At 50.1% G+C, this 288,358-nt stretch overlaps 2 protein-coding genes and 1 long non-coding RNA gene across 17 annotated transcripts; 1 reads left to right on the forward strand and 2 right to left on the reverse strand.

Annotated features, from left to right (window-relative positions):
* Positions 1-67,985: 67,985 nt before the first annotated feature.
* On the reverse strand, positions 67,986-175,579 carry KCNMA1 (potassium calcium-activated channel subfamily M alpha 1). Of its 12 annotated transcripts, none has more exons than XM_061564893.1 (32): positions 174,628-175,579; positions 166,630-166,785; positions 161,923-161,984; positions 156,579-156,672; positions 155,332-155,443; positions 149,901-149,976; positions 146,456-146,531; positions 145,434-145,604; positions 141,222-141,313; positions 133,953-134,063; positions 132,391-132,496; positions 131,186-131,268; positions 129,718-129,787; positions 128,464-128,619; positions 124,965-125,074; positions 123,683-123,751; positions 113,375-113,461; positions 111,387-111,463; positions 104,703-104,831; positions 103,921-103,953; positions 100,559-100,652; positions 99,659-99,782; positions 98,849-99,073; positions 97,178-97,370; positions 88,438-88,551; positions 87,012-87,142; positions 82,675-82,869; positions 82,099-82,217; positions 81,031-81,228; positions 79,823-79,842; positions 78,510-78,545; positions 77,160-77,309 (listed from the first exon to the last, which is right to left on the reverse strand). In XM_061564893.1, the coding sequence occupies exons 1-31, from the start codon at positions 174,793-174,795 to the stop codon at positions 78,520-78,522; spliced, it is 3,477 nt and encodes a 1,158-aa protein (XP_061420877.1). In that variant the 5' UTR covers positions 174,796-175,579; the 3' UTR covers positions 77,160-77,309; positions 78,510-78,519. The 12 variants fall into 12 exon arrangements, 10 of the variants coding, with proteins under 10 accessions (XP_061420870.1, XP_061420874.1, XP_061420872.1 ...); XM_061564892.1 differs by having other exon boundaries at positions 77,167-77,317; XR_009756083.1 differs by having other exon boundaries at positions 77,199-77,317; positions 79,602-79,842.
* An 8,779-nt stretch (positions 175,580-184,358) lies between these two features.
* LOC133350525 (uncharacterized) lies at positions 184,359-214,403 on the reverse strand. Of its 2 annotated transcripts, XR_009756086.1 has the most exons (5): positions 214,389-214,403; positions 213,521-213,738; positions 201,515-201,715; positions 197,147-197,293; positions 184,359-191,017 (listed from the first exon to the last, which is right to left on the reverse strand). It is a non-coding gene; the product is annotated as an uncharacterized LOC133350525 (long non-coding RNA). The 2 variants fall into 2 exon arrangements; XR_009756085.1 differs by lacking the exon at positions 214,389-214,403 and having other exon boundaries at positions 213,521-213,894.
* Positions 214,404-262,940: 48,537 nt separating this feature from the next.
* On the forward strand, positions 262,941-272,579 carry LOC133350526 (TNFAIP3-interacting protein 1-like). Of its 3 annotated transcripts, none has more exons than XM_061564896.1 (8): positions 262,941-263,087; positions 264,782-264,877; positions 265,674-265,739; positions 266,223-266,306; positions 267,338-267,445; positions 267,764-267,877; positions 268,817-268,942; positions 270,072-272,579. In XM_061564896.1, exons 2-8 carry the CDS (start codon positions 264,782-264,784, stop codon positions 270,171-270,173), a joined length of 696 nt encoding a protein of 231 aa, XP_061420880.1. In that variant the 5' UTR covers positions 262,941-263,087; the 3' UTR covers positions 270,174-272,579. The 3 variants fall into 3 exon arrangements, with proteins under 3 accessions (XP_061420880.1, XP_061420882.1, XP_061420883.1); XM_061564898.1 differs by having other exon boundaries at positions 267,341-267,445; XM_061564899.1 differs by having other exon boundaries at positions 267,344-267,445.
* Positions 272,580-288,358: the final 15,779 nt, after the last annotated feature.

Consider the following 288,358-nt stretch of genomic DNA (forward strand, 5'->3'; position numbering starts at 1 on the left):
TCGGCTTACTTATTAGTTGGTTCATATAGACCCTGACTCACCAAAACCCCGGCTCGCCATTCTCCTGGCTCAAACAGTTCCCGACTCATTTAATCACTGGCTCTCTATTTACCTGGCTCAGTTAGTCTATGGCTCACTTAACACTTGCCCATTGAGCGTCTAATTTAACCACATTCTGGCTCAAATAGAGCCTCGCACATTCAGCCCATGGCTAAGACAAATCACTGGCTCACCATTTCCCTGCCCCACATAGTTAGTGGTTCACCCCAATATCCTGGCTCTCCAACTAGTTATGCTCACACAGATCTTGGCCGAACCGGCCTCTGGCTCACCATTTACCCGGCTCAATCAGCCCACGGCTCACTTAAACCCCTGACTCACCCGATCCCTAGCTCAACCACCTCCGATTAGCACGGTTGGCTACGTACGGTGAGAAAAAAGTTCAACATACATACAACCACACCCTGGCTCAAATAGAGCCTGGCTCATAAGCTCATTCGGCCCCTGACTAACACAGAAACTAGGTCACCATAGCTTAGGCTGACAGTCCCTGGCTCACATGAGCGTGACTCACCCATGAGTTGGCTCATCCAGTTTCCTGACTCAACGAGTTTCTTGGCTGACACGGCCCCTGGCTCAGCCGTCATGATTTATTCATGTCTTTTCACTCTCACGACCACCACCACCGCCACCACAGCCACGCTCGCTCTCAGCACCGGCTGTCGTACGGCGTCACAATACACACACGCACATCTGTCTGAGCGCAATTGGTTTGACAACATTAATGATGTAATTCGTGTACATAAAGACTGCAATTAATGCAACTGGTAGTTAATTCACTGTAATTTTTGCTAATGCGTGGGTGCCGTTTCAATGCTTGGCTGCCACGTTTTCGTGACGTCTTTGGCGAGGGGGGTGGGGTGCAGGGCGAAGGCAGCGTGGCCAGCTGGATGCAAAGAATCAGCTGCAGTCGGTACGGCTAAAATCTGACACTTATTTCCTTTTTGTCTTGACACCAATTCCTATTCATGCCCCCCCCCCGTCACACCGCGCCTGCCCGCGTGCTCATGATTGAGTACCTGTGCGTGTTAGATTGTACGTGGGGAGCGGTGGCGCTGCGGTGTGCTCACTGCGCCACAAACCCATCGACCTGAGTTCGCATTCCGGGTCACAACTATAGATATATTATATATATTGTTCTCATCGTATAGAAGTTTCAGGGTTTTTTTTCTTCTTCTATGTTTATGAGTAAAGTATTTATGTGATGGCACTTTGAGTGGCAGATTTGTGCCAGAGAGGCGCCGCGTGTGTTAAGCAAAAAAAAAAGAGTTTGACTTGACGTCTGACACCGATTGCGAGAACACGAAGCAGCGAATCATCGCGCCCCTCCTAGCGGCCTCGCGTTCTGCGTGGGGGTCACGTGCCGCCTCACCTTTGGGACCGCGCAGAGACAGCTGCCACTGGGCGGGAAGGGGGGTCCCCTTCAAATAGTGGAACTGAGAGGTGATGTAAAGAGATGATGTCGTATTTGAGCGATGATGATTATTACGGGTGTCGCGTGATATCACAACCGATTCTGGATCTCCCATCCCTGAGGTCGACTGAGCCTTAAAAATCACGCGTCTCGTGTAAATATCATCACGAGGGAGACAAATGAGGTCGAGCGAGATCCTGCAAACCCCAGAAAACTCGTGCGCCGTGCTGGCCTTAATAGGTGCTCACTAACAGAAACGTCTTTAACATTCTATGCAGGCTATACGTGTTAAACTGTGGCCCCCCTCTGTCTCCCTCCCCTCCACCCTCTCGTCCCCTCCCCCGCCTGCCCAGCCACCCTGGACCCCCGCCGTGGTTCGCCACCGCGGTGGAAGACACACATCTCCTCGTCCCGCGCTAAATTTTATTTGATCTCAGATTTATATCGCTGTCTGCTTAACCGCGCATTTGCCGTGATAATGAGGGAGCGAGGGCCAGGGGCAGGCCGTTCCGTGATATTAGCCCTGACAGAGTGCTTGATCATAATTATCTTAATGAGGAGAGGGTTAATTACAGTGGAAACGTGAGAGCCGTCCGAGCTTGAAGCCGAGAGAGCAGAATCTGTTTTGATGTTTTGTCATCTCAATGCCGGCCTGGAAATTGCTATGGGGACCTTTCTGGCCCCGTGAGCCTTGTGCTGTGGGGGTGGCGGCGGGTGGGGTGGGGGCTGGCTAGCAGTGAGGGGGGGGGGCAGGCGGGGGATATAAGGGAGGGGGGCGGCGTTGTGTGTGGGGCGGGTGAGTGTGGGGTATATGGAGGACAGTAAGGACACTGGGGTAAAATTAAAGAAATAAAAATTGTAGGGGGATTGGAGCGAATGGGGTTGGGATCCAAGTGCTGAGCTGGGGGAGCAGTGAGTGGTGGATGCGGAAGTGTGGTGGTGGTGGTGGGTGGTGGGGACGTGGAGGGGGGGGGAGCCAGGCAGTGATGCGGCAGTAACTGTAGGAATTAAGACAACACAGCGTTGGCAGAGAGAGAGAAAGGGAGGGAGGGAGAGGCACCGGCGCGGGACGTTCGGTAATTAGAGGCAGCCTTTGTGCTGGGGTCACGGCGTGGCACTGCGGAGTGGCGGCTCTCTCCGCGGCACGGCACGCCACTCCATTGTAACGCGGCACGCCAGCCTCTATTCAGCTTTTCCGCCCTAACGAGCCCAGAGAAGCCTATCGTCACGCCGATAACGAGAGTGGCAGTTAATGGGTGATGATTTAATTAGTGCTTTCCATTGTTTGGGTTATTTTTTTTTGAGCGGCGCTGACATAATAATTACGCCGGAAAGCTAATTTGTAATTCGCGGCTCATGCGCGCTTTGCCCTGCCGCGTTGTTTATTTACCAGCCGTTTTTTGTTGAACATTTTGTCAAACAGAACCAGTGTCTGGGGTCACAACTCCGCACGGCTCTGCGTCGGTAGCCGCTGTCTCCGTGAGATTTCATATTGTCTCGGCTTCATCCTCTCCCTCGCTCTCTCACTCCTTTCTCTCTCACTCCTCACTCTCTCCTCTCGCTCCCTCTCCCCTGTCTTCATTTCGTTTTCAAAAATGTCCGAGTCCGTTTCTCCGCGCGACAGAATAATCCACCGCATTGGCATCGTGGAGGAAGCAGAGGGTGAGCGCGTCTCGTTTACAGAATTCCACCGTCTCTCATCGCCATTAAAGCCACAAAAACAACTCTAAGCCCAGCACCCTCTAAATGTCACCCTCTCTCATCACGCCTACGGATTTTTTTCTTCTTCTTCTGTCTCTCTCTCTCTGGAGGCTGTAGCCGGCACATTCGTTCCCCCGTGTTGATTTAAGCCGAGACCAACCCTGATGACAGATGTACAGTGCATGGTTCTCTAAACATGTTTCTTCTAAAGGCTGGGGGGGGCAGGGGGGGTGGCGTAGTCTTGCAGCAGTGGTGGGGAGGTGGATGGGGTGGACGTGGAGGGGGGAGGGGTAAGGAAAGAAGGAGACGAGAGAAGCGGTGGCATTTGTGAATAAAGTGACCGTTCGCATTGGTTTTGAGGTCGTGTCTTCATTAACGCCAAAGCAACCCCCAGACCAACAACAGCAACGAAAACAACGCAAAGAGTGCAAGAATGTATACGGGGGGGGGGGTGGGTGGGGGGGGGGGTGATCATCTCGACATGAACGCGCGCAATCCGTGTCCTGTTGATGGAAGAGGCGCTCGGGGAAAACGGGAGCCGGGACTCGCGCTCACCTCTGAATTTAAAATCGCACTCAACCCCGTTTTTTGTGTGTGTGTGTGTTCCCACCCCGCACATGCACAGGGACCTTTTGGGTAGAGTCGGCGGAGTGATGGCTGGGAGGCTGTGGCGTGATGATAAAATGAAGATCGATGAGACAGAAAGGGTTGAAGTCGTCTTAACGACTGTCAGGAGAGATGGCCCGATGGTGGGGTGCGCGCGCCTCCGTTTTTTGGAGCTGACATTGATGGATGGCCGGAACGGAGACAGCTGCAACCTCTCCTCGGTCGCACGGCGCGGAGGGCGCTTACTTTGCCTCTTCCTCTCTCTCCCTCTCTCTCTCTCAGCCGTACACCCCCCACCCTCTCCCCACCTCCTCTCTCGCTCTCACTCACTCACTCTCCCCTTTTTATTTTTGCCCCCCTCTCTCAAATACACGCGTGCAAGAGTGCGCCGCTGTCCACGTTGCCGCACGCACGCGCGCGCGCGCGCCAGTTCCACTTTCTTCCTCTCGCCCACGTCCCTCTCTCCCACACGCAAAGATAAATACACTCTCCCCTCCGTGCCCCCAGCGTATAGCCTACCCAAAATGTAGGGAGCAAGTGCTGTTTAGCGAGCACCTATGAAGGCACGGAACGGCGCACGAAGCGGTGGCGCATTCGGCACCACGCCCGGTCGCCTTTGTCTCCACAGTGCTGATTTTAACACACCGCTCCAGGTACGCATTCAAGGCTGAGCCGACTTAGGGAAAGCGGAGGCCTTTGAACCGGTTTAGATTTTCGCCACTGGTGGTAGCCGTGGCTGGAAATCGAACTCGGACGGCAGGGTTTGTTAGCACAATGCGCTAAGCACGACTCCACCGCTCCCTATCGCGCACACACGCGCACACACACACACATACAGACACACGGGCGCACACAGAGCCTGGCTGCACTTTGCTGCTGCTGCTGCTGCCGCTGTCACAGTGCATTAACCCCGGCTGCACACAGCACCCCTCAAGAAACGAGCTGCCGCGCGGTAGCGCAAATGCCCACTCGCTCAAGCCACTGCTGCGACGCACGAGCCCAGAGTTTTCTCGACGGGGGTCGAAAGTTTTGCGCTGCGTGTGCGCGCGTGTGTCTTCAGCGGCGATGAAAGACGCTGGGAGATTGTTCTTCGTGTAAACGAGAAGCGCTCCATTCACGTCCTTCACGTCGCCGATTGATCTCGGTTATAGAAGAAGGTTTTTTTCCGTTTAGCGTCCGGCGTAAACACGCCGCGTGATTTGACGGGTGGGCAGCATGCGCAACGCATCCTGTAATTTCGGTGGCTCCAAGTATTAGTTCTCTCCGAGTCCGAGTTGTTGTTTGCATCGTAACTCGTGGTTTGCAGGCAAGCGAGCGTGGCGCCCCCTTGGCAAGATGCAGATTCAAGAGATGCCCCACTCGCTGCTGAAGTTTCAGCCCGTGAGATGCAGCGACCGTCGCCTCTTCACGGCGAGGATGTTGTCCCCTTTGACCTTGGACACGACGCCCGCACGGACCCTGGGCCTCGAATGCGAGGACCGGAGACCGGGGCATGTTCGTGTGACAGCGAACATGCTAGAGTGGCAGGTCGCGGCTCGCAACACATGGGGTTGGTCGGTTGGTTACATTTGTGACCGGGTTGGCCCAGATATCAGAGCGTAAAGTTCGCACCGCTGAGCCCCTGGGTTCGAATCCAGGTTTCAGCCGCCGGTGATTAAACGCGATTATCAAGTGTAGCGAGTTGATGGCCTCAGCTCGGTAACGCATGACTCTGCAAAATAACATCAAAGAACCTCATATTGAAGAAGAAGAAAAAATAATAATATTTATTTGGCAAAATTCCAGCTGTGAAAATTACAAAATTCGGTTGGATTGACGTGTGATGAACACTAGCTGCAGGGCATGTGGAGAGTGTGTGTCTTTAGGGTGGATTAAGATGTCTATGGATTTGACTTGAAATGTGTAGCTGTGGCGTGTTCCTTCCAGGCCCATCCTTCTGACACGGCGAGGTGAAACACACCTCGCTGCCAGAGCCCTGAATGGACAACGTCTTCATCTCTCGACATTCTTGCCTCGCTCAATTGCGGTTCGCACGCGGCTGGCCGAAGATGCCACTGCCGTATATCCTTGTCACATGAACAACCCCCTTGGTGATTCCACCGCTGGTGAAGGTGGGGGAGCATAGAAGCACAGTGCAACAATGGGGTTTGTCTGCGCTGCCCTCTGCTGCCCACAACGTGGTCCCGTAGGAACCTCCAACAACTCCGTGGTGCGCACGGTGGTCGCCCATCAAAACACTCCCCAGGCTCATGACCTGCCTAGCTTCCGAGAAGATCTGACGAGATCAGGACACTTTCAGGGCGATTCGGTCGTAAGGGATGCAGAGGAGTGAGCACCGCCCCCCCCCCCCCAGTCTCAAAGTGAGCAGGGTTTGAGTCGGGGTAACAGCCGCTCGCGAACGGAACGAGGCTCTCGAGGGCCGCGAGTTGGTGTGGCCCCGTGACCGTTCTGGGCGGCCCGGGCGCACCGCGATTCATTTTCTTTGCCTCCGCGCGCCGCGTTCCTCATAGCGCAGCACACACCGCGGGGACAATGAGTTCAACAGTGGCAATTGTCTCACTCTCTCTCTCGTTGTTGCGCACTTGAGTCTGGCAATAACGCACACATTTAAATATCGCGCGTTCGCCTCTGCCGCAGAATTTCTCACCCCTCCCCCCCCCCACAAGCCACCCCTGCCCCCCCCCCAAAAAAAAAAATCCTCAGCGATATTGATGGAGGCACATAAACAGCGCAGCATCACGGAAATTGCCACAGCTGTTATGCTTCTTGCCTGGGTAACTCTCCCCTCGGGGAACTTTGGCAAAATAATTCAAAGATTTGCTTTTAATTAGGCGAGAAAATGAGCGAGGCATATGCCTGCCTGCCGTCGCTGAGCGGGCGGCTTGGAGAGCAGTGGCAGAGGAGGCCCCACCGACACACACAGCTTCCCCTAGACATTGCGCATGCTCTCTCTCCGTGTCTCTTCTTCTCGTCCAGCGATTCTCAGCCAGTTGGGCCTTTCGTATTGAGGGGGTGGGCGCACAGACTGTGGCATGGATACCGTGCAAGTGAAATTTCAAGCGTGCGCGGGCAACGTGAATGCAATGTTGCGCCGATAAAACGCACGGACACACGTGAATGACATACTTTAATAATCCCCGTGTTGACTCGAGGCGGGGACTTGTGATCTCTGTTTACTGTGGCCTAGTAATTCGAGTCGTGTTTGGGGGCTTTTGGAGGGTTGGTTCGTGGGGCGCGTGGGGACGCGAAGAATCACTGCACTAGAGTCCTTGAGCCACTGACCCAGAAACAGCGTCTAGGTATTCCATGGGGTGGCACGTGCTATCCATTATTTTTTGTAAGCTTTTTATCTCTAGATCACAAATATGTATGATAGCAAGATCTTCGTAGTAGTTTGTCATGATAAAAAACATTATCAAGGGGTTCCATTGTTTATTTAATCGAACATATTTTTGGAGAAAAAAATCTATGTGATATGAAATATCTACAGCATGCGAATATAAATAGCGAGTGTCCATGAAATGGGCGGTAAATACACTAAAACAAAGAACGCAACATATTCGTCAATAACACTGTGGCCTTAAAGGAAAACATATCGGAGACGTTTCGGGCAATGACCCTATCGAGCAGGGTCATTGCCCAAAGACGTCACCTACGCTATATTGTTTTTCATTTTAAGGCCACAATGTTATTGACGAATGTGCCAACGACTTTTTTGTGCTTGATGCACCGCTGCCACTAGACACTACTCCCACCAGGATATATGCCCATGGCGGATGAAGTCAACGCGATATCCCCGCTGCTCAAATGAACACTGAGACGACGCTCATTGCCTCTTCACAGCCATGAGCCGGTCTTAGAAAATTCTACATTCCTATGGCCGGGGTCGAGTTTCTCCATAGTAGAATCACTGTCCTCTCCCCCCCCCCCCCCCCCCCCAGACAAGAAGGCACTCGACCCCGCGGGGAAGGTCTGAGTCAACCGCCAACCCGGATCTGAACTCGCAAACTTCCGATTGCGAGGCCCTCTCGCTCGCTCTGAGCCCCCCCCCCCCCCCACGTGGTCACTTATGGTGGACGCTGGTGGTAGTAGCGTGCGGTGCCACCCCGGGTGGAGCCAACCAACCCCGGCTGTCCCGTGGGGCCGCCACTCCCCACCGTCCTCCTCTGCACTCGTTAAGACCAAATTAGAGGCGGCTCGGCAGGAGAGTATTTTTTATTGGCCGTTGTGGGGTGTGGGGGGGCTCTGTCTCTCTCTCTCTCTCTCCCTTGCTCGCACGATCGATTTTTTTTCTGGGTCTCGTTACCAACCTCACCCTTGGCACGAAACCGCGCCGCGCACTGCTAAGCTCCACGTCTCGCGTCGCGGGGCTGACGCGCGCTGGACAGGTGTGTTTTCTTGCCCCGGGCAAGCCAGAAGCTTCCTTACAAAAAAAATCGTACGTCACTGCAACACCCGCGGCCCCTTCATTAGCAATACACACACACGCGCGCACACACACGGCGCGGACATCAAAAAGGATTCTGCTGATGCCAGGGGTCTGGGGCATTTAAAGCGACCAGGTCGTGTGGTTTTATTTGGTTTCCCGTGTCTGTTTGAGGGAGAGAGAGCACTTTGGTCAGTCTTGTAAGAGCGTCTCGCAAATGTTCCTAAGGATATTAAGGTCAACACATTGTGTGGAGGTGCAAATATTAACACGATCTTGGTTCGCTAGAGGAGAGACAGTTTGAAAACAGAAGGGCGATTTTTGGGCGGAAAGTGCCAGGCTAATGGGCAGGCTGATGGCTCGTGTGTGGCTTCAGGTGGCTGTCTGGCTCCCAAAGGCCCTCTCCGCTGCCCAATGCTGTGTAGCCTAGTGCCCGAGGTGTTTGTGTGGCGTTAATCTTGTGGCAAATGTGGTGGGAGCCTGAGTGTGCTGGCCTGAGTGTGATGGTCTCGTTTATGTGGTCTGAGTGTGTTGGCCCTAATATATTGTCTTCAATGTTGTGACCTGGGTGTTGTGTCCCGAGTTCTGTGAGCCGAGTATTGTGGCCTGGCTGTATTGGCCTATGTATTGTTGTACGTGTGTGGTGGTTTGAGCATTGTGGTCAGTGTAGTGGCCTTAATGTTGAGGTATAACTAATGCGGCCTGTGTGTTGTTGTCTGTCTCATGTGTCCTGTGTGCTGTGGAGGTTAGCGGATTGCGCTAGGAACCTGACGACACAAGTTCGATCCCCGCTCACGTCCAACACCAGTGACGATGATCTGAACCGGTCCGGGGCCTTTCCTAGATCGACTCAGCCTCAAATGAGTACTTGATGCGATGTGTGAACATCCCCACTAGGGAGACAAATGCGGCCAGGCGTGGTACTGGCCACCCACCCCCTCGTGTGCTGTGCCGGCTTTAATAGGTGCTCGCAAACAGTACTTGCCCAACAAGTCTGCTATAGGCTATACGGGGGATAAACTTGATTTGAAGCTTTCGTGACTGCAGGAATTACTCTGGTTATTGCGGTAAAGTCACGTAGAAGGAAAGAAAATAAATAATAACATAATACGACGTTTCGATTGCAACACAAGCAATCGTCATCAGGTAAGGAATCGATTACAATACACGCAATCGTCATCTACATGATGACGATTGTTTGTGTTGCAATCGAAACGTCGTATTCTATTATTTCATTTATTTTCTTTCTACGCGACTTTACCGAAAGAACCAGAGATTATACCGGGGATCTTTTCCTTTGTGTGCTGTGGCTGGAGTTATATGACCCAGAATGTTGGGACCTAAATGCTGCGACCTTGATATTGTGGCCGGATTTGGTGTTGCCGTGATGTTGTGGCCCGAACGCTATGGCTTCTGTGTTGTGCTCCGAGTGCAGTGACTTGCGTATCGTGGCCTGAGCGTGATAGCTTCCGTGTTGTGATCAGAGTTTAGTGGCCTCAATGTTGGTCTTCGGGGCAGTGCCGCACCGCCCTGCAGTGTCCAATGCGAGTGGGTGCCGTGCAGGTCTCGCCGCCACCGTCGCTCGTCTCGCGTGCGTCGCGGTGCCAGGACGCACCCAGCCGTGCCACTCGAGCGCCTCCCGTGCCAAGCGTGACGCGTCTGTCTGGCAGTGTCAGTGACCGGAGCTGCTGTTTGCCTGCCTGTCCATCACACCCCCGTCTCGCTCTCTCTCTCTCCGTCTCTCTCCTAACACCCCGACCTCCATCCCTCCTCCCTTCTCGTCGCTGTTGTCATCCTCCTCCTTCTCATCATCATTCCTCCTCCTCCTACCCTCCCTCCCTCCCCTGCTGCTGCTGTAGCTTGTAACCCGTGATGGCTGTGGGGTGGCTGGGATGTCCTGTTTGACGCTGAACACGGATTGGTCAAGAGGAGCGGCAGTCTCTTTAGACAGGCGGAGAGGCAAGGGCACACAGGGCCCCCTTGTAAGCGGCGGGCGAACGAAGCCAAACAACATTGTTGCGTAAAAATAGCTAAGTGGCAACACCAGGCAATTGGGAATAAAAACATTGCACAGCTGTGACAAGAACTCTGCGTGCATGGGTCACGTGTCCCGCAGCAGCCCGAACAAGGCCGAGCGGTAGGTAACGCGTTAGCCGCTTGTTGCAGAGGTTCGCGCTTCGTGACCCAGCGGCCGCCCTGGTAAATACCGCCAATATATTGACAACACACACAGACACACAAGCAACATACGCGTCGTCTGATTCACAGTGGACGTTGAAGACCCCGTGGCATTATCCGCCAAAAGAGCAGTAGGCCATAGGTTTCGGCGACACGATACAAATTCGAAAAATAAAACTGAAAAAATACCTTCTTCTGGCAGATGTTATCGGCATGTCAAGCATGACGCCTGGCTTCGTCATGGCCTTGCGCTATAAGCATGACGCGAATACCAAAGGCACTCATCATGGTTAAAGTTTCATGGAATCTTGTCCGGAAACTTTCCAGATCCGACTCTCCCTCCTCTCACCAGAAGCCACCAAAAGCCAACAGGGCGAATTGGGTTGGAAGAGGTGGGGAGGAGGGAATATTTTCCAGAACTGAGCTCCGGACAGCTCCAACTGTAAGTAATCCCTGCTTATTACTGGGTGGATTATTCCACCACAAGATCGATTGTAAGGGGTGTTAGCGACAGCAGCGGCTTGGGGAGGCGTTCATCCAGCAGTCGATTGACCATGGCTTATTATTGCTCCCCAGATCTTGGGCATCTCACTGTGTCCTCAAACAAGAATAACCTCAGCCTCTCTCCTCCTCTGTACATTATTTTCTACCTTCGTGATCGTGTTCCGATTTCAGTCTCTTTTAGGCTTCTCAATCTCTTTAATCCCACGCCTACAAAAAAACCCTCCTCCGCTATGCCTTTGAGTCTAATGATAATGCAAACGCTTTCATAAGTTTTTTTTCCAAGAGTATCTTTCAATTTTCATATGCCCTTATTTTATTATTTCCACGCTACATATTTAATGTACCACTAAATTGTCTCCAATGAAAAAAAGGGGGCCAATTTGTCACCTTTGTCTAATTTATGAGTGACCTGTCATATCATTTTTAACAAAAATGTAGTTATAGTGTCGTTGAGTATTTTGCACTAACTCTTTGCAGAGATTAAACCTTTAATTGCCCCATTTTTCTCGCGTAATAGATTCTTTCAGATAAAATAAAATTGGTTATTGTTCCCGTGTTCAAGCGTCTCCCCCACTCTCTTACTTCTGCTCAATGTTCGCATTTAACACCAAATGCGTTGACCTGTAATTTACGGTGATGTATGTTGGTTTCATCAGACGAATCGTGCTGTTTGGGATAGGGGCCCTCCAACGCTCACTACTCCGCACTACGTGTGCACGTGTGTACGTGTGTACGTGTGCACGTGTGTACGTGTGTACGTGTGTACGTGTGCACGTGTGCACGTGTGCGCTGGTGTGCCCATGTACCGAGCCAGTTTGCCAATTCTCTGCTGAATGAAGGGCCTTCTCGCAACCACGTGAGTCGTGGTGATTGTTTGACCATACTCCTAACACCTTGCCGGTCAGTGCGGATTGGCGACAGCATGGACGTGTGGGAGCATAGATGTGTGTCACAACAATGGTAATTTGGCTGCACTGCCCTCTGCTGGCCACCACGTAGCCCCCCCCCCCCTCACACACACAAGATAATAATCCAAGCGCTTGTAAGACTCAATCCCGCTGAGCTGGAAAGGTTCTGACAATACCTAACGAGTTTGGGCGCATTCGGCACTTAACAGCCCCGCATATAAATCACCCCGCGCATCGGCGCGCCCTCCGCTCCCCCGACTGCCACCGGCTCCGATGAATCAATGAATCGATGTAAACACCGCTGTGGCAAACGCACCAGAAATTATTTATCCTAGCCACGAGGTGAGCCCCCCCCCCCCCCCCGTCCCGAAAGCGTCGTTCCCGTGGCAAGATTTCGCCGAAGCAGAAGCCGGTTTGGCTTCTCTGTCTCAGCTAATGGTGTTCTTGCTCAGTGAGCTGTGACTAACTGCATCTGCCTCTCACTCTGACAAGTCTTTTAAGCCCTTTGTCTGAGCCGAGTGTCTGATGGCCGATAATTTGGCATATCTCCTGGGGTGTGGGTGGTTGGGTGGGTGGGTGCCGCTGCGTAGAGATGGCTTCACACACACTCAGCTACGCGTCTTCACCAGCTGTTTTGCTGAATCTGATTAAAGGCACACACACACACGGAAATATATCTAAGCCGCGAGCGTGCATATGCAAGGTTGTGGAATATATATCCCCCCCTCCACTCTGTCCCCTCCCCATATTCTCAGTCGCTTGCTCGCTTCTCTAAGTTTGACTTTGTGCAGGAGTTTTAGAGTGTGTATGTTTGTGTGCGTCAGTGTGCGTGGGGTTACGTGTGAGTGCCTGAGTGTGTATGTGCGTGCGCGTCAGTGTGCGTGGGGTTACGTGTGAGTGAGTGAGTGTGTATGTGAATGCGCGTCAGTGTGCGTGGGGTTACGTGTGAGTGAGTGAGTGTGTATGTGCGTGCGTGGGGTTACGTGTGAGTGAGTGAGTGTGTATGTGCGTGCGCGTCAGTGTGCGTGTGGTTACGTGTGAGTGAGTGAGTGCGTCCGCGGCGCGCCGTGCGTGCGGGCGGGCGATGGCAGCAGGGTCATTTGAGACGAGAGCTGCCCTCCCTACTCTGTCATCGGCCGTGTCTAGGTGCCGGCACAAGCAAACAGCGCAGCACTTGCCGCTGATAATAGGGGCTCTGACAGACGCGCTGCAGGCCGCGCTTTCAACAGCCCCGGCCGCGCCGCTGACAGGCAAAGGAGGCCCGGCCTTGCCCGTCTTTGTTGTTGAAAGATCCTCTTTCTGCGCCTCTCACCTTACAAAGGCCCTTTGTGGCTGGACTTGTCAGACTTGTCAGGGCTAAAACAAGTCTATTCTTTGGTGCGCTTTGAAGCCTTTCATCCTGACACATGCCAGTCCACACCGATGATAAATTAGTGCCTCATTAAGGCGGGTGTGGGATCCTGGTCTGACAAGCCATTAATCATCTGTGCGTTGCCGGTCGACTAGGGGAGGTGTTTTGTGAGCAGAACTTTGTTAACGTGTCATTCTTATTCAATGACAGAGCGTAATCAATCATTGTGAGTGACGCATCTGATAGATTACGGTATTCATGCGCGCCGGGGGTAGTGATATATTCTCTCTCAGTGTCAGCTCAGCCCTTGCCCGGAATGACATCTGTTTTTTGGAGGCTGAAAGCGTGCCGCACCCCTGAATGGGATATTTGTGCCTGTGGTAAATTAAGTAGGTTTGTGTATACCGTGCGTGCGTGCGTGTCTCTGTGAGTTTGAGTGCATGCCGTGTGCACGTGACTGCGTGTGAACGCGAGTACGTGTGGGAAAGTAATCGGTGAGCGAACTTGCTTTGTACGTGTGTGTGCACTGAACCCCTCCTGAGCCTCCTCTAGGTCGACTCAGCCTCAAATGAGTACTAGGTGCGATTTGTAAACATCGTTAGTCGGGAGACAAAAGCCTTTGTTTTTGTCGTATGTGCATGTGTGCGTCCAAGTGTATTCACTCTCACGGCAGACACCACTGACAATTATGCGAACCCATCCTTGGCCTCCCCTAGGTCGACTCAGCCTGAAATAGGATAGCATACACACACTGACCCCTTCGTGTGGTGTGGCGGCCTTCAGCGGTGCCCCTTTACAGAACTTGCCCCAACAGTCTTTAACAGGCTATACGGGGAATCTGTGTGTGTGTGTGTGCACGTGTGTGTGTGTGTGCACGTGTTTGTGTGTGTGTGCTTGCGGTTCCTTGTCTATGGGAAGGAATGTTGTGAAGAGAGGCGAGGAGAGGTCGTGACCCGGCGATGACCTCTGATTTCCTTTGTGTGTTGTTGTGTTGCGCGTTGTGTGTGTCCGCTATGTGTGTCTGCTATGTGTGTCTGCTGGTTGTGTCCGATATGCCTGCTATGTGTGTCTGCTGGTTGTGTCCGATATGCCTGCTAGGTGTGTCTTCTGTTTGTGTCCACTATCTATGTCCACTATGTGTGTCCACTATGTGTGTCTGCTATGTGTGTCTGCTGTTTGTGTCCACTATCTATGTCCACTATGTGTGTCTGCTATGTGTGTCTGCTGTTTGTGTGCCTGCTGTTAGTGTCTGCTATGTGTGTCTGCTGGTTGTGTTTGCGAACACGATCAGCTTCAAAACTGGAACTTTGACAGAAGGAATGAACACAAGAGGCAGAATAAATATTTAATGTCCCCCCCCCCCCATAGAATTATTTTTTCTCTCTCTATATATGTAGCTCATGTGTAAGGATTTGTATGTTTACATGTTTGTGTATTTCGTTATGAACCCGTTAGTGGGTTTACTTCAGGAATATATATTGCAATAACACGTGCTTGTGTGCGTATGTATTAGTGCATGTCCACACGTGACTGTGTGTCTGTCTGTATATATGTACGTGTGTTTATTTCTATGTATGTATGTGTGCAAGTGTATCCTATGTGTGATATGTGTCTATTCGTGTGTGCATGTAATTGTACACGTGTGCATGTGTGCGTACGCGTGTATTAGTACGCGTGGGAGCGGTGGCGCAGCAGTTAGCGCACTGCGCTCTCCGAGTGTCGAATATCTCATCCGACGCTGGGCTTGTCTTATGTCGGCTCAGCCTTAAACGATCGCGGTACCTGGTGCGCTGTGTTAAACATCAGCACTGGGGATGCCAAGGCGGCTGCCCGTGGTGCTGGCCACCCACCCCGTCGTGTGCCACCGTGCCGCCCTCCGTAGTTGCTCGCTCGCAGCACTTGCCCCAACAGTCTGTTAAGCCTATTGCTGGGGGTCTTTTCCCTTTGTGCGTACTCGCACGTATGTGCGTGCGTGCGAGTGCATTCGTGCACGCGTGTGCATCGTGGTGTGAGTTTGCGTGGAGGGGGGTCGGGCCAGGGCGAGGTGACAGAATTATGGATGGGCCCTGTGTAATTCTAATCTTGCCCACGAAGGGCAGCCATCAATCCTGACCAGTGCAGGCCACGGGGTTACCCCGGGGTGACTCGAGGGTTGCATCTGGGCTCTGGGCAGCCCCTCCGTGGTGGGGGGGGGAGGCGGGGGGGGCGATGAGGGAGTGGGGGTGACTGCTATGGCATGCCACGTTTGTCCTGTGGACAGTGAACTCGCCCCGCGATATAAGTGGACGCTTCGAATGCCTCGCGTGGTTTAATGGTAATAATAGTTTGAGGTTATGGCAGGCACTACGTCAAATCAGAGGGTGGCAGTGACGCGGTGATACCCGCACACCTGTGAGTGTTGATCTGGAGCGACGCTCGCGCGCGTCGGATCCCAGTCATTCGCATTCCCTTTGTGCAGAATCAGCAGATGCATTTATACTGCGTGAGGAATCCGATGAGCTGTGAAGCTCTTTGTCACAGATGTCCAGTAGGGGGCGAGTAAAAACGTTCCAACAGCAAACAGTGCAAACACATGGGGGTAGTGCAAAGTACAAGGAAGGTGAACAAAACTCCCAAACACATACAATGAAAACTAAACCGCCCCCATCCTACTAGGCAAAAGACCACTGAGGTGTTAACTTATTTGTCAGATCAAATAACCTGGCCACAAATGATAGCGCAACAAAGTGACCCCAACATTTGGACATTCATAGCATCAAAATCATCTAAATAATCTCAATGCATTCGTAGGTGCGGGTCCATAGCCACCAACTGTCTCCTTGTCAAGGGAGAGTTATGGACCACAGAGTGAACCGTACGCTCCTTTGCACACGTCACGTGGCTTCAAGTTGCACTGACCCTGGCACAAACGCCGTCGTGACGTCACGACCACTTAGTGATGAAAAACAAAACCCGTCAATAACACTGTGTGGCCTTCACATTGGGGGTCTGGGGGGGGAGACGACGTTTCAAGCAATGGTCCTTCTCCATAGCACATGAAACAAATATGGTGAAATCGGTTCAGCATTCCAGGTGAAGGGGTCACCGGCTCGATGCGCGAGGTGTATCATCACACGACTGTTAGACAACATCTACGCCTCGAGTTGCCTGCCTGGCTGGCTGCTGGTGTGGCCTCCTCACCACCCCAACAGCAACTCCCTTGCCACTGGCTGCTCCGGGCCGGAGCTAGCTGGGTAACTGGCTACACGGGATTTTCCGTGTAACAAACGGACGTTGACGTTGTAAAGATAAATCATGGATAGCTACACCGAAGAGGTGGGATTAACGAGGATAGACAACTGACTACGGTTCATTTTAAATTGCTCGAACGTTTTCAATGTGTGCTCTTAGCAATGTAAATCTTTTGCCAGAATAGTATGTAAATGCTAGAGACTATGAACAAAGATAACTCTCACAGTACGTATTATCTAGGCATGTATATTTTTTACGTTAAAAGGCCGATTAGTTTGAGTGCTCCCAGTACCGAAGGTTCGTGACAGGGACTCGAGCTTGACAGATGTCTCATGTTATTAAGTTTCGTGTGTCGTGCCGACAGTTGGCTTTACCTGGAAAGATACAACAAAATTGGTTAAGTGATGTGTTTACCTTTCCTAGAACTTTGCACTCCTATCGTGTCTTTATATTATTTTTTTGTTGTTGTAACGTTTTGACCTGCCCCTGCTGCAAATCTGTGCAAAAGAGCTTAATATCTCATCGGATTCCATCAGTGTCAATACGTATTCTGATTCTGGCCTTCATAGGTGCTCGTTAACCATACTTGCCCCAACAGTCTGTGTAGGCAATAGGGGGGTCAGTAATACTCTTTGGTTTTTTCGGTGAAGTCACGTAGGTAAAAAATAAAATAAAATAAATGAAAACAACTAAATTAAATCTTACGACAGTGACTTTGGCTGTAAGGGTTCCATCTGAAGACGGATGCCTGTATTGCCTCCGAAACGTCATGATTTAATTCAGTTGTTTCCATTTATTTTATTTTTTACCTACGTGACTTTACCGAAAAAAATCAAAGAGTATGAATCCTTGCAGTCACGAAAGCTTCAAATCTGGGATCAGTAATATATGTATGGATGTTGAACTTCTTTCACACCGTGCGTAGCCAACCGTGATAATCGGAGGTGGAGAAATAACAATAACAAAAAATGTAGATGAATAAGGCGCCATGCAGGTGAAGGGAGGAAAGCGAGTAACACGTGTTTGTTTTACAACTGCGTCGCATCGTTCCGTACGCACGAGGCAATGGGCCTAAAGGGGCTCTGAGTAACTGCGGGTCGAGACAAGCCGAGGGGGCTTTGTTGTCGCGTCGGCTCTCAGACCACGCTTTGCCAAACAATGTTTCATTTGTATGCGGCCGGGTATATAAAACAAACGGGGGCATTGAGAGGCTCGGGCAGAGGCGCTTTCCACAATAGTTGTGCAACAGCCGTACTCTTGCCTAATCCCGAGCCGTGATGGTGTTACCGTGATGGTGTTACCGCGCTGAATATTTGAAGTCCTCCTTCTCTCTACTTTGTTTCGGTGACTGTAATCCTATTGCAAAAAAAAAATCATTCCCACTTTGGAATCTGGCACAAAGCCTTGAAAATACATTAAAATTCAATTAAGCGGATTCGCCCATTGTGAAGGACTGACGCCACCACGCACGCGAGGCAATTGGGATGGACAATGCCCTTCGCCGCTTATGCAACGCGGGCGTGTGTGTGGGTGTGTGTGCGTGTGTGTGCGTGTGTGTGTGGGTGGGTGTTCCGGGGGGCGGTCGTGTACCGGTTAACGCGCTGCGCTACGAACCCGAGTTCGATTCCCGCTCACGGCCACCACCACCACCAAAGTAATCGGTCAGCGAGTTTAGTTTGCGCGTGCGTGTGCACTGAACAGTTCCTGGGCCTCGCCGAGGTCGACTCAGCCTCAAATGTGTGCTTGGTGCGGTGTTTAAACGTCGCCACTTGGGGAGACAAAGGCGGCCGGGCGTCGTGTTGGCCATCCAGCCCCGTTCCGGCCTTCATAGGTGCTCGCTCAGAGCACTTTCACCAAAAGTATGTGAAAGGTTATATGGGGAATCATCGTCTTAGTTGATTTTATGGATGTAATTATGCATCGATTGGTCAACGCGATTCACAATCGCTTTCTACGCTCACTGATACACGCGGCCAACACAAGTGTGCACATTATTTATTCTCTTCGTAGATATATTTTGTAGATCGCGTGGATTGTTAGGAAACTCCTCGAGCTTAAGCCCTTCTGCCAGCAGTGGCGAGAGCAGAGCGACGGCAGAGCTGCGCCTTTATCTGCGCGCCGTGTTTTAATGCTGCGTGAGTCACGGGGCTGCGTTGCGGGCAGCAGAGGGCAGTGCGTGCAACATCCCACTGTTGTTGCTCCGCATACTCACGTCGCCTTCACCAACCCGCGCTACTGACCAGCGTGGAGAAGTATGGTCAAACCTACCCCCAATGACTTGTACTGCGTGGCGAGGTCTTTATCCAGCAGTGGATATGACAAAGGGGCTGTGCATCAATACTATTACCATCATACACCCCAGACGTGTTGTTTTTTTTGGGAAGAGAATCGTCCTTTTCAGCCGCTAAACACGTGGCCGCTGAGGTCACGATCACCCTCTCGTGAACTCTGCCATCGTCCTGCGACGGAGCTGAGATCTCGATGCATTGTGGGCCAGAGAAGGGCCACTGCATGCCGGGAAGAGAACAGGTGTGTTCTGGGACGGGCTTGGGCTAATATAGCGGGAACCCTTTGAGCGTTCGCGTTTTCTCCCCGTGATTGACGGGCACACATTGACTGGAACACATTCCTCTCCAGCCGTGGCACGTTAATGAGTTTTCTGTCATATTCCGTTCCAAGCCGGCTGAGAGTGACAAGCCAAGGGGGTTGGGTGGAGGGTAGGGGTGGGTGGGAGGGGGTTGCTATGGGGGAAACAGGGAGCGGGGGTGGAGGGGGTGGGGTGGCCGTGGGGGCTGTGCGGGTGGGTGGGTGGGGGGGTGTTGGAGTACAGAGATTTTGAATGGGGGGAAAGGAAGGCGGTTGAAAGAGAGAGAGACCGGGTGCAAGAGATGTTAATGGCTGTTAACCACAGCCTTACAGCTGTATTGACACGATATGCAACCCGCAGACAGGTGGGTTCGGTCTCTTGCCTCCTCCTCCGAAAACGTTTGCGAGTTCAACCAGGGGTCAGCCAGTCCGCTGAGTCCCCGGTGTTGCCCACGAATAGCGAGGCGCTGCCACGCACACAAAAGCGCGTTTTATATTTTTGTGTGCGTGCAGTTTACAGAAGCACTTTGCTTGCTTTCTATTGATAAGTGTTTTGAATGAGCTGTTCCCCTTTGAATCTGCAATACTACAGTGTTTGGCTTAAGCAAATAGAAATCCAAGCTGCAAGGCACTGCCGGTTTGATCTTTCATTACTCGCATTTCCCCCTGAGTGACAGGCCGACACACCCCGGGCTTTACCTGCATTAAGCGGGATTGTGTGCCCCGATACAAAACCAAATGCCACATAATCACGGCTGTCTGGGGGCCCCTCTCGCTGTCAGTGCCACACACACACACGCGCGCACACAATGTGCGCGGTCTCTGCTGCTCTTACGGCGTGGGAAACGACGGTAAAATAAATATAAAACGCGAAGTTAAAATAAGCCACTTACAAGAAAAGACAAATTAAAAAGTAAAACGCCACCGCAACATTGCCGGCGAGGCCGCGTCCGTCGCGCCGCGCCCGACGCGAACGGACGAGATCCACGGGGGTCACAACAACAACAACAACGTGGCCGGCGTCATCGTCCATATCACAGAAATCAACGACAACAGCAACAACAAAAAGCCACCACCCCAAACACCGGCACGAGGTTTGCGGCGACGTTGAGACGAGAGAGCGGCGCTGCGCGGTGTAACCACGTGGTGGTGGGGGCTGCCCAGAGCGGTTTTATCGGCTGGGTCCGTGGGTAATTGGGGTCCCAGATCCACGTGTCCCCCTCCCCTGGTCTTAAGTGGCTGTCACGGTTCTTTCTGCTCAACGTCCAGAGTTTTATAGCGGCTCACGTCTTGACGTGGGGCTTCAAGCTCTGACATGGTTAAAATATATATAAAGATGTAAGGCAGCAATTTTTTTTTACATTGCAAGTCAATTTCCAAACGAAACTGTAACCCTTTGAAAATTATTCTGTAAGGATTTTTTTTTCAAGATTTAATTACCTTTGGAATGCCTGTCATAGGAATGCAGCTCCTGGCTCTTTGCCCTGCCTTTCATTTAGCGTGGGCCATGTTGAAGTTGAAAAATTGTGCCTGTGCCATTTTTTGACAGGTGGGTCTCCTGTAAACCGTCAGTCATCAGCCGGCGGAGCGTCAACAAGCTGTCATTTCTCATTGATTTCCGATTGCCCGTTGAAGCCGGCTGGACCGTCCTGCAGGACAGTCCGTAATTGCACGCGCGCCTTGCTCCACACGGGCGTTCAGGCAGCACAAGGTTATCTGTCTCTGGCCGGCCGACCCGCGGCTCAGACGTAAACAGCGGGATGCGCGCCGTAGCGGCGTGCTGAGATAGGGTGCATCGAGATCTTATCACCCATCATCTGAGCGAGGGCTAAGCCGACAGATGAGGCTGCTCTGGCAGTTACCCACAGCCTCCCGACTGGAGACAGATTCCTCGGTGTGCACACGATGGTGTGGGCATGTGTGCGCGCGCGTGCACGTGCGCGCGCGTGCACGTGTGTGCGGAGTTATGGGGGGGGGGGGGTTGTGGAGTCGTTGCATTGTGGTTATGAACGCCCTATGTGCGGTGCCGGATTAAGCTAGTGTGGGGCCTGTAGCATATGTTATAAAGGTGGCCTAAATAAATAAATAGATGATAAAACAGTCAAAACATAGTAAAGTAATTGTATTTTGTTATTTGCTATACAGCCAGATAATACGACAAATCGCTAACCTTAAACACCCAGTCGTCCATAAGGCAGTATAGTACTATAGTAATAGAGCGAGTGCAGAATCACTGAACCGGAATTGATAGCTTGAAATCGTTTAGCGCGGGGCCCGTGAAAGTGCGGGGCCCGTAGCTACATGTGTAGCTACTTGTGCCACGAGGATGATCCGGCACTGCTCCTGTGTGAGTCCGAACCCGGGCCGACTCAGTTCGATTCCGCGCACGTGCACCCACGTCGGTGGCTGAAATGTTTTTTAGCCTTCCCCTAAGACAGGGGTCGACAACCAAACTAGCAAGAAGGGGCTTTTTTTTGAAAGTCGGTAAAAAAAATAACCTCATGATTTCAAGAGCCATACTCTTTGGTTCTTTCGGTAAAGTTACGGCAAAAGGGCTCTTCTGCCCACTTCAGCAATTGTTTCTTGCTGTGGTTGTCCCGCTTAGATGACGGACGCTTGTGTTGCGCCCGAAACGTCGTGATTTAATTTATATTATTTTATACCTACGTGACCTTACCGAAAGAACCAAAGAGTATGGATCCCTGCAGTCACAAAAACTTAAAATCTAGATTATTTCAAGAGCCGCAATTGCGTGTGAGTATGAAGCGGTCGTGAATAAATAACGATGTCGCGAAGCAGACGTTAAAGAGCCGCATGCGGCTGCGGAGCCGCAGGTTGACGACGACTCCTGTCCCAAGACGACCCAATCTTAATATATGCAAGTACGGTGAACTTCTTTCACACCGTGCCTAGCCAACCGTGCTCATTGTAGGTGCGGGGGAAGGTCAACACACGAGAACGAGCACTTGGAGACAAAGGCGGGCTGGTTGTGATGGCAGGCCCACGCCGCACACACTCGTGCGTCGTTGCGGCCTTAATAGGTGCTCGCTAACAGCCCTTGCCCCAACAGTCTGTTAAAGACTACATGGAAAATCTTTGTCTTTGTGGTGCACGGTGGCTCATTGCGCTATTCACCGGGCGACCTGATTTCGATTCCCATCCACCGCTAACATCAGTGGCGAGTGATATATGGGCCTCCTCCAGGAGTGCTTTTGATGCAGCGTGTAAACATCGGCACTGGAGAGATAAAAGCGGCCGCGCTCGGGGTGCTCACCATTCCACGCACTTCCCGGTGCGTCGTGTCAACTTCAATAGGTGCTCGCTGACAACACGTCTTCTAATCGTCTGCTCGACTACAAACGGACCTTTGTTTTGTTTGTGTTGAGTGCGCACGTCCCTTTGTAAGTGTGAGTATGCGTGTGTGACAGTCCATGTGGGCATGTGGGTTGAGATGTAATTATTCAAGTGTGCGTGGGTGTTTGGGAGAGTCTGCACGTGTGTGTGTGCGTGTACGTACGTGTGCACGTGGGGAGATGTGGTGTAGCGCTTAGTGTGCTGCGCTACGAACCCGACCACCCGAATTCGATTCCCACTCGCGGATAACACCAGTGGCGATTATCCGAACGAGTCCTGGGGCCTCCCCTAGGTCGACTCAGCCTCAAATGAGTACCCGGTGCGTAAGCATCGCCACTCGGGAGACAAAATCGATCAGGGGTGGCGCTGACCACCCCAACCCTCTCATGTGCCGTGTGCCGGCATTAATAGGTGCTCGCTAACAACACTTGCCCCACCAGTCTGTTGATGATTTACGGAGGGGGGGTGCGTCTTTATCTTTTATTCTGCATGTATGGCGGAGCGTTGTGATACAATTTATTCTCCCCTTCAATCTGATGTAGGCGTTGGCATGTTATGAAAGTAACTCCCCCCCCCCCGCCCGCACCCTCCCTATCATCATCGAACTTGCTACCGGGGTGGCCAAACAAAAAAAAATGGAGATGGAGGGGGGGGGGGTGAAAACGGTGCAGACAGGCGTGTTGCTGCTGTCTGTGGCCCCGAGCTCACGCGAGAGTGACAGCGCTCGGACGAGGAGTGACATCTAGACGCTTGTTTAACTGCGCTGCGAGGTGTGGTGGCAAGAGAGGTTTGCTGTTTTGGCAGCCTCCTGTCCTGTCATTGGAGCCGACTTCAAAGCCCCCCCCCCCCTTTGCTTCGCTTGAAGAGCGCACTTACGAGAGAACTTGCACGGCATGCACAACGCCCGCATTCCATGCCAGCCCTGACACGTGATGACTCGTGATTTAGAGCTGCTGCTGCTTGTGGTGGTGGTGTTGGGGTAAGGTGCGGAGATTTTGTCTCGACTGATGTACTCCCCCCCAAACCCACCTCCAATCCGCGACCCCCTTCCCCCCTAAAACCCCATCCTCGTTAAGCCCCCCCCTAGTAATAGGTGGGATACATGAGGAAGTTAACGTACGAGACGCGGACAGGCCAGCTGAGAAAGGACTGATTCCCGTATTCTTATCCAGATTAAAAGGCGCGCCGGAAAGTTATACTCACTCGGTGTCAGTGACGTTACACAACGCAGATGTGGCCACACACACACACCACACACACTCACACACCACACACACACCACACACACACAGACCACACACACACACCACACACACATACCACACACACCACACGCCCACATACACACCACATACACACCACACACACACCACACACACCACACACGCACACACCACACACCCACACACACACACCACACAGATACACCACACACACACCACACACACCACACACACACCACACACACCACACACACACACATCACACACACCACACACCCACACACACACCACACACACACACCACACACACACCACACACACCACACACACACCACACACACCACACACACACACCACACACCACACACACACCACACACACTGAGACACCGACCTGATTATAAGATGCACCAACACATCTTGCTTACAACATACAGGGGGTGGGGGATGAGTCTAAAATGTCCGGAGCATGCGGAATGCATTGGTGTATCGATTAACCCAATCCGCGATTCGATTAAATCATAGTATTCCATGTATTCATCTTTTTTTTTTATATATCGTGGTGAGTTGAGCGGCCTCTAGTGGCTGGAGGGGCGACTTCAACCAGTCAACGACATACATGGACCTGGATGGGCTGCCCTTTTGTCAATCAACTGCTGATTGGACGAAGCACTCCCCCCATGCCTTGCGGCGCGTGTGCGTTATTTGACCATACTTCCCCACGCTGGTCAGTGCGGGTTTCGGGGGAGGTGGTGGAGAGGTGCATCCCCAGGCAAGGCGGCACACAACGGGGGGGGGGGGGCACGATTTCGCCCACGTGATTCCCAGCGACATTTTGGCGTCTCGTTAATTATAATCATCGTCAATAATTAAATCATACAAATTAATTCGCAGGTGAACTGCGAAGCGTACGCATCGATGAGGGAAGAAGCAGGGTGACTGTGGCAGTCTCCTCGGGCTCCAAAAGACCACACACTGCTATCGTCTATAGGGGGACCCTTTGCTTTTAGCAGTTGTAGTAGTTCTTTTGATGATAAGCCCTTGACGATAAGGCTAACTTACATCATGCGGGTGTGTGTCTGGCCGACCCCAGACATCGGCAAGTGAGAACACGCAAATAAACTGCTGTATCGGTGGCAGTACAATTTGGAGCACCGCAATCACTGACTGTGCAACGTTGGCTTCGCGGTGTACCACAGCGCAACACATCACGTGGCCTTTAGCAGACTGTAGAGAAAATAGCTATTTTCGAGTAGCTATTAAGGCCTTCATGGTGCAGAATAGGTGTTGGTGTGGCCTGCCCATCGCCCCCTGCCGGCCGCCTTTGTCTCCCGAGTGTTGATGGGGTGTTTTCTTTTTTTACCACACCCCATCATGTACTCATCCTGTTTACGGTTGAGCCGATCTGTATTCGCCGCTGCTGTTGGAGCCGTGGCCGCGATTCGTGATACGTTCTTGTTAATGCAATGGTACGCTTCAAATAAATGTTGCAGTCACCTTCCGTGCGATTGTGCTTTAGCTCTGCATGTCCATTGCATTGTTATTGGCCGCCCGAGATCACCCTTGAAAAAGAGAGTTGACGTCTCAATGGAGGGTTTCACCTCGGAAAAAAAACAAGTCTGTCAATCATGTGAGTGTTTGTCACCAAATTGCTCTCGCCATTCCGAACTTTAGCATGCACAGTTGTGTTAGATTGTTGTGTGCGTACATATGTTGTTAGTTTGTTGTTCCCAGCTTTCTATTATGTAACCAGGCCCCCCACCGAAAATGAACATGTATTGCCCAATGGGTTTTACATGTGCCAAAATAAACCAAATAATAACAATAATAATAACAATAATGCACCGAAAGTGGCCACCACGCAGGACATCGTAGTCGGTCCTCTGGGAGGGTGGTGGGGGAGGTGTTATGTGTATGTGCAGGTTTGTTGAACTTATTTCGCACCGTACATAACCAACCGTGCAAATCGCAGGTGCATTGGAAGGACAACAAACTAAACACAAAAATAAATATAGTGGGCAGCATAGACCATTGTAGCCAAAAAAATCCATTGTTCCGCGTAATACTCCACACGGAAAGTGATTTGTAGACGGCAACAGCGCGATATGGTGACCAGCTCGCTTTGCGTGTCACATCACATGCTCGTGCTTACTGCGTACACAATGCACTGCGCCATTGTTGCTGGGGAGGCTTTCATCCAGCGGTTGATTTTGTATTTACTTCTTTTTAAATGAACACAAAAGGCTGCACACGTCACGCGTCTACAGCAAGTGACAACGTACACGTGTGGCTGTCAGCGGACGGACAAATAGGCCACAGCAAGGGCAGGCAGACAGGTAGACACGCCAGAGGAGAGACAGGCAGACGGGTGGGCGGGCAGAGATGAGACGTGGCCATATCCATGCAGGCGAGTTGACGGAGAGAGAGCAGCAGCAGCAGAAACGGGCAGACTGCGCGTTCAGGCGACGGCGCTCAGTTTACCCCCAGCCCACGTGTGATGTTATCTGCCGCATTCTGACTGTGATCTACCATGACCCGCGGACCTGCATAAGCGAAGTTACACACGCGCACACACACGCAGACAAATGCGGCGGCAAAGAGGCTTGTCTTTCGGCGATAGCGATCTCTAATGCTCGCGCCACCTTTTCCCCTGTCTCCCCCCCCCCCCGCCGCTAACAACCGCGGAGGCATTTCCCTGCACTTGGGTTTTCTCGAACTTTTCGGTGGCTTTTGTTTAATCTCGTTCGACGTACTGCGAGTGCGTTGACCTCTTCAATGGGACGGGGTCTGCTTTTGGCAGGTGGCCCCCTCACGTCGGCTTAATGCAGTGTCATTGTCAGGGCGCCTCGAGGCGGTGTGTGTGCGTGCACTAGGATCATGTCTCAGCACGGCGACGTAGTTCCTTTATGTTGTGGTTAGACGTCAATATCAACATGTCTGTCTGTCTGTCTCTGTAACGCAAGCAGCAGCGTGATCCTTCTCTCTCTACCCACCCCGCCCACACCCCAACCCCCCCCCCCACAACATTTAGGAACATATTTTCAAATATTTGAAATTACAACCAAAACATGTGCGGCCGTCATCTGACAGTTTTCCTTTTAATGAGGATCGTTAACGAGAATTTCCAGACAGCTGTTTCCAAAGATCTGTTGATCTGGAACAGCTGCCGGGGCCAGACACTCGGCGTGCCTGAGATGTGGAGCGGGCAGGCGAGAGGCGGGGAACGCACGCACGGCCCTCGCCGCGTGCGCCATCAACACCGAGCAGCGTCGCGCGGAACCCGCCACGGCCACGGCTCCAGAACCATCACCACAACGCCCACGCAGCGCGGGTGGAAAACGCTCATCGTCATCATCGTCAGCCGTGGTCATTTCACTGCCCCACCTCAAACCAGCGCCATCGCTCACGGTCCTGCTTTGTACTCATCCACGTTTCGCCTGCGCACGGAGCTGATGCCATCGCTCACGGTCCTGCTTTGTACTCATCCACGTTTCGCCTGCGCACGGAGCTGATGCCATCGCTCACGGTCCTGCTTTGTACTCATCCACGTTTCGCCTGCGCACGGAGCTGATGCCATCGCTCACGGTCCTGCTTTGTACTCATCCACGTTTCGCCTGCGCACGGAGCTGATGCCATCGCTCACGGTCCTGCTTTGTACTCATCCACGTTTCGCCTGCGCACGGAGCTGATGCCATCGCTCACGGTCCTGCTTTGTACTCATCCACGTTTCGCCTGCGCACGGAGCTGATGCCATCGCTCACGGTCCTGCTTTGTACTCATCCACGTTTCGCCTGCGCACGGAGCTGATGCCATCGCTCCAACTGTCTGAGTCGCTCGTTGTTCTCACGTTCTGACCCCGTGCCCCGACGGACATCTGTGAAAAAGAGCTCCATTGCTCGTCGGATTCCTACAGGATGAACACATATTCCGATTCTGATAAGGGAACTAAACCAACACCGCGAGGCTAATTTCTCATGACACGTGAGATCATTCGCGCCCCGCACAGAAAACAAGAAACTCCGTCTGTCGTGGGGCCCCTCGCACCGTCTCTGACATCCAGCTATTCCCGGAGTCGTTCTTGTTCTATCAGCGCATGGCAAGTATTCTGTGTGAACTGCTCGTCCAGGTTTGAGTTGTTTGCCAGCCACGTGGTGTGACAGCAGCTGCGGTGGTGGCGCGAATGACACGTGGGGGAGAGCGGGCCCAGTCGCACGATGCAGTCGATCGCGATGTTGGCTGCGTGTGTGTATGTGTGCAGGATGTTGTTGAACTTCTTTCGCACCGTGCGGGGCCAGTCGTGCTAATCGTGTGTGGTTCGGGTGACCGCAGCCCCTGCACTGTGGGCGGGGGGGGGGTCATCTTTAGAGCTGCGCGCAGTGACGACCGATCGCTGTTCTGAAGCGGTGGATGGAACCACCATGGTGAATATAATCGTTGATTCGAATCAAAAAGAGCGGGCATTGCATTGGAGACCGAAAACAACAAGCGGCTCGCAAACAAGAGCAGAGGGATTGCAGACGCGAGGTGTGGCATACAGCGCGAGATGGACACGGGGAAGGGAGGAGGAGGAGGCAGGAGGGAGGGAGATGGCGATGATGATGATGAGTTAGACAAAACACGCCGTGGACGGTGGTGTCTCGAGGCCGCGGGTCTCTTTGATGTGCGCACCCAAGGTAATGACACGCGGAGAAGGATGGAGGGAAAGACAGCCAGCTGAGTTGGAACACAATCAGGACGGGCCGCCCGTTTGCAGGATATTAAACTTCGGTGCGCTGCCTGTTTTGACAGCCTTACAGGAAGCGGCTGTTTGGAAAGGTGGCTTAGCTCTGCGGGTTACACAGCCCCCCCCCCCCCACTGCCCCATCCCGCACCTCCCTCTCATCCCAATTGTAACTCCACCCAGCTTCAGCCTTCACCTCTCTCTCACTGCCTTGCAGATCCACCGTCCCATACACATAAACAACCCGCCCCGAACCCAGCCAACTCCCTCGACCCCCCGCCAAGCCCCCCCCTCCACCCCTCCCACCACCACTCATTTTGAAGTTTTTTTTGAGAAACGGCTTCTGTTGTTTGTGCCGCGGTGGTGGTTAAGGTAATTTATGGCCAACTCCCCTGAAGGGCCATCCCTCACGAGCTTCGCGAGAAGCCGTCGCGAGGTCTCTCCACGTCCATCAACGCTAATGCTCCCCATTGCCACCTGTTGGCCATTGGTTATCCCGAGGGGCTTTTGAAGACTTGAGTGGCAGACACACCCTGATTGATTGGCACCGGGGTGACGAGGTCACGCGGAGGTTGGCAGCACGGAGCGGGCCGCGGTTATTTACGCGGGGTCACTCAAAATGCAACGCGCACCGCTGAGCGTTAGGGGAGTTTTTTTTTCTTCTCCTCGCAAATGCTTCTGTTGTTTTCACGGAGAAGTAGAGGGCGAAAGGTAGATAAAGGCGCGGCCCTGCAATGTTTCGCTCCACGCCACTGCTGCCGGAAGAGCATCCACCGGGCGGAGCTCGAGAGAGAGAGGGCTTCACTCGAGCGTATTTGGCCTACTCTTCCACGCTGGCCATACGTATCGGAAGCGGTGGGAGCACCCACATGTCACCCCACCTCACGAGTGCGATCTTTTGCTGATCGACTAAAACTGTCCCCATTTATTAGCGCGGGATGAACAGAGTCGGGCGGAGTGATGAGTTGGGGCGGGGAGGGGGAGGGGGGTATTTGAGTAGCTTTCATCATCGTTACAACTGCCGCGCAGGGAGATCGTAGCGGCGACCTCTGGATTGCAAGTCCAGTGTAGAGAACAGAGCACGGAGCCTCTAATCTTCACGGAGCTGTCGCATCTTCTCTGCTCTGAAGTGCTGAGTTGTCACTGCAGTGTTGCGGTACATTCCACATGCAAGTGCACAGAAACAACCTCAACCAAACTCTGTGAGGCCCACTCAGCTATATCGCTCTTCTTCAGAAGCGACCTGGCCACAAATGATAGCCCATTGAAGTGGCTAATCATGTGGACATTTTATAGGAGACAAATACTCTAACGCATGTGAAGGGAAAACCCGGAGGACCCGGAAAAAAATCTACGCGACCACGGGGAGAGAGACACGCAAACTCCAAATATACAGCCGGTGTTAGGGTCGGGATTGAACCCACGACCTCCTGTACACCAGGCGAGGTGGTTAACATCTCCTAGCCACCGTGGCGCCCCTTTCTGACGTGCCGCCTGTCGAATTTGTCGTTTTTCTTGATCGCAAAGTGGAAAGGGGCAGTGAGTGATGAAACAGCCTCAAACATGTTGTGGTTCATCACGGTGGTTGAGCACGGCCTGAAGGGCCTCAACACGCGAAGGGGCCCAGGCTACAAAACGTCATCGTCGAAGGTGAAAGAGGCAATGCCGACTCTCGTGTTTCCCACCTTACCTTCGTTTATCCGGAAAACGGCTCACTGAGTGTTATGAAGCTCTTACGCAGTATCTGGTCGTTTTCAACATTCGGTGTTTAGGCCACAATCCGTGCTCTGTAAATAATGAGAATTGGACTTCCATTTGGAGGAGACTATTGAGCACCCAGAGACACCCCAACACACGTACGAGGGGGTGGGGGGGGGGGGGTTCACGTTCACTGCTTGACACCGATGGGTTCAATCCGCTTGCTGCACTGCCGTTTCCTGGCGGGAGATTTTTTTTGGGGGGGAGTTTTACAAACTCTCCACGTGATCCACCAACCCTCGCCTCCAAAGCGACGGAGAGCGCTGGCGCGCGCCACCACACCTGCGACCACGTGAGTGGAGTGACGGGGTCATTCTGGGGGATTCTGTGCCACAGCTGGTCAAGGCTTCTGCTGAAGACGCATTGCGTACTGATGAGCTGTAATTGATTCCACGACACGTTGAATTGTAATAACCCACCTCCCCCTGCTCTTGTTCTCCCTATAGCCCTTAACTGCCAGTGCCACTCAATCACAGCTGCCAAACAACGGCGCTTGACTCAATCGGCTATGCATGCTACACGGGTATTGGTTTTATGTCTCGGTATGTAGACTTGCAATATATTTTAATGGTATCAATGACTTATGACGTGCAGCCCTATTGTCAATCTACTGCTGGATGAGGGCTACACCACATTGTGCGGCTTGTGGTGTATATATATACTATACTTAACTACGCTGGTCAGTGAGGGGTGGTGAAGTCGGCTGGAACGTAGAAGCACAGTACACCAGAGGGTGTTGTGCCGCACTGGCCTCTGCTGTTCGCCGCGTGTCTTTGCAACCGCCTATGGCAGCCGGGCGGGCAGGGAGGTCGCTACATTCAAGCAACGTCCAGGCCTAAAACCCTCCCGATGAGCTTCCGAGATCTGGGGATATTAGGGATGGCATCGACGATGTACGGTTAAATAGGCCCTTCTTAATCGTCTGCAGTTAGGGCCGACTCGTGGTTGAGTGTACACTTCTGCCCGCGCTGGGTAAATGTGTGGGACCCCCACCCGCTCATCCCGCGTCACCAGCCGACTTGCTTGGGCTGCACAAAAACCCAGACTCGTGCCAGTGGGAAAGTACTTCTCGTCACGTGACATCGATAAATAGTTCTATCAATTTCCGTTTCATGATAACGATTGTAGTGTACAGCCCGTTGTCAATCCAATGTTCGACGTAGACCGCCGATGTGTCTTCGGGTTGTGCCACGTGTTGCTCGGCATGATGTCCGACGGTTCACACCCACGTCCCGAAGACCTCGGGGAGCCAGCTCCTGAATAAGTCATCGGCTCTGTCGCTGACTCAGCTCCCAGCGCGTGGATTGATTCGACGTGGGACGTCGTGTTGCAACAGCACGCGGCACGACCTCGGGAAGCGACGCAGAGGTCGGAGTCGTCGCAGCACAAACTTACTTGGGAAGTTCGCAAGTGAAGGCGGGAGCCTCAAACAGAGAAGGGAGGGCGGGGGGAGGGAGGGGGCAGCTTGTGGGATGAAGGAGGATGCCAGGATTTAGTGACCCCCAGACGCCCTCTGACCTGGTATCCAGGCGACATCTGTTTGTCAGTGGGGCAGCCGAGGATATGGTGACCTCCCCATGACCCCATACCCCTACCCCCCCTCACTTCCCACCCCCGTCAGACCAAGGCGCGGGGGGGGGGGGGCGGCGGCCTCCTTGATTTATCAGCTCCCCCATGGACAGGAAAATAAACCTGTTTTAAACATTGAGAGAGAGAGAGAGAGATGGGGTGGAAGGGGGGCGTTTCATTTTCTCTCACTCTCTCTCTCTCTCTTATTCCTCCCTCCTTAACGCCAACGCGTGAGTTTGCTCTCCACTGTGATCATACATCAAAGCGAGAAGCTCTAGATTTAATAAGGCTCTGCAGAGGCTCGCAGGGCAAGAAGCGTTGGCACGCTGGGCCCAAGGCGGCGAAAAGGGCTTGCACCAGCAGCCTCTGTCTCGCTCTCTCTGTGTGCACGTGAGCCGCTCAGCAGTCGCAGTCATGTTCCGTTGGCGAGCGATCAAAAGAACGCAGCGACGGGAATGAGGAGGAGGAGGAAGGAGGAGGAGGGGGGAAAGGGGGGGATGATGGCTGGAAGGAGGAGGAGGGGTGCTGGTAATATTCGCCGCATGATTAGAACGACGCTCGGGAAAGTAAAACGCACTCCCGAAACTTGTGCACGGTGTCAATAAAGTCGTGCAAACGCGTATCACCTCTGTCACACGTGCGTGCACACACACCGGATGGTAAGACGCTCCCTCGCCTCCCTCCCTTCCCCAAACTTTTGCCTTAAAATAACAGTAATCACCCTCAGCTATCGTCAATCATCTGCTGGACAAAGGCTTCCTCCGTAAAGCCGCCGTCCCCATGCTCTTGTTTTAAAATAGATGGGGCAATACAGAGTGCGCCTTATAATCCGGCCAATGTGGTCACGTTCGCCTGCACCTCTCCTGGACACGCGGTGCTCTGTGATGGTGCCATTCCATTCTCCCCCCCCCCCCCCGCGATATTTTGTAAAAATAAAATTCCACTGATATCACAGAATAGATATAGACATGAGATAGAAATGTCGGGAGATAAGACACGGAGATGCGCAGAGATGAGAGAAGCGAGATACGGCCGAGACAAAGATTCGATATTAATTGCCGTTGCGACGCTAATGAGCGTGCAATGTTTATTTGGATTTTAACCCGAGCTGATATTTGATGCGTTGCTATGTGTATCATGAATCCGGTATCCTCGTGTCTGCTTGGGGGGTCCGACACGTAATGCTCAATTAAACAAATTATCAGGCGATGTTGCTGCTGCTGCTGCGTTGACAATGGTGCACAATCAAAGTCAACAACAACAACAACCGAACACACTCGTCAATTACGGCACTGCGTGTGTGTGTGTGGCCGTAAAATTAAAAATATATCATAGTCGACGTTTCAGGCAATGGACCTCGTTTTGCTAAGTTTATGGCTGACGGTGCCACGCTATTGTGGATATGTCCGCATGAGTCGGACAAATTTAGACAAGGAGTTGTTGGTGGTGGTTGTGATGGTGGTTGTGATGGTGATTGTGATGGGGGTGGTGGTTGTTATGGTGGTGATGGGGATAGTTATGGTGGTTGTGATGGAGATGAGGGTGGTTGTGGTGGTGGTGGTGATGGTGATGAGGGTGGTTGTGATGGTGGTTGTGATGGTGATTGTGATGGGGGTGGTGGTTGTTATGGTGGTGATGGGGATAGTTATGGTGGTTGTGATGGTGATGAGGGTGGTTGTGGTGGTGGTTGTGATGGTGATTGTGATGGGGGTGGTGGTTGTGATGGTGGTGATGGGGATAGTTATGGTGGTTGTGATGGTGGTGATGGTGATAGTGGTTGTGATGGTGATGAGGGTGGTTGTGGTGGTGGTGGTGGTAGTGGTTTGAGTAAGGGTTATGGGTGTCCGGTGTGGATTTTTTGACACTGGCACGTGGTATTTGTGCCCTGCAGGGAACACATCCATCAACGAGAGAGCTGACCGCATGGCAGACTCAGAGCGATACAATTTCTCTCTGTGACTGATGATGTCAAAACCTCCAGCTTTATTATCTTGCCAGTGCCAACACAGCCAAACCCCTCTCTCCGTGGTGCTGTTGGGGCCGAGGCTGCATCACGAAATGCTTTGTATAGCTCCAGACAGCTATTTTGTCGGCAGATCGCGTGTGGCGGGGTAAATTGTGGTGGGTATTCCCACCTCTGGCCAGTGTGGGAGAATAAGTCATGTATGTACATGTATGTACGTTGAACGTCTGTCGCATCGTACGTAGCCAACCGTAATTATCGGAGGTGCGGTGAATGGACAACAAACTAAACACAAAAAATAGCTCTCAATAAATGAGTTTTCAATCTAGCTGATTTAAAAGCGCACAGCTCCAGTGGCTTCCTAATATCGGAAGGAAGAGCGTTCCAGACGGCCGCAGAAGCGCATCTGAAAGTGTGCGATGCCGTGATCGTCTTTGTTCAATGGCCATCCAAAAGCCGCTGCGAGGGGTTCTCTAGAATCCCCTCTAGTAATAATAACGACCATTATTTTAACTTGGAACACGCTGTGGCACGTGACGCGCTCACTCTGGAATCGAGCGAGATATATTTGTGACTCGGAGGCGCGAAGGAGGACAAGCAGGCACGCGGTGCAAGGCGGCAGACAGGCGCCACCATTTGTCCAACCTCTGCGGTCCCCTATGTATCAAGATGCTTTCCAACAATGATTGAGTGTTTACAATGTGTGGCGTGAAACCGGAGCGGCCGTAGTAAACCCCCGGCGTGCGAGGGTGCAACACACTATCCCCGTACCGACGGGAAGACGTGGAGCCCACATTCAGCCGTACCGCCTTCTCCTGGCGAGTCAAGGTACGGCACCTCATCGACCCTCACGGAGAGGCAGTTTCAGAACATCGCTGTGTGGTCCACCAACCCTCGCCGTCTACACGGTGCTGGATTGCAGGCCACGTGGATAGTTGTGGCTTAAGCCATTGCAGCGCCGCGCCTTTAACACGACCTCTGGGAGTATTTCTGGGGTACCCCTGAGCAGTACTGCGCTAGATTTGAAGCTTTCGTGACAGCAAGGATTCATACTCTTAGGTTTTTTCGGTAAAGTCACGTAGATAAAAAATAATAAAATAAAATAATAAATTAAAATAAATCAATTAAATCACGACGTTTCGGAGGCAACACAAGTCTCCGTCTTCAGGTGGGACCGTCACAGCTACTGATACAGTAAATTTAGCAGTGGTGTACAATGCACACATAACAAACAAACGCAAAACATTCGTCAATGATCCTGCCTCAAAATAAGTTGCGAGATGTTAACTATCTCGCCTGATACACAGGAGGTCGTGGGTTCAATCCCGACCCTGTCGCCTGTATGTTTCGAGTTTGCGTGTTCTCACCGTGGTCGCGTAGATGTTTCTCCACTTCCTCCGACTGTTCCCTCCACATTTCGAATCAACGTGCGTTGAAAGTATTTGGCTACTAAAAAATGTCCACGCGATACGCCACTTCGTTGAGTTATCATTTGTGGCCAGGTCACTTTTGAAAATGAGCTATATAGCTTAGTGGGCCTGAAATGGTAAAATAAAAATAGTCTCGTTTTATATCGTGTACGACGTTTCGGACAATAGCCCTTCTTCACAGCACACCTCCCCGGCCTCTCCATGTGCTATTAAGTACTGCCATTGCTCGCAAAGTTGCCTGTTATATTATACATCTACAGCGTTGTACTTTCTATGCAGAGTTGTCAAATTGTTGGTGCCGTAATGGTCGCACGTCACCTCTCACGTGCTCTGCTGTCTCCGTGTGGCGAGTCGGGTTCAAGAGCATCGTCCCTTGAGACGAAGACTCCTTTCGGAAATCTTGCAGAGCAGTTCGCGCCCCGATGTATCAGAAAATGATGATTCCACTGCGACTGATGATTATGATAAATGCCACTGCGGCTGACAATACAGCTGGTGATGATAAGAATTATAATGCTTCTGCTGTTGATGATGGATGATCATGCTAGCACAGCTGACGAAACTGCTGATGATGATAATGATGAATCTGCCACTGATGTTTATTCTGCTGCTGCTGATGCCGCTGATGAATCTGCCACCGATGCTTCTGCTGCTGCTGATGATGATGATGACGCTTCTTCTACCCAATATGTTTCTGCTGCTGATGATAATGATGGATGCTATTGCAGTTAACAATCCTGCTGCTGCTGCGGATGATGATAATGATGCACGTCTGCAACCGATGCTTTTGCTGCTGCTGCTGCTGATTGAATGCAGCCGCCAAGCGACGTGCTACGCGCCGCTTTCTGATAAGTGATGGTTAGTTTGTTCTGCACAGATTGTTTTATATATACTGGGTCAGTGTTTTACGGCCCCGATGCATTATCTTTCATCGGGGTAATAGTAATAATGCTAAAATACTGCCATAATGCGGCCTAATGTCATGTTTTGCCACGCTTCCTAAATCCTGTTTGTAATAACTGTGTATCATTCCTATTACGGGCCCGAATTTGCAGCCCTCGCGCTCAGATAATCGGATAATGTATCTTGGAAACAAACGCCGTGTGTGTGTGTGTAGACACTGCCGCGTCTGCGTTTATCAGACCCGGCGAGATGAGCCGGTGTCAGTAATGTAATTGACTCTCTGAGGCAGAGCCAAATGAATATTACAAACGATATTTCACGCCTTGATCTATAGATGGCTTTATGCGTGCTGTCAGCCGCCAAGGAGGAGCCCAGAGGGGACACGCGCGTGCGTGCGTTTGTCCGTGTCACGTGCGTGTCTGTCTGTGTGTCTGCGTTTGTCTTGTCTGCATCTGTGTGCGTCTGAACAACCGCTGCGGTGTGTAAATATCAGCAATAGGGTGACAAAGGCGGCCGGGCGTGGTGTTGGCCACCACCACCCCCCCCCCTCGTGTAAATGCGCCGGCCTTCTTAGGTGCTAGCTAACGGCGCTTGCCCCGACGGCGTGTTGAGGCTATAATGGGGTCTTTTGTCTTTGTGTGTGAAAATGATTCGCTCACAATCGTGGGGGTGAGATCGCTATCCGTAGACACAGCCCCCAAGCAGCTTTGTTGTGAGTGCCACCCCCACCCCCTCTACTCGGTAACCCCCCCTCCCACCCCCCAAGTAGAAACATAATTCCCCCACCATATTAAAATCCCCACGTTAAACATCAGCTGTTGATACAGTTAATTAAGGAGGGCATTGTACGAATGGGTTGTCGATGTTGTTTATTCACTAATTTCGGAGGCTGAATTTATTTTAGACCGCGTGGGGCAACTACAAACTGATGGTGACGGCGGTCGTGGCGGTGGCGATGGAACGCGCTCGTGTGTTGCCGCTGGATCGTGGACTGCAACTATGCTCACGATAACGTTGATGATAATTTGATTGTCATGTTTATTGTCATTAGCCCAGGGATGCGTATGATTAGCCAACTGAGCCTCGCAAGTAAAATGCTCATCATTTCAGAGGCCCCTTAATCGATTAGCCAACTAAACGTGTAAATAAAATTCTCATCATTTCAGAGGCCACTTTTTCGATTAGCTAACTAAGCGTCGTAAGTAAAATGCTCATCATTTCAGACGCCCCTTTGTCGATTAGCCAACTAAACGTGTAAATAAAATGCTCATCATTTTAGAGGCCCCTTTGTTAACCCGCTGCTGGATGAATGTCTGCGTGCCTCGTGTCGGTGATGGCGAATTGCTTGACCATACTTCGACCACGCTGATCAGCGCAGATTTGGTGAAGGCTGCACACTCACAACCGGCTTAGATATCAGTCTCTTACCGATGTTTAGCCGTGGCAGGAAATCGATTTCAGGTAGCCTAGTGGATATATCAACGCGCTAACCGCCGCGCCACCGCTCTATCCGTGAACATAATTTAGGATTCAGAGATTGTATGGTTGCTGTTACTTATGTATGTAGTCAACCCAACTAATCGGAGGGATATGCAAAAAACAGAGCGACTACGTTTATACCGTAGAATCACATGACACTTAAAATCCACGTGGTCGTCTGTGGTTAAAACGGGTGCTCACCTCAGCCCAGTCACCAATGACTCCACCACACAAAAAAACACATCACGTTCCATTTGATTCGGCATTTCATTTTGGTTAAATTATAGCTATGAGAATTAAACTTTTTTTTTTCACGCGATGAGCAACCCTCTTATGCAGAGCAGCTGGGAAAGTGCTGCCCTCTATTGTGGGAACTGTACGTCACTTTAAGGGACCTCAGAGGTAGTTCTTTGATGTCCACTTTCGTGAGCCTTAGTTTTTCATGTCTAGAGTCAAATGTCATTCACGTTTACTGCAACGACACGTAATGATTACTTCGTGTCATAAGTAGGAGCATCACGAATGCACATTGATCCCACGTTGAAGTTGGCTCTCTGAAACAACAACAACACCGTTTTGAGTCTCTTGCAGAACTGGCTCAGACTCAGGGATGGATCCCGAACGTGAGCCTGGCAGTGTGTTCCAGCGTCTTTGGGCTGGAGAACCCGAAACTGCGCTGGCCGTGTCGCGCGCGAAGTTTAAACGCGGTGGGTACAGCAGCAAGATCGTAGTCGGAGTCGATGCTGCGTCAAACTAGGACCTATTTCTTTCATATAGGCCTCCTTGCCTATTAAGATCGGGCAGTTCACCAGCGTTGGCTCAAGCAAACGTGATTCTGCTGATGAGACACTCATTGTTCAAACCGGTTCAGAGCCAATGCTGCTAAAAATATGCATTCCCAAAACAGCATGCGACAGGTCGATGAATTGTATGGGTATATATATATATAAATCTTACATTTATATGGAGAGATAAATACGGGAAAGAGGTGTTATTCATTTTGGGAAAAGGTGTTGGCAAAACGTTTACCGTTCCCGGGGCATTATGGGTAATCTGCCGCTGGGTTCGTGCAGCCCGCTGGGATGCATATCTGTCTCGCATGCTAAGCATGCTGGGAGAAGTGTAAATGTGGTGTCAGGCATGCTGGGTAATCTGTGTTTTACCCGCCAGGCACGCTGGGTAATATAGGCTTTGGACTCCAGTCATGCTGTGCAACATGTCATCCACACGCTTGCGATGCCAGCCGCGGTTAGTCACTACTCTGTGCAACGTTGCGGTGAGGATTTCGCCTCCTCAGCTGTAAGAGCTGCTGCACTGCTAAGAGGCACTGTGTTTTAATGCTGGTTTTTGTTGTTGTTGGACAGCCCTCTTTCTCAAACACCACCATCGTCATCAGCCACCATCAATCCACTGCTGGATGAAGGCCTCCCCAACCGCCGCCGCCTCTCGCGATCCTGCGATGTGATCATTCACCCAGCTCCTGTGCACCCGCTGATTTCATTACTCCGTCTCCACGCCGGATGGAAATTTCCTGAACACGTTCCATTCCTTGGCTGTCACCCAACCGCCATCACTCGCAGTTCAAAACGCTTCCTCCTTACGGCTTCAATCTTCGCACTGCTCCACCGCTTCCCAATGGGGTCCCTTAAATTGTACCCGAACCGGCCCCGACAGATGCAATCACCTGGCCCACAAATGGAAAATGAAATAATCACCCAAATGCGACTGCAGCGAACCACAACAAACGGTTGAACAAATTGTGAGTTCGTGTCCGCTCCGAGCCTCTGGGTCTCTGTGCGAGTCTGCGGGTCTTTGTGTAAGTATATGAGTCTCTGTATGGATCTATCGTTTTGTCTATGAGTCTATGGGTCTCTGTGTGGGTCTGTATGCCTCATTGTCAGTTCATGTGTCTCTGTACGAGTCTATGTGTTTTTATGTGCATTTATGTGTCTCTGTGTGAGTATGTGTGTCTCTGTGTGAGTCTGTCTCTGTGAGTGTGTGGGCCTCTGTGTGAGTGTATGGATCTCAGTGTGAGTCTGCGTGTCTTTGTGTGATCTCCGAGGGAACAAGTGGGATCCTCTCATTGTTTTCTGAAACTAGCAGCTGGATTTACAACCTAGACATTGATCTATCGTTGCTGCTCAATCCATAATGCATTCGAAAGGAAAAGAAGAATGCTCCACTTGTGTCCGTCATGCCATTGTTGTAAACCTAGTTCAATTCAAGACACTTGCCGGCTCTTAGAGAAAAAAAAGAGTATGATAAAATGCATGACAAATTATATTTGCGTATATTGAATTTGCATAATTAATGTACAAAAAACTAGAAGAGGGCAAGGTTGCCACCAACGGAGAGAGCACGTGGTCCACTGACGCACCCATCCAAAGTCACGCTCGTGCAGGGGCCGTCCATCGAGGGGTGTGGGGCCCGGGGCAAATCCCAGTGCATGGGTGCCCCCTGACGCCTTCAAACGAGATGGGAAGTAATACACCTGACGTCGAAGCGCGTGCCCTCCCCCCAAAGCGCGGGGCCCAGGGCAGTTGCCCTGATTCACCGTAGCCCCGGGACACGGCTCTGCGCACGGGGTCACGATCGCGTTGGTCTGCCACGTGCTCTCACGTGCACGTGGCAGCAGCAGCAGCAGCAATGTTGTTGTTCAGGAGCCGAATGTCAATCTACGTGTCCCTATGTATCTCCACGGGTCTCTATGTATCTATATGTGTGTCTCTACGGGGTCTCTGTGTGTTCCCATATCTATGGGTTTACTGCACGGTCTGTAGATTGGGTTGCATGGCCACAGGCACACGATTAGGCTGTGGCTCGTGTCGATTCATGTTCCATTCATGAAGGAGATTGCGCGCACGGCGGCCAGCTGACGTTCCGTGGTGATGGTGGTGGTGGTGGTTGGTGGTGGTGGTGGTTGGTGGTGGTGGCCTTGGCTGGCGGCTGTCTCACGCGGTGCCCATCGTCGCGTCGTTCCAGCCTGGACCGGCGCGCCGCGCATTTACCATTCCTGCCTCGCGCTTACATGCTCTGCATCCTCCCCATTATTGGCTGCCACGGCTCGGGATGTCAAGTCACATCATCGCATATCTCAGCTGGGGAAAGAGGGGAAGGAGGAGGGGGCTGTACTGTGGGGGGGGGGCTAAGGGGGAGCTCGTGGTGGGCGATTTTGTTCAGGACGTACTCCATCCGAGACAAAGCTTCACGAGAGAGAGAGTGAGAGCCAGGTAGCCGGACGGACGCACGGACATGGGCCGACAAATGACGTGAGCATAAAAAAAACATGCAAGCGATGGATAAAGGTGCGGGGAGTGTCCGCGTTGGGGGGGGGGGGGGGGGGAGCGTGGAATCAAGGGTTGTTCGGGTAGGGAGCGGCGGATAGGCGATGGAGAAGCCAGAGTGAGTGTGTGTGTGTGTGGGGGGGGAATGAGACGGTAAGGCAAGTAGACAGGCAGACAGGCGGACAGGCAGGCTGTCGCAGAGCGGAAGTGTGAGACAGGCGGGGGAAGGGGAAGGCGAGAAATGTCATCCCTTGCAGACAAACGGCCCCTTCGCTGATCGCGCCGCCGCTGCTGTAGGAACGAGCGGGAGTGACAGCGCCAGGGACGGCTTCCTGTAGCTGCCATCAGAGAGGGCTCACTCAAGCTTTTACCGGCCCCCCCCCCTCCACCGGCACCGCCACTCTGCGCACAGCAAAAAAACACACAAGCGTGGACAGTCTGTCAAGCACCCCCCCCCCTACCCCCGATTCGAGCAGCACAGGTGTGCCGTGCTGTGTGTGCACGTGCGTGTGTATGTGTGCTCGCTAACAGCACTTGCCCCAAACAGTCTGTTGATGTTAAATGGGGGATCTTTGTCAGTGTGTATTAGGGGAGCGGCGGTACAGAGGTCAGTCAGGGCGCTGCGCGATTCCCGTTCACGGCCAACATCAGTGCCGAATATCTGAGACAAAGACAAAGACCCCCCCCCCCCATAGCCTTATCATCCATTTGGGGCAAGTGCTTCTAACGCGCATCTGTGAGGCTCGGCACAGTCCGCGAGGGGGTTGTGAGGAGCCTGCAGCACGCCCGGCCGCAATTGTCTCCCCGTGCGTGGCGACGTTTTAGCCGCCGCACCCAGCAACTCGTCCTTCGAGACTGAGTCGACCACGCACGCGCGTGAGCACAGGTCACGTGGTGACCCCGAGCAGTCTGCCCGCCGTGAGCTTGCACGAGACTCGCCCATGGCAGAGAAGCGGATGGATTTATCCACGATCGAATGACAGCCGCTTAGCCGTGACCGCCAGTCAAGTGGTAGGCGGGGAGGGTCAGAGGTGGGGGGGGGGAGCTGGGAGAGGCCTTCATCTAGCAGTGGATCCGATAAAGGGCTGTGATATATTATTGTATATACATACTGGGGGGGGGGGGGGGGAACACATTTCAAGAGCTTAGCCCGGATAGTGCAATAAAGCACGCCGATGTATAATAAATAGGGGTTGGGTCGAACACAAGCTGTTGACGTAATGTCTGCGGTTCAAGGGTTCAGACGGTGGGAGGCGCCCACCCGAGATGGTCGCGTTCACTGCCGGGGGGCGGGCGCCCAGACGGCGGCCCCGGTGCGTCCGTCCGCGGGTTTCGTGAACGAACTCCTCTTTGACACTTACAAGCACACGAGGCTTGCGCGACTCCACCATCACCACCACGAGGATTGGGGGAGCACGCTGGAGTGACAGTCGAGGGGACAACATCAAAGGGTTCACAGGCAGAGACTTCTTACATTTCCTAGGCAATCCGAATGATGACTGCCCGAATTTGCAGGCATTTGATTTGACTTGCCCGCAGCACTCACACGCTGCAAGTGCAGGCCACTACTGCCGGAGACACTTCGATTGCAATCATCATTTAGTGTGTTTTTTTTTTTTAACAGTGGTGCATTGCGCCTCTAGTGGCTGCCGGCGTCATGTGACCACAGTTGCAGGTGGCCTTGACAAATCTACGTGAATTGATACTGGTAGGAACCTCCTGGTTACACCAGCCCACAGGGGATTATTGTGTGTGTCGTGCAGGGAGGGGCTGTGTGGGGAGGGAGGGGCTGGGTGGGCAGGGGAGGGTGGGGAGGGGCTGGGTGGGGAGGGTGGGGCTGGGTGGGGAGAGGAGGGTGGGAAGGGGCTGGGTGGGGAGGGTGGGGAGGGGCTGGGTGGGGAGGGTCGGGAGGGGCTGGGTGGGGAGGGTGGGGCTGGGTGGGGGGTGGGAGGGGTGGGGCTGGGTGGGGAGGGGCTGGTCACCCCGTGGTGCCCTTATAAAACTCAACGTTTAACCTACTCAAGCCGGCTTGTGCCCGTCCTCACAGTCGGGCATATTTGCGGAATACACCACGCCGCCGTTGACCCTGGCCATTGACCGAGCAACCCAACGTTCCTACCAGCTCCCTCCGCAGGAATGTGTTATACAGCACGAGTGCTATTTGTGTTTGCATTCTAGATTTGTATGTAATTATTATTTTGATTCTCTCTCGCTTTTATTGTATTGTTTGTTGATGTAACTATACACCCCGCCCCCCGTACGAGTTCATCACTCCTCAGATTGCCCCTGCAGTCTAAGAAAATATTCTCATTCTAAATCCCAAGACAGCCAGAAATGGTACGAGTTATGGAAGGCGTTCATCCAGCAGTGGATAGTTAATACTGATACAAATAAAAAAAAACATTGATCTAGTACGTCAACAGTATATTTGGCTTAACTAACAGTCGATCTAATCGAAGCATCATTACGCCCCTGGTGTACATTCTGGGTACTGCTGGTGAGATTGTAAGTATATTATGTTTGTATGTTAAACTTCTTTCGCACCGTACGTAATCGAAGGTGCGGGGGAAGAACAACAAACTAAACACGACGACAAGCAGTGCATTGCAAGTACTGTACAACATCACCGCCCGTGCGAAATAGTTTAAGTCACCAAAGTTTGAGTCTCAATATTCCTGACGAACCAATTCCACGAATGAGAGTTTAGCTTCATGTGGTAGGAGGGGAGGTGACACTCGCTACTGTCTGGCCACACCGTGCAGCCCGCACGCCGACTACACCTGGCGTGCCGTACCGGCGTTGCCGACCTTTCAAGGTCCTAAGAAGTCTCAATCAGGCTTAGCGTCAGAGATCCCAGCAGATGGGAGCACACACAAAGTTTGGGAATTTTAGCCAAACGCAAGGCTACTATTTTCTCCACTTTTTGCAATGTTGAGTCAACAAAAATCACGGCCAGGGTGTAGAAAAGAAACTCGCGGAAAGCACACGGAATAAGGTCCACAATCTCACCACCTCGTGGGTAAATGATTGGTATTATTGATGGCGTGATGACCAATGCTCCTTGTTCATAACAACGTGCGGCAGCGTTGGACATTTTTTTTAAGTGCCCACTGATGATCTTTTTCTACAGACACTCCCAAAATGGCACGGTCCTGATCACATTCACGCGTCCGTGACCTCTCCGTGACAACGCCACGGCGAACTTATCCATAGGCAGCTGGTGAATAGCGCACTATTGGCGGAGCGCGCATCTGGGCCACTACTTACAGCCGGGGCCGAAATGCTTGCAGAGTGCTTGGGAAGTACACAACGTGTGGACGGATATCGCCGTGAGTTACGGTTGGACGCTGTCGCTTCACCGTGCAACATGAAGGGCAAGGGTAAGGACAATGAATGGCCGGGGAGGCCAAAGGGTCCCCATTATTCTGTTTTGTTTATGGAACTCACGTGCCGCAGAAGCCTCTGTGTCCGCCGAGCCGTTTTGTAGGAATGGCCCTTGTGTCGGCATAAGCGTTCCCTTGTAATGCACCGCAAGTCATAGTTTATGGCGAGAAGCACTGTCCGTATAAACAGGAAGGCAGAGAGGAGTACGAGGGATCACACACGCACGCACGGACACACGCGCGCGCACGCACACACGCGCGGTCAGGGGCGTGATGGCTCTTTGAGCAGTGGAGAGGAGAGGGTCAGAGCGGTAAGAGCCTGTGTGTGTGTGAGCTATTGAACATAATGATGCTGTTGCTGTTGTGGCTTTTTTTTCTCAAGGAAGCTCTCTCTCTCTCTCCCTCCTCTCTCTCGCTCTCATTCTTCGCCTGCCAATGTTTTTTTCCCCCGGCTGCCCGAGTACACGTAATACGCGCGTGTAAACATGTTGAGGGCTTGCAGCAGAATCCCAGCGCGTTGCCACGCGGTCACTCCAACCTTCCTCATTTCCACAACTAAGAGAGCACGTGGGTTGATGAGCAGCGCCTTATGCTGTGCGTGGGGCACAGCTGGGCCGATGAGGCCGCGTGACGCATGGTCCTCGTCGTCTGCCGTGGCGTAATGGGTTAGCGCACTGAATTCGCGAACCATAGGTCGCTTGTTCGATTTCCCGGTACGGCAGTTGAATACAAGTTCACCCCTCCCCCCCATTCCATCTCTCCCTCCTCCCCACCCCAACTGGGGATCGAACTCGCACGTTTCTGTTTGCGGGCCACGCGGTGTGCCTCTAGGTAGGGGTGGGGGAAACTGATAGGCTCACTACCATAGGTCAGATTCTATTGTTGTTTTTAAACATTGCTGATACGATTTTTATTACGTGCAATGACTTTGCACGAAGTGGCGAGGGGTGTAAATAATTGCACGCTCGGGGAACAACAATTACAGAACACAGAGAGACACGACCGGTGCTAGTACACGGGGCAGCGAGCCGCGGGCACTAAGCAAGAAAGAAGACAGAGTGGTTGACATGACAGAGATGAGAATGCTGAGATGGATGTATCTTTAATGGGAAGGAGAAGGAATGAAAAATTTAGAGCTTCAGCAGGGGGCACTGGTATTCTCGAGAAGGCGGCGAGGGCGTGAGTGCGGTGCGAGACTCGAGATGGTTTTTTTGGGACACGTGTTGAGCAGAGGCAACGCAGAGATGCGAGTCGAAGGGCTGGGGCGATGCCACCGGTGCACGGCACGAGGATGAGAGGGGACACCGAGAGTGAGTGAGATGGACGGATGCGGTGGGACGAGATGTGAAGAAGAGTGGATGTGACGAGAGGAGAGGCACAGAACATGAGGCCATGAAGAGAGATACAAAAAAGTCATCCGTGCAGCCTTACTCGATGCAGCAATGGGACTGATTGCTGGCCCTGAGCGAGAGGGAGACTTTGCGCTGTCCGTCGCTCTCCGCGTTTCTTGCCGGCAGGAAGGGGCCTTGCCGCTGTTGTGGCAGGTTGTTTGTTTATTTATATATTTGCAGCTGGCGTGACGGTTTATTTGTGGCCACACATCTTGTTCGCATCATTCACGATCGCGCGTCTGAAAACTGCTGCCCCCGTGCCTTGGCCCGATGTGCGGTGTCTCATCTCGCCAGGGTCCGGCGGTGACGTGCGGTGTCTCATCTCGCCAGGTCCGCTCCAGCACTCCGCCGGGGTAAACGGGGTCCGTTCGGTCTCACGGCTGGCGAGACGCGGCCATCGCGCCCGTCGCTTTGCGTTGCCGATGATGTGGACATCGACGCGTCTCGAGACTCGCGATGGAGGTGAAGCCAAGTGATACATTTTGTTTTGTTTGTCTCACAAATGATATTCCGCTCGCGCTGTCGGTGTCACGGCATGGGACGAAAAATCCATTCAATCTCTTGCCGAGCAGTGGAGCATATTTTGTGTTGGAGAGAATGGTCCCCCGAACGTGAATATTACAGAGCAACTTCTGAAATCCCTTCAAGTGATCTGTGGTCCACACGGGGGGGGGGGGGGGGGGCAGTACCGTCCCACTCACTCTGCTTCTGAGAGTATTACTCGCCGCTTGATAGTTAAACCGATATTTTACATTCTCACAGCTGGGATTTATCCAAATTAAGTGCAGAGCCATATGCCACGTTTCGGGATATTTTGAGCAGTCGTTGGTGACGGGGGCTGAAACCATACACTCTCCACATTTGAGAACCCGTCTTTAGCCACGGGCGGGTGAATCCTGCATTTAAAACTCAAGAACTTGGCGGTGCCAATGCAGCGCTCTGACCTCTGAGCCAGAGGGCCACCTCTCACCAGGTGAATAATTCTTGACGGTTGTGGCGTCAAACCTGGTCCACCCAGAAGCTCGCTCCAGACACACACACACACACAGGCGGGCAGAAGCTAAGATTTCCCACCTGCCCTTTGCTCCAGGACGGATTTTAACTCAAAAAGAAATAATAAATAGAAATCTTGACACTGCTTTATATTCTCGTACGAATGTAAATCCAGCTTAGCTCGTCACCCCAACAGTAACCAAGCTCATTAGCAGCTGCTGCGTGAAAATAGGGTGAGTGATGCCCACGGCGTCTGCAGGATGACATCGTGTGCTACGCCAGAACAGGAGAACACAAAAAAAATATTGGAGCGGTTGTTTTCAAAAAATCTCAGCGCTTTAAAAAATATATTTATATTCCTCAATCAATCGTCGGCTGTTTAGCAGTCGGAGCCGTGAGACGCGAGTCGTTTTGTTCGTCGAGCATGGTACAGCGGAACAAAATTAATGCCTCCTCTGTTTTATGGGCCCCCACGTTTTATGACATCGGATGATAAAGGGGCCTCTGTGTTTAAAGGCGCGAACCCAGAACATTGTTTGTTGTGCTAATGATAATCGAAAGATTTTTTTTCTCCTCCCATTTATATGACACGCCACGCCAAGCCCACGACCAGAAGAATAAGAACCAAAGAAATATCCACCCCCACGTTTCTCTTCGTGTTGTTGAAAGCGATATTTATAATTCTGTTCCCCCACCCACCCACCCAACCCCGCCACGCATTTTGCCCGCGCAGTTTTCTAAACAGTTTTTTTTCGCTATAGCGAGCAGCCATCTCTGAAGGCATTATGCTTGTTTGGTTTAAAAGTCATTTCATTTAGCTGCCGGACTGCTGGTGGTTGCTGGCGGAGGCACAAGTTATTTTTGCGGTGATGGATGGCGGCAGCGGAGTGCTGATACAGCCGTTATAAACCTCGGCATAATAGATCATAAAAAAACCACCCTCTCGCCCTTGCTGCAGCAGCACGGCTGGTGGCAGCCAGTTTTGACCCGTCTTTGTGTGCCGGCCGTAAATCTTGGCTCCTGCCCCCCCCCTCCTCTTACCCACTCCTGCCCCCCCCCCCCCACCAAGCCCGCTCCCCCCCCCACCTACTCCCACCCGTGCCCTCCACCCTACCTACTAGCCTGGCTCAGCTTCCCTCTCTCCTCCCCACGCTGAGAAGGTTACCGAACCATAACGAGTTGGCCTGTGCGTTCGCGCACGTGTTTGTCAGTGTCGGAATCTTTTTTTTTAAAGGGCTTTTGAAAAACAAGTTGCGTAGGTAGGGGGTGGGGCGGGGATGGGGGGGGATGCGGGAGGGGGGGCAAGGTTGTAATAAGTGTTTTATGTTGAGGGTTAACAAACTGCAGCGGTAATGTTTATCGGGGTAGGATTGCGGAGAGGTTATTTTTAAAGTAAGGTGTCGGAGCGGTGGCGCAGTGGTGAGCACGCCTGTATGCAAATTGGAGTTCACTTTTTTTTCGATATAAGGGGTAGCTGGTTGGCGCATTGTTTTAGAACCTGAGTTCAATTCCCAGTCCACGACTCGCTAACACTGATAGTGGAGAGTGATGCCGAAACCGGTTCCAACTTGGCCTGCCTCTTCGCTTCACCCAATCCACACGGACCGGCGCGGTGAAGTATGGTCCAAAACCTCCCCAGCGCGACCCACATTCCAGCAAGTGGGGTTGACAAAAGGGGCTGCCCGCGCACACCGCTGGTCCCTGGCAACTGCAGATTGTCTGCGAAGGTTACGCGGCTATTACGAGCCACGGCGTGAGTGCGACCACGCCACGATAAACCACGCCGCGCCTGACCTTGACGAATTTGACCTTTGCGCGACTTTATGCTCACATCACAGACAATGGGATGCACGCCCATTGCCCCCCTCCCCCCACCCATGCCACTGACCTCCGTGTAAACACGCGTCCGCAGCGGTCAATCCACTGCTGGCTGAGGACCTCACCCCACGCCTTGCGTGAACAGTGAGGGATATTTGGCCATACTTCACCACGCTGGTCAGTGCTGGTTGGTGAATTTGGGGAGCGGAAGTGCTGAACAACAACGGGGGTTTGATGCTCTGGCCCTCTGGCACCCACCACGCCTATTTGTTTGTTGTGCGTTAGTGGTCACCCATCCAAGCACTAGCCAGGCTTGAGCCTGCTTAGCTTCCGAGATTTGGATAAGATTTCTGGCTCGCTGCCGTAGTACTGGTGAAGGCGCGTGACGAGTTGCTCGTCGCAGCCATATCGAGTAGGGATACTGGATGTGGTGTACCGGATCTGGAAATATTTTTGGTACCGATTGACATTAAACGATGGAAGGTCGTGCAGATGAGGATGAATTGACAAGAAGAGTTGAGTATTTCAAAGGAGACCTGGCTTACAAAGGCACGTTATAGGAGCAATTCATGAACAGTTAAAGTCAAATGCTAAAACGCATGGGGGTAAATGGGGGTGTTCCATCATACTTCACCACGTGGACCGATTATTTAAATATCCCCCACACCATTCATCTAAGCCGTGGGCAGGAATCTAACTCGGGTCGCCAGGTTCGGAGTGTTGTGAGCTAACACCATCGCGCCGCTTCAACTCACCTTCACGAATCATGTTGATGATAGCAAATTTGATTTTGTTTTCGTTCACGTGACTTGCCTGTCGGGGAATCACTCGGAATAAAGCCTGATCTCGTCAGGATATCAGACGATGAGATGAGCAGGATCGAGCATGAAAAGTATTTGTTTGGGAGACCACCAATGTATAGAATAACAGGTGTCATAGGTTTCGGTGAGGCTACGTTGTCAATAGGAGGGAGGTACAGCAACGTAGTCTTTGCTCCCCGCCTCCACTAAGCCGCACTGACCAGCGCGGTGAAGTATGGTCAAACAACACCGATGAACTTCGTGGCGTGGAGTAGGCCTACATCCAGCGGTAGATTTGCAACAGCGCTGTGCACACGATCGTGATTGAGAAGATCCATGCGGTGGCACTCGATTTTCTTTCCCAAGCAAATAATCCAGTTTATCGTGCGGACGCAAGAGTATTGACAAATAGGCACACGTGGATTAGGAGAACATACGCAGCAGATTAAAGACATAATTCACACGGTTGGGGAAAAGTAAGTCAACTGCAGTAGGACATGCCCTCACTCGAAGGGATGATGGTCGATGGGTAACTATTATAGCTGGTGCGTTTGAAGAGTGAATCCACAACATTTAGAATTTGAGTACGACGTTTCGCTGGTAATTACATCCAGCATCTTCAGGCGATTTGCCAGAATAGTGAAGCCAATCCACCTGCTTCCGGTCGTAAATAGTGCAGGATGACGTCATCATTGTTGAACCCCATCAGGTTTCGAGATCAGAGGCGGAGGTGGGGGGGGTATTGTAATTATATAATAGACTAGCTTTACTACCCGGCTTCGCCCGAGACTTGGATTCTTGTCTTGGATTAATACACGGCCTACGCGGAGGGTGGGGCTGGGGTGCGTGACGTCAGCATGCACACTGCGTAACGCTGCCGCATGCGGGTGACATCACAGATGTGACGTCACCGCTCACTTGCCGTGCCAAATATATCCATTATTGCGCCCCCCCCCCCCCCCCCCAAAATTACAAAATCTATTTTTATACTTTTTGCATTGTGTACAGTCTGGAAGCTACCCACATGCCACATTTCAAGTTTGTTGCATGTTGGGAAGTATGCTAAACATTTCGAACAGACACACATATTCACACATTTCCCTCATATATATAGATAAGTAATCAGTTAATTAGTATGTGATTCCTCTATAAGGAATTGCAAAATGTATTGTGTATTACTTCATAATACGCTTCCAGGCTACGCGAAGTCGGTAGCTATCAGAGCGGTTAAAATTATTTGTATTTTTCTCAATTTCGATGGATTCTCTAATTAGTCTTGGCCAGTAATAATTAGTTTTGCATAACACTTCAACGTTATCAAAATCAATTGAGTGTCCTTGTTGGCAAGCATGTTCTGCCACTGCAGACAACAAGGACACTCAATTGATTTTGATAACGTTGAAGTGTAATGCAAAACTAATTATTGCTGGCCAAGACTAATTAGGGAAGCCTTCGAAATTGAGAAAAATACAAATAAATTAACCGCTCTGATAGCTACCGACTTTGCGTAGCCTGGAATCGTATTATTAAGTAATACACAATACATATTACAATTCCTTATAGAGGAATCATGTCCTAATTAACTGATTGCTAATCTATTACACAATTACAATAGCCCCCCACCTCCGCCTCTGATCTTGAAACCTGATGGGGTTCAACAATGATGACGTCATCCTGCTCTATTTAAGCAGGTGGATTGGCTTCACTATTCTGGCAAATCGCCTGAAGATGCTGGATGTAATTACCAGCGAAACGTCGTACTACTCAAATTCTAAATGTTGTCGATTCAATCTTCAAGCACACCGGTGGGCTGAAGAAGTAACTCATTGGCGTTTTGTTCACGGGACACATTCTTTACTGATTGGCCGTGTCGGGTGGTGGAGGGTTGCGACACATTTATAAATAACGCGATCTCACCCAAAAAACCTTTATTGTGACTATTATAACTATTATAACTAGTGTGACGGAGCGGGAACCAAGGGGTGGAACTCATGGCCACAACTTGCTTTTATTTTTTATATTTCAGACAACTATAGATAGTAAATATGTTTCCCATTGTATAAAATGTACGAGTTTTACGTTTGAGAATGAATGTGATGTTGTCAGAGAGTCGCCACGTGTGTGGCTTGAGGATGGAGCGACAACATCGGTGCTGGTCGCAGCTGATGTCACAGAGTCGTTAGAGGTGGGAATGGCTTAGGGGCGATCTTCACGCAGCAGTGGATTGAGCAAGGCTTGTGACGACGAAGATGAAAAATGTTTGGGCTCAAACATTCCAAACAAAGCATCCAGTATACTCTTTGGTTTTTTCGGTAAAGTCACGTAGGTAAAAAATAAAATAAATGAAAACTAAATTAAATCACGACGTTTCGGGCGCAACACAAGTGTCCGTCATCAGGTGGGAAAGCATGGCCTCCTGCTGATGCAGACTGTTTAAAATTTTTACCTACGTTACTTTACCGAAAAAACAAAAGAGTATGAATCCTTGCAGTCACGAAACCTTCAAATCTAAAGCATCCAGTGTTTGTTGTCTTTTCCCACGCACCTCCAATGAGCACGGTTGGCTACGTACGGTGCGAACGAAGTTCAACATCCGTGCGTCCAGTGCAGCCACGCACGGAGCGGTTGAACGGGGGGGTGGGGGGTGGCAGACCCACGCCGGTCCAAAGCACATCGGTGGTGCATCCCACGCGGGATGAGCATCCCTCTCGGAAGGCGGAGGGGACAGCTGCTCCGTCATTGTGTATTCCAGCACCCAACGCGATCACGCCGGAGATCCATGCCGCGCCAGTGTCGAGCTCAGCCCCGGGGGCACCGGCCCAGCCTCCGTCGCTGGTTACCGCCTCCGTGTGGTTGAAGAGGGGCATGGCCCCTGCTTGGCTCGGGTGAGGACGTCATCCAGCAGTGGATTTATCTTGGCTGAAGATGACGATGGTGGCTAGTTGAAGCCTGAATCTGCTCTGGTGTGGTTAGTCGTGTCTCCGGAAAATGACCAAGGAAGGCGTCCCATCATCATCATCGTATTATTATTAATCAGCCGTGATCCACTGCTGGATAAAGACCTCCCTAACCACACCCCTGTAATCTTTCTCTCTCTCGAAATGTCACTATCCTCACCGCGGGCAAGTTGACGATGAGTTGTCCATTCATTCATGGAGTTGTGATTTGTTTGATTTTTATTTCCTTATCCGTCTCGTGTGTGTTGTTTTGGAGTGTAACGCTCGCTCCGTTTGGCAAAATATAACAGCGGCATCTCGTTTGAGTATAATTTGCATAAATCGAAAAATGTAAATTCTTTCACACGAGCACAATTCCCACAATTAACTCGACCCTTAAGAATCGATATTAAGTTTAGTGTTTGTGTGTCAGTGGTTAATTAATGGTTAATTAATACCAGAGATTAATTAAGGTTTCCAATTGAATTGTATCTAAACATGAAGACGTAGACCCGAGTTAGCATGGATGTAATCATGGATTAAATAATCGATTAGCATCGATTAGTATGCCCACGTTAACAAGCATCTCGAGAATGCCGTTATACTCTATGCAGCGTTCACAGTGACCCATTCTTCCGCTAAAATGCAATGTGCCAACAACATTTAAATGTTTATAGTAAACATATATATATCTGTGATTCATTTCACATAGCGTCGTCGTCTTTCATGGAAATGGCATTTCACAATCGCTGAGTAGGAAGCACAGTAGGCAAGCTGGAAGGCTGCATGGTGGAGAGCTGGCGCCATCACTCGCTCTGCAGTCCTCCACGCGTTAAGATGTTCTCAGCGAACTAATGAGCGTTTACACGTTTACTTAGCAGTAGTAATACCTTGTGGTTATCGAAGGGTTCTGTCTGTTACACAACAGCGATTGGTAGTGTAACTATTCAGAATCATGATCTTAATTTAGACTGGTGGAATCCGATGAGCTATGAAGCTCTTTTTCACACATGTCCATGGGGGGGGGGGGGAGGTTAGTAAGTTATAGTCATTCATATGCCAATTAAAAACATGATCATCAAGAAATATTTGTAAAATATTATTCTCATCAGGCCCCATAGTGTAAACAAATGCAGTCACTGACTATTATTGTCCACTCTGTCTCTATACTGGGCATTGCAGAAAGGGCCATTGCCCGAAACGTCGTCTGTTACATATATTTTCTTTTTTAAGGCCACAGTGTTGTTTACATTTGTTAAAGGTTGTTTTATGCATTCATCCTCTGCAGGTCGCTCCACTCACGATAATCAAATTGATACGCATGGGGAGGCAATGAGTCATCAATAAACTCTCAAGGCAACAAATGCAACGCGATTCAGTTTTGCGATTACATTCAATAATCGATTGACAGTCGTATTGTATTAATATATTACTTTGTAGTAGTAGTAATACCTTGTGGTTATCTTTAGTAGCTGGAGAAGATTGTTTTAGCGCATTAAATAACCAAAGACGCGAAGCTCCACAATTGTGGGCAGCAGAGGGCAGTGCAACAAAAAATAAACTGTTGTACCGTACTATGCTCCCACGTCTATGCCCCCCCTCCCCGCCCTCACTAACCCGGCATGGATGGTGAAGAATATCCAATTCGCCTTAAGGACCACCACGGTGTGCGGAAGCCCTCATCCAGCAGTGGATTGGCAAAAGGGATGTGCCATGTACATTCAAAACCATATCTAAAAAAAACATCTCTTTGTACACACTCGTAAATAAGCGACGATAATCGATGATGAATCGATGCATGGTCACAACCAAGAGGTATCACTAAAAAAAAACAGGTGCATTAAATGAGAGCTGTGCATGTTGGACTTCTTTGGTACCGTACGTAGCCAACCGTGCTAATCAGAGGCGCGGAGAGGTGTTCGACCGGCAGTTTCGCGTGTGGTGGGGTAAAGCGTGGGCACTCCTTGCTCCTGCAAGACGCCTGGCCACTTCCTAGAGGGGCCCTCTAGAGCTACCTCTCGTGGAGGCCCCTTCCACGCGCAGTGACGCTAGCAAGCACTTGCAGGGCTGCACCATTTATAATTTTTTCCTGCAAACATGTTGGATCCGTTTCTAAACTGAACTCTTTTTTTGTATCTTACCAGGTTGGGCCCACTGAGCTCTATAGTTTTTTTTTTCCAGAAGGGACCTGGACACAAATGAAAGCCCAATGAAGTTGCTGATCATATTGAAATTGATAGTACCTACCTGCTATAAACACATGTTGATTCTAAATGTGGTGGGAAAAATCGGAGAGCCCGGAATAAGATCCACGCGACCACGGTGAGAACGTGCAACCTCTAAATATGCGTTATGGCAAGCTTTTAGGCCACTTTCTGGAGTCGTGGAGTGCTGCCATTACGAGTAGGCTACATTTAATTTAAAGCGTGTTTTAAAAAAAGTATTCTTAAATATTACTTATTTACATTACAATTTTTCTATCTACGTGACTTTACCGAAAGATCAAAATAATCTAGAAGACAGAAAGTCCGCTTTGGGGGCGATGTCTCTAAAGTGCGTGGTGGGGGGCTGCCCTGCCTGTCACGGTGCGCTACATCGGCAGGACGCGATGGATGCGCCAACTCCGCCCGCTCCGTGCGGAGTGTGCCCGCGCTGAGCGCCGACAGACGCCAAAGAGAAGGACGCCTCGCCGCCGTCTCTGGCGAGATTCTCGGGCGCAGAAGACGACGAGGAAATTGGCATCCTCAGTCTCGAGTTGTGTCAACACGACGCCTTGCGACCTCCATCGGCACGATTCTGGGACTCGAGGTGGTGATGATGACAGACGAGGTGGTGATGACAGACGAGGTGGTGACGATGATGAGAGACGAGGTTTCTACCAACTGCTTTCAGCTCCTTCACGTACCGCAGCTCGAGTTCCCTGAGTGGGAATATTTGACCCCACTTCAGCACGCTGGCCATACACGTGGGGACCATAGAAGTACAGTGCACCGGTGTGTGTGTGTGTATAAATAATGAATATATATACAGCATATAAACTACAAATTGGCCATACTGCTGCCCTCTCCTGACGACAGAACGCAAACCTCGAAGTGAAAGCCACGCGGGTGAAGTGAAAGCGTGAGGGGAGGAGATGCGAAGCGACGCGGACCATGCGAGTACACGCGCGTGGACAGGCGCTAATTACGCGCCGTGCCCGCGTGTTTCACGTTACACCCCCGCCTCGGCCCCCACCCCCTTCCCCTCTCTCTGTGTTGTTGCCCACGCCAGCGTTCGCCTGCTGTGTTACTGGATGGCTGTTAAGCTGCTTAGGGAAATTATAGGCTGCAGACACTAATTAATGCTCTTCTGGAGCATTTGTCATGCTCCAGACAGCTTGGCATATTACGAGCAACATAGAAATATTTTTTCTCTCTCTCTCTCTTGCTCTCTGTTGCCTTTATTTTGATTGGCTTAATGAATTTTTAAAATGCAGGGCCTGAAAAATGTCAATGATGTAATTAAGGCATTTTAAAACCTCCAGTGATTCAGTTGCTGGTATTGATTGTAACTCTTGGCGAATGACGGCTGCTGGGCTTGGTGGGTGGAGTGGGGGGGGGTGGCACGTGGTGACTACGATTCGTGGTGTTGCCGCGTGCGTCCCGTGAAGGAGACGTAGGCTCGCTGTCACCGTTGCCATCATCATCGTCGTCATCACACCAACCGTGATCTCTCCACCGCTGGATGAAAGTCTCCCCAGGCTGTCCGACCAACCCTCGCGGCGTTACGATGCGGCCAATTCATTGGGATCCTTGTACACGGGCTCATGGCTCCACATTTAGCCTCGACCACCGGTCATCGTCCCGTTATTGTGCTGTCCTAGGTTCGTATACAGTAAATGTGCAGGCTCTGCCGTACAACGGTACCCGAATACACGTGTCCCTCTGCTTGTCTCTCGTGGAGTTCAAAGCGCGCAGCTGCTACACGATTCTTTGCGCACAAACAACCATTCACCGGCGGCGCTGACCTCGTCCGGCGTGTCTGTACCAAGCTAGGTGCACGGCGAGACACTTCGGAACGATGATATTTATAATGAAAAAAAAACGCCTCCATCAGCTCACAGCTGGATGAAGGCCTCCCCACGCCTCGTCGGCCCCGACGATTTGTTTGACAAGTGCGTCACCACCCACGCGCGCTCAGTGCGGGGTTGGTGTCGAGGGGCAGGCTATAGGGGTAGGGGGGGGGGGGGTCTTAGCTCCAAGCCAGAGGTTTCACGGCTTGGAGCCATGACAATAACAATGGGCTCTCACCTGGTGTAAAAAAATAAAGTCGAGCGATCAATCAATCAGTCAGCCGGCCAGGCGTCGCGACTCGCTCCGATAATAACCGCGTCACGCCGTCCCTCCGTGCTCCGCGCGCGCGCTCCCTTCAGACATCCGTCCCGCGCGCGCGCGCCCTCGCCGCAATGTCACGCGGGGTGGTAATAACAAAGCCACGTGAAAGATTTATGGTGGAGCACCCCCCCCCTCCCCCCCCCTAAACCCACCCCCTCCTCCACCTCTGCCGCTGATTAATGGCCTCTCCAGCCCCGCGACCTTATTGCCGCACCTTAACTCATCACGCCAGACACGCCAAAAAATTACATGCAGCGCGCGGGCGGGCGGGCGGGCGGGCGCGACACGGGTTTAGCGGAGCGATACAAACGCGGACGAGGAGGGAGATTACTGTGGACAGCGCTACTTACGCATGACTCCGAGGACACAAAGTATCTGAATTACCGGCACGACTCGGCCCTGTCTGCTTACATTAACGTCGCTTTTCCCTTCGTAACGTGTCTTTTCAGCCCTCCTCCTTCCTTCCCGTCCCATTCCACCACCGACATCCCCCCCCTCTCCCACCTTCCCGCCCCCCTCCTCACCCCTGCCCCCAACATCTGCAAACAAATGCGTGCTTTGAAATTGTGCACACAGCCAACGCAAATACGTTTCCAACTGCCCATAGACCACGCTCGCACGCACGAGAGACAGAGATACCTCGTATATCAGCAGTGCCATGCACTGCAATGAGATCGTGACGGCGCGCGCGGACGTCGATGTGAACCAAAACCACACCTGGCCGCTTTTGTCTCCCCAGTGCTCGTGTGTACGCACCCAGCCAGGGTGGTGTGGCGAGTGCCACGCCCGTCCGCTATTGTCTCCCCAGTGCTCACGTTCACACACCGCACCGCGTGCTCATTGAAGGGTGAGTCGACCTCGCTAGGGGACGCGAGGCCAGACCGCTCGCTCATTCTCCACTCGCCATGATGTTCACCGCGTCTGGAAATCGAACGTGAGTGGATGTGTTTGTGGGGCAGTGCGCGCAACCACTGGACCGCCGACAATAATGTTCAGCATCACAGTCCTCACCTCCTTCTCAGAGCAAGAGCAGCAATTACCAGGTCCTCAGTATACATAACGTGGTTGATCAGTAGGGAGCCATCTCTTGACCTCGGCCCTGGCATCGATCAGCCTCCCATTGTACCAGATGGGAATTCCGCTGTGGGAGCCATGGAAAGCTTCTACAACTACGTGATCAAAAACGTGCTAAATGGCATAGGGGTCAGAGGCCACAACTGTCGCACCCCAAGGTGGACAAGGAATTGCTGTGACTCCTGGACTACTCGGCTTTAAGTGCATAATTAAATTCCTTCATGACCGTGAGCTGAGGATCAGGGACCCCAAAAAAAAGAAGAAGAATCCAAAGCCCAGGGTTCTTGATGGTATCATAGGCCTTGGCCATGTTAATAAGCCAGGATAATGAAATAGAGCAGGTTCTATTGAAGTTCCCTACACCTCTGCTGTAGCAGATGGACAGAAGTTATGGCACCTGTGTAAGGCTCACCTGGTCTGAGACCACATTGGGGCTCCACAAGGTTCTCTTTCGAGTGTCTGGCAAAAAATGTTGAGTAATTATTTATTTGTACACCGAGGAAGGAGATACCCCAGTAGTGGTTACAATCAGTGCAGTCGCCCTACCTATTATGGGGGACCACCAATGCATTCGTCAAAGCCCGGGGAATCCTTCCAAGCAGCTGTAATGAAGTCAAGGAAGGCAGCTTGCACACCAATCGCCAGCCTCCCCCAGCAGTTCACTGGGGAGGTCATCTCTGCCCGGCAATTTGCCCGGTCTCAAGCTCTGTCAGGTGGCACATCAGCCAGGCACATCACCACCTCCCGCACATACACAAAGATCCCCTGTATAGCCTTAAGAGACTGTTGGGGCAAGTGCTGTTAGGATGCACCTATTTAGGCCGGAACTGCACACGAGGTCGTGGGTGCTCAACACCCCGCATGGCCAGCACGAGGCTGAGTCGACCTCAGGGAAGCCCAGGACCGGTTCAAATATTCGCCGTCACTGTTGTGTATTGGCGCAGTGTGACAAAAAAACTGCTCTACCGCTCCCCACAGGCAACGAAAACGCACGTCACGTGCCTTGCACGCAGCCACTACATTTTGCTGCTTCTTACGCTAAGGGTGTGATAGATAACGCGGGGGAGGGGGGGGCATTTAAACTCAGAATGTTTGCCTATCGTGGGAACTCTAATTGCCACGTAATCGTTGGAAAATGACACCCCCCAGACAAATGGGCAATATATTGCACCATGGGTTGGGAGCAAATCTGCACGTTGGGAAGACTTCCAAGTGGCGCTCGGGATGTTTAAAATGATTAAGGAGACGCGCGTAGGGTGCTTCACAATAATAATGTATATTTTTAATGCTCCCTCACAATTAAACGTGTACAAATTAAAATCGGCAATTTACACGGAAATCTGACTCGTGCGACATCATAGAGCTGAACTTGACTCAATTAGATCTTGCGCGTGGGGAGATTGGGGAATCTCGACGCGACTCAAGCAAGCCGAGCACTGCTGATGAGACCGTAATTGTCGAGACCCCTTCGGACCGGGTACTCTCAGCGGCATCGGTTCATCTCATCGCCCCATCTTCCTTCTCGTTCGCGTTCCTTTTCCGATTCAATATTTCCATCCTTCGGCAGCTTGCTTGGCTTGTTGCCGAGGAAGAAGGGGCGCATGGACGAGAGACAGCGCACACGGTCGACAACAACCACGTTCACTGTCAGGAAAGGTGAGCGGGGCTTGGGCAGGAGACATCGCTAATACGGATGATGCCCGGTGGTCGAGATTGGCTGGTGGGGGGGTGGGGTGGGGGATGGGCTCGGCTGCCGGAGTTACCCGTGATCATTGCATTGCGAGGCGGTTATAGATGGCAACGGCTTGGGGGACGGTCTTTACCCAGTATTGTATAGATTACGACTGCTGATGGCGATGATGGTTTGGGTGCCTATTAGGAGACGCGACTATGGCCACCCTGTTGATCGCACAGACGCAGAACAGCATCTTCAGCGCGTGCATTGGGCATGCATCTGGGGGAGTGCGGCGGTGGGGGGGGGAGATAGCAGCGCATGCACTTATCTCTGCACACTCTTCCTCCAAAACGCTGTCTTGCTCCAAATACGAGCGAGTGCATTATTGATGCGGTCCTGCGTGCTCCGTGTGCATGCACGGGTCGTGGTGGCGGGGTGGTGGGGGAGTGAGGGGGGGGGGGGTCACAATCGCGAACATTTTGCAAAAAACCGCGAGCGACGATGATGCTTGAATTGAGATCCGGCGATTAATTCGTGTGTGGTCTTTGAGCTTGACAGCGCCGCGTTTTCGTATACCGTTACATATACGCGCCGTTCAGATGTCACTGCGCGATGCGTTGCCGCGTTACAGCCGGAGAGTGTTGGTGCGCGTCGTGGCGTTCACCATTCGCAGCAGCAAGGACGATGACATCCCGTGCGTCTGGAGTCGGTGATCCTTCGGCAACTTCTGTATGCGGTTGTCGCGTTCGGCTCCCGTGAGTTCGATTGCGACTTAGCGAGACCGGCGTTTTGAAGCGACATGCAACTCCCCTTCCACAGCAGAGAGCCCAATCACCGTGGGCTGAGGGCAACCCCTGGGATCCGACCCTGTAACCGCCACTCCTGACCCCCGTCTCCTGGCTTGTTGATCCTGTCGTTGTGTCTCCGCGTCTTCAAGGCGCTGTCTCTCAAGCACCTGAGTGGCTTGAGCCAAGCCCGCGCGCCATCGCTCTCTTGCGAACCTTTCCCATGAATCTACAGTGCAGTAGAATCCACGATTGTACCGTACGTCTGTGCTCCCCGCCTTCACCAAGCCGTGCTCACTCAGCGTGACGGGCTGTGGTCAAATCACCGCCGCCCCCCTCGACCGCGATCGATCGTCGTCCACCGGGCGTGGTGGTGGCGGCTGGCGTCCTCTACGTGGCGAAGAGACCCCGAGATGGACGAGGCCGCCAGGTACCCTCGCGAGCCGTCATCTGGCTCCAATCGTACCCCCCCCTCTCCCCGCCCGCCCCACCCCTAGCTCCACGAGAGGGGGGCTCTCTCGGGCTTCCTCTCGTGGAGGGCGTTTCGTTAGCAGTGCTGCGAGCAGGGAAATACAGGGCCGCGTCTTTACCTTTACCCACTGCTTCAGTTCAACCGGAAGAGTCCGGAACGCCAATTCCCGGATTTGTGTTTATTTCCACGGGACATCCATCTCGCGTTATCTTGTTGCCGCGATGCTTACTATGACAGTATCGTAATATTATCGGATGTTTGTAGATAGTCATAGCCTGCTACTCTCGTCATCTAGTGGTAGTGCCTTATGCCGATAATCCTTCCTCCAAGTCAAGGAGTAGGAGCGCCCAGGTTAATACCGAGTGAGAAGTGAAGCCCTTCCTCTGCGTTCGTGAGTCAAGGCGACCTCCTGCCGCTCAAGTGATCATTGAGCCGATGCTCGCCTCTCGTTGACAGCCCCGAGTCATTGGGGGTGGACATTCCACACTCTCGTGTCTCGCTGGCGAGTCTCTCTATCGGACCACCGCCGTTGACTTCCACACCAAAGTGGTAACTTCCTTTATCGACCAAGGAGGAATGATGGGCCGAGTCACCTCCCCCCAACAGGAGTTTAAACTCGCAGCCTTTCCGACCGCGAGCCGCTCGCTCTGCCTCTGAAGCCACCTGCCCGCCTGTGTGCGGTGGAGCGCGAAGTGGGGATGCAGCCCCGCCCCTCGCCTCCACCCCTCCCCCCGCCTCCTCCAGTGGCTCTCGATGACGTTAGGGAGAGATGACAGAGTCGGAGAGGTCCCGGCTGGCTCGGGGACATCCGCAGCGGGGGAAGTGTCACATCGCATCGCGCCGCACGGCCCACACAAAGCGTGACATTAAGGCGAATGCCTCTGACGGACGGGAACCGGCAGGATTCGGCCATAAGCGACAAACATCTCCCGCATTAGTATTCACGGTGACAGAAAGATACCTGAAATCAAGGATACATCAGAGCAACGCTTTGGACATTTCTAAGTGAGTGGGTGCGCGTCGTGGACGTTGTCCTAATGAATATAGCGACGGTCGGGTGGTCCCGCTCCTCGGCTCTTTCCGGAGCCGTCTGCGCGGCCCGCGCACGCTGGCACTGATCTGTAAAGGGGAGATTGACTTGTCAGTTTAGCCGGAGTGGGGCAGACACTTTTGACTTGGTACCCCCCCCCCCCGCCACCGCCGCCGCTCTCCCCCACCTCCAACCTCATCCCCACGTCGCCGCTGCCCTCGTCCTATATGCGGCGAGCGTGGCGCGTTTGATGATGAAGCAATTATTGTCAGAAATAATTTTCGGTCCAATTATGGCAGAGGGCAAGACAGCGGAGGCTCCCGGTGCTAAGAGTGCGCATTTTTCACGTTTCATTGCAGATGTGAGCTCCGAGCGGGTTCATATCATCACTGTTACGTGAGACCAGCGCTCTTCCCCATCAAGCGGAAGGTCGCTCCTTCTACTGCCCCCCCCCCCCCCCCCCATGGTTTGAATCTCTCTTCCCGCCGTCCTTCGTGATGTCGACTCCATCACCGCCTTTTTCAAGTCCAGGCTTAAGATCATCCTCTCGTTGCTCTCCCGATCTCTCGGGGTCAAACAACCGCAACGTGGCCACTTTCTCTCTGGGTGTGGGACCTGCGGGTCGCATTTCGACCCTGTATGAATACCAAATGTTATTGTACCGAGTGTCGATTTAGTTATTTTTTTATACCTGGAAGGTTCTGTTTGTGATGTTTGACTAAACTGTTAAGTACGTTTTGAACATTGGGATACATCGGAGAGCTCGCTCAGATATAGCTCGTGCACAGCAGCGGTCACATTTAGACCCTGTTACCATTCGACGTTGTGTATTGTGTTGTTCACACGCATTCCATCACTCTTCCATCTCCAGTGACCGATCTAGCCACGAGCACGTTGCGGCACCGCGGTGGTGAGCTCCGGTCATGATCTTCCCCTTCACCTTGGCCGCTCCTCAAACTCTCGGATCAGCTGATTGTGGTCTCAGCCCCGTGAACATCTAAAGACAAACTCAACGAGTTCGTCAATAACGCGACCTGAAAAGGAAACATGAATACGATAGGAGACGTTTGGGTAATGTCATAATAGTTGGTGGAGCGGTGGACATAGTGATTAAAACACTGCGCCAATGACACTGCAGATATCCGAGTTCCATTCCCGACTAGGGATAGCAGTGGCAATTGATTTCTAATTGATTTTAATTGATTTCTAGTTGATTTAGTTGATTTTAGTTTTAGTTGATTTCGTTGATTTAATTGATGTTAGTTGATTGAGTTGATTTATAGTTTATTTAGTTGAATCTTGACTTAAAGCTTTCGTGACTGCAGGAATTCATATTCTTTGGGTCTATCTACGTGACTTTACCAAAAGACCCAAATAATTAGATTTAGTTGATTTTAGTTTTAGTTGATTTTGTTGATTTCCAATTGATTTCCAATTGATTTCTAATCGCAAAGACAGCGACTAGGGATGATATCAGCGGCAATTAATTTCTCAACCGGCTCTGGACCCCCCCCACCCTCATCCCCCACGTCTTTTCTGGCCCGCACTGAGCAAAGTGGTGAAGTATGGTTAACACAATCCCGTGACCGACACGGCTTGGCGAGGCGTTCCTCCGGCAGTGGATCGATAAGAGACATTGCTGATTCTGATTGCTGCTGTTACATTTGATTGGCGATGGCGTCCAGGAGTGCATTTGCTTACTGGATCGTGCATCGAGCTCACAGGTACGCATCAGCCCACCATGCAATGTGCCAGCAACATGTAATGATAATGCCGTTGATTTAGTCGCGACTCAATAGATACTAAAAGCGCAACCATCCATAAGTCTACGTAAAAACTGGTCATCAGTTCAGTCTCCAACTCAACTCGATCTCTCTCCTGGCCTCTCTATGTATATGATGTGTAGAAGGACCATTGCCCCACACGTCACCGACTCAATGTTTTGTTCTATTAAGGCCACAATCGTATTAAAGAACGTGTTGAGTATTTCACTGTTATATGAATCTGATATCACTTCAGCGTTTGAACTTTTGCACTTAAGGGTGGCTGCATTATTTATGAACACCTTCACAAAAAAACCTCGCCGGAATGATAATTCCTTTTGAAAGTTTTATTCATTTTGTGATTATCTCCACATGCTACAACCTTTAATATGCGTTTAAAAACCTGTGTATCGTTGCGTGGGGAGTGGCAGTGCAGAGGCTAGTGCGCTGCGCTACGAACCTGGGTTCGATTCCCGCTCAAGGCCACCAACATTAGTGACGATTTCATGAACCGGTCCCGGACCTCCCCTAGGTCGACACAGCCTCAAATGAGTACCTGGTGCGCTGTGTATAGCATCGCCACTCGGGCAACAAAGGCGGCCGGGCGTGGTGCTGGCCACCCACCCCCCTCGCGTGCCGTGCCGGCCTTCATAGGTGCTACTCGCTAACAACACTTGGCCCATATGTCTGTTAAGGCTATTCGGGGGATCTTTGTCTTTGCTTACTGAGGAGGGGTGAGGTAGGTGGGGGGTTAGAGGCGTCACGTGTCGGCCCCAGCTCAGCACCGGCGTCTCGCCACGTGTCATCTGCGCTCGGCGCGCAGTCGCGAACCTCCGCTTGCCACATCCGCTCTCCGCGTCGCCGTGACAAACTGTCGCATGCAAAATTAATGTGTTCACCAAAAATAAAAAAAGCTTTTATCCTGCCCATCTCATTAGGGCTGTTTGGAAGGCAGACAGCCAACGCCGTGCCGTGTGCAGCTACAACACGGCTCAGGGTTTTTGTGTGTCTAGACACGGTACGCTGTGCTGTGGCGATCCATTTGTAGATACCCCAATACGCTCTAATGCCTATCGTCTGTCTTAGTTTATTCTCAACGGGTGATTGAATATTGTGAAGGGGAATACTTAAATATCTTACAGAGGAGAGTGTCACAATATACAATACGCTCTCACTGAGATGTAATGATAATGATTGCTGAGCACAGCCCCCCGCCCCAACCGCCGAAAACGCCAAGCGGCCAGTAGGAATCAGCACTAACTAAATGTGCAATAAATTATTCTTTAAGAAATTGGACAATGATGCTATTGGTGGGAATTCCAGAGATTTGAAAGGAACAAGTATCTTTATGGCGGTTCCCGGGGTACCAAATAATACAAAATGGCCGAGGCAATTAAACATTTTATTTCAGGGCCACTATTTTTTCCAAGGGATGTACTTCACTCCGCGACTGGGGTACCAATGAATCCGTAATCGGTGCCACACTCCACGATGTCGAAAGGCAGTGAGGTCGATTGTGCCGAAACCCCGAACACTCGCGGTACGCACCGTAGCGGTGCATCGTGCACAGCTCGTCGAGACGAGTCGATTTCCGCATCTCCGACCATCAACAGACTAAACATGACTGCATCGCGGACATTGTGCGAGAGCCGGGGTACTATGGTACCCTGGGGGTACCGCCATGAGGTTCATTTCCCCCCACAGCTATGGAGAGGAGACGAGAGCGGCTTCCTCCTTCAAAATCTCAAAATCTCAGCTGCAATCTAATTGGACGTTTGGTTTGTTGTACATGGGCCCGCTGTGACTCTAGCGGTCGGTGTGGGTGAAACTGAGTCGATTGAATTATTCAGCATCGTGTGTAGTTGTCAAGGACACGAGGAGGACACGCCATGGCTAGAGTTGGTTTTTGCTCGCTGGTCAAGACTAATGACGGAATTGCAGCAAAAGGTGGGGGGGGGGGAGCCAACCGAGGAGAGGACAAAGACAAAGATCCCCCTATATACTTAACAGACTGCTGGGGCAAGTGCTGTCAGCGAGCACCTGTGAAGTCCAGCACGGTACACGAGGGGGTGGTGTGGCAAGCACCACGCCCGGCCGCCTTTGTCTCTCTAGTGGCAAAGTGTGCACACCGCAACAGGTGCTCATTTGAGGCTGAGTCAATTTATTGGAGGCGCAGGACCCGTTCAGATATTCGTCACTGGTGTTGGTGGCCATAAGTGGGAATCGAACTTGGCTCGCCTGATTAACATTGCGCAGAGCCTCACGATGAACCAGATACTCCATGTTATATATATACAGTATATACGTGCATGCATATTATATATATGTGGATGAGAAAATATAGACATTGATAAAGGAGCTGGAACAAAATCTGAAAAGAGGCGCACGTGCATTGGACGTTTACTGGACATCTGCGAAAAAGCGTTGTATTGCTCTTCGGATTCATCCACGATACATAATCTAATTCTGATTATTGCATCGAAGAATCGTAATACGTCGCCTTTTGGGGAGGCATTTATCCAGCAGTGGTTTGACCACGGTCGGTCATTGTTAAATCCACGTAGGACCGAATGATGGGGCTGAACACGCAGAATGACTGCGTCGTCTGCCTTTGATGCTTCTTAAATCGGTTTTACCTGCCGACGTGTCTGTGGTCATGTGGGCAACGAGTCAATGACCCCCGACGAGTGAGAATCAAACGATTCAATAATAATTATACTATTGCTAATAATACTATTATTTAAACGAACGCGCGCGTACGGTTAATACGCTCACGGACAATCAAGAGTTAACCGAAACATGATTTCACGCCGGCCGCATGTACATGCAGACAGACAGGTGGATTGTTGTCACAAGACTTTACCGCTACTAATGGTGAACACGGCACGGGTGGGGGCGAGGTGGGGAGGCGGGGGGAGGCTGTCAGGCTCACAGCGAGCATGAGTTATATTGGCCCATCTCGCGCAGCGGCAACCCTCGGTGGCCTCGATAGACAGGAGTCTAATTGGCATCGAACATCGTCACGCGCGCTACGAGTGACGAATAGATGATATGCGCTCTGCTTAATTGGTTATTTTGTGATGTAAACACGTGGACAGATCGTCATCGGTGTTATCAGCCGTAACCGATCTGCTGCTGGATGGAGGCCGCCCCCAAGTCGTCTCCATCTCTCACGGCCTTGCGGTTTAATAATCCGCGTAGCACCGCGGCACGCGCGCTTATAATTATATAAACGCTAAATACATTCTGCTAAAGCCATGCAGGGAATCCTCACCGAGTCTCAATACTTTTTGTCAGGATGGTCCTGCAACATCGGGGTGGTTGGCCAATCCCATTCGTTCGTATTATTTGTGCTATGCTTGTTTTAACCAGGAAAATCTGAGTCTAAAGACTCGTTTTCAGGAAGGTCCTGCCAAGTTGTAGCTGTAAGGGGGCGATGCTGCTGCTACTGTGTGGAATCCCAATTGAGTCATTTGCAGGTATTTGTGTTCATCATTGGGATGTTTGGAGAATGCCAGTTACATCGTTGCGATGTTTAGCTTGTGACGATTGTTTGGCTTCACGCGGGAGGAATGACCAGAGCCTCCTTACAATCCCTACCAACCCGTGACAATCTATCGAGCCCGCATCGCTCACCGGGTTCGCAGCTGTCAGATGCACCCGCATTGCGCAAGTTTTAGTTTTGCAACAAAATATAATTCGCTGCCAGTGATTGCTCTAGCCGATCACGGCATCTGTAAATGACTAATATTTGTGGTGCAGCAAGAAGCCAGGGAAGACAGCGAATTAATTATATCAGCAATTTGAACAATTGGAGGCAAGAGGGGCAATCTATACAATGCAATGTTCTTGAGTTAAATATCGTGGACGGAGATAAATGGAAGGAGGCCATTTGAGAAAGGACATGGCACGTAGAAACAGAGAGAGACATCGGTGACGCAAGGGAACCACTCAGCTGTTCCAGAGGTTTCCACATGGGGGCAATGGCATTTTGGGGAGAAGAGAAGCTGGCGAGTGGAGAGCAGTGGTCAGTGAGACCACACACACAGACAAATGTCCCCCGTATAGCCCTAACATCCTGTTGGGGCAAGTGCTGTTAGCGAATAGCACATATGGAGGCCGGTACTGTACACACGGCGGTGGGTGGGCAGCATCACGCCCGGCCGGCTTTGTCTCCCCAGTGGCGATGCTTACACACCGCACCAGGTACTCATTTGAGGCTGAGTCGACCTAGGGGAGGCCCAGGAGCGGTTCGGATAATCGTCACTGGGTGTTGATCGTGAGCGGGAAACGGACTCGGGTCTCCAGGTTCGTAGCGCTAACCGCTGCGCCACCGCTCGCCACCCTCTGGCGGCGCGATTCTCGGGCACATCGCCGCACGAGGACCGCACGAGGACTGCACGAGGAGCGCTGCTGCTGCTCCCCGCCAGGCCCCACGGAGCCGCGTGAGCCCAGATCAGATGTTTCACTTTGTCGGCACCACCTGCGGGATGAGGTGGCATATCATGCGTGGCTCGGATTTCTTGCCGTGGCTAACGACAGTGCATTTATGCGATAACTATTTGAAATGAGTGCATGGGGTTGATCCAGTCATTCACTCCGTATTTGGCCGAATTAATCGGCACGACTAACGGTTTGCTTGCCATCTTAGGTGGTACGGATACACTATCCGCATTGCCCCGTGGACTATTTGAAGCGCAGAAACTTGAGTACTGAACTCAATTTGCCCCTCCGCACCCCACCATGCCCCTCCCAACGCCCCGTTTTTTCAAACCGGAGGTGACATAAAAAAACAACAAAGTTCGTGCAAGACGTGTCGAAGAAGACCGCATATCGACAGGAATGTGGTTTTACCGATCACATAGGCTTTATTCCAGATAGCAGGAAAAAAATCATACAAAATTAAATCATGTACATGTATTTACATCGTTATCTATAAATTAGGGATATGCATTTTGAGGCCCATCATATGCACACACACACGCACGCGCGCGCGCGCGCACACGGGTACACGCGCACACACGCTCATGCACATTGACATCTCATCAGCAGACATTTCTTAAATATGTGAAGATGGCGCACCACACGTTGTGTATACGCGCACACAAACGCTACATCTGACACACAGGACTGAAGGCATGGCTACACACTACGCGTCTTTGTCCCTGCAGATACAATATTAATCTCAAAAATGTTTTTACAAACTCTGTAACTAAACACGCGCTTCAGCTAAACACACCGTGACGGAGATGGGGTTTTGTCAGAAGTAGGTCCCGTGTGACAATCAACGTGTTCAAACATCCGATTCAATTGTGTACCTTTTTTTCCCTGTAACGAAAGCATCCTCGGTGACTGTACACATGCACAATGCGACAGCTGATCACATCACGTCTAATTCGGGGTTTCCAATGCGCCGGAGTTTGTTTGTTTCGATCGAATAAGTGCCATTCATTCAAAAATAAAAATTGCCATGAACATTGATAGGTCGGAGAAAGGAATAACATCCTTCCAAAGAACGACTGATCATCCTCGCGAACAGGATGCAGCGGTAGCTGCCCTCTGCATGATGTTTGAATCAATGCATTTGGGACACTGCGAAGAGGCCGAGTCGGCATGCACGCGATAGGATTGTGTCCGATCGCAGAAAGGATTTCAAGTCGACGTCGGCCGCACGTGATAGATGCTGCCCAATCGTAGACGGGCGACTCCAATAGGAACGGCGTTGTTAAAGACCGCACGTGGAGTAATATCATCGACATCACGTGACACCTGTAAGTGGCCGTCAGAGAGAACCAATCAGGTTGCTTACATCCTGGGAGACGTTTACTCACGGAGAGTACGTGGTTTAAAAACAAATAAAATAACGCCAATCAACCGAGTTAATCCTGCAAACTTCTCAATTGGAACCCTGTGCGAATTTATGATGCTGTTTTGCTGATGGTGATGTGGCATTGAAACCTCGAACCAGTCACACAGATAAGGCGGCGTAAAGAAGCTGCGTTAACTAATTAATAGCGTACGACGTGACCAAACGTTTGCGTCTGACTCGTGGAATTCAATGACGGCGAAAGAAAGTATTGACAATGTGAGCAGAGAGTTGGTAGCTGCAGTAGCAGTGGCGGAATCGACACGGTCACAATCATCAACCAGCGCACGTGACAAACCCAGCCTGTACACACACACACACGCGCGCGCGTACACACACGCAGCTACGCGTGCGGATATATAAATATACGACACAAACGCAAGCAAAGACAGAGCGTGTGAACCCACTGCACACCTAACCTAGTTCATACCTACACCTACCTACACAGAACCTCTTGCTGAGCCTCAACGGTAAACTGCAGATATTTAAAAATAGAAGCCATATCACGTTGTCAACATGCCGTACGCACAACATAGATTGTGTTTGCTTTGTTGCGGGACAAGGTGAAATTACTTTCTGGTCCCGTGATAAGTGACGAAACAACACGTGTCGGTGTCTGCTCGTCCTCGTGGCTGCGTGGCGACGGCGAGCAGACACAATCAGAATATTCATTTATACTGGAGGAATCCGATGAGCTATGAAGCTCGTTATTCTCTTCTCACAGACGCGAGTACGCAAGAGATGCGCTCCATCCCAACGCGTCGAGCGGCGGTTGTGGCCCCGTCAGTTGAGTGTGGGGGAGCGGTGGCGCAGCGGTTAGCGCGCTGCTCTACGAACCCGGCGACCCGAATTCGACTTCCGCTCAAGGCCGCCCACCAACACCAGTGACTCGGCCTTGAAATGAATACTACCTGGTGCGGTGCGCAAAACGTCGGCATTTGGGGGATACAAAGACGGCCGGGCATGGTACCGGACACCCACACCATCGTCCGTCGTAACGGCCGTCGTAAGGTGATCGCTCACAGCAGTTGCCCCAACAGTCCGTTCATGGCTATACGGGAGATCTTTGTCTTTGTCGCCACAGCACTGCCTCTCTGTGCCATACTCTTAGGTTTTTTTATTCTCTGTGCCATCTCTGTAGCGGCCTTGGGCAGCTTCTGCGGATTTCACGAAGGCGACTGCGTTCGGGCGCGGTGCCTCCAACATTGGAGGGCCTCCACTTGACGTGACATCACATTTGTATGCCACCGAGTAAAATAAAACTCAACATGTTCGTCAATAAAGACCGTTGCATTCAAAGGTAAATAGATACCATATATAGAATAGGCTACGTTTCAGGGGATGGCCCTTCTTTATAGCACATTGCCCGAAACGTCTCAGATTATATATACTTTTCATTTTAAGGCCACACAGTGTTATTGACGAATGTGTTAATATTTTGTGCTGTTGTGCTTCTGCACCATTGCGGACGCAGCAGCGTCACCCAATAACAATATAGGGGTATTTTTTGTCACGATTTGTGCTGTGTGGCTATCAGATGTGCTTTCGGGCTGCTCCACGCGATGTTTGGTACGATGTCCGACGTTTCGCTCCACGTCCTGGGACCCTCTTTCGCTCCTCAAGTTCTGGGAGGAGTGTCTGGAACGTGAGCGGTGAGCGTCAGATGAATCGCACCGATCGAACCAGGGCAGCGACCCGCAAAATAACCGCATGGGAGAGAAGAGGGGCTATTTTGTTTTTTTGACCAGGTAAGGCCCCACTGAGTTCCGTGGCTATTTGTCAGACGCGACCTGGCGATCACAAATGACAGCTCAACGAAGTGGCTCGTCATCACCATCACGTGGACATTTTATAGCAGCAACCAAATACTCTAAACGCGTGTTGTCGATTCTAAATGTGTGTGGGGGGGGGGACAGAGGACCTGGAGAAAAATCCACGCGACCACGGGGAGAGAGACACCGCAAACTCCAAATATACAGCAGCAGGCGTCAGGGTCGGGATCTAACCCACGACCCCCTGCGTACCAGGCGAGGTAGTTAACATCTCGCCAACATGGCGCCCTGTTGCTGCGACGTTTCTCTCCGCGTTCCGCAGAGCGAGCAGCGCCTCACTCCCAACTCGGCCCTCGTTAGTTAAGAGGCGTTATAAATAAATACGTAAATAACTGTATCAAACGTACACCTTAATACATAGATATATAGAGTATACATGTCCCACTGACATTTTTGATCTATTGCCACGTCATTCTTCTCCTTGCTTATGCACCAGTTGGTCCAAGGTTAGAGGTTGGAGTTGTGTGAATGACCAATATAATTCAAACGAGCTTGTTTGCCCGTCCAAGGAGGGTGAGTGTATATTGCAGTAAATCTGAAATATTCAATAGAAAAATTGTTCAGCTTATGATTATTAATGAGGGGGAGGGGGGTTGCTCCATGTGGAGTGACGTCACCCGCTAATGGTTATTGGGGAGGGGTGCGCCATGTAGAGTGACGTCACTTTCTGTAAAGAAACGTCACGTTTGAAGCGACTTTGCGTAATCAATTAATTAATTCAGCTCGACCTTCATCTGCGTTAGTGTAAAAATCCACTCACTCATGAATATTAATGGCGGGGGGCGGGCCTCATGTGCAGTGACGTCACGCGGGGGGTGGGCCTCATGTGGAGTGACGTCACGCGGGGGGTGGGCCTCAAGTGGAGTGACATCACGCGCGGGACGGACAGACATTTCTGGGTGATTATAGCCGGTAATATGCATTAGTACATCGAATAGGTCGCGCATAGATCACTTAGATACGTGGTAGGCCAACCCACCAACGATAAGAATACCGATTATCCACCGCTTCCTCCCTAAAGGCATCAAAACACATTTTCTCGACCCCACGTCCCAGCAGTTGGGCTGCCACGCGCTCCCTCCGAGCCAACCAATCACTGCAAGTTTCAGTAAACCGGCCGAGTTAACGCCTCTCCGCGTTGCAGTTTGCAATTCACATTACAGCTTCAGTTTTCTTTACCCCCCCCCCCCCCAGGCAGTTCATTGTGGTCACTTAAAAGATGATCATTTATTGTATTTAATGCATTCAAAGCCATGTGCCTGCCTCTTGTGCGCGCGTGTGGTGAGTGCTCACACACACACACGCATAGGTGCTCGCTAACAGCACTTGCCCCAACAGTCTGTTAAAAGGCTATACGGGGGATATTTGTCTTTGTGTGGCCAAGCCACTACCTTCGTGTGCAGTGCAGACCTTCATAGGTGCTCGCTAACAGCACTTGTCCCAACAGTCTGTTAAAGGCTATATACGGGGGGATCTTTATCTTTGGAGGCTGAGTGGGTAGTGAGGGGGGGTTACTGAAGAGCCCTACCGATGCTGCAACCACAACATGCGCAATGAATCGAACGTGCACTTCACATCGCATCACAGCCGTGTGGAGATGTTGTGTGCGACCCAGGCACGAGTGACATCGCGGCCACACGCGCGCTCACGTCCAACCCGCGCTCTCGCCCATTCATCGCGGCGCATCTCCCCGTCTCTGAGTTGCCAACAGGAACGTGGTAGCCGCTCACTCCGCGTCCAAGCAAATCAGCGGGCAGGCACCGGAGTCTGCAATGAAAATCAAATAATCGCCCGACGCCTTCACCGCTTTAATGTCATGAAGGTCATACCGACGGCGGCGTGTGCGTTCACGACAATCATTGTTTTTCACGCGTACGTTGTTACTCGTTGTTGTCAGTGTACTGCATTCGTGCTATATATATTTAGAGTTGCCGTGATATAATTTACGACAATACGAATCGTCGCGACGATTATCGCGATATCATGTTCGCGATGTAATTATCACGATATCACCCCCCACCCACCCACCCCTCGTAATTTTGTGTTTTCGCGATCGCTATCGTTCCCTGTTTCTCGTTGCCTTGCTGTCTGAACTTCCAGGGACGAGGCAAGGTTCCACCGAAACGTTCTCCAACTTCGTAATTCACACAAGCCTGCCGTCAAGAGCTAATTAACAAACTTAATTAACCACGCCGATGACCGTGTCATGTGACCGACACAGGCATCAAATGCACCACGAGAAAACATTCTGCAAAGCAGCAATTGAATGAGTAAAATAGCCATTTAGTTTGAACCTCATTTTTCTCTGCGTGTGTTGCTTTTGTTAGTTCGTAAATATTTTTGCCGGCTAATACAACTGTTTTGTTTAAAAATATATCGGTGTCACGATAAGCACAATAGAACGGCGTGTTGCAAAGAAAGACAACACCACTACCGTGAACTTTGTCTGTCGGTACATCGTATCGTTCGTTTCGCCATATCGCGGGCAATCCTATAATCTGCGCATAACTCAACACAAGATATTCTGGCAGTTTGAAGGGCAAATCAACAACTCGGGCAGACTTCTCAAATCTTCAAATACGTTCAGACGGACTTCTCGAAGCGAGTGCGCTGTGCCGCACTGACCAATGCTGTGGATTTGCTCTCCAACACACCGGTGTGCTGTACTAGTAACGAATTAACCACGTTCTGTTTACGTGACAACCCTTACTAATTGGCTGTCGGGTGGTGACGGGTTTAACGACACATTTATATTTACGCGATCTAACCCCCCCAAAAAACCCCTGTATTATGGATGATATTGGTCGTGAAAGCCTACGTGTTAAGCGGTGAAGTATAGTCAAACTTCTCCCCCACATTACCGATCGTTAAGTCTGAATGACATTTTGAGGCAATCTATACTTGATTCCTGACTTATCCCTGAATGACCTGAAGCTGTTGTGGGTGAATTGCCCCGTGTGCAAGTCCGTGCACGATGCGCCGAAAGGTTTACGTGTATAATACAGAGTACACGTTTGTAAATGCTGTAATTTAATACACGATTACCAACTCCGCCGCCACCACCACCACGAGCTGCAGACTGTCTCAACTGCCCATCACTGTGACTTACGAATCCTTCTTGACATCATCAGCAATCTTAAAGGCGTACACAGGGCAATCAACGTATGACTTCCCCACTCCTAGCTCTGGCAGCAGTGGCGTGCGTGAGCAATTGCAGGGCCGCGCCTCTACCTTCACCCTCTTCTGGGAGTGCCCATGCGTCTGAATTTTGTTTTACATATGAAAGTGTAAATGTAGCGTCGTCCTCTAACGAACAATATTATTCGTATCATGGGACCTTTTTAATACTGGAAAAAAGGTCCAATTATACAGTTGCTCACCCCGAGCTACAAATGCTCTGATACGTGTGGCATTGTCTTTGAACTGTTCGCCGTTTGGCGTTCTCTGGTCTGATACTGGAGAGACTCCGCCATAAAGGAGGCTGTCCCTGGTGTAGGCCAATCAGTTTCAAAGGCGATGCAAACATCTTATCAAAGCATGTTTGTTTGCATGTTCACCACAAGTACGCGTGGTTAATGCAGTGACTTGATTCCTTGAATAAGGATTCTGTTTGGTGTTTGAACATCTTGACACAACTGTTTTTATTGCCTGAAAAGGTAAAACCTATTCTTACGTTTAATATTAATCCTGTCAATGAGTTACTCCGGAAGGCCTGAGTCTCATGGCTCTCTTTGAGAAGTGTCCTGCTGGAATGTGTTTCCTCCGGTTACATTCGCGAGCATTTGGTTTCGCGTGCCAGGAAAGCTAAGAACTCGGAGAAAAACCCGACCTAGCACACGAGGGTCCCCCCCGCCCGCCACGCTTACAACACGTGGCAAGCCCTGGTGGCTGTGAGCCATCCGGGCCAGGCTCAACCCTGCAGGGTTGACTGGGTCGTGGGGTGATGGCGCGCTCCGACACGCGCCCACAAAGTCGCACGATTTGTTCGCCGGACACGCCGAGTCGAGAGCGCGGTAGCCGCGATTGATGTTCAAATGCCACGAGGTCTCTCCACTGCGGCTGCTACCAGCACTTCAAAGTGAAAGAGGCAATATTCATTTCACACAGATTACCCCCCCGCCTCCCGTTCCACCCTCAACCCCAGCCCAAGTCTCGCCTGCTGCAATGCAAATTAATTCAGAGTCGAAAGCTACAGATCTCCTCCTCGATGGAGGAGGAGACCTGGTGGATATGACGTCATTGTTACCCACGGGCTACGGGGCAGATTGCTCGCCTCCCACGCGGGATGGTTAAAAATACGGACGCGACAACGATTAATTATCAATCGGTTATTTCCCCCCCCCCCCCCCCGTCTTCTAAAAACCGTAACGCCGACGGACACACTGCACGGCACGCGTAGAACAACGCGTGACCGGGACTCGGCTTCAAAACAAGCCTGCCGTCATTATTAGGGGAGACGTGATTCTAAAATCGACCGACTTCCCACGGATTTCCGTGCACCCCTTTTGGTGCACACTCGTTTGAGTTTCATTTATTAGGTATAACCCTGTGAGCCATGCGGCTCTTGACTCGGGTGCAACCGCAACAAAACAAGAAACATCTTCAAGTGACTACACGCCCGCACCCGTGAACGCGCGGGGCACAGAGGGTTTTAGCGCACCGCGAAATGAACACCCGGTGACCCTGAGCGATTCCATTCCCGGCCGTGGCTAACATCGGTGGCGAGCGATATCTGGACCGGTTATTCCTGCGCGCCACCCTTGCCCAAACAAAGTAGAGCAGTTCAACAATCGCCGTGAGAGCCCCCCCCCCCCCCTCACGTGGCGTGGGGGGGCTTCGTCCAGCAGTGGAACTGAAAGAAGGGCTGTAGGTGTAATATAATAATTATTTTAAATCCATTATTATTGAACGCATATACCTATGACTGGAATGTGACGTAGAAGTAGGCTTTGTGCAAATTGGGAAACGTCAAGGTTCGCGTGCGTCGCCAGCGTTCACCCAGACTGAGCGGTGGCGCTGCGATTAGCGCGCCGTGCCATGAAACGCAGCGGCACCCGAGTTCAATTCCCCAGCCGCGGCTAGCATCGCCAGTGACGACGTGACATCGGCACCTGCTCCGGGCCTCCCCAAGGTCGACTCCGCCTTAAACGAGGACCTGGTGCGGTGCGTAAACATCGGCACTCGGGAGACAGGAGGCGGCTCGGCGTGGTGCAGGCACCACCACCAGGATGTGGTGCATCGGTCGGACCTTCATCGGTGCTCGCTAACAGCACGTGCCCCCAACAGTCTCTTAAAGGCTACACGCGGCGGAGGGGGATTTTTTGATGCAGATTCTACTGCAGGGATGGTGAGCGGTAGAAATGCCTTCCCTGACAACAGCAAATCGTTGACATGTACAGGAAACCCTGGGCCAGGATGAATGGCAGCTGTCAGCGACTTCGTGGACATGTCCCCCCGGCTTAGAATCACGCACGCCGCGATATTTCTTCACGCAATGAATCTTCGCGAAACTCGATTCCTGGCAACTCTTAAAACTCGCGGCGTGGCGTCATTGGCATGGGCCCCGGTGTATGGGATGCAATGGGAGCCCCAAATAGTCTAACCGCCCCCCCGCCCACCTCTCTTTGTAATTCCTGGGGCCTCTGGGTCCCTCCGGCCGATGGACCCCGGGGCAGTTGCACGGCCTGCGCACTCGTGCATAACGACGCCGCTGGTCACGACCCTCTCGAACACTCGCGCGGACCGCGCCGCTTAATGCCAGTGAGCTTTTGGTCAATTCTCACAGTGGAGGCGGAGGAGGCGGAGGAGGCGAGGAGGAGACTCCGATGGGGTAGAGGGAAGAGCGTGGGGACACGCAGATCGGGCACCCAAGCCGCGTCGTCTCAGCCTCACCTTTGGCGCCAGCTCGGCGCACGAGCGGACGCGGTCGAGGTTTGCGACGCGTGGAAGGCAGCGGCGAGGAAGGGGGGGACGGCGCGCCATCGTCAGGCGTGATGCGCAGCAGCGGCGCAGTCGCCGTCGAGTGTGCAGGCGGTGCAACTGCACCGGCAACGCGCATTTTGGCTATAAAGGGCGCGTGTGTGGTCGGGCAGTGGGGATGGGGGACGGCTCGTTTGATTCTATGCACCAGAGCCCATGCCAAGCCACGCTCGCTCGCAATCTACTCAGCAATTTGCTGCAGTTCAAAGCATCTCGTGGTATCCGTGCGCCTTGACAACCCGTCCCCGGGTATCGTTCACTGGCGCTACGCAACGCGAGAGTGTTATTCAGCGGAAAGAGAGATAAAGAGAGAGAGAGAGCGCGTGAGAGCGATGAGGCAGCGAAATCTCAGCATTCATCCTCCATCTCCCGGATTGGAGGGATCGGGCTGCCTATCGCCTTGAATTGGTTGATCTGGTTTGACAGCTGCGGATTCATCGGCTTAATGAGTATGTTGCGGTTGACTGCATCCTCCACCTCGTCGGGGTACCACTGCTTGTCTGCCGTGACAGGTGGGAGGGTGACACGGAGAAAAAGACAAGGGAGGGATACCACGCACGCACACACAGGCACACACATGCGCACGCAACACCGTTACAAAAATGACAAAAGCATCAGTAAAATTACACAAAAAAAAGACGACCGTCGATAAAACCGCCGCGTAGGTTTTCGCGATTGCGCCCCACGGCTTCTACGACGCGTTTTCGGGTCGTGCCGCGTGGCCGTCGGGCGCGACGTCCGACGTTCCGCTCCGCGTGTCGGGGAGCTTCTTGGGGGCGCGGCGCACGGAGCTACGACGACGCGCCGGACGTCGTGCCGGACCGACGCGCGCGGTGCGACCTGAGAAGGGCGGCTTCGACGGCGCGGGAGAGCGTCGCGGCAGCCGCTCGGAGCGGGGCGATGGAATGGAAATGTCTCTGAAGCCACGGCGACGTTTAGAGAAAACGCGGCTCTACAACGGGCGAGAAAGTACGGCCACGGCACGGGATACTGCGGCACGAGCATGCACTGCAATCGGCGGCATAGCGTGGTTGTCACAGGGATGAAATGGGCACTGCCCCCCATTTGTAGCCCAGTGCTGGGGGCATCCTTCAAAGGGATGCCCGACTTGGTGGTGGCGGTGTCGCAGGGACAGTGTGACATGGGCCTCACACAAAAGAGGGTCCTCACGAGCGGCCTGGCTTTTCTTGTTGGATTGCGGTATTATAATTATGCAATGATTTGATCGAAAAAGTGGTAATTTTGTTTGAATTCTGATGTAGGCTTGAACGTAGCGAATGAGAAGGAGGCCCCACATGGAATTCTGAACCTCTGGGTGGGCCTGCCCCTCTGGCCAATGGGTGCAACGTGTTTGGTCATTTTCGTTTTAAGTCGCATTGTTCCTGCAAGAAATTGTGTTCCCTCTCTGTTAATTCTCGAGAGATATGCGCGCAGCCAGGCCTGCGATGCATTGTGCTCGTTGTTGTCACTAGCGGTGTAGCGTGGTTGGCACGGGCCCTGGTACAACGAATTAAATGGGCTCTCCCCAGCTCCATTTCCCTTCACCGCCCTGATAGGCTGAGGAGGGGTGGTAGGCACGTGGGTGGCGGCCCTGTGCAGTTGCACCGCCTGCACACTCGATAGCTACGCCAGCCGACTTGCACGCCTAGCAAGCTACGAACACACGGCCCACGGCACAGTGACAGTAATTACCGGTTGCGTATTAATCCAAGGGCTGCACCGCTTTCGCTAAAAGGTGGGGATTAGAAACAAAACGAAAAGTGAATGCAAACTGTCGCAAACGAAAGTTAATCAACGGACGCAAACAAAGCATAGAAACGCAAATATAAACACAAATTGAAAATCGTGTACATCAGGCTACAGGTCAGGTGTGTGTGAATGTTGCAAATTTAGCTGTCATTTATTTTTTTAAATTAATTTAAGTCGCCCATACGAAACATTTAGAGGCTGTTACTCGTTTATCAATCCACTTCTGGATGCAGGCGCCTCCGGTCCGTGCCGGTCGCGGGGAGTTGTTTGACCATACTTCACCGCGCTGGTCAGTGCGGTTGTGGTGTCACTCGCCACTAACGTTGTTAGCCACGTGCGGGAATCGTGCGGTGCCGTCACCGTTGCACAGCTGCAACTGCGTTGGGAATGTGTCGATCCAGGTTGTTGTGATATTTTGCTACAAGGTTGTAAAGATTGGCAGAGCACGAACAAACCGACATGATTGGTGTTTTGATATCACCAACACAGTAAGCAAGACAGTCCCGTCAGCCTTGCAGACGTGTCAAACGCAGAATTACACTTTTTGACGGAGTTCCATTTTTGACCATTTTCTGAGTAAAATCAGCCAGAGGAGGTTCCTCGCTTTAAAGCAAAAAAAACAAAAACAAACCTACTTTCAATTTGTCAGTCAGCATCAGTGCATCCGTCAGTGAGTCTGTCAGTCCATCTGTCTGCCACCGGTATCACCGTCGTTGCCTCTCAGCCAGTGTCAGTAAGATCCAGGTACTTTCATTAATCCGCGGGGGCGCACTGCACAACGAACTCGGCGACGGATATCTGAACCGGTTCTGGGTACCCAGTTCACCAGCCCGCCATTGAACCAGCATGGTGAAGTATGATGCTCAACACAATCAACAGGCAGGCCTTCGCCCAGCAGTGCACCGACACAATTACGATCATAAACGATTGTAATTATTCGTGTTCATCGGTGTCCATATGTTAGGTTGTACTGAAACATTTGAAACTCTCTTGTACCCGAGCGTTTTAACCCGAGGTGAGCTGTGGTGCGCGTACCCCGTTGGTCGTCAGAAGCATCCGAAAAAGAAACTCAAAAGATTGAAAAATCATGACGAAGAAGGAAATAAAATTCAAGAAAATCAGCGGCGATGGGTAAGAAGCGAATTCCTCGTGAGTCCCAAGCAGAGAGAATCAAAGAAGAAGAATGAAGAGGAGGAGGTGAGGAGGTGACTTCATGCTGGGTTCATGCTGTGGCGAGTGACCTCTGTGCTAAATACCTGCGCCAGGGCGGTTACTCCTGGGTGCGATCACACACGCACGCACACGCACGCACACACGCACGCACACACGCACACACGCATGCACATACGCACACACGCACACACACACACACGCACACACACACGCACACACACACACGCATGCACACACGCATGCACACACACGCACGCACGCACGCACACACACGCGTACGCACACACGCGCACGCACACGCGCACACACACATGCACGCACACACGCGCACGCACACACGCACGCACACGCGCACACACACATGCACGCACACACGCGCATGCACACATGCACGCACACGCGCATGCACACACGTGCACGCACACACACACACACACGCGCACGCACACACATGTATGCACACACACGCACGCACACACGCACGCACACGCGTACGCACACACGCGCACGCACACACACGCAACAGAGGGCGGCACGGAAGACGAGGTTAGGCCACCGGCAGTGAGGGAAACAACAGGGTAGCAGCGCAACGACCGCCGAGGTTTTCCCCGATGCGCTGCCGCGTAGCTCTCCGATGGGGTCTTGGCTCGTGCCGCGATGTTTTGGTTCGGCACGATGTCCGACGTTCACGTGCTGGGAGCTTCTTCAGGAACTGAGCTCCTGAGTTATTCAGGGAGTTCCCGAGTTCCTTAGAAGGTGGAGCAACATGCAGGGCGGTCCGGAAACCGAAGGTCTTCGTGTAACATCGGATGGACAAGTAAGAGTAAACCACTGTAGTTGACTGTCCATTGGATGAATAAAATGGGCTCTCCCGTACAATTCCCTTATTCGTCAAAGCGCGGGACCTGGGCCATACGACTTGGAAGAGGTGGGAGGTAACCACATTTGACCCCACATTCACTCACGGTGATGGTGCACCCATCGATTCAGGTGAGCGGCTAGGAGGACTGCCACTCCGGGAGATCAAATCGAACTGTGCGTCTGTACGTTTAACTTCATTCGCACCGTACGTAGCCAACCGTGCTAATCGGAGGTGCTGGGGCAAGGACAACAAACTAAACACAAAAAGCAGTGTTAGAGAAATGAGAATTGGCGACGTCCACATTGCAAGTTAAGTGCTCCGACCGTTACGCGATATTTTTTAAAATATATATAGGAAGAGATAGAGGCCCTCCGCCACCCCCACCCCACATCACGCCCTGGGGGGCCCAGCAGGGCACCCGGCACTCACTTGGCCTTGGGATCCCTCGCCCTGGGCTTGTTGTGGCGGGACGTGGCCGAGGAGATGGAGTGCAGCGAGGCGGTGTGCTTGCCCGTGAAGGAGTGCGAGCCGCGCGGCTGGCTCGCGTTGAAGTCGAACTGCATGAGGCAGAAGATGAGGTCGCTCGGGAAGAGCTCGAAGTTGTAGGGCGGGTTGGTGATCACGTAGCTGCGGCGACCCGCGGGAGAGGAACGCGCGTAACTCAGTGGGGTGGGGGTGGGGGGGGCGAGGAGTGTGCCGGGCGGTCGTGGTCGTTGTTGACCGGCGGCCAACGTCACGAGCCGACGAGCCGCCGGCGTTTCGCTCTCGCGCCGGTCGCCTGCTTTGTACTTTAGAAATCTGTGGCAGCGCTCCAGGTGAACTCGTGTGTGGCTCCGCTGCCAGGTGGGCGAGTGCCCCCGGGGCCTCTGCCGCTTCCGCAAAATTTTTTTCTTTGAAATTAAGGTCCCGTTGAAAAGTTACAAATCATCCTCGTCTCACTGGAGCCGCACTGGAATGGCCCGGAGTGGGGGGGGGGGGGGACGCGCCGCTTATGAGCCGCGATTTGTCCGCCCCCGGTAGAGATCGCCCGAACACACTCTGGTAAGCACGGCGCGTGTACACAAGTGGGCTGCGGCAGAACACATCGCTAGAAGGGATGATAACGGTCACGATATGTATCATAATTTCAACTTGTAATGCGACGCTCATATTCGTAGAGAGAGAACGACTCGGAGGTTCTGGGTAACCGCAGACGAGCGGGAAGGCAGTCACGTGGCGATGAGCCACAGGATGGCCAGCGGTCGAGGCTAGCGCCGGAGTGGCAGCCAAGGGAGGGATCGCGCCCCGCGAGGACGCCCTCCTCTAACGCCGCCACCGCGATAGCGCGACGAGAACAACTCGTGCGGATTTCCGCATCGCGCGACCGCGGGGGGATGCCGAATCCTTCACCCAGAAGTGGATAGAACATGGCTGATGATAATGAAGATGATGCCGGCCGTGCGTGGGAGGGTATTGTATGGGGGGTGGGGGGAGGGGCAGGGGGTGCGCAGGCTTCACCGTTTGGGTGACGGGCTGTTGGTGCTGAGGTGGGCGTCTCGGAATCTGTAGATCCCGAAGGCCAGCATGTTGTACGTCTTGAGGGCCTTGCAGAAGAGCTCGCCGTAGCAGCCTCCCTCCTGCCACACGCACACCGCACATTAGCGAGGAACGCCGCACAGCCAGAGCAGTCAACGCCGCGATGGTTCACGGCGTAACGGAATCCTCGAGTGCGTGCGTGTGTGCGTGCGTGTGTGCGTGCATGTGTGTGCGTGCATGTGTGTGTGCGTGCATGTGTGCGTGCGTGCGTGCATGTGTGCATGCGTGCGTGCGTGCATGTGTGCGTGCGTGTGCGTGCGTGTGTGTGTGCGTGCGTGTGTGCATGCGTGTGTGTGCGTGTGTGCGTGTGTGTGTGCGTGCGTGCGTGTGTGCGTGCGTGTGTGCGTGTGTGCGTGCGTGTGTGTGTGCGTGCGTGTACGTGCGTGCGTGTACGTGCGTGTGTGTGTGCGTGTGTGCGTGCGTGTGTGCGTGCATGCGTGCGTGTGCGTGTGTGTGCGTGTGTGCGTGTGTGCGTGTGTGCGTGCGCGGGGGCCGTACCCCGAGGTCAGCGAAGGGCCCGTCGGACAGCGCCAACTGCGCCACGCGGCAGCGGTCGCGGCTCGCGAGCGTCTGCGGCGTGCTGTAGCCGCCGCGCAGGGCGTTCTCCTCCGCCAGCAGGGCCTCGAGGTCGGGCGTGGCTCCTCCCGTCACCAGCGTGCGGATCAGCGTCAGCGTGTTGTCGTTGAAGTACGTCTGCGGGAGCGTACGCGGCCATTAGCTCCGCGAGCGGTAAAATCGGCGAGCGGCATCCGACGAGCGCCGCCGAAAGAATCGCAGTCGTTCGATCATCCGTCAGCCACCCATCAATTCGAGCGCTCGACAAGATAGCGATGCGCGTATTCCAGTACCCCGACAGCCGCCGATCGCTTCCAAGTGGCGGCGACGTCACCGCGGCGCTCGTGCCGTGCTAGAAACAGTCGGACGCAGCCAAGGGGACAGGGGACACGCTCTCGCAAAAAATCGTCCACGGCACCACGAGAGGCTGCAGGCCCGGGCGATGCTGGCGGTGGCTACGCTGCTGCTGCTGCACGTGGCTGCCTGTAGTCGAGCGCTGTGGAGGCTGCAGCAGCGAGGGTTGGTGGATCACCGCGCATAGACGTTGTGAAACTCCCTTCCCGCAGGAGTGCAATTCCCTGGCTTGCCAAGAAAAGGCAGTAGAGCAAGTGGACGAAACGCCATCGGTTTAGATTCGTGAGGGGGTAGAGGGCTGCCTCTCCCCTCGGGCGTGTGGATTTTCTCTATGGGCTCCGGTTTCCTCCGGCTTGCATAATGAACACAGCTCGTCGTTAATTGGCTTAAAACATCTGAAAATAAAAACCCAATGTAGCAGCAGGAGTAGGACCCTCCTGAAAATGAGCCCTTGGACTATATTGCGTGTTTTATATTTAATTAAATTTACATCCCTTTGTTGTCGCGGTTTAGAGAACGATCCGTGGAAGCGGATATCACAGAACTAGTGCCGAGATCCCTTCGAGTGACCTCCGGTGCACACAGCAGGGAGCGGTGCTTTGCCATGCACTCTGCCAATGATATTGTTTGTTGTATTGCAGTCAAAGCGATTTTTTTTTTAATGTCATCACAGACGGAATTGTATCCACATGATTCAACGCGACAGTCATTGGTGACCACGCTTAAACCATCACCTCACTAGACTCGAGAACCCGGTTTAATGACAGGTGGCTGCGTGGATCTGGGCCCAGGATCTCAGGCGTGCCAGCTCACCGTGCGACCTCCTCTCACCTGCCCCTGAAGCAGCACAGCTTACAGCTTGTGTGTGTGTGCGTGCGCGCGTGTGTACATGAATGGCGAGGGCATAATCGTCTCGATGATGGATGCACTTAAGTTCAGAGCGGCGTGTGATGTGTTCTCATCTCTTGCCATCATCTGCCCCGTAAAGACCACACTCAGTCGCTGTGCTGCCGACAATGACGCTGTTATTCGTGTATTTTGTTATTTTATTTTCGTACACCCGTTTTCATCGTGCAAGAAATGTTGACCACAATCTTTACTGCCTCTTTGTATATCAGTCCGCTGGACGAAGGCGGCGTCCACACTCCGTGTCGATCGTGGCGGATTGTTTGACCCTACTTCACCACACATGGATCAGTGTGGGTTGGGAATGGGCAGTGGTCGCTACTGATGTTAGCCACTGCAGGGAATCGAACTCGGATGGCGAGGTTCATCGTGCAGCACTGCGCTACCATTGTACCACTCCGCTATGGTTTTCAACAGCCCTCTGTCGATCCACTGCTAGATGAGGTCCATTGTGTGACGGTGTTAATAACATTTTGATTCGTAATTAATTCCGTGGATGGAGACGACACCACGGGCGATCGAGAGTTGATTGCGATTTGCACAGCGTCACTTAAACGCTCGCAATTTGAACTCTGAATCCATTTACATTGCAGCAGGCGAGACGTGGGCAGGGGGGGGGCGGAGGGTGGTGGTGGGAGTGGGTGGGAGAGTGGGGAGAGGTTGGAGAAACTCAGACGGAGCGACAGGCTGGCGAGGCGTGCGTCGGTAACGCAAGGTGGCAGTAGCACGGTTGTTCATTACTCCGCTCGCAGTTAGGGTTTACTTTGGCAAAACTGCTGTCCGGTTAGCTTATCGTCATGGAGCTCCCGTTAACGCTCACTCGGCTGGCCTCGCGTTATGCACGCTCAGAGCGGCTGACCCACAGCTCTGGCTCTTGCTTTGGACTCGACCAGGGCCGGCCTACAGAAGGCAGCATCACAACTCCGGGTCACCGATGAGACTTGGGAGTGGGTCGCACGTGGCAAGCAGTAGCCGCAGCCGTAGCGAGAGGGATACCGGGCGCAGTGTGCCGGGCACAGGGATATTATTCCAGACTGCCGACCCGGACAGACCCGGTTGGAAATGAACCCTGACTGGGCCCACCTCTAAGGAAGCTACAACCTCACAGTCGACACTTCCGAATTATCTTAATCGTCAGAAGCGGTGCCATTCGGGGAGGGGGGGAAATATATCGGTAAAAAAATCCATCGCTGGTGCTGCACTTCCATTTCTCTCGCGTCCGTGCTCCCCGCATTGACCCACGCGCACTGACCAGCGCGCGGTCAAGTATGGCTAGGGGGTGGTGGTGTTAATAGCCAGAGTAATTACTGTACTCATTTATCCCGGAAGGCCGCGCCGCCAGTCCGAAAACGCCGACGACACACCGGCAGTCTCGGCCACCGCGATCGTAGGCGCTCCGTAAAAACGGCGAACCGTTACCGCGCCGCCTGGAGCGACGCGATTTTCCGTCAGACGGCACAAGGGGGACACGCGGGTGGCCGGCCAGAATCGCGGTTTAATTTGTGCGAATTCGTGCGCCCGGTACCAAAGCAACGCGGGCTCTCGACATCACGGCGTTAAGAGTTAAGGCGGCAAGGTTGCAACCTGAATTCATGGCAGTTATTACCGATTCATCTCGACTGGCGAGACCTCCCAGGAATCCCTAATTAGAGGCATCCCTGTAGTTCCGGGGCTGCCTGTCAGACGGCGGGGTGTAATTATTTGTAATTTATTGCAACAAAAAAAAAAGAAACGCGTTTAAATCTGATCGGGACAGCAGTAGGAACGGCGCAGCGGGACGCGACAGGAACGAGGCACACCACACGAGCGACCCGTTGTCAGATGGCCCAGGAAAACGCGGAGCTCCCATCAGCTCGAGTGCGGAGCATTTCGCACGGAAAACAAATGACCGCGCCGGCGGGAAGAAACCTGCCCGCGGCAGCAGTTTGCAAAGTTGGAGCGGTTTGATCGCTGCGCCAAAATAATCCGCTCAGCGGGAGGTCGCTAATTCTCCTCCGCTGCCACCACTCTCTGGAACTCGGTATCACCCAGCCATCCGTGCTGTTGATTCCATGCCCCTCCTCGAGTCCGGGTTTACAGTGCCTAGGACTATAGATTCACACCACTGTTGATGCTCTAGAGTCACGCCATCCCCGTGGCAAGATGTTAACTACCTTGCCTGGTATACAGGTCATGAGTTCGATCCCGACCCCGATGATGCATGGATATTTGTAGTGGTGTGGATATTTTTTGGAGCCAGAGGGCCGCCGTCCACGCGGACGTCCGAAGAAGCGATGGATGGATCGAATAAAGGAAGACATAAAGACGGTCAACGCATCCCTTGAAGATGCCCTGGACCGAGCCAAATGGAGAAGACAATGCCGAAAAGCGGACCCTGCGCCACAGCGGGAACAACGCTAGGAAGAAGAAGAAGCATCGATTTGTGATGATTCTCATGCTTATAATACGTGCATCAAATCTCTCGTGCAGGAATCAACGGGGCCGATTTGCAGCTGGTGTTTGCGTGGACACTCTGTACGCTCCGACGACTAATGTGGAAACGTCGCCACAAGGGAGACAAAGGCGGCCGGGCGTGGTGCTGGCCACCCACCCCCTCGTGTGCTGTGCCAACCTTCATAGATGCTCGCTAACAACCCTTGACTCAACAGTATGTTAAGGATATACGGGGGATCTTTGTCTTTTTTTGCGTGTGCAAGTATGCACTCATATGTGTGTAAGAATGTCCAATCGTGTGCTGGCATACGTATATGGTACTATATATGCACGTGTGTGCATGTGTGTGCGTGCGTGCCTGAAGAGACTTTTAGGGGCGAGTACTGCGAGCGAGCACCTGTCGAAGGCCGTTATGGCTACACAGGGGATCTTTGTCTCCGCGTGCGCGCGAGACGGTTCAGTCTGCGAGCCAGTGCTGTAAGTACATATCCGTGTGATGTGTCTACGTGATGTGTCTACGTAATGTGCCCGTGCACGCCTTCGTACAAGCTGGGGGGGGGGGGCGTGTCTGTAGGCCTCCTACTCACGGCGCTCATCAGCGAGTCGAGCACGCTCACGGCGAAGGCGGTGCCGCAGGCGAACGGCTGCGTGAGGTACAGCTCCGTGTCGGGGTCGTCGTCGTCATCCTGGTCCAGGAACTGCACGTTCGAGTCGTTGACTGGGCGACACCGGCCGACGGAGAGGAGGGAGGCAGGGCAGGCCAGGGAGGGGAGGGAGGGAGGCAGGAAGGGCAAGCAGGGCAGGCCAGCGCAGGGAGGGAGGGAGAGTAAGGCACGGGAGGGCGAAAGGACGAGAGCGAGTGTGACGAGACGGGTGGGCGGGCGGGGAGGGGGTAGCGTTGGTAACGAGAGAGATGTCAGGGTGAGTGTGGTGCTTCTTCAGGGCTCACACACAGCACGCACCATTACGAGCTTGTCATCCAAGTCCGTCGGGCTTCATCGACTCGACTTCAACGCATTGGTCAGTGTGGTTTGGTGTTGGAGAAGAATCCGGAACTGGTTAAAATATCGCTCGCCACTGATTGCTAGCCATTGCTGGAAATCAAACTCGGGTTTCTAAGTTCACAGTGCAGCGCACCAACCACTGTGCCACTGCTCAACCCATACAACTCGACACATCCCATCACGTCAATTCCACCCTCTCCAAATACGAAAACTGCCTTCCAGATGTGGTTGTGGTTAGGTCACTCCGGGTGTGCTGTTGGCCACCTATCCACTCGTGTGCCATCCCGGCCTTCATCGGCATTCACGGAGAGCAACGCTTGTCCCCAACAGCCTATTGAAGGCTGTAGAGGGGATCTTTGCCTGTGTCGTATACTGCATACACAAGTGCCGTGTGTACGTGTGTGTGTACGGGTGTGTGTGTACGTGTGTGTGTACGTGTGTGTGTGTGTACGTGTGTGTGTACGTGTGTGTGTACGTGTGTGTGTGTACGTGTGTGTGTGTGTACGTGTGTGTGTGTGTGTGTACGTGTGTGTGTGTACGTGTGTGTGTGTGTACGTGTGTGTGTGTACGTGTGTGTACGGGGAGCGGTAGTGTAGCGGTTAGCGCACTGCGCTATGAACCCGGCGACACGGGTTCGATTCCCGCTCACTGCCAACATCAGTGACAATTATCTGAACCGGTCCCGGGCCTCTCCTAGGTCGACTCAGCCTCAAATGAGTACCTGGTGCGTTGTGTAAACATTGCCACTAGGGAGACAAAGGCGGTCGGGCGTGGTGCTGGCCACCCACCACCTCGTGTGCCGTTCCGGCCTTCATAGGTGCTCGCTAACAGCACTTGACCCTACAGTCTGTTAAGGCTATACAGGGGATCTTTGTCTTTGTCTTTGTACGTGTGTGTGTGCACGTGTGTGTGTGTGTACGTGTGTGTGTGTGTGTGTACGTGTGTGTGTACGTGTGTGTGTACGTGTACGTGTGTGTACGTGTGTGTGTGTGCGCGCGCGGTCACGTACCGAGCTCGGTGATCATTGGTACTCCGGACCCGTTGGTGACGGAGGGCTGCCGTGTGAGACCGTGCACGGGGCTTGTGTCCGGGGTAGCGCGATCCATGCCGGGCGGAGTGAACCCTGCAGGGTCAACCGCACAACAGCAGCAGCAGCGCACCCAGCGAGGTCGTTCAAACCGGTGAGATGGTTACGATTATAGAAATCAATACAACTTGGGATATGATTACTGTGAGATATATCACTACAACCAGTGATATCAAGTGAACAAGTGATATCGTTACAAACACGGATATTTCTACTCCAACTACACACCCCTATTACACCAGGGGTGATAACCATAACAGCGAGTTAAGAAATCGTAGCCGGGGAATTATTATGCTTGGTGAAGTCATAGTCACACGGGTTTGAAATAGCCGGAGCTAAGCGACACATCGCACCAGCTGAATGACATCATCACACCCGGGGGTAATCGTGGAACTGAGTGACGTATTTACACCCACTGACAGCGCGTGGCGATATCCTTACAACCGCTGAAGTCGCCACATTTCGTAACTCTACTGCACCCTTCGATGAAGGAGGGTCATTAGCCAAAACACCACCTACTTTGAAACGGACAAAGATCCCCCGTATAGTCTTAGCAAACTGTTGGGGCAAGTGCTGTTAGCGAGCACCCATGAAGGCCGGCACGCACACGAGGGGCTGGGTGGCCGGCACCACGCCCGGCCGCCTTTGTCTCCCGAGTGGTGTAGTTTACACACAGGCACCAGGTATCCGTTTTAGCTGAGTCGACCTAGGGGAGGTCCAGGACCAGTTCGGAAAATCGTCACCGGTGTTGGCCATGAGCAGGAACCGAACTCGGGTCGGCGAGTTTGTAGCGCAGCGTAGCGCTCACCGCTACATCACCGCTACCCACTTTACCTCTTAACGTCTTACACAGACAAAAAAAGCAAAGATCCCCCAAATAGCCTTAACATACTGTAGAGGCAAGTGCTGTTAGCGAGCACCTATGAAGGCCGGAACGGTACAAGAGGGGGTGGGTGGCCAGCACCACGCCCGACCGCCTTTGTCTCCCCAGTGGCAATGTTTCCACACCGCACCAGGTACTCATTTGAGGCTGAGTCGACCTAGGGGAGGCCCGGGACCAGTTCAGATAATCGTCCCTGGTGTTGACCGTGAGCGAGAATCGAACCCGTGTCGCCGGGTTCATAGCGCAGCGCGCTAACCGCTACACCACCGCTCCCCTACTGCCGCAATCACCGTACCCGTGCGGAGAAACCATAGCGACTCGGTTCGGAATCAGAAACGTCAATCAGACTGGACAAATCCGATGGGCTATGAAGCTCTTGTTCACAGATGTCCAGTTGGAGGAGAAGAATGCGAAGAAAAAGAAGAAGAAACCGATTTGGAAGTGCAATCGTTGGTTCAATCGTCACAACCGCAAAAGAGGAAACGAATCTTGACTTAAAGCTTTCGTGATTGCAGTAATACATTTTCTATGGGTCTTTCGGTAAAGCCACGTAGATAGGAAAATAATAATAAAAATATCACGACGTTTCGATCGCAACACAAGCAATCGTCTCGCCTGAAGACGATTGCTTGTGTTGCGATCGAAACGTCGTGATATTTTTTAAAATTATTTTTCTATCTACGTGGCTTTCCCGAAAGACCCATAGAACACGAGTAGACGAATGTTTCCGTGTCGACGCGTCACGTTCGGGAGCACGTCTCAGCTCTCGGGGAAACAAGGCCGCGTGGCTCGTTACCGCGACGTGGAATCAGGGGCAGCAGAGCAAGACCAAGGCGGGCGAGCACGAGACGAGTTTGCGTGTGTGGGTTTTTTAATCTTTCTTCAGGGGGCAGCAATGTCGGCAAGACACTGAGAATACGTGAGAGGGGGGGGGGGGGGGCGTGCGAGCGATGGGGCGCACGCCGAGAAAATGGAAAGAGGCACCGCGACACGCGCTATGGTGCCGTGGCAGTCACCTTCTGCCAATGGAACAGAATACAAGTCATTAAATATGTTCGCAGACAAACCTTAATGGAATTTGCTTCGGAGCCATTTCTGTCCCCAGTGATTGGCTCGCCCGAGGGCACGAATATGTGTCAGCTTGAATCGGGGAGTAAGGGGAGTAAGGGGAGTAAGGGCCCCCTGCTCGAATCGGGCTGACAACTCCCTCCCGTCGGGCCCCGTGCTGAAGAAATGGTTTTGATTGCCACGCGGTGGTGGGGTGCGGAGATGCCTCGCGCGCGCGCGTGCGTGTGTGTGTGTGTGTGCACGTGTGTGTGTGTGTGCGCGTGTGTGTGTGCGTGTGTGTGTGTGCGTGTGCACGTGTGTGTGCGTGTGTGTGTGCGCACGTGTGTGTGTGTGCGCGTGTGTGTGCACGTGTGTGTGTGTGTGCGCGTGTGTGTGCGTGTGTGTGCGCGCGTGTGTGTGTGCGCACGCGTGTGTGCGCGTGTGTGTGTACAGGTGTGTGGGGGGGAGGGAAGCGGTAGTGCAGCGGTTAACGCGCTGCGCTACGAAGGTGACGATTATCTGAACCGGTTCTGGGCCTCCCCTAGATCGACTCAGCCTCTAATGAGTATCAGGTGCGGTGTATAAACAGCGCCACGACGAAGACAAAGGCGGTCGGGCGTGGTGCTGGCCACCCACTCCCTCGTGTGCCGTGCCGGCCTTCATACGTGTTCGCTAACAGCACTTGCCCCAACAGTCTGTGTAGGCTATACGGGGGATCTTTGTCGTCGGTGTGCAGTTGCATAGCCGGCAACCTGGGTTCAACCCCGAAACCACGCACGGCAGCGCAAGGACGGTGGCGAGCTTGTGAGACTCGTCCCATGGTCCACCTCGAAATGCCTCACCTCCACGCGTCTCGAGCCATCCCCCAAACCCTCACCTCTCTCCACATTCCTCACCCACCCGATTCCTCACCACCCAACTAGAGATGATCAACATGTCCACTGGCGGATCAGCCTCGCCCGTAAGCGGGGCCGCCTCATGCCAACACCCTGATCACTCCAACCACTCCAGTCGTGGATCAAATTCAAGATCGCATTCAGCATCTTAAAGATCTACATTGACTCGTCTCTGCCTAAGTCTCTCCTTCACGCACTCTCCTACCTCTCCCCTCCCAACTCACTCTACTCTCTCCTCCACGCACTCTCCTACCTCTCCCCTCTCATCTCACTCTACTCCCCTCCACGCACTCTCCTACCTCTCCCCTCCCATCTCACTCTACTCTCTCCTCCACGCACTCTCCTACCTCTCCCCTCCCATCTAACTTCTTGCACCTAGACTCGAAGAGGGGGCATGGAGTCGACAGCACGGATGGCTGGGTTGTACCGAGTTCCAGACTATGGGGAGCAGCAGAGGAGAATGGAGCGACCTCCTGCCGAGTGAAGGTTGACTGCGGGCTTTGACAGGGAGCTTCGTGGATTGAGATCGGGCACATTCCGAGTGAGTTTTGTTCAACGAGGAACCACCATTAGTCGAGGGAATGAAATGTAATTAACGGGGACTGTGGGTGCCTTGTGACTGTGGCTGTACCTGCTGCACTACCAAGGCACCGTTTAGTGCGTGCGAGGCTTTGTGTGTGTTCGTGCTGCGTGAGCGCTGTAAATGAGTACACCTGTAATGAACGAGAATTGAAGGAGCAGGGAAAGATATGAGGGGAGGGAGGGGGGGAGTGAGGACATACTGGTTCGGGGATGTTCAGATGCCCATCATAATTACTAGTGGGGGGGGGGGTCGTGTAATTAGTGTCAGCTGCGGAGCTGGGTGGAGGCTCTTGAACTCCGATATCAGAGCCGGGTTCGGAGCCAGGAGGGGCCTCTCGCTCTCTCTGCGTGTCGCTGCTGCCGCATCTCGTCATAATCCACCTCTTTGTCTGCGCGGGTGACGCGGGGCTACCCAGACCCGCTGGAGGCAGAGGCGCGTTGTGTACCTGACTGGACGTGGGAGACGTTGGACGCGCACCCTGTGAACTGTGCTGGACGTGCCCACGACTCTTGCCTAACGCCACGGAGCGGTCATAATAAACCACTGCCCTGAGTCCGTCCACTGCTGGAGGAAGGCCACCCCCACGCTCCGTGGGTGTGGATTCATCACCACGATGGTCAGTGCGGGCTGGTGGAGCGCGGAGATGGGTGGTGCAGGGCAGACCTGGTTCACTGATCTTCTTGGTTCTTTCGGTAAAGTCACGTAGAAGGGAAGTAATAAAATAATAAAAATAAAACATTATAAAATAATTCTCACGACGTTTCGGCCACAACGCAAGCAGCCGTCCTCAGGTGAAGAACAGGTCTGTCGGGGAGACAGCGTCTGATTCACTGATCTTAGCCGTGGCCGGGTATCGAACTCGGCTCGCCGCGGTGCGTTGCGTAAGAGCGCTAAACGCAGTCGAAATGAAACGACATAAAAATCGCCAATAACTTGTAGATTTCTTCCTCGTGTGTTTTTGTTGTGCCGTCTGAGACTCGAAGAAGAGGGCGTCGTCTCTCCGCAACTGCTTACCAGCTGTGCGGCTGCTGCTGCTGCACGTGTGGTTGGTTTGTCGGCATTTAGGATGAATTAACAGCAGCACCGTGCACACCCCCATGCCCATTCTCCTGCTCCCAACGCCGTTTTCAATATTTAATGCGATTTTTTATGAAAAACTTTCAGGCGGAGTTTTAAGATAAATCATTACAAATGCATGAAATTCAATGCAAATCGGCGAAAAATCGCGTGCCTATAAATCATGTAGAGCCCTTTATATATTTTTGGAGACATTAATCCGCACGGACAAAATGCGGTCTGCGTGAGATAACATCTGTCAAATCACATGACCTTTTTTGTCATATCACATGACCGTGAACGGCGGCGCTGTGATCTGATCGAGGCTGGCAAGCGGCAAACCGCACTCGGGCAAACGTAATAACGTGGAAACGCGCCGCACACGGAGAGGGCCGGTCCTGCTGCGCTGTCGCCGCTGCTGCCGCTGCTGCCGCTGTGCACCGCTGTGCACCGCTGGCCCGGTGGCCCGGTGAGTGTCGCAGGGCGGCAGGCTACGGGGGAACGCACGCATCCACGGAGAACCGCGGCACCAAAACCGCGAGTGCACGCTACCAACTAAGCACCCACCCCCCCGCCGCCGCCCTACACATCGCCCGATATTTAATCTCGATGGCGCTGTCGGCGTCACGTCGCGACGCGCCGACGTTGTCGCTCGAGGTCTCTCGCGAAGCGGTGCAACGCTTCGTGTTGTGGACAAGGGCCCAGTGAAGCGGATGTTGCGACGCTACCTCTTGAGATACCTGCAAGTGGACGCTCCGGGAGTGACATTTTCCGCGTGATAGTCGAGCCGATATTTTAATTCCTAGAGCTGGATTTTTTAGCAAAAATTATACGCGGAACCAAATATTAAATGTGATTATTGTGGCGTGTGTGTGTCTGCAGTCATTGGTGACCGGTCTGAGACCATCAATGCACTCCCCTTGAGAACCCGGTGTCAAAACCCAGGCGGTTGCCTGGATTCGAACCCAGCCGCTCGGTGGAGCCAGCTCGACAGCACGTGACTCTGAGCCAGCGGTGACCGGCGGGTCAATAATGTATTGTTGGGGGGCATGGATGCCCGCAGGGATGGGGTAGGCATGAGAGGGGAGTAGTTTATACAATCTGACTTTTGTAAAGTACCGTTTAGTACCTCACCAAGTACAGTAACTCGAATCGAACCAACTAGAGGGGCTCTTCCGCCAGCAGCTGCGCGAGTGGGACATTTCAGGGGCTGCGCCTTTAGCTTCTCGGGAGGATCTGACGGGAGCCGGGCACGGCGAGGCCGCAACGGGTGGTGGGTGGGTGGGGGCCCGGACCCAGCGCGAGCCCCCCCTAGCGGTCGCGCGGAATCGCTGCACTCAGCGCGGGGTTCGTGGGGGGCCGAAACTATTTGTATGACGTCACGCGATTTTGGACAATTTTTGACCCCCCCCCCCCTAGTCACACGGCATCACAAAAAGTCGGACCCCCCCCTCAAATATGACATCACAAAGCTCTGCCCCCCCCCAAAATAAAACGTGCTTCAAATCGCTTTAAACTATTGCCATTGTAGTGCGTATTTATTGTGGCGCTGCACTCTGATGTTGTAGGAGTTTTCTTATAACAATTAGTGTTGTTATAACAATTCTATATTTATTTAAAGTTGCGCATTTGATGTGACGTCACATTTCTCACCCCCCCCCCCTCTTCATACATCGTCACAAATGTCTGACCCTCCCCCCCCCCCTTGGTGCGTGACGTCATTTATGGTCGGCCCCTTATGATGGTGAGTATCGTGTGCTCGTCTTGCCAAGCCAGGAGACAGCCGATTCATCAGCAGCGTGCAGAGAGAGGGAGGGCGATCGTTCACACGCGTTTGCAAGGGCCCAGATTGTTTATCTCCAGTTCCGTGCAGCCAGCCCATGCAAAATGCTCCTCTCGCCGGATGACAACGTTAATTATCTTTGCTGTTAACACGCTCTAAAATGTGCAGGTTATTTATTTTTCCACATTGCACCCCGACCACATGCCCACCCTCGCAGCAAACGCCCCCCCCCAAATTGCTGCCCAACTGCCCACAAACACTCCCCGGAGAGCCCTGAACAGACTGTTGGGGCAAGTGATGTTAGCGAGCACCTATTAAGGGCCGGTATGGTGCACGACAAGGTTGCAGGGTGGTCAGCGGAAATACCCGAGCCGCCTTTATCTCCCCAGTTGTGATATTTTACACGTCATGCGAGGTACGTATTTCAGGCTGAGTCAACCTAGGGGAGGCCCAGACCAGGTTCAAAAATCACCCGCTACTGATGTGAGCAGTGGCCGGGAATAGAACTCAGGTCGCCAGTTTCGTAGTGCAGTGAGCTAAGCGCTCTGCCCGAGCAAGAAGCACATGCAAACGGAGACACGCGCAGACACACGTGCAGTTTCTGATGTACATGCACAAACACACACATACGCATGCCCTTAACGAACACACCGAGGCTGCAATGTGTGACAAAGCACATTAAGGAAAAGTTTCCAATTACATGACTATTGAATCTCTCTGCGGAGACTGTCGCGTTTTGTTTGACACAGAGATGTTACCGCTCGACGAGGAATTATCAGATTTCGACGCGGGACTAAGCGGCACGGCGCAAAGTCAATTTGAGTCAAAATCAGAACCAAACGCGGCACAAATTCCTAAAGTGAACGGCGGCGAGCGGCGGAAGAAGCGAGTTGGCAGTGGTGCTCCAAGAGATCTAAAAAACATGCCAGTACCACTACCATCTTCATTAGCATTTTACTATCATAATAATACAATAATACTAAATACAATTATTTACTCATGAAGGCCACGCTGAGTGCGTCCCAGGACTCGGCTCCCTGGATTGTTTGAGATGTTTGGCCAATGTCATTAATGAGCGCTCGGGGTTCACGCGCGTGAGAAAATCATCGTCCTCTAACACACGCGACCCGTGCATCGTTCCCGTGGGAGTTTTAAATGCCCGTATCTCAAATGAGTGGCATGATGACAAAAGGCGCAATTGGAATCAAATGTTCTTCTTTTCTTTGCGTGTGTAACTTTTGTGAAAGCACGAGCGGCACAGAGAGGAGCACACGAATAAGGAACGGCGCGCAACTTAAAGGCCACGTTGATGGTGAAGGACAGTGCGGGCTTGCGCAATAGCTGTCGCTGGGAGAGGGGACGGCTGGTGGTCCAGACAACGGAGAGAGAGGCAGCCACGGGAGAGGACATAGCCTAGGGTACGTCCACCGCGACAGATGGAACGATATAACATCAGTTCGCTTGTATGCAGGAGTTAGGTGGATTGTTGCACCACTACCTATGGTGGACACTTCCCGTGGTGGACACTACCCGTGGTGGACACTGTGGTGGACACTGTGGTGGACACTACCCGTGGTGGACACTGTGGTGGACACTACTCGTGGTGGACACTGTGGTGGACACTTCCCGTGGTGGACACTGTGGTGGACACTGTGGTGGACACTACCCGTGGTGGACACTTCCCGTGGTGGACACTGTGGTGGACACTTCCTGTGGTGGACACTGTGGTGGACACTACCCGTGGTGGACACTGTGGTGGACACTGTGGTGGACACTGTGGTGGACACTTCCCGTGGTGGACACTTCCCGTGGTGGACACTGTGGTGGACACTACCCGTGGTGGACACTGTGGTGGACACTGTGGTGGACACTGTGGTGGACACTTCCCGTGGTGGACACTTCCCGTGGTGGACACTGTGGTGGACACTAACCGTGGTGGACACTGTGGTGGACACTGTGGTGGACACTACTCGTGGTGGACACTACCCGTGGTGGACACTGTGGTGGACACTACCCGTGGTGGACACTGTGGTGGACACTGCCGTGGTGGACACTGTGGTGGACACTACCCGTGGTGGACACTGTGGTGGACACTACCCGTGGTAGACACTTCCCGTGGTGGACACTACCCGTGGTGGACACTACCCGTGGTGGACACTGTGGTGGACACTACCCGTGGTGGACACTGTGGTGGACACTACCCGTGGTGGACACTACCCGTGGTGGACACTGTGGTGGACACTACCCGTGGTGGACACTGTGGTGGACACTGTGGACAATGCCGTGGTGGACACTGCCGTGGTGGACACTACCCGTGGTGGACACTTGTAGTAGCGCTGGCAACCACAGGTGGTACCGACCAACCAGCCAAACCCCGTCAGGCTCAGGGGCCCAGTGGTGTCCAGCGCGATCACCTTGAGAGTTGGCCTGCAGAAGGCCGATGCTGTCGTCAAAATGCATGGACTTGATGTTGAGTGAAGCGAGGATGCACTCCTTGTCCTGCAGGGACGGGTCCTCGATGTTGTTCTGGTTCGCCGACAGGATGACGCACATGTCGCACAGGTTGATGTTGACAGCCCGGAGGTCGGCGCGGCTCAGCGGCGAGCCCTGTGCCGGGGAGCGTACAGAGGTCGGGTCAGCGGGGATGGCGCGGACGGCACGGTCACCGCCTTGCTCGAGCCATCGCTGGCAGAAGGGCCTCCACTGCAGGGAGCTCCGGAGAGCCGCCCACCCAGAGGGTATTTGGCCTGCTCTTCCAAGCTGGCCATACATATATGGGGTGTTTTTTGACGTAGGAATTAGTAAGGTTCCTGGCAGCAGCAACAACAAAAGACAAACACCTCGCCGAGCTCGAGCACCGAAGGATTATTGCGCAACAAATGATGAGACAAGAAAAAAATGTATCACCAGTTTTTCAATGGGCGTATGAATACGGTTGTTACCTAGCAGCAGCATTGCCCCCCCTACTGGCAGACTCACGCCCAGTTGATGGAGGCGTTCCGGCCACTGGGTGTTGCCCTCGGCACTGCAGTGAGTGAGCTGTGTGATGCACGGCGCGCCTCGGGATGCCGACGCATTAGCAGCCCTCGGTGTGCAAATCCGTATCCTCGTATTTGCAAAATTAAATACCCAACGAGAGAGAGGTGAAGAAACTGCCAGGTTGGTATCGCCACTTATGGCGGCGTAACTTATCAACGCCACTTCTGGAAATCTGGCCACGGTTAACATCAGTGGCGATTATCTAAACTTGGTCCTGAGCCACCCCCCCTCCCCCATAATGTCGACTCAACAGCCATAACCGAGTACCTGGAGCGGTGTATAAAGCATGAGGACGAGGAAGACAAAGGCGGTCAGGCGTGGTGCTGGCTCCACCACCCTCTCATGCACTGTGCCGGCCTCCATAAGGCACTTTGGCCGCTCGCTCACAGCGCTTGCACCGACAAACCCGCGTAGGCCACACGGGGGATTTACCGGGCAATGCCATCGCAGTCGCTCGTAATCCAAGTGTGGGTTTGCGGGTTGGGCAGCGCGTGGGGAATATCTCCTCTTAAGCTTCCGCCTACGGGCCGCTTGCGGGGGCACCTTCTACAACGGTCGAATTATACCCCTCCGGACGATCGCACCGCAATTCAAGTAGCTCGGCAGAAGGAATGCTCCACTTAGATGACCACGCTCGGATTGCACGTGCCGAGAGGCCTTTGCCTCGCGTGCCACTCGGAGCTTCCTCGCAGCCCCTCTGTGCACCGTGCCAGCCTTCATACGCCGCTCGTCAACAGCCGCTCGTGTCCAACAACCTACATAGGCTACATCGGTCGTCTTCACCCATTTTCAGGTGGGGGGTGGGCGGCACTTTCGCCGATAAAACATCAGGCGTGTATTGTCGAGAGGCCCCCACGTCAGGGGCCACACTAAAGGCCACCAGGAGCGCGAGTGGCCAGCCGGCCCTGCAATGAAGAACCACGGGGCTGCACGGTGGGTGAGGGCGGGGGAGAGGGGGGCGGATTTTTGCTGGTCCCTGTCTTGCACGCAACTCGCAGCCGTGACCTCGAGCGGAATGGCGAACTCTCTCCTGTGGGCCGTCTCACCGGGATGATGGAGATCTTGGGGAAGTTGTGCAGCGACTCCCACTCGCGGCGGATGTACTCGAGGGTGCCCACGAACACGATGTGCTTCAGCTCGTGGTAGTGGAAGTTGCTCGCGCGCAGCGGCATCACGAAGTTGCGCAGGCCGATGAGCGCCGACTTGGCGTCCCCAAAGATGCAGACGACGACGTGGCCACTCAGCACCGTCATGGACGCCTCGCTGCGCGTCTTTGGTGGGGGGCAGGGGGGGGGGGTGCAAGAGGTGATGTCAACAAGAGGCAGGAGGATGTGTCAGGCCGAGACGTTGGCAGCCGCTTTCCTATGAGACTGCGCCAACTTATCGGGTGAGTGTGCGATACTACTTCGTAAACGGTGACAATTCTCAATACTTTTGGAATGCTCTCCAGCTAATGTTTGGAGCCGCACTGCATTATTTGCGTTCGTCCCTATGTCTCTCCATCTAGTGTGTCATACAGGACTCATTATAAGCTCATAAACAGGTCCAACCGCAAGTGTTAACGGCTCCGTTGGGAATCGATGACCTTTGTGCTTGTGTACGTATGTGTGGCTAAAGCCCAGCAAGTTGGCACAGTAGGGGGCACAGGTGGTGCATCAGCCAGTCGTCTCAGTCAGTCGACCCGTGGCACCTGGGTCTGCCCCGTGACCTCCTGCCAGCGGGCGTTCGACACTTCACGTGGCCTCAAGGTGCACATGGCCTGGCACAAGCGTCGTGGTGACGTCACCGCCACTTAGTGGCGAATGGCGGTTGTTGTTGTTGTGTGTGTGCGTGTGTATGCGTGCGTGTTTCTCTACCAGGATAACCCTCTCGATGTCGCGGGATGGACACCAGTGGAACATGCCGGTCGAGTCGTACTTCTTGATGTTGCAGTCCATGTCCTCTGCTTTCTCGGTGCCCGGGATGGCCAGCAAGTCATGCCTACGCAGCATGTGTATTGGTACGCAGAGTGACACATCCATGACGGTGAGAATAGCTCTCAGGCTACCGAGCATAGCCACATTTAACAAAGCAGTTATGCTTATCTGCTTTATGCAAACTCTGGAAGGTGAAAATCATGCATACATCAGCTTCATTTCAGCTTAACGCGCGGGCTTTCGCGACCAATATTATTCGTAATAAAGGTTTTTGGGTTAGATCGCGTAAGTATAAATGTGTCGTAACCCTCCATTACCCGACACAGCCAATTAGTAAGGGATTTGTCACATAACCAAAACGCCAATTAGTTACTACCTCAGCCCACCAGTTTGTTGGAGAGTAAATTTACAACATTTACAAATTGAGTACGACGTTTGGAATTGGCTTCATTCAAACCCCCTTTGTGGCCCAGTCTCATATCGAAAGCCAATCCGGTCCAGACCACCGGTCACCAAACCTCAGCCGCCCATGTGCCCCAACCCTAACCATAACCTCCCCGTCCTCTATGTGCAACACCGCATCAATTTCTATTGGCGAGTCGTTGCGTATCCACGTGTATCGTCGCCGCAACGCTGCACCGCATTCCACATTTCTCCTGCACGGTATCCACGCCGTGGCTAACGTCCTTCCCTTAGCGGACCGTTGGCTCGAGCGGCGTGTCACCGCCAGACTGGAGGAGGCCGAGGGACTGCTGCTCTCCGCCCGCTGCAGTCTACCAGCGGCCCGGAAAATATTCCTCGGCGAGAAACGAAGCGCCGGCAGATCGTCACCGGAGTTACCTGATGACGCGGGGTGGCGACGAATTGGGCGTCGTTCGGACCGCTCCGTTTTTCTGCTTCTTGTTGATGGGAGAGAGAGCTGAGGACTCATCGACTGAGGGGGGCGGGGGGTAGGGGGGGGGAATAGCAGGGTTAAAGGGCAACAGCGAGGACCATGCACACTCGCAAGCATTGGCGACGTCGGCATGCGGTCGCGTCATTCCCGTTAGTACTGCTCTACCACCCTATCGCCATGCGCCACGTGTTAGTAAGGGAATGTCCGAGGTGAACGTCTGCGACCAAACTTCAAGAAACTTATGCCACGTTACATTTATTACAATAACACACAAAACCCTATCTTCTTTTTGTCAAGAAGTCACTGCCTGCATGAAGACCTTGCTGCTCTACTGAGAGTTGTGTGATTGTCTGACCGTATTTTACCACGCGGGTCGGTGATAGTTGAAGTGGTCGTGGTGTGGTGGGGGAGGCAAGGAGACTCGGGACGAGTTCAGATTTCACTCCCTACTGATCTCAGCAATGGTTGGAAATTGAAGTCGGGACACGGGGGAGCAGAGTGCCGTGTGCTAACCACTCTGCCACACAGAGACATCCCCACGTCCCTCCATAGTAATTCCTTTGGACAATGGACAATGGAAATAAGAAAAGTAATCCGGCGCTTTGTAAAGAACAAAATGTAGATTCTGTAAAAAAATAAAATAAACCAACGCGCCACGGTGGAATATTTCAGGTGGAGCACGATGATAACCGCCAACCGATTTGCGCGTCCAGAGATAAACGATGGAAATGAAGAGGGGAGTCGGGGTGTGGGACGAACTCGCTCCGGAGCGATGTTCGTGGAGCTCGCCGCGTCACTGCGTGAGTGGCGTCGGTCGTCACAGAGACAGGCGGATTTGCAGGATAAGAGCAGGTAGCTGAAAAAGAGACGATCCTGGGAAGAAAGAAAAACCAGGACAGGTGGCAACCCTACCCCCCACACGTGTACACAGCGCCCTTGGACGATGTGCACAGCGCAGGATGTCGCCATGTGTACATGTACACGTGTACATGTCAACGAACAGCCTTTCGTCAATCCACTGGTGGATGAAGGCCTCTCCAAGACATGCAGGTCATTCGGGTTTGTTTGACCATACTTCCCCATACTGGTCAACGTGGATTCGGTGAAGGTGGGCAGCATAGAGGGAGTATAGTACACAGAGGCGGCCCTAGACTGGCTGCCAGCAACTGGCGCCCGAGGGCGAACCATGTGATCGGAGCCCTGAACCCCGAGGGCAGATCCAGGCTGAGGTTTTTGGTAAACTGGGAAACAGATGCATAATGATTCGCTTTGTCCATCCATCCATCTGTCCAACCAATACATTTTCAGAAATGTTGAGAAATGTATTACATCTGATATTCCCTTCGTACGTGCACGGGAATTGAAATAATAACATCTTCGTTATTTTATTTGTATTTTTTGTCGGTTTTTTCCCCCTCAAATTTGGCACCCCACTGAACTTGGAGCCCGAGGCGACCGCCTAGTTCGCCTACATGGACGGGCCACCCCTGATAGTACAGTACAACAATGACTTACCGCACTGCCCTCTACTGCCCATATTGCCATACCAGTTACATGCCGTATTGGTTTTTTTTGACCGTACGATAGAGAAACCCCAGGATAATCTACGCCCCACGGGATGCAAAACATGTGGACTGCTGCTGTACAGGCCGGTGAACACGCAACGCACAGAGAAGTCCTCAGATGTCACCCGGCCCCCCTCCGCTGTGGCCCAAGAGGTCAGAGCGCTCAGTCAGCAGCACCAAGAGTCCCGATTTCGAATCCGGGTCTTGGCTACCCTTACTTAAAAACTGCGTTCTCAAGTTCTCGTGCGCTGACTGTCTAGGCCCCGGTCACCGCCAAAGGCTGCACAGAAGTGGTCTTCAATTTGGTTTTGAACCTCCAGCTCCACGGATTGGGTCGGCTGTCAATGCGACAAAACCAAATCCCGTGCCAGCAGAGCGTGCGGGGAAGGTGCACCCTCTGTTGTCCACGTGAAGGGTTTGTCGGAATAAGAAAAAAACGTTCCGCACGAATATCTCGCGCACGGGCTCGTGCCACTGCGCCGAGGGCTTCCGTGAGGATTCTTTTGCCCCGTGAGCTGACGCCAGTAGCACGGCCTGGGGACTCGGTTTGGGAAGGAGACCAAAATGGCGCATGTAGGGAGAACGCCGCTGCCACGGTGACGAGGGGCGATTTGCTCATGGCGAGACGGCGTGGTCACAGGCGGCGTGCGAGATGCGCTGCATCGGAGGTAACTCAGCGGCGGTGCGCTCTTCAGATTTGGCTCCACGTAACGGTAAAATGATAACGCTCGCAAAAATAAACAAGCAAACATCCAGCAGCGATAGGAAAAATGCAGAATTTAAACAAAAATGTGTAAAAGCAATATCTGATGTGATAATTTAAATATAAGGAAGGAGAATAAAAAAAAAATCTAAGAAAGCAGATAAATTAGAAGCCAATTGCTGTGGCCAGGAATCTAACTCGGGTCACCGAGTACAGAGCGTTAACCACTGCGCTACCGCTCAACCCATGATACCTTCACACTTCCCCATTATTGCTATCTGACAGTTGTGGCTCAGATATTTTGACTTTTTATTTTATTTTTGATGACCCAGGTTACTCGCTCTTGCAAGTGTGAGACTCGTGTACACTGTTGAGCTCTCGCCTACTTCAACAACGTAAACGAATTACCCCGAGACATCAATGTAAAGGTGCAGCCCTGCAATTGCTGATTCGTGCCGCTGCTAGTAAAAAGAGCGTCCAGTCAGGGAAGCTCTAGAGGGTATTATCAGACTCGTTCTTCCACCCTGGTGCAGTTATTCATTCGTCATTTATAGAGGGACGTCACAAAAAGGTTATGGCAACTGTACAGCGGGGGGCTAATCCGTGTTAGCCCCCCAAGCTATACGCTGTCCGAGGCCATGGCAAGCAGTTCAGAATGGGGTCGAAGTCATCTAGTGATGTTGAGGTCAAGCTCGTCGTAGACGCGACTGCCCCCCACCCCCCGTCATAGGAACGTGGAACTTCCTCCACTGGATAGGGGCCACCAAAGGTTTGATGAGTGGCACCCAACATTCGTTTGAGCTTTGGGGCACCATCACCTCGTGAACGTGGCTTTGGTCAACCTACGTTTGCTCTCTTGGCAGGCTGCATGGCCCATATGGTTTGCGTTAACTGTATAAGAAGATGTGCTGCGTGCTATTTATTTGAAGGTAATGGCAGCGGTTAGGACGACAGGCCGCAGGGCAATAACTCTAGAGCAATGCAAAAAGCAAAGTGGTTGCATTTTCAAAAACGAAACGAAGCAAAGCAAATAACTTACGTGATTGGATTAATCCATTAACAAAGTACTTGGCTGCAAAGAATGAAAATGATAAACACGAAGTTATGTTGAGAGAACAGAAATGGAAAAGCACAAGGATAGCACAATGGAGAAAACGAGAGAATGAGCGCACACAGTTTTGCATCCCTCTAAATGTCCGTCCGATGATTATTATTGTTTCAAGTAACCTGTTTTTTTTTTGTCTCGTATGTCACGCGGACACAATTGCAACGTTTCTCACGGCAGGTTGAAGCACTCGCAAGAGCGTAGGGGTACACTGCATTCTAAAACAACAAGGACACCATTGTATAGTGAAAACAAAAGCTTAGCCATGGATAAATAAATAACAACAACAACATCGCTGCGGAGGTGTTCGCAGGCTGTTCAATACGGCTATTCGACTGTGCTTTTGAGTCGCACTGCACGGTGTACGACATGATGCCCGACGTTTCGCTGCTAAAGAATTAACTCTCTGGAAAAGCTCCGAGGATGCGGCGCGAAACGTCGGACATCGAAGCCCAACAACACGTGGTAGGTGGCAACCCGAAAACACATCCGAGAGCCAACAAAAAAACATGTTTATTTTTTTTTACTAAATCCGTTCGGACGTTCTACCAAGCGCTGCCTTCTACACAAACAGCCGAGCCAATCAGCAGGCGGACGACGAAACACAGCGAGTGCATGCGACATGAGCCACGCGTGACATCACGTGACGGCACGTGGCGGCGAAGACGGGACGAGACGGGACAGCGACGGACGGACAGGCGGAATGTCAAACTTACAGGTGCGGAAAGTGGTTGGGAAATCATGAACAGAGAGGGACGAGAAGGGCGGCACCGTCCTGTCGGTGTGCCGCGGGGAGGTGGACATGCAACATGCTTGTTTCAGCCTCTGGTAGAATGACGGCTTGACTGGGATGTCGTGGAAAAGGAGGAGGAGGGAAGGCAACGCAGTGTTAGTCCACAAACGGGGGAAAGTATTGGGGGGGGGGGGTGGGGGTGGGGGGAGAGGTGAAAGAAACAACAAGAGGCAGAATGAGAGGACAATAAATGAAAATGTAAAAATGGTCAGAAATGCACAGAGCCAGGTTTCATCACCTGGTAGTCAGCCCCTTGTGTGAAGGTCGGCAAGGTGTGGACATCTTTATAACAATCATTAAAATGATGATGGACACTCATTTGTAGCCCTTTCTCCATTCATTAGCGGATGAAGGCTTCCCCACGCCGCGTCGGTCACGGGCGTTTTTTGACCATACTTCACCATGCTGGTTCTATTGCGGGTTGGTAAAAATAAGGAAGGCCCCAGGACCGGTTCAGATATCATTCGACGCAGCTGTCGGCCGTCGCGGGGAACAGTTGGAATGTTTTTACACGTCACACTATGTGCTTATTTAAGGCTGAGCCAACCTTGCGGAGGCCCAGAACAGATTTAAAAAAATCACTCGCCACTGACGTTGACTCAGGTCACAGGGTTCATAGGGCATTGGGCTAACCACTACGCCACCACTCCCTCTGCCCCAGCATTTTAATAATGCACAACCTTTGTCAATCCAGTGGTGAAGGCAGGGTTCCCCATGGTGTTTATGTATTAGCACATTACCATTGGGGCACTTGCTATTGATTGCCAGCTGCAACAAGCGTAGAGCCAGTGCCTCGCATCACTTGGACGCAACGTAGGATAACGACTTCGCACATCGGTTTTCGCAGCCAACGTCTTGAGTCATAATTGATACTTGGGTTAGGCTTCATTCATTACGCGGCCGATCTCAAAACATCAATTACGAGTTGTGGCAATAATACATCCTGCGGCAAAAAAATATTAACATCGACAAAGCACAGGCAAATTATTTACGCCGGAAAGCCTCGCTGGAATCTCAAGACCCATTTTCGGGATAGGTACCCGCTACACCCGGGGGTTTTTGGCCCATTCCAAATCAGCGAGCGTCTGGCTTCATGTGGAAGGAGGACCCATCATGGGCCCTGCCAACACGCCACCACCGCCACACTGTGGCAGGAAGCGGAGGGTAGGGTCGGGAGTGGGGTGAGCCACTTTGCTGAGCTGGCAATTTGTGGTGGCCAGATTCGCTTCCACAAACCAAGTTAGTACCTCAGTGGGCTTTGCCCGGTAGGATGGGGATGGTTTAGTTGCATTTGCATGTTTTATGGATGATTTATTTGCATTTGCTTGCACTTTGCGCTGCTATCGCGTCTTTTGCATTGTTTGTTGTTGCAACAGTCTTACCCCGTGCCCCTACCGGAGATCTGTGAGAAAAAAAGAGCTTCATGGCTCATCGGATTCCAACCAGCAGTATAAACAAATATTCTGACTCTGAAAATGTTCCACGGGAAATGCAACTGTGGTAATGAACTCCCCCTCCTCGGGTTTCAGCAGCCAACTGCCGCTCGTTCATTGGCTGTTCACGGTGGTGGAGGCAATGCCTCGCGCGGCTTGCTGACTCCCCCTGGCGTCTTCTACGCTGAATAGCCGCCACTAAGCCCTCTGGGCTCCCTTGGCCGTGTGCGGATTTCCTGCATGCAGCTCGAACAGAGCAGGTGGAGGGGGGGCCAGAGATTCTCAATTCCAGGCACCGCACGCCACATCACCGCACAGCGGCTGTCCGCGATTACCCAACATCGGCCGCGTGCAGTGCGTGCAAGCGGCCGTATTTGTTTATCGGATTGGAAAGTTTGAGGTCATCGTGAAACAAAAAAGGTGGGCTGTTGGCCGTGGGGGGGGGGGGGGGGGTGTTAAAGGCCTGCGAGGACGGCCAGTTGAGAAACACCGTAATTGGGTTGCCATTGCACGCCCACTAGCGTGCCCGACTCTCAGTGTCTTATTCCTTGGCAGCTTCGTCTTCCTCAGCCGTTGACATGACATTCCTCCACTCGGCGGGAGAGCGAAGTAGTGCACAATCGCAAGGCTGCCAGTTCAAATCCGGGTTTGGCGGTTGACAGCCCATCGGCACTCTGGGGTCGATAAAATGAGCACCCACTTTGTGGGGAAAGCAACAGTGGCTGTCCTATGGAGAGACTCGGGAATGTGTAATTCCCATCAAAGGCTCAGAGTTGTGAACGGGAGATGAGCACTCTGACTGGATTCTACCTGGGCAGCAGCCTCCTCCACCGGTCTCCCACTCTCTCTACGATCTCTCGCCAATTCCATCCAGGATGCTCCTTCAACTCTCCTAATCCCATCCTGCCATCTCACCCCCTAGTCCATCTAACTGTGGTCACCGAGTAGTGGATGACACCTTCATTGGCGCGTCGTGCAATGACACAAACTGCACTTTATGTTGCGACTAACAAAGCATAATTCAGTTGTGCACAGTCCTCTGGTACCGATAGTGAAACGTAAAGACAGACCGTGCGTGCGTAAAAAAAAAAACCCATAAACCGAGGCCTTCTGTCGAAGCCCCCAGTCAACCTTCACTCAGTGGGAGGTGGCACACAGTGTTTGTGTACGGTGCTTTTTCTGCAATATTTTGCTGTCTTTCCTTGGATTTTCTGTTTGCACTTAGTCACTTTAAGATGTTTTCTTGTTCATGTTTTTGTTTTTTGTTTGTTGCGGTTGCACCCGATTCAAGAGCCGAATGGCTCACAGGGCTACACCTAATAAATGCACTTGAACTTGAACTTCTCCTCTGCTGCCCCCAGTGTCTACAAATCCTTAATCACCGACTCCCTGGGCCTGTTCAAGGCCAGGCTCGAGACCTGCCAGCGTCTACGAGTTGCGGTCGCACTCATGAGCTGAATATGTCCAGATTGCGTTGTGATCTACGCATGAAAAAGGTTGAGCGCATCCTCTCGAAGGCAGGATGGAGAACACGCAGTGCTGTGTTGCCACCTGTCCTGGGTTTTCCCAGGACGGTGCTCATTTTGAGGCTAGCTGCCGTCCTGGCAAATCTGTTAAGTCGTCCTGGGACGTAACAAAATCCAAGTTTTTGTAAGGTTGCACAATAATAATAATAATGAATACATCTCTCAAGAAGAAGCAATTACATTAAGTTCTCCCCTCTTTTGGTATTGTGAGATATTATTCTTTACGTAACTTTAATTAATAAGTATTTATTTACCCAGAAAAGCCACACTGGGTCGTCTCTCAGGAGGGAGGGGGGGTCTCGCATTGCGACGTTTGGTTAACACCGGTGGCATTGTTCGTGTTTAGATATGGGAGGAAATCGCAGAACCTGGAGAAACCCCGTGCAGAACAGGGGGAGAGCGTACACAGGCCCAAACAGAAAGGTGCCCATGTCAGGAAATCAAACCCAGGCCCTTCTTGCTGTAAGGCACGAGTGTGACCATTGTTACCACGTGTGTGTGTGAGTGTGTTTGTGAGTGTGTGTGAGTGTGTGTGAGTGTGTTTTTGTGAGTGTGTGTGAGTGTGTGTGAGTGTGTTTGAGAGTGTGTGTGTGTAAGTGTGTGTGAGAGTGTGTGAGAGTGTGTGTGAGAGTGTGTGTGAGTGTGTGTGAGTGTGTGTTGATGTGTGAATGTGTGTGAGAGTGTGTGTAAGTGTGTGTAAGTGTGTGTAAGTGTGTATGTGAGTGTGTGTAAGTGTGTGTGTGTAAGTGTGTGTGTGTGAGAGTGTGTGTAAGTGTGTGTAAGTGTGTGTAAGTGTGTGTGTGTGAGAGTGTGTGTAAGTGTGTGTAAGTGTGTGTGTGTGTGAGAGTGTGTGTAAGTGTGTGGGGAGCGGTAGTGTAGCGGTTAGCGCGCTGCGCTATGAACCTGGCGACCCGGGTTCGATTCCCGCTCACGGCCAACACCAGTGACGATTATCTGAACCGGTCCTGGGCCTCCCCTAGGTCGATTCAGCCTGAAATGAGTACCTGGTATGGTGTGTAAACATCGCCACTGGGGAGACAAAGGCGGTCGGGCGTGGTGCTGGCCACCCACCCCCTCGTGTACCGTTCCGGCCTTCATAGGTGCTCGCTAACAGCACTTGCCCCTACAGTCTGTTAAGGCTATACGGGGGATCTTTGTCTTTGTAAGTGTGTGTGTGTGAGTGTGTGAATGTGTGTGAGAGTGTGTGTGAGTGTGTGTGAGTGTGTGTGTGAGAGTGTGTGTAAGTGTGTGTGTGTGCTGAGCTACTTTCTGCACCGTACGTCGCCAACCCGCGCTAATCGGAGGTGTGACGTCACGGAGAGGTCACGGCAAGGTCAGCCACGAGGCCGTGGAGAGGAGGAGGCGGCGGTGCCGGGATGGCACGGCAGTGACACGACCACAACCGAGCATCTATTTAGACCGCGTGACACCGAGGCGTTAAGCGCCATTCGTTACGAGGCGAAACAAAACCAAACGTGCGCAGTTCTATCAGAGGTAAAGGAGCAGCCCTGAAATGTATCTGCTCGCATCACTGCTGGTGGAAGGGCCTCCAATAGATAGAGCTATAGAGAGCTCCTCTAGGGGGGTGTTTGCCTACTCTTCCAAGCTCGCCATACGTATTAGAAGTACTTTAGGATGCATCGAACTGGTATAAAAAAAGATGTATTTCAAATACGTTTGTAAAGTAAACACCGTGCCATCCTGTCAACAACCACTTGTTCTGTTTCAGCGGAAGTCTACCCGCTGTTGTATGGGGTGCACATTGCGTGTGTGTGTCTTTGTGTGTCTGTCTGTGTGTGCGTGTGTCTATGTGTGCGTGTGTCTGTGTATGCGTGTGTCTGTGTGGTGCTGTCCACCCACCCCCTTCGTGTGCCGAGCCGGCCTTCATAGGTGCTACATGCTGACAGCACTTGCCCCCACAGTCTGCTAAGGCTATACGGGGGATCTTTGTTTACTGCAGGGTGTCTCAAACTAAAATGACGAAGAGTAAAACGATTTGTTTTTCTCTTCCCATAAACTGCTGCTAAAGTGCCATGTGGCTCATATCGGAGGCAGTTCCACAGTTTCGTACATAACGCTTTAGACACTTCAAAGGCATTGGGTGATTATTCGGACAAATCGTGAAGTGCCATTTTTTTTGTTTGGCCACAGTCTGTCCATTAAAGGGTGTACGTCAAACGGAGACCATTTACCGACTGGCTTTTGCCATGCACGCTGGGATTATGCCGATAACGATTTTAGTGCATTCAGGTTCATGGGCGTATTGAAACCGCCAGGTCCACCAATTAGCCATGTCTCCTGAAGCTAAAGATAATCACGTTCAAAAACGGCAGCCCACGTGCATGCTACCAGGATGGGGCAGCGAAATGTTGAGGGCGCACTTGGCTAATGCTGCGCAGCCTCCCCACTCACCCATGGAATCCGCAACGAGAAGGCGGGCAGACAAAGTGCGTGCGTGCGTGTGTGCGTACGTGTATAACTAATACATGTATGTATTCCATCAAGGTCCTTAAGATCTGCTGATCTCCAACTGTTCAGCATTGCCAGGTCGAGGTTGCACTCTTTTTGGTGATCGGGCTTTTGTTAGCATGGCACCCAAGCTATGGAACGCCTTGCTACTTGAAATCGGGCAAGCAGAGTCGGTAGTTATATTAAAGTCAGCTTTGAAAAGCCATCTCTTTAAAGTAGCCTTCACTCTCTCGTTTGGTCGGTTGCCCCAGGTCTGTTTTTGTGCCATGCATAGCGATAAAATGTAATTATTTTATTATCATTGCGTGCGTGTCAGCGAAAGCTCCTCTGACCTCCTGTCAGCGGAGCCTTCGGCACTTCACGTGACGGCCTCAGAGTGCACCTAGCCTGGCGCAAGCGCCGCGTCGAAGTCACCGCCGCTTAAGTGGCGAGCGGTGGCGGCCGGCGGGCGGCAATCGCTGGCCCCGTCCCCCGTGGGTGCCGAGTGTTTACTCGCTTTCCACTCACAGCCCACTTGCTCCGAACGAGAGTTCAGATTTTTCCGCAGATGCCCGGGGAGGCCAGGAAGCATTTGGCACGATCTGAATCTTAAGAGTTCCTCCACGGCAGCGGCTGTCGGTGGGGTATTATCGCATCGTTAATAGGTACACGGGCGCAAACTCGGTGGTAGGACTTCCGCCGGCAGACGCGACGCTTTGTTACAAAGCGTTTAGCGACTCTCAGCGACCGTGGGGATGGCGTGCTCGGTCAAGTGACTCACGAGTGGCAAAAGATAAAAATACTAAACCGTGCTCACGCAGAGACGCGTGGGGCGCAGACGCTGGGTCACTGACTGTCCGTTGTTAAAATACATTTCAGGGTTTTTTTTACGAGTTAGGAAAACACATGCGGACGAGCGGATTCTGTCAACGCTTTCCAACGCGCAATCGCTCTTTGTAAGTGTTAATTTGGCGGTACGGAGGCTGACGGGTAGCTGGCAGGGCAAAACGCATTTTCAATTTGATAATTCGGCACAATTGAATTCCTAACGATAGCCATTGCTGTCATTTGTATCAGTGTCCCAAGGTGTGTGTTTGCCTTTGGATGTCTGATTGGAAGTGGCATCGCATTGACTCAACCATGAACACTACCAGTCCACGGGACTGTGAGATGGAGATGTTTTGAGAGTCAAGCACTTACATCCTTTACAGCCACATTTTCTGATTTTCTTGGCATCAGAAATGTCATCATGGCAGGCCTTGCAGTAGAAGAAAGCTCTGCGAAAGAATAAAAATAAGAATTATGCAAAAAATGTTTCACGTGCAGTCATAAACGCGATAATTTCACCAACTATATTTTAACTCAATAAAATCAGCAACAAAGGTTCGATCAGTCCGCAAAATATTGTAATAATACTGCCATTCATTTATCAATTAAATCTATGCGTTAAGCACTATAACAATGCATTATTAATTATTTAAAGCCCTTGATCAGTACACTGCCAGGTGAGTGCCTCCCCATGCAGTGTCAGTCTTGATGGTTGTTTGTCTGCACTTCACTACTCTGGTCACTGTGGGTTTGTGCAGGCGGGGAGCATGCGGGACGCAGGACTGGTCGAGGCATCGCTCGCCACTGATGTCAGACGTGGGCTGGGAAGCGAACTTAGGTCGCTAGGTTCACGGCACAGTGCCATGACCGCAATGACTACTGCTGTTCCTCGACAGTTTGTATTCAACAACGAATTCACTTTCGAAATATCGTCAATATCGTCATTCTCAATGCTACGCCGCGTGTGCTGATGTCCTTTCTAGGCTTGCCAGCCGAGGAGGCTACGTCTGACCGCTCACTGCAAGTGACGAGGAGTTTTGCATTTGTGACATCTTTCCACGCGCATCAACGCACGTGCACGTTTTCACAGAGCGCCCCTCCAACTCTCTGTGTTTTGACAGCTGACTCTGCTGTTTACGCACGTCCTACACGAGTTAGGCCCTCTTTGGGTGCACATGATGGCCGTCCGTGTACGTGCGTGTGTGTGCACATCAGCTGCAATTCTCTAGGTGTGAGCTGTCAGGCACTGCATGCGATGACTGTGTGATCTCGTTCAAGTTTATCTCTTTAACCAGGGGAGAACTAAAGATACCAGGAGAGTCTCATTTGATGGTAGAACACTATGTGTGATGATTGTTGTGGTAACCTGTGTGCTGGTAGAGCAGCGTGTGTCATAATTGTTGTGGTAACCTGTGTGCTGGTCGAGTACTGTGTGAGAGATGACTTATGGAACAGTGTTCAATAATGCATCCTTTTTTTAAACATTCCAGCAAATATAGCGGTCTCTGGTGGCAGGAGGGAGAGGCCACGTGACTCCATCACGTAAACCATTCAAATTGAAAACCCGTAGTGTATCACGAGCTTAAGAATCAAATAATAATCGATGAATCCGAGTACGGCATCGTCACACCCGGTCACAGTACCAAGACATCGAGCGTCTTCCCTCTCCCTGAGAAGACCGATAAGCTCACGAGCATCACAATGCGGCTCTGTGTGACGGACCAAGATGGGCAACGACCTTTATCAAAGTAGCCATTTTTTTTTTCAAAAGCCGGAAACTCTTTTCCCACTCCATTTATTATTTAGCGAGCTGTCACTCAAAGACGCCCGACTCAAGGCCTGCGAAATGCATCTCACAAACCGCTGCTAGAGCTGGCGAGCTGCGTACCCCCGACGTGCGTCTTGGCAACAACCCAGGCTCATTTAGACGAGCACAGAGGCTGCTGCTGTACCTCTGACCAAAAATAATAATTTGCAATATAGTTATGGAAATTCCCCAGGGACTCTTTCATGTAGATTGCGTATGAAATTCCACGCGACGGGGGGGATGGTTAAGTGGAATTTTACAAGCAAAGTCGTGGGATTTATAAGAATAGGTTTTACCATTTCTGGCAATAAAACAGCTGTGTGAAGATGTTAACACACCAAACTGAAATCTTTTGCAAGGAATCATGTCTGCATTAACCACATATACTTGTGGTGAACATGCAAACAAAACGTAGCATGCTCTGGTAGTTTGTGCATTGTCTTTATCGGACGTCCACGTGAAGGGGCGCGTAACCTCTTGACCTACGGCTTGAATCTTGAATCTCGTAGCGGCCGAGGACTCGCCGCTGGGGCCGTCGTAACGACGCACTCACCGTTTCACCTCCTTGGCATCGCTTGCGATGAAGAAGCCCAAGGTGCCCTCTTGGATCTTCACGTGGTTTCCAGGGTTGATGAGGATGCTGCAAAAGGGTCAACGCGGATGCTTATTAGTCAAGCTCATCTCCGTTGCGAATTCTTAAAAGGGTTTCAAGGTTCTATTTGAAATGTTATTCCGACCCCACTCAACTGGCGGCGGGGGGGGGGGGGTCAACAATAGTTGAACATACAGTGCAACGTCGCCTATCCGACCATCGCGTAGCCCCTCTGACCAATTAACCGCCCTAAAAATAATCTGCCCAGAACGACTTATGCTTACGGGATGTTGCTAATGAACGTTGTTGTAAGTTTGTGCAACATTTCGATTGCTGCCTGTGACGCGATTGGTTTTGTTCCGATTTTTTTTTGCGGCATTGCTGTACTTTAGTCTATTTATTTTACCTTTGTCATTCTGGTTACCCAGGTCGCTCTTGTAAATGAGACTATCCTGGGCTCACCAGTCCTCACCCGGTTAAACAAAAATACATCTGAACTGGAAACTCCTAAGTTCAGTACCTGTGCACGGTGTAACTTTACTGCAAGAGTTCACGTTATCCGACCGTTTCACATATCCGCCTACATCGTGTCAGACATGCGACGTTGTACTGCGTCATACAACAAAGATCCCCCGTGTAGCCTAATGCAGAATGTTGGGGAACGTGCTGTTACCGAGCACCTACGAAGGCCGGCAAGGCACCAGAGAGGGTTGTGTGACCAGAACTATGCCTGGTCACCGTTGGCGCTGGTGTTTACACACACTGCACCTGGTACTCATTTTAGGCCGAGTAGACCTAGAGGGAGGTCCAGAACGGTTCAGATATCACTCTCCACTGATGTTAGCCGTGGCCGGGAATTGAACATAGGTGACAGGCTTCACAGCGAGGTGCGCTAACTGCTGCATGACACACACAGTACACATACATGCACGCACAAACAGTACACACACAGTACACATACATGCATACACATACATGCAGTACATAAAGAACTTTGCATCTACCGAAAGAACCAAAGAGTATGGATCCCTGCAGTCACGAAAACTTCAAATCTAGATTGACTTCGCATCTATTATGAAGCTAAGATTACCGAGTAAGCGCTTGAATCTTTATCCAGTGCTGTATAAAATGCAGAAAGATTAAAACAAATTCTGAAAAATGCCCAAATAAAAACTAAGGTGAGGATTTTTTTAACGGACGATAGCTGAATGGGCAGCGTCTAAAGTGAAGTAAAAACTCCGATCTACGGATTTCCAGCGCAGCTTGTGTGCAAGGAGGTCTGAGTGGGACCGACTCCACGAATGCATTTGTATTCTACGTCCGTTCCGAACGTAATGCACTGATCACCGCACCACCAATATATATAACATACTGTCCATTACGGGAGCAATGTAGTATGGAAACACTAACCAGGATATTTGTTAAAACAGGGTATGTCTTGCTCTTATTGGTTTTGAAGTTATGGTATCTGCTTGCACGGAGCTTTGATGAGTATGCCAAATAACCGTTCGTTGCCAGAAGGCGCACCCTTCCGGCTATCCTGCATATGCTGAGAAGTCCTCCAACGATTTGGTGAGAGGCTATCCCGAGTCCCAAGGGAGCTTAAGTTCATCGAGGGAAGGACGCTTGCGCCTCATCATCAGCGGCGGCCATGATCAATCCACTGTGATGTTGTTAAAGTAACTTGACAGGACTCAAGAGTTCGGCCATGTTTTTGGACCACGCTGCCACTGGGGGTGACTGCCATGATTGAGCTTTGTCTCGCAGTCGCAACACCCATTGGTTGGAGACGCATGCGTGGCAGCCAATTAGACGCGACTAGCTCTGATTGGTTCAATTTGCACGTGCGGGAGAGTGGGTTGTCGTGAGTAAAAGTACAGAATTACCACCCTTGCTCCCGATTGGTGGGACTTGCACGTGCAGAGGGGGGATGACTCATTTCCCCAGTCGGAAATGCATTGCTTGTTCAACATTGGTTGATCCTGCATGCTTTCAAATCATGTAGCCTATTGTCTGGAACCGTGTGCGGAGTTCTGATTTGGAGAAATTTACTCGGGTGACGAGGCTTCATTGCTTAGGGTTGGAGCTGTTTATCCATTGGCTACGGATGGCCAGGCGCTGTGTATATAAGCTTAAGAGCAACAACTACCCGCATTGGATGGGAGCACCAGGACCGGCAGTAGTTTCAAAAGCAGTGTGGGCCTGTGTTGACAAAGTCGACTCAACAGTGCACTGAGAACGCCCAGACGTTACGTTGTGGGTAAACTACGTCAGGCTGTGTAGTTTATGCTATACGCGGCATTCCTTGTTACAAGAGTGATTCCGTGTGGCTCGGACCCGGGAAGTGGTCGAAGTGACCGTCAAGGGCAGGTGTCTGTCTCTAGCGCCGCCCTGTGGCGAAGAGGAATCTGTGGAAGCGTGGGCGACCGCACTCGCCGCTCGGAACACTACGTGTGGCCTGGGGACGACTCCGCTGGCTTGCTGGATGGTGGTGTTCGACTGCTGTGGCGTCTGACCACAAGTGAAATTATTATTGAGTATGGCGAGGCGTCATCTGGTGGGTTGTCGCTTGACCTGCCCTGCACACAAGCTGGTAAATCTGATTTCTGCGGTGCAAAAAGGGGTCTGGTTTGAGGGCTGGGTAGGGGGGGGGCATGGGCCCAAGGACTCACGAATTCCAGAACCCAAAAGTATAACCAAGTGGGGATAAAATCGAGGTTCATACCCCGCCCCCCTGTCCGAATGGTTCTGAAAGGTGGACTCTGCGCACATCTGGAAGGGCTCTCCAAGACGGCCTTGTTTTCAACGTGTCAATTGAGGAATGTGCTGGGTTGCCACTAAGTGTTGTGCGTTTCGATTAAATTCACATTGTATGCTCCCTTTTACATAAAACTGCCCGACTCCAATAGAAACCCTTTGTGGTGGCGTGCCTTCAAACTGACGCGAAGCCACCCCTACTGAGTCGCACGCGTGGAACTCCACCCATCCGCATGTGACCAGGCTAACGGCAGTGACGCCGCTAATGCGTCCGTACATCGGCGGCTGTCCTGACCTGTAACTCAACTCTCGTGCACGTGCTCATTTTCATGGCGGCGGGGGGGGGGCATCTCGGAACACATTCGCAACTGCCTTGCAAATTCGATTGCTAAATAATTATCGAGTGTATCATTTTAGTGTAATTTGTTTTAGTGGTGTGTTTTATACTCCTTAGCCATCTAACGTCCTCTTGAGTTCTACCATTGCAAACTCCAGCTCTGGCAATCTGCTAAACTAAATATAACGACTCCACCGGTGGGCATCCTTGTGGGTTTGTTTCCTCCTTTGGCTGCCCCCCCCCCCCCCCTCTGTCCCCATGTATTGGTCTCGCCCACCGACCATCCTCCCTCATGGTGACATCCTGCCTGGCTGACTCTTGTACTCAATGCCAAGTTCCAGCAACGTCTGCTGGGATGGACTTGGCTTTGCATCGTTTATCCACCCACTTCAGCCGTCCACTTTAAGAGGTTTTGTTTTTTGTCAAGCCCTGAGAGCCATTGTTGTAAGGGCGCTTTAAACATTTTACATTATGATTAGAGTGAAGACATCTACACTTTGATGGATTTTTATTTGTTATCTGTGCATCTCGACTGCTCTGCCTCAGCAGTTCGCCTGCTGGATTTTTTTCACCTGAAGACGATTGCTTGTGTTGCGATCAAATCGTCGTGATTAAATTTTTTTAATATCTACGTGAGTTTACCAAAAGACGCAAATATTAGGTTAGTAGTTGCGCAAATGAGGATTAATGCAACTTTCCCGTTTACAGCTCTCGGACTGTGGCAATTTCAATTTCCGATGGCGGGGGCGAGTCGTATGCATGACTCGACGACCGGCAATTGCCTCGTACTCCTTTTATTGAACCCCCTGGATGTTGGGCTTGAGTCGATGCCCACCGAAGATTTGAACCTTCAAATTTGAGTGGCGCTCTATTGCCGAGCCACCTGGCCAATTACAAAATAGCATCCATATTAGTTGGGCAATTTGTTTCCGTCATTGTCATTTTCACCTGAACTGTCGCAATAAGACTTATCCATGACGAAGCTGGCAGTCGTTGGCGGTGGCCGCCGCCGCTGCCGATTGTTTCTGCAAATATTAGACCGGCACCTGCTGCTGCTAATTAGCAGACACGCGGTGCCGGCTGGAAATTCCGTGTTCTCCATCACTTGGTGTGGTAGTCGTGGAGAGCGAGGAGGGGGATTTCTGTTTAGGGTGGCTGGGTGTGTGTGGGTGGGTGAGGTGTGGGTTGGCACTGCTTACTGCCAAACAACATTAATCTCCCACAAGGATGCTGGTCATTCGTACATGACTGGAGTGGCGGGGTTAAGCGAGCCTAACGGTACACATCAGTCGGCACAGGGAACCACTAAATTACGATCGTCACTCGTGATCTATGCACTGTTGGATGAATGCCTCCAAGCTGTCACCGTTGCTGCCACCCTTATAAATGAACACTGCATTTGGCTCCTGCGTACGAGCCGATTTTCATCCCTGCATCTCCACAGTGGATGCTGTCTGAGGGGGTGTGTTCCACCCTTTGGCTGTCGCTCCAGGATTCGTCTCGACCACTGGCCACCACCATCGCCTCGTGATGTGTCCTACCCAAGCCCACTTCTCTTTGCAGTCCGTATGATGTCTAACCTGCGTATGTTCTGATCCAGGAGTTCCTCTAACCCCCCTCCACCCTCCCTCTGTAATTCCAAGTGTACATATCGTAATACATTAGTGATATTGAATAAAATATATAGTGTTATCCATTTTCCTTGTCCACTGTCCATAGGTGGTAATACGCACAGATTTAGATTTTTTTTTTACTATTGTCGAAATAGTCTAGCAAAATCGTGATTTCATTGTATTCCTGTGACTGATAGCACGCCGGGTGGCACCAGTTCATGGCTGTGTACAAACGATATGCACAGAACTGTCAAGGGGGAAACTCGGCCCCCTGCCCAACACCTCCGCTTCCTACCGCCAGACCCTGCCGCTGCCGCATAGTCGACACCTGACCTCCGTCTGCTGTTCGTCGCGTCGCCACCATCTGGCTTCAGTTACCCCAGTTGATGGCTGACCGCTAAGTGCAGCACGGGGTGAGCCAACGCAACTCCGTCGTTACAATCGGCTAATTGCAGGCACTTAAGAATTACGTGATTAATTGCTTCCTCCCTAATGTTCTAAGCACATTTTGTTCCAGTCCCCTTTATAATAAACCGCTTATGCATTGCCCGAGACCCAAAGCATTCTGGCGTTTACAAGAGGTTTCATTAACACGCGAGTCTCATCACGAGGCTGCCAGATGTAGCTTCGTGTATCCATCGTGGTTTTGCTCCTGTTACACGCTGCTTCGCGTGGCCCTATGGACGGCTCTCCCTTGTGCTCTACGGCGAGACACGTGCTCGCTCCGATATTGAAAGGATGTCAGACGGGCGAGCCCCTTCCACAGCTGCTAATGACGATAAATGCTTCACGGCTAATGACGGAAGCTGCTCGGAGCTAACGACGATTAATGCTCCCAACGACCGCCGGGTGAGGACAATCGGCGCGAGTGGCAGGGAGGCAGCAGCTTGGCTTTAGATTCTCTGCGCGTTTTTGCAAAGAGAAAAATCGCCTACTGCCGCAGTGCAGCATTTCGGTGAGCGCATTAATCCTGGTATTACACCCCAGCCGTATTCAAATAAAAAAAGTTCTCTGCGTTAAATATATTTAGGAGTCCATCCTATTAGGCTTCCAGACCTTGCATAATCCAGTAGCGTTTGTCTTAAGCACGCCGAATCGGCACTCGCGGTCTGGGGATCATCGGCAGAGGCTAAAGAGTTGCTCGGAGGCTCAACTGGACCCATGTGGCAGTCTCAGCTGGCAGCAGCCCCTCGCTCGGAGCCCTGCCCACTTTCATGTAGCCCCGCCCCCCACACATGGGTAGCCCCGCCCCTTGTCAAAAGATTTTAAGTTTGCGACAAAATGCGAGTTCAACTAATATGTAGGAGGCTTTCGCGGCCAATGGTATCCATCGGAGGTTTTTGGGTTGGATCACGCCGCGGTTTCATGCGTCGTTAAACCCGCCACCAGGCTGTCGCCTGATGACGCTTGTTGTAATTACTGGCGAAATGTCTCTAATTGTAAACGTGAGTTAACTCTCCAACGCATCGGTGGCGCTGTACTAGTAACGAATTGGCATGTTTTGTTGACGTGACGCCTTACTAATTGGCCGTGTCGGTGGTGGCAGGTTTAACGGCACATTTCTGATTACGCGATCTAACACAAAAACCTCCATGGACAAAATGCCAGTTTTCACAAAAGCTTCGGGACACGGGGACAGACTTCCTGAAACCCAGTGGGGCTGCCTCTGCCAAACGAACGTTTTTCTATCCTTGTACCCATAGGCTGGTTAAACAAACACTGCTACTGGTGGTGACCCAGATGTTACTGGCGAGTGCCCGCTCCTCCATGCCGTCCATATATTGCACAACAGACTCATCACGATGGCATGCTGTGAGATAATCACTGAATAACCAATTGGCATGCAGCAGCAGGCATATTGTAAGGAAAGTAATGAACGTGCATGCGGTGAGGAACGGCGCCCAAACGGGGCATTGACGGTGACGTGTCTGGGATATGTCCTGCAGGAACACGGATGGTGGAGTTTGCTTGTGAGAAAAATGCAGTGAGTGATGTAGGTTATAAATAAAAAAGGTTGACGGTGTAACTGGTCTGTCAGGATTATACAAAAAGCTAAATAGGAGACTCATGAAATCGACGTTAACGCCGGTTATTTTGTCGATTGCAATTATTTACCCCAGGAAAGTTTCGCTACGTCAAAACTCATCGGCAGGTTCCTGCCACTCGGGATTGGCCAATGTCATGAATGACTTCACGTGGCAGGAGTCCGGAGAGAGCTGTGTACGAGGGGGGGGGGGGGGCGACACTTGGCACTGCCACGTGACGCCCGTTACACCCGGCTCGTGCGTGGATGGACCTTGTCGCCGATCCAGTTTCCTAACCAAGCTCAAAGCCTGCTGCCTTGCCGTCAGAGATCGTGTGCGTCCAATCGGGGGGTGTGGGGGGGGCATTTAGTTTAGTCGGCAAACGCAGATGAATGTGCGACGGCTTGCTGCTTGATCATTAATAATGAGCTCGCAGCTGGGCCCAGGCACGCGGGGCCCACCCCGTGGTTTAATTTGCATTTCGCGTGCCGTGGCAAAGGAATTGCCGCTGCGTAGGGGGCTTTGCAGCCGGGCTGCGCGGCTCGCCGATGCGTCGCGCGGTTGTCGTGCGTGTTTGGCACAACGTCCGATATTTCTATTCGACGATTTACGAAAAGAACTCGCCACGGGCCGGCCGACGGCAAGGAGGCGAGCCCAATCCGAGTCGGTAAATGTCAGCATCTGGCAACTTTCTTCCGTGGTCGAGGGAGAAATTGAGCAGCTCGGTTCGTTTCCCCGAAGGGAGCCGCGGCGTGCGGAGCGAAACGTCGGACGTCGTGCCGAACAACGCGCAGTACAACCCGTGCAGCATATTTAATCTGAGAGAGGATGTCTGGATATGGCATAGAAGGTTAAATGTGGAGAGCTATGTCGTGAGGCTGAGCTTGACCCCGACAGTTCGTGGCGTGGCCTGCCGTGTCTTGTTCGGCATGACGACCGGTCAATTGAAATGTTTCTTCCTCCACGTGCTCATTTCGCGTGGGAGGAAACTGGAGAAGCCAGAGAACCCACGGGGCATTCGAGGGGTAGGAGGCGGCAATTGGCACTGCCATCTGCTGGCTACCCGGCACACGGCCCCACGTGGAGCCACGAGGCGAGCATCGTGCCAAACGCTACGGCAGTGCAGCAGAGCGGAGAGCCGTGGTGTCGTGTTCTGGCTATACTAAAACAATATAATTTTTTTTTATTTGACCAGGTAAGGCCCGCTGAGCTTTACAGCTCTGTTTTTCGGAAGCGACCTGGCCACAAATGATAGCTCAACCAAAGTGGCTTATCACGTGGGAATTTAAAGCAGCCAAATACTCTAAGTGTGTGATGTTGAGTTTCTAAATGTGGGTGGAGAAAAAAACCGGATGACCCGGAAAAAAAAAATCCACGGGGAGAACATGCGAACTCCAAATATACAGCAGGCGCCGGGGTTGGGATCGAACCCACGACCTCCTGTATACCAGGCGAGGCAGTTAACATCTCGCCACCGTGTCTGCTGATGCCTGGGGTGTAGTTGGCAGGGAGAAGTCCGGTTGGTGAGGTGAGGGATGCGCTGTCTGCAAGCAAAGATGCTCGTCGCTCAAGTAAACGTGGGTGGGCAAAACGACACTAAATACGACGGGGAAGGGGGGAGGGGAAACGTGGAAGGATGATCACCGACGTGCAATAGGAGGACTTAAAATAAGTAATACACGTGACGTACATATGCCCGGTACAATCACTTTGATGCATACGCAGGCACAGAACGGACACAAATTCCATTTCTAAAGCAGGCAAACCAGAGGTGGGTAACCGAGTGTAGTGGATCATACCGCATTTGGCAGCTGAAATAAAGACATTAGGAAATTGCGCGTTATTTTTGTAGATGTATAGAGATTTTTCCTGGTAATAAAACGGCTGTCTTAAAGCAAAGATTGACTCTTAAGCATGGTAGGTGTAACGTTCAACATCAGGTGCTTGGTGCGGAGAGAAAACCTAACACTCCAAAAAAAATAGCGCAGTGTGAAATATCTGCATAAACACAAGTAATCATGAAAAATGTATTTGCGGTCGTTAAAATAAAGAAAAATGCAAATATACATTCATAATAAATGGCAACTTGTTGGGCACCAGTCTTTTACTAAATAGTGAAACGTTGACTACAGCAAATCGGAGTTAACTCGTTGTGAGCGTCGCATTGGCGTGGAGTTGGCCGTGGTTGGGGATATTAAACGGCGACCATTACTTGTCAACGCACTTGGCCAACTTTGCAAATGCACTGTAATCTCACGCAAAGGACACCACTGGTATAACAAGCGTGTCGATCTTCGTGGAAAGTGCTGTTGGTGGGCAACTACGGGCGAAGCTGCACGCGGGGACGGGTCGTGTGGCCAGCACGGACGGCCGCCTTTTGTCTCCACGCTACTGATGTTTTATGCACCGCTCCTGGTACTCTTGAGGCCAAGTCGACCTAGAGGAGACTCGGCACCGGTTCAAAAATCGCTAGGCCGCTGACGGTAGCCGATCAAACTCTGCATCTACCTTCGTAGCGCAGTGTGCCACCGTTACCCATTCGGCCACACTTTAGCACTTATTTTTAAAAATATATAATCTCGAAACTGTGGAAATGAGGTTTTTAAAGGTCCAATTTATCTTGACGATCGCTTCAATAACTTCACTGGAGTCAATGAATTGTGTTTATTTAATTAAAGGCTGGTGTCCCCAAGGTATATTCACAGCTCTTCTCATTCATTGTCACCCTACAAATTGTACTCTAAATATACATGGGCAACAATAACTCGTGTGATCAACACATTTTTTTGATTAGCTTCTAACATTCGTGCACACACCTTCACGGTGTTTCATTAGGCATCTGTGCCTCGATAGGTGCCGATGTTGTTTGCCAAAGTTGCTCATCGCGTCAAGACGGGGGTCCTTCGTTCACCGTGGCCACTGCACGAAGTGTTCTCCTGGTGCTTTGAAAACCGAACGGGTGACTGTTCAAATCCAAACGGCCAAATAATTTCGATGTAAAGCTTTCGTGACTGCAGGGATTCATATTCTTGGTTCTTTCGGTAAAGTCACGTAGAAGGGAAATAATAAAATAATAAAAATAAAAATTCTCGCGTCCTGAGGACACTGCTTGCGTTGTGGCCGAAACGTCGTGAGAATTTTATTTTATTATGTTTTATTTTTATTATTTTATTATTTCCCTTCTACGTGACATTGCCGAAAGGGCCAAATAATTGTTATTTCACGCACCTTTGTCCGTCCACTGATGGGCAAATGTCGCTTGGTGAATGGAGGGGGGCACCAGGACCGGTTCAGAAACCACGCGCCACTGCCGTTAGCCGTGGACCGCAATCGAACTCCAGTCATCGGCTTCACAGTACATGGCGCTAACCGTGGCGCCACTGCTCCCCTTTCGCTTAACAGTTGCATATGCACAATCAACATGTACATGTGTAAAATAGAACGCTGGGGCTATTCTGTATGGCTTTCCGCTTTGTATTATCGCTTCGATACGAGGTCTCGGGGGACGTGACGGTCGAACTTTATGCGCACGACTCGCCTGCTCTCTCGCATGTCCGACTTGTACTCGATGGCAATGAGCAGCAGCTTCAGCTTCATGAAGACCAGCCTGCAAAACACACGCACGGCCGTCACGACGAACGCACGGCCGTCACGACGAACGCTCGGCGTGCAGCACCACCACCACCACCACCACAGGGCTTTTATACTTTTTGTTGCCCTTCCACCCCGCGCACCTCCAATTAGCACGGGAGGCTACGTACGGTGCTAAAGAAGTTCAACATACAGTATGCACAATAATAACGTGACATTTACTGGTGCCACGGAGACTGCGACTAACCCTGTCGTTTTGAAATCGAGCAATGGCAAAGATTCCCCGCCATACTGATGGGCGAGCATGCCTTTCAAGTAAATAAGTAATATTTAAAAAAGCCTTTTTAAAAACACGCTTTAATGAAATGTACCGTACTAGTATGGTCATCAGTATGACATAAGTATACCAAGTTTGCAGTCGATACCACCTTGGTCACTTCTCTGGCAGTGACAAAAGTGATTGTGTGCACAAAATTAGAAATTCTGTGCTGCTGTTGCCAGGTAGGCAAATTTCCCCCCTCAATTACCCAATTAGTGCGGCTAAGATGCTTGCAGTGACGGATGAGTGTCGTTTGCGGGTCAATCCGATGCGGTGGGTCTCGTGTGATCATGGGCAAACAGTCCCCCACCCATAAACATAAGAGCGCTTATCTTAATTAAACGTTGGCAATGTTCATTACAACGGTACTGAAATGTATTACATCGCAAAGTTGCACAACATTGGTCAGTGCTGCTCAACTACAGTGTCTGCACCCATCGCACGGTCCACTTTCTCCGTGTTCACAAATCTATTGTCTGCTGAAACACAAATTAATCCGCTGCTACAACTGGCGCTTAGCAATCACGCAAAGCTGGTTGCCGTGGAGGGCCTCGAGCACTGGAACTTAAGGTGGTGATGCTCGTGGTTGGCGTGGGAAATCGCTTGCTTCTCCTACTGCTGCTGGCAGAAAGTGGGAGTTCAATGGAGCCCTCCTAGAAGGTTGCCATGGGGGAGGTGAGGGGCCTGTGGCTGTAGTGCAATTGCACCGCCTGCACACTTGACGTCAATGCCACGGCGTCGAGGCACGTTCGTGGATTGCAGGCTGCGGTAACGGCGCGGCGAAGCGCGGCTCGTCATTGTGAACGCCGCCAACGGCCGATGTCGTGTTCTCCTTTCCTTCAATGGCCGTGTCAGTGGTGGCGGCGGTGGTGGTGGCGCTATCGTGGTGGTGCAGGGGACGCAGACCCACTCGCAAACGGTGGGGAAGGACAGCCCCGTGAAGGCGTTGGACAGGTACTCCGTGTACATCTCGTTGGACACTCCCTCCAGGTAATACTTCTGCCAAGTGTCCTCTTCGATCTGGTGCGGCAAAGGGACATGCAGAGGCAACAACAACCGCCATTCACCACTAAGTGGCGGTGATGTCACTACGACGCTTGTGCCAGGCCATGTGCACCTTGAGGCGCGCATACACACACCCATGGTCGCATCGATTTGCATTGCTGGACATGAACGCCATGTTCCAGCGAGATGTCGCGTAGCCACGGAGAAAAATAAACCGCCCGCGTCCACTGCAAGTTCTTGTTAGTGGTGTAACTGTCATTTCTGACAAGCCGGCTGATGTAAGTGTGCAAAATGCCCGGCGAGAGAACCGTAGCTTGGGGAGGCACGCATCCCCATTGTCAATGGCATCGACCCCCAGGGAGCATTGTGATGCCGGTGACAGCGGCACACTCGCCACGTCTAATAACACGTCTTTTGTTTTTGCTGTTGTGTGTTTTCCTACAATTTTATTGCCAAATTGTACTGTCAGTGTCGTGAGACAAAAACTAATCTCAGAGTGGTGCAGTGTTAGGGGGAGGGGGGGATGGGGGGAACGGTCCGAGGGGAATGATATATCACAGAACTACTGTTAAATGTCATCACGTGATGTGTCATCCACACGAGGGATTCCGTGTTTTCTCACCCTCCCTGCTACAGGAGGGCAATTGTTTTTTTTTTGTTTGCTGCATGACATTCAAACCGATTTATATTTAACTGCGAGCTGGAAATAATCCAAATGTAAGTGCAAGGCCAAAGTTGACACGCTCGCTGTTCATGCACAGTCATTGGCAGCTGGCCTGACATCATCGGCTCGCTACTCCTCGAGGAACCCGCTATTAAGTCACACGGGTGACCGAAAACCCGGAATCGAACCCAGCCTCCCGGCGGCGCTGGCTCAAGGCTCTGACCTCCGAGCTGGCAGGCTGATGTCCAGTGCCGTGCGCTCTGACCGACACCTTCGGTCAATCGCACGCGGCGGTGCCTCCCTCCTGGGGACTCGGGACTATTCTCAGTTGCTTTTTAAACGCGGGGTCAAACACGTTAAACCGCAATTCTACACGCAGCGATTATAAATACACGATACAGTATGTTGTTACGTCCCGGATGACAAAAGGGATATAAATAGTAATATAATAAAATAACGGCGCACAGGATGGAATGCGTCCGAGAGGGACGTCCAACCGAAGGAGACGGAGCGATGAAATTGGTTCCCGTGTGCAGGCGCTGGGTGCATCGTTTACAGCAGACAGATCGCGAGAGGTGGCGGCGGCTGCTTGGAAAGGCCTTCATCCAGCAGTGGATTGACCGCAGCTCATGGTGATGAAGAACACAAATCAAAGGCTATTAATAATATTTGTCGGACATAGCGTGACGTTTCGGATGGGCACCTGGTGGCAGATGCAACCTTTTAAATATAAATCTGCGGTTAAACGGCAGTTGTAGGTATTACCGAGCGATGCAAATAAAGCTGACAGCGAGTGCACGGTGAGATGCACAAGGGATACCGGATTCCCCAGGCAACACCTGGAGTGTGCCGCCTGATTTTCCGTGTGACGTCTTTTAATCCAGAAAATAGGGTTGTTTTTAATTTTTTTATTGCCGGTGTGCGGCGGGGGTGGGGTGTTTGCATTGTTATAGCTGTATCTATTAAAATCTGAATTTATTTAGTTATAAGCCATGCATATACATAGATTTAATACCCTTCTACATATGCTGTGTGAATATTACAATAATTCACAGCCCTGTGTTACTCCACCGCCGTGTTGATCATGGAGGGGGGTGGGGGGGTGCCTTGATCGTACATCATCGTGCCGGTCGGTACAAGCTGTGAAGATGAGCAGCATAGCTGTAGTAGCATAGAAGTACAGTAACAACAATAGACGCTCCCTGTCTGTTCCCTGTGCTGCCCACAGTGTAACCCTGCAGCAGCCTATAACACCTGTCACACAGGGTTGTTGTCCGTCCAACTCCTGCTTGGCTAGCCAAGATCTGACAAGAGTGGAACATTCCCAGTGACCTGATCATCGGCTGCACCTTTATGAGTATTCTATAGATGAGGATGCAGAGCGGCAGAGTTGTATCCCAGTGTCTATACAGAAGAAGAGTGCAAAGCCAGAAACTAAGAGCAAACTGCGGCTGTCATGTCCAAGTGATTTTTGCTCAAACGATCATTGACGCAGTGCTCTCCTGCGTACAGCTCTGAGCCAGTTGGGACTTTCCACGTTCCCATGGCAGACGACTGCCGTTAGCTTCCCACACTAAGTGGCACAGAGGGGTGCGTCAATCCCCGACCCAGGATTCGAATTCGGGGCCTTCCAACTCACGAGCAGCTCAATCGCACAGAGCCACCGGGTCGGACGACACGATCGCTGTGCCCGTGTGCGCACATTTAACTTATTTCGCACCGTACGTAGCCAACCGTGCTAATCGGAGGTGCGGGGGAAGGACAACAAACTCAACACAAAAAGCAGTTCTGAAGAAATGAGTTTTCAGGCTGGATTATAAACGAGGTACGGACGGACGCGGCCAGCCCTTGACGAGGCGCAGCGCATGCCCCGCCCACTCGGTTTCCATCCCTTGCTGGCAGCGTGGCTTTGTTAGATGGGACGAGGCCACCGTACCCGCGTTGGAAGTGTCACCGGCGCGTTCGCACATCTACAGGTGCCTTCGCAGTAGCCCCTGGGAGACGCGGCAGTTTAAAGCTCTAAGTGTTAATTCGATTTGCATCCTCCATTTGTGGAAGAAAAAACAAAAAATATAAGCGGACCAAAACGCGGTGCCCCCGTTATTAGTCAGAATTAAAAACCCACGTGGACACTCCCCCAGTGTCCTTGCCGGGCGGTGTTTAGGCTTCCACTAATTGCGTGGGTCGTAAAGAGGTAAAGGAGTGGCCCTGCAATTGCTTGCTCGTGCGCCTGTTGACGGAAAGCAGAGTTCGATGGAGCCCCCTTCTATAAAAGGTGTTTTGGTCTACTCTTCCATGCGAGCCGGACGTATTTCAGGAGCGGGTGGGAAGTAACCCACACTTCTCCTCGCCGCACGTGACCTGCTGATCGACGAAGCGTGGTGTACGCATTTATACTGCTACGTCGGGAGATTGAACCGGTGACCTATGGACTGTATAATATATAAAATATCGTAAATATAATTATACAATGAATATTACAAGAACCAAGGTCGCATCCCCTGACTTGCTGAATATTTTTTGGATATGCTGTTAGGCTGGCTTGGAGGTAGGAATTATTGGCATAAGGCACCACAATGAGACTACAAGGTTATACCTATCAACAGCAATGCTAAATGATCGCACCCAATGTTCCTGCGATCCTACAAAATTGTGTGCGTGGAAAATAACGAGAAAATACGTTTAGTTTAGTTTTTTGAAACGGCGAGTTTTGATGCTCGCCGGTTTGGGCCACGCTCACCTTGATGTACGAGCGCATGGAGAAGAGGTTCGCGAGCATGGTGGAGAGGCCGGGCGCGAGGCAGCTCTGGGCGATGAACCCGAGCTTGAGCTCGGCGAGGCAGATGGCGTCGTCGCCCTCCTTCCAGTTCCAGCTCGGGATGTTCAGGAGGTGGGCCTGGACGCAGGGGCAGCAACAACAACGGAAGAAGTGGTGGTGGCGGTGGTGGCGGCGGTGGCGGTAGTGGGAGGGAACCGGCGGGCAACGGTGCTTTTGCAGTGGTTTCAACCGCGCCGTGTTCAAGCCATCGCAGGTCACAGCAACGCTCGCCCACCCATTCACCACACTGCAGGTCACAACTCACCCACCCACTGACTCGGCTACCTACTCATTCACCCACCCACTCGCCCACACAGTACACTGCAGGTCACAACAACTCACCCACCCACTGACTCGGCTACCTACTCATTCACCCACCCACTCGCCCACACACCACACTGCAGGTCACAACAACTCACCCACCCACTGACTTGGCTACCTACTCATTCACCCACCCACTTGCCCACACAGCACACTGCAGGTTACAACAACTCACCCACCCACCCACTCACTCCCCACACTGCAGCTCACTTCTCCTTTTGCTTATTCCCACCCACAGCTCCACCTTTGAGTTCCCTCCCACCGTCCCCAATTTTTTACAATAACCTCGCCAAGTTCACGAAACGTAAACTCGTTTTTTACGAGGTTGCTCGTGCTGTCTGTTGGCCTACGGGCCTGTTGCTCAACAAGTGTTACAAAAAAGTGTATGAAAACTAAACACTAATTCAATATATATAAAAGAGCAGCATAACGATGCACCCAACGGTGTACGGAGACGGCTGGAATACAAGTTCTGCAGATAAAGCACTAAAAGGAATGTTGCACAGGGTTTGTTTTGTTGAGCCAGGTAAGAACTGGAAAGAGCACGATTAGCCTCGCGTGCAAGAGCTACCCGGTCACATGATGAGAAATTAATCGTGAAGTTGGGTACAATGTTGATCATCGTGTGCTGTTGGATACAGTTAATTCCGGGCAGGGCTTAATCACAGGTGAGCTGCAACCCAGATCTGATCTCGGGGTCTCAGCCGTGCCCCTCGGTACTCTGACCTCTGAGCCACTTCCCCAGTCTTGGCACTTCGTCTTTTTGCCGTTTGGCGGGTTGAAGGATTTTGGGGCCGTGTGTGCGAGGAGAGAGCATTCGTGTGGCCGTCACAGACGACGGTGGCGAGCTGCTACCTTGTTGTGGTACTGTTGCATCTGGGTGATGACTCGGATGCGGGGATGGTAGTTTTTTATGGAGATGACCCTGCAATGACAAAAGCGGCATGGCCCAGCAAAGCCCGGCGACAATTCGATTCAGACGGACGCACCAGAGCACAGATGCGAGCACAACTCCGAGACTCGCTTGCAAGCCACGTGGTTCACCAGCTGCGCCGGAAGAGGAGCTAGCGCAGGTTCCAGCGCTGCGATCGCTCGTCCACGCCACTGCCCTCAGGAGGGCCTCCACCAGGGGGACCTCCAGAGAGACCTTCTAGAGGGGATATCGCCTAATCCTTAGTGGCCAGATGTCTTGGAAGAAGTCGGAGTACCCACACTTTACCCCACCGTATACAATCTGACAATCGGATAACTGCCGTGTACACATTTATACTGCTGGGTGGACAGACAGAGGTGGCGTGATTTTAAGAAACTTGCCCCATTGTATTAAATACTTCAATTTAATTGAACCGGCGACCTGAATTTCAAGTCCGTGCCAGCATCGCCGAACTCGGCCAACTCCGTGGGATGGGAACCAAGTGATGTTTGGCTGTTGGCTGTGGCCAATGCTGCTGGCGCACACCAAACCCACCCAGCAATCCGGCCACACAGCCAGCCCCTCAGCCACCCAGTCAACCAGCCAGCCCCTCCAGCCAGCCACTCACTCACCCAGTCAACCAGCCAGCCCCTCCAGCCAGCCACTCACCCACCCAGTCAACCAGCCAGCCCCTCCAGCCAGCCACTCACTCACCCAGTCAACCAGCCAGCCCCTCCAGCCAGCCACTCACCCACCCAGTCAACCAGCCAGCCCCTCCAGCCAGCCACTCACACACCCAGTCAGCCAGCCAGCCCCTCCAGCCAGCCACTCACACACCCAGTCAGCCAGCCAGCCCCTCCAGCCAGCCACTCACGCACCCAGTCAGCCAGCCCCTCCAGCCAGCCACTCACACACCCAGTCAGCCAGCCAGCCCCTCCAGCCAGCCACTCACACACCCAGTCAACCAGCCAGCCCCTCCAGCCAGCCACTCACGCACCCAGTCAACCAGCCAGCCCCTCCAGCCAGCCACTCACCCACCCAGTCAACCAGCCAGCCCCTCCAGCCAGCCAGCCACTCACGCACCCAGTCAACCAGCCAGCCCCTCAGTCAGCTCCCCAAGCCATCCACCCAGCCACTCTGACCCCCAGCATCTCACGCAGCCACCCACCCACTCCCTCAGTCCACTGCTTTATGTTTAGTTATTGTCCTTCCCCCCTCCCCCGCACCTGCGATTAGCACTGCTGGCTACGTACGGCGCGAAAGAAGTTCAACATACACACGTAGTCGGGCACCCATGCATTAAAGCGCGTCCGGCACGTTCGTGCGGACGCGTGGCAGTGAGTCTGCCGTCCACTAAGGGCGCTGGCCCCGGGGCCGCTCGCTCGCTCCCTCGCTGGCTCCCTGGCTCGCCTCATGATGTTGGAGGCGTCCTCGGCGTCGGGGTCTCCGCAGTATTTGTTGGCGAGGATGAGGCACGCGTCTGCCGCCTCGATCTGCACGCGGCGCCCCGCACACGCCGGGACACAACGAAGACAATAACCACAACAGATGTTCACATGTGGCGAGATGTTAACTACCTCTCCTGGTATGCAGGAAGTCGTGGGTTCGATCCCGACCCTGACACCTGCTGTATATTTGGAGTTCAGCGTGGATTTTTCTCCAGGTCCTCCGGTTTTTCCCTCCACGTTTTAGAATCAACATGCGTTCAGATAATTTGGCTGTTGCGCTACATTTCCACGTGATAAGCCACTTCGTTGAGCTATCATTTGTGATAGCCGGGTCGCATCTGAAAAAGAGCTACGTAGCTCAGTGGGCTTTGGTAAAATAAAATAAATAGTATTTTTAGATCCACCGCGGTTAGCGTTGCCAACCCTCCCGCATTGGCAGGGAGTCTCTGTGCGAATTGTGTCCTGGTGGATATGGAAAGAAATTCCGGGAGATTTTAATAAATGGGATGTTTTAAGAAAATGAATGCACTTAATTCAGCCGCAAGTGCATTCGTTGTTAATACGATTTTTCATTCCCTTGACAGTGCAACCACTTAATACGTAATGCGTGCTGTCATTACGTCAAGTTGGAGAGAATCTCCCCAGAATCGATTCATTCAGAGTTTGCAACCCTCACCACGGCGCCTCTGTCCTCTCCAAGTTACATTTTCCCACGTTATAAATGTTACGGTGACAATTCTGTTCTATTCTGTGCATGATGGCAGCAGCAATACGTTGAGGAGCTCCATGCCAAAGTGGAGGTCTGCTAGCCATGAGAGAGGGCTTCAGCTGGGAGTTAATGAATGGGGCATAATGAATACATGAATGAGATGCGGTCAGATTCCAGCCAGCGTGAGTTCACGACGGGTCGCCAACTTTCACGTTAATCTGACAAACATTCCAAAGTTCGCTATGAATTTCTGTATAATGCGGAAATCAATAATTAGTTTTGGGATCCCAAAAACATGACGCCACAGGAATGGACGCCACTCGTATTGTGCTATGAAGCCAGGGCCCATGCCCGAAACGTTGGCAACTTTCCAAATATGTACACATACACACATTGAGCCGGCTGGAGACGCTACGCTCGCGATCGCCGCCAGTGCGGAGTGAAACGGAGCGTGCTACCTTGACCCGCGCCAGGTCGTGGGGGTTGAGCACGGAGCCTTGGTAGAACTCCACCTGCGTGAAATGTCGCTTGAACAGCGCCTCCAGCTCCAGGTTCGGAGAGATGCTGCGAACGAGACGTCGAGTTCTCCGAATCTATCCAGATTCCCCCCCCCCCCCCCCGCGCTAATCCGTACGTATCTCTCGTGCCGAAGAGCTGGTCCGTGGAAGCGGATATCGCAGAGCTGCGTCTGAGAGGCCTGCAAGTGGCCTCCGGTTCACACGGCGGAGGGCAGCAAGAGATGTGTGGAGATCTTCATCCGAAATTTGGCAAACATGCACCCTGACGCCGGCACACGACGGTGCTACCCTTACGCATGACGTCATGGGGATCTTTAACGTCCACTGTGAGCAAAACAGATGGCGCGTAGTGTTGTTATGATTCTAACACCTGCCAGTCATAACCAGGGCGGCCAATGGATTCGAACTGTGAACGCACCACCACGCGTGTGGTGGTGAAGGACTACGAGCAACATTTCGGGCCTTTTAGGGGCAGAAATATTCACCCCTCGCCCACTCGACTCGCTCACTCGATCGTTGCGATTCAGGGTCACGCTTCCATTCAAATATCGATTATTTCTTAACATTGTTATGAATTGTAGCCCAGGGGGAGCAGGAACCCATTACCTATAATGCAAGCGATTTGAAAAAGTCATGGATTCATGCACGTGTGTATCGTGAGCTTGAGAATCGATTCATCCATGTACGAATCGCTGCGTCGGTCCACCTGGATTTGTATTACAATTGTTAAACTTGCGTTACACCAGCAGTGGGAATAGGGGCCAGGCCGCGAGGTCTGTAGCGCAGTGACACTACCCAACTGCGACCCACATGTACACGTACAGGGTTGTACAGCTTGCTTAATCACGTTTTGAGCACAGTAAAATAATTAACCAAAGCATAGAATGGGCATTTGAAATCGACCCCTCCCCACTGAGTAATGCCCCCCCACTCCCTGCCTCCCCCACCCCACAGCCCATCAATAATAATAGGATTCGTGGATAAGAGGATGACGGATGGAAGTGGTTTCTTGTCACTTTATCTATCACGATGATGAGCGAGGCTACGATTCTTGCACGGTCGTTTTGAGTCAAATTCACAGCCTCGGTCTGGGAGAGGTCACGGGGGGGAAAGGTGGGGGGGCCCGCGATGCCTGCCTTAAACATTGAATTACATTTTAAAGAAAATAAAAATGACAAATTATTTTTTAATGAAATATGTTGATGAAATTAACAATTTTTTTTAGTTAAATAAAAATAATGAATAGTATTTCCACAACCAAGTTCGCTGAGAAAGTGCGCCACGCAGGAAGTAGAGATCCCTTGATGAGTTGCGCCTCATAAATGTAAATTGTTATTTAAAGAAAGCACCTAATGGAACGCGTTTCCATGGCCACGTCCAAGATTTCACAGAAGTTATCAAAATTCGCGATTTATCCGTGGCGACCTGCGGTGACCTCCACGCCGCCACAACGGCGGCAGCAGCGCGAGCGACGAGGGGGGGGGCGGGCGGGCGGCGCTCACTTGTGCAGGAAGACGATCTCCACGTTCACGTCGTCACGGTCCTTGTGCAGGAAGTCCTTGAGGAAGTTGGAGACGCTCTCCAGGGTTATGTGGCCACACACGACTATGTGTCTGAGGAACGCAAACAGCGCAAGGGCTCGGTGTGAACGGTCGGCCGGCGTTCATTTAACCCCTTTCCCCATTCCGATGAAGTACGTACGCTTACCTCATCGGCATTAAATCCGATTTTCCAGTCCGATGACGTACGTGAAAAACTAAACTCGACTAACTTCATCGGTACCGAGGCTCTCGCAAGGCCATGCGGGAGGGCGTGTGGCACAGTTTGGCGCTGGCTATCATAGAGTGCGGTCATGTCGCTCCGGTTCTTTACAGTGAGTCAAAAATAACGGAGCTATGCCTCTCTAAAATAAAATTAGCAGCCGAGCCGCTTGCGAGTTCTGAGATTCAGCGGCGAACAGGACACCCACCCCGCAGCTTGCGGACGTATCAGAATGAGAAAGGAGTTCATGGGCACCGTCGCCACTTTTCCACTGGCCACATCCGTGCCGAGCCTGGGGCAAGGCCCTCGCGGTTGAGGGTGGTTTTTCACTGCCAATTTACAGCACCGAATCGCAACTGAGTCATGCTACGCTGGCCCTCAGAATGCCATCTCAGTCTGGCTCGGGGCCCAGCAGGGCCAGGAGCTACTAGAGCATTCTCGTTGCGTGCGCGACGTCGGTGAGGAGCACGGCGTCGCTGCGTCGTCTCACGTGTAGGCCTCAACGGTTCTGCTCGGCTTCTGCAGTGGAAAACCGACGTGGCACTTCGCTGTGCCGTGCCAGGCTGGCTGGGCACGGCCATGGCACGGTTCGATTGGTACAGTGGGGGGAAAAAAGGGATTCTGTTGTAGTCATGTTTTTAGTCCAGACGATGGCAACCTATTGGAATTTTTCTAAAATGTAAATAGCGTGAAAATTCATTTCAGTTATTCTCTGCATCCATTTGACTCGAGCAGTCAAAAAATGTTGCCCAATCAAAGTGATTCAAGTGTTGGCATGGGGCACGAAATTCCCCTTTATCGCTAATCTGGGGTCGGGTACTCTGATAACAATGTAAACGTTACATTTCATTGTGTTCTCAAAAAGTCATTTCCACTGCATATAATCATCCATGATCTATCCGCTGCTGGGAAAAGGTCAACCAAAGCTCTTGCTAACTCTCAGGTCTTATTCATCGAGCTGCACACAATCTGATCTCGTCGTGTCTTCTCCACGCTGGATGCCCTCCCATTGACTGCTACTGCGTCGGAAGACTCCGACAATGGCCATAATCTTCTTGGTTCTTTCGGTAAAGTCACGTAGAAGAGAAATAATAAAATAATACAAATAAAACATAATAAAATAATTCTCACGACGTTTCGGCCACAACGCAAGCAGCCGTCCTCACCTGAGGACGGCTGCTTGCGTTATTATTTCCCTTCTACGTGACTTTATCGAAAGAACCAAGAAGATGAATCCCTCCAGTCACGAAAGCTTCAAATTGAAATGTAATGGCCATAATCTCTTCTGGCGATGTGTCCAGCCCAAACTCGTTCACTTTTTTCTTTAAACAATTCTATGATCTATAAGTTATTATTCCCGTCTCTTAAGTGCCATTACAAGTATGCATCTCTCCATGCTTCTTTGCACACTTTTCATAGCTTGTTCCACTTTGTTGGTCAATGTCAAATGTTTCTGATCCCTGTGTCATTGCGCGTGTTCTACACCCGATGCACTCATCTCTTTTCGCTACAACGCAAAGCACCGCTCTCGTGCCTGACCTCCGTGTGGTACTTTACCTTTCTCCTGGCATTTCCCCGCCCGTGTGAGGTTCTGCCTTCCTAGTCCTCTTTCTCTAATCGTGTCTGCCTCGGGCCATCGTCTCCCACATCCAATTCGCAGTCCTTCACATCCTCGTTCACTGCCTGGATCCACCCCTCTCTCGGCCCTGCCTCTCAGTCTCCGCCCCAGTGCTTCCATGTTCATTGCCTCTCTTCCCATTAGGTGTTCCTCTCTTTCAACGACATCCTCGCCATCTGAGTCGACTATCTCTCGGCTCGTCTTCAATGGATACTATTGTCTCCAATGTTTGAGCCGATCCAGTTTTGTAAACCCCGAGATCTCATCTTATCATCATTCCTGTGGTGCGCAACTTCCGCTGCTTCCTGGCTGCGAGTCTAACATTCAAACCCCAGCGTAGTGCTTTGAGCTAAACGTAACAACAGCCGGCGAGTTGAAAATTCTCTCATAAGCATTGGGGCCTGGCTCATCCTTCATTGGTCAGTCCAGAGTCCGTGGTGGGAATTCCACATCACTATCGGCTGGGGAGATATTTCCATGGAACAGCCACTCGTGAGAATGACGACGACCGAGTGGCAACCAGGGGAGTGAACGCGCCCAAGGGGACCCCCACCGGGGAGATGGAGTGAATAAATCCGCTCGCGTGCAGGCGCTGGGCGGATTGTGATTACATCGCAGGATCGTGAGAGATGGCAGTGGCGTGGGGAGTCCTTCATCCAGCAGTGGAATGATAACGGCTGCGTGATGATGATGGAGGAGCCATTTCTGAATTCCTACAAAATGGCCCGACTCCGCGGAGTGGAGCAGCAACCTCCGCATGACGACACGAGAGTGAACATTCTTTGCGGCAATACACAAACCAATCGAACATAATTAATCACGCATCGCGTTAGAAGGCAGCGCTAACGAGGAATGTGCTGCTTGTGAGTCGTGCCCTGTGCATCTCACCCACCGCACTGCGTTCTTATCGTTCTTATCGTTTATCCTACGAAAATTACGTTCAGATATAAAAACAATTGACCTTGATCTTACTACAGCTTGGCAGGTCCACAATTTAGGCAACCTCACGGTCAACAATGGCACGTATAATAAACACAGATGTTATTTGAAAGGTAATTATCTACATTTGTTGATAATTACGGCTTCTTTGTGGAATAAGTGGGGGGTTCGACTGGCGCGCATCAAACGGAATGCACCGCCACCATCCCAGCGTAGATGAAAGCGTCACTTCGTCCAAGTACATCCGGCACCGCGGAAATTTGAGCGCATTTCTCCCCTACCAAGAAAGGTGAACACGTAATTTTCCCCGATGTGAATTACGGTTCCTGATTGCTTGACGTGGTATGCCCAAGGAAAACACCACCTGGCGATCGTACCGATGAGAATTCTGGCAAGAAGCGCACAATAATGCTGGATGTAATTGAGAGGGAAACGTCGTACTCAAATTGTAAATGTTGTGGATTTACTCTTAAACACACCGGTGGGCTGAAGTAGTAACTAATTGGCACATTTTGTTTAAGTGACAAACCTTACTAATTGGCTGTGTTGGGTGCTGGCTATGTCAACGACACATTTATACTTAGGCGAACTAACCAATAAAACGTTAATTATGAATAATATTGGGCACGAAAGCCTACGTGTCAAACTGACTCACAACCCCACACCTTTCAAATTGTGTCCGCAATGTGCATCCAAATTTGCGGAACTGCCCAGCTGCATCATCGCTTTCACACCTCTCCATTTCTCTGCTTCTTTATTCTATTTCCCAATCGTACTGGGAACGGGCAGAGCTCTATGGCTACGAAGCAAATTACGATTTGTAGGGGGAAGAAGAAAAAAACCTCGACACGTTTGTCATCGCCGTGTTCTTGTTATTTCTGCTTGTCCAATAAACGTGGAACGTTGGGCCAAACTTCGTCCAACGGTTCTACCCGCGCGCCAACGTTGGCCCGACGTTGCATGTTTACTTGGTGTGCACTGCTGCCAGCGACATGATCGCCAAATAATTTGTTTAGATTAATGGAGATTCATAGAGCGGTTGGATATGACCAGAGCTTAGTTTGAGCCGGAGTCTGTCCAGATTAGCGGCCTGGACAATAGCATCCACTCCCGACACATAACATCCAGTATACCTCGCTGAGACTAGCGCTACTAATCACAGCGCCTACAACCAGTAACTAGTGACCTGGAACAAAAATACATATCTCGATGGAGAAATGAAGCCCTGGATATAACACGAGTGAGTATTTGTGTGTGAAGGGCACTGCATGGCAGATGCACAGGTGATGTAACGTGTGCACAGAGTGTGTGAACATGGAGGGGTGTCAAGGGTGGAAATCAGCAGTGGATTGGCGAGCTGTAACGAGCTGACTCGGACTACAAGGGTATGGAGTGGAACGCGGTAGACCCATTTGACGCTTAGTGGGGGGCTCTGGATCTGGCGCCTTGGCTTTTGCCTTCCCCCCAAGAAGCCAGCTGATTTGGCATGTCATCGCCTGGTCACAAAGCAACTGATGCAAGGAAGGCTGGAATCTCTGCTGGCTGTTGATGGCAGTGGCTGCTCGTCCCATGCCGACCTACCCTCCAGTCTTCCATTTTCTGCGTTACTTGCACTTCATTTTATAGATACAAATATTCGGGGTAGATAAAAATGTACTCATTTGTTTGCCGAGTCATTTGGCCGTTACAGTATGAGGATTGACTCAGTGAAACTCGGTTCCCCCAGCCGTCCGTTCTGTTGAATTCCTGTTGCTGTTCAAGGTCAGGCTTAAGAACTTTCCTCCTCTTCTTCCTCTGCCTGCCTCATTCTGCAAAAGCACCATGCCCACTGTTTCTATGCGGCATATTGACATGCTATATGAATCCAAATTGTATTGTACCATTGCATATTACTGCTGTAGTTTAACAGGTGGTGACATTCTGTTCATAAGCAACCTGTTGCGTACATTATGAGGTCCATCGGTAGACTGCACAGAATTCCTCCGTAAGATTACATTCAGGGCTTGATTGTAAGCCGAGCCTGACCGAATCCGTGGCCTGGAAAATATTTCTACACACCGCACCCAGTATAGCTCTCACCAGTCTCGGGTTCTCGAGACCAGACCTTGGCCTCAAGGTCAGCTCGAGGACATTTTCTCAGCTCTCATCCTTGGCCTTGGCGTTCGCCCGAGGACTTAGCTTGGAGGTACCGGCCTTCACAATGGCCTTGACCTAGAGAATCTGGCCTTGACAGTTGCCTCCACCTGGAGGATCCAGCCTTGACACTGGCCTCTACCTAAAGGATCCAGCCTTGACACTGGCCTTCACCTAGATGATCCATCCTTGACATTGGCTTCCACTTAGAGGATCTGGCCTTGACACGGACCTTGAGCTAGAGGATTCAGCCCTGACACTGGCCTCCACCTAAAGGATGTGGCCCTGATACTGGCCTCTACCTAGAGGATCCGGCCTTGACACTGGCCTCCACCTAGAAGATCTGGCCTAGATACTGGCCTCCACCTGAAAGGCTTCCGGCATTGACCTCGACCTCAGGTGTCCTAGCCTTGGATCCAATGCTGCCTCTCGCTCTGGCGGTCGCTGCTCACCACGTGACGACCTACTGCGGTCTTCCATTTGCTTTGTTGCTTGTACTTTATTTTATCACTGTGGCCCCAGGTCACTTTTGACAAATGGGACTATATCCCGTTAAACTTGAGGTCACATCTGGTAGAAAAAAAACTTAAATTTGAAATTACTAGCAACCCAGCAAATATTCACTGAAAAATTAAGCCCCGGTTACCTGCACTCACAAATAAATGTCGGTGGGTGCGCATCCACTTGAATGCAGTGCAACAGCCGTAGTGGCACCACACACGACGTGCAAACATGCGCGCTGCCAACACAGCCGATCGGCATGACAGGGATCGTGCAAAAGCATTTGCGAGAAAACACTCATTACGCCGAGCGAACGGACGCGCTCCCGATTGCGCTCGTTACGAAACCTCCATCAGTGCATGTCGTAACAGCTGCTCCAGTCGGGCTAGAAAAAAAATCGGACACACAGTCTTTGGAATGCTGACGATCACCAAAGAGGTTTAAATCGCTGCGTGTGCATTCAAACCATTTTCGAGCCTTCGCTTACATAATATCTCGTGAGGCTCATCGACATTATTCAACAGCCACGTTTCATATTCAAATTTTAATCAGGAGTGTGACAGTTGTTGCTTAGGTCGCCCTCCTCCTGCCTGGTCTCTGTGCACGTGTTACGTGGCGGGAGAGCGAGTGGCTTTCAAGCGGAAGGGAAGGTTGTGAGTTAAAAAATCCTCATTGGGAGTTGACATCCTTCCGGGGTTGATATAAAATGGATTCCACTTCGTGGGGGAAGTCAACAGTGGTTGTCCTATGGATAGACTCGCCCCTGTCATGGGAATGTGGAAATTGCACCAACTGGCTCAGGGATTGTAAACCGGGGAAGAACTGACTGAAAACGCAGGTTTAATACTCTGCTTCATTGTAAAAAAATTGGGACACATCGCGCAAATAAAATGTGTGTCATAAACCCTCCTCGACCCGATGCAGTCACACGAAGAAATGTGCCAATGGGATTGCACAGATGGTGTTGCTGAAGCAGTTATGAACTTGCCACGTTTGTTTACGCCACAAACCCTATTAATCGGCTGCGTCGGGTGGTGAAGGGTTTGCGACTCACGTTATCTTACGTATGCAATCTAACCCGAAACTAATCATTTATGATTCATAACATTGGCCGCAGAAAGCTTATCCACAGCATTAGATGTAGTATTCACTCACTGGTAACATGTCCCATCGTGTTAAGACTCCCACTCCTAGCTTCGAAGGTGGGCTCTAAGTCATAGCAAGGCCCGTGGGCCACTGGCGGTCCCCGGTAGCCTTTAGTGTGCCCCCCCCCACAAATGTGAAAAGACCCCTTCCAGGTGGTGTGGCGGCCCTCGCGCTGCTGACGTCTTATCGGCGAAAGTGCTCCCTCCTAATAAAATTAGTGAAGAACACTGGACTAAGTGGTCGGCGGAGACCGCCTGGAAGGCGGGCGGCCTGAGCAACAACGGGCGACGAAGTCACACGCGTAAAGCGATGATGCGAGTCGCAATCATGGCTGCGGACACCTTGCATCCAAGCCACATCCCGTCAGCGTTCTTTGCAAACGTTCGAGGCCGCATCGCTCATTCGGTCGACTTACTTTCTGCCCCGCGTCGGATTATATTTCCCACCGTATTTCTTCCGGTTTAGGATGAGCGCAGCGATTTCTGGCACGTAGCGAGCAAACATTGCCTACATGCATCATGGAATAGAAAGAGAGCATGCGGAGAGGTGTCTGCCTCTGAGCGTGGATGTTTTGGGGGGGTGATGGGGGGTGAGGCAGGGGGCAGGAGGTGAAGGGAACATGGGGGACATGGGGAGGATGGGGAAACCTCTGTGTACAGCATGCCATACTTACTTCCTTCCACTAACAGCACTATAGGTGCCACCATATTTCTTGCGGTTTCCTATTAATTCTATTATTTCAGGGACGTAGCTGGCAAACATGGCCTACAAGAGGAAAACAGGAGAGAAGAACAGACAAACACAGAGACTAAAGACAGCAAGTTTCGAGTGCAGAGAAGGAACTGAAGAGCTTAACTGTTGTCGGGTGTTTCACAGTCCACCGGTTGTATCCGTGACCCGTGTCGCACTCACACATATGCTCGTGAAGCACGTGGTCATTTTCTTTTGTATTACTTTTACCAAATTCTTAAAGTTCAGATCACAAATTGTGGATGTGAGTAAGATTAATGATTTACCCTTACGCGAGGTTTTTTTTTTTTCCCCGTGGCGCAATGAGCAGCGATTGCTTTACGGGAGAATTAAATTAATGTCGCGCTAGTTGCGTTTGCAACTCTGCAACTTTCTTTTAACTCATCCTGAGCACTTTTGAAAATGAACGGAAACGTAGGAAATAGCCGCCACGGTCACACGTCGAGAGCGGGGTCGGACACACGGAGACAACGAAGCATTGTCGTGAGGCCATGTTTTTTGTTGTTGCAACAAACATAAACCAGTGGAGGATTTCTTGCGATAAATCTGCCCGTGCGTACAAGTGCGCCTAATTAACATGACCGGCTTGCCAGTAAGAAGCGGGTGGGACGGGGGGGGAATAACTGGGCTAATTTGAAGCAAAATGCGAGTTTGTTTGCGTTTTACGTTCACGGCTGCCACTGGCATCGTGCGATGGTGATTCGAGTTGATTTTTTTCAGCTTGTCCCCCATTGTAAATATCTGTGGTTGGATGAAATGTGCCACCTGTAGCTAATATAAAATCGAAAGTGTGTTTCACTCGTAGCACGAATGCATTATAACCACGGTTGGGAGTAGAATAGAGTTTAGCTTTTGTAAGAGAGAAAAGATATATATACACATTTTTATTCATTCTATCTATTTTCCCAAACAGCTTCCATTCGGAATACACGGACGGCACTTATTCGAATTTGAAAAAGTTAATTGGAAACCTGCAGCTTGCAATGGGGAAATGCAATTGTCTGGGAAGCAACTCAAATCGTTATAACTTTGAGTTCATATTAAACAGTCGGGGGTATAGTCATCACTTTAAAGGGGACAATAATTTAAATGCCTAACACTGAAAATGTGCCTCGATGGTGATGAAATGCCAAACCATCTCACGGAGAAGTGTTACCAGCAAAATAATTTAGTTATCCATAAAGAGTGTGGATTGAAGTCGTTATGAAGCACGTGGTGCTTTGCCGATTGAATTTAATTCCAGTAAAAAATAACAACAGTCACGTCAATTGTTTACGAAGACTCGTGAAGTCCCCATTGGAGTCTCGCAAGGCTGTCGCTGCAGGATGGTTCAGAAGTGTTACCAGCAAAATAATAGTTATCCATAAAGAGTGTGGATTGAAGTCGTTACGAAGCACGTGGTGCTTTGCCGATTGAATTTAATTCCAGTAAAATAACAACAGTCACGTCAATTGTTTACGAAGACTCGTGAAATCCCCATTGGAGTCTCGCAAGGCTGTCGCTGCAGGATGGTTCAGAAGTGTTACCAGCAAAATAATAGTTATCCATAAAGAGTGTGGATTGAAGTCGTTACGAAGCACGTGGTGCTTTGCCGATTGAATTTAATTCCAGTAAAATAACAACAGTCACGTCAATTGTTTACGAAGACTCATTGGAGTCTCGCACGGCTGTCGCTGCAGGAGGGTTCTGCTACATGGGGATGTTGGGGGGCAGGTTCAGGAACGAGTGTTTCTGGCTCCATGCCGCAGGAACCCAGAGAACCCCGCAGACGACCCAGTGAATCGATTGCATTCTCGGGGAGGTGTGTATTGTTGGTAGCGATCGCCGTGAAGTATAATGTGTGTGTATGACGATGTCTCGAGCTGAACTGGAGGGGGGGGTGTAATGCCTCGTGGATTAAAATCGATCCGTGCGTCCACGGTGCACCTTTGGATTGCGCACGTACGAACAAATGTTTTCATTATTATTATTGCGTTAAATCGTAGCATGTTCACCTGACAAACGCTAGAGGCACTGCCATTCACCGCATCGTCAATGAAACGAATAGATTCCTGAATCGATTCACGACCACAATCCTAGATGGGCCATCAAATTGTACCACGGAGGCTTTTGCCACGGTTGTGATGTACGACTCGCCGACGTGTTTTCGGGCTGCTCCGCGATTTGCCCGGCACAATGTCCGACGTTTCATTCCAGGAACCAAATGGTTTTTTTTTCTAATCAATCCCTGGTCTGCGTAGCTCTTTTTCAGAAGCGACCTGGCCACAAATGATAGCTCAACGAAGTGGCTTTTTTTTGCTGTCTGTTTGTTCCAATCGAGCTCCTGATGACGATGCTCCCCAGCACGTGGGGCGGAACGTCGGACGTCGTGCCGGATTGCGCGTGGCGGCGGCGGCAACAACCCTGGTGGAACGTCGGGAAAGCTGTGCTCGCCGAATCGCGACTCAATTGCCGCGAGCCGATTGGGTGGGGACGGTCGATTCAACGGCAAGGGTGAGAAGGGCTACCGCCTCGCAGTTTCTATCGCAACGGGAAACCCTCCAGTGGCCGTTATGTTTCTTGGCAGAGAGGAAAGACGAGAAGGGATTCACAGATCGAGGGGGAAGTCTGGATTAATACAGAAACCGCAAATCCAATTAAATTATAGCACATTCAGAGTATATAACAACTTGTTAATTATAATGATAATAATACTGGCTTAATAACGTACGGCCCTTTGTCAAGCCACTGCTGTATGCGAGCTGGGTCAGTGATTGATTATTATTTTATTATTTGACCACGTTGGTCAGTGTGGGCACACCAGGAGCAGTTCAGATAAAACTTGACACCGATTTTGAACCACGGCCGGGAATCGAACTCGGGTAACCAGGTTCGTAGCAGCGTAGAATCAGTGGCGAGTGGTATCTCAACGGGTTCTGAGCTCCCCCACCCCATCATCAAAAACACGCACTGACCAGCGTGGTGAAGTATGGCCAAACAACCCCCACGACTGGAATGTCGGGGGGAGGCATTCATCCAGCAGTGGAATGATAAACAGCGAAAACGTTTAATGCAATACAACAATGTTAGTCACAACAACAACAACAACATCAAGACAAACCTGTGTTGGATCCTTTTAATACAACACTGAACAGTAGCATTACCACTCCCTCATGGGTAATTATGACAGCTCGTTTAAGATGTAAAATCGTTCCCATGACCCTAAATTATTTAATGGCTAAAGGGCTTCCACGAGATTGATCTCTACACAGCCCTTCTATCATGTCATTTGGTCTACTCTTCCGCGCTGGCCAGGAATCTTGGAAGAGGTGGGGGAGGACCCACAATGCACCCCACCACACACGACCTGCCGATCGACTCATATGTGGTCGATCGTATTTTGTAAATCACTTTCTGGCTTAAATAAAAAGAAAAACCTGATAATTTTTTCCTAATCGTCTGTTATTTAAACCTCTAATAATTTAGTCTTCAGATATTTTCGATGCAATAATAAGTAAATACCAATATTTGCATTCACATTGTGCCCAAAATGTAACGAAATACGTCTCTGTGCGCAGCTTGCCCCTGTGTGCGTCACAAGGTGACTGCATCAGCCGACAAGTGGGCATCGGCCTGCCACGAGGTCGGATGGGGGTGGGGGGGGTGTAGCGATGATCACTATCAAAACAAACCGTGGGTACTTATTTGGTATTCAGGCTTTTCCCATGTGACAACGCAAGGCTGTCGCATGGGAAGGCTGCGATTCACAGACCAGAGTCTGCAGTAGGGGGGCGATGTGAATATGCCCATTCTCAATTGAGTCAACAGTATACACATTGTGATTTTAAGCTTTCGTGACTGCAGGGATTCATATTCTTGGTTCTTTCGGTAAAGTCACGTAGAAGGGAAATAATAAAATAATATTTATATAATTGTTTTATATTTATATTACTTTATTATTTCCCTTCTACGTGACTTTACCGAAAGAACCAAGAATAAGTATACACATTCTTACTTAGGCCATCCAATTTCGTCGGGCTTAGGGTATAAAATTACCTTCGTATTAAGCAGTCCTCTGATGATACTAACAATAATAAAACTTATAATATAATAGAAACATTCGTTTTCAAGTGCGCAGAGACGTACGACCTCTCACCAGTCCCCCGAGGATGAAGAAGACCATGAAAAGCCGTCCCAGGGTGGTCTTGGCGTAGACGTCCCCGTAGCCCACGGTGGACATGGTGACCATGAGCAGGTAGACGCACTCCCAGTACGTCAGCTCCTGCGAGTTCTGGAAATTGTTCCAGGGGTCGCCCGAGTTCTCCACCTGCCCGCAGTGGCGCCCACTCGTCGTCATCATCATCGTCACCATCGTCATCATCGTCACCATCGTCATCATCACTGTCGTCACCATCATAGTCATCATTGTCATCATCGTCATTGTCATCGTCGGCATTTTTATCGTCAGCATTATTATCATTGTAGTCATTATTATCATCGTAGTCATCATTGTCATCGTCAGCATCGCTATTATTATCGTCATCATCGTCATCATCGTCATCATCAGCAGCCAGAGTGAAACATTTGGCCGAGTCCATCCATATCGGCGAGCCGGAAAAAGCTTCGGCTCCCCGGCCGCGGAGTTAGCAAGTTATCCCTGTGGAGGTCCGGTCCCGGGGATTGTTCTGCATTGACCTCAACGTATACCCCAAAGTCTATAACACCTGTTATGCATGGCAGTCACCTATCCAGGGACGATCCAGGCTCAACCCCGCTTGGCTTCTGAGGTCGAGCGAAAGTGGCTCCGACAAACTCACCCGCAACGCGCCTTACCTCGTCAGTTCGTTGCAGCAAAGCAGATTTGAGCCTGGACAGTGCTCGTATGGGCCTCCCGCCCGTACCTACCAAGCGCCGGTGGCCAGGAGACGGCAGTACGGAAAACACCGATGTTGTATTCTACTTCTGTGCTCCCCACACTCGCCAACCGGCGCTGACCAGCGCGGTCGAACGATGGCAAAATAACCCCCAGCATTCACGAGGCACGGGGAGGCCCTAATCCAGCCTGGGACTCGAATGAGCGCCATGCGTGCGCGCGTATGAACGCTCGCTGGCGGTGTTTCGGTTTTTATCGGACGACGTGATTCGAACGGACGCGAGAGCGAAGCCACAAACGCATACCAGGTGGATGAAGCCAGCCGCCGTCAGCCATGTGCTGATGAAAATGGACAGCAGGTTCACCAACTTTATAGAGTTGCTGGAAAATACAGAGGCACGGCACATCTGTTAAATAACTTAAGGTCGTGGATATATAATCGCGTCGCGCCCACGCTCGTCAACAAGGTGGGGGGGGGAACAAACGTCTGGGATCGTTGAGACTTAATAGGTGTGCAACGATGCACCGATGCGTCGATTTGAAATGGATGTTTTTTTCGCGCGTGAGACGCGCGCCGTCAAATCGCGAGAGAATCGACGCTCCGATTGTTTACGCGGCGTACGTTGCACGCGTGCAGCCACGAGAGGAGAGGCACCACTGTTGCTCACCACAACGCGTAAAAGGCGACGTCGGGCCGTGAATGCATTCGTGGTGTTGAGTCGCAAAGCGTCCGTCAGAATGGGATACGCACGATCGACGCCTAATCAATATCCTCACGTCACATGTAGAACAATGGTTGTGCAGTGGTCAGCGTGTTCGTTGCATTATGTGGAAACCCGAGTTAGATTCCAAACCACGGCTAGCGTAAGTGGCGAGCGATGCCTGCCCCCACCCCCGAACCCCCCCCCCCCCCACTTCACCAACCCGCACTGACCAGCGTGGTGAAGTATGGTTAAACAACCCCCATGACAGAGATGGCCTAGGGAGGCCTTCAGCAGTGGATTCACAAAGGGCGGTAAATTGTCAATTATTTTAATTACTCGCCTTTTGCCCGTCCAAGGACGGGTGTATTGCAGTAAATCTGAAACTTGCAAGCGACAATCAGAGTGCCACGTGATATTCATTACATTAATTCGTGTGCAATGTGTCAGGGCGCAGTGACACAGACTTATTACATGTAAAGGTTATATAATCCCTTGTTCATCACGACGTCCTTTTTACTTCGATGTCTCAACAGCGTTACAGAGATCGCGCGACGTGAGGGTTCTGCCTCTGTAGTGAGTTGACGCTGAGGAGGGGGAGGAGGCGCCTCGCCCCCCCATGTGGAGTGACATCAGCCGCTAATTATTATGAATGGGGGGGGGGGGAGGTCCATTTGGAGCACAATCACCGCATGGGACTTCCTTTGCCAGTACCTAAATGTGAAGATAAGTTTTCCCCTTTTCTGGCAACAAAACAACTGCGGAGCAACGATCACCATTCCTGCATGCCGAAGAGAGTTTTACATCGGTGCAGGATTACCTGCTGCGACGTACGGATTGGGAACACGGGGACATTGACAAAGAAAATGCAAGGAAAGCTGAAAAGTGCGCAAAGAAGCGTGGAGAGGTGCGTGCTTGGTGTTTGCACTGACAATAAGAGGAATGCACCGATCGGAGAACATATGCGCGTTGAAAACATCGAATTTCCTCTATATTGACAGTCGACTTGGGCAGGACACGTCGCGAGAAGGGGATGCTGGCCAGTGATCGCGACTAAAAACTAAAACTATTTTTATTTTTCCAGGTAAGGTCCACTGAGCTATTTAGCTAATTTTCAGAACTGACCTGGCCACAAATGAATGATATGCATTCATTATATAAATTTTCTTAAAACAACCTATTTATTAAAATCTCCCAGAATTTCTTTCCATATCCACCCGGAGATCGACGCCAATTCCCACAGAGACTCCCCGCCAGTGCGGGAGGGTTGGCAACGCTAACCGCGGTGGGTCTAAAAAAAACTATTTTTTTATTTTACCAAAGCCCACTGAGCTACGTAGCTCTTTTTCAGATACGACCCGGATATCACATGATATCTCAACAGATTGGCTTATCATCACGTGGACACTGTAAATGTGGGGGGAGGGGGAAGCGGAGGAGGTGGAGAAAAATCCACGCGACGAACGGGGAGAGAGACACGCAAAACGCCAAATATACAGCAGCAGGTGTCAGGGTCGGGATTGAACCCACGATTTCCTGCATACCAGGCGAGGTAGTTAACATCTCGCCACTTGCGACGCCTGAGTGATGCCAGCCAGAGGAGAGGAAGACTCCCCAGAGGACGTCTGCCCCGAAGAGATGGACCCATGAAATGAGCATTTGTGCATGTTTCATCGCACTGGTGGGATGGGCAACGGATCGTGTGGGCCCTCATCCAGCAGCAGATAGATCATGGCTGATGATGATGATGATGATGATGCTGATGATGGTTTGTTATTTCATTTCTAGGTGCTGTCTACCTTAATGACGCAGTCAACAGCTACAGGTCATGTGACTTTAGTCGACAGCCAATGGCACTTCTGGTACGAACGCATACTTACTACCAGTGTCATTCGGACACTTTGCAACGACGGCATTTAAAAACGACAATGAATACATATATAATGTCACAGAAATAGTGCACATTTATGTAAAAGCTAATAAATTACGGTACTTTATCAATCCGCTGCTGGATGAAGGCTTCCTCACGCTGCGTCGGTCATGGGATTCGTTTGACCATACTTCACCACTTTGGTAGGCGCGGGTCGGTAACGGGTGAGTGCGCGGGTGCACGCGGACCAGTTCAGACATCGCTCGCCACGGCCAGGAATCAAGCTCACGTGGCTGGGTTCCGAGTATGCAAACGACTGCGCCGCCGCTCTCCCTCTGCCCGATTTAAATTCAGTGCCCAAGCACTCACGGCTTAAAGAAGAAGAAGCCTTCAAGAAATGTTAAAATATATACATATCACCAGGACATTGTCACTGAGAAAGTATCCCATCAGATTTTTAATTCCAAAGCCCATTTCGACGTTTGAGACGGCCCGGGACACTCGTGCTAATGTAGCCCCCAAGCGTGACATTCAAGTGGATTATAAGGAGCTTAGAACTCGAAGCCGTATTCCGCTCAGAAACGACAACCAGTGCCCTTTGCTGGAATATCGCTACTCCCAGCGCTCGAGAAACTCATACTGCTTCTCGCCATGCACCAGAGTCCCCTAGTGTCGATGGACTTCTCTGGCCCAATAACATCTGGTAAATCCAGCAGCGTTTGTTTAACACGCTGCCGATGAGACCCAGAAGGTTGAAACCGATCCGGAGTTTGCTTTGCTTGGGAAAAAATACTGCACGTATGTATGGAGAAAATCTTTTTCCTACCGTACGTAGGCAACCGTACCAATCGGAGGAGCTTGATTAATTGTTCTTGGGGAAAGTAAATAAATAGGCCGTTTGACTAAACCACATTTTATATTTCCCCACGAAATCTAAGGTCGGCTAAGCTTTGTGTTTCAACGGACTGGTGAGACTTAAGGTGAACAAAAAATATACAACGTCAATCCACATCTACGCTCGTCCGCGTGCGTATCTCACGACTGCGCGAGCCGTGTGCATCGCACGCCGTATCGCGATCGGCGCGATCGGCGCAATCAGCGTGATCACCGTGCACGTTTTGACATCGCGAGGGGGCAAGCGCTCGCATGAGCACGCACGAGAAGGAGGGGGACACTCACCTCGTTTTCAACACGTTTAGGAACTGCAGAATTTCAGAGAATTGTATCAGCCGCAAGGCCCTGAGAAACCGTAAACCTAGGGGAAAAAAAGACACAACACACAATTCGATTAGAACACAAAGTTACTGTTTGAAAAATCATATCTTTAAACTGCTTTTTTGTGCTTAATTTGTTGTCCTTCCCCCACACCTCCGAATAGTACGGACTATGGACGGTGCGAAAGAAGTTCAACATACATGCTTACGTACGATAACTGCGAGGACAACTCTCCCCTCTCTCCACCACTGCAGCCTGCACTCCTTTAATGGAGGAGGAGGAATAGACAAAACGACACAATCTCTTCCTACTGAATCTCCGTCATCATGGCCAGCAGTAGCGGCAGACCTCGACATTGGCACGTAAGCTCCTGAATCATAGTGCAGCCATATGCAAGAATGGAATTTCAACCGGATAAAATTCACAAGTGGTTCCTGAAGGTCAAACCGCCAGCACGCGGAGCGAAACGTCGGACGTCGCCGTGCCGGGCAACACGTGGTCAGACCTGTAACCACGCGGCGGCACACCTCGCGACGGCCTAAGCAGCAGAGCTCGGCACAAACCACTCGCGAGGTGGTGTTGGCGCTGCCCCTGCACGAGTGAACGGTCACCGTGACGTTCACGGCGCTGCTCACCCCAGTATTGGAAGCCCTCGAGGTAGCGCTGGTATCCCCGCTGGCCCTCCTCCTTGTCCTGGCTACTCTCTTTCTTGACGCGAAACCCCTTCTGGTAGAGATCGCCAAATGACTTCTTGCGGCGAGGCGGCTGGACCGTGTCGGAGTGGCCACCGCCACTCTCCGCTCCGCGGTAAACCAGCATCTTGCTGGAAATCATCGTCGCTCGCCGGCACGTTCCCTTTCGTTTCGATATTCAAATTTTAGTTTTTTTCACTTCGACCCGACGTCGCGACTGATCCCCACCGCGAGCTGCCGAATTATCTCCAAGCGCCGTTCCGTACTAAAGTGGCCAGCCGCCGAGTGGAAAGCTGTGCTCGCGCGGTTTCCCGTCGCGTGAATGAGGAGTGCGTAGATAGAGAGAGAGACAGAGAGGGAGACGGAGAGACAGACAGAGAGAGAAAAATAACTCGTGCTAACCCCGCGTCGTTTTATTTGCCACTGGCGGAGTTGAGCGGCCAGTGGGGAGAGGCATTGGATGGAGGAGTAAGCCCCGGTTGTAATGTTTTAGCGGCCGAGAGAAGCACTAATCCAGGAGGCCAGATGGCTCGCGATTCCAGCAGCTGTGTTTATGGGGAGTGGTGTCCGTGGGGCTAAAAGGCTTTGGAGAGCCTTGTTTGTGGAAAGTTTCTCGTTTGTCGGGAGCGTCCGGAGCCTTTCCTGCGAGTGCCGCACGGCTCCCCGTGGTAATTTCCAGGCTGTGCCCACGTGCTTGGTTGGGCGCGATGTCCGACGTTTCGCTTCCACGTATCATCTGGGAGCTTCTTCGAGGAAACTGGATTGAGCGGCCAGTTTTCTGCGTCCCCCGATTATACGGCAACACGTCCGTAGATCGCGCTGAGCAGCACAGCCCGGCAGCCACGTCAGAGAGTCGGCTGCTTAAACTATTAAATAATTATTTGACCAGGTAAGGCCCACTGAGCTATGTAGCTCTTTTTTAGAAGCAACTTATCACGTGAAAATGTATATCAGCCAAATACTCAAAACGCACGTTTCTCAATGTAGAGCGGAAAAAGAAAAATCCACACAACCACGGGGATAACACGCAAACTCCAAATATACAGCAGCAGACGTTAGGTTCGGGATCGAACCCACGACCTCCTGTAGATCGGCTGAGCTAGTTAACATCTCCTAGCCACCGTTGCACTTTTGGTGAGCTCCACCATGGATTGTCGTGGGAAATGGCTTTGAAAATGAAGAGGAAAATGAATAAGAGCAGTGGTGGATGATTCCCGATCACTATTCCAGGTCATCGGACTGTTGAAATAAGTTGATATGACAATTAATTTAATCATTCACTTTGTCCACGAGAGCCACACTGAGACTTTTCTTCAGGAGGTTTCTCTGTTAGGGTTTCATTCGAAGATATTTTCAGAATCAAAATCAGAATCTGTATTTATACTGGAGGAATCCGATGAGCTATAAATATCCTTTTCACAGGTGTCCAGAAGGCAGGGTTGAGCGAATGATGATGCATGTTTATTATACAAGTGGGCGGAAACCGGAGCACTCGCAGAAATCACACACACGCGCGAGGGAGCAACGCTTTATCCCCGTACAGATGGAAAGAGATGGCGATTCGTCCGCTTGCTGTACTGCCTTCTCCTGGCGAGCTAGGGTATGGCACTCCCTCGACACCCACGGGAAGGAAGTTTCACAACGGTTTGTGCGGTGACCACCAACACTCGCTAGCTCCACAGTGTTGGCAGCCACGTGCAGAGCCAATGGTGGTTGTCCGATTGGTCGATTCACTCGTGTCATAGGAATGTGGAATTTCCACCATTGGCTCCAGCGCTGTGAACAGCAGATGAGCACTGCCTCAACGATCGGTTTGGCAAGAGATCGCTTTCGCTGCTGATTAAGATGCTCGGCGCTGTTGTCAATCCACTGCTGGATGAGAGTTCTCCCCATGCTGTGGTGATTTTTTTAGTTTTTACCAAACTTAACCACGCCGGTCAACTTGGGATGGTGAAGGCGGGCAGCGTAGACGGTGTCATAGTACAGTACAACAATGGTTTTTTCCCTGCACCGCCCTCGACTGACAACGTGGCCCCTGATTCTTGATCACTCTTTGCAGACTTGTCCTAAAGCGTGCTGGGGGGGGGGGGGGGCGAAATCCCTCGGGTTTGTTTAACGAGGTATGAGAGTCGTGGGACATTTAGTTTTCCCAGAGTTGCCCTCGTGTAGGGGTTACCACCTGTCCAGGTTTGACCTGGACGTGTGGCAAGCCTACCCGCCACTCCGTTTAACCCGGAGAGTTCGCAGGAAGGCATCCGCGTTGGGGTGGCGAATTCATTTGATTTGTGCCGAGACCTGGTGCCGGAATTTTTGTTTTATTATGCGTGAACTTTATTACAGGCTACTGCAACAGTTCTGATAGACCCAGGCCAAACCGAGAAAAACAACAATAAGAGAGAAACACGTCCGGATTTTGTGTGTGGGGGACAAGGTGGCAACATTACAGGAACAGCCTGCAATAAACTCCGGCCAAATCCTCCAATCAGATTAAGACGCTAATCTGCTTTACGGCACTGCCGCCTGGGAGGCCGGTACAGTCCATCCCCTGCGTTGCGTTCACAAGCGAAAGCTGGATTAGTGCCGGCTCATTCTCTTCCGAAGAAACAAAAAGAGTCAGTGGCCAGGAGAGAGGGAGGGACGAACGAACGGGTGACGGGACGGACGTGGGCCTACCAATCCTGTCCGTCGCCACCCTCTGAGTCAACTGTGAGGGTTGGTCCATCTTGGACATGAAATAACTCTCTCCCTTGTAGTCCACACACACACACACCACCCGCTCTCTCACATGCAACGGCCACCTAGGACACAAACTGACGTGCCCACCCGTCAGGCAGAGATGACGTTGCTTTTCTCAAGAACATTTAAGCAAACCTCCCTATGGCGCCTAATAATCGTAACCTGAAACGCACTTGTAAGAGCACAATCCCGCATGTCTCGCTCAAGTCGTCCAGAGAGGACGTCGGAGTTTCAGTTCAGATGTCCCTCCGAGCTCAGTTCAGAATCAGAATCTGTATTCATCCTCGAGAAATACAATGAGCCGTGAAGCTCTTTTGCACAGATGTCCAGTGGGGGCGGGTCAGAAAGTTATGGCCACAAACAGTACAAAAAACGATAGGAGAGCAAAGTGTAGGAATGGTGACCAAATAACTAATAAATAAATATAAGCGAAGTTTCTAAGTAAAAAATTGCATAAATTCCACTCTTTGGACCGGTGCCAAAGAGTTTGGGTCCGTGTCATTTGTCCAAAACAAGTCAAAATGTTTTGAGATTCGCTCTCGGAATCAACGCGTCCTGCGAGCTGTGACGTACGGATTAGGAACACAAACAAAAACAAACTCGAGATTGAAAACCAATTTCTTGACAACTGCTGATTGTGCTTCGTTTGTTGTCCTTCCCCTGCACCTCTGCTTAGCACGGTACATGTGTATTATGTACGCAGGTAGAACTTCTCTCACCCCGTATGTAGCCGACACCGCTAATCGGAGGGTGCAGATAATGGGATGAAATCAATCGCGCTGTCCCGCGAGATACACTGAGTGTTCAAATTTTAGACAGCTCCTTTGGTTGCTCATATTAAATATCTGCAATTTAATAGCGTGCTGAAAATTGTTTTGTTTTTTTAAGTTTGAATTAAACATTACAGGAGAAGTTCTAATGCGCACTGCGCCCGAATTAGATTTAGCTGCGTCCGGAGGTTTTATGAAACACGAGGACACCTCTCCGTGCACTGGCATGCATCGGACATTGTTGAACACTACGATGGTCGTCATCGCCGCTGTCCGCGGGTGAAGGCCTCCTCAAGCCGTGACCCATCGGTCACGAGCCCGCGAGGCAAAATTCCACCCAGCACCTCCGCACCACGAGCTGAACTCATCACTCGGGCGCTTACCAAGTCTCGACTGCCCCTACTGGAGATCTGTGAAAAAAAAGAGCTTCATAGCTCATCGGATTCCTGCAGTAGAAATAAATCTCCTTATTCTGACACTCGACCACCGGCCGTCATGGCCTCTCGCGGCGCATCCTGCTGACAGCCCATTGCCAAGCCACTGCCGGATGAAGGCCTCCTCCCTCCCACAACTTTTCGCTCGTGCGGGTTGCTTTGACCGTACTTCACCACATTGTGTTAATACGGGTTGGTGAAGTGGGCGGCACAGGGCCGGTTCACATTATCAACTCGCCACTGACGGTTGTGCCTGGGCCTGGAATTGAACTCGGGCCGCAGGGTTTGTGGCGCGGCTCGCTAACCCGCTGCGCCGCACCACTCCACCCCGACTCGCTGAGAAGTGCAATAATTACAAAAAAACCTTCAACGACGCTCTCTTTGCGATGTGTAATTGGGCCTTCTCGACCAATTGTGTCGCGGCACCGCGCAGGGCGACGCAAACCTCATCCGCCCCCGGCTGTCATGAACCAAATACTTTGTTTTCATCACAGTCTCACACGGCATCAATTAAATGCTTGTGTCAATCAGTGTATGTTCCCATGTGCTTTGTGCCCTGGTTAAATATGCATGCGAAATGCAATGAAGCACCACGAAGCCATCTAAAGTTTGTGTATTATTCATGCTTCCGATGGTGTAAGAACATAAGAAGACAAGTCAGAATAAGTTGACGTCAACATGTTGTGTGCAGTTGCACGAGGCAATGTGACCCGCTGTTGGATGGGATTTGTGTTTCGCGATGAAGGCAACCGTATGGGCTTACCGAGCCAGCTCCTGTTGAGGTACACAGACACGAACACTGGAGGCACGGTGAAGAAATCCACGATGGAGTTCACCTCCAGCCAGAACCACAGCTTGTCGTTGGCTGCGATGAACTGCACGGGCACACGGAGCAGACCCGAGCACCCCACACGCACCCCACACGCACCGCACACGCACCGCACACACGCACACACGCACACGCACGCGCACAAACACGGCCATCACGCACGCTCACACGCATGCTCACGTGCACACGTGCTCGTACACGCACGCACGTGCACACATGTGCAGACCCAGGAATCACACACACACACAGACCCGGGAATCCACACACACGCATACGCACACAAATCCCGACATCCCCCATACACACACACACGCTCACGTATGCGTCCGAGCGTACACACACGCGAGCACACACACACACGCAAGGGTTGAGATTAATTTAATGAATTTTGGAAACAAGTAATCAAAGTACAGTAGCTTCAATTCCAGCAAAAGAGAGCTAATTTAAATTAAGACTGAGATTGTGTGTGTGTGTGTGTATATCCGTGTACGTGTGTGTCCTATATGACACGGCGCGCGGATTAATCAGCGCTCCCCCTATGTTACAGGCGTAACTGTTTATCCATCATTAGGCACGTGTAGCAAGTAACGACTTAATTCACGTTTCAATGGGGGGGAGGCTGCTTGGCAGGGAAAGGTGGACTGCGGTGGTGGCTGCTTGTGGGAACTCGCATGTGAGGAACCGGGGTGTAAGAGGCGATGTTCAAGTTTCACGTTTATTTGTCAGAATTATCAGAATGGTTTTACTGGAGGAATCCGATGAGCATGTAAAGCTCTTTTTCGCAGACATCCAGCGGTAGCATTCCATGTAACCAGCGTGGGAACTCGAGGGACCGGGGTACAGGAGGTCTCATTTGCGAGAGAGGCATCGGGTCACCAAAATGACGGACGCAAAACTAAATAAAGTGACAGCGTTGGAAGCAAATGTAAATCTGGCCAAATAAAACTGCGTGACATGACCAATCGTAAATATATCCCCAGACGCGGGTCGAAGTGAAATAATAAATCTGCCCCTCCCCTCCCCTAAGCGTAAGGTGGCTCGGGCAGATAATTTTTTGACCGTTCAGAGCCACGACAGCCAAACGGAGCTGTGGGAACGCTAAACGGACGTTGTGTGGGCGACTCGTGAAAGGGGCACGGGCGAGTCGAGCGCAAGCGCGGCGGCTGCGTCTTCTGCCTTACCCGCAAGCCAAAGTAGAGGAGGAAGAAGATGTTGAGGCCCATGTCGAACTGCAGGGTGGTGTCCTTCTGGAAGTAGTGGCAATCCTCGATGGGGCTGCGGAGACGACACGCGGGCGCGCCGGACAGGACCAGTTGGCTCACCGCACGGACGTGCACAGTGGCTTCGTGGCATTTCGCAAGCGAAAGAAATAAAATGCTTGCGACGAAAAGTGACGATCACCGACGGCACGTGCAAGCAGAATGAATGATTGCATAGCGAAAAAAACAAACAAAATCGAGAATTTCAGAGATCTACAACCGAATGATTATGAATGTGCCCCATCTCGCAAGCTAAGCCTGGTTATTCGCGCTTGCGTGGGTGACCAACCACCAGGGCTTGCCAGGGGTTGTTGGCGATGGGGCTGTGAGGTTTTGACCTGCAGATGACAGCTTGCGACTATCACCCTTTGTACGAGGCGGTGTTCTCTGGGCATTACAATGGTCCTCCCACGCGAAGCCCAACGCTCATCAATGGAATGGGCTAAATGTCTTGAATAAGTCATTGTTATTGTAGTTATTGTGCCGAGTGCTTTGACACAATAACTACTTGCGAGAGAGCGGGTGGTGTGTGTGTGTGGGTACGACTACTAGGAAAGGAGTTATTTCATGTCCAAGATGGACCAGCCCTCACAGTTGACTGGTAGGGTGGCGAATAGCCCACATTCATGTTAATTTACAGGAAGACAGATTTAGTTTATCACAGCGGGAAGGGCCGAATAAAGCTGGTACGCTCAAAGTCATGGGCATCCTGTGACTGCTGCAGCAGTTATAAACTTGCCACGTCTGTTCATCACGTGACAACTTTCTTAATTGTCTGTCTCTAGCGGTGGAGTGTTTACGACACACGCTATTTCCGCACGCTGATCTGACCCAAACATTTCAGTGCGCATCAAAATGTCGATTCACCTTCTAATTTCCCACTCGAATGACTTTCATAGCACATCCATTTAATTTGCATTGCGACTCTTGGAGCCAACAGCGCCAATGTAATATGGGCAAAGTGCCAATGGAATCAGTCGAAGGTGGCACGCGTGGCCTCGACGTCAAACAAACGATCAAACCAAAAAAAAACATCTAATTTGTGACGACCGCTGGCGAGTACAACACAAGCCACTAAGCAGTGCTTCCCCCACATTGAGTATTCAAAACGTTGGTTATCCTACGGACAGTCACTCCTTTCGGCCATAGAATGGTGTAATTCCCACCGCTGGCTTGGGCTTTCTGTAGGTGATAAGTGCTGTACTACGCTTACGTGTCCTCAGCGCGATTCGCAAATTGACTTCGATTGGTGAAGTATGGTCAACGGATACATTTCCACCACCGGCTCTGCAGGGCCGTGAATGGGCAGTGAGCATCACCGTGGTGCTCATCTGAGTAGGAAATCTCTTTGGAGTAATTTTTTTTTATTATTTCACCACACCATGGTCATCATCAACTCAAAGAGCAAACCGAGGCATGGTTAAAATTTCTTTTCTTTTTTAGCAAAATCCAATTTTAAACTCTGGCACTCGTATATGCAAACGAATAAATAAACGAGACATTTGCAAATGTGTGGAAATGGGGTTTGCGCAAGGTTTTGAATATCACCGAGGAAAAAAAAAAAGAATAATCAGCAGAGCTGTGCATGCAATTCCAAGCGCTATGTTTGCAATGAATCTCTCCGCCCGCGTCGCCGCGCTAATAATCCTCCGGCAGCCGTTGCCGTCAGACGACATCAAATTTCTGTTCCTAATGAAACAACCTCTCCGCTGACCCTCGCTCCGCTGTAGATGTCACGGCGAATATCACGGCTCGCGCGAGCACGCAAAGTGACGCGGCGTGTCAACGTCGGCGGCGTCAGCAGCAGCAGTGATCTACTCACTGCTGGATGAAGGCCTCTACGGCAAGACAGAGCGTATGACGAGTTTAATTTTAATGGTTATGGCTGCCCATGTTGAAGTCGCGAACATTAACGATATTCTGTTTTCATTACGGGATTTAATTACTTTTGTCAATTCGCGTGATTAAAATTGGCATTGTCGTTACTTTGAACGTAAATTCATAAATGTTGCAGTGTAACATCAATTTAATCACTCTTACCCAGAAACGCCAATCGATAACATGCACACTGTGGTCTGTACACGCGGTCACACTGCGTCGTGACTGTGCTACACGAAGCTGTAAAGGCCTTTGTGGAGTGGAAGGGCAGATGTGCCGCTGCGTTTGGTGAGAACAAAGTACGAGCATCAACGCTCCGGGTCGCTCGACCGACTCCGAGTAACCATCGCCATCGGCATGGCTTATCACGCCACCGTCGATATCTGCTAAGCACCCGTCGCGGTTTCACCCCCGCCATGCCAATCGACCTGACAATTTAACACGCGACTGACTTGATACCGCGAGCGATGGAGCTACGCATAAGCAGACCGAGCGTAAAGCTTCAGCGTGCCAAAGTAGCTTCATGAGCGCCCTGGATCCGCCAAAAAAAATGGGATGCAATAAAATATCAACTCAAGTTAAAATCCCAACAAAACATAAAGAAGCCAATCTTGTCCGCATCTTTCGTGTCTGCAATTCCTCTCATTATCTATCTCTTGCCTACAGCCCATCCGTCATCTCACATCTACATCCCTTGCCGAGACCTCGCTCGATTTGGGACATTTCTGGCTCATCTGTGTCTCTCCTCCTAACTGCATCTCTGTCTGCATGTCTCTCATCTCACTACGGCAAGGGTCTGCATCCCTTCTGTCACCTCACAAGGAAAGTTTGCAGGGGGGCGGGTCAACAATAGCATATGCTTAGAGCCCCCAACGGTCCAGCTTCAGCGGTGGGTGCCGTTATAACTCTGAATCGACACGGCGGGATTCTGTCGCACATTGCAGGTTCATTGAAAACATAGCCACGCGGTGTACCGAGAGTACGCAGAAGGGCATGCAGGTGCGTTGTACACACACACACGCACACACACGCGCACACACACACACGCACGCGAAATCACTCGGGCACGCGTGGTCAGTCTATGCACACTCACCTCGTCGCACTTACACCAGGAACAGGGTTTCGGGTAATATTTCGGGAGGGGGGGAAATAAAACAAATGAGCCTACCACCTTGCAATGTTATATATATATACACACACACATATACACACACACGAGCGCAATTTTTTTTCCGTTTAACCAGGCGAGAGTTCAAGAGACCAGGACAGCACCTCACTTGCAAGACAGTAACCTGGCTCACCAATATGACGAGCAAAAATTAAATGAGAGTCGAGCGAAAGAAGCAATTGTTCGGCTCCTTCAAGAGCGAATAATAACAGCAACCCTGGCATGCTTTGCATGTGAGGGCCTGTGTGCAGGCATTGTCATTTTTAGTGGCTGTTGATGTTCTTCTTCAGCTGGAGAAAAGCGCTCTGGAGCGTGGCTCTCCCCACGCGATGTCGGGTCGGTACCGCGTGTCGTTCGGAACGATGTACGACGGTCCACTCCTCATTGCCGGGAGCCATTTGAGGAAGTGAAAGCACGTCCGCAGCATGCGGAGGGGGAACGTCGGAATTCAAGTGGCGGACGTCGTGCCGAGCGACATGCGATACAACCCAGCAGCAAAATCCTACGGGGTCGTAGAACTTCAGTTTAGTCGTAAGAGGTTGGCCAACGCCTTTGATCTCACTGTCAATAAAGTAACATACGTCCTCGATTGAATATCTACCTTAGTTTCCTTAATTAGCAGAGGTGTGGACTCGAGTCATGTGACTTGGACTCGAGTCAGACTCGAGTCATGAATTTGATGACTTCAGACTCGACTTGGACTTGCATAACAATGACTTTGTCCCACCTCTGTTAATTAGTAAACAGAGCAAATTTAACAATAATGAGACGACTTTTAACACTCGGCATTTTTCGCAAACGGACTAAAATTCGAGTGGCATTCGGTGCAATGTTGCGCATCCCAGTCCCATGTGGTACGGGCGGTAAAGGTTGGATTTGTGAACATATCTGTGGGCGGTTAATGGCTCAGGGTGGACATGTGACAGTGGGATACGTGACGTTATACTCTACGCTCGGTTTACGAAAACCGTTTTCTTGGCTATGAAGAAACATCTAAGGAAATGGAGCTCACGGTGTGGTTAGGCAGACATTCTGGTGATGAATTAGTGAACGTTTCAAAACCTTCAACATGGCTCGTAATCGGCAATACAGGAGAACCCCTCTTATCCGTGGTTGTATGGGGGCACCTATTATTATTATCGGCGGGGTTATTTCATTCATTGGAAAGGATATAACCCCGCGGATAATGGAATTAATTTGACTCCTCTTATCTGTGGAAAGATCGCGGTGTCAGGAAACTGCTTTGCTGTGCATTGTGGGTAAAACCGCGGACAAATCATAATAAATAGGGCTGCCAATTAACGGAGTTTTCGACGGCCCTACAGCTGCCGTGGATAATAGGAGTCGTGGGTAATAGGGCCGCAGGAGAAGAGGAGTTCTCCTGTACATGACCTGTGACCGGTGTTTACAGGGGGCCATGCAAAAACCGAGGGGGAGGTCAGGGAGGGCACGACACAGTCAATGTTAGACAAACTGTACCCTCGCGTGCATTTTGAGGACGGGCTCCAGCGCACATTCTTAAATTGCCACCGGCGTTCAATATCGTGCCATGATTTGAGTAAGGAATGCTTAGCCGTCAATATGAGTGGGGGGCTCAGGCCCTCCCTCACTACCCACCCCGCCCGCTACGTGGCTGGTAATCTAAGTTTCAGTGGCTGTGTCAACCTGTCAATAAAGGCTCTCCGAGTTGGCTACACCATATTGGATTTAGAAACAGCTTGAATCGCTGCAATATCGCAATTGCAGCCTGAAGACCGACACAGCGGAGAGCAGGGGAAAGAACCCACAGCGATGTTGTTTTAGTTCTTCTAATAAATACCACCATGGGACATTACAAACCCCTTTTTGCTTTAAATGGCAAGTGATGTGTGTCAACAGCCAGAAGCCTGCACCACCCCCACCCCCCTCTCTTCTCTGCACCTATTCCTACATATGACGATTGTGCGTCCGAAATTGTGAACGTAAATAATACAGGGGGCAGGCAAATTCCACGACGTTATCATCACCTTTGATTGAATGACCTTAACTACAGCCGCTTTGTCAATCCACTGCTGGATGAAGGCCTGGCCACCCCACGCCGCGTCGTCGGCATCACGGGGTGGGGGAGCGGGGGGGGGGGGGATTGTCCATACTTCCTTTATTTTACATTGCACCCCCCTGCCCCCCCCCCCTCTAAAACCCTCACCCCTCTCCCGGTGTCTGTGTGATGGATGAACTTACTCGGACGAGTCGATGAAGTAAATCACCAGAGCCCCGATGCTGAGAAGGAAAACGAGCACCACCTGCGAACAGCCGCGGGGAGAGGAGGGGGGGGGGGCGGTGAGTTGGTGGTGAGTTGGTGGTGATTTGGTGGTGAGTTGGTGGTGAGTTGGTGGTGAGTTGGCGGTGATTTGGTGGTGAGTTGGTGGTGAGTTGGTGGTGAGTTGGTGGTGAGTTGGTGGTGATTTGGTGGTGAGTTGGTGGTGAGTTGGTGGTGAGTTGGTGGTGAGTTGGTGGTGATTTGGTGGTGAGTTGGTGGTGAGTTGGTGGTGAGTTGGTGGTGAGTTTGGAGAGTTGGTGGTGAGTACGATGACGACGACAAAGAAGCAGAGAGGGGTGGGAGGGTGCAATGATAACTCGAACAAACGTTTTGCGCGAACACTGATCCATTGATCCTTGGCGATAGAGGAGCAGTCTGCAATAGCCTTCCCACAACGGGAGTAAGTAGGAGGGGGAGGGGATTTAAACATGCTAAATGGAATGAAAATTTAGCGGTGAACATTAACGAATGTCCCCCTTCATGGGCACTGAGGACCACGTGATGGCTCCATCACGTCTTTCTGTCAAGCTGTGCAGCGCCGTACGTAATTCGTGTTTATTTTTTAAGTGCGGAAAATGCCCAGGATGGAGCTTATCGGATACGTGGTGCCTACCGGTATGAGCTTAGGAAACTAGCGAAGATGATTGTCGACGTTTAAGAAGATTACCTGACTATTGTGGACGACTGCTTGTTATTAGGTCCATGATGGGCATCCCGAAGACAGAAATTTCCTAAATCGCCGGTCCCAGCGTGACCCGGCTGATGATGCCGATGACGCCAATGACATCACCAGGCCCCCGCCTATCACCCCCCGTCCAGCGGCACACAAACGTGAGACAAGTTTTTTCCCCCCCCTCCGGGTATTTCCGTGTTTAATCCGAATAGCCGAGACTCCGCCGAGTTAATGAAAGGAAACTCGGCAGAGTAATCGATTTCTCGAAGGATTGGGAGAGGTCCCAGCTCGCAACTAAAAATACCCGGATCGCCAGCGCGATGACGAACACGGCGTGACGCGGAACGGCCCAGGGACACCGCGGCGCAACTTAAACGGGCCCCCTTCGTCGAGCAGACGAGATCCTGGGGGGACAAATCCTCTTAGCAGTTAATTTGCTGACCTGCGAGCCCGTGCCCTTACGGCGTCACGGATAAGCGGCGTAACACTGTACACAAAACGAGCATGGAAATTCATCATCATCATCATCATCATCGGCCACGCTCAATCTACTGCCGGATAAAGGCCTCCTCCAAGTCAGTTGTTACGAAGAAACTGAAAGGCGGCAGCTTCATCACATTAGATAATGCAGTGTGTACTTGTTTGTTACGGGTATTCATAGTAATTATAAGTATATGAATTATAATAATAGTAATTATAATAATTCTAACATCAAATAATTGAGAGCCCTTGGTCGGTCCACTGCCTCCCCCATAACATTCCAGATATGGGGGTTGTGTTGGCCATACTTCACCACGCTGGTCGGTGCTCGTTAGCGAAGGTGACGGGGTGGGTGGGGGGGGGGGCACACTCAGTGACCGGTTCAGATATCACTCGCCACCGATGTCAGCCGTGGCTGGAAATCGAACTCGGTGTCGTCAGGCTGACAGTGCAGTGCTTGAACTACCACTGCACTACCACTTGTGCCCATCGGCTTGCAGAGGCGGGGTATGTCCGTATCCAAAGATCAAGGTGTCATTCGTGACCAAAGCCCTTGATGCTGTCACGCTTTCATCGCTGTGGAGGGCGGGGGGGGGGTTGATGATTGGTGGCTGGAGCAATGCCCCAAGTTGAAGCCACTCGTTTCCCAGTGTCTGTGTGTGGGCACCGAGAGCCTTGCCAAGGCTCACCCGCCTTTACCCACAGACAGATGACCCACAGTCCCACTGCACTGTCGCGGTTGCCATTTTGCCTCCTTGGGAGTCGCAATGTTGTAGCTATTAAATCAACTATCATCACACTGTTAGTAAAAGTAAGTGAGCTTGAGCTGGACGCTCCGCTAGAAGGGACGGTGATGGCCAATGGTCATGAAGGCATTAAGGTCGCACTCATTAAACACAAAGTGCTCGCAGAAAATTAACCGCAATACCTTTCCGAACTCGTCAAGGAGCATAAGTGATCACGCCAACTCCGCTCATCCACGCAGCAGTGACTTTGGCTAACCATCGAACAAAGACGGTCACCGCATCGCGCGCTTTTAGAAGCGCTTCTGCGGCCATCTGGAATGCTCTTCCTTCCGATATTAGGAAGCCACTGGAGGCTATGTACTTTTCAATCGAGATTAAATATTCATTAATTTGTGATAATTGTTTTTTTACCCTTTTATCTGGCAACAAAAATTACAAATTTTTTACGCCTTTTGGCGTCATCTGGTCCAACACCATGTGAGACTAGGCTCTAAGAAAAGCTGTCTCGGGTGTGGACCAATCAATTTCAAGGACAGTGCATACATTATCAGAGTTGTCTTTTTGTTTGCATTCCGACAGCAGGTATTGTGATCAATGCAAACATGACTCCTTGTAAAAAAACGTGTCAGTTTTGTTGCCAGATAAAAAAGGGTAAAAAAACAACGATCATATTTTGCTACTGGCAAAGGAGGTTCCAATGGCATTAATTTCTGTTTCGTTTGTTGTCCTTTGCCCGCACCTCCGATTAGCACGGGTTGGCTACGCACGGTGCGAAAGGAGTTCGTACAAGAATAGCGATTGCCTTGGAATGGAACACGTCCGAGAGGACGCCCACTGGCGAGATGGAGCGACGAAGTGGCGGTGCGAGGTGGATCATTGCATCGTGGGATGGTGGGAGCTGGCAGTGGCTAGGGGAAGCCTTCATCCATCCCACAGTGGATTTACCATGAATTATACTACTGCTCCTGCTGCGGATAATGATGCTGCTGCTGCTTGTGATGATGATTATCATAGTAATGGGAATTGTTAATTTAACTTCAATGCTGTTATTGGTGGTGTGTGTTATGGATGATATTCCCATCACTTGCGACGCACCGCATGGACAGTGAGCTTGTGAAGAAAGGAAATGCTGTGTACTTTGCGTGCAAATCTACAAATTTTTTCCATTGGAAAAAAGCCGCAAATAGCGATATCTAAATTTGGGCTCACACCCCACGGTGCCTTGCAAGGAAGCGATTGGCTAATTGGCATATCCTTTCAGCCTGAGCAATTTGTCAAGCCTAGGCTGCAATCACATCTCGAACAAAGTAGACTAGATTATAATATTCAAGAGTACAACATACATTTTGTTCCATTGGCCAACGAGAGGGTTTTTGGTTTATGTGCAACTGACAATTTTCTTGGGGTCATGGGTGAAGTGTGCTGCCCCAAGGGCTGGCTACGGCTGCTGAGCGATCAATGGAACTTCCACAAGGAACCACAAACAGGAACGTGAGTTGATCTTTTTAGTAATTTTTTTTGTAATCTTCCCCAAATGTTATCCTGCTCGTGATATCCGCGTCGCGTCATGCGCCGCGGAAACCATTCGGAACTTTTGCCGAGCAGTGCAACCCTTCGTGCTAGAGAACGGTCCGTGGAAAGCGGATATCACAGAGCCACTTCTGAGACCCCTTCAAAGTGGCCGCTCGGCAGCACTTTCGCACCCGCTCTACCGGGGGAGATTCATGTCCGTTGCATGACATTTGCGCCGATATTTACTTGGAGCTGGAATTCAGAAAAAAAATGAAGTGCAAAACCAATTTTAATGCGCAGTCATTGGTGACCGGTAGAGACCATTACGTGGGAATAGAATGTAGAGAGGATACATTAAATGGAATGTGAAATAAAGTGAGTGGGCTGGGCAGGACACGTCGCTTAGAGGGATGGAGGCTGGTAGCTGAGGTTAATGACAGGGCAGTAGCCAAAGGAGAGATGGAGTGATGACATCAGCCCGTATACAGGATCTCAATAGATATTAGCTTTGCAAGACCATTGGCGATGGCGAAGACTTGGAGGCCTTCATCCAGCAGTGGATTGATCATGACTGATGATGATGATCAAGAGGCCGAGGACCACAAATGACTTTCATTGCTTTGTGATTCCCAACACAGTCTCTAATTTTTACCTTTAAGATAATGACATCATCATTATCATCATCACGACGACGACCTAATATTTCAATTTGGTTAATTTGCTCTGAAGAAGGGATGTTTGGCCAAAACGTCGCCGATTATGTTTCCTTTGGAGGCCACAGTGCCACATGAGTCAGGGTTTCCTCCCACGCGTATAAACACTCATTCATTGGCTGAAGACATCTTAATTCATAGAGGACTGCAGAGCTTGGCCAATTGTTGGCGCCGGCTCACCGCCCGGTCGCCGCATTCCAGCCCCTCGCGTAGTTCCTCGGCGGTCGCAAGAGATGCAATTTGCGTGAACGACGCTACATAAAACTAAACGACATTATTCAGGAATGCGAAGGTTTCTTTTATTGTTTATTTTTATTTTATTTTTCTACCTACGTGACTTTACCGAAAGAACCAAAGAGTATGTTCTTTATTCTTATTCGTACTCGCACATCACTGGCATCGCAGCAGCGGGGGCAGCGATATCGCCAAATAAAACGCGGGACCTTCGCAAACGGGTGTTGGCGGGTGTGTGCGCGCACGCCCACGCCACCGTGGATTGCTCACCAGCACGCGGCCGGTTTGCGTCTGCGCGGAGATCATGACACCGGCCCAGTCCTTCACCGAGGTCATCCAGCCGACCTCCGAGTCCTCGGCCTCTTCTCGTGGTCGGTACGTGCCCTCCGAGGGAGGCGCTCCGTCGGCTTTTATCTTCTGCAATTCCTGTCGCAGCAGAGGGAGGGGGGGGGGCGCGCTTTGTATCAACGTGACCTCCATCGATCGTTTAACAGTGGACAAATTACGCACTCTGGGCTGGAAATGCGATGTAACGGTCGTTAACGAAGTGGAGCGCTTGCCGACCTGACCACGTGAGTTCGATTCCCAGCCACGGCTGACAACGGTCACGAGTGACACCCCCTTTACCGACGCGCACTGCCCGGTGTGGTGAAGTATGGTCAAACAGCCCCCCGTGGCAGACACGGCATGGGCAGCCCTTCATCAAGCGGCGTGCTGACTAAGGGCTGCACGCTTCTACAAATAACTTACAACAATATGTCAACCCCCTGCAGGGTGATGACCTCCCTCACGCTTTGTCAATCGTAGGAGGTTGTTTGGCTATACTTCACCATGCTGTGTGAGTTGGTGAAGTAAGTGGCGGTGGTTGGGGAGGAGGGGTGGGGAGCACCTGCACCAGTTCAGACACCGCTGATGTCAGACGTAATCGGGAATTGAACTCCGTTCTCGAGGTTCGTAGTGCAGGGCGCTATCGCCGTGCCACCACTGAGACACAAAGCAGCCTTCCAGCTGGAGTGCAACGCACGTTATGACATCTGTCATTTCCGCAACTCCGATGAGCGCGATTGGCTATGTACTGCGAGAAATAAGTTCGACGTTCGTACACGTGCATACCATTCATATTCCACCGTTGCATCCCAACGGCGTGGAGCGAAAACATAATGGGACTTCGTATTGACAGTATAAACACATAATGGCCGTCCGTGTAAGTACATGTCACGGCAATCGTATTGACCATTCAGAGAGATGGGCCTGGGCCAGACGCATCGTTACTGTGACAGATGGTGGCACGTGGACGAGACCGATGACGGAACGTCAGTCAACTGCAGCGGACTCGCCGAAGAGGACCCCAGACGCACGCCCGCCACGGAGACGGAGCGATGGAATAAAGAGTTCTGTTGCTCGGGAGCGACGGATTGCGGCCAATGCAGGACGAGGGATTGTGACGGACTGGAGAGGACTTCTCTCGTTACGCGTTCGGTCCGTGGGCACAGTGTTCATCCAACAGTGGATAAATGATGTCGACAGCAGTCGTACGTAAAACCATTGGCTTCCCATTCATCACAATATCATCTATTTTCACACAACTCACAGTGATAACTGCATTTCAAATGGTAATATCTTAACATATACCACTCCATATTTCCATTCTAAATATTTAATTAAGCCATTTCATCATGTAACTTGCATTGTATTATCATAAAAAAATAAAAATTACCGGTGTAATATTACGCGTGTCACAGTCCCTATCGCCATGCTCCAGTGTTAACTTAATTAAAAGGCAGAACTGAGACGCCGCTTTCACATGAACGAGCCCTGGCGTTATAGTTCAGTGTGCACTGCGATCCGCATCTTTTCATTAAATAAATTTTCTCTAACTAATTAATTGCAAAAGGAACGTGTATGGAAGTTGCATTGAATGGGTAAAAATACATTTCCTGTAAATAACCTATGCTGAGTAACCTTTTACATTTTTACCTTTTCTCAATTCCCCAGTGGATGTAGGCCTCCACATGCTCCGTCACTCACAGAGTATTTTTGACCATACTTCACCATGCTGGTCAGTGCGGGTTGGTGAGTGAAGGGATGTGGAGGGTTACCCAGGATCGGATCTGATAGATCTTGCCACGGATGTTAGCCGTGGCTGGGAATTCATCTCAGGTTTCCAGGTTCGTGGCACAACGTGCTAGCTACCGTCCCACCACTCAACCAAAATTAATGAGTGGTTGATTAAACCAAAGTTATGGGTAGAGTGGTGGCGCCGCAGTTCGCCTACTGCGCTATAAAGACAATGACTTGAGTGTTATTTTCAGGCATGGCTAACATCAGTGGCGAGTCACATGTGAACTGCTCTTCCTGTCTGTCCACTTCACCGACCTGCGCTCATCAGCGTGGTGAAGTATGGTCAAACAACACCCATGACTGATGGGGCGTGAGTAAGCATTCGTCCAGCATTGGATTTACAAAGATAAGAGGGAGTGGCAGGTTCAGGAATGACAGGTGAAGGAATCAATATAATTAATGATAAGAACAGCGATCATGGATGATGATAAAGAAGCCAAAGGGGAACTGGGCAGGACAACTGCAAAGCGGAGAAGGCGCGACGAGCTGCAGCAGCGAGACGTCGTCACGGGAGTGGGAGGCCGCGACTGGACAGGAGCAGTTCAGGAAAGCAATGGAAGAGCGCGGGCGAGAGACCTCTGCCCGGCAGAGGAGGAAGTGACAACGCCATTCCGCACCTCCGATTAGCACGGTTGGCTTCGTACGGTGCGACAAAAAGTTCAACATACATACAAACTGCAAATGACAAATTTGTACTGAACAATTCATTCCGATTATCACGGTTGGCTACGCACGGTGCTAAAGAAGTTCAACAAACATACAACAATGAGAGCAAACAGCTTAGCCGCACTAATCGGGTACTGGAGGGGACATATTGAAGCATCATCGCAACGTTGTGTTTAAAATGTTTGCGCAATCAGCCCACACGTTGGACTTTTAAGTAGCTCTGACCACAAAGTCAATGTCGGCGCTCCAAGCACGATCAAAGTTAGTGTCAACCGATGTAAGGACCGCCAAATGTTTGACCTTCTTGCTGTAGCATGATGATGCTGGATGTAATTACCCGCAAAACGTCGTACTCGAATTGTAAATGCTGTGGGTTCACTCTCCAGCACACCGATTTGCTGAACTCATAAATAATTGGCATTTTTTTGGTTGACGTGACACACCAAACTAATTGGCTACGTCGGGTGGTGACAGATTTAACAATATTTATATTTACGCGATCTAACCCAAAAAATCCCTGATGTATGACGTTTACCTATTGCTGACAAGTGCAAGGATAACAATGTGATTAGAGGCTGCTTAAATGCCTCCGCGATTTAAAGTGCCTGAACATCTTCATCTCCATTATTCCAATGCCCAGCTGTCGTTGTTGTCATTATGTTTGCTGGGCCTCGGTGACCCACTGCTTGGCAGCTGTCCCAGGTGAAGGCAGCACCAGCCTGCAAGTGGCCATTCGTCTGCCAGTAGGGCAGAGGCAATGTTGATCTTGCTGTTTTGCAACTAAGCCATTTGCGAACAAATTTTTGCTTCATTTGGACCGTGACGTCCCGGGGTCCAAATCCATCCGGGTAGGCATCGTAGCCGCACTCATCGAGTACTAGAAGGGTATATCTTCAGCTTGGCAACAACAATGCGTTTCTAATTTTTCGCTCGTTCCGCATTGGCATCGTGCAACGAGACCGAGGCTGGTGTGGGCGTGTGCCAACTTGTGGTTGGCCGCCAAAGTTTTTTGTTTGTTTGAAATTCCAGTTCAACCCTCGGTAAAGAAAACAAAGACCTCGCAGGATATCCGTCAATAACACTTCCATGCAGATGGTCCATTGCCCGAAACGTTGCCTCTTTTAAGAGCAAAGTGTTATTCGCGAATGTGTTGAGTTTGTTGTGATTCATGTTTGTGCACTCCTGCCAACGCAGCAGCAAGCAGCATCTTCATCACCACCATCACCACCACCAAATAATTGTCTCGTTCCAGGAAAAGGTTCCCTGGCTCTACTTTCACGTATCAATTGCTAACGCGAAAAACCGTTACCGCTGCCGCTTCACTGTAGGTCACGCAAATGAAGAGGCGCGGGGGGGGGGGGGGCACCGGACCCTTTCATGTTCGCCGTTGAGACATTTAGCCCCTTACATTATTCACATCCCTCTCCGGGTCCGCACCGCTGCTGCTGTAATTGAATAAAAAATGCATACAGTGTCTCCATGACAGCAATTAAAAATGCATGTAATTATATCTGCGCACCGAAAGATGCTTGTCAACGGAGCCATTAAGGACCACTCGTCACGTAAACAACGAACACACAAAACACAGAAAGCGTCAGGTTCCCGTTCCTTATGTTAGAACTACTTTCACTCGCGCGTTGCAGCAAGTTTGGCTTTTGGAATAAAAGATCAAAAGAAAACAAAAACGGGCGCAGCAAAGAAACGCTGAGAAGTGGCACGTTCGGAGTTACACGTTGAGGGAGAGATGAAGGAGGAGCGCATGCTTCAGGGAACAAACGCAAATCAGAGACGTGTTGACGGTTAAGTCGGTAGGCTTCGGCAGGACACGTTGCTCGCAGGGGTGATGGCGAAGCTACGTCGACGACCCTCGTGATGGAATGGCAGTCAAATGAGAGGGAAATGCATCCGAGAAGTTGCCCACAGTTGGAGATGGAGCCACGTGAGATCAGTTCACGTGCAGACGTGCACGGGGGATCGTGAGAGATGGCATCGGCATGGGAAGGAGGCCTTCGCACAAGCGGAGAACAGACAACGACTGCAGATAGGGCTGATGAATGTATTTGTATACCCATGGAAGCCGCCTCCACTGAATCTCTCTACGGCTATTTCTGGAAAGTTCTGCTTGGGGTCACATGAGCGAGAACCCTCTGAAACTGAAGAGGCAATTCAACATTCTTGCCAAATCTATATCTTATTATCATTTTAAGAGCACACGAGAGCACCAAGAGAAAACCAAAGTGGACAAGGGAGTAAGAGCGATGCTCAGAAATGCGTTGAAGAGATGATCGAACCTACTTACTGAGCTGCCTTACAGGGGCTCCACCGCGTGTTTACCCAGGAGATGATGGGCGTCTCGTGCCAAATGGTCTCAGCGTAATCACACAAAAAACGCTCACTTGAAACAAATATATTTTTTGGGCATCGTCTCATTAAATGCGTATTTTGTATAGTTGAACAGTTTGAATGTACGTACCACACTATGCATATCATCTTCGCTGGAACGGTGGCATAGTGATTTGCGCAATTTCGTGATACGGACCTTGTGACCAGAGTTTGATTACATGCCTTGGCGAACATCAGTGGCAAGTGATATCTCAACCGGTCCTTCACCAAAACTAAACTTTTATTTTTATTTTACAAGGTAATACCCACTGAGCTATATAGCTTGTTTTAAGAAGCAACCTTGTCACAAATGATAGCTCAACGAAGTGGCTTATCACGTGGAAGTTTATAGCAGCCAAATACTTGAAACACATGTTGAGTCTCGATGTGGAGGCAAAAACCGTAGGACCCAAGAGTAAAATCCACGCGACCACGGGGAGAACGTGGAGACTCAAAATATATCGCCATCAGTCAGGCTCGAACCCACGACCTCGTGTACACCAGGCGAGGTAGTTAACGTCTCGCCGTCGTGGCACCGCAACCTGCATTGTCCGCGTGGGTGAAGTATGGTCAAATAACCCCCCCATGACAGACGTGACGTGGGGTAGCCCTCATCCAGCAGTGGACGCACAGGGCTGTCGAATCATCATTTACTGCAGATGCACGTGTGCAGCCCCTCCTGTCAATCCACTGCTAGATGCGGGCCTCTGCAACGTGTCAGGAGTTATTGGACCATACTTCCCCACGATGGCCAGTCGAGGGTTGGTGAAGGCAGGGGAAGCGCAGACGCTGGGGGAAATAATTTCTGCACGACAATATGATTACTAATGAACTCGCATGACCCGCCCTCCAGCTGCTGCAGTCACCAAATTATTCTCGTGATTTATTGTACCTCATCTTAATCCATCTTCATTCCGCCATTGAAGGTTCCATATAGCTCCAATCTGAAGCCCCCCCCCCCCCCTGGGCAGAGTCTTATATAAACACAGAATCAGTTTGCCCCCCCCTCCCCACCGCCGCGTCGTGATAGCGTCTCTTCCCGCTCCTCTCTGATGATCTGCACGTTCATTATCTCCGCTTCTATCCACCGCCATTACCCCAAAGATCTCCGTTGTGTCCCCTCCGCCAGTCCAGTGAACGGGGAGTGCTCGCGCTGCCAAGGTTTAGCGGCTCCTGTGCTCGCAAACCCGAACTCTGTCCATCCCAGCAGTGTGAATGAGTAACACTTCCGATTTGCATGGTTGACTACGTACGGTGCGAAAGAAGTTCAACCTACACACATACAGCTCGCGTGTGGTGGGGTAACGTGTCGGTTGACTCCCACTCCTTCCACGACGCCTGACCACCGTGGACGAGTAGGCCAAATGCCCTTTAGAGGGGGTGCTCTGTCACCAGCAGAGGTGTGAGCCTGCACTTGCAGGGCTGCGCCTTTACCTACCTGGAGGCACACGTCTCGCTCAGGGGTGGTGGTGGTGGGGAGCGGTAGGGGGAGGTCGCTGCGACCCAAGTTAGATTCCGGCTCACGGCCAACACCAGTGACGATTATCTCAACCGGTACTGAGCTCTCCCACATGTTGACTCAGATGAGTAGCTGGTGCGGTGTGTAAACATCACCCCAGGGAAGACAAAGGCGACCGGGCGTCGTGTTGCTGGCCACCCAACCCCTCCCTGCACCCTGTGTATGTGTGCTCAGTAACTGCGCTTGCCACGCAAGTGTGTTCGAGGCTATAAGGAGGATAATTGTATTTGGTTGTCCACCAAAGGTAAACTAAACTACAATTTAAAGCTTTCGTGACTGCAGGGATTCATCTTCTTGGTTCTTTCGGTAAAGTCACGTAGAATGGAAATAATAAAATAATAAAAATAAAACTAAATAAAATAATTCTCACGACGTTTCGGCCACAACGCAAGCAGCCGTCCTCAGGTGAAGAACAGGTCTGTCGAGAAGACAGAGTCTGAATGACACACTCCAGGCTTGGAGCGACTATTTAAGCTGGGATGGAAGGGGGGAAGGGCGCCTTGATAAAAAAAATGTTGCATATCAAGAGGAATTTAGCATATTTATAATGTTTTATTTTTATTATTTTATTATTTCCATTCTACGTGACTTTACCGAAAGAACCAAGACGGTAAACTAAACTAGATATGAAAGTCCTGCTGCACCTTCAGTCCTCCTGTTCGTGTGTCCGCGCGTGCTACTGCAGCTACCGAACGGGCCACCCGCTCACGGTTCGATTGCCATTTGTAAACCTCGAATCGATTAGGCCATCGTCACCAACCCCGCAATGACCAGCCTGGTGAAGTATGGTCAAACAACTTCCGTGTACCAACACGACATGCCTTCGTCCAGCGGTGGAATTGAAAAGGGTCGTACATTATTCTTGCAAATCAGATAGCACGTGGAGTTTACTACCCCAGCTGTATAGATCTATACCAAATGCGTTGAACCAATATATATCGACACGGTATCTTTCATCAACGTATCGGAGCTCGTCAAATCTCGGGAGCTGAGCAGGTTTGAGCCTGGATATTTAATGCTTGAATGAGCCACCACCATGACCGTACTGGGTATGATCTTCACCATCTCCACTGATGAGCTCATGTTTTTTTTTTCGATACATGATCCCGGAACCATGATTGTAAAAATATAACTACAGTACACCACAACAAAACCCCTATATCTTGGGAGCAATCAAAACGCGCATTTACAGCCCCTTTCGTTGCAAACCCATTGCTGGATAGGGGGGCCTTCCCACGCAGTCGTGGTCGTCATTTGACCATATTTCACCACGCTGGTCAGTGCCGGTTTGGAGAAAGATGTGGGCGGTTGGGGGGTGGTGGTGGTGGTGGAGGTGGAGGGGTCACAATACTTTCTATGAAATCAAAGCTGAACTGACAAGGAAGGCAAGGTTCGGCATTTGTGGAACAGCAATCGTGCAATCGCGATACTCTATGTGAATAGAGATGTACGTGCGGTTAGAAATTAAAGGGCTTGACGCGCCCTTGCACACCACAGCGTCGAAGGTGCAATGAATATTGCATGTCTACACGTGTCCGTGGGAGCGAAGGGGGAGGTGGGTGTCACGCACGCTCGATCACCTTGTTCGCTTTCTTGCAGTGGCAGCAGACCGTCCAGAGGTACTTGAGTGACCTCCACGACAGAATGATGAAGAGGCCGCCGAAGAAGGTGACGAGCGAGGAGGCCAGGAAAGCCCACCACATCCGCTGCTCGTTGTTGCACTGGATCTCGGAGAAGATGACCCCCATGGTGCCCGCTGTGCTGTGCACGATCCAGAGGGTTTGACACCGCAAACTCGCCGCGGGGAAATTCTTGTAGAGGCCCCCCGAGCTAATGTCCACCACTGCCTGCGTGTCCACCGCCGAGAAGACGTCACAGGTTCAGCTTTGTGTCCACCACGGTCTGCGTCCGCTAAGGCCTCGTGACAACTGCGGTTCGTGTCCACCAATGGTCGTATCCACCACGACCTCGTATCCACCACCGCCGCTCTCGACCACCACCACCACCAGGGTCCACTGCAGCTGGACCACCACGGTTCGCGTCCACGGATTTATTCGAGGGCCGGGGATCGAGTCCACCGATGACTTGACGATAGTCGTGTCCACCACGGTCTCGCGTCCACCACCACCGCCACGGTCTCGCGTCCACCTCGGGCTCAGAGGCCGGTGCGAGCGTCACCCGCAGCTCTGTTCATTCGGAGCGCCGCAGCCATGGCGACCGCTGCCCGCGCCTCTTCATCCTCATGACGCAGCCTCATCCCGATCCTCCGTCTACCTCTCCTCCTGCTCCTGCTGCTCCTGCTGCTGCTGCCGCTGCCGCTGCGCCGCTAAACCGCTCCTCGTCCTCCTGCTTCACCGCGGGCGGCTCCCTGGGATGGCTGCGCTGCGGCCACGATGGGAGCGGTTCGGCGTTGTGACACGAGGAGGAGGAGAGAGCTGGGAGAGGCACGGAGAGAGAGGCAGCGGGGAGGGGAGGGGAAGGGCGCATCCCACCCTCCCGTGGCTGGTGTTCGAGAGCAGCGAGCGTTCAGCTTGCGCGCGGACAGAGAGAAGCAGCAGCAGCAGGAGCAGCCGCACGCACGCACGATGGCGCCTCTAGTGGTTGTCCCCGGCTGCGCGATTAGTGAGCCCAGGGGGTGGACAGCTGTAATGATTCGTCAGTTAAGTGGATTAAGCGACTTCAAATATATTTGACTGTTTTGTTGTGTGGCAGTTACCATTGGTCCCTGCCTCCCGAAGGCCGGTAACACCACCGCCCATCCATATGCGCCTGATGATGTTGACCGCGTTTCCAAGTCCCGCCCATTACCTCCCGTCCAGCGGCACACGTATAAAAAGGAGGTGATACGTTCACTTCATCCGATTAGTCGAGCAATCCAATTGAACCGATAATCTGGTAGCCAGCACTAGGGGGTCATCGTCGGGGTTAGCAATGGCTGGCTGGAGCGGTGGCGCAGCGATTAGCGCAACGCGCTGTGAACAAGGGAAACCGCAGGTCGATTTCCCAGCCACAGCCAATATCAGTGGAGAGTGGTACAAGAATTAGTCTTGACCCCACCCCTCCCTGAAGTATGGTCAAACAACCCCCATGAGCAGACACTGCGTGAATGGGTCTTCATCCAGCAGTAGATTTACAGACGGGCTCGTAAATGAACGCACTGTCATTAATTAAAGCACCATCTGCGCACAATGAGGTCGCGCACACCCGCAGTTACTGGTACGGCCTAATATCATCCGGACGCAGCACTGTCTGTGGACGATGCCATTGTGGTTACAAGAGGTAATGCATATTTTGTTTTAAGCTTCGTGGTATGGGTGAGAAACATCCGTTTAGAAATGCATAGGATGGAAATAAATTAAAGGAAAACCTGAATTTGCATAGGGCACCGCTGGGGTAAGCTTAGGGATATTCTCGCGATTCGGTTTGGCTCCGTTGTGGGCGGTGCAGCAAATTCATGTGTTGAGCTGCTTTGTGCGCCCGTGTCTACGCTGCCCCCCATCACCAAGCCGGAGCGACCAGCCTGGGGAAGTATGCTCAAACAACCCCCCACGGCCGCTCATCCAGCGGTGTGCCATGAAGAAGGCCCATTGCTCAAAACGTCGCAGATATAGATACCCCTTGAAGACACTGGCATTGACAAATGTGTTTGATGGGTTTTATTTTACATCCAGCAGTGGATTGCCAAAACGGCTGTACACATAAGTGCGTGGTCAATGACCTTGCGATGTTAGGGTTAGAGTTAGACTCAGTGTTTGTTTTCAGCCGGAAGCAGTCCAGAACTCTTTATCTTTTTTGCCACTCCACATCCATCTCGCGTTATCTTGTCCTCGTGATAATGATTAACCCTCATAGGGTGATATGAATACTGTACAGCATAGGGTACAATCATATGGGATTATTATGGATAGGCGTACTTTATACTCTTGTGGTTGTGCCTTACGGCAATAATCCCTCCGACTCTAAACAAGTCGTTCTGGAAATTATGGAATGAGCAATGAAGCGCCGAGAGGGAGTGTACATGTGGGTGCTGTCGTGGGGACTGCATGGTGTGCTCTTAATTCCATTGTGAGAAGGTGCGTGACCATACTTCACCACGCTGGCGAGTGAGGGCTGACGAAGAAACCCACCTGATATGGGGAACACGACTCTAGTCGCATTCAGTTGGCTCCACACCAGTGGCGGCTGGTGATATTTATTTTTGGGGGGGCGCATTTTTTTTATTTTATTGAGGGGGGCAAATAAATATAAAGCAGTACCAAAAACCATCTTGACTACTTGAATATAAATTTTGATGATCTTTATTTACATTTCAGACCAAAAGAAGTACCAAAAAGCATGTTTCCTACTTGAACATAAATGTTTCTCTTTTATATACATTTCAGACCAAAGTACCAAAAAGCATGTTTCCTACTTGAACATAAAAACGTTAGTTTCATGCTATTATCAATATGGCTGCGGCTACTTTCATGACGTTTGCATTTGTCAGAGAGATGTTTGAGGTCTCTTACCCCCGTCGTTGTCCACAAAACTTCAGTGCCGACACTTTGAAATAAAAGACAGGGAAAACAAAAAAGAGAATTGCTAACATCACATCCAGCCAGCCACCTCCGTTTCTCATAACAAGCGCGGGTGAAGCTTCGTGTGTAGCTTCGTCCTCTGTCACTGGCCTGCTGCTGGATTTGTAAATCAGGTTGGTCCGGTCCGAGATCCTTTATCTTTTTTATTTCTTCCAGCGAAAGCCTTGTGAAAGGGTTTTTTTGTAAATAAATTACAGAATTTGGATGAACTGCTGCCATTGTTAACACAAAAAATTTGATCAGCCTAGCAAGTGTCAAAGTGGTGTCGCCTTCGCACTCGCAGTAGTGGCCTACAGCGTAAATTTGAATGACAGGTGACGAGAACCAATCAGATTGGATAAAATAACATGTATCCAATTCTGATTGGCCAGGGACGCAACGACTTGCGCCCCGAGGAGAATCTTTAAGAAACCAATTAGAGACCAGCTTCAGGTCACATGCTGTCCGAAAATGTAAAGTCTCACATAGACATCCATTTGTCCGGCGCCCCGCATGAAACACATTGAAAAACATAGAAAATAGTTGACCGATTAAAGCCAGTTTTTATAAAATGCTGATGCTTTTCTTACTACCAGCCGGCACATCGTATGAAAAAAATATTTTATTTATGTATTTTTATATAAATTTTGCATATGTATATTTCTTGAATATTGATGGGGGCGGCGCCCCTGCGCCCTCTATTGACGAGCCGCCACTGCTCCACACACTCTGCAATTAACCAGGTGCGTACAATTCATGCACGTCTCTAATGCCCAACCAGCTCCAAATAGCATTAATGTGCAGAGGGATATGGTGCTCCTTCAGAGACGTATGCAGGCACAAGCCACAAGTTTGACTGTGAATGAAAGTGAGATTGCGCAGGACGCGTCGCGAGAAGGGATGAAGGCCGGTGAGCGAGCTGAGCAAAGCAGCTAAACTAATGGGAGGGAAAGGACGACCAGGGTGGAGATGGAACAATGAAATCGGCTCGTTTGCAGGTGCTAGGTGGATTGTTACATCACAGTAGCGGCTTGGAGAGGCCTTGGTCCAGCAGTGGACTGATGGTGAGTGATGACGACCGATCCGGATTAAAAGGTCTTTGAGCCGCTGGGGGTGATGAGCACATCTTGAAGCGCGGGTGGTCTCCCAATCACTCGTGTCTGCACGCGATTGCTCATTTAAAGCTGAGCCGACATAGGGAATCTGTGGAATCTACAGTGATATTCTGCGATTGAAAGTCAATGTCATTGGTATCGGCAAATCTGTGACACTTTTATTTATTAAATAATTATTTTTAATACAGAAATGTTGATACTAGAAACGCCATTGGCCAAATCTACTCCTGACACTGGTGAACTCCGCACCGCAGACTGAGCTGTCCACTCCTTCACGCAGAAAGTCGCCACAGCCAAAGCTCAAACAGTCGCTCGATGAAGATGATGAAGACGAAGTCGTCGAACATGGCACACGACAGCGGGCCGAGTATTGGACATGGTGCAGGGTCCTTCATGCACGACTCGTATTGCTCGCAATCTGAAGTGTCCTCGCCCATGCAAGTCACGAGACTTGCGTCTAGTTTTGGCAAAAATTGTGTCACGTAGGAAACCGAACACTAAATCTAGTGACTAAATCTCTGAGTTTGCAACACTGTTTACATCGGAACTCCACTCAATAGCACACACCCGCTCACTCACCAGCACAGACCACTCCACACACCCGCTTATTCACCAGCGCACCCCACTCACCAGCACACTCCACTCCACACACCCGCTCATTCACCAGCACACACCACTAACCAGCACATCCCACTCCACACACCCGCTCATTCACCAGCGCACACCACTCAATCACCAGCACACCCAACTCACCAGCACACCCCACTCCACACACCCCTCACTCACCAGCGCACACCACTCCACACACCTCGCTCATTCACCAGCGCACACCACTCCGCACACGAACGCACCTCCACCACTCACATTAAAGTCGCTCCACGCACGATGGCGAGCCTGAGATGGGCTCGTCTTGGCGTGAGATCAATTCGGCAGATGAGATTCCATGACGGGTTTTTGATGACGCTGTAATTAGTTTTTCAAGTCATCAAGTCATTGACAGATTCTGCTGGCATCAGCCCCACGCACACACGCGAGGCTGACGTCAGACTCACGAACATTATCGGTTCATTTCGTGCGGCTCTTTAATCGTCGATTACATCTCATGCACCTGTTGTCTGCATCTAAATTATGCATGCGCTTGCTTTGCTATTGAGTGCAATGTCATTTCATAACGCGAACACGAAGCCTCGTCATCACTGTCGTTCCACCCTTTCGTCACCTCCCGCATGGGTTTTTAAATCCTTTATATTAAGTTCGCTTGCTTGCTTGCTTACGACCGTGCAAACCTTTCGGTCGTTTTTTAACCCACTTCCCGTGATCCAGTCGAGCTGACATTTTGCACACAGACTCGTTGTGCGAGACAATTAATGTTCGTGAAATTTTTTTTCCAAAATTTTACACTGTTTAGGGAAAACAAATTAAATATTTAATTACCAATTGTTTAATACTGCAGACAATCATCTGACCCATAGGTGGCAGCCATCTCAAGCCAGAGGACGAGAGGACTCTAGCCGCCACGCATATAAAGGATTTAGAGTGAAAAACTTTGTTTTTACGGGTTATACTTATTTATTTTTAAATCCTTTATATTAAGTTCGCTTGCTTGCTTGCGTGCTTGCTTGCGTGCTTGCTTGCTTGCTTACGACCGTGCAAATCTTTCTGTCGTTTTTTAACCCACTTCCCGTGATCCAATCGAGCTGACATTTTCCACACAGACTCGTTGTAACAGACAATTAATGTTCGTGAAAATAAAAATAAAAAATTAAACACTTTTTAGGCAAAATTTTTTTTTTACATTTATTCAAATAGAACTCATTCATGGCTTTGGCTGAACGTCACAGTATAGGAGCCCAGAGCGTAACCCCTCCACAGGCCGTGGCGGAGTAGCGCAGTTGGTAGCACCCTCGCTTCCCATGCCAAAGGTCGCGGGATCGATCCCCGCGTCCTCCACAGGCGAATATATTTTAAATCCTTTATATTAAGTTCGCTTGCTTGCTTAGGACCGTGCAAATCTTTCGGTCGTTTTTTAACCCATTTCCCGTGATCCAATCGAGCTGACATTTTCCAGACAGACTCGTTGTGCGTGACAATGAATTTTCGTGAAAATTTGTTTCCAAAATTTTACACTGTTTAGGGAATTTTTTTTAAATATTTAATTACCAATTGCTTAATGCTGCCAGACAATCATTGACCCATAGGTGGCAGCCATCTCAAGCCAGAGGACGAGAGGACTCTAGCCAGCCACGCATATAAAAGATTGATAGTGAAAAACTTTGTTTTTACGGGTTATTTTTTTTAATTCTAAACCCTCTTTGTCAATCCACTGCTGGATGAACACCTCCTCTCTGTGACGCGTCGACCGTGACGGTTGTTCGACCATACTTCACCACGCTGGTCTGTGCGAGTTGAAGGTAGCACGCATTGAAGAGGGTTGCTGGTGGATCGGTTCTCGGTTCAGATGTCGCTCACCACTGACGTTGTCCACGGCCTGGAATTGAAATTCATCCGCCGATTGATGGCTCCTGAATCACCAGGGCTGAGTGGCCGGTTGTAACGGACGGAGCAACGGGGCCGGTGCATGTGCGTGTGTGTGTGCACTGCGGCAACAATAACCCAAGTTCGATTCCCGCTCACGGCCAACCCTGGTGACGAGTGTCTAAACCCGGTACTCGGCCCTCCCACAGGTCGACTCAGACTCAAATGAGTACCCGGTGCGGTGTGTAAACATCACCCCTGGGGAGACAAAGGCGGCCGGGCGGCGTGGTGCTGGCCACCCACCCCCTCGTGTGCCGTGCCGGCCTTCATAGGTGCTCGCTAACAGCAATTGCCCCAACAGTCTGTTCAGGCTGCACGGGGGATCGTTGCTTTTATCTTTTGGACCCATCTGTGTGCTTTGTAAACATCAGCACCGGGGAGTCGGGTTGCCCCATGTCCAGGTTTGACCCAGACAGTCTGAGAGTTGGCATCTATGCTATATTGACTTTACCGCGAATGAGCATTATCGTAGTACACCTGCACAATTTTGCTCGGCCGAGGCTGACTGAGAAATATGTCCGCGTCTGATGGGGGGGAAAAGGTGGCAACCCTAAAAGGGAGACAAAGGCGGTCGGGGGTGGTGCCGGCCACACTTGAACCCGCCCAGCGTGAACAGGTGCTCGCTCGCAGCAGGTGCCCCCCCCCCCCACAGCCTCCCATGTAGGCTACACGGAGGATCGCAATCTGTTGCCTTTGTGTGTGTGAGATTTGAGCAGACACGATATCTGTTGCCAGGGCAACGCAATTGGGTCCGTCAGGTTACCGACTCAGCGGGATGCACGCGGGCTCACCAGAGCCCTCTGGTGGAACTCACTGAACACTGCTGTCACAATAATGCCACGTGCGTCACAAAGAAGTGCGTGGCATTGTGAACAGCAGCAGGGGCGTGAAACCCAATCGGACAGCGGAGCGCTTTGGATTCAAATCCACCTCCCGCGGGCCACAGAGTTGAGCCTATGCAAATGAAAAGCATAAGAGCGCGGTATTCATGTGCCGAACATCGGCTGTGTAAAAACGGTAGCTCGATCCAAGCCGCGTACTGTCAAACCATATTAAACACATTCCTGCTGCGGAGGAGCTGGTAGGAACGTTGGGTTGCTCGGTCAATGGCCAGGGTCAACGGCGGCGTGGTGTATTCCGCAAATATGCCCGACTGTGAGGGCGGGCACAAGCCGGCGTGACTAGGTTCTCCGACTGATGTCACAATTCGTTCGTTTCTCAGTCCGCTTGTCCTGGCGAAGGTCACGGCGGCAGCGAGTTGAGTCCAAACCTCCCTTGCCCTGGCGACAGACTCCAGCACGACTAAACGATACACTACTACTCGATACACTACTATACCATACTACGCTATACACTTCTACACTCCTATACACCACTACACGTTTCCACCCCTATACACTACTACACTATAAACTACACTATACACTACTACACTACGACACTGTAAACTGCACGACTACACACTACTAAAACTATACACTACTACACTATACACTACTACACTTTACACTACTACACTATACACTACTACACTATACACTACTACACTATACACTACTACACTTACACTACTACACTATACACTACTACACTATACACTACTACACTATACACTACACTATACACTACTACACTACACACTACTACACTATACACTACACACTACTACACTATACACTACTACACTATACACTACACGACTACGCACAGACTCTAGCTCTTCCTGGGGAATTCCCAGGCGTTCCCAGGCCAGCCGAGCGCGTGCTGTCCGCTGGAGTTCCATGGAGAAGTCTACCGCATCATCACAATTCTCTAAAATACAATCTCTTTTCACGCGTTCGTCGGATTTTTTATAAAATTTAAAACGGACATTTAAACGCGGAATTGGTTGCTGCTGGAGTGATTAGGATGGCCGCGTCTGTCGGGTATTACGTGTATGGAAGCAGCGCGAGGAACTTCCTCGGATTTCTAAGGGACACAGAGGTGGGGTGGAGGGGGGGTAATTCCGCGGATGTCTATTTGCCCAGATAACGTGGCCGTGGAGAGGGACGGGGGAGAGGGGTGGGGGTGCACACATCGCGTGATGGGGAGAACTGCACACGCGCGGGTGGACCGGGTGAGGGCGGCGGGGGGTCAGGGAGGGGAGGGGGTGGAGGAGGTCGAGGCGAGGGGGCATCGATAGGGAGAGAGGGGGGGGGTTAGAATGTCTTTTTTATATTTCAATAAGTCATGAAATTTGAACACGTGGCGGGCCGGAGGAAGAGGCTTTTGGGGGAGTGAGTGCGGCCCGCGGCCCGTGTGCTTGCCCACTCCCTGGTCGTCTTCTTCGTCGTCTCTCCTGTCCAACCGATATCGTCTTCAGGGTTGCGATTTCCGCATGGAAAATGCGGAAGGAGGGTTCAAATTTTCCCGCATTTTTGCTAAAGTCAACCGCAAACGGTGGAAAGACTACTCCTATGACCGCGCGCTTTTAACAACACGTTAATGCGTTCTATTGGAAAGGATACATGCAAGGCCCAGCATCACGTAGGGCTTTGAGTTACTGATTGGAATGAATATATGATTTCCGCATTTCCGCACAAGAACCACATACTTTATTCAAATGCGGAGCCGTGATTACGAGCACATGTACATGATGTATCCTTTCCAATAGAACGCATTAACGTGTTGTTAAAAGCGCGCGGTCATAGGAGTAGTCTTTCCACCGTTTGCGGTTGACTTTAGCAAAAATGCGGGTAAATTTGAACCCTCCTTCCGCATTTTCCATGCGGAAATCGCAACCCTGATCGTCTTCCCCCCCCCCCCCCCCCCCCAATGTTCTGCACAGGCCACCGCTTCTGGTGTTGGCATTGCCAAATCTCGAGGATAGTGCATTGTGGTTGCTGCCAGGGCTTCTCTTCTGGGATGGATGGTGGTGGGAATCAGAGACCAGATGGCTCAATGAGCCGTTCTGTCTACAGGAAAGTAACCCATACTGACGCCTACCTAAAACCTGATTCCCACCACCATCCATCACGGAAGAATTCCCTCATCGAAACGCTACACCATAGAGCTCAATGTATCTCCGACCATGAACACCTAACCAGTTAACTCAAACACGTGCACCACGTTCTCAAGGCGAATGGATATTCTGACTACACAATCCGCAAAGCCGTCACCCCAACCGTGAGGAAGGCGCCATCTGTGGATCCAATCAAAACCATCACCCTGCCATACATAGCAGAGATAACCAAAAATATTTCCAAAATCATGAACAAATACAAGATCCAGGTTCGGTTTAAGACAGTACATAAAATTACGTGAAGGACAAGATTGCTGACATGCAATATCCCAGCGTCTACAAACTAAGCTGTGTCTGCGGCAGCAGTTACATTGGGGAAACTAAGCGACATGTCTCGGACCGTGTTAGTGAACATAAGGCAGATCTGAAACACGGCAGGACCAATAATTCTGCCGTGGCTGATCATTATTTTAATGCGGCTGGCTCACACGAAATGATTTCTCTAAGACGATGGTACTTTGCAAGCCTACTGGCTATCAACAAAGATTCCTTCAATTTAAAGCTTTCGTGACTGCAGGGATTAATCTTCTTGGTTCTTTCGGTAAAGTCACGTAGAAGGGAAATAATAAAATAATAAAAATAAACCATAAAAAACAATACGTGACTTTACCGAAAGAACCAAGAAGAAAGATTCGTTCATGAAGCCATCCATATATACAGACACAATTTCAACCGAGAGGAAGGTTCTAGACTCAGCAATCATTGGAAAGATGTCATCAACCACTTTGGGTCATAACTTGACTTGTGTTTTCTTGTCAATCAACCTCCACCGTCAGCAGTGTGGTGGGTGGAGCGGGGTGCAGGGATTTCCTGGCGGCCCTTTGCTGCATTGGCATTGCCGCTGCATTGGCATTGCTGCTGCATTGGCATTGCTGCTGCATTGGCATTTCTGCCCCGCCAATGCTGTTGGTGCTGTTGATACACTTGGGCTACGCCCATCTCCAAACCTTTATAAACAGTTTGCTTTTAGAGGCTAACCCATTTTCCTGATGACGACCGCTTATGTTGCGATCGAAGCGTCGTGATATTTTTATTCACTTTATATTTTTTCTTTCTATCTACGTAACTTTATAGAAAGAACCAAAGAATATGAATCCATTCGACTGTAGAGAAATTGTGACATCACGCTTTAAACGCACATCATTGTCCACTTGTCATATCGGGGTGACCAGCGTACTGAGTGCGAATTGATAGCGCCCTCTCCTGGCCGCAGTATAGAAGGACATCTGCCACTTCAGCATTCTCTTGAACTATGTTTTATTTTACCAGGTATGGCCCCACTGAACGACGTAGAAGCGACCTGGCCACACATATTCGCTCAACGAAGTGGCCGCGTCTCACCAGCTGCTGTTGCCGATATTATGCTATCATATTTATGTGCAGACACGAATATGGGAAGGTGGCATTATTTATTATTACAATCACCAACAACGACGCTTAATGATTGTGTTATAGATGAAATTGATTTAAAATTCTGAAACGTGTATTGGCAATTTACACAGCACACTGATTGATTTGTTCACTGGGCAGACGACTTATAATTGATACCCTTTCTTCTGTATTGTAAGACTCACCACCAAACCTTGCTTTAAATGACATCGGGAAAAATTGCGTCTTTAAAGCCGGAGTTTACGATACAGTAATATATATTTGAAATTTTGTAATTCATTTATCTGTCAATAGGTGGCTCTAGTAACCTATCACAACCAGTAACTCCATTTTAAAAAAAGACAGTCGCCTTTTTAAAAAGCGGACTTTTTGTTGTTACACATCTTTCGTGAATTGCTCATTCTTCTACTTTTGGTTCTGAATTTGAAAGCGGAATAAAAATGTATCTTATCATCAAATCACGAGTTTTTATGGGGTTCAGTGGCGGTGGTGCACGCGCACTGCACCATGGGACCCATCGAGCGACCGGCGTTTTATTCCAGGCCATGGCTCAATATTCGTGCCAATCGATATCTAGTTCGGTCCTTTACCAACAACCCATGCTGACGAACGTGACTGCCACAATGGGAGGGCCTTCATCCATTATATTTTTTAAAGACGGCTGTATTTATTTTTACTGACTAGAGGTTCGAGGGGATACTGATAATAAAATTAAATGTCAAGTGTTTTTACCAACTGGTATTTTCAGGCAATATTACAATTCAGTCAATTCTCTCCCATCCAAATTTCTTTCCATGAACATTCCCAAAGCTCTTACGGCCTTTCTCATTTCGAGAAATGTGCTAAGTCCTATAACAACTCTGACAGTGCTGTGTGTTGCCAACTGCTTGACGTGTTGGGGCTTTGGGCCACCTGTGTTTAAGAAAAAGTATTGAAAGTTGGGTGGTAGTTGGTGTCAAGATGGACTCAGAAGGGTACAATGAATCATCAGCGTGAGGATGTTTCTCTTGCAACCTATGGGACATGTACGTGCTCCGAATGAGCAAGCATTCCCATTGGGATATGGTGTTCTTTGAGGGGTATTGAGAGACAGAAAATGGAGTACATTTATTAACGGTTACATACAATTTTAATGGTTAAGAAAAAGCATGTGAGTTTGGGTAGGTCACATCGCTAGGAGGGAGCAATTGCAGGGGTGTGCACCTTAACCTCATTTAGCATAAAACGCGTCTTATAATGGCAACAGTTAATTTATTGAAAAAAGCCTCCCAGTTCCAAAGGTGAGACAGCACATGACATTGAATGGAACCCGTGATGCGGGAAGACATACAAAGGCGGACATCAAACACCTATCGATTTCAAACCGTCTATTATATAAAAGTGAGATTTATGTAGTCGACAATTGTCCACTAGTGAACGCACACGCTGAGAAAATAGTATTGCATGTTTTTAAAAGTACCTTACGGACCTGGTATATCAGTATTTAACAATATATTTATGCTACAATATTTACTTACATCATCATTACAGCCTAAAGCACAATAATGGAACAGGAGAAACCCCATTACAATTTCCAAAGTGGAAGGTCTTTTCAGTTATTTGACAACATAAAAAAAGATGCCCATGTTAACCTCAAATTATCAGGACAAGTGCTGTTCTCAATTATTGAGGCTAGCGTGGCACAAGATTGAGTGGTGGTAGAGGCAGTGACACACCTGGCCATCTTTGTCTCTCCGGTGCAGTTAAGCCTCAAAACTGCAGGATATGCACATTTTTGGCTGGCTCAGCATCCCGAAGGGATCTGCGAAGTTGAAAATGTATTTTGGCAAATCATGTCGTGCATCATGACAAGGCTCAAACCCAGGTTAACTGGGACGGTGGTCGAAGCGTGCAAGCTTCTGCACTCTCTCCGCTTGCATTCACTGTAATGCCCACGTGCGCAAAGCAGTTTGCGTTTCTAAAGTATTGTCGTCAAAGTTAGGCCACACTTGTCGACGTTAATGGGTTTCCTCCCCTCTCAAAAGAATAGCAGCATACGTCACATACATTTTGCTAGATACACGATACTATAAAGCTATATTAATCGTCTTTTCATCGACCTCGTTAACAGCACACTAAACAGGATGCACTTATGCCTAACGATAATTATATCAACAGCAATTAAATACAACATAAGGGCGTCCTCTATAGAAATCGGCACAACTCCGTCACGTCACATCCAACCGTCCGTCCGTCCACCCAACCAATCAACCCATTGGCAGCCAAAAAGAAATTAGATTTGGTTTGTGAACAAAACCAGCAAGCTGAGAAGTTAGGTTTTAGTTTGTTAATGTCTGTACATAGATACATACATAAGCAGTCTCCGTAAATGTTAAGAGAAATTGCACCTGTTAAGAGAATTATTTTTTAAATTAATGTCTGCTGGCAAATATTAATTTGTATCAAAAAAAGTTTAACGCAATGTTAAAAATAATTAGTGCTTGGAGTCACCAAGTATGAGGCTGCATATGTGGTGTACATGTACAGTTATATGCATTTCCTTCAATTGAGGTTGCCAAATAAAATGTAATATTCTGCAAAGAAACAAAAGACATGTTTCATGCTATCTGCTTTTTGTTAAGCTCCGGTGGTTTAGTTAACAGCCATTCGAAACCACAGTAACCACGAATGCATCCGTGTGCTTAAACTAATTTTATCTTAAGCGCTTGACCTACCAACCATATGTATGTTGCGCGTGCCATGTCTATGTCTGCAAGCATGGCAGCTATTGAATAATTTTAGCATTTATTTCAGCATCTGTACACACGACGCCAATAATATCCACGCGATAACATCAACGTTAGTGCGCACGAGGTGATTTTTCTACAGCTACTCAAAAGGCATTTCGTCCCTGAATGACTGACTGCATAATTTGAAATTGCTGGAAACCTATGCACATTATTTTTTTCTTAATTGAATTGTGACAAGTGGGAAGTTGCTGCGCTTTCTGATTAGGGTGGCCGGATGCTCGAGCTGATAGTCTCGGAGGGGGGGTGGGGACACTGGTTGGAAGGCAGAGTACGACTTTTGGCATTCGCGGGTTTGTGGTGGAGATGGATGATAACGACCAAGTCAGTAAAACCAAGTCAGATTACACGTTGGGATATAAACGAAGGGGTTAGTTGGTTGCCCATTATTAAGTCCTAAATCAGTGCTCACACAAATACGTAGTTGCTGGCATTTGCACACGCAAGCCTTTAACAGACAGTTGAGGCCAGTGCTGTCAGCAACAACATATGAAGGCCAGAACGGCATACGAGAGGGTGGTGTGGCCAGCACCACACCCGGGGCCGCCTTTGCCTCCCCAGTGGCGATGTTTTTATACGTCACACCAGGTACTCATTTGAGACTGAATCTACCAAGGGGAGGCCCTGGATCGGTTCAGATATTCGCTGTCACTATTGGTCACGAGCTGGAATCGAACTCAGGTCGCGCGGTTCGTAGTGCACTGCGCCACCATTCCCTACGCGCACGCACACACACACATTGTCCTGAAATGAACTGGATCGTCCCACTATCCCAGTCACTAACTTCTCCAAAGGCTGCGGTTTATCAACACCATCATCCGCGTCGGACGCAGGTGACACATCCTCTCAAATGGGGCTTACAGGTCATTGTGGGGTGATGGGGCCACTAAGTACAACAATTATCTCGGAGGCATCACCGCCCGAGCCGGTGGATGAGATCAACTTTAGCAAGAGCGACGGCTACCGAGTGCTCAACGTCGACTATTCCTCACTTGCCCTGCCAGTTGCAGTATAAATACATTTCTAGGTTCCTTTACAACCCAATGACCTTTAGCTGCTGTTGCATCGCGACTCGTGAAACGCGGGCTGTTTAACCGCACCAGCACCCCGTACGCACTGTACGCCCCGTACACAGCGAGGATTGCTCTTTAGCTCCCACTCAAGGGACTCGGGGTTGCAGGCCAGTGGCTATGATGTAGGGATGGTCGGAACTGCAATTCTTAACGGTGTCAAGTAGTCAAGACAAATTTCCAATCGTGTTTATTTCAAAATGCAATGATTTTCTTCACAACGCCTTATAATCTGCCTACCTCCACAGCAGGAAAAAATAAACCGCATCGTGTTTTAACCGTAATGATCGGCACCTAACCGCAACTTAAGAAATCAGAAGCCAAAAAAGAGAGTACACCAATCGCAATTCTCCAAAGCAGCGTGGTCGCCATCGCTGACGTTCTACAAAAACGAGGCACTAGGGGGGTAAACGGCGACGTGAGCAGATCGCCCGAGTGAGCGCCAACAGCCGGAGATAAAAATACCTGCCGCCCCTCTCTGTTGTCGCTCGATCGCCTCACCTAAGCATGAGATGCTGCAGTGGGCGGGGGGGGGGGGTGTAGCGGCGAGAGTGGAGAACGGTTGGGGGGGGGTCGAGTTAGCAGGTGGCGAGAGTGAAACTCAAGCCCGAGGTGGCAGGTGCATGCCGTGGGCAAAACCTCGCTCAGGAGTACACGGCGGGAGGAGGGAGGGGGGGGGGCCTTGTGCCGGGTATTTATGGACGCTAGGAAGGGCCGGGTGTGTGCGTACGTCTAAGTGTGCGCATTCACGCGTGCGCTTTAACGCTCACGACCGCAAACGCCTACGTGCGCCCCACCCCCGCCAGCTTGTGTTACGGTGTCGCTCTGCGATGTTGTTCCGGGTTGTACCGCGTGCTGTCCGGTAACGGTGTCCCGACGTCTCGCTCCACATGCTGGGGAGCTTCAGCTCCGGGACGTCGCGCCGAACGTCACGCGGCACGACACGCGGCACGACACGCGGCACACACGTCGGAGAGCCCTCCCCCACCCCCCTCCCCCTCAACGTGAACGACGGCCACCGATTTTGTCGACGTGGCACCTGCCCGTGCGTACGCGAAAGGACGGTGCATTTTTACCGCACTGTGATTTTCGGCACACGCACACACACAAGGACTTTGGGTGAAATGTTGGCAACACACACCCATAACGTCTGTCTGGGCAGCATGTGTCTGTGTATGCGTGTACATGTGCACCTAGCCTGGCACAAGCGCCGTGGTGACGTCACCGCCACTTAGTGGCGAAGGTCGTGTATTGTTGTTGTGTGCGTGTGTGCGCGTGTTGTTATTGTGTGCGTGTGTGCGCGTGTCGGTGTATATACAGGCGGCGCCAGCAGCAGTGACGACACCTAGGTGAGCATGTCCCACACGCAGCAGCAGCACATGGCGGCCATGCAGGCCGTCAGGCACGTCTCGGTGGTGCTGCTGTTGTTGTTGCGTCTCTGCTCCTGCACCACGTACACTGAGGGCGACACGACATCCAACAGCAGCAACAACGGCAAGCGCGCACGTGTTAGACGAGTTGACAACTTTGGAACCGAACTTCGGCACGGCCTTTGACGAACTCAACCGTCAGATCTCGTCCCCAACCGTCAGATATCGCCCCTGATCGTCAGATCTCGAAAGCTAAGCGGGGTGGGGCTTGGCAGGGGGTTGGATGGGCGACCACCATGGAACAACAACATGGGGTTGCTGCTTGGCTGCGTGGTGGGAACCAGACAGCAGTGGAGAAAAATCGATTGTTGTACTGTACATTTATGCTCCCACGTCAACGCTCCCCACCATTATCAACCCGCACTGCCGAGTAGTCATACAACGGCCACGACTCACGTGGCATTGGGGAGGCTCCTATCCAGCAGTGGATTGACAAAGTGTTCGTCAAACTTATACTATAGACCTTCTCAAGAGAAGAACGTTGGACACATTTCACAACAAATTTAAAGTGTTGTTGTTTTTTTGGGTACAGTTATTGATCATTAACTCGCTCCACTCGAAAATCTGGTTTTAATCATGCACGGTTGAATCGCGGACTTGAACCCTGGGCCCTCAATGTTGCTCGAAAAGCGGAGCCACCCGGCCACATCCCTGCAACCCCGTTTGAAGAAATAATAAAAGGGAGGTCTACCTGTTAATTATTCATCACACACACAACAGGAGAACGTTCCATAATTTATGCATTCGCAGGTGACCTTTATAATAAATAACTGGCAGTAGACTTTGCCCACATTATTATATCATCATCATCACACCCAATGGGAAGGCTAATTACTGGGTTCACCGATGACAAGTATCATTTGTTTGCAAGTACTAGCGTGAAATTTAAGACACATTAGAGATTGAGGCCAATGCTACCCTATGCGTAAAACCAATGAAACTCCCGGCCATAATTTTCAATGGCCCACAATTGGAAAACGTTGGTATTTGCGTAATAGCTTAACATAGATCCGACTATATTTGCACTAAATATCAGCATGCGATTAAAATTTACATCGGTCACTCAGGTTGCAATAGGTTAAACAACATTAGATGTGCCATTTCACAAACGCACGCCCTCAACGCACGATGACCTCCAAGCCGTGCAAGCTAAAACGTCCCATGCATCTGTGGGGGATAGGGACTGTGGTGTCCATGGGGCTAGAGAAGTTGGGGCAGTTCCACGAACAGGGCAAGCTTGCAATTCCTAACGCCATCGTGCGGCCGTGCGTCAATGCACACTGCAGGATGAGGGCCCTTCTCACCACGTGTGCGTCGTCAGGGGTGACTAGCTTCTACTGGTTCAGTGCACTGGGCAGTGTGCCTTGGAGCATAGATATGGGTGCAGAGTACAATACAACTGTCCTCCGATTCTGACCAGGTAGCCCCCATGGCCTATGATAAACTGTCATACATGGTGATCACCCATACAAGCATTATCCGTGCTCAGTCTTGCTAAGCTTGAGACCTCATGATGGGTTGTGGAAAATTGTATTATCATTCTAATAAGACTACATATGGAGTGTTATTTTGAAGATAATTATAGTTTTAGAAAACATGGATTGTCATGGAATAAACTAACGAATTGACACTTCGATGAAATTCAATGCACCATCACCATCGCAGGGTGGATGAAAAAGTCAGTTTGTCTGCCACGATATTAACAACATTCTCCCCAATTAATAAAAGTGGAGAAAAAATGTCTATCTGAATTACAGTCCTCATTGTTTAACATGATATGCCCCAAAAATAAAGAGCCAACTCAAAATAAATAGCCACTTTGTGATCATTACCTGCGAATCGTTACCCACAGCCTAAAGGCGTCTGACATGTACATCCAAAAGCGTAGAACTGTCCAGGTGTAATAGCATCGCATGCCTGCTAAAGTCGCGAATGAAGACGGCCGTTTAGTCGACTGTAAACAGGAAGTGCAGTCAGCAAGTGCCACACGCTTCAAGAACCAGTTGAGAGCAAAAGTCCACTCAAGGGAAACTTATCTCCCACTGTGGTCCTCAATAAACATGTATTGATTCTCAGGAGGAAGGCTTCTTCAATTAAGTCTGAGGATCATATCTGGAAAATACAAATAGCAGGTGTTAAAATGAAGTGAATTTTAGCCAGATTGCACTTCAGTCTTGGTTGCTACACTCGCGATACAGGCAGGTGACAATTTGGAAATTACGTCAAACGCAAATTACATGCAAATGTTGCAGTTGGGTTAAAGGAGTGGACAAAATTGTAGAGATGAAACAAAATGAGAGGAGTGATGCATCGCAAGATGGGGAAAAACTTTTGAGAGAAAATAACTGAACCTCGTCATCCGCCTGGACAGTTCTAAATGTTCACAAAAAATATGGAAACCAGAGTGCTGGGGGGGAGAAGGGGGGGGCAGGGAGAAAGTCGCTTCTCAAGTCCTGTGGCTCGTGGAAACGCACTCGAAGTTGCTGATAACTGCTCCCCCAAGCGGACAACTGGGATGGCAACTTCAAATCAGAATCGCTGACGGAAGTCACGTGGACTACCCGAGGTTGCAGTGTTTTGTAGTCCAGTCATTGTTGATCACTCACTTTTCAACAAACACTTGTTTTCACTGGCCAGACACAACTCCATCAATCAACGGTACTATTGCCATACACTGAACAATTATGAATAACCCACAGTGCAAGTGCAGTAACCAATCTAAAACTGTGGAATACGTAGGAAGGCCACCATCCCCTTGAACATTCACGAGCAGAGTTTCAGATTTTTTCACCATGAGGCTACTCCAAAGCTGTCCACTGGCTCACCCACCAGACATGACCAGATAAACACTGCTGATCAACTCCCCACCGTGGGAAAGAAGATTAATCATGCAAAGTTGGCGTAGTTGCTCAACGTAAATGAGTTTCCGGCGATGATTAAAATCTGTAGTTGCAGTTCAAAAACAACCTTTGTCCAGGACTTTTGCAACACAGAATACGCAAAAGGAAATATTGAGGTTAGTTGTGCAAGTTTTACAAAGCGTCGCATTGGTAACGCACAAACCCCAGTGTGCGCTTCAGGGCTGTTGTGCCCTACGACACACCAGCGGCGAGATAGCGGTGTAAAGCAGAAATTGAGAAACGTGGAGAAAGGCTTTCGTCAGATATTTCTTCAGAACGTAAGGAGACGTTTGCAGTCGCAGGCATGCTTCCTTGTTGCGCAGTCGCGAAAGAAGAGTGGTGTGATGTAGAATCTTCCTAATGAGTAGGTTACCCATCCTCCTCTGCTGACCCCGTAGCCTTGAACTCCCTTCTTCCAGCTATCTGTCCTGTTGACTCCCTGCTGCTGTTCAAGTCCGAAGTTAAAGACCTTCCGTCTACGCCTGACTGCCTCCACAAAATGCATATGCGCACTCATCCTGTACAACGTCTTGAGATCGCTGTATAAAACTAATTAACATTTTATTGTTTTAGAAATAAAAAAGGATTTTGGACGCAAATGCCAGGCAGCACCAACCCTAACGTTGGGGGTCCTAATTTCGGCGAGCAACTTCCAGCGAAATGCAACCACTGTACACCAGCAGCCTCTTAGGGGGAATGGTGTCGCAGGCCCGACTCACACACACACCAAATATAACCAGAGCCATGCCAACGGGCCTCCCACCCTGTATCGTATGCTAAACAAGGCACCAGTTCAGACACAACGCGTGCTCTGTTCCACTCACCGCCGGATAAATCATGGGGCTCCGTGGAGGGAGGGAGAGAGGGGGCCTTCAGGGAAAAGTGCGTTAAGCATCTACATCATTAGACCTCCTGTGCCAGTACCAAAATATAATAGGGTTTTCCCCTTTTTTTTTCTGGCAACAAAACTGAAACCTTTTTACAAGGATTCATGTCTGAATTAACCACAATACTTGCAGTCAAAATGCAAACAAAAACATACTATGATAATATATGCATTGTCCTTGAAACTGATTGCTATTTTGATTGCAAGTATTGTGGTCAATGCAGACATGAATCCTTGTAAAAAGGTTTCAATTTTGTTGCCAGAAAAAAGGGGAAAAACCCTATAATTATAAGTGCGTTAAGCTTGCAAAAACAATTATCGGTGGACAGTCCTGCCTGCTCTGGGTTTTCCAACCAAACTTTTAACAAGAAAAATCATGCATTACACATTGCTTTCCCAAGATAAGTTTGTCCATGGAAGTATTATAGTAATATAGTAATAGGTTTTTACCCTTTCAACTGGTACAAAAACTGACACCTTTATACAAGGCATCATGTTTGCAATAACCACAACACAAGCAGTCAAAATGCAAACAAAAAGAAACAACTCTGATGATGATAATGATATGCACTGTCCTTGAAGTTGATTGGTCCACACCTGAGACAGCTTTTCTTAGAGCCTAGTCTCCATTAGTGTTGGACCAGATGACGCCAAAAGGCGTACAACTCAAAAACAGTGCACTATCAGAGTTTGCCATTACGAGTAAGGTACATTTCATTAAAGCGTGTTTTTTTAAAGTATTTTTAAATATTACTTATTTTATAGCTAGATCAATAACTACAACATCCATGCCTCACTCGGCACCCCACATGTCCCTCACCCTTCCCCTAGCTGGGTGTAAATGTTAATTTAAATGCTTATCTGCAAACAGCATCTGCAATGTGCTGATCTTCGGGTCAGACTGCAAATGAAGCAGATTACAGAACTGTCTGCACCACTCCACTGCCCCACTGCCCCTCCCTTCAAATGGTGCTGTGCATACTTCACTCCATTGTGACGCTAGATAAACAGACCAATGACGACTACTACAACCACCACCGTTTTTATTTCACCTTTTCACTATGATCTCCTTAAGCATAATAATGTCCTTCACCCTATAAACGTGGGCAGAAGATGGTGGAACAACAATGACTTATTGAATCTGTGTGGAGATTTAAAGGTTACCCCTTCTCCTCGTATTCCTGGGTTGTCTCCAGGTTCTCTAGTTCAGCTTAACACAGAGGCTTCTCCAGTTGCCTCTCACATGCCAAACACAACACATTCGTAGAATTGGCCGTGCATCCCTGTGAAACAGTCCACCTCTCTTCTGATCCGGCAAAGGATTTCCCGGGATAAATTAAGTCCATTATTATGATTATTCTTATACAATCGTCATTTATTGTCAAAGCCTATCTGTTTCACATATTTTAATTTGTTTGCCATTTTTCTGCAGCTATTGAAAGCCAGGTTCTCCCTCTTGAAGAGTTTTTTTATCTGGTCACAAGCAACAGCCATCGATCTGAAATTCACCACATCGCTCTGTCACACGTTAAAGCCCCCGCGAGGCTTTCTCGAGTGTACAGAATCAGAATACTTATTTATACGGGAGGAATCCGATGAGCTATAAAACTATTTTTCTCAGATGCCCAGTCGGGGCGGTTAAGAACGTTACAACAACAAACAATACAAAAACACGATAGCACTGCAAAGTACAAAAAGGGAAAGAAATAACCCAAATAAACGCAATGAAAACTAAAACATCTCCCTCCTACCAGGCAAAGCCCACTGAGGTATTAACTTTTTCAAAAGCCACTCAAGATGAAAGTTTTATTTATTTATTTTCCAAGTCAAGCCTCCCGGATTCTATTCAGTTGCCCGTTAAGCTGAAGCACTGCGTGTTTTGTTTAAAGACAATCCCTCTATATTTACTGGCCGCTCAGCTCTGGTGAAAAACGCATTTATATATATCGACAAAGTATAGAGGCATAGATGTAGAGCAGAAGAGGGAATCTTGAGCAACCAGTAAATATTAACAGGTTAGAATTACAGCAGTCGAATTAGGATGTGATCCAAGGCAGCCAAAACTTCACTTATCGCTAAAGTGTACATGTCGAGTGGCCCCCTAGCATACAAGCGACGGTGTTATCCTTGTAACACACCGAGGTCCAACAGGCTCAGCACCCACCGGCACTCGGCTCCACAGGCCAAAGTACTCCCCCCCGCCCCCACGTGCCCGTCGCCCCCCCCTCTCACCCGTATCTAAGCTACCGGTGTAGTAGGCGAGGTTGGCAGGCGAGTGGGTGGAGCCCATGAGTGGTGGGCGTGGCTGGCGACAGGATTGGGAACCACGGCGCACCCTGGTTAAGCTCTCGCAGGAATCCGGTAGCCGTACCTGTATCGGGCTTGGGCTGCGCGCCATAGTGTCCCGGCGGCTGTGGCTGCGGAGCGTATCCCGGGTAGCCTGGCGCCCCGGGCTGCCAGTTGTACTGCGGCTGTCCCGGCGGCCCGTAGCCCGGCTGGGAACCAGGAGGGTAGGGCGCTGGGGAGAGACGGCGAGCACGAGGTGAATGTGACGAAGAGATAAAGCGTGCCCAGCGGATACATTCACCTCTGTGTGTAAACTGCTACATTATTAAACGAAACAATCTTCATTTTGAGCTATACAGCTCTTTTTACAGAGCCACAAATCGTAGTTCGACGAAGTGGCTTATCGTCAAGTGGAAATTTATTGCAGCCGTGATACTCTAAACGCATGCTGATTCTAAATGTGGAGGGAAATTTGAAGGACCTGAAGAAAAATCCACGCGACCACTGACAGAACACGCAAACTCCAAATATACAGGTGTCAGACAGGATCAAACCCACAAGCTCCTGCATACCAGGCGAGGGAGTTAACATCTCACCACCACAACATGTCCATCGACCCTCCAAGGTCGATACAATGAATGCCACTTGATGCAGATCTGTTTCTCCGTGTGAACACGAAAGATGCCCATCATCCCTGCACGGTTAATACAATGAGTACCACTTTCAGCAGATATTATAGTCATCAGTGTGAGCACTAAGCATGCTGATTATTCTTTCAGGATTACCAAAATTTGGTACTACTTTGTTAGATGTCCATAGTTGAGTATTTGTATTGATTGACAACCCCTGCAAAAATAATGTTTAATTTGCAACAATGTCTCAGTGTACTTATAGGAGATGGGTTCGGTACAATACAACGTGGATTAATATAGCGCCTCTAAACGCTTTACAAAAAGTGGGCATCCACATAAAAACAAATCTATACCTCGTGATGGATAAAATGACTTGACTTTTAAGGACATTACATTAGCCATAGGTTTCTGCACATGACGTCTGGTAATGGCACGCTATTCATGAATTTAAGTTAACAAAACCACAAACCAGAAGGGAGAAACTCAGAAAGAATACAAACGAGACAGTTACACGGGAGAATAATTGACTTGAATTTGATCACGAACCAAACTGTGACACAGGGAAGAATCGATGCACACGTCAATAATATACAGCCCTTCATCAATCCACTGCTGGATGATGGCCTCCTGACATGATGTTGTTTGACCAATCTTCACCACGCTGGTCAGTGCAGATTGGAGACATTGAAAGAGTTGTCGGGGGCAGCCAGCAACGATTAAAATATCATTCGCCACTGATATTATAGCCATGGCCAGAAACCGAACGTAGGTTGTCTGGTCGCCACCCCCCCCTCCCCCCATTGCATACAGGAGTAAAATATAATTCGCATTTATGGAGCACTCTAAATGAAACATTTCAAGAGTATGTACAAAAAAGAGAAGGGTAAATACACTGTATGCTCGTTATTGCGCACCCTTGCAATGCTGCGTACATGGCAGCAATGGAACACAAGCCTCTGTTTGTTTAGTGATACTCCAATGTGTCTGTTGTACAGATATTAATGAACTCCACTCTTCCCTTGGGACAGCGTCACTAAGCACCGAGTCATACAACAAAAACCATCCACTGTAAAATGCACACGCCCCCGAAGATTAATTACATTCACTGTACTTAGATTTGTATTTATCATTCATTATTTGCCCAGGAAACCTGACTGAAGTTGATCGTGGAAATATACCAATTGAAGATATTTATCCGACCAATTTGAACCCCGAATTGGATTTGAAGCTGCGACCTACCGACTAGTGAGCCGTGCGCTCCAAGCACTGCGCCACCCGGCTGAACATCACAAAGTACGATCCTCAGGAAAGTACCGAATCCACATTCAGACTACCTGGTTCGATGTTATTGTTTGTGGAGACTTTAGTGGATGCGCAAGCACACAGACGCATACTCTGCAAGTAGAAGCATGGATTAAGGTCACCTTGAACTGCAAGCCAAGCTCGAGCCGTGGACATTCTCCCATACCTTTGTCTTAGCTGACACCCAACCTCTTCTAACTGTTGTGCAGGGGCCCCCTGTAGGCATGGCACGACTCACCAACCGGCCAGTGGCTCAGTGGTAGAGAGCGAGCGAGCGGCTCGCAATGTTGCGAGTTTACAAGCTCGTTGGGCGGCCGACTCGGCTCATCAGCCCTCCACACTTTGGTTGGGAAACCAACGGTGGAGAGACTCGTCCCAAATGATGGGGCCACTTTGTTGAGTGGCCATCATTTTGTGGTAGTTAGGTCGCTTCTAAAGAAAAATTAATACCTCAGTGGGCTTCGCCTCGAAGGATGGGGATGGTTTAGTTTTCATTGCATTTGTTGGAGTGATTTGTTTACCTTTATTGTACTTTGCACTGCTATCATGTTTTTGCATTGTTTGTTGTTGTAACGTTCTTAACCGCCCAGACTGGGCATCTGAGAAAAATAGGTTTAGAGCTCATTGGATTCCTCCAGTATAAATAAAAATTCAGATTCTGATTAATTCCACCACTGGCTCAAAGGTATACAGATGAGAGCAATGTCATAATACTCACTTGAGCAGGAAATAACGTAACTTTAATCTGGCGATTGATTAAATTTCATTACGCAAGCATGTACGGTTCATATCGTTTAAATACCTCTGTGCAATTGCCTGTACATTTCGTTCCACACGTTCAATAAACAAATGATTGACATGAGAAAGAATGTGGATGTATTTCTTCATGACGCATCCACAGCACTGGGTAAAGCACACAGTCATTGTTTTGTTGCGCTCTAAAACAGCTCCGTGACACTGGGTAGCACAGTGCCTAAGTGGAGCGGCTGTGCACATGGGAGGGACGGAAGGGAAACGTAAAAAAAAACAGAAACATAACGTTGCTACACGGAGAACAAGTTGTAGTACATGTGTGCAATAGGGGAAAAGACAAAGTTCACGAACACGCTTCTGGCACATGGATCGAAACGTCGGACATCGTGTGTCGAACGAGGAAGAGAGCACACAACCCGATTACGCTCGAGGGAGCTGCCCAGCACAGCCATGAAAACCCGCGCACAAGTAGTCAACATGCTTCTTTTTTTTAAGCCATCCGTTATTGTATAGGCGGGTCAGCGTTTTCTCCTGTGGGGGGTTTGACGCTGTAATTTACACACCTGCGCAGACACACGCGCGGAGCAAGGAGTCTGGGGAAAAAAACGTGCATTGTTAAAGTCGTGACATTTACCCCAGGCTGCTGTTACAAAGCGCATGACAAACAACAACAACAAAACGGACTTAGTGGTGGACTTAAGTGGACAGAAGAGCATTGTTTGCCCAGCAGTGACAGCACAAACAATGAGTGGTCCAGTTCAGCAAGGCAGTGTGGATGAGATTAATAGGAGCATGGCAAACTTTTAAATAATAACATATTTAATAATGTAAATGTACCATATGGGGGGTAGGGGGTTGTTGTATTGTGTTTTGTGCATGACACTAAAGAGGCCAAGTTGCGTTTTACTTATAACGAGTGTCACTATTCCAAGTATCCCCGTACACAGATAGAAAGTGTCACTGTGTCCCTGCTGGGCATTTTAGTCAGCATTTGATTGACAGACCATCCTTTGTTGAGGTCTTGGAACGATATTAGACTGACGCACCAATGTCTAAAGGGGGGGGATCTTTGGACAATGTTACAATGATGCACCGATCCTTGATGGGATCCTGAGAGAATATTCGACAGATTGAGCGGTCTCTGATGGTGTTTTTAGACAAGTGGCAGAATGGTATCTGAAAGATCCTTCCTCCACAGGGCAATTTACATTACAATTTGGACATACATGGCATTCAATTGTGACCATATCTCAAGACACTGTAAAAACACACTGGGGATATATTTCATTGAGATGATGCAGGAGAAACACCACAAGGTCGAGAGACTTGAGACTATAATACACTGACAACCCGGTCTTAATATTAGTACAATAAGGTGGACCTGCCTTTAAAATAAAAAAAACTCGGACGATAAGTTGATTAACCGATTAAAAATTGCAATCACCTACTTTTTCTGGTTTATTTATTGTGCCCTTTAAAAATGGCAGCCCCTCCTCCCGACACACGCAGCCTGCCGAAGGTGGGAAATCCCTACAAGCCCCGCCCCCCAGGTTGACGATGTCGAAAAAACCACCTTGCCCTGCCCATCACCTCCCACACCCAGCAAAACGTGGGAACGGCCAACTATTTTGGTGCAATAAAATTAGCCAAACAATCAAACAGATAATCGGCAGACTAATTGATTACTTAAATAATCTCAGTTCTCAAAAAATAATTATCGGACGAACGGGTGTTTCCTTCACCAGGTGAGAGTGCCGCGTGGTTACCTGGGTATGGGTTTTGGCCTCCGTAAGGTGGGGGCTGTCCTCCGGGACCTGGGTAGGGGCCTGCCGGCTGAGGGTACGGCTGCTGAGGGTACGGCTGCTGAGGGTACGGCGGGTAGGGTTCAGCACCCGGGTACGGAGGCGGTGCCGACGGATTCATTTATTTCGCACAAGAGGGTCAGCCGAGCTGCAGAAGAAGGATCCCTGTCAGGAAGAGAGGGGTGGGAAGAAAGGGACACGTTGACGACGCAAGAAAATGATTTCTTCCCCACAATTCAAGATCACGATCGCCGGTGCGCGGCTCGAAACGTCAGACACCATGTCTAACGACACACAGTTTAGCCAAAAACACAACTGACAGATATACAGCACAACCACGGATACCTTCTAAGTAGGCTTCAATCTCTTTATTGCCATTGTGAATTCATAGTGCAAGCAAAACGTTCACACACGTGATATGATTTCCATGAACGAATACCATGAAATACGAAGTAGGAATTGCAAATAAAACATTTACATGTGCACCAAGCGACGCATGTGTCGTGAGCACGAAAACATGCTGTAAAATAGATTTTTAGAATTTTATTACAAATGTGCCATCAACAGCATGAGACTGTGTCCCTTCAGAACTCATGCACAGCAATGCAGCATTAAACATCAGATAATGGCCCATGAACGGATATCACTAAACTAATTGTGAGATGCCTTCACATGATCTCCTATCCACACCAGGGCAACTGTACCATGCGCTCCTTCTAAAAATAAATTTGAATGTTGAACTGCGCGTATGTTGAACTTCTTTCGCACCGTACGTAGCCACGATGCAGGCAATTTTTAGTAAATGTATTTATTTACAGTGCTGTCATGTATGAACAGATTAATTGAAACCAAAATATCAGAACCATCCCGAGGGTACGACTGATCGGGGCGATCGCCCCAGGCCCCGCGGTTTGACGTCACAGTGTCAGACGTAATATTCCTGGTTTAGGGGGCCGACACAGCGGGATTATCCCCAGACCCCCCCTATATAGACTGCCCGACTAAATAAAATATATTTTTTTGTGCAGTCAGAGGGGTGACCAATGAGACCATCTGCACACAACACCTTAAGAAATCTGGTCTATTCCGAGTTGGGGTAGCCAAAACCCAGTTTTGGCCATGATGTCAGCAGTTGCACCTTCGAGCTCCCATCTCTGAAGACACAAAGCAACTCACGTGAGATTAATCATCGCATGCCTACTGCCGGCGGCCGTGCCATCACGTGCACGCGCCGCAGAGGAGAGGAACATGCAGACCATGAGACTCGTTCGTGCTAATGGCTTGGGGCACACAGCCAATCCTGAAAAAACCTCACCAAGCTGCCCAAAACCGCCCGCGTAACATTACAAGTTTTCAAGACGAGACTCCACACCCAATTGGTATGCGCTGGGTTTAACCAGTAAACACAATGCTACGCTCTGTTGACTGCATGAAGAACATCACCATCATCATTATCAGCCTCAATCTCTCCACTGCCAGATGAAGGCATCACCAAGTCGTCACCGTCTATCGCGGTCTCACGATGCATTCGTCCATCTCACTCCTGCATAAGAGCCGATCTCGTCACTCCCTCTCCGCAGTGAACGTCCCTCCCTCTCGAGTTTTCCCTCCTTTGGCCGCCACTCTGCCGTTCGTCTCTACCACCGGCCATTGTTCTTTATAACCGACGTGTTCTGCTGACGTCTCCGAACTGGTGACCTTTTTTCTTCTAATTCGTACGTTTCTCCATCTGCCAACTTCATTCGCATGTGCAAGCACCACACATCTTTGCGCACTCATCAGATCTTCTTATACCATTACCATGATGAAGAAATGCTCACGCTACGTGCCACCAATTCCACAGCGATTCGATTTAGAATGAACGACGTAAAAGTGATCGTCGGTACGACTGCGGGACGGCGTGTCTCCTCGTCCAACTCCCCCCTTGGTGTGTGCTTTAGCTACCTCCTTCATGCGGTCTCAGCACAGCTCTCGTCCTCACCACCACCCGCACGCACGCCCACGTCGGGTGGAGAGGCCTTTAGCCAGCAGTTGATTAACAAAAAATCAATGTTACCATAACTCAAGAACCGACCCATTAAAAATATAACATGCACAAAATGCTAGCTCAGATTGGTGCATGCATCATGTCAATGTGGATAATGATTAACAATCCAGCGGTTTTACCCATTCTAATAATTCAATACATTTTTGTTTGTCCAATCTTGTTCACCGAGTTGTGCTCTGTGTAACGTGCATATTTTTTGCATAACTCGTAAGTATCATGAGTATACAAACATATTTTTATAACGGAATCACAGCCTTGCTACTTTTTAAAAACATGTATATACAGCCCTTGGTCGAACTACTAAATGAAGGTGTGCGCCCCCGCCTTGTCAGTAATGGGAGTTATTTGACCATACTTCACCACGCTTGTGAGTGCAGGCTGCTGAAGGACAAGGTTGCATCAACAAAGCTCTAACGAACACACCATGTGTCACGTACAGCCAAAGCTTGCTGTTTGTACCGCGACCGATGTAACCATAATTGTAACTCGGACCTGTACTGTACAATACTATATATCAAATCAGCTTATTGGGCCCTTCCTGCTGAAACAAATTAAATCTATCTTACTAATCGTTGCATCAGTAACAATTTATAGACAGACTGCTTCGACGGTGCAGGTTCAATACGACTGGTACATGTGTAAATTGTGAAATCCATGTCTGTACGTGTTTAGGTGTTCTCTTTTACATCCTACACTCGGGGTATGCACAACGACGTGGGCGTGCGGGCCTTTAAGTTTCTAATTCCAGCCTCTAGGCCCCCTCTTGCCTCATCGCTCTGGCAACCGGCCTACACCCACCACGCTTGCTCTGCAGCCTGCACTCACAGGCACAAAGAGAGGCTGGGTTTGGGCCAAATCAGACAGCCACTTCTCTCTCTCTGTAGCTTCAAGCAGTTTTTTTTTAAGAGCCGTCACCCTATGCTTCACTCAATTTTTTTGAAGGGTCTTTCATATATTATCTAAACATTTCACCATGATGGCGAGATGTTATCTCTCACATCTGGAAGAGGTCGTTTGTTTGTTCCCGACCCTGTCGATGCCTGTATAATTAGAATTCGCGTGTTCTCTCCCCGTGGAAGTCACGTGGAATTTTTTCCAGGTCCTCCGGGTTTTCCCTCCACATTTCAAAACGTGCATTTAGATCATTTGGCTGTCACGATACATTCCCACGTGTGATGATTATGAAAACCACGTCTTGTGTGGCCAGGTCACCTTTGAAAAAGAGCTAATTGCTCTGTGGGCTTTACCCCGAAAATAATAAAAAAAATGTTTAAAGAATTTAGCGTTTTGTGTTATGCTTTTCCCCTTAGGTTAGTGCAACTGCAATCCATATTACATACATTCTCACTGTACACATACACAAAATACACACACGTGTACAGAACACTTTTTCATCATGCTGCAATTATACATTTACAGTCCTTTGACAATCCACTGCTGGATGACGACCTTCCCACAAGCCGTGGCAAGTCATGGGGTTTTTATTTGAGCATACTTCTCCACGCTGGTCACAGCGATTTGGTTGAAAGAAGAAGAGGCCCACGGCTGGTTCGGGTGTCATTTGACACCGACATCAGTCACGACCGGGAATCAAACTTAGGTGGCTAGGTTCTCCGCACCTCTGATGAGCACGGTTGGCTACGTACGGTGAAAAATAAGTTCAACACACATCCATACAGGCTCAGAGAGTGCCATGTGTGACCCACTGCGCCACCACTCCCCTCCCAAGTGTAGTAAGTATTCAGGAGGCTTTGACGACGGGGTCGGAGGCACACTTATTTATTAACACCAACTTGTGCACAGTAACGGGTACACACAGTACTTAAGGGGGTATCGTCCCCTTCACTCGGCTACAGGGAGACACAACATCTAACCCCGCTAACCTACGCCCAAGTCCTCCACTACGGAGCTAGGGGAGGCTACCTATCCCAGCCCTGGTCAAGCTGGGATCCCGGCACCCTGAGTCTCCAGACCGGCTCTTATAAGAACGTCAGTCTGGGCTCTCGGGGCCACGTCACCGGCTTGCCCTGGTCGGCCCTGACAAGGACAGCGAGCCAGGGGAGCTCCGGGGCCTATTCTAGCTGGTCTTCAGTCTTCGCTGGTTTAAGCTAATACTCGACCTCGAGCCCTCCGGCTCACTACCTTTTATAGTACTCGGCCCCCGGGAGGGGCCCGTGGGGGATGCAGGTGCGGACGTCGGTGTGAGCACCTCCTCTGTGTACGGCCCTAACCACGCCCCTTGTGTTTGTTAGCCATCCGTGCCCATACACAATTACACCTCTACACAAGTATGAATTACTGTACTGTAATTTCAGTGCTTCAGTAATTGCAAGTAATGTATTTTTATCAGTGTCAATGACTTATGATGTAATTTACATGTATATCGTATACATATATTTTCTTCACACCTGTCCACGTGCTATCTGTCTGACCATGCAATTTGCCACGTTCGAGTAATTCAACCTGCAAAGGCCTGTTCAGGTCAGATAACATCTGTGAAATCTTTGAGTACTTCTGTGCCATGAATAACATTACCGCCATCACATCTGGCCTGATGGGCTTGTGGCGATAATGATGGAGTGACTCACAATCAGAAAGCTCCGTGCGCATTTGAGTTTATATTTCGGTCAATGATTGGTCGATTCAGCCCATCATTCCTCAGGGGTCAATGAGTAAATTTAGGGTCGATGAGTATCAAAGTTACGGTGAGTCACCAATGATCACCTCATAGATACACTTGCCCTTGTCGTGATAATGTGGAATTTCCACCACTATGTGAAGGCTGCAGATGGAGATAGACGCAGTGCTATTGGTTGCTTTAGCGGGGAGACACCGTGTCACTTAAGTACCATTTGTTTAATTAGCAAAGCCTCACTGAGTTTCAATACTCGTTTTCAGGAGTGTTCTTTTTTGGGCCAGTTCCTTTGTAAGGGAGCATTTTTATGCAATTGAGAGAAAGGAAACGGCAGTACCCATTATGGCTAAAGCTCTGTCACCTGAGGTTGTGCCAACAAGTAATATATTTGGTCTGGGCTCATGGCACTCTTGGCCATGGTTTAGCTGTACCTGCGCAAGAGTGCACCTCACAATGATCAATGCCAGGTGCCATGACTACCTGTGCACCATTTTCCGAGCGGTGAGAATGGGCGTGGCTGCTAACGTCCAGAATGGCGGAGACCGTGCAAGATTTTTTTCTATGTTGTTTTTTCCCTGTCCCCAATTGACTTGTCAGTTGTGTTGTCATAAGATTAAATTCCCAATTTTGAACTCTCACAACTGTTAGTGCACTATCACGGCTCTGAAAGAGGGCCTCATTAAACCGAAGATGACAACGACACAAAGGGGAATGTGTGCTGCCAATTGTAGGGTGGATGTTGATCCAGTAAACATCATGCATTGTCTCCATTTGTAAGAGTATGTAATTACAGCCCTATAGGTATCGGTGTAATGTTCAACAGCCACTGTGGAAAACACTTGCAAGAAAAATAATAATCAGTCCCATCAATATATTAACATTACACATGTCCCTTTTGCCAAACAACTATAAATGACCATGACATCTCATCTAGTTAAAGGGAAATTACCCATGTTTAACCAGGTGCCGAGATGTCTTCTCTCCCGTGAAGGTCGCGTGGATATTTCTCCGGTTCCTCTGGTTTTGCCCTGCACATTTAGCAGCATTCCTTTAGATTATTTGGCCATCACTATAAATTCCCACACGCAATCGTAGAAACCACTTCCATGAGCTATCATCATGTGTGGCCAAAATGAAACTTCTGAAAAAATAGCTAACAGCTGAGTGCGCTTTACCTGGTAAATAAAAGTTTAGTTCAGGCATCATGTGGTGAGAACATTGGTACAACCCTACTCACTGATGTCACCATGATATTTAAGTATCTGCAAGTTGGCTGGAAAGGTTTCACATGCACACTACCTATAAATAGGAACATTTAGGGATGGAGTGGAGTGGATTCGCATTCGTTCAAGCACTGTGCCATGAATCCACCGATTTTGATTCCTGGCCAAGGCTAACATCAGTCGTGAGTGATATCTGTACTGCTACCGAGTTCCCCCTTCGAAACTAAAGTAGAAATGTTTATCATAGTTTTAAAAAACAAATAGATTTTGGATGCAAAAAAACATCTTAATTTACGATAAGATTCCCGCACTGACAGTTATGGCGAGGAACTGAATCATCACACAGCGCCAGTCGTAGCTTCAAAGAGAAACCATTCCATATTAGAGAATGGTAAAAGTTAACATAATTTTTTATAACTTCATTGTTTTCTCCTGCTTTTCGTTGGAAACCCAGCAGAAAATTGTTTAAATCCCCTGTGTATTTATATCCCAAAAGAGCGATCAATCTCGTTTTTCTAAATGCTTCACTTTCAACGCCGGATTTTGCGCTGCAGAATTTCCCCACATTCAGAAACTAAACCGAGGCAGGTATCACGATAGCGGAACTCCCCTGGTAGGTGTGGTGGGGGACAGGATGTGGAGTATTTTTTTGTTGATGTACGATTTCGGTGGCTGTATTTAAGAGAAATGAAGTGACCCAACACAGCTATGTGTGGTTTATCTTCAACAGAAACGGTTTACCAGTTTCGGGAAGTGGGCTGCGATGATGATTTGAAAAAGAGGCACCACAGAAAATGAAACCCATGTCACCTATTGCAAGCATCCTCGAGCTATTACCGAATGTCCCAGATCGGTGGGTTGTCACCCCCACCATGCCTCAAGTGTCTCTGTGTGGTTATACCGCTTCAGGTCAGGGAAAATACCAGTGGTCAGTGACATTTTTTTCTGGCCTTCCCCTAGGTTGACTCGGCCATAAACGGCTTATGCGGTGTGTAAACCTTATGCTATGGGGAGACGAGGGCTGCCAGATGCCGTGCTGGCCACGCTAGTGCCACGGAGAATCTAACTTATGGCTGCTCAGTAACAGCATTTGCCCAAAGAGTCTATAAGTCTAAAATGGGTGTTATTTTATTGCAAAGGTACAAACGTGAATGTAACAAATTATTTGGTGACGCTGTGTTTGGCAGTGGTGCAAAAATCACAAATGGCACAAAAAACCCAAACACGTTCGTCAACAACACCGCTGCATTGAAAGCAGAATAGGTGACGTTTTGGGCAATGACCCCTTCTCCACAGCACATTCTAAATATGTTCACATGCGAAAACTGTTCGTCAGGAAACGTTTTTATGTGCAATTCTTATCAGGCATCTTGGTGTAAAGCCCAGTCTTCAACTCTTGTTCACTCTCTCTGGCATCTATTTACGTACCACAAAGAAGGGCTATTGCCTGAAACATCGCCGGCTATGCGTTCCACCCCCCACCCCCTATGAATGTTGGGTGATTTCTCTCCAATTGTTGTGGTCATATACCATTGGGTGTCCCCGAATGTGGTATTTTTCAGAACTCCCAACTTAAGAGCCTCCTAAAAAAAAGAAGTGCATTGGATCTTAAAAAGGCTTTCATTCCAATTCTGCATTTGGAAGCATTAAGTTAACACACACACACATACACGGTTTCGATTAAGCCGAGTATTTCCGCTGCTTATTGTAAACGAGATAACAAATTGTCTAAATCACAGGTGTAATCTACAAAAGTCATCAAATCTCGTTTCAACATTTTTTTGGGTAGAATTTTCCCCCGTTTGGGAAATCAAGCAGAAGTAGGTTTCGCCACGATATAGGGTAGCAGTTTTGAAAGAGATTGTTTTTGGTTTGTTTCGATAATAAAAGTGTGACGTTGGCAGTGTTAGCAAAAGTAAGTGACCCAACACAGAGCTGCGTGGTTTTATTTAAGAACGTAAAAATTTTGACCGTTCGGGAAGTGGTGGTGAGGGGGGGGGGGCTTTGAAGAATACAGGTACAGCGATATAAAATGAAACCAGTTACTTCTGCAAACATCCCAAAACCATCGCGTAACGTTCCACATGGGTGGGTGTTCCCCCTGCATCCTTCCAAGTGACATCTGCCTCTTTCCTGGGCCAGCCCCACAAGTAGATATAAACTTTTTCTTTTACTAGGTAAGGCCCACTGAGTTATATAGTTCTTTTTCAGAAGCGACCTGGTCACAAATGATAGCTCAACTAAATGGCTTATCGTGTGGAAATTTATAGCGGCCAAATACTCTAAACGCATGATTCTAAATGTGGAGGGAAAACTGAAGGACCCAGATAAAAATGCACGCGACCACAGGGAGAGAGACACGCAAACTCCAAATATACAGCAGCAGGCGTCAGGGTTGGGATTGAATCCACGACCTCCTGTACACCAGGCGAGGTAGTTAACATCTCCTAGCCACCGTGATAGGTCCTTATACCAACAACATTTGCCGAAGTGCTCCAATGACTGTTGGGCCATTGGTCTACAACCGCTGTAAAGGTCGCATACCATGGTGGCTTTTCCAATCGTGAAATTGCCAAACTTCCCAATTGAAGATGCTTCTGAAAAAGTGTCATGGACGCGCCATGATTCTCATCAATAACGGCCATTCATAGTGTAACAATCCACAGCATGATAAAGGCCTTTCGTTGCTGTACCTGCCGTGGGAGTTGTTCGACCATACTTCACCATGTAGGTCAGTGCAGGTGGGTTGGTGAAGGCGGACGAGCATAGAAGCGCAGTCCAACAACGGATTCGTTTTGCTGACCTGCCAGCTGTTCCCCACCACGTAACCTCGCAGCAGCCGACAGCAACCTGTTGTGCATGATTGTTGTAAACTCATCTCAAGCACGAACCAGGCTGAAAAGCTGCTCAGCTTTCAAGATCTGACCAAATACAGCTCGTTCCAAACGAGGGTATTTATTTTCGTTATGCGAGTTTACTCGGGAAATCATCACAGGTATCGTCACTAAATTTCTAACTACTGACATGCGATTCGAAAAGGCATTTGCTGATTATGTTTTAAAATCGCCAAAAGAGATTTGCAGCAGCATTTGGTCAAATGGGTTCTGACCTGGTCATGAAGTCATAACAGTCCGTAATCACGCTGTGTACGTACATACCTGTCAACCCATACAGGTTTACCCGTATGCTTGTACAGGGAAATTGAGTTTACAGGTCAATACAGTGCACATCCGTTTCAATACGAGCAAAAATAATGTCTATTTGTATGTCCATAATAGAGGTTTTTTGGGGTTAGATCGCGTGGTTATTTCACATTTATCCAATCTATTTATGCGATCTAACTCAAAAAACATCTTATGGATGATATTGGTCACGAAAGCCTACGTGCTGAGCTGTTTGTGTTTCTCCCTTGTGATGGGACTATGTAGGATTAACGTTGAGATTTATAAGGGCACGGCGTGACCAAGAAGGTCTGAATTGATCTGTAATAAGGTAGGGCAGTGATGATCAGAGGTTGGTAGGTATGTAATTTACTGTAAACGTTGAACTTCTTTCGCACTGTACACAGCCATCCGTGCTAATCCTGGGCATTTTAATGACGCGTTCGAGCGTGCAAATGCAGTCAGTGGTTATCTCACATTTATCCAATCTCGTGTCAACATTGCGTCCTAATTACACGCAATACAAGTAACGGCTGTACGTTGGGGGTGTTTATTGTTTGCAGTACCCACAGACGAACAATAAAACACATGATTGCATTCCTGTGTATAAGGCAATAGCTTGTTACGTAAATACATTACGGAAATTAATCTGCGTGGATTTAGTCGATGCACGGATAATAATGCCGAGGTTTTTTTAAAGTCCAGCAGTAGGACAAGACCATGGCAAATGCTGTTGTGAAGCTCACGCAGTCTGGAACATGATGGTAGAGCTACATCCAGAAGTTTACCAATGGCTATTGATGATGAAGCATTAATTCAGCAGTGGTTACGCAATAGCTGCTGACGATGGGAGGATTTCCATGCATCAGCGGAGTGACCATGGCTGATGGTGACTAAGTAATTAACTATGATAGTGGCCATTATCCAGCGGTGGATAGTCCATGGAGAATGATAGCAGGTCGCCCATCCAGCAGTGGATGGATCGAGGCTTGGTGACAACAATAACTGGAGAAGTTCATACGACAACAAGTGAATATCATCCGTATCGAGACACCACGCTCGCCAGCTCAGCTGAGAGTTGGCTGCTGCTGCTGCAGCTGCTAATGATGACATACATCTATCCAGCAGTGGATAGACCACGGCAGATGACCGATAGATTCCACACCATAAACATTCCGAGAAGAAGCACCACCGCGAGCCGGCTCTGGCCGACCGGACGGAGTGGAGCAGCAGGTCTTGGCCTGTTTCTGCGGGTGAGGATGATGTGCAAGGGTGGTCAAGATGTATTGTGACTCCCCCCCCCCCCCCCCAATAAATTAACCCCTAACATTTTTTTATTTCGCACATTAATTTCTGGTTTAAATAAACCTTACTTTTTAAAATACGTATTAAGTCTAGATTTGAAGCTTTCGTGACTGCAAGGATTCATATTCTTAGGTTTTTTCGGTAAAGTCACGTAGGTACATTTTTTTTAATTAATAAAGTAATATATAAATAAAATAAAAATCACGACGTTTCGGAGGCAACACAAGCTTCCGTCTTCAGGTGGAACCGTCACAGCACGATACTTGATACAGCAATCGTGCTGTGACGGTTCCACCTGAAGACGGAAGCTTGTGTTGCCTCCGAAACGTCGTGATTTTTATTTTTATTTTACTTTTATTAATTTAATTTTTTTTTACCTACGTGACTTTACCGAAAAACCTAAGAATACGTATTAAGTGTTTCAGAATTGAATGGGAGGGGGTGGGGTCACAAGACATGTGGCCCACCCCTGTATCGGTACTGTATTAACCAACACCCATCCGCTCTGTATAATGGCGCACAGAGAGAGAGAGAGAAGCCACAGGATGTGTGCTCGTCTGTCCTTCTACACCAAGATCACAACAACACCACAACCACCACCACCATCACCTCGCCCATTCTCAAGCTCATCAGATATTCGCCCGCGTGTGGCGCTCCATCTCCCATCTCAGCCAAGGTCCGCACCGCCACCATCACCAACACATCAAGCAGAACACCATCAATCGCCCCCCCATGGGTCAGACGCAATAACAAAAAACACCCAACGTAGAGAGAGAGGAAGGTGTCGTTCACGTTGCATGCGTCTCCCCATCGTCACGGTTAACGACGCTGCGTGCGTTTCAAAGAGACGGGAGATGGTGGCAGCGGTGAGATGGGACGATGTTGACTGCGCGTCCGGGGGTCGAGAGGAACGAGAGGCGCACAAAGACACGGGGTGGTGTGCCTGGGTGGGTGCCTGGGTGGGTGCCGTGGGTGGGGGTGGATGATGTGCACCGCCACCGTGGGGAGACGGAGCGGCGAGATCAGTTGGCGCAGCACCATCATCATCATCACCATCATCACCACCACCATCATCATCATCACCACCACTACCACCACCAGCATCATCATCATCACCACTACCCTCATCATCACCATCACCACTCCACCACCATCATCACCACTACCCCCACCATCATCACCACTACCACCATCATCACCACTACCACCATCATCATAATCATCATCACCACTACCACCATCACCATCACCACCAAGCACATTGGGACCCGTGGCGAGGGAGTGAGAGGGAGGGATGGCGGCAGCGTGGCCTTCATCCAGCAGTGGATCGACAGTGGCCATCACCGACGCTCAACGTGTCGGCGTGTCAGCGTCGCAACAACAGACGGAACGGACCAGAAACGTGTGGGCACGTGTGCGTGTTTGTCACACGTACACAACACACACACGCGTGTAAAACACACACACGCGTGTAAAACACACACACGCGTGTGTGTGTGTGTAACACACACACACACGCGTGTGTAAAACACACACATACACACGACTGTTGCCTGTCGTCTGCGTGTAGTTTTGCTTCCCTGCACACACGCTCCTCACCTCGCAATATCCGCCGTGAGACGAGAACGACGACGACGACGAGGATGATGAGGGCGGGTAGCGCCGCTCCGTACTTCACAAAACAACCCACGCGTCACGCCGACGAGGTCTGATGATGGTGGGAGACGATGGTGATGACGACGACGACGATGACGATGATGATGGCGATGTGCGCGTGACGCGCCTTTGCGAGGGTCTCGCAAGGAACCGGCGGAACCCTGTGGGGTGGAGGAGGGGGAGGCGGCGGGAGGGCTCTTCTTGTCCGGTTGTTTCTGTGGGCGAGCTACGCCGCGTGACCCGTGGTGGTGGGGGGGTGTCTGTGTGTGCGTGTCACTCTGTGTGTCTGTGTGTGCGTGCCACTGTGTGTGTCTGTGTGTGTGTGCGTGTCTGTGTGTGCGTGTGTGGGTCACTGTGTGTGCGTGTGTGTGTGCGTGTCACTGTGTGTGTGTGCGTGTCTGTGTGTATGTGGGTGTGTATGCGTGTCACTCTGTGTGTCTGTGTGTGCGTCACTGTGCGTGTCTGTGTGTGTGTGCGTGTCACTCTGTGTCTGTGTTTGTCTGTGTGTGCGTGTCACTCTGTGTGTATGTGTGCGTGTCTGTGGGTGTGTGTGTGTCTGTGTGTCTGTGCGTGTCACTCTGTGTGTGTGTGCGTGTCTGTGTGTATGTGGGTGTGTGTGCGCGTCACTCTGTGTGTGTGGGTGTGTGAGTGTCTGTGGGTGTGTGCGTGTCTGTGTGTGCGTGTGTGGGTCACTGTGTGTGTGCGTCACTCTGTGTGTCTGTGTGTGTGTGCGTGTCTGTCTGTGTGTACGTGGTGGTGGTGGTGGTCGTGGGGAGCGGTGGTGTAGTGGTTAGCGCGCTGCGCTACGAACCTGGCTGATCAGGGTTCGATTCCCGCTCACGGCCAACACCGGTGACGATTATCTGAACTGGTCGCTGGGCCTCCCCTAGGTCGACTCAGCCTAAAATGAGTACCTGGTGCGGTGTGTAAGCATCGCCACTAGGGAGACAAAGGCGGCGCTGCTCGCTAACAGCACTTGCCCCTACAGTCTGTTCCAGGCTACACGGGAGATATTGTTTGTATTGTTGGTGGTGGTTGGGACTTCCAGCCGACTATCGGCAATGTCTGAGATCAGCAGGGTTGTTGGGCGGCAGGGCTTTTTAGGGAGCAAAGCGAACAGAAAGTGTGTGTTGGCGTGGTGGTGGGTGGTGGTGTTGGTCTGTCCGTGTTGCCACATCTAACGGGTAAAAACCACCAGATTCCAGCTAAAATTGCCACGGATGCCGCAGATTTGTATCTATACGAGAACTCTCGAGATCGGGGGACCGGTCAAACATGCGGGTGGCTCTTTGGCTGCCCCCTTGCGGGCTACCGGTTTAAAAAAAAATCTTAAATCTTCAACATAATTTAACGTAAAAGGTAATTGTTTAAATGTGGCAGGGAATGGGTCACTACGGAATGTCTTGGTGACGACATAACGTACCATCAAACAGTACTTTTAAAGAATAACGAAGGGGTGGGGGGAATAAATATACGGAGTTTATTCCATCACCTATTTTGTTTAAGCTCGAATATGTCATCTGCCTGCTGGTGTTAGTGTACAATCAGCTCTGCGCGTGATTGCGACTCTCGCAACGATTTTGGTAAAAAAACTAAAAAACCACAATGGCTCTCGATAATTACAGAAATGTCAGTTCTGTGCAAATGTACCGCCCACGTGTCCCAGTGCATCATGCCCCCCGCCCCCCCGGGGTCGATAAAAAATAAGTACCGTATCAATTTTGTAGGAAAAGTTCACGGTGGTTCTATGACTCGATTAATCGATTCACAACCCCCCCCCCCCCCCCCTTTGGAATGTAAAATTTCCACCACCCCGGCTGAGGGTTGTAAACAGGAGATCAGCATTTCCTCAATGCCATTTGTATTGTCATTGTGTAGCCCCGGGAAATATTCCATCAGATTTGGTGGGGCGTGGAGCGGTTGTGGCTATTCGAGTAGCAGCACTGTTCGATAACGGTGAACAATTGCATGACAATCTTAGTAATTTAGAAAGATCAGATAAATAGATGACCCTTTTTTTGGGCACGTGAATAAATAAATTCCACGCAAAAAATGTCCCACTTTACGTGATACCCACACTGTTAGGTAAACGTTTATATTCGAAAAGGATAAACTTTTGTTTTTAATGGGAAATATCCGTCCCTCGAACAAAATAGAAAAATAAATATTTTTAGAGGCAAACGCTCTGATGTGGCAAGAGCAGTTGGAGACTGAACTCATGACGTCATAGTGATTCATGCACGGCTCGCCGGCTGTAAATGATCGCAGTTTAGTGCCCTTTCCACATTACGCACGTGACCAGGGTGGTTCATTTAGCCCGCAAGGTTAAAACCTTCAACTGGTGAGTCTGGGGCAAGTTTTCATTTAGTCATACACATTTTTGTTGTAGAGTTAAGAGTGTCAGTGAAGTCGACGACAACTTGTGGAATTTTAGGAGGGTCTGGGTGTGGATTCCAAGTGTGTAATTCTCTGAGTCTGGTCGACCAAAAATGTCAAAATTTAGTTCACTCCGAGTCGTGAAATATATTGCTTGGTGATGCTGCTTTTGCGGTGGCGCACAATAAACAAAATAACTCAATAACACATTCGTCACGTGCTATGAAGAAGGGTCATTGCCCGAAACCTCGTCTGCTCTATATTATACTCGGCGGGGTAATTACACTGAAAACAAATGCAAATGAAAGAGATTTGGACTGAGAAGTAAATACAGTAACTGTAAGTGGGCTGGGAAATGGCCAATGGGCTGGTGAGAGAATGACAGCTGAAAATAACACAAAGACAAAGATCCCCCGTATAGCCTTAACAGACTGTTGGGGCAAGTGCTGTTAGCGAGCACCCGTGAAAGCCGGCACGGCACACGAAGGGGTGGGTGGCCAGCACCACGCCCGGCCGCCTTTGTCTGTCTACTGGCGATGTTTGCACACCGCAACAATATTTGAGGCTGCGTCGACCTAGGGGAGGTCCAGACCGGTTCAGATAATCGTCACTGGTGTTGGCCGTGAGCGGCAATCGAACTCGGGTGGCCGGGTTCGTAGCGCGATGCGCTAGCTGGTGCATGCCCTCAAGGACGCCCACGGTGGAGATGGAGCGTGGCACCGCAAGACCATTTGGGATGGCGAGGGTTGGGGAGGCCCTCATCCAGCAGTAGCTAGAACATGGCTGGCTGTGATGCGATGTGATGTCACGTTTAGGATAAATATGCGAAACGCAGACGTGAATAATCCATAACAATGTATGTGCTGTGATGAAGGGTAATTTCCCAACACGGTGACTTATATATTTATTTTATGTCAAGGCGGCAGTGTTATTGACAAGTACAGACCTGTTGGTGAGTATTATTCCAGGTATTATCAGGTCATCCAATCGGTAAACTCCCAATATACATCTACTGTGTAGCCGATTACCACGACTGCTTTTCCCCAGTACACTGCAGTTTCTAATAACCTTGCTAACTCATCATTACAGAATTATTGTATTACGCGTAGAGCAAACCCAAAGCAGAACATGGGGAGATTATATAAGCTGCACATTTATTGTTGTTATTGATATGTAAATAAGCGACACGCGTGTTGAATTTCCTTTCTCATGCAACTGCAGTATTATGCAACTGGGGATTATATTGCTCTAGAGGCATGTATTATTGTTATAAAAGCAGGTGTTGCTGATCTCTTAATGTCTCTCGCACATGCAACGAGTATGATGTGTGTTAACATTTAACTCATCTCCACGACTCTGGATTTCCCACTCAGTGTGTCCATGTGCGTGTCTATGTGGGGAGCAGACTCTGTCTTCTCGATAGACCTGTTCTTCACCCGAGGACGGCTGCTTGCGTTGTGGCCGAAACGTCGTGAGAATTATTTTATTATGTTTAATTCTATTATTTTATCATTTCCATTCTACGTGACTTTACCGAAAGAACCAAGAAGAAGAAGACTCGCTTTGTTGATGGGACACTTTCAGTTTAATTGCACCAATCCTGATGATAAGATACACCACCCCCAGAAAGCCGTGGAGCCCATGGGTTGTGTAATACGAGATACGAATGTGGGGACGAGGTGTTATTTATTTTGATAGTCAAAAAAATAGCAGAAAATTCGCTTCCTTCCCATATCCGTCTCCCCATATATATACAGTATTATTTTACACATCTCATCAGCCACATCACTCTCTGAGAGTGCAGGATTTCAACAGCATTGCAGGGACAGATACGTGGCGGGGAATTATCTGCTTATATATTTTTGTTGATATAGATTCTCCACGTCGACGGTGATAATTATTATAAAATGTTTTTTTTTTTTACATAATATGTAGTGTAATGTATGTATTCCTTTGTACAGAGTGCCGGATTAAGCTAGTGCGGGACCTGTAGCATATGTTATAAAGGGGCCCTAAAAAAAAAAACATTAAAACACGATTTTTTTACTTGCATAGTAAAGTAATTGTATTTTGCATTTGCTATACAGCCAGATAATAGGACAAACCGCTAACCTTAAACACCCGGTCGTTCGTAGAAGTTGAAGGCGGTATAGTACTACGGTAATAGAGCAAGTGCAGAATCACTGAACCGGAATTGATAGCATTTAGCGCGGGGCCCTTGAAAGTGCGGGGCCCGTAGCATTCGTAGCTACTTTTGCTATTAGGGTAATCCGGCACTGTTCGTACACAATTACAATGACGTAAACATACGTGGTTGAATAAAACAATTGAATGTATACATTTGGCCGACGGCTTACATTTCAAACATCCTCGTGTGACTCAGACGGTATTGCCCATGAACAAAGGGACTTCTTTCAGAATGCAGGGTTTCGGCAGAAGAGTCACCAACGGTCACTGGAAAGACCATCGGGAGAGGCGATGATGGCTGGAGGGGTTCTGGAGGTGATTGACAAAAGTTGCCGGTTGACTCAGAGACCCGAGCGCGGTGTGACCGACTTCCGAATGTGAATATATGCAAATTAATACGTCCAGAGCTGAAGATTCCCAGATAACGTAATCTGCACACCGACAAGGCATGACAATCAACATCATGTACACTACAAGTACTTTTTTTTCTAGATGCAAATAAGTTGAGAATTACACACACTTCACCTGTAAGGTCATAAATAGAACTAGATAACGGGTTAATACATACAAGGGGGGAGGGGTGGTGGCTGATTGACTCAGGGTACTGATAGTGACGTTGAGCAATGAGATGGCGACACTGAGAGCCTGGGTTCGAATCTGGGTTTGAGCCACCAAGTTTTCAATTGCAATGGCGTTATGGTTAAATCTTGATTGAAAGCTTTCGTGACTGCAGGAATTCATATTCTTTGGGTCTTTCGGTAAAATCACGTAGATAGGTTAAAATAAAATAACAAAATTACGACGTTTTCATCGAAACGTCGCTTGTGTTGCGATCAAAAGTTTTTTGTTATTTTCTTTGAACCTATCTACCTGACTTTACCGAAACACCCGAAGAATATGGCGTTATGGTTTTCAACACGGGCACCAATAACTGCGAAAATCCTTGATATCACATCATTTGTCTTATTCCAGCACGCATAATTATTTTAACGTGTAATGGATATGTGATGCATAGTCTTTCCAGGGCTTACACATAACGTACACCTGGTCTGCAGCTTTGACTTATGGACGAGAAACTCGGGCAATGGGATAGAAACTGAAAAGTGCACAAAGACGCGTGGGGAGCTGAATGCTGAGAAATACGCCGAGAAACAGAGAGAGAGAGGAACTCATGGATCAGAAAAGAGACGCAAATAAGGCACATCATCACATTGATGCATAAATTAATTGATTTAAATCTATTCTTAAGCTCACGATACAGCAAACACAATAATATAGCGTCACCTGTGCCGTGTTCACTTGCCCTATCCAGCCACTAGAGGCCGCTACATTGGTTACAAATATTTAAAAAAATATATAATCGCACAGATGGTTAATTGTATATACAACTAGTAAAGAACCCGTTCTTGCTCCGCAATGGCATATAAGAGACAGCTGTTATTGTCATGTTCTTCCCAGATTCGTAATCTGCTTTTTATGGAATAAAAATGTAAGGATGTTTAGTGCGTGGTATTTATTTTTATTCTATACGATTTTAAGAATATTGTGGCAAAATAATTACATTATCGGGGGCACATATGTAAAAGTTAGAGCAATTTTAAATGAGCCGAGGTCAGTCTTATGCATTCGTTACTCACAACCTGGACTTTTTGCGCCGTTTAAATGCAATTCCGTGTTTTACTTGTTGCATGAAAAGTTCCGCGTAGACATTTAAGCAGCGAGTTTCGGTGGCAATGGACTGCGGATATTGTTCGGGCCGAGAGGAGCCTCGCCAGCAGCCAGCCAGGGAACTCGAGGCATAGTGTGATATACAAATAGCACATGCTATATGAAAAAGGGCCATTGCCCGAAACGTCGCATGTATCAAGGATCATTGCCCGAAACGTCGGCTGTCATATTGTTTAATTTCCTCATTGTGTTACTTGCATTCTTCACAACTGCGCCTACGATTAGTTTGTGTCGTCAATAGGATACCCCGCGTCTACGGAAACCGTGCACGCGTCCATCTGTAGGGGGGTGTCGTCCTGCCAGGTTCACCACCTCGTGGTCAATTTGCGTGCATCGCCTTCACACTTCTTACCCACCCACGTGACCCTGCTCGTGTGTGCACGTGCTGGGCCGGTTACTGCATCGCAGGACCGAGAAGAGGGCTTCGGAAGGAACTACTCGTAGGGGCCTTCATACAGCAGCGGATTCTTCATCAGAGCTGACGATGACGATGGTGATAATGATGCTATCCGCGCGTCGAGGTGGAGTGGTGGGCGCATCGGTTTCGCCGAGCACTGCGCTATGAGCCCCACGGGCGCCGTTTGATTCCTGGCCACGTATTGTAATGTAACTCAGTGGCGAGTTACATTACAATCGGTCCTGCAGCACCCCTCGTGGTGCATGTGTATGTGTATACACACGTTTATATGTATAAAGACAAAGGTCCCCACAATAGCTCCCTATATATTTGTATAGACCAAGGTGGTGGCGTGGTCAGCACCGTGCACGCCGACTTTTCACTCCCCAATGTTGATGATTACACACCGCACCAGGTACTCATTTGAGGCTGAGTCGACCAAGAGGAGGCCCAGGACCGGTTCAGATATTCGTCACCGTTGTTGGTTCTTAGCGGGATTTTAAATCGCGCAGTGTGCCAACTATTGTGCCACTGCTCCCAACTCACACACACACACAAAGACCCCGCGTATCGCCTTTAACTGATACTTGGGGCAAGTGCTGATAGCGAGCACCTATATGAAGGCTGACACGGCACAAGAGAGATAGTGGGTAGCCAGCACCACGTTCGGCCGCCTTTGTCTTCTCAGTTCTGATGTTGACACGCTGCTAAGTCAGACTAGGGAGAGGAGCAGGACCGGCTAAGATATTTGCCACTGATGTTGGCCGTGAGCGGTAAATAAACTCAGCTGTGCGCTAGCCACTGAACTCACTGCCTGTCTGTAGGTTTACCTACATTTAGACGCACACACTCACACACGACATCAACATAACTGGTCTGTAAAAAAACCCAATATCAAAACAAGACTACATGCAGGGCAATGAAACTCCCAATTCGTGACACTAACATTGCGAAATACAGGTTATTCGGCCGGCGAGTTGTTGACAAGAGTGATCTTCAATAACTCCCAGACGTGTCTCGCTGAGTCTCAAGCTTGTTTTCATTGCGAGGCTTCCTCCATTCGGAAGTTTGACGACTTCTACTGGTGATGGAATGCGTGGCATATGGGAGGAAACCAGATCGGACGGGGAAATCCCACGCAGACAATAAGGGGTATAGGTCACTCTACAAGAAAGAAAACTCTGCACAGATGTATTCAATAGCCTCGTGTTCTATTGCCATCTCCTGGCTGCGCAACCGCCCAAACTACAATCGATTGGTGTTCACTATTTTGACGAGATCAAGCGCATTCATTGTGATTTGATCGCAAGCACACCAGCAGTATTCACAAATAGCCATACCTCCGTGACCATTTTGAATTCTACATTTGTTGAGACATCTGTTAGCGAGTGTTTATTAAGGCCAATGCTGCACACGAGTCGGTGATGTGGCCAGCACCACGCACGGCCAGTGGTCTTCATCTCTCCACAGTTTTCTATTGATGCATACACTGCCCTACGCACTCATTTCAGGCCGAGTTAACCTAGAGGATGATAAGGGCACGTTCCCACTGGTGTGATTACGTATACACTGACTAGGGGATTTACTTTGGTGCCAAAAATATTACGTGCCGAGGACGTTTCTTGCCCTGCTACGATCCAATATATATTGGAAGCAGGGGATGGTGGATCACGAAGAGATCCGCAGAACTCTAAAACCCACTGGGCTGCGAGGTGGACAGGAGACGGCAGTACAGCAAGTGGGTTCGTGAATCAGTCTGTGTGGAACTTTGGGTGTTATCAGGGTGTTATCAGGGTGTTCCGGATTCATCCCACATGTCAAATAACAACTTACAAAAAATATTTAAAAAAGTGTTTTTTATCACAAGGTAAGGCCCACTGAGCTATATAGCTCTTTTTAAGAAGCGACCTGGCCACATATGATAGTTCTACAAAGTGGCTTTTCATGTGGAAATTTATAGCAGGCACACATTCTAAACGCATGTTGATTCTAAATGTGGAGGAAAAAACCGGAGAACTCGGATAAAAATCCACGCGACCATGGGGAGAATGTGCAAACTCCAAATATACAGGCATCAGGGCCGGGATGGAACCCGTAACCTTCTGTCTACCAGGCGAGGTAGTTCACATCTCGCCATCGCAATGCAATGTCAGCGTTTCATTTAAAGCCAGAACAGTCCAGAACGCTGTTCCAGAATTTTTGTCCCACCACACCCGTCTCTCCTGAGTGTGTCCCCATGACACCGGACCTATTCTTTTTTTTTACAAACCTGTTCATAGAATTATAGGAACATAGGGTACAATAATATATGAATATCGTGGATAGACAGGCGTTTCCTCCTACTCTAGTAGTAGTGCCTTATGCAAAAATAATTCCTACTCCAAGCCAGCTTAGCGTGCAGGGTTTCAGAAAATTCCGAGCGGGATATTCGGCCCTGCGCAAGACCCTCCAATGGAGAGGCTTGGGAAACCTTCCTGGTTCGATACTGGGCATTCCAATGTTTGTATTAGTAATGTAGCCCTATCATCTCACCCAGCTGTCCCGCCGTTGTACCGCGGGGATGAAGCGATAAGATTTGCCTGCGCGTAGTTTCTGGGTAGAATGTTGCACGGCAGGGCCGTGGGAAATGGCGACGGCTCTGGGGTGCCTCCAGTTCAGCGGTGGAGCGATCACGGCTGATGGCAAAATAAACTCAACAGTTTTAGTCAATAAAGCTGACTTCGAAGGAAAAATATATACAATACATAATAGGCGGCGTTTCGGATCATTGGCCCTTCGTCGTAGCACGTGACTGATTTTGGGTGGATGATGGTAACTTGCAGCCATAATTGACGCTTTAATGAAAAATAGCATGAAGATAAATACATGTCTTCTCTTCCCAACAAACGCTTAGCCTGAATACTCAGATAGTGACAAAACTCAGCACGGCCACAGTTACTCGCATACATAGAGACAAATATCCCCGTATAGCCTTCACAGACTGTTGAGGCAAGTGCTGTTATCGAGCACCTATGACGGCTGGAACGGTACGCGAGGGGATGGGTGGCCAGCACCAGGCCCGGCCGCCTTTGTCTCCCCATGGACGACGTTTACACACCGCACTAGGTACTCATTTGAGGCTGAGTCGACCTAGGGTAGGCCCAGGACCAGTTCAGATAATCGTCACTGGATACATAGAGACGCACACACACAGAGACACGCATACACAGAGACACACATATATATATATATACAGACCCTATCACAAGCCACCGATTGGATGAAGGTCTTGCCCTGTCATGTCGGTTGTGGGGCTTGTTCGACCATACTTCACCATGCGGGTCACTGCGGTGGTGGACAGGACCAGTAAAGACATCACTCACCCCCACTATACCGACATTCAACCCAGTATTCGCGTAATGTAACGTGCATCTTTCATTTTTTTTAAAATCCCTCCTATTTTTACGTGCTTATTTAAAAACAAAAATCCACCACGAGGTTCAATGTTCACTTCTGACATCATCTGCAGCCGCTCTCAGTCCTGCCGGAGTTGCGCGAAACAACGCGCTCACTGCCGGGAGGCAGAACGCAAGAGTCAAATCAAGTTCGAACGCAAGACTCGTTTGCATAAAGGGTGGGGGGGGGACAGGGAGTAGGGGAGGGCGGGCGGGGGAGGAGGGGGTCGGTGGGGAAGGGGGACAGTGGGGGAAGAGGGGGATTGGGGGAGGGGGGATTGGGGGAGGGGGGATTGGGGGAGGGGGGATTGGGGGAGGGGGGATTGGAGGAGGGGGGATTGGGGGAGGGGGGATTGGGGGAGGGGGGATTGGGGGAGGGGGGATCACTTTTCCTGTTGCGGTTACGTTCCTCAGAAGTCTTCGGGCAGAGTGGAGTAAACAAAATGTATACAGGGGTGGTCCAGATGTCTCGTGACCTGCATTTCATTCTCTAAAACTTAATATATATATATTTTTTAAATTAAGCTTTATTTCAAATTTAAATAAATATGCAAAGAGAGAAAATAATGTTAGGGGTCAATTAATTTGGGATCAAACTTGATTTGAAGCTTTCGTGACTGCAGGAATTACTCTTTGGTTTTTTCGGTAAAGTAGCGTAGAAAGAAAATAAATTAAATAATAGAATACGACGTTTTGATTGCAACACAAGCAACCGTCATCAGGTAGAACTAAATTTAAGAAAGAGACAAAACACAGACACGGAGACACACAGACAGACACACAAGCAGAGAGAGACAACACAAAGACACACATAGAGAGACACACAACATAGACACACAGAGACCCAATGCTTCTGTGTCGAGGCCTTAAATAGAGAGAGAGAGGGGGGACAGAGAGAGAGGTGACTTTGCTGGGGCAGCTGCTGGAGCAGAGAAATTATCATGTCAATGAAAGACCCAACAAGACTGGTACATTTTAGAGAGAGTTGTGTGGAAATCCACCCCGAAGCGACCGAGGGAGAGAAAGAGCGAATGGACCTATGAGAGCCTGATACATTTTAGAGAGAGAAATAGGTCGTTTGGGAAAACAAACTTAGCTATTTTTTTGGAAATGTAATGCGATGCAACCAGGCTATGCGTTCACTGTGTGTTAGCCGACTCTCTGTGTTGGCTCTCTCTCTGCTTGTGTGTCTGTCTGTGTGTCTATATTGTGTGTCTCTCTCCATGTGTCTGTGTTGGCTCACTCTCGGCTTGTGTGTCTGTCTGTGCGTCTCCGTGTCTGTGTTTTGTTTCTCTCTCAAATGTAGTTCTACCTGATGACGGTTGCTTGTGTTGCAATCGAAACGTCGTATTCTATAATTTATTTATTTTCTTTCTACGTAGTTGTGGATCACGAGACAGATCTGGAGCACCCCGGAGAGCCGCACTGCACCAGCGTCACGCTCCCCGCCTTCCTGCACATCCGTCAAATTCACCTGAACGGGTTTTCGTTGACTTCGTGTTTACCCAGGCGTGTTTACCCAGGCGAGATAACTCAAGAGACCAGTACACGGCTCATTTGGAAGAGTGAAGTGCGGCGATAGGCTGCCAGTAGGGGGCATTGGTCGCCGCCGTGCAGAGTCCCAACTGATCAGTTAACTACGAATTGCTTCAGTAAGCGCACTTTAATATCGCTCCTAAACCGACCCCTCCCATCCTATGTCACTCTACTCCCCTCCATGCACTCCCCTATCTCTCCACTCTCATCTCAGTCTACTCCCCTACCTCTCCCCTCTCATCTCACTCTACTCCCCTACACGCACTCCCCTACCTCTCCTCTCTCATCTCACTCTACTCCCCTCCACGCACTCCCCTATCTCTCCCCTCTCATCTCACTCTACTCCCCTCCACGCACTCCCCTACCTCTCCCCTCTCATCTCACTCTACTCCCCTCCACGCACTCCCCTACCTCTCCCCTCTCATCTCACTCTACTCCCCTCCACACGCTCCCCTACCTCTCCCCTCTCATCTCGCTCTACTCCCCTCCACGCACTCCCCTACCTCTGCCCTCTCATCGCACTCTACTCCCCTCCACGCACTCTCTGCTCCAGCATATGAGGCTTCCTGTCGAGCTCACAGGTCAACCTTCGAGTCAGTGAGAGGTCGCTCATGCTCCTCTGGTGCCCCTAATGTCTAGAACTGCCCCCTGTTATCTGTGCTGTCGACTGCCTGCTCCAGTTCAAGTCTCGGCTCAAGGAGCTTCCGCTTTTCTCTCTGCCGATAAATGACCACTCCTTTCTACGTATTATAAACATACCGAATATTCCTGTGCAGCATATTGATATGTGATCACAATTACACACATTGAAAGAAGTCTATTGATTTGTATTATTATGACGGCACAATTCTTCATTAAGCCCATCGTGTATTCTGATTGCTTGGCAGCATACAATGAATCATCCCAATACAGAAGACAGAAAAGAGGAAGACCCAGGACACTATGAATATACAAAGTAGACAAACGCTTGGCACAATGGGATGTAACAAAAACAACAGCGGATACTATGTAGGACCAGATGGGAAAGCCCTGGGACCAGATGGGAAGCGATGCGAGGTCACCAAGCGTGCTCGAGTGGCCGTCAAGGCGAGAACGTAACCTGATAGCCATGCCTGAGTAGACTTAACCCAATAAAAGAGAACACTTTGTTTTTCTGTAGCAACTACAAGCCTGGCGCCACTGGGTGATACACCCATGTTTTATATGAACTCTGTACTTTCCCATATACAGCTTGAGAGAGACACGTAAAAAAGCACAGATTGTCTAAATGGGTGTTTACCTGTACACCGGTGTCATTCACCCACAATCATGCAAATTGGTTCACACTTCAGTGTTAAAGCTCTGCCTTTGTTTAATGTTCAACGTTTGTTTGTTTGTTTGTACTTAATAAAATAACTACTTAAATGTATGGCCATTTGCAATGTGTACATAGTTACACGAACCGAACGTGTTGTGTCGACTCATGAAGTGCTTATGTAACCGCCCAGGCGAGTGACTCAGTTGTAGCTACCCAATAAATGTCTAACGTTGAGCCAACGTCGGTCGAACGTTGAACCAACGTTGGGCGAACGTTGAACCAACGTCGGTCGAACGTTGAACCTACGTCGATCGAACGTTGAACCAACGTCGGTCGAACGTTGAACCAACGTCGGTCGAACATTGAACCAACGTTGGGCGAACGTTGGGCGAATGTTGGGCCAACGTTTGCTCAACGGTTCCAACCACATGCCAACAACGTTGGGCCGAACGGCGTTGGCATGTTTAGTGGCAGAGCGAGTGGCGAGCAATGAGACGATTGTGAGTTCCAATTTCGGTTGTGGGGGATTTACTCAGCCCATCATCTCTCTAGGTTACATAAAATAGGTACCACCTTGAGGGGAAGTCAAAAGTGGTTGTCCTATGAATGAACCCCCACCATAACAATGTGGAATTCCCACCACTGGCTCAGGGCTGTAAGCAGGAGATGAGCGCACACACACTTTGGCTGTTGATTTATGCCTCAAGATTGATATGTCGGTGCGTGTGTACACGTGGCGCAGACAGCGTGAATTGCCCAGCGCGTCACGTGGGACATATTTAACATGCATCGAGCACGTGCAGCGTGGACCTCCTTAATTTGCATTTCAATGGGAAGAAGTAAATTGGTCAACGCGGAAAGACGGAGCGCGGTGGAGGGTACTGTGCAAAATGTGTATTTTTTTACTTCTTAAAATCTAAGTTGGAGTTCCCTCCAGCCCCCTTCCCCCAATTCATTCGACGTGTACTCATTTCGGGAATCGACTCGCGCCTTCCTGCCTCTTCCCGGTGCTTATCGGATGCCTCTTCCATCGTTGAAATCTTCGGCTCCTGCGCTAACCGCAAAAAAAAACAACCTCATGTTTAGTTTAGTTTTTGTTCCACGCAGTCAAATTTCATTCTACATTTTTTACGGAGCCCCAATTAAATTTGAATGTCTCGCCTAAGGCGTCTGAAAGGTAGCTTCCTCATCGCCCCCCTCTTGAAAAATATACCCATGCTCTAGCAATCATCTCATACCTGCCTATCTATGCACGTGCACTGACAGACGAAGACATTCACCGCATGTCCCGCTCTACAGGAAATATTAAGTGAGAGGGAAGCATCGTTGGCGCTTGTCGCTCCACCGGCTCTTTGCAGGAAGTTCACTGAAGTGGATCATTCGCACCCTATTTGTCTTTCTGTTATCTGTACATGATCTGCATTCCTACAGAAGGATGGGAGCGGTGGGCACAGTGGCTACCACAATGCACTGTGTGGATGGACGTGGTCGCGAACTGAGTTGATTACCCGGGCACGGCTAACAACAGCAACAAGTGACATGTAATGTGGTCTCACAGTATTGCCCCTATAGTACTGCCCCTATGGTCCTATAGTAATGCCCCCACCACCAACACACACACACACACCCATTCATCAACCCACAAACTGACCAGCGTGATGAAGTATGGTCAAACAACTCCCATGACCCACAGCGTGCGGGCATTGTGACGTTATGTTTAGGTATCACGAAGTGGGGATTTCTTTGCGCTGAGTTTGTGCGTACAAAATAGATGTTGTTGATTTTTTTGCGAACGTTTTTTCAAATCACAGTGACGAGAGACTTTACAATGTCGACATTTTAGCGTCTGCACGTGAGACGCGTTATCTCATTCCCCCATCCAGCAATGGATTCGCCAAAGCATTAAACGGAGTGTTGAGGCAAGTGTTATTTGCGAGCACCTATGAAGGCCGGCACGGCACGGCACACGAGGGCGCTGGGCGGCCAGCACCACGCTCGGCCGCCTTTGTCTTCCCAGTGGCGATGTTTACACATCGCACGAAGTACTCATTTTGAGGCTGAGTCGACCTAGTGGAGGCCCAAGACCGGTTCAGATAATCGTCACTGATGTTGGCCGTGAGCGGGAATCGAACCCGTGTCGCCAGGTTCATAGCGCAGCGCGCTAACAGCTACACTACCGCTCGCCACTACATACATTCACACACATACAGACCCTACTTCTATTAACTTTATTTCTAACGAGCTGAGTCAATTTCAACAACACATCTTTGCAAGGTGTCGTTGCTAAACCGGGGTTTCCAAAAACCGCATTCCTCGCGACGCTCCACCACGCTCCGTCTTCCACGTTTACCAATTTACTCCTCACCATTCAAATGCAAATTAAGGGGTTCCACGCTTCACGTGCCCGATGCTTGTTAAACAGTTCCCACGTGATGCGCTATAGCAATTAACGCTGTGTGCGTTCAAAGGGCCGAATTAAAAATGAAGATTGTGAGGTCGGTGTGCGTGTGTGCACGTGGCGCAGGCTGCGTTAATTGCTCAGTGCGTCACGTGGGACCTGTTAAACAATAATCGGGCACGTGAAGCGTGGAACGCGTCGCTTTGTATTTGATTTGGGAAGAGTAAATTGGCAAACGCGGAAAGACGTCGCGTGGTGGCAGGGTCGCGAGGATTTCGGTTTGTAAAACCTGCGCAAAATATGTATTTTTTCATTTCCTAAAAAGTTAGTTGGAGTTTCCTCCAGCCCCCTTCCCCCAATTAATTCCACGTGTACTCATTTCGGGAATCGATTGGCGCGTTCCTGCCTCTTCCCCGCGCTTATGAGACGTCTCTTCCACTGTTGAAATCTTCGGGTCCAGCGCTGACCGCTAAAAAAATCCAAATCTCGTTTTCAGTTTTTTTGTTCTACGCAGTAAAATGTACTTCTGCATTTTACGGAGCACCCCCAGTTAATGTTCATGTCTGAAAGGTAACTTCCTTATCTCTTGTCTCCATACAAATGACAGTACGTCGATACTCTTTGGTTCTTTCAGGTAAATACTCTTAGGTTTTTTCACGTAGGTAAAAAAATATAAAATAATAGAAATAATAAAATAAATAAAATAATAATCACGACGTTTCGGAGGCAACGCAAGTCTCCGTCATCAGGTGGGACCGTCACAGCCTAGATTTACTGTCTCAAGTGAGCTATCATTTAATTTCTATTATTATTTCTATAATATTTTATTATTTATTTATTTGCCTACGTGACTTTACCGAAAAAAACAAAGAGTATGAATCCTTGCAGTCACGAAAGCTTCAAATCAAGACAGCACGTCAATCAACATGTCTCGTGTCGTGGGGGTAAGGTGTGCGTACAACCCACCTCTTCCACCGTGGAAGAATAGACCAAATACCATGTGAGGGGGCGTTGCAGAGACAGTGCAATTGAGTGGTCGAACGGAGACCGTCAACTATCCACAGCACGAGCACCCAGTTTGAACACGGGTGGCTAAAAAATACCAACCTGGTTTCTAAAAACCCAGGTTCTCATCATCGCTGGCTGAGCGTGTCGTTGTCATCTCGGCCACGGGGGGCTACACCTCACTCATCGCAGATAAACATTTCTACCTCGGTCGGCTTGACAACCCAAAAAAAGGACTCGACATAAAACTAACACGCGGCACTGTTCAAAAAGGCCCCGGCATGCAAATCTTGTCTTTACACTTAACTGTCAAGGCTGGGAGGGTCAGAGGTGACCCCCCCTCCACACACACACGAGTGCTGGGCTGTGGAGCCGTGCTTGAATCGTCAAATGACCGTAGCTTTAAAGACGGCGGGGTTAAGTGTGGGGTAGCAGGCAGCACGTTTTGAGATTTGTGGGGGAAGAACGAAAGAAAGGGGAGGGTCGCGGAATCCCGTCGTACTCTATGATTTAATTTATTTTCTTTCTACGTGACTTTACCGAAAGAACCAAAGAGTAATTCCTGCAATCAAGAAAGCTTCAAATCAGCTTTTAATTAATTAACTATTAAACAATGATAAAGTGAGAAGGAATGCGCCAACGTGCTTGGCGTCTGTTCTCTTGAGCTTCTGCGTAGATTTACTAAAGTATTTTATGTTTTATTTTAGCGGGTAAATCCCACTGAGCTATATAGCCTTTTTCCAGAACGGACCTGGCCACATGACAGCTCAACGAAGTGGCTTATCGCGTGGAATTTATAGCAGCCAAATGCTCTAAACGCGTGATGTTGATTCTAAATGCAGAGGGAAAAAACCGGAGAACGCGGAGGATAAAAATCCACGCGAACACGCGGAGAGGGGCACGCGGGGAACATTCAAACTCCAAATATACAGCAGGCGTCAGGGACGGGATCGAACCCACGAGCTGCTGTATACCAGGCGAGGGAGTTAACATCTCCTGGCCACCGTGGCGCCCTCTTGGCCGACTCCATGAGTTTGAGTCTGGGTTTGAGTAGCCTCTAATTAAACCGAACATTATATGGCGATGGTGCTGCGTTGACTGTGATAAACACTACATGTAACAGGCGACGTTTTGGGCAATGACCCTTCTTCAAAGCACACCTTTCTGTCCTCTCGATGTGCTTGAAGCAGGGCCATTTCCCGAAACGTCACATTATAGAGTTTTGTTCGAAGGCCACAGTGTTATTGACGAATGTGTTGAGTATTTACTTTGATTATTATTCATTATTTGTGCTTATTGCACCACTGCCAACGCAGCAGCAGCGCCACATTTTTTGTAATGAACGATGGGTTCTGGAGTGAATCGAGTTGGTTGATCTCAGCCCTGGAACGGCAACGTTCGGGAAACTTAAGGAATTCCCCACCCCCCCCCGTCCCACAGTTTCTCTATGATTCAAAGCAAAAGCCCAGCCCTGCGGCACTTCTGCAAAATAAAGGTGCACACTGTGAGCAAAGTCAAATGTTATTCATCCAGGAACGCGCCGTGTCCCCAGTCCAGCCAGCGCCTCAAGCAGGAAGGGAGTTCCACCTTGAGTTTTGTCATCGCAGGTGACGTAAGGAGGTGAATGATTAATACATTAATTAATTAATTAGAGAACAATGGGAACAGTGGAAGGGATGTGTAATGCACCGATATGCGTACAGGATGCATTGACATCCTGGGTTTGAATATATGAGTTTCAGCCACTGCCTGCGATTAAACTGGGTGCCTAAGTGCAACTTGGTGGTGTTCATTCAGACGCTGTCTTTCCGATAGACCTGTTCTTCACCTGAGGACGGCTGCTTGCGTTGTGGCCGAAACGTCGTGAGAATAGTATTTTATTATGTTGTATTTTTATTATTTTATTATTTCCCTTCTACGTGACTTTACCGAAAGAACCAAGAAGATAAGTGCAGACAGTTTATATAATCGGCCATCAATGACTGGGCAAAAAAAATCCCCCCATCACAATTTAATCGTGTGGTTATTTTTCCTCGCGTGCCCCGGCTACTTCTAGCTCTGAGAGTACTTTTTGGCTTTTATCATTCACATGCGGCGAACACAATAGTCATGCCATAGAACATATGTCTGTGAGTCAATGCATACGACTGTGTATATATGACGTATTTCACCACTCTGGTCCGGTAGGTGAAGGCGGGGAGTGCATACATGTCGGGGGCATATAGAGGTACAGTACAACAAGAGATGTTTCTGCACAGCCCTTGCTGTCTCACAACGCAGTCCGGTAGCGTGATCACAATGTTTGTGAGAGGTCAGGAGGATAATTGTGAACTTGCAAACGTCGGTCGAACTCGGAGTAGGCAAGATAGGAGCAGATCATGGCTCAAATCGAGAGTCAGTGGAGGCCACGCCGTTTCGAAGAGAATGCGCTTAAAGCATACTCTTAGGTTTTTTCGGTAAAGTCACGTAGGTAAAAATAAAAATAATAAAAATAATAGAAATATTATTATATTATTATAAAAATAAAAATAAAAATTTATAATATTATTATATTATTATAAATAATAAAAAGAATAATATTATTCATAGAATTATCAGTATTTATTTATTAATATATTTTTTCATTATTTATTTTCACCTACGTGACTTTACCGAAAAAACCTAAAAGTATGAATCCTTGCAGTCACGAAAGCTTCAAATCTAGAATGCTCTTAACGGCCATGTCATGTAACAAACACTCCGACTCGGCGCCTGTAAGATTAATTCCGGAGTTTAAATAAAGACAGCCGGCTATCATGTTCGAGATGAAACCGGTGATCAGATGGGCAATATAATCTGCTCCGACGTATGGACCAGAAACACGTCGTGTATGCACCGCTGCGGAGGATGGAACACTCGCTCGGCTCGAACACGTGGAGAAATTGACGTTCGTACAACTACCACAGGGATACGAGTAGAAGTCTGTGTTGTGCCGCGCGGATTGTTGCATTACAAAGTACAGCTTGAGGAGACCCTTGCTCAGCTTGGAATAATAATACTAATTATAGATTTGAAGCTTATAATAATAATGATATTGATTAAGCGTCTTTCATCAACGATCTCAAAGCTTTGTGCAAAACAGCAGCGGACATTTCGACATTAAATAACTCATGGGGGAAAAACAACCTAAGAAACTGTATTATAATAACGATAATAAAAATGAAAATTAAAATTAGTTTATTGATTGTTATAAAAAGTTGAACATACGCAAGTGTGAGAATAACATTTCAGGCAGGAGCGATACAAATGCCCAGAGACTTGGAGATGCTGGCTTCTCGTGGGAGAGCGGATAGAGTTTCAGAGTGTGGGGGGTCACACGCGGACAAACCTCGCTCGCCCATCCACCACAGCCTCCCTGAGCCGGGCACGCAAGACAATATCTGCATCCCCAGACCCTTGGAGGCCTTGAGGGTTCCTTCTCATGCACACGGTGGTTCCACGTGTCTTGTGACCCACAATTAATTGGCCCCTAACATTGTTTTAAACTTTGCCTATTCATTTATGTTTTAATTAAACCTTTAAAATATATATAGATTTTAGAGAATTAAGTTGGGGGATGGGGGTGGGGGGGTCACAAAGCATCTGGACCACCCCATGAGATGGGTCAAGGGCGGCTTTGCGCCCCGCTTTCTATCAGCCTCAGCGTCACACTCTTTACACAAACAACCGCTAAAACTGACTCGTTAAAAACTATCGACTGTAAAATTTGGACGAACTACCCTTCAGAAAAAGACTTTCGAAGGTTGAGTTTTAGTTTCAATACTTAACGTGATAGTGACACAATGGAGGGGTGGGAGGAGGAGGGGGGCAAGTGAAACATCCTTGTCTGGGGTTTTTTTTCATGACAAATGTATGATTTCGAGACCCTTTCCAGAACATCATCTGAATGCGCATTAATTCCTCACTGACTCACTCGCTTGCTCATGGCCGTCTGTATATGTTAGATGATGATAGGATGCATTGTTACAAAAATTACGACAACCGTTTCCAAAATGTGTTTATAACTCGCATGACTCAGTCGGCATAGTTAGCATAAACAGATCATTCCAAACGTACAGCCCTTTGTCAATCAAATACAGGATGAACGCCCCCTCCCCCCCACGCTGTGTCAATCGTAGGGGGGGGGGGGAATTTAAGCCATACTTCACCACGCTGGTCAACGCAGCTTGATGCTAGACATGGGTGGGAATCGAACTCTGGTCACCGGGTCAACGTGCGCAGCGCGCTAAGCCCCCGTCAGAGGTCGCAACCGGATACCCGATACCCGTACCCTATCCGAAACCCGGCTACCCGTACCCGGCCGGGTACGTGTACGGGTAGCCGTTTGTGACCCTGGTGCGGTCGGGTACGGGTAAGGAATCAAAACCCGTTTGCGACCTCTGCCCCCCGTGCCCCACCACCGCGTGATCCCTCAACTTCCGGGACCTCTCTGTGCCATGGCACGACGCGAGTCGTTCGCCGCGGGTTGCCCACCTTCCAACACTCATCGCAAGCGAATGTACTTCTCGTAAATGTGATGTCACACTTTTATTCAGCACTATCCAAAAATTGGGAGAACTTTTGTATATATAAAAAAAAATTAGTTTAACAATCTTCTCTTCCCCACCACACATTTTTAGTAGGCTCAATATTTAATTTCCTGGTTTTTTTTTTGTTATTGATAGGGGTAGACTCAGTGCCGGATGCGGGGCCGAAAGCATGTGTTATAAATATTAGAACACATAAATGTTTTACTTGCATAGTAAAGTAATTGCATTTTTCCATTTTCTATACAGCCAGATAATACGATAAAATCGCTAACCTAAATAATCAGTCGTTCATAAAAGTTGAAGGCAGTATCGTACTATAGTAATAGAGCAAGTGCAGAATCACTGAACCGGAATTTATAGCTTGAAAGTATTTAGCGCCGGGCACTTGAAAGCACGGGGCCCGTAGCATGTGTTGCTACTTTTGCTACTGGGATAATGCGGCACTGGGTAGACTTGCCTATCGACATTTGTACCATATTTTAGACATCTAGCCAGCCACTCTGAGAAGAACAACATCTTTGCACGAGCTACAATTACTCACTCACTCACCCGTGTGAGCTATTCACTCACAAGCCACTCACTCACTCATGCTGCTTGGTCATCCTTCATCCAGCAGTGGATTGACCATGGCAGATGATGCTGACGCTGACTCACTCTGTCAGTGACTCACTCACTCTGGACCATATCGAGACGCTAGATATTAAATGACGTTTCGTCATACAGGAATTCTAAATATTTAATCTCTTGATAAATAAAACAATTATGATGTCACTGTTGGAATAATATATATTTTAAAAAATAACAGCTCTTTTTTATTATGTTATCATTTTTCTATCTACGTGACTTTACCGAAAGACCCAATGAGTATGAATTCCTGCAGTCACGAAAGCTTTTAGTCAAGATTTCGCTTTTATTTAACACGTAGGCTACAGGCTTAGTGCGGCCTGGAATCGAATTATTAAATAAGACATTACAATTCCTTATAGGGGAAACACAAACTAATTAACTGATTACTAACGTAGTATATAATTACAATACCCCCCCGCCTCCGCCACCTCTGATTTCTACACCTGATTGGGTATGGTGATTGGGTTCAGTTATTAAATAATACACATTACAACTAATTACTAATCTACAACTAATCATAACAATTAACTGATTACTAATCTATTATATAATTACTATACCCCCCCCCCCCTCCGCCTCTGATCTCTGCACCTGATTGGGTTAAATGATGATGACGTCACCCTGCTGCTGCTCCATTTAAGACCGGGAGCAGATGGAGGGCTTCACTATTCTGGCAAATTGCCTGACGATGCTGGTTGATGTAATTACCAGCGAAACGTCGTACTCAAATTGTAAATGTTGTGGCTTCAACACACCGGTGGGCTAAAGCAGTGAACTTTTTGTCTTTGTCAACGTGACACATTTTTACTGATTGGCCGTGTCGGGTGGTGGAGGGTTACGACACATTTAAAAAAAAAAGAATAAAAAAAAAAAAAAAAAAAATTACCAGCGAAACGTCGTACTACTCAAAAATTGTTAATGTTGTGGATTCACTCTTCAACACACCGGTGGGCTAAAGTAGTGAACTATTTGTCTTTTGTTAACCGCGACACATTTTTTACTGATTGGCCGTGTCGGGTGGTAGAGGGTTGCGACACATTTATAAATAACGCGATCTCACCCAAAAACCTTCATTATGAAGCTTATTTTTGTATTAAATTGCAGGATTAAGCACATCCCACTCCATGTTGGTCGTAGCGACGTTTGACCATACGTCGCTGTGCTGGGCAGTGACCGTTGGTGAGAGGGGTGGTGGTCTTGTCATTGCAACTGGACGTCTGTGAAATAGAGCTTCATAGCTCATCGGATTCCTCCAGTATGAATACATATTTTGATTGTGGATGGGGAGAGGCCCAGAAGCTGCTCATATGTCACTCGCCATTGACGTTAGCGACGGGCGGGAATTGAGCTCAGGTCAGTTTGAACATACACTCCAAAAAAATGTCTAGGCTTATGTGGGACAACTCAATTAATGCAAGCAGATGCGTTTAGGTTCCAGGCAGTCTACATCTTTACTGCCCCAAATGTTCACGCAGTCAAAATGGAATGTCGCAATACATTTTTCAGGCAGTGCATGTACAGCGTTGCGTTGTCTCCAAACAACTTCAAAGCATATCGGATGATTTAGAGCGCACTGATGGAAACGCTCTTCTTCAGGCACAATGGTTTGTGGCTTTTCATTATCAAATTACATCTTCCAGAAGCACTCCCTTTCATTTCATTTTTTATTTTAAATCCTAGCCTGCCTTTGAAAAATGGCCCTCTATAAATATTCTTCCGTGTTTTGCCAGTTGTGTCTGTTCAAAAATAGTTACATTTGCCGAGCTCTCTCGCATACGGACCACAGAGACATGCAGTCCTTGGGCAATGACAACATACACGAAGGGTGAAAAGTGCGAAAGGCGTGGAGAGATACAAGCGCGGAACGCACTACGGGAGACGGGAAGAGCAACGCAGGGACTGGGGAATAGATACAAATTAGACAAAGCTCATTGACTGTATGTACTGTTTGTTGAACTTCTTTCGCACCGTACGTGGCTAACCGTGCTGCCTGTTAAGGAAAGGCACGCCGGGTTTGGGTAGGACTCGTAGGACGAGGCTGGTTGCGGAAGGGCAGCCCAAAGGAGAGAGGCTGCATCCGAGACAAATGACCAATGCAGAGATTGAGCGCTGAGATCAAATCTCGTGCAGGAGTGACATGGGTCGAGGAAATGCAGCACGGCCAAGGATGGAGACGACACGGTGGTGAGAGGGGGGCGGGCCTTCAAACAGCAGTAGAGAGACCATGGTTGATGATGATAATTGAATTATTATAATAACGCACTATCTTTTGTCAATCCACTGCTGTGGAAGAAGGCTTCATGAAAGTCTGTTGACCATACTTCACCATTCTGGTCAGTGCGGATTAGTGAAAGGGGAGGCTTGCAGGATCGGTTCAAATCAGAGTGTCACTGCTGATGTTAGCTGTGGCTGGGAATCGAACTTAGACCGTCGGCTTCTTATCTCAGCGTCCCTACTGCAGCGCCACAACTTCCCCCCCCCCCCCACCACCACCGATGATAATAATGATGAAATCATAGTGATTCGGATTTTTCTGTGCTCTCACAACAGAAGTGGCTATCACAATTGTTGCTCAATGGCAGTATCTTGGCACTTGCCCAACATCGTGTCCAGGCATAAAAAAATCCGTGAGTCATGCCCTTTACGCGGCTTTGTCCCAGCTCGACACCAACGTGACGACAACCCTGTCTGTGGCAATCATCACCGTCGCGCCGAATGACCCTCATCATTATCACTGGGCACAATTAGACTGCGCTGCGCATTCGGAGGGGATCAACTCATAGGCAAATCAGAGGCCAAGGTAGAGGGGCAGGCCTGCAATTGCTTGGCTCACGCCGCTGCTGGCGGAAGAGCCTCACTGAAGGGAGCACTGGAGCGACCGTCAATCGGGTTAATTGGCCTACTCTTTCCACGCTGGTTCAGACGTACTGTAAGGGGTGGGTGTAACCCACACTTTACCCCACCGCCAGCGAATCTGCCCATCGGCTAACTGCGGTTGTACCCACGTATACGGCCGAAGTGGACAGATGCGGAGGTGGGGGGTGGGTGTAAGGATGAGGTTGGGGGGGGGGGGGTAACGTGCCCAATATTTAAATTGACTTTGCCGGGAGATCGAATAGAAAGGGCGCCCTATGGATTGAAATATAATCATTACCACGGTTGTCGAGAAGACAATTAACAAAATAAACACGTTGACAATAAGCCCCCTCTCCTAAATGTGCATCTGAAGAAAGAAAAACAAACACATCAACGTTCCCACGTCCCTCGGGCCGTCTTAAGAGTTCATTTGTCTCAGCGGCATTGGCTGAATACCAGGCAGGCCGGTTTCGACATTGGGTGTCTCATCAGCAGAGGCAGTCATTGCTGAAAGCGACTGTGGATTATTCACCCCTGCATAGGGGAACATCGCTACCCAAATGCAGCGCAAGCGACTAATTTGAATACAAAGCACCGCACGTCGCAACAATGGGGTGTCGGTGAGAAGCGGTGGCGCAGCGGTTAGCATTCGTTACTCCTAACCCGGCGACCCGAGTTCGATTTCCCCGATGGTTGACTCAGCCTCAAATGAGTACAGTAGCTGGTGCGATGTGTAAGCATCGCCACGAGGGAGACAAAGGCGGCCGGGCGTTCGTGCTGGCCACCCACCCCTTTTAGAGGTGCTTGTTGACAGCACTTGCCCGAACACGTTTGTTTAGGCTATACGGGAGTCTTTGTCTGCTGCTCTAGCTGTGCGAAAGTTGAGTTATTTACGGGGGCAGCTGTTTTGAATATTTAAAGCTCGCGTGCTCTGCTGCAGATCAGGTTATTTCTTCTTTTCAAAAATGCTGTCCTCTCGAACCCAACCACAGTTGGACTTCCTCCACGTTCCGTGCGGAATTCAAATTACGGCTTTGCACGCTGCGCGCGCCTGATGATTGGAAGTTACCTTTCAAGATCTCATTCGAATTGATATATAGACGCTATCGATTTTGCTTGTGTATGTGATTATCAGGATCCCCACCCTTTAGCCTACACAGACTGTTGGAGAGAGCGCATTGTTAGCGAGCACCTATTACAGTGACAGGTGCAGCGCACGGCGGGGTGGTGTGGCCATGACCACGCCAGACCGCCTTTGTCTCCACGATGCTTTTGTTTAAGCAACGCGCGAGTTACTGTAGACTGAGACGACCTCGGGGAAGCCCATGACAGGTTCTGACATCAAGCACCGTTGAAGACGCACGTCCAGAATTGCTTTGTTTAGTTTGCTGTCCTTTGATTATCACGGTTGGTGCGAAAGACGTTCAACATTCATACAATATTTTGATTTAAAGCTTTCGTGACTGCAGGGATTCATATTTTAGGTTCTTTCGGTAAAGTTACGTAGAAGGGAAAAAACTATAAAATAATAAAAATATTAAACAATAAAATTATTTTATTGCTTCCCTTCGACGTGACTTTACCGAAAGAACCAAGCATATTCATACAATAGTGATGATTAGCGACGTTCTACCTCTGACACCACTGGAAGGACAGTTAGAGGGGACGACCACAGCGAAAACAGTCGCTGTGGTGGTCCCCACCTGATGAAGGACGCTTGTGTGGCGCCCGAAACGTCGTGATTTAATTTGACTTTTTTATTTGTATTATTTGTATTTTTTATTTTTACGAAAACTTCAAATGTAGAACAAAATCTGTGTAATTCAGACAACTCTCAGTAGGTGTCTCCATGGAGCAAGCACAGTCAGCGATGCGTGGCACTCCGCGAGACGCTGTTGTTATTCCGTTGACGGCTGTTGTTGTTATTGTTGTTGTTAGTATTGCACGCTCTACGGGTTAGCTGAAGTCGTCTCGACGAACACATCTGCATTCGGAGGATTCGTAAAGGGTAAATGTTCTGTTGATTTGCGGCGTATTTGCTCATCCCTCTTACATTTTTTTGGGATCTAGGAATACAAGCCAAATGATAACGCCGTTCAATATACAGTACTGGAAACCGATAGGGAGGGCAATAAAAATTGCTACACGAGGCGGTTTAATGAATGAATGAAGCTGTAAGCACAAGGAACGCCCGCCACCAATCAACCAACGATGCGCCCGGATCCCGTCAAGAGCCCTGAAGCAAGGCGGGTGGGCCACGGGCCTGGCCGTCGGGTCCATGGGTGGGTGACCACCGTGCAATCGAGACAGGCGCTCTCTGTAGGGGGCATTGCTGTCCCTCGCTCCCTCCAACGCACCCTCAGCTACCCGCACTGATCAGCGCGGGGAAGTATGGTCAACTGGGGGAGTTCCCTCGTCCAGAAAGTTGATCGATAAGCTGGCCGTGCGAAATTCACCAGAATAATTCGTTGTTTTTTTTCAAATAATAATATTTCATTCGTGATTCTTGAGGTTATTTTAATTTGTTTAACTAAAGGGGAACGTGCAAGGGTTGGTGGGTCAGTACAGCAGCAACACTCCACGTTGTACTGCACTCCTGTGTTCGCGCCCGTCTAATATACTCCGAGTTGCTGTGTGATTACCTTTATTAGGTGCTCGCTAACAGCACTTTCCCCGACAGACTGTTCATGCTATAAGGGCAGTGGGGGCGGGGTGGGGGGCTATTTGTATGATGACCACATCACACAAAGAGCCACTGTGTGCCACTGTGAGCGTGGGAACAAACCGGCAGGACCTGCAGTGGTTCCCGGCATCATCATCGCTGCGTCCGTGCGGAGTAGCACGGAGCGGTGCTACGTCACCGCCCTGGGATTCCCCCCCCACACCCCCTGTGATGTCACCCAAGGCAGTGACGAGACTCTCTCCCATATTTGGACATAAAAAACTCCAGGGTCCCCCCCTCCTCCTCCAGCACCACCACCTCCCTGCGAATTTGAAGCGATGTTATAAACAATCGGTCGGATGAATCGATTATTTACGCACCTGCGACGCGTGCGTTTGCCATCGTCATCATAATCAGCAGCAATGGTCTTATCCACTGCTGGATGAAGGCATGCCCTCGACAAATCCCTTCACGGTTTCGCGATGCAACGCCAACGATCCAACATCACTGGCTCCTGCAGACACACGAGCTGAATCCACTGCTCCGTCTCCGGAGGGGCGGACGTTCTCTCTCCGACATCTTCAGTGCCGCGAGATCTCAGGCTATTATCTTACAGAGTCTTTGCAGAGCAGCAATGTTTGTGTGACGCCACGATACGGTACTTTAACCCCCGGCTCTTGAACAACAACCACAACAAAATAACAGACTCCAGCTCCCAAAGCAAACATACCTATGTGTGTGTTGAACTTCTTTCGCACCGCACGTAGCCAAGCGTGCTATAATCGGAGGTGCGGGTGGGGGGCATGACAACAAACTAAACACAAACAGCAATTCTAAAGACGTGAGTTCTCAATATAGGTGATTTTAAAGTGCATAGCTCCCAGTGGCTTCCGAGTATCGGGAGGAAGAGCATTCCAGACGGCCGCAGAGGAAGCGCATCTGAAAGAGCACGATGTAGTGACCGCCTTTGTTCAATGGCGTAGCAACTACATCATCAGTGGCGTAGCAACTACATTATCAGTGGCGTAGCAACTACATTATCAGTGGCGTAGTAACTACATTATCAGTGGCGTAGCAACTACATCATCAGTGGCGTAGTAACTACATTATAAGTGGCGTAGCAACTACATCATCAGTGGCGTAGCAACTACATTATCAGTGGCGTAGTAACTACATTATCAGTGGCGTAGCAACTACATCATCAGTGGCGTAGCAACTACATCATCAGTGGCGTAGCAACTACATTATCAGTGGCGTAGCAACTACATTATCAGTGGCGTAGTAACTACATTATCAGTGGCGTAGCAACTACATTATCAGTGGCGTAGTAACTACATTATCAGTGGCGTAGCAACTACATCATCAGTGGCGTAGCAACTACATTATCAGTGGCGTAGCAACTACATTATCAGTGGCGTAGCAACTACATCATCAGTGGCGTAGCAACTACATTATCAGTGGCGTAGCAACTACATTATCAGTGGCGTAGTAACTACATTATCAGTGGCGTAGCAACTACATCATCAGTGGCGTAGCAACTACATTATCAGTGGCGTAGTAACTACATTATCAGTGGCGTAGCAACTACATCATCAGTGGCGTAGCAACTACATTATCAGTGGCGTAGCAACTACATTATCAGTGGCGTAGTAACTACATTATCAGTGGTGTAGTAACTACATCATCAGTGGCGTAGTAACTACATTATCAGTGGCGTAGTAACTACATTATCAGTGGCGTAGTAACTACATTATCAGTGGCGTAGTAACTACATCATCAGTGGCGTAGTGACTACATTATCAGTGGCGTAGTAACTACATTATCAGTGGCATAGTAACTACATTATCAGTGGCGTAGTAACTACATCATCAATGGCGTAGCAACTACATCATCAGTGGTGTAGTAACTACATCATCAGTGGCGTAGCAACTCCATCATCAGTGGTGTAGCAACTACATCATCAGTGACGTAGTAACTACATCATCAGTGGCGTAGCAACTACATCATCAGTGGTGTAGTAACTACATCATCAGTGGCGTAGTAATTACATCATCAGTGGCGTAGTAACTACATTATCAGTGGTGTAGTAACTACATTATTAGTGGCGTAGTAACTACATTATCAGTGGCGTAGTAACTACATTATCAGTCGCGTAGTAACTACATTATTAGTGGTATAGTAACTACATTATTAGTGGCGTAGTGACTACATTACCAGTGGTGTAGTGACTATATTATCAGTGGTGTAGTAACTACATTATCAGTGGTGTAGTAACTACATTTTCAGTGGCGTAGTAACTACATCATCAGTGGTGTAGTAACTACATTACCAGTGGTGTAGTGACTATATTATCAGTGGTGTAGTAACTACATTATCAGTGGTGTAGTGACTACATTATCAGTGGTGTAGTAACTACATTATCAGTGGTGTAGTAACTACATTTTCAGTGGCGTAGTAACTACATTATCAGTGGCGTAGTAACTACATTATCAGTGGTATAGTAACTACAGTATCAGTGGTGTAGTAACTGCATTATCAGTGGTGTAGTAACTACATTATCAGTGGCGTAGTAATTACATTATCAGTGGTGTAGTAACTACATTACCACGTGTTTTTTGAGAATGTTAATGGGGAGTCGCGAGCCATCTGCACCACCCCGGAGCATAAGAATTATTAACATTGCTCTCCATTCCTCACCCCACTCCCACATCCGCCCAAGGGCCTGGCTTGGAGTTAGACCACAGCTCCGTACGAGACGAGCTTCAAACGCTCCGAGGAATTTAGGGAGGGGGGTGTCTGCAGCGTCTGCTGTGGTTTTTTACATTTCAACTCTCTTGGCATCCACCTTACGGGAAAGTTGAGCGGGAATTCCCGACAGACTTTGCGAAAAGTACATGTAATAATACACCTACGGGGATTATTACCTATAAAAAAGTAAGCCACTTTATGATTTACAGTTGCAATGGCACGATACTCATTTAATTTGTGGTGACGCAGAGGTTTGAATCGAGTGAGCCGAGTTGGATTTCCCGACCACAGCTAACAGCAGTGGAAAGTGGTGGCCGGAACGGTCCCGGGGTTACTCCCTTCATCGTCTCGCGCTCACCGCAGGGTGCTGATGCACGGTGGAGCGAACACAAAACTCCTTCATCCAGCAGTGGAGTGACAATGGGATATAAATTGCGATTGTTAACAACAATCATAATCAGTGCCGGATTATCCTAGTAGCAAAAGTAGCATATGCTAGGGCCCCGCACTTTCAAGGGCCCTGCCCTAAATGCTTTCAAGCTATCAATTCGGGTTCAGTGATTCTGCATTTGCTCTTGCTATAGTACTATACTGCCTTTTGGAGATCTGACAAGATTGGCTCATTTTGGATAACGAATGAGCCAATCTTGTACATCGCCAAGCGTAATAATCCGAGGTGCGGGGAGAAGGAGATCAAACTAATCACAAAAAGCATTTTTTTTTGATAGACGACGTCACTCCGTAATTACACGATAAGACAACACGTGCCTTTGAACAATTTAATTACGCTAAGTGGCTTTGAAATCCAACGAGTGAATGCAATAGACTGTGAAGGTACCTGCAATTGAGGCCACACACAGGGCGCACTGATTATTGATCGATAAGCAGAGTTCTTCATAAACATGGTAAGAACATCAATAACCTGGGTAATAGCATTATATCACCAAGCTTATTGATCATAAAGCTGCTTTTTTGTGTGTAGTTCGTTGTCCTTCCCCCGCACCTCCGATTAGCACGGTCGGCTACGTATGGCGCGGAAGAAGTTCAACACACACGTACACACACATACACACACGTACACACACAAAGATCCCCCATATAGTCTTAGCAGACTGTAGGAGCAAGTGCTGTTAGCGAGCACCAATGAAGGCTGCAACGGTACACGAGGGGGTGGATGGCCAGCACCACGCCCGACCGCCTATGTCTCCCCAGTGGCGATGTTTACACACCGCATGAAGTCCTCATTATTGAGATTGAGTCGACCTAGGGGAGGCCCAGGACCGGTTCAGATAATCGTCACTGGTGTTGGCTGTGAGCGGGAATCGAACCCGTGTCGCCGGGTTCATAGCACAGCGCGCTAACCGCTGCACTACCACTCCCACACACGTGCACACGCTCGTACACACACGCGACTAATCATCGGCTGTGATGCATCCACTGATGGGCGGAGGTCTCCCGATGCTGTTCGCCATTCCCCGCACTCAAGACAGCTGGTTTTAGTGCGAGTTGCGTTGACGGTCGGTCCCCGCCGAATGCGGCGTTGCCACACTCTGCGTTGATTTCCACCGTGCCGGGATCGCCACCCCCCCCGCCCGCGCTGTCAGCCAGTTTACCCGTCCAAATACGACGCCAGGCGCTGGGCCATGCGACGGATACTTGGCCACGCTGGTCCGTTGGCACAAATGTGGGGGGCGTAGACGTGGAAGCATAGAAGTACAGGACAACAATGGGTTTGTGCTGCGCTGCCTTCTGCTGCCAACCACGTAACCCCACATGAGCTATGACAACCTGATGTGCATTTTGGTTTCCCATCCGAGCCCTATCCAGGCTGAAGCCTTCTGAGTTTGCAATAACCCACAAGATTGAGCACATTGTGAGTGACATAGTCAAAAGCCACGCCTTGCCGCGTAGAACACGTACAAGTTATTTCCCAATCAGTAATTAGGAAGTGCCTCTCTCCTGGCGTAATGCAGCTGGCTATCGCTGATTCATAATGCACAATTGTAACTTTTAGTTCCAATTAGCAAATGCAAAACTTTCCAAATATGAATTCAATCATTAATATTGGAGAGAGTGCTGTTAGCGAACACCTATTAGGGCCGGCACGACCAGCACTGAGCACACGTGGTTTCCTTTGCCTCCCAGCGTTGATGTTTATCCACCGCACCACGTAACCCCTCGAAGAATGAGTTGATCTAGGGGAGATACCAAGCAGATTCAGATTCAGTGTGCCACTGATGTTAGCCGGGGCCAGGAATCGAACTCGGATCGTCGAGTTCGCAGCGTTGTGCACGAACCACTGTGACACGAGCCCCAACAACGACTACAGCCGCCGTTTGCCACTAATTGCTAGTGATGTCACCACAGCTTCTTGTGCCAGGCGAGGTGCACCTTGAGGCTATATGAGGTGTGCAAGGCTTGCTGGCAGTAGGTCACAGGGCAGAGCCAGGTGTTACGGGTTAACTGACTGGGATGGCTAACAAATGCACCTGCTCACACACGATGCATTCTGATGAGACTCAAGGACTGATCATAGGCAGGCGAGCCTGAATGCTTCAAGCCGGCTCAGGTTTCCCTACATAGGGATCAATATTTTGCAAGCATAGAAAAGAGAAGGCATACATGTGGTTCAGAAAACTCGGAGCTTCGTGCAGAGCACCTCCGATGAGCACGGTGGGTTACGTAGGGTGCGACCATACAAAGACAAAGATCTCCCGTATAGCCTTAACAGAGTGTAGGGGCAAGTGCTGTTAGCGAACATACACACACACATACGGAATCCAGGTTGTTTACATCCGGTGTTACTCAGCTCATGAGAAGATGACGCCTCTCGACTGATTCCCGCTGGGACCAAACTGCAGCTGGCCATGAGCCAACTAACCCAGCATGTCACACCGACGCCGTCTGAACAAGCACTCCATTACTCATGAAGGTTTGAATGAGTGTTGCGGAGTGTTTTATAACACGACGTATCCCGGCAGGGGTTTTGTATTTCGTGGTGTTGAAAGGAAGGTCCCACCCTCTTTGTGACATGCTCCACGTGCAGCAGCAGCGGAGTTGCTGACGCCTGTCAGAGTGAGCTACAATTGTATTGCAATGGCTGACCACTCAGATGAGTCTCACATTTGAACTGAACCAGATGCAAATTAGATTGGTACAGGCGTGGAAGACTTCTTTATAAAGATGTTAAAATAGGGAAGGAGCAGGAGGACAGCCCGGTGGCACCCCAAGATGAACAGAGAATGCTTCTGCCTGCTAGCCACACGAACTTCCTTCGCACCGTACATAACCAACCGTGCTAACCGGAGGTGTGGAAAGGCCCTTAACGGTCGTGAACAGGTTCAGTGACCACGAAAGAACGAAGAACAATCCAAACATCTGGCTTCTTGATGACATTGGAGGCTTTAATCAGGTTAACAAAGCGGATTTGTAGATCATAATGACATCTGACGAACCGCTGCTGTAGCAGACACACCGAGAACGGCATGGCGTCTGTGCAGGGCCACTCCTGGCCGGCCTTAAACCACACCGAAGCCTCTCTTCAGAATGCCCGGTAAAGCGATGTGGCAGAATTGTTGCCAGAACCTTTCCTGGCAATCTTAGAAGAGTATATGATAACCAACGGGGGACATCTCTCTCCTTATATTAAGAAGAGGCACGCATACACACACAGAGCCGTGCGTGTACGTTGCACGTGCAATACATACACACACAGAGCCGTGCGTGTACGTTGCACGTGCAATACATACACATTAGATGTGAGTGAGCTTCCTGCCCTCGCAATTCCTTTGCGACCGTGGGTGACGGCCATGGACCGCGTCAGAACATCGCACTGATGCTGTGGGATGGATTCCGCACGCACGAGCACTCAAGGACACTCCGCCTTTGCCAACGTGGTGGTGACCAACTTCAAACAATGGAATGATTGAGCAGACAAATTGCTTACTGCTACTCATTCCCTGATGTTTACTGCATCTCCCGAAGCTCTTGACTGGATATCAACACTTCACACGACACCGTGAGATGCTTCGATTCCTCCAAACAAAATCATCATCATTGAAGGTCAAGATGTCATCGTGGCCAAAAGCTGCTGATGACACTAAACCCCATCGCCAACGCCAAGTCTCGTGGCTGTCGCACAGACGACACGGGATCTGCACGTTCCAACGATCTGCTCTAAAGTCCTCCACTTGATGACCGGAGAAGTCTCAGAGACGACTCCAATACCTGTCGCGGCTGCTGGCTGTCAGCCATCCTCTACGCGTCACGCCGACCACAACATCCCTTCCCAAATCACATCCGATGCAGCATCATCATTGCCGAAGCATGGACGAGGCCTGTTCAGAGAGAGCGTATGGAGCACCGGGTGACTAAATCACGCGTCGAAAGTTTGCTGGATGGGGGATGAAGATTGTATCGGAGTTGAACTTTCTTCGAAAATCCGAGAGTAGTCTACACACGGCGAGAGGGAGCGTTGAGCCCAGCCGTCCCTATGGTAACGGCGAATCGGGGAGACCGCCCGAGGCCCCGCGCTTTGGGGGGGGGGGGGGCAACGCGCTTCGACGTCACGGCGTGAGAGGTGATAGTCTCGGTTTAGTTTGAAGGCGTCGGTGGGGGTGGGGGGGTGTGCACAGTGGGGTTCGCCCCGGGCCCCGTAACCCCCCTGAACGTGAGCATCTAACAGGCAATGGTTGACGGCTTGCTACCTGTTACACCACAGACACAAACAGCCTTGCACCAGGCCAGCGGTCGACAACCTGCGGCTCCGCAGGACCGCGTGCGGCTCTTTGAGGACCGCCGCTTTGTGACGTCATCGTTTATTCAGGACCACCGCCGTCTCGAACTCGGCACGCGCATTGCGGCTCTTGAAATGTTGAAAGGGGGGGGGGGGGCGGTTTAACCGAATTCCAAATAAATATCTCTTCTTGTTATTGTGTTTCGCCAACCCCTGCCCTAGGCATTGTCCTTTGCGAGATTTTTTGAAGAACAAATATAGAATTTGTTGAAAAAGAAACATTTTTTTTATTATTTGCATCGTATTGCGTAAAGCAGACTCGTGAGGTAATGGAACTTTGGATATAAATAATTAAACACGGTATAAACAATGATTGGTATGCCTAACGCGTGCTTGTGTCAGTTGGCACGTACACAAGTCGGCAGTTGGTGTTGTCGTGGGCTTTTTTGTTTGCATCAGATGGGGCGACAACATCTCTGGGCACCTCGAGTTCCACGTGATTGTCGTCGTTGTTTTGTTATTGTTTAATGTCCGATATGATGGAGTGGTGGCACAGTGGTGAGCGCAATGCATTACAAAAGCTGAGAACGATTCCCGTATCATGGCTAACATCAGTGGCGAGCGATGTCTGAACCGGTTCTGGTCCTTTCCTTGCCACCACTCCATGCTATCAGATATAAAACCAAGAACAAAACCACAACAACAACAACAAAACCACGTGGAACTGCACGTGACCAGAGATGTCGTCACCCCATGTGATGCAAACAAAGAGCCCACGGCAACACCAGCTGGTGTACGTGCCAACTTACACGAGCACGCGTTTTGTACGGCCTGCACCGACCGGTGAAGTATGGTCAAACAGCCCCCCCCCCCCATTGCCCAACACGGTGTGAGGGAGGCTTTCATCTCTAGGTAACTATTTGTACTACTACTAGAACTACAGGTATTTTAATAAGTCAATATATTACTCTTGAAGTAACCAGCTACCGCTGCAATGCAGGCACACACACAATGATCCAAACACAAATACCGAAGCTGATGTTTCCACACTCCACCAGATACTCATTTAAGGCTGAGCAGATCTATGCCTTATTACTGATATCACCACATTGCATGACATGCAAACACACACAGAGCCTTCACACGGTGAATACAATTCTAAAGATGTTGTAAAGAAATAAGTAATAGTAAAAAGAACACTTTTTTTTAAACACGCTTTTATGAAATGTACTAGTAACTGGAAGAACTCCACGACTCCAGGAAGTGACCCCGAAGCTTGCCATAACGTGAGGGCCAATGGCCAATCACAGCCAACGTCAGTTGGCCGTGGACAATTAGACCCAAGCCGAAACATAACATATAAAAATAATGTTTAAAAATAGATATTTTATATATTTTTATGATAGAATATAGTATTGTCATCAGTATGACATAAGTATACCAAGTTTGCAGTCGATACCACATTGGGAAGTGGGTTCAAATTGAGTTACAAGATTTGAGGATACAACAACAACAGACAGAGTGAGTTAATAGAAAGCGTGTAAAAAAAAGAAATGTCTCACTTCGAACTCATCACGTGCCCGAGTCACCTCGAAACCCACCATAATCGCACTTGGATATCAGCGTGAGTCAGTCAGTCGTATTCGTTGTTTGGCCAAGGGTTGATGATGTAAACCCGCTGAGCCCCGCGAAACGACAACGGCGACCTGTGTTACGTCCAGTAAGTTTGAGTACACGTTACGGCTTAAAACATTGTACATTTAACGTTTAAGCCAAATAATCCTCACGCAATGTTTAGGTGCTCATTTTAGGTGTATTTTAGGTTACAGCGCGAAAAAAACCCACTTGTAAACCATCCACAAACAACCGCACGCGATCAAGTCCCGAATGGCAAAGTCGGCGCGTCGACTCGGTACGACGAGCACGCGTCAATACAAGGCGCGCGAAACGCGTCACATACAGACAGACATACAGACAGACACACAGACATACAGACATACACGCAGACAGACAGACAGGCATACAAACAGACAGACATACAGACAGACATACATACAGACAGGCAGACAGACAGGCAGACAGACATGCAGACAGACAGACATGCAGACAAACAGACAGACAGGCAGACAGACAGACAGACAGAAATACAGACAGACAGACATGCAGACAGCAGACAGACAGACAGACATACAGACAGACATACATACAGACAGACAGGCAGGCAGACAGACAGACAGGCAGACATGACAGACAGACAGACAGACATGCAGACAAACAGACAGACAGGCAGACAGACAGACAGAAATACAGACAGACAGACATGCAGACAGACAGACATACAGACAGGCAGACAGACAGACATACATACAGACATGCAGACATGCAGACAGACAGACATACAGACAGGCAGACAGGCAGACATACATACAGACATGCAGACATGCAGACAGGCAGACAGACATACATACAGACAGACGTACAGATAGACAGACAGACAGACACACGAACAAAACAAAACATTGATAACACAAAGTCTGCAAAAGGCAGAGCGACCAATTGCACGTGCGCTTGAACGGACACGTTCGAGAAGCGAAAGTGTCGTCGTGGTTGAGGAGCATTGCTCAATTCTGGTAGTACCAGCGGAAGGCAAATGTAGAGAAAACTTTTGCGAGGCGTTCCAATTTGCGTATCACTAACTAATAACTCCGTGCTCGCTTGTTCCCCTAAGTGCAGACATCTGCTGTGAATATTTCGATGTCACTTCAGGTCACCCAAGGCTGTTGTGGATGGTGTTGCGCAAGTGTGCGTGAGTGACACATCGTTGTGGAGTGTTTTGAGTGTCCGCTGATGTAATTGCGAAGCATTTCCAGTATTGCTCCGGACGTTGCTTCCTTTTACAGTTTAAGTACGCTTGAATGATAATAATTCTTGTTGTTTTTATTGTCTTTGCATAGATTGCATGCACATGGTCCGCGTGTGCGGCAAGACGAGTATTTCCGTGTTGATTTGTTCATCTTAGTTTACGACTTCAAGCAGTTTTTTTATGCAATTAAAGCTTTTTTTGGTCTAATATCATTAGCAGCCGTGATCGATCCACTGGTTTATTTTGTCTTTTGCGATGTAACGATTCATCTCGGTCAGGGGTCCGCAACCTGTGGCCCCGCAGTCGTATGCGCCTCTTTAACGGCTGCTGCTATTTAATCGGAAGGACCGTCTCGTATCCATCACACCCATTGCAGGCTCTTTAAAATTAGAGTTTTACCGAATTCCAATTTTGTTGTTGGTTTGATTGCCGGCCCCTTATCTCGGTCCTGCTTGTTCCTTCCTTTGGCTTGCCGTTCTATCTACAGCCCTCTGCTTGCTGACCATCGTTGCTTGTGGTAAATGGGCTCTGCCCAAGTCCTCTTCATTAACATGCGACGACTCTTCCTGCATACGGCGTTTAAATCCGCGTGTTCCTAATTCCTATCTCTCCGTGTTAATTCCAATGCTAATTTGCAAACATACTCTTTGTTTTTTTCGGTAAAGTCACGTAGGTACAACATTTAAATAAATTTAATCACGACGTTTTGGGCGCAACACAAGCGTCCTTCCTCAGGTGGGGACAACTTAGTGAAAGCACAATTGCACGTGCGCTTAAGCGGTTGTGCTTTCGCTAAGTGTTCCCCACCTGAAGAAGGAACACTTGTGTTGCGCCCGAAACGTCGTGATTTAATTTAATTAAAAATTTTACCTACGTGACTTTACCGATAAAACCAAAGAGTATGAATCCTTGCAGTCACGAAAACTTCAAATCTAGAACTAATTCGCAAAGCTAATACCTCGCCGCTGAGATTGCACTGCTGCTGCTGCTGTTGCCACATCCGTGTAATCTCACCCAGATCCAGAAGAACGCTGGCCTACAGAGTGGAACAACTAGGACGTCCAGAATAGACATCTCGTTCGAGACCCAAATATTGCACCTCCGGGCTTAGACATTCCTCCTCGAAGACACCGGTGATGTGTCCATCAACTGCATCGGAACATCAACAGGACGATAAGAGCATCTCCTGCATGAATGGGGCGTTACAAGTGACGGGTTTGCTCTCCAACACACCGGTGTGCTGAAGTAATACCTCACTGGCACGTTCACAACCAATTAAAAAACAACACGGTCTTGGGCCTCCCCTAGGTCGACTCAGCCTTAAGTGAGTACAGTACCTTGGTGGGGTGTGTAAACATCGGCACTGGGGAGACAAGGCGGCCCGGCGTGGTGCCGTATCGGCCTTCATAGGCGATCTCTAACAGCACTTGCCCCGACAGTCTGTTAGAGACGATACACAGTGCACGGGGACGGGAGAGGTATCGAGCAAGAGGGGAAAGGCGAGAATGTGAAGCTGAAAAACGACCCCGGACAATGTTACCCTGCTGATATATAAAAACATCAATTGCCTCCGACCGAGGCGCGTGCGCTTGCTTGTGTGCTTAGCCTGCGCGCACCTGCAGGACGACGTTTTATGGCCAGACCTTTGCTAGCAGTGCCCCCGACGTTAACTGTGTCGCCCAGTGGGACATTTACTTCCAAGTGTGCGTGTTGACCTATGCCCACACCCCGGGAGGCGGGGGTCTTTAATAGCATCTCTGTGTGCGCGTGTGGAATGGCTTGCAGGTTATAAAGTGACGCATGCACATAGTTTTTTTGAAATATTCGTCTGTGTGCCGGGTTCAAGAGAAGCCTGCCTTTGTTCGTTCGTGGGGAACGGTGGCGCAGCGGTTAGCGCACTGCTGCGCTACCAACCCGGCGACCCGAGTTCGATTCCAGCTCACGGCCAACACCAGTGGCGGTTATCTGAACCAGTTCTGGGCCTCCTCTAGGTCGACTCAGCCTCACATGAGTGCCTGGTGAGATGTGTGAACATCTCGATTTAAAGCTTTCGTGACTGCAGGGATTCATCTTCTTGGTTCTTTCGGTAAAGTCACGTAGAAGGGAAATAATAAAATAATAAAAAATAAAACATAATAAAATACAATTCTCACAACGTTTCGGCCACAACTCAAGCAGCCGTCCTCAGGTGAAGAACAGGTCTGTCGGAAAGACAGCGTCAGACGCTGTCTGCTGCTTGCGTTGTGGCCGAAAGCGTCGTGAGAATTGTATTTTATTATGTTTATTTGTATTATTTTATTATCTCCCTTCTACGTGACTTTTCCGAAAGAACCAAGAAGATGTGTGAACATCGCCAAGACAAAGACGACCGGGCGTGGTACTGACCACCCCGTGTGCCGTACCGGCATTCACTGGTGCTCGTTGACAGCACTCGTCCCGAGGAGTCTATGAAGGCTCTAAGGGGGATTACGCGTTAGTTCGTGGGTGAGCGGTGGCGCAGTGGTTATCACACGCATCTACACAACTTGGGCCACCCGATTTCGATTGCCGGCCACGGCTAACACGAGTGATGGTCGCGTCATTGACCTGTGGGTGTTCTCTAATGCACGTGTTCCTATTTTATGTTTCTCGGTCTAACTGCAAGCGGAGGTGCGTTGTCTCTCTCCACGCTTTCTTGCACACTCATCATCATAGTTCACATTGTTTGCGCCCATACCCACGACTTTACGGTGTGTATATTAATTTTGATGTCTATTTATATATCTAGGGTATAGGGCAAATATTTGTATTTAAAATAAATTTGTACATACCTCATGAATGGCATCGCTGCGTATGGCGCAGTCAAACTACATTCCTTGCGTGCCATTGAAATAAACTCGGCTCTGTAATTACATTCGACACGTAATTCATTTGCTTCTGGTCAATGTCCTCCTCCTCCTACAATCTCAGGTATGAATGGCATCGTGTATAAAGGTGGCCGTGCCGATTGATCCAGGGTAGATGTGCTGGGCCTCAAGACTCGCCCGTGCTACTTTTCCGTGTGTGAGCATCAGCACCAGGAAGACAAAGGTGGCAAGGCGTGCTGCTGGCCACACCATGCCTCCGGGTGCCTTAACAGGTGCTGGCTAACACCCCTTGCCCCGACAGTCCTGTTGAGGTTATACAGGAGACCTTTGCTGAAGACTAAGGTTTCCAGCACTTTACGCATAGTCTCACGATGCACCTAGCCTGGCACACGTGCGGTAGTGATGTCACCGCCACTTTACGGCCAGACTGTCGGTAAGCGATATTTGATTGACGACAATGATGCAAATGTCGAATTAAACCTTTCGTGACTGCAGGGATTCATATTCTTGGTTCTTTCGGTAAAGTCACGTTTCTTCACCTGAGAACGGCTGCTTGTGTTGTGGCCGAAACGTCGTGATAATTTTATTTTATTGTTTTATATTGTATTATTTTATAATTTCCCTTCTACGTGGCTTTACCGAAAGAACCAGAAAAATGATGCAGTGCACGGCCCTTTATCCATCCACTCCTGTGCGAGGGACTTACCATCCCTTTCGGTCTTGGGGGGCTCTGGGGGTTATTTGACCATATTCCACCACACTGGACAGTTCGGCTTGGTGAATTGGGAGGCGAGCCCCAGGTGTGTCCACAGCTGATGTGAGCCATGGCTGGCAATCGACCTCATGGAGAAGCCGCACCGATCACCAGTGCATAGCGGTGCGCTTGAAGATCGCAACACTTCCTTTTGTAGCAAAGTGAACGGGTCAACTAACTTTGCCTGGGCGATGCCATCCAGAATCAGGATATGTATTCATACTGGAGGAATTCGATGAGCTGTAAAGTTATTTTTCACAGGTATCCGTCTCGAAACCTACGCTCACCCGCCATATCGATCTGCTGCTGCTGCTGTGTGAACCACTCGGCTTCGTAGGGCAGAATGAAGTGGTTCCTCTGTAGACCCGTGGTCTGGAACAGTCTCTGCCGACTGAACTCCGCTCAGCCGTGATAATCTGTGCTTTCAAGCCCGGATGAAAACATGTATTCTCTTCTCTACAGTTTAAATTCGTTTAATGGTCTCAGTGCCACCCACGCTTCCATCTCAACCCGTTGCTAAATATAGCCGCGTTGTAAAGCTTGGGGTAATTTATTGGCCGTGTCTATAGGTAACGGAGTGCCCTCACTGCCACTCCACCTACCCCCCACCCTTGCATTGACGTACGGCGCAATAAAATAGTAACAGGCAGGTTATGCCACCGGCACTTGTGTGCGTCTTCACACACACACACAGACACACAAATATTGACTCTGCCGATTCTATCGCAGTGGAAAATACTGACTCGGTGCACACCCACCAAGGGTGTTGCTGCTGCTCGGTTACTCAACGTCACAATCACGCCACTCGAGTGTGCACAAGAGCCCATTGGTTTTTTGTTTGAACTTGCCACAGTCACCCTCGCTGTGTAAACGCGCGGCGCAAGTCCGCGCAACGCAATAGCACTTTCTTCAACGTGAGACATCGATCATCAACGTAAGCCATGATCTATCCGCAGCCGGATGAAGGCCTCCCCCCCCCCAAACGTTGCAACAATTCACCCAACATCTCCACGCCAGATAATCCCGTCGCTCCGTCTCCGCGGAGGACGGCTGTGCAATCCCCTTGCACAGAATCGTGGTCGAGGTTTCGCGATTACGCGTGCGATCGCGGCGGTCTGTGAGAATCGTGACGCGCGTAATAGGCAAGAGGTGAGTAAAGATTAGAACTCCGGGGATCTGGCAGAAGGAAGAAAGCGATGGCAAGGTGGAGTGGCATCATTTGCAATGGCCGTGATGACCTCTTGATATTGACTTCATCTAATATATTGAAGATGACGACGATGATGATGACGATGATTTGATGATGTTAACAATAATAATTTCAACTTGGAACGCGCCACACACTATCTGCTCGCTCTGGAAGAGAGAGAGAGAGAGCGACTGGGAGGGTGTGAAGCACCACGGATAAGCGGGAAGGCAGCCAGTGGGGGGAGCCCGGGACAACCATTGCCTAAGCTATGTGGTGCTCTGCGTATTACGACTTTGCTCAGCTGAATAATAAAAGGAAACCAGTTCCACCAGGCGGTCAGAACTCAAGGGACCAGCGAGGAGTCTCAAGCGTAAGGGCGACATGGGTCAGCAACACGACAAAAGAAAAACAAATAAAATAAAGTTAAGCAATTAACCGATATACATTTGATAAGAGCACGGGCAAGCTTATGACGAAGACGATTGTTAAAATAAATGATGATGACATCTGTGGTGATGTGGATGAGCCCGCTACTAAGACTCAACCATGAACAACCTGAAGACATTATCACCGCACATCACCTGCATCACAAAACACACGGACACAGAAACACGATCACACATACCGACACAAACATGTTCTCAATATAACAAACACAAATCTATCCTGTACAGCCTTAACAGTGATTTTAGAGAACACTTTGCAGGCCGCCGCTGTACACGATAGGGTGGGTGGCCAGAAATAGGCCAATAACCGGTTCAGATAATTGCCACTGGCGTTGGCTGTGAGTGGGAATCGATCTCGTTCACAGTGCAGCGCCATAACCGCTTACACGACCACTCCCCACTGCATCATGAAGACACACACGCGCACACACACGCGCACGCACGCGAGCACGCATTCCTTTGTGCACGCCTTTAACCATCCACGTGGTTAACTTTATTTTTAACCCAGGGGGAAGCCGTCTGAGTCGGAAATGTATTGTTTGAGAGGGAAACCCTGGACACAAAACAATCAATGCACGTCGCAGATAAATGGCATTGTCAATATAGATGCCACCTTGGCAGAGTCATTGATTTTCTAAGCAACCGTATTATGGTTCGCTGGTGCGACTGGCGACACGCCACTCGTAGCTACAGGCACAGGGAGAGCCACAATGGACGTGGTGTGTGCGCTTGCAGAAACATTCATATCTCTGGGTCGCTGGAGCGGCCAGAGATTAAACCGGACTGGCAAAGCCGCAAATAAAATCATCGTTACGTTTCTCAACATTTGCAAGAGACCATGCTTTATTCCACACGCACACAGAGGCGTACCACTGGTGTAAAACTGTGCAAACAATACTGTGCATACAACTTGTCAGCAGAGTCACTGGTTAAACACAGCGTAATGTTTGTTACCAAGACGTTATTGATAAGAGCACTCCGTCCCTCGACGTCACATGGCACGCCAGGCTAAGGTGAACAAACGTCATAAAATGAATATGCAGCCCTATAAAGTCGTTGCTCACGCCACTGCTGGAGAAAGGGCGTCCACGAAAGAGAGAGAACGGCCACGGGGTATTCAGGGACACGTCTTGCAGGCTGGCCAGACGTCTCGGAGGAGGCGGTAGCGCCCACACTTTACCCCACCACACGCACGCGACTTGCCGCCGTTCGAGGGTGGTCACGGCGCGGTTGTGATGCGGGGTGGGCAGAGACGGCGGGGGTGTTGAAGGAAATGGGAACTGGTCGCGCATATGTTTGAAAAAGGCAGAGGTCAGGATATCCATTCAATGAAAAAGGTCAAGTCTTGCAAATGCTCGCTCGCTCCACTGCTGGTGGACGGGCCTCCATTCCAACTAACTCCCGGAGGGTATTTGGTCTACTCTTCCACGTTGGCCACAAATGTCTCAAGAGGTGGGAGTCCCCACTCCTTACCCCACCACACGCGGCACGCCGGGACTGGGGGTGGGAGCGTTGTAGTTGGCATTCAAGAAAGTTGCCCCCATTGTTCCATATGCCGCGCCGGGAGGTAGGACCCAAGCGTCAAACCTCTGGATTACAAATAGTCCCCCCCCCATCCCGTGTGCTAACCAGCTTCGATCACAATAGAGGGTAGCCTAAGCAACTGCTGTTATGGTATCACGCACGTGCGGTCGGGGGCCACACACACGCGCGCGTGTGCGTCACTGCGGTCACACACGCACACACAGTACAACATACCGCGCGCACGTACACGTGGTTCGCCCTGGGCAAACGTTGCCTACGTTGCGATGTGTGAGAGTTGTCAAGGACAGAATGTGCGTCACCCGTGGGAAGGCTTGACGCGTTGCGACGTAGATATCCCCACCCCCACCGCTCTCTGTACGGAAAAAAAGCTCTTCATCATAGAAACAATGAAAGACGAATGCCATCAAACATTTACTGCACACCGCCACCCCGCTCCTCCTATTGGGATATTTTTAGTCGATGAGACCAAGCAGCATGACGAGCCCACGGTCTGGTCACGGCTGGACGAAGGCATTCCCCCAAGCTGTCGTGATGCAACGAACAATCTCGCTCCTGCACACGACGACCGATTCAACCGCTCCGTCTCCGTGGTGGACGGGATTTTTGGAGTCCCAACTTCCCTGACCCTCCTCCACCCCCCTCCTCGCCATCTCCGTCATTCACTGCAGCGACGTGCCCAGCCCAAGTAACACTCTGTCCCACGCGTTCCCCTTTTGGCGCTTGATCAGACACAAGGGCACTGTCGAGGAAAGCGGAACAGCGTGTGGAGAGGCACGCGCCCCGTCTATCCGCGCAAACTCCAGCGGGCTGTTGGGCTCTCAGTGGCGGGGACCGGTGGCGCAGCGGTTGGCGCGCTACTGCTGCGCTACGAACCCGGCGACCCGAGTTCGATTCCCGCTCGCGGCCACCACCGATGACCGGTGCTGGGGCCCCCCATTTGGCGAGGAGTCTTCGGATGCGCTAGAACTTCGCCATCACCCACGATCTCTATTTCGCACCTCCCGATTAACACGGTTGGCTACGTACGGCGCGAAAGAAGTTCAACGTACACCATCTGTCCACTGCTGGATGCGGTTGCATTTTGACTTCCTAATCGGAATTGTGTTGTGTACTATGCGGTACGTAACGTGATTCGTTCTTTGTTTTAATCGATTTTTAAACATATTTTAGTATTCATTGCACCATCTTAGGGGTTTAATTTTGCTGCATGACGGTGCAGCGCTTGATAGATTTCACTCAGCCACAGCTAACAGCAGCAGTGAGCGAAACCGGATCTGAAGCGGTCCCATCAGCTTTATTTGAACCAACTCGTACGGACCAGGGAGGTGAAGTATATGGTCAAACATCCCCGGAGTAGGGAGGCCTTCATCCAGCAGTGTATTAAAAATGTTACCGTGCAGGCGTCTGTCCGTTGTGCGTATGCGTGCGTACAGAACATGTTACCTTGATGGGTGAGATCGCTGACGGAACTTGTCCCTAGAATACGTTCGAGGCTATACGAGTTGCCTTTGTGCACGTGCACGTGAGGTGGGTGGCGGTGACGTCAGTGTTTGGTCTTCTGGGTTCGACCGCGGGTCACGGCATCAGTGGCGAGCGCCATATGACAACCCCTTGGCTTCCCCCAAGATCGACTCGGTCTTAAATGAGTGCCGGGTATGGCATTTATTTATCAGCTCATGGGGGAAGACAAAGGCGGCCGGGATTGTTGGTGTTGGTCACATCATCAACCCGCATTATAGATTCACGCTCGCTCACAGCACTTGCCCCAAAAGTCTGTTATGGTTATACGGGGGATCTTTGTATTTTGCGCTAGGCTGATCGTGGCGAGGTGAGATGCGAGGCTCTGCGGCTCAATAAACACGATCTGCCGCTAACGCGTTCGTCGCTCCTTGCAGATGTTTACGGTTCAAATTCCAGTGCACTAACCATGGCATTCGCGCCTCCCGCCCCACAAGGGAGGGTAAAGATCACGCGGCTTAATTCGCAAGGGGAGGCCCGTTGCGTACGGACATCACGGTTCAAATCATAAAGATTGGACCCAGTGGCGTAACGAGCGCGGGGCAGGCAGGCGGGTGCCTTGTCCCTCCCCACCCCCTTCTCCTTCTCCTCCTCCTCGCCCCTGGTGGCCAAAGCTGCGAGTTGGGTCCCCCCCTTGACAACCAACGTGTGATATATTTTTCAAACAACGGTGTAAAAGAACAAAAACGTATTTAAAACGCGGTTACAATTAACATTTTATGAAAATGCTTTCATCTTCTTGGTTCTTTCGGTAAAGTCACGTAGAAAGGAAAAAATAAAATAAAACAATGAAATACAATTTATTATGTAAATGTTTTTATTATTTTATTATTTCACTTATACGTGATTTTACCGAAAGAACCAAGAAGATGAATCCCTACGGTCACGGAAAGCTTTAAATCGAAATAAAATGCTTTCATTTACGTCCCACGTATTTCACTTTAATTAGAGCGGTAACGTGGTGTCGCAAAGAGGCACTGCTACGGAGCTGTAGTGGATGCATTTTGCGAAGACGGAGCGCCCCCACAGCGTTAAATGTTCGAGATCGCGAGCATCACGACGACGTGGAGTAGGCGAGAGGAGCCGCGGTATAGAATAGCCTCGAGCTGCGACCGTGCGAGACAAATCACAATATCAGGGCCCCACCTGACCAGTTGCCTCGCCCCCCTTGAAGCTGATAAAGTGAATCCGCGACAGAATGAACGAGACATCATGGTCATGCTTTAGGCCCAGATATGGATCAGGCTGTGATATTTTGCATACAAAATATTTAATCGTCAACGTGAATCCTATCACCGTGATTGCTGGACCTAAACAGATTATCTGACGCTGATTGGATTCCTTCCGCATTAACATGATGTGTCATTCATTCTCTCGCGGATTCATGTCATTCTGTTACAGCGCCGCTGGTTGCACCGTTACGCAAGTGGTATTCTCCATCGCCCCCTACTGTGTAAATCTGACAGGACCCTCTTGAAAATGAGTCATGAGACTCAGCGAGCCTTTTCTCATTAAACAAGCGTTGTTATTTTAATAATATAGGAGACATTATGAAGATATAAGTCCATGGCGGATAACTATTTTAGGCGACGAACTTTTCCTCCCTGTATTTTAAATCAAAAGTTGGTGGTGGGGGGGGTCTTATAATCCGGTAGGCGCGTGCGTCAGTGACCACATTCGGACAACTTCATTGACACAAGTTTAAGGTGCGTCTTGCTTACCGAATGGTCTTATAATTCGGGAATACTCGAGCAAGCTTGCTGTGGCGGGTAGCCTGCTTAGGAGTGGTCTTTCTTTGGAGGCAAGGCATAAGGGGATCCGTCCAACCAGCTCTGGTGTGGCAATTGCTGTCCAAGTACAGCAAGTAGGTTAGCGAACCACTCTTCGCTGGATTTTTTTTATTGTTTTTATGGGTTTTATGGTTTTTCTTCCGGGTTTCTGGTTTTCTCCCACACGAAGCAAAATAAGATTTTTTTTTTGTTTGCAAAAAAGGGAAGTTGTCCAACATTCGAACGCTTCCTTACATATATATTTGAATGTTGCTCATGCAGTATTTGTATACATTAGGAATATAATTTAACGGCTTAAATGCGTATTATATAATACACAGCCCTTTCACAATCCACTGCTAGATGAATGCCTGGCTCTCTGTCTTCATCTCGTGCAATGAAGATGATGGTGTGTTTCTGTGTCTGCCTTTCTCATTGGACCTCTATGTCTATCTCCGTGTCGATGTATGTCTCCGTGTCTGTGTCTCTTTCTGTGTTTGTCCCCGTTCTGTCAATGTCTCTTTTTCTCGCTCCCTCCACGTCCCTCTCGATGTCTTGATGTGCGCCTCACGAAATCTGTCTATCTCAGTGTGTGTCTATCTCTGTTCTGTATATCTCCGTGATTATCTCTGTGTGTTGAGAGGAGCGGTGGCACAGTGGTTATCGCATTGCCCTGGGAACCCGGCACCCCAAGTTCGAGCCCCAAACACGGCCAACGCCAGTGACGAATATCTGAACTGGTCCTGGGCCTCCCACTGGTCGACTCAGCCTTAAATGAATATCTGCTGCAGTGTGTAAACATCAGCATTGGGGAGACAAAGACGGCCGAGCGTGGTGCTGGCCACCTCACCCCGTCGTATGTCGTCCCGGCCTTAATAGGTGTTCGCTCCCTGCGCGTGCCCCAACAGTCTATTAAGGCTACACGGGACATATTTGTCTTTGCATTTCACGTGCTCTGTGCCCATCTCTGTCTCTCGCTATTCCTGTAACTCGCCGACCCGACCATACTGCACATCTGTCAAAAAGGGATCTTCATAGCTCATTGGATCCCTCCTGCAGTCCAAATAACGATTCTGAAAGGTTCTGATTCTGTATATCTCTGTAAGTCTTCATCTCTCCCCTCTGCGTCGATCTGCATCGACGTTTCCCAGTCTCCGCGTGTGCGTCTCTCTTGCGAGAGTGAGAGACCTCGACCCGCCCGCGAAAGCGGAGCCACCTTCCGACAACGTCACTCGTGCCATTTGGCAGCCTGGCTGTTCCTGGGCACGACTCGCCAATTAGCTGAACAAACACAAATATCTATTTATATATTTTTTTATATAACACGTTCAAAAAATGTCACATCGCCGGATCGCGGGGCTTGGTGGGGGGCGGCATTCATCCAGCGGTGGAGAGATACATCCAGCGGTGGACATTCAACCACATCTGCTGCTGCTACTGCTGATAGTCACGATGAAAACTCCACACACTTTAATACCCAAGCTAAAGCTAACTTCTTTATCGATTTGCTTAATCGGCCAAATGACTGCACGCACTTAATCAATGACGAACAATCGCCACCGACGTACATTTGCATGCGTCTTGGGCACATTGCTGAGTTCCCTCGCTGTGCGTAAACGGTGCAGTCACGACGCTTTCGATATGACCATTTGTTCTTCCCACAAACCGCAACATCGGTGGGGGGGAGGGGTGTGGGGGGGGGTATTGGTGGTGCTGGACGGGATTTGCCAGTTCGAACCGGGAATGCACGTGTCGTACAATGTGCTTTGAGCCGTGCCACCCCCCCCCCCCCACGGGAACTCGCCGTGACTCAGGCTTGGCCACGCCTCGCTCGCTTCCTATAAAGAGCACGAGTCGCCTTGCCGAGCCGCAGTAAGCTCAGAGGGGTTGAGGAAGCAACGAGCGAGAGACTATTCAGCCGGCTGTGTACGACAGCTCTCAACGTATTCTAACATTTACGTGTCAAAGCGGAGAAATATAGTCTAACAAGTACCAAAGTCCATCACTGCTATACTACTAAACACAGGTAAGGTTCTTTGTGAAAGACACTGTTATACGTGGGCTGTTAGTCAGCGTTGTCATGATTGTGGTTACGTGGTGTGTGTGCGCTGTGCTTGCCGCTCACGGCACTTGCTCGAACGGTCTAGCCAGGCTATCTGGGGGGGCTTTGTCTTTGTGTGCGGTTGTAAAGCAAGGTAGAGACGCCTGAGGTCTACGTGGTACTTGATACGTACAGACAGACGCGCCTGCCACTAGACACACGCTAAAGTTGTACCGTACCTTCATTCTTTACATATAAACACACCATGCATACGTCTTGCTGTGTGTACATACGCATGTTATATATGTTAGCGCGCACACACTGGATGCATGCACCCGTTAAACACACACACATACCCATGCGTACTACTGCGGATAGTACGTTTATAATCAACACGTCTGGAACGCCGCTGGCGCTATGCACTTTTAAATCACTTGTATTGAGCACGAATTTCTTGAACTGCTGTTTGTGTTTAGTTTGTTGTCCATCCTCGCCCACGCACCTCCGATTAGCACGGTTGGTTACGTACGGTGCGAACAAAGTTCAACATAAATCCCTTGGTTAATGGCATTCGCTATTTGTTTGCTTTCGAGTTTAAAACTCGGTTAATTAACTCGGCTTAACACCGACCCCCTCCACCCCTAACTTGTGATCAAAAGGCAATGCTCAGTCGGCTCTTCACCTAGGTCCTAGGAGCTGGCCACATTTGTGCGATCAGCCGCTGCGGGGTGCGACGTTTTGGGACGGCAGAAGGCGATTTAAACAGAAACATCCACTTGGCCAGCCTACTGCTGGATGAAAGCCACCCTCCCCCACAACACGCTTTGTCGCTCATGGGGGAAGGTTGCTTTACTTACTTCACCGCGTCGGTCAGCGTGGAAATATCACCCGGTCCCATCGGGTTCACGGCGCAGCGCGCTCAAGCGTTGTGCCACCGCTCCCAACTTGGCCTCTTCTTAGCCGTGCGGCTGCCGATGCACGTCCGCCGTGAATGTGCAGCGCCCCTGGGGATGCGGGTCGCCGAGGCTGGGAGGGCTGTTGGTTGATCCGGGGTCGCCAGCCTGCGGCTCCGCTACCGCATGCGGCTCTTGAAGGACCGCTGGCTACTTATTCTACGTTATTCTATGAAGGACGTTATTCTATGAAGGACAATCACCGTCTCGTATTCACCACCGCAGCGCATTGCGGCTCTGGAAATATAGAGGGTTTTTTTTTTAATACCGAATTCGAAAGAAAAAAAAATCTGCTTGTTGTTTTGGTTTCTGACCCATGGTAGAGTAACAGCGTGTGTTAAACCACGCGGGTGTGTGTGAATTGTGGGGAGCGGTAGTGGAGCGGTTAGCGCGCTGCGCTACGAATTCGGCGACCCGAGCTCACGGCCACCAACACCGGTGACGATTATCTGAACCGGTCGTTCCCCCCCCCCCCCCCCCGAGGTCGACTCAGCCTCAAATGAGTACCTGGAGCAGTGCATAAACATCGCCACTGTGGAGACAAAGGCGGCCGGGCGTGCTGTTGGCCACCCACCCCCTCGTGTGCCGTGCCGGCCTTCATAGGTGTTCGCTAACAGCACTTACCCCAACAGTCTGTTGAGGCTTTACGGGGGTGGAGGGCTTTGTCTTTGTCTTTGCTGCGTATTCAAGGTGTGTGTGTGTGTGTGCTTGTTGCCACCTTCTTAGATGGAGAACAAAACCGAAATGCGCAGGGACTCTAATGTGCTTGCCAACCGGGAACTGGAGACGAAAGTTCGCGTCTTGGAGGAGCAGAAGCGAGAGGTGAGAGCCAGGAGTGGTTGTTTGACCCCCCCCCCTCTCTCACTTCCGATCGACAGGGAACTGAAAGTCCAAGGGAACTGCACGGTTATTTGTTTTGCTTTATATCACTTCGGGTATTTCACAAACAATGCTTTTGGGCTGGTTTCTCAAGGCAGAGTTATCGGAGTTTCATTTCCGACTGGACTGTCCGTTTCCGGGATGCTGTTCCGAGAATTTACATCGGCTCGCCACCATACGCTTCACCTTTGCTCGGATATTGCTTGGGGTTACCCGATGTCTGTTTAATACAGGGTCGTAGTGGGTAGGCGTAACTGGCTTGTACGCCAGCGGACGTCACTTACGCTGATAATCGCAACGCCATTCCGTGCAGAGAGATACCGAGCGAGATATTAAGCCCTTGGCGTGATCCGCCAGTGCGATGTTTTGTGCAAACCGCGTAGGTATTCAATTCGCGAGTTGTGTATTACGTTGAGCGTTTTGGTGCCGCGATTTTCAAAAGCCATGCGGGTAGCTGGCTGCACGCCTAGATGCCTGCGTGCATTGTACTGAACTCAAAGATGAACTTTATTACAGATCAGAACACTTTACGTGTGTGTGTGTAATGTCATAATAGTGCAGTGAGACGGGAGGGGCATAAGCAAGCTGACAGAAGACTGAGAGTTGGAGGCCGTGTTTGATATTTCCACCCCAAGTGAAGGAGCTGCAAGAGAGTTGACACGTGGATAAGTGGCCACTGGCACTTTTGTCGTGAAATTTGTAAACGCTTATACATGTGCGTTGCTGTTCTCTCTTCCAGCTTTTGGACGTCAACATTGCCTGGGATAAGCAGTACCACCTGATGAAGGAATGCTACGAGAAAAAGGTAGGCGTCTCTTCAGAACGTACGCACGCAGTACACTGGGAATATTACCGAAAACTGTCCTGGCCCTCCCCTAAGTGGACTCTGGCATTAATCGAGAGCCCAGTGCCACGTGTGTAAACATCAGCACCTGGCCACATTACCCTCCTTCTTGCACCCTGGTGGCCTTCATAGGTGCTCGCTTATGACACGGGGGGATCTTTAGCTATGTATCTGCATCGGGGTGTATGGGCACGTGTATCATGTCCGTCTGTAAACACGTGTCTGTCCACTGTCTTTCAAAGCGAGCCCGTCCATTATATTCATCATACGGAGAGACGTAGAGCAAGTGTGTTGTTGTTCTTGTTCTGGATGTCCTTAGCAAACTAGCTGGGTAATTGGCTATTATATAGGATTTTCCATGTAACAAATAGGAAAACTCAAATTAATTATTTCTCACCATGATGATTGTTACTAAATCGTCAACCGTCTTGTTGCGCGCCGCAGGTACGGGAACTGAGACAGAAGCTGCACGACGCTCGCTCGGCTTCAGCCGAGCCGGAGTTCAGCCGACAGCAACCCAGCCACCAGGTGAGCCCCACTTGCCCCTTTCCATATGGCCCCACTCTCTCCAAACCACACTCATAGGGTAATTGCCCTCCTTGTGGAATTTCCAGTGTGTAGAAAAAAGATGCCTGTTAGGGCTTGTGTTGGCCTGCTCCGAATTCCTTACATATGGACATGGTGCACATTTAACACCCCCCTCCCCCGCACCCTCCCTCTGCTGCCTGGCAAAAATGGGAAAATCCAAAAGCTTAGCTCGACTTCCTGAGCTGCGGCGCTTATCAGATGTCTCGTCCAGCGGTGAAATATTTTGGCTCCAGGCTTTCAGCGCTGGCCGCCAGAAAATTTCCCAACCTCGCGTGTTTTTTATTTTTGTTCTACGCCGTCCCATTTCCTCCCCAGCCCACCCCCACCTTACGGAGCCCCGCAGTTCATTTTCTTCCGCTGTCTGAAAAGCCCCTTCACCCGCACGTCGGTCGATTTTTCCTTGCAACTCCTCTGAGTTTGTGCTCAGATTGATGATGTGGGGAAGTTTATGAAATAAGACCTGTCTCTGTCAACCAGGCAGTGTGAATGGATATGTTACAGTATGTAACCACGCTGGCTAAGACATCTTCCAAGATGTGTGGCCTGCGTGGAAGCGTCGGTCACAACGCCCTCTGGTGGAGCTCTCTACCCCTGCCTCTTGTGGAGGCCCTTCTGCCAGCAGTGGCGTGAGATGATTCATTGAAGGGGCTGCCCCTTTACCGTCTTACCCACAACCTCTTTCTACCAAAAAATACCCGCCTTCTCCAGCCACCCTAGCACCTCCTCCTATCGCTCTGAATATTAAAAATGTCGCGAACAAGACGTATATTTCTTTGACCACTGGGACAGTTTGCGTCTACATCGATCCCTGTGCCCATCTCTGCATTGCAGAACCCTTAGTGCTGGAACAACGGAGGGTTTGGCTTCTCTGGGGCCACGCTGCCTTGCGTGCACCGTTTTGAACACGTGCGAAGGTCTCGCTGACATCTCGCTGACGTCTCTCGCCCCCCCCGCCCCCCTTCTTGTTCCCTCAGCAGCAGCAGCAGCGGAGAGAGATGGAGGCATCTAAAGACGAGCAGCTGGAGGCGGCCCTGGATCGCGAGAGTCGTTTGGTGCTCGAAGTGGCTCGGCTCAACCGGGTGAGAGCCACTTGGCCGCTCACGGCACGAAGGCGACGCGGCGTGGTCACCCAGGATTACTTGGCACGCAATAGCAATACTTGCAGCAGCCCCCTTTCGTAAAAATACACCGCTGGACAATGACACGGAGAGAGCAAGACGGTGCAAATGATGGTGAACAGAACCGCCGAGCAATGATACAAACGTGCCGATTGTATCTGTGTACGTTGAACTTCTTTCGCACCGTACGTAGCCAACCGTGCCAGTCGGAGGTGCGGGGGAAGTGTAACAAACGCGACAGACGCCCCGTGCTCACGCGCCCATTGCTGTTTTTCACAGGCTCTGGGGGATGCGCTGACTCTGCCCCAGCCTCAGCACGCATGCGTGGCCGCACCCGAGCCGACCTCGCACTGGGAGGAGATCGAAACGCAGAACGAGCTGCTCCGACAGCAGGTAATCGATCACACCTCTACACCGGTCTATTAAACTATTAAGTATTTTTTTAGTTTGCCAGGTAAAGCCCACTGAGCTCCATAGCCCCTTTTCAGAAGACACCTGGCCACAAATGATAGCTCATTGAAGTAGCTTATCAGTTGAAAATGTATAATCCACACGACTCAAAAAATACAGGCTTTAGGGTCGGGATCAAACCCACGATCTCCTGTATAACAGGCGAGCTAGTTAACTTCTCGCCACCATGGTGCCCCAGGCACTGGGGTCGGGAGGGGAGAGAAAAAAATAAAAATAAGATTACGCTCGTCACCGGCGCTGTGACTCATGTTTTAAAGGCTTGACGATAACTGTGAATTTCTGTGCAATACCGTCAACGTCTGTGCTGAGAAACTGGAGCACGGTCATGGGTTGTTGAGAATTAGCCGCGACGTTTGTGAGGGCTGCAACGGAATATCGTTAATCATAAAATTGCACCAAAAATTCCCAAAGTGTGTGATCGGCATCGTACAGAGAATGCATTTGGGGTTTAAGTTTACAAGTGCTTTCGTGACCAGATTTACGCATGTCACCCGTTCAAAAAATGTTTAAGTGGCATTTAGTAATAGGATTCTCTACTGCGATAAGTAATAATGATGACAATTATTTACCCAAGAAAGCCCGAGTCTCAAGACTGTTAATTCCGGGAGGGTCATAGTTCAATTCGGATGTTTGGCCAATTCCATTCATGACTTCGCACGTGGGTTGGAAACCAGAGTAACCGCTGAAAACCCACCACGTAATACAAGGGAGATGACACTCAATAGACCCACACAGATGCATTCGCCAGCCTACCGCCGTCTGTGCCGTCTCCTGGCCACCTCCAAACGCCCCCCCCCAACCCCCCCTCCCCTCGGTTCCACGCTGACCGACGCGCGTTTGGTCCTTGTGTTGCTCGTCCAGGTGAAGTGCTACGAGGAGGACTTCGCCATGGAAAAGAAGGAGCACAAGAAAACGTGCGGCGAGCGCAATGCCCTGCGCGCCAATGTGGGCAAGGCACAGGAGAAGATCATGGCCTTGAACTGGCAGGTAAGGTTACGATGCCACCACCGTGCGTGCGTGCGTGCATGCGGCCCTGCACTAAGTTGAGAACCCTCGCAAATCAAAGACTCAAGGAAGGGAGGGGGTTTATTGAGGGCAGCTTTGATGACGCAAAAACTGGGCATTGTCTCCATTTCCAGCAGTCGTCAAGATGGGAATGGTTACCCGTAAACCGTTTGAGTTTCATCAGTGTAGACGTGACGTCTGCGTAGATGCGATATTATCGTAGATACACGACCAGCTGGCTATGAGTGGCATACCTATCAAGTGTGCAGGTGGTGCAACTGCTCCATGCCCCACGGGTCAGAGTGGCCCAGTTAATGGGCTAAAGAGTGGAGGGGAGTTTAGACACAGGGTGGGTGAGGGGGGGTGGTGGGGGGGGAGGTCAGGGGCAAGAGGGCAGGCATTTCCTTTCTTCCAACCACAGCCCATTCAGACCCGCGGTACGCCCTTGCTGGCTACAATCCAAACAATACAACCCAAACACACACTGTTACTCTGGGTTATGGAGGCGTGGAGTTTATGGAAAGATCCCGGGGGAAGTAATATAGCAAGGGCCGCCACCGCCGCATACGTAAAGCAGGGTGCGGGGTGGTAATTTTTAGAAACCGCAACCCACTTGCGGTCACATGTGAGTGCATGCCATCGTTACGCATCCTGACGTATGTCGGGACATCGTAGTAGTTGTTGTGGTAACACGATGATGCGTCTCTCGGGCTGGGTTCGTGCCGCAGAGGGCGCACCAATAGGGACGCACTGCTTAATAATGCTTGGAATTCATCAACGTAGCACTGTCCTAATAGGGTGATTTGAGTCATGCAAGTTGCGGCATCGCCGCGTGCATTACGGCTGCCAGTTACGTTGGTTTGATTTATTTGGCTTCACGATTGGCACATCGCATTCGAAAAATTGGTCGAAGCATTTGGCGTCGGACATGGGCGGTGGTGGTCCCACAGTTAAGGAAATGGTTTGCATTCACTAAGAGGGGCCTCCCCCCCCATTAAAGCCTCTAGCAGGCCCGGGCCCCCATTGAATTGGGCCCTGGTGCGACACTGCAAGTCCTGGGAATGCGCGGAGCTCTAACCGATCGCCCTCTGTGTCGTCCGCACGCGCGCAGGTGACCGCGTACGTGGCGCTCTGCAAGAAGGAGCGTGAGGAGAGGAAGAGGCTGCAGGCTCTGCTAGGCCAAGACGCTGCCTACTTGGTACCCCGCGGATAAAACATGGCGGAAACATCGTCGCAACGACGTCGCAACGTGCCCGATGCCCCACTCGGACTGGGTGTTTGTGGGGGTTTATTTTTTTTTGTATGATGTACCGATGTTAAATGGTATATAATATATAAATATTTATTTTTTTAAATCCTTAACGGGTCATCGCTGAAATAGTTTACGAATGCTACCACTGTGCAGGGATTTTGCGTTGTGCTGTTCAGCACTTCATTGTGAACCCTCGTGCGTAATTTTTTTCTGTAGAAGCTCCCACGACGTGACTTGCTATTCACTATGAATGAACCCTAAGCGACCCCTCAAGTAAAATAAGCAAAACCACAACCACTGAATTCAGTTCCTGATAAAGCTTTCCAGCATGCGGACTGAAATATCGGACGTCGTACCGAACAACGAGTGGTGCAGTGCTACACACGCATCATCGAGAGCCATTGGAACTATTAATGTTTAAATATATTTGCTAGGTCTATTAAATTTCAGCCAGGGTCATTTTCTGCCCCTGTAACGAAGAGCTGCCCCAGCCGTAGTCGCGGAGTTTACTGAAAGTAAACAAAAGCGAAATAAAGGAAACTCGGCCGCTCTGCCCGTGCCAATGTCTGTTTCCCCGCAGTAGTTTGTTGGGTTTTTTTTTCTTTTAAAGCCGAGCGGCGCGTGATGTGCAACGCCTGCCAGCTATGCTGCGGGCGAAGTATCGTCAACATTGCCATCGCCCGCACTACCTTCGTTGGCGGTCTCTTGCGTCCTGCGCCAATGACCGGGAGGGACTAGCCGCCTAACTTCATTCGTTCATTCGCTCCCCTGCCGCTCTGATCGCCGGAGTTTCGGGAGGGGGAGGAGCGGTGGGGTGATCACGATTCAAGTTCGAGAACCTGTTAAAAAAAATTGCCATCGTGATTGTCCTTTAGTGGCTACGAGTTTTATTAAGATGACTTCATCAGCGAAATGATAACCCGGGACGGCAGCTGGGTGAGGCTGCCGATGTGAGTGACTGACCGACCAGGTGCTCTTGTGTTGTTGCCTGTGCAGAAGAGAGAGCTGTGGCAATGACAAACGATCCCAAAACGCGGCTTCTTAAGCTCAGCGAAGGGGTGTTAAGTAAAATATCTAATAAATATAATTTATGGGGTTTTTTTTCCAGGACTCCCCATCGATTTGTCAATCGGAAAGAACCGAGGCATGCACCTGTGGTTCCACCGTTGTATTAATTGATGAACGGCACTTGGCCGATTTTTATGACTTGGCCGTGACCTTGGCTATTCGCCTGAAAGCAAAGTGCCGTGATTTAATTTTTTTATATTATATATATTACAAGTGCAATATACATGTCAGTACGGAGATGGATGAAGTCAATGTTAACTTATATTTTTATACACAGATTTAACGTATGGTATATATATATATATACACATGAATTTAAAATACAGCATAGACAACCGCACTGCTATTATGAACACTTTTGAAAGACGAGAGTTTACAATTCGTGACAAAATAAATGTCAATAAGTTGTTAAAGAAGACATTTCTTATGTTTATCAATCAAAAAAAGGCCATCCCACTCACCAGGTCGGCCGTGGGGAGTTGATTGACCAAACTTCCCCGTGCTGGTCGTGCGGGTGCGGTGAATGGGTATCGGTGTAGATGTCACTCGCCACTGACGTTAGCCGTCGTTGAGTCTAACTCTGGTATCTGGTGGCTAGGGGTCATGATGAAGTACGCTAACCACTGTCATACCGCTCCCCATGTTGTACGATTAATGCATACAGCTCCACATTTGTGGCCGTTAAGTTTTAACAACCGTCTAAATGTTGAGTCTATTGCCCTCGTGTTACCTATCATCTACTAATTTAAATCGTGTGTCGTAAATGACCGTGGTGAATTCAAGTTTGAATTCATCTGATCGGCAGAAATCCTCATCAGATGAATACATTTCAGCTTTAAATGCGCGTGCGATTTTATTTATGCGCGCTCAAACTTTAGCATGACTGTTCTTGAAAATAGCAGAAGATGTGTGCTTTTCGAATTTGGACGGCAATAAGTGGAGACTTAACTGTGAAGTTTCACGAGAAATGTCTGTGATACAGGTACAAACACTAATGTGTATTAAAATATAATTTATTATATATTTATGACCAGTGAAAAAAACTATTGCACTCAGGAAAATCACCATGAACTAGCTGCTACTGTTTACAATCCTTCATCGCAAACGAATTTGGAACGTTATGTTCTTGATGATGAAGGGCGATATCGTTTGGACTCGTGCAATCTGTAATGTGGTTTTTGCCATTATGACGCGTGGAAATACCAATTTATTTATTTTTTGTTACATGTGTATTTTTGGTAAACAACTTTTGGTATTTTTTTGTTGGTTTCCAATCAAATAAAGGTATTTTTTTAACGACATTATATTCGGTTGCCAATTTTTGTGTTCCATATTATTTTTTTGCCATGTGCCACGATAGCCCGTTTAAATGTTTATCCAAACTCCCGCATTTGCCACCGAGACAGACCTGCGGTGGGTGCCCGGGTGACTCAGAGGTGGCCACAGCTGTGAGCTGTCATGTCCGGAAACATGTTCATGGCAAACATTGCTTCGTTACAAAACTTCTGTTGTGGCGTAAGGGGCTAAGGCACCTGACACTGGTCAGGTGCCTTAGCCCCTTCCACCCTGCCCCCCACCACAAATCGACTCTGCATGAATGTGCGCACCGCAGTCGGTTCATCAGCAAGTCTGGGTACTCCCCTACCTCTGCTACACCCCCGCCAACATTTCTGGCTCAACGTGGGAGGAATAGACCAAGCACCCTCTGGAGGGGCCACGGCGCCGGGCTACGAATAGGGGGGAAAGGGGGATATTTGACTGGAGCCCTGCCCCCCCACCCCCGCCATAATCAAGATCGTAGCGCCTCTGGATTGTCGCTGTAGGTTACGTGACGATGGGGCGATTAAAAACAAAAGTGCACCGCCGAGCTCAACGTTGGGATAAACGCATCGAATGGGGCGCGTGAGATTCGGCGGTGTGCGTGCAATGCAAAGGATATGCAAATTATCCATGGGATGATGATCGGGGCAGAAGACGGAACTAGGCAGAGCAAAATGAGAAAAGCTAAAGACAATGCACATGAAAAGGTACAAACGGCCCGAAACGCGAGACTCAACAGCTGACAACATACACACGAATGTATTTGAATACACTATGTAACACAATTTTTGTTACTGGGTAGTAAGTGTTATTTCGTAATTGCTTATGCCTAAAAAGTATAGAAAATGGCCATTATTCCCTGTAAACTTTGCTTTTGTGACCAAGGCAGTGATATTTTAAAATTTACCTATTTTCAATGAGAAAATGGGCGAATTTGTGTCTTTTCGTTCACATAAAGTCAGAAAAAATCATGAATCAAAATTAAAATGTATTTATACTAAAGTAATAAAAAAAATTCCTACTAAAGATTTAGAAGTGAGTAGCTTTTCGAGATTTACGATTATACTGTAAATCACTTTCACGAATCAGCCCCCAAATGTAGTCTCCCATCATGTTCGCGTTATACTGTCCTTTATAGCGGCTTTCAAAGTTCAGTATATCCCGTTGGAAGTGCTCGCCTTGCTCCTCCGAGTACGCTCCCATGTTCTCCTTGAATTTATCAAGATGAGCATCAAGGATATGGACTTTGAGGGACATCCTACAGCCCATTGTGCCGTAGTTCTTCACCAGAGTCTCAACCAGCTCCACATAGTTTTCGACCTTGTGATTGCCCAGAAAGCTACGAACCACTGCGACAAAGCTGTTCCAACCCACTTTCTTCTTTCTAGTGAGCTTCTTGGGGAATTCATTGCAGTCCAGGATCTTCTTTATCTGTGGTCCGACGAAGACACCGGCTTTGACCTTCGCCTCACACAGCTTAGGAAGCTGGAACTAAATTGAACTGGTGGGCTTAAGGCCCCCTGTATTTGTAGTGACATAAGAAGGGAGGGGCTGCTGGGGGCTCTGGGATCCCAGGCGAGTCCAGACGCTTAAGCCTTTGGGCGCCAGGCGCTGGGTTCCCAGGGGGTCCAGACGCTTAAGCCTCTGGGCGCCAGGCGTTGAGTTCCCAGGCGCTTAATCCCCTGGGCGCCGCCAACGGGGGGGGGGCTGTGTGTGCTCTGTGGGATGTCTGGTGGCGCACAAGGCCCCACCCCTCGTTGGACCAGGCATAAAAGGAGAGCTCCCTGGACGATCGGGGCCCAGTTGTAACTCAAGACCCAAGACCCACGACCAGCCATCTGAAGACCCTGGGATGCTGTGAGAGCCAGCGCTGGGACTCTGGAACTCCCGACTCTACGACCTTGTGAGGGCGAGTTCCAGAGCGTAGCCAGAGTAGTGGATCTAGGCTGTGTAGCTAGACTGTGTACCTAGGCTGTAACAGAGTATCAGGACTGTTGGAGTGTTGTATTGTAATAAAGAAGTTACCTCTACAAGTGTCTCCGGAACCCGTTACATATTTACACGACTATTTATATTACTGGAAAGTTCTAGAATGTTCTAGAAGTTACTCCAAGTTTACTCAGCACTGAATCTATCTGGAATGTTCTGGAAAATAGGTAAATTTCAAAATATCAATGTCCTGGTCACAAAAAAAAATTGAGGGGAATAATAGCCATTTTCTGTACTTTTGAGGCATAAGCAATAACACTACACAGGAACAAAAAATTACGTTCCACAATGATATCATGTGTTGAGCATTTTCAAATCACTTGCAACACCGGACAAAAAATGCGTAGTTTCTTATTCGATGCGTGCACTTGTCGATAGACCTCATCATCTAAATTAATCGATTAATCAATGATTAGTCTATGTCCTCTCCTGGCTTAGCGCGCGCGTGCGATGGCTCTGGAGAGACGAAAAGAGGAAGACGTCGACGAGAGACCATCGGCGAGCGAGACGTCATTCTGACTGTCGCGAAAAGGACGGCGCCACAGTGGTGAGATGTTAACTACCTCGCCTGGTGTACGTGAGGTCGTGGGTTCGATCCTGACCCTGACGCCTGCTGTACAATTGGAGTTTGCATGTTCTTTCCCTTGGTCGCGTGGATTTTTTCCGGGTCCTCTGGGTTTTTCACCCCCATATTCAGAATAAAAAATTCGTTTCGAGCATTTGGCCGCTATACATTTCAATTTAAGCCAGGTCGCTTCTGTAAAAAGCTGTATAGCTCAGTGAGCCTTCCCTTGTAAAATAATAAAAGTTAACAGTTTAGTAGTTTAGTTTGTGAGCCTGAGCAGACACGTCGCTACAAGGAATGCAGTCCTCTCATCGAGACAATCGATGGAATGACAGCCGAAGGAAGCAGACACGCCAGACAGCTCGTGTATCAGAGCTAGTATCATGACCTCTCTATGTGCTGTTGCAGAAAGGTCATTTCCCGAAACGTTGCCCATTCTATACTTGTTTTTTCTTTCTTTTCAAGGCCTCGGTGTTATTGACGAACGTGTTGACTTTGTTGCTGTTGTTGCATGTTGATTGTGTTGCATCACAAGACGTCGAGGGATGGTCCGGTGCCGGCCGCTGCAACCTTTAGACGCGGGACATTAAAGAGGCAGTTAACAGCCGTGGGGTTGTGGTCATGCAACTCACACTACGGACCGCACAGTAAGCCCATAGACACACACACAGATGCACAGAGACTCAGAGGAGATACACAGAGACTCATGGAGACACGTAGATGACCAATCGAGTTGCACAGGTATACGTTAAAGACAAGCCACGATTGTGCAGTTGCGGCCTAGCAACCCACAACTATGGGCTGTATAGTAAACCACTGTGGCCTGCGCTCCTCCAATGGAAGAGGAGGAGCAGCACTTAAATACGAACTCTCTTTCTGCTGAAGCCCCCTTCGTACTGCTATGCGCAATAGCGTAGACTCGTCTGTGAGATCTAGCGGGTGGAAGGAAGCGATGGCGTTATCATAACGGCTCAGCGATCGGCACGTGCGCGGGTGCTGGGTGATGTGGGAGCCAAGGCACCTCGTCAGATTCTTTGTTGAATATTGCGAGTGTCTGTTGCAACACCGTTCGCCACGAGTCCCGCTATCGACCACACTGACACACGTGGGCGGCTGTGGCGTAACGCAGACCAGGCCACATCTCTGTTGGCCACGTGCACCCCTGGACGCGCCTATGTACCGATGAGCGACATCGCCAGGGCTCGAGATCGCGGCCAGATAAATTGCGTCGGGAGTAGCTGAGGGTGTCGTCGCTGTCAGAGTGATGGACACATGCGTGTGTGATGAACGTGGTTCGGGCCGTCCGTAGCCAACCGTGCTAATCGGAGGTGCGGTGGAAGGACAACAAATACGGTTCGGGGCAGTAGATATATCATGGCTGCTGATGATGATGCTGCTGCTGCTGATGATGATGGTTTTCTCGCTATCGTCACCCGCGCTGGCGCGTGGCACGCGTTGCGCAGTGAGCACGGGGACAGAGGAAGTTGGTGTGAGCGTGCGAGCGTCATTGCCAAACCAGCAGCGACCTCTTCCTCACCACCATTACTTGTACCACCCCCACGATGACCACCAGCAGCAGCGGCGACTCCAGAACAACAACAACAACAAGGACCACCACCACAGGAACAACCGCAACACTTCAGGGTCACGGCGAAGTCAAAGCCTGCCGCATTGCGCGATTCTGTGTACAATGCGGCATTGTTGATGTTGTTGTTTTAAAGCTGTTATGAAATGTTATTTCAGCCACGATATATCCACTGCTATATTAAGCTCCGCCCCCCACGCCCTCTCCCCTCCAAGCCGCCGCTATCCCTCCCGCGCCTCGTCGTGCGAGCATCGTCCCAGTTGCTGCACACGAGACGATGCCTCTCCCCATCTGTGCGGCGAACGTCGTCTCTCTCTCTGCCTCTTTCTCTGTCTCTGTCTCTCTCTGTCTCTCTCTGTCTGTCTCTGTCTCTCTCTGTCTGTCTCTCTCTCTGTCTCTCTCTGTCTCTATCTCTCTTTCCAGTACTTATGCTGCCAGCAGCTCAAAACAATGTTCCGCCTTTTGGGGGACATCTTCAGGAAACTGGGGGTGCCCTTCTACAACAGCAGCTTCGTATATGGGGTGGTGCCTTACCTGGCTAACAAGCGCCATGACCTCGCCAACTTCGCCTATGCTCAAGCGAAGATGGCGGTGGTACAGAACGAGAATAAAGATGCTGGAAGGTGACACTGACGGCTGCTCTATGCTTTCAGTGTTCAGGGGCCTGCTCAAGGCGCGGCTCCGGCTGGAGCACGCGTACCACACACATGTCGGTGATGTGCGGCATGTCTTCTTCGAACGCTGGGGAGCCGGAACCCTCGTGTTCACCTTCTGAAGCGCTCGCTCGTCACCGTGGCGTGCGCGATGACCACCACCACCACGTGGCTTTTATTTCGTGTTGTGCACGCTGCATTTAGCGCCACAGCGCGTGGATTTGGAGCGTTTAATTAAATTTGTTTGCTGGTGACTTTGTGTGTTTCATATCGGAATCGCCTCCAGTGCTGTTGCTGCTGGCGGCAATAAAAGTTGTTTAAAAGTCAAAGTCTGTCTCTCTCTCTGTCTCTCTTTCTTTTTTTCTCTCTCTCTGTCATCTGTCCTTTGGGCTGCCTCTCTGTCGTGAGTCTCTGTCACCGGTCGTCACCCCCCCCCCCCCACCGCCGCCGCCTCTTAACATCCAGGATCTGATGTCTCTAACGTGCGTATGTCCCGAACTCGGTTCCTCTTTCTGCTCTCTCTCAAGAGCCTTTCCCGGCAGGCATCTCTGCGTGGATTGCTTGCGCAACCTTCCACGGAGGGTGCACTTCTCCCACGGCAGTCGTTGGCACATCGTTACGTTGCTTTTAATCGTCAGCCGTGTTTCCCAACACCGTAGCAGTATAGGTACACACATCTCTTAACTCTCTCACCCACCTCGCTATATATCGTGTACGCAGGGCCGTCCATGGGGGGGGGGGGGGTGCGGGGCCCGGGGCGAATCACAATGTGCCTCCCACCCCTCTACGCCTTCAAATTAACCCGGGGGTGGGGGGGGTATTACTCCTGACACCGTGATGTCGAAGAGCGTGGTCCCCAAACGCGAGGGGCCCGGGGCGATCGCCCTGGAACGGATCTGCGAATTCGTTTGATCCCGGTCCGTCTTCAAGAACCAACGGCCCCAGCGATAGATCCTCTCGTCGGGGTTTTTCTCCAGCTGTGCTCTTCCTTGAAGGGCGATCTCAGTGCTGCGAGCTCGTTCTACGCACTCTCCGAGACCTGCCGTAGTGCTCCACGCGTCACTCGCATCGCGTCCGCAACACACTGTGCAAGTGGCAATTACACCTTTGGCGATGTGCAACTATTTATTCTGGAACTGAACGCGATGTTTCATTAAAGGAACCTACTTTGATCCGTACACTCGGCTTTTTATTCCTCGGGTAAGAATGGCTTATTTCGGTGAAAAGTGACAGCACACGATTGAGAATGCGTTTTTGTGTCATTGTTCGCTGAAGTGGCGGTCGATGGGATACGACGGAGGCGCCGCCGATGGAAGGGGAACTCGCCCCGACCGTCGGGACGTCGACCGCGGAGATGGAGCTATTAAAAATCAGATCGTGCATCTGAAAGGCCAATTTCGTTTTCATCGCAGGAGCTTGAGAGACGAGGGCAGATTGGGGAGATGGAGAGAGAGAGGGAGCGGAGGAAGTTATCCATAATCACAAAATGTATTGAGACTGGAGGAATCCGATGAGCTATGAAGCTCTTTTTCACAGATGTCCAGTAGAAGCAGCGGATATACGGTGGCTGATTACGAAGATGACGATGGCGGTGGTGATAATGTTGATGCTCGTGTGAAAACGAGCTTGAAAAACCGCTTTCTGCGTTTAGTTTGCTGTGCTTCCCCCGCACCTCTGACTAGCACAGTTGGCTCCGTACGGTACGAAAGAAGTTCAACGTACATTTCTCTCACTGGGGTACATTTCTCTCACTGGAAACCCAGCGAGGGCGCTGCCTTTCGCTGTGTGCCAGTGGCTCACGAGGGTGAGCGTGGCTCGAGGACCCTCTTCCTGCTCCCCCCACCGTCTAACAGCCCCCCATCAGCTGTCCACGTGGTCCTACCAGCACGGACGCTGTGTTTGTATTATTGCAGAAACACAATTAAATACTTTGCCAGGCCAGCATTCCTCTTACATTCGCACTCAACTCTGAACTCCCATATAACTAACACGGAAGATTTATTGTAATAAGAATAATAATGTTGTCGTAATGTTTAATTGTGTTAAAATTGTATTCGATAAACATCCCTAATCGTTCCATATACTTACATCCGCGACGAGCCCTATAAACACGTGGCGCTTACCCGGCGTCCCCGTGGGTCACGCGATACCACATGTTGGCATCCGCTGCCTGAGACGAATTTGCTTTGTAAATGAAACAAACATCTACTGTCCCACACACTATTTGTCTCTCCACGTAAAACATATTTTTCACACATCAGCCCACACGTCTTTTGGACGTGACCGTTCATCCGTCCCCCCCCCCGCCCCCCTCTACAGCCAGCCAGCAAATCTTGTGTTTAATATGGTGCATGGGCGGCCACGTGGTTTTCTGGGATGGCACCTTTATTAGCAGCTGTGGATATCACAAGCAAACTCTGGACCGGTTTCTATATTTAGTTACTCATCGGCAGAGCCAGCCTTGTCTAGAACCAGTGCTGGCGAACTTCTCCGATCTGTGCCCGAATTCGACCGAATACTGCGTACGATACACACCACGCGTGTGCCCTGGGGCATCGTGGAACAAAGAAAGCAATGAGCGCAACTCCATTCTGCCTTCGCATATAGAAACAAACATTGTCTAACTCCTACGCGTCTTCTTTCACGCGCCAATTTCACAAAAGTTCACCTCACGCGAGAACTACGCGTTTGTTAAACACGTGGTGGTGGTGGTGGTGACGACGCAGGCCGTAATCTCCAGCGACACGTCGTATCTATAATATTGTCGGAGTTTGTGCTTGCGATATCAACATTCCGGTTTTGCTGACAGACCAACTCAAATGGCGTGTGCACGTGTGTTGAATTTCTTTCGCACCGCACGTAGTCGACCGTGCTAATCGGAGGTGCGTTGGAAGGACAACAAACCAAACACAAAAGTCAGTTCTAGAGAAATTAGTTCTCAATCGTGACTTTACCGAAAGAACCAAAGAGTATGGATCCTTGCAGTCACGAAAGCTTCAAGCTCCAGTGGCTTCCTAATGTCGGAAGCAAAGAGCGTTCCAGACGGCCGCAGAAGCCCCACGTGACACGCTGATTTGATTGACTCTGTCGGTTGTTTGAGGGTGATAGTAAAACAACAAACAACACAACGGTCTAAACCCGAAAGTAACGAATTATGAATCATTGTGTCATTTCAGTCCATCGGCCTCTGGGGGGCTGTTTCTGATGTCTTGTTTCGGAAAGCGAAAATAAACCCGCGCGATGCCTACCTTTGCCCGCAGAGGGCGCCACCGGACATAGCTGCGGGCCTCACTGAGTCACGTTCACAGAGGAGGCAACGAAAAACCTCGCTCGCTCAGCCGCTGCCGCTGATGCTGCTGCTGATGGTTGTGCAAGTTTTCTTTCTTTACGCCACCAAAATCGCCGTGGGTGTAACCAGAGACACCCTCAATGTGGGGATTGTCCCGTCATTGATGCTCGCGACAACGTGACCTCGCCCTGACCTTGACAGCCCGCCTGCCTGACCCCTCCACTCCACTGCGAGACTTCTGCTTTCTGTTTTGCTTGCTCTGTTTACGTTTTGCGTTATTGTTTTGTTTAGGGGCTGTCCATAAATGACGTCACGCGATTTTGGACGATTGTTTACCCCATTGGAACCTCATTTGTCAGTAAAAAATATAATAATTGTTTTTTTACCCTTTATCTGGCAACAAAACTGACACCTTTTTTACAAGGAGTCATGTTTGCATTATGACTTCAGGTATTATGGTCTATGCAAACATGACTCCTTGTAAAAAAAAGGTGTCAGTTTTGTTGCCAGATAAAAGGGTAAAAAAACAATTATCAGATTTTTCACCCCCCTCTCGTCACACGGCGTCACAAAAAGTCAGACCCCCCCCCTCAAATATGACGTCACAAAGTTTCCCCCCCTCCCCCCAAAACCATATTTCCATTTTGAAAATAAAACATGCTTCAAATCGCTTTAAACTATTGTTATTGTAGTGCGCGTTTCATGTGGAGCTTCACTCTGATGTTGTAGGAGAAAACATTTATTAAAAAGTCGATTGAATGAAGTAGAACGTGTTGTCTATATTTATTTAAAGTTGCGCATTTTGATGTGACGTCACATTTCTCAACCCCCCCCCCCCTCGTAACACATCGTCAAAAATGTCTGACCCCCTCCCCCTCACTAGGTGCGTGACGTCATTTATGGACGGCCCCTTACGTATGTGTTATTGTTTAGTTTGCGTATCTTATTGTTTTGTTGACGTTTGCGTTGTTTCCGAAGTGCTAGAGCGCGGATTTCCCCTTATTTATTTTAATCGGAATCGTTTATTTCCGACAGAAATCACCTGTCGGAGACACAAAGCTGGAACACGCGTCGAGGGATGTCGCTGTCGGTAGCCACTCACCCAGAGCAGATGTTGCAGGCGGACCGAGATCAACATTGATGATGTTAAATACGTTTGAGATATCAGTGCAGTGTGTGCGTGTTCAAGTGTTCCACGTGTGTGTGTCCATGTGTTCCACGTGTGTGTGTCCATGTGTTCCACGTATGCGCGTGATGCACGTGTCCCACGCGTGCGCGTGATGCACGTGTCGCAGACAGCGTTCATTGCTTAGCGCGTGGGACGTGTTTAACAATCATCAGGCGCGTGCAGCGCGGAAGGCGCTCGCGTGTATTTGAATGGGAGGAGTCAATTGGAAAACGCGGAGAGACGTCGCGTGGTGGCGGCTCGCGAGGAGGACCCGAGATCGGGAGGGACCCTGGGATTCGCCAACTCGCTTCGTGCGTTTCTGAGTTTGCATCCGGCTCGTAGTTGCCGTTAGGTGGCGCTATCGATACGCAGCCTGATCAATCCGAGCTTGAACCGCGCAGCTCTTTCGCAATCCACTGCTGGGTGAAGAAAATCCTCTCAATGTCGAGCAGTTGGTGGTGCTTTAGTTGACCATGCGTGAACCACCCTGGCCAGATTCTTGTTTTGTGAAACATGCGGGCATGGGGGGTGGCAGGACCCGCGCTGATATCATTCGCCACTGATGTTAGCCGTGACCGGGAGGAGAGCACGGGTTCGTGGGTTCATGGCGCTGCGCTCCTCCGCGGTGCACACATCACGGAGGGTGGCAGAACCACTTCAGCGCGTTCGCCGTGGTCGGGTTCGTATTTGAGTGCGCTAACCACTGCACCACCGCTCCCCACATCACAGCATGATATATTATTATTAATGTGAATAACCTCGAGGCTTTTTTTGTAATCAGAAAAAAATAATCATGCATTCTTATGTTTGCATTCGCCGACAGTGGCGAATAATTAGATATTCTAACAGAGTTAATTATCATTAATCATTATCATCAGCATAATCATCATCTCATGCCTCCACACACCCTCCCCCCCCCCCATGGATGCTAATCAAAAACCGATTTGTACAAGTCAGAGGCGAGCAGTCGGAATCGAATGCAGAGATGTGGGGGGCAGGGGGGGCGCGAAGGGAGGGGGCGATGTGGGGCATCAGCACAGACACTGGACATCTGTAACAAAGAGCTTCATCGCTCATCGGATTCCTCCTGCAGTCTAAACAAAGATTCCGATTTTCAAGACTCAGAGACTCGCAAACGTTGACCAAACGTAACACCGGTTAAAACGCACGCACGGACACACGAAACTAATTTTAAGCATTATACATTTAGAGTGAAATATTACGACCAATTAAGTGCGTTGGCGAGTCTGTATGTCCAACTTCATTGGCGCCGCGCGTAGCTAAGCGCGCAAGTCGGAGGTGCGGGATGTGATGATGGAAGCGAACGCCGTGGCACGGAGCGAGTGCGGGGCTGCGATGCCGTCTGCCCACAGCCACCTGCTGGCCGCATCACGGGAGGTCTCACATCGTCACCACGGACGCATGGCCGTGCGCCGTACGTTGGAATCTATTCGCACCGTTACGGAGCCAAGCGTGCAAGGGGCCGTCCATAAATGACGTCACGCGATTTTGGACGATTTTTGACCCCCCCTCAAATATGACGTCACAAAGCTCTGCCCCCCCCCCCCCAAATATAAAACATGCTTAAAATCGCTTTAAACTGTTGACATTGTAGTGCGTATTTAATGTGGCGCTGCACTCTGATGTTGTTGATTAACCCTACACTGAGCCAAGGTTGACTGGGTTTACTGGGGTAGAAAGGGGCGTGGAGGGGAGTAGAGTGAGATGAAAGGGGAGAGGTAGCAGAGTGCGTGGAGGGGAGCAGAGTGAGGTGATAGGGGAGAGGTAGGAGAGTGCGTGGAGGGGAGTAGAGTGAGGTGAGAGGTAGGAGAGTGCGTGGAGGGGTGTAGAGTGAGATGAGAGGGGAGAGGCAGGAGAGTGCGTGGAGGGGAGTAGAGTGAGATGAGAGGTGAGAGGCAGGAGAGTGCGTGGAGGGGAGTAGAGTGAGGTGAAATGGGAGAGGTAGCAGAGTGCGTGGAGGGGAGTAGAGTGAGGTGAGAGGAAAGAGGTAGGAGAGTGAGTGCGTGGAGGGGTGTAGAGTGAGATGAGAGGGGAGAGGCAGGAGAGTGCGTGGAGGGGAGTAGAGTGAGATGAGAGGGGAGAGGCAGGAGAGTGCGTGGAGGGGAGTAGAGTGAGATGAGAGGGGAGAGGTAGAAGAGTGCGTGGAGGGGAGTAGAGTGAGATGAGAGGAAAGAGGTAGGAGAGTGAGTGCGTGGAGGGGTGTAGAGTGAGATGAGAGGGGAGAGGCAGGAGAGTGCGTGGAGGGGAGTAGAGTGAGATGAGAGGGGAGAGGTAGGAGAGTGCGTGGAGGGGAGTAGAGGGAGATGAGAGGGAGAGGTAGGAGAGTGCGTGGAGGGGAGTAGAGTGAGATGAGAGGGGAGAGGCAGGAGAGTGCGTGGAGGGGAGTAGAGTGAGATGAGAGGGGAGAGGTAGAAGAGTGCGTGGAGGGTAGTAGAGTGAGATGAGAGAGGACAGGTAGGCGAACACTAGGGGGCGGTGTTTGAACTTTTTTTCAAAATTTCTTGCTGTGGTTTTCACACCTGATGATGATTGCTTGTGTTGCAGTCGAAACGTCGTGATAATTGTATTTTTTATATATTTATTATTTTATTGTTTTCCTTCTACGTGACTTTACCGAGAGAACCAATAACATTATGGGGCGGTGTTTGAACAGTAGGGGGCGCTGCTTCGTCGAACATCCCAATTCAAGGCGGATGATGATCTTCCAGAAAGTCGAAGGACCGTCCGCCGGGTTTCGCAACGTTGGAGTTGCCAGACACGCAGTGGTCAAACGCGAACATGGCGGCGCCGCACCACACGAACCATCCGCCACTGCGCGATTCGTCGCAGAGTTTGTGGTGGGACTACGCCTCAGAATCTCACCGGGAAGGGGAATGGAGGGGAGGGGTCCTTGCCAATCAGACGCCTGGCAGTTGACCAGAGAGCACTAGTATATCTGCATTTGTCATCAACATGCAAAATTCCTCTGTTGATATGTAAACTCCTTTGTCAAGGCGCTCTGCTCCTCCCACCCAGCTTAAAATAAGCTGCCAAGCTCAGCAGTGTCCTAATTAGGACGCTGTCTTTCCGACAGCTCTGTTCTTCATCTGAGGACGGCTGCTTGCGTTGTGGCCGAACGTCGTGAGAATTTTATTGTTTTATTTTTATTATTTTATTATTTCCCTTCTACGTGACTTTACCGAAAGAACCAAGAATACTGAAAAAATAACAACAACAAAAATCCGTTGCGGAGTTTGCTTGCAATGGAAGCAAACGTCTCTACCCTAAAGGCAGTGGTAAATGTTAAGGGATGTGTAAATAAAATAGAAACGGTACTGTACTGTTACTTTGTACGATGATACTTTTCCAGATATCGGAAGGAGGTGTGGCATTTTTTTGTTACCCGATATGTCTGCTCAGCCCATCGCAAATAGGTACATGGCAACAAAAATACCACACTCCTCTGTCAACATCGCACCTTTTTGGCAGCATCAAAGTATGAAAAAACAAGAATAGGTTTTACACTTTCTTTAGCGTTCTCTGTTCTAACACTGGTGAGACTAGGTTCTCAAGAAAGCTGTCTCTGGCGTAGATCAATCAGTTTCAAAGACAATGCCAAATATTATCAGAGCATGTTTTTGTTTGCATGTTCACCACAAGTACCGTTTGTGGTCAGTGCAGTACTTGATTCCTTGAAAAATGTTTCTGGTGTTTGAACATCTTAACACACCTCTAATTTGTTACTCTTAGGTTTTTTCGGTAAAGTCACGTAAAAAAATAGAAATAATAATAAAAATAAAATAATAAATCACGACGTTTCGGAGGCAACACAAGTCTCCGTCATCAGGTGGGACCGACACAGCTAAAATTTACTATATCAAGTGAGGCAAAATTCCAATTTGTTGCCATAAAGGGTACAAACGTATTCTTAGTCTTGTGTCAATCTCGTTGCCGGATGAAGGCTTACATGCGCTTCTCGACGGTACAAAGTTGTGTATATCGTTGTTTGACCACACTCGCGCACACTGGCTCTCTGGTTCAGTGCGCGCGAGTGATCGGTCCATAGCATCGCTCGCCGCTCGTGTTTGCTGCGACCGCGACATGCGACTCGAGTTGTGGAGTCCACGGTGCCGTCTGCTCGCGCCGCTGCGGCACCACCGCTCCACCCCTCTTACCGGGGGACCACTGCTTGGAATGACCTCTTCACATTTGGCACTTTCACAGTGCCGGATGAAGCTAGTGCGGGGCCTGTAGCTTATGTTATAAAGGGGTCCTACATAAAAAAAAATGAAATATTAAAAACAAAATTTTAACTTGCATAGTAGAGTAATTGTATTTTTTCATTTGCTACACAGACAGATAATAGGACAAATCGCTAACCTTAAACACCCAGTCGTTCATAAAAGTTGAAGGCGGTATAGTACTATAGTAATAGAGCAAGTGCAGATTCACTGAACCGGAATTGATAGCTTGAAAGCATTTTGCGCGGGGCCCTTGAAAGTGCGGGGCCCGTAGCTACATGTGTAGCTACTACATATGTAGTAGCTACATGTGTAGCTACTACATATGTAGTAGCTACATGTGTAGCTACTTGTGCCACGAGGATGATCCGGCACGGACTCCTCCTCATACGTGCACAAGCAAGACAGGGGGAAGCCCGGAGTTGCAGTACACAAGCAAGGCGGACACATCATACGGACTGTCAAGGAGTGTTTTTTAAGGGGTGCCTGCTCAGAACACGTGGCTATAGAGGGAACAAGGACACTGTGGTCGAGACTAACAGCAGAGTGTCAGCGCAGCGCGGAGATGGAGCGATCAGCTCAGCTAGCAGGTGGAGTGACCAGGTCAGCTAGGGGGTGGAGTGATCAGGTCAGCTATGAGGTGGAGTGATCAGGTCAGCTCAGCACGTGTTCACCACGTAGGAGACACGTGCTCACCACGTAGGAGACACGTGCTCACCACGTAGAAGGCACGTGTTCACCACGTAGGAGACACGTGCTCACCACGTAGAAGGCACGTGCTCACCACGTCGAAGGCACGTGTTCACCACGTAAGAGCCACGTGTTCACCACGTAGGTGATACGTGTTCACCTCGTAGGAGACATATGTTCACCATTTAGAAGTCCACACAGAAGGCGGAAGGCGTCGACAGAGAAGAGAGCGAACGGGCGGTGGGGGCGGTGCGAGATTAATTATTAACGAGACGCTCCATCGCCTTACAAAACTCGGCATCAATAATTCAAGTTAATGGGCGCCGCGTCCAGCCTAATTGTGTTATTGACGATTGGAGGCAATTTGCTATGTTCCCTCCAGGAAAGCAAATTTAATCAGGCTAATAACTCGCTATGTGCGCGTGTGTTTCTCTCTCTCTCTCTCCTTATTCTTGCTCTCCCCTTACCCCCTCTCTCTCCCGATATCTCGCTCGCTCCTCGCTCGCTCCTCCGCCACCCGTGTGCGTTTGTCTCGCCGACGTTCTCCGTGATTGCCACTCTATCGGCTTTCATTCGCGGTGCTGGATAATTGGCGCTCCTCTCAACGGGAGCGGCCGAGACTTGGCAACTGTAACTTTGTAGCGAGTCTATCACGAAGATCCTCAGCCGTGAAGCTGGCGAGGCTACGTTAATATCCACGCTGGTTCACAGGATATACAAAAAACTAAAATAACTATTTTTTTTATTTAACCCAGGTAAGGCCTCCACTGAGCTATGCAGCTCTTGTTCAGAAGCGATCCGGACACGAATTATATCTCAACGAAGTGGTGTATCGTCATGTGGAAATGTAGAGCAGCAATATACTCAAAACGCGTGATGTTGATTCTAAATGTGGAGGGGGAAACCGGAGGACCCGGAGAACAATCCACGCGACCACAGGGAGAGAGACACCGCAAACTCTAAATATACAGCAGCAGGCGTCAGGGTCGGGGTCGAATCCACGACCTCCTGCATACCGGGCGAGGTAGTTAACACTCTCCTAGCCACTGTGGTCAAGGTACAACCATGGAAAATCTTGGAGACGACACTGCTACCAAATATATGAAGACCATTTATAATACTGCAAATGAATGTTTTTGTTTATATATCTCACACTCTATGTACGGATCTATAAAATATGATATTATACAGCCGTTTGTCAATGCACGATTGCGTGAAGGCCTCCCCAGGCTGCGTGGGTCGTGGAGGTTGTGTGACCATACTTCACCACTCCGGTCAGCGGGTGGGAGGATGGGCCCAGCACCTGATTGGTGATCACGCTCGCCACTGATGCTCGCCGTGACCAGAAATCGATCTCAAATCGCCGGGCTCAAGGCGCTAACCATTGCGCCACTCATCCACCCCGAGCTGATACTTTGGATAAATTACCAAAAAAACACGCGCAAGTTGTGACTCATTTCTCGTTACATTTGTTTCTAATCAACTGCACGACTTGCCCCGTGACGCTCGGAAGTGATAACGTCACTGGAGTTTTTTTTCTTCTAAAGCTCGTTCGCTCAGAGACGGGAAATCAAAATG

Source organism: Lethenteron reissneri, chromosome 34 (genome assembly GCF_015708825.2).
Source record: "Lethenteron reissneri isolate LAM-NWPU_2019-01 chromosome 34, ASM1570882v1, whole genome shotgun sequence".
Taxonomy (NCBI): domain Eukaryota; kingdom Metazoa; phylum Chordata; class Hyperoartia; order Petromyzontiformes; family Petromyzontidae; genus Lethenteron; species Lethenteron reissneri.

Excerpts from the sequence above, each read along its gene's own strand:
- LOC133350526 (XM_061564896.1), top strand. The coding sequence starts at position 264,782 with ATGGAGAACAAAACCGAAATGCGCAGGGACTCTAATGTGCTTGCCAAC. Across the intron at positions 267,446-267,763 it reads AAGTGGCTCGGCTCAACCGG|GCTCTGGGGGATGCGCTGAC; the intron begins GTGAGAGCCACT and ends TGTTTTTCACAG. Across the intron at positions 267,878-268,816 it reads ACGAGCTGCTCCGACAGCAG|GTGAAGTGCTACGAGGAGGA; the intron begins GTAATCGATCAC and ends TTGCTCGTCCAG.
- KCNMA1 (XM_061564886.1), bottom strand. The coding sequence starts at position 174,795 with ATGGGGGTCATCTTCTCCGAGATCCAGTGCAACAACGAGCAGCGGATG. Across the intron at positions 99,783-100,558 it reads TCGCCACCCCGCGTCATCAG|GCATGACTTGCTGGCCATCC; the intron begins GTAACTCCGGTG and ends CATGCTGCGTAG. Across the intron at positions 79,843-81,030 it reads GCGAGGGATCCCAAGGCCAA|GAGTAACCGCCCTGGCGCAG; the intron begins GTGAGTGCCGGG and ends GATCGCACCCAG.